Source organism: Neodiprion fabricii, chromosome 1 (genome assembly GCF_021155785.1).
Source record: "Neodiprion fabricii isolate iyNeoFabr1 chromosome 1, iyNeoFabr1.1, whole genome shotgun sequence".
Classification (NCBI taxonomy): Eukaryota; Metazoa; Arthropoda; class Insecta; order Hymenoptera; family Diprionidae; genus Neodiprion; species Neodiprion fabricii.
In genome coordinates, this window is record NC_060239.1 from 10843829 (window position 1) to 11081683 (window position 237855).

The 237855-nt window shown below is 38.5% G+C and overlaps 7 protein-coding genes and 1 long non-coding RNA gene across 13 annotated transcripts; 4 read left to right on the forward strand and 4 right to left on the reverse strand.

The window, feature by feature from the left end:
- The first annotated feature begins 651 nt into the window (after window positions 1–651).
- On the forward strand, window positions 652–165402 carry LOC124185182. 2 transcript variants are annotated; one of them, XM_046575711.1, is made up of 12 exons: window positions 652–3249; window positions 105082–105589; window positions 107846–108076; window positions 109820–110289; window positions 152228–152421; window positions 154866–155072; window positions 157599–157924; window positions 160084–160247; window positions 160424–160984; window positions 162225–162397; window positions 162711–162860; window positions 163400–165402. In XM_046575711.1, the coding sequence occupies exons 1-12, from the start codon at window positions 1344–1346 to the stop codon at window positions 163520–163522; spliced, it is 5013 nt and encodes a 1670-aa protein (XP_046431667.1). In that variant the 5' UTR covers window positions 652–1343; the 3' UTR covers window positions 163523–165402. The 2 variants fall into 2 exon arrangements, with proteins under 2 accessions (XP_046431667.1, XP_046431755.1); XM_046575799.1 differs by having other exon boundaries at window positions 154890–155072.
- Window positions 131329–135065, reverse strand: LOC124185286 (venom carboxylesterase-6-like). The gene is made up of 7 exons (XM_046575931.1): window positions 134724–135065; window positions 133770–133908; window positions 133250–133589; window positions 132758–133120; window positions 132301–132464; window positions 131914–132224; window positions 131329–131823 (listed from the first exon to the last, which is right to left on the reverse strand). The coding sequence occupies exons 1-7, from the start codon at window positions 134942–134944 to the stop codon at window positions 131643–131645; spliced, it is 1719 nt and encodes a 572-aa protein (XP_046431887.1). The 5' UTR covers window positions 134945–135065; the 3' UTR covers window positions 131329–131642.
- On the reverse strand, window positions 139216–143144 carry LOC124185346 (venom carboxylesterase-6-like). The gene is made up of 7 exons (XM_046576058.1): window positions 142856–143144; window positions 141889–142027; window positions 141365–141704; window positions 140873–141235; window positions 140416–140579; window positions 140029–140339; window positions 139216–139938 (listed from the first exon to the last, which is right to left on the reverse strand). The coding sequence occupies exons 1-7, from the start codon at window positions 143074–143076 to the stop codon at window positions 139758–139760; spliced, it is 1719 nt and encodes a 572-aa protein (XP_046432014.1). The 5' UTR covers window positions 143077–143144; the 3' UTR covers window positions 139216–139757.
- Window positions 165403–170757: 5355 nt separating the features above from the next.
- On the forward strand, window positions 170758–172744 carry LOC124187922. The gene is made up of 3 exons (XR_006872199.1): window positions 170758–170899; window positions 171005–171290; window positions 172537–172744. It is a non-coding gene; the product is annotated as an uncharacterized LOC124187922 (long non-coding RNA).
- A 15-nt stretch (window positions 172745–172759) lies between these two features.
- Window positions 172760–198563, reverse strand: LOC124187787 (phosphatidylinositol-glycan biosynthesis class F protein-like). 3 transcript variants are annotated; one of them, XM_046579963.1, is made up of 5 exons: window positions 196917–197293; window positions 196116–196353; window positions 174963–175075; window positions 174510–174579; window positions 172760–173986 (listed from the first exon to the last, which is right to left on the reverse strand). In XM_046579963.1, the coding sequence occupies exon 5, from the start codon at window positions 173730–173732 to the stop codon at window positions 172956–172958; it is 777 nt and encodes a 258-aa protein (XP_046435919.1). In that variant the 5' UTR covers window positions 173733–173986; window positions 174510–174579; window positions 174963–175075; window positions 196116–196353; window positions 196917–197293; the 3' UTR covers window positions 172760–172955. The 3 variants fall into 3 exon arrangements, with proteins under 3 accessions (XP_046435919.1, XP_046435928.1, XP_046435936.1); XM_046579972.1 differs by lacking the exons at window positions 196116–196353; window positions 196917–197293 and adding an exon at window positions 197395–197514; XM_046579980.1 differs by lacking the exons at window positions 172760–173986; window positions 174510–174579; window positions 174963–175075; window positions 196116–196353 and adding an exon at window positions 198216–198563 and having other exon boundaries at window positions 196834–198024.
- A 473-nt stretch (window positions 198564–199036) lies between these two features.
- LOC124186996 (ubiquitin carboxyl-terminal hydrolase 1) lies at window positions 199037–205473 on the forward strand. Of its 2 annotated transcripts, none has more exons than XM_046579262.1 (7): window positions 199037–199206; window positions 199898–200080; window positions 200178–200422; window positions 201637–201866; window positions 201984–202489; window positions 202601–202793; window positions 203090–205473. In XM_046579262.1, exons 2-7 carry the CDS (start codon window positions 199909–199911, stop codon window positions 203631–203633), a joined length of 1890 nt encoding a protein of 629 aa, XP_046435218.1. In that variant the 5' UTR covers window positions 199037–199206; window positions 199898–199908; the 3' UTR covers window positions 203634–205473. The 2 variants fall into 2 exon arrangements, with proteins under 2 accessions (XP_046435218.1, XP_046435280.1); XM_046579324.1 differs by having other exon boundaries at window positions 200184–200422.
- Window positions 205474–205701: 228 nt separating this feature from the next.
- Window positions 205702–208123, forward strand: LOC124187225 (carboxypeptidase Q-like). Its single transcript, XM_046579656.1, has 6 exons — window positions 205702–206362; window positions 206426–206576; window positions 206671–206920; window positions 207009–207249; window positions 207508–207690; window positions 207785–208123. Exons 1-6 carry the CDS (start codon window positions 206016–206018, stop codon window positions 208035–208037), a joined length of 1425 nt encoding a protein of 474 aa, XP_046435612.1. The 5' UTR covers window positions 205702–206015; the 3' UTR covers window positions 208038–208123.
- On the reverse strand, window positions 208074–234548 carry LOC124185578 (protein unc-80 homolog). 2 transcript variants are annotated; one of them, XM_046576585.1, is made up of 53 exons: window positions 234426–234548; window positions 232657–232775; window positions 232506–232554; window positions 231663–231689; window positions 230492–230512; window positions 230262–230407; window positions 230009–230174; window positions 229688–229916; window positions 229463–229575; window positions 229269–229355; window positions 229104–229181; window positions 228862–229001; window positions 228508–228729; window positions 228209–228384; window positions 227957–228135; window positions 227695–227837; window positions 226651–226680; window positions 224943–225072; window positions 224650–224841; window positions 224408–224549; window positions 223927–224301; window positions 223498–223837; window positions 223311–223434; window positions 223052–223235; window positions 222838–222979; window positions 222587–222696; window positions 222337–222527; window positions 222028–222243; window positions 221810–221945; window positions 221415–221681; window positions 221075–221326; window positions 220697–220899; window positions 220336–220622; window positions 220087–220261; window positions 219285–219740; window positions 219019–219199; window positions 218762–218940; window positions 218444–218692; window positions 218027–218300; window positions 217635–217939; window positions 217022–217447; window positions 216724–216942; window positions 216467–216612; window positions 216076–216403; window positions 215659–215979; window positions 215310–215571; window positions 214972–215181; window positions 214511–214861; window positions 214086–214418; window positions 213602–213697; window positions 210258–210380; window positions 209324–209472; window positions 208074–209165 (listed from the first exon to the last, which is right to left on the reverse strand). In XM_046576585.1, exons 2-53 carry the CDS (start codon window positions 232740–232742, stop codon window positions 208662–208664), a joined length of 10470 nt encoding a protein of 3489 aa, XP_046432541.1. In that variant the 5' UTR covers window positions 232743–232775; window positions 234426–234548; the 3' UTR covers window positions 208074–208661. The 2 variants fall into 2 exon arrangements, with proteins under 2 accessions (XP_046432541.1, XP_046432453.1); XM_046576497.1 differs by having other exon boundaries at window positions 214520–214861; window positions 227957–228153.
- Window positions 234549–237855: the final 3307 nt, after the last annotated feature.

Sequence of the window (237855 nt, forward strand, 5' to 3'; positions counted from 1 at the left end):
TTCTCATTTCAAGAATAATTATACTTTCAAGGTTGTTTGAGAAATATGAGGTAAGCTCCATGAGATTGGAAAAATAATTTTACGGTTGAAATCAATAGCTTTTCCGTATCAGATAGATTCTAAACCAATTAAGGTTGTCAAGCTCTTCCTAATTTAAGAAATCTTATCTCATGTACCCAATAAGTTATTTTGAAATATCGTCGAGTTTCTCGCGAATTCTCTGATAACACCCGTCGTTAAAATTTGAATATTATCCAACTAAACAAACCGAAGGCAGTGTGAGTGGCAAACGTTAAATGTATTCAAAGTAGAACTACACGTAATATCACTCCACAGTGCACAGCGAAAAATGAATATTGATTAAAACCATCAGAGGTGTACAAATGATAACTGTACGATGGATTACCAGCTGTTTCATAAAGGGCCACAATTTTCTCTGACTGGTCAAAGTAACGAGGCGAAGACATGCTGCGCAGGGTGAATCGGGACTGGTCTGGGTAAATGCTGGACGTGACTGTTAACATGTCGACATTCTTGTCCCACCCCCACCCGCGAATTGGTTCGGGTGTATTTTCAGATGCAAAGTGACGTCACGTCCCACGGAACCGCCGGCTGTGCCAGCGCAGCTCGGTCAGTCCAGAGCCAGTCATATGTTAAACGAGATGAGATTGAATGTCCGAACGACCGAGCGATCCCGAGACGAAACCGACCGTGGATGTTGACAGTTGACAGTGAGGTTCTTGTGCCAGATTTGGAATTGTTACTTTGGTGTTATTCTTGGTTTAGTTTTCGCGACAATTGGAGGTAACGGTGAGCGAAAATCGCAAGCATCGGAAGTGAGTGTGTCTGTTCTTTCATCGAAGCGAATATTGAATCGACGAGTTTTCACGGTTTTTTTCGAAACGAGTACACGTTGCATAGCTTAAAAATGTAAGTAATTATTCGATATTCCAAAGCTCTGGAGGGAGTGCCGAGTATCTATAAAACAGTGACCGAAGTGTATCTAAAATTGTGTGCGACTGGCGGCTCACGGTAGTCTGGAAAGAATCTTTGGACGGCTTGACGCCTCGCCAACATCGGGTAAACAGACTTCGTGCTTATATAACCCCGGCTGACCTTCGAAGCGTTGTTGGGAGTTTGACTTTTGAATAAAGTCGTCGATAAGATCAGGTGACAGTTCGACAAACTTCGCGATTGGCAGTTCCATCGTTGGACTTTCGAACAATTCGTGAAAACATTTACGGAGAATTTGGAAAGTCTGTTTTTCTGAAGGCTAACTGCGCCCACGTGTGCCGACGATCTTACGTGAGCTTTTAAGCAACCTTGAGCGAGTTTGTTTCGTCATGAAGACCAGACACCCTCGCATAACCGCGAGAACCTCGAGTCCCGTCGACGCTGCGTCTCCGACCAAAGATCATTTAGCGGACCCTGAAGTGATTAAGTTGAGACTTGACAAACCGCTCCACTGGGATTGGGAGTTGACCACTTCCGCTGATGCGCTACCCGTGGTCCAGTTCCTCGACAAAGACGGACGCCTCCTCGTCGAAACGACAGGGCGAACGGCGCAAAGGGCCAGAGGCTCGTTTCGTGATGGTTTGAAACTCCATGAAAAATTCCCCCGCGATGAACGCGCAGAAAGCTTGGCTGACCCCGTACCGCCCAAGTCCGGGAATAGAAACATCGATGGGTTCAGCTCGAAGTATGGTCCGATGGAGGCTGGATATCGACCGAGGAAGTCACGCAGTGACGCGAGCCTCGTGCCCAAGGAAAAGAGGGATAAAAGGATCAGGAAGAGGCACTCCTCTGGGATCGACAAGGCGTTGAGACAACTCGAGGAGTCCGAGTCAGCGTCCCCGAAGCGGTACTCGGTCGGTGATTTCCTCCGGAAACAGATTGTTGATGATCTCCAGTCCCCGGAAGTAGTCGGGATGAAAACGCCCGAGCAAATAGCCAGGGAAAGGTGTGAGAAGGTGAGAGCGTACTTGGAGACCCATGATGAATCTGACGAAGAACCGCAAAAAGTTCCTCGCGAGGCCAAGCTCAAGCAGCTTAAGGACTATCTCGCCTCCAAGAAGCGGACCGACACGAAGCAGCCGGAGGACTCGAGGCAAGACGGAATCGCGAGGATAAAGGAGTTCCTGCAGAATAAGATCAAGGAGAAGATGGACGCGGAGAAATCCAAGTCCACCACTGACGTAAAGCCGAACGAAATAAGAAAGCGGTACTCTGATTATCTCCAAAATGACCGGCAGAACTACCGTACACGAAAAGTCAGGAGTGACGCGAACATCAGATTTGATCAGGACGTTTACGAACGAGAGAAAATGAAGAAGGCCAACAGTGAGATCAAGAAGAAGAACTCGTCCGCTGGGTCGGACCGACGAAAGGCGTACCGAAAAACAAAAAGCGACGTTCTGCTTAACGCCGTTGAGACCAGCCTCGAATCGGACCATAAGGACAGCGGGAATCCACCGCGAAGGATTAAGAGCCAGGACAACTTGGAACGCTCGTGGCGGGAGTACAAGGAACGAAAGCGGAACGAGCGGCTGCTGAAGAATTCGGAGAACCTTACTCAGGGAGTGGAGGAGGAGAACTTCATGATGAGACCCCGATGGAAGGATTCCGAACACAGTGCGTGTCGCGGGGGGAACTGCAGAGTGTGTGAGAACAGTATGGACTACGGAGCGGAAGTCAAGGAGCAAGTGGAACCTGAGAAACATGTTCCAGAGTCGACCGACTGCGATCCGTCCACTGAACTACAGGAGAACTACCTACTCCTGGACGAAGCGGAGACCCGAGAGAAGCCGCAGTCATCAAACATATCCAAGGTCCAGGTGAACAACGTCAAGGCTGGTCAAGTGGGCCCCAAAAATGGCGGCCAGAGCTTTTCGAAAACCGACTCACCCGATTACGGCTATAACTCTATGCAGAAAAACGCTTTCGCCGAGTACAAGGACCTGTACGCCAACTCTAACGTGAAGAAGAGTGACACCTTCAAGATCGTGGATGGCAGCGAGAGACCGAATGACGAGAAGGTCACTCTCACGCCGCAGTCTAACGAGGACATCACAAGGGACTATTTCAAGCGAGTTTACACTCTGCTGAAGCAGCGACAGGAGGATGCTCGCCGACTGGCCGACCCCAGGGACCCTCAAAGACCGGAGGACACGTCCTCCTCGAACTTTGTCGAGCCAGCCCAACGACGCAGACGACGACGCCGCAGGAGAGACGCTGCTGGTCTAACGACGGGTAAGTTACCGGGATGAATTAATTACTGTGTGCCCTGCTGAAATATGGCTGCTGACTTCACATGCTGCTATGACCAACAGTTGCCAAAATTGGCGAAACTTTTTACTTTCCATCTTGGAAAGCTGCTTCGAAATGCAGACGACGATTGTCGTCGACGTTTAAGTTAACTGGGCTTGTATTTACCCCAGTTACCCTAATACCCACACACGTTTGGATACCTCGATTGTGCGGGTGAAGGTGATAATATTCGGGTGAAATTGAACACGGCAAGGCACTACAACCGTACATATATATATTATTAATATATATATATATATATATATAATAATACCGTATGTTAACCCTTTTGGGTTTAATTACTAGCGCTGCGATCCGCCAGGATATCAAATTGAGTTTGCTTATATAATAGCTTTGGGCTCATTAGCTATTCTCCACTGTACAATGGTACGGTGCCCAGTTAGCTCGCCGAGGACAGTTAGCAGGGAACACAGATTATGGCTCGTCCTTCAACATCACCCACATCGTTGGAAGTAATTTGTAGGGATTTTGAGTATTCTTCGGTGTTGAATTTATCACTTTCGCAAAGACCTCGAATTTCGTTATATTTCAACTGAATATAAATTCACTTTATAATTATACATATACCTACGGTCTGGTTAGTGATGGAATATTTGAATTAACAAAGTCAATTGTATGCTCTTTGATGTCAAAGTAACTTATAACATAAATTATTATCAATACCACGACCATAACAAAAATGATTGCATCAAGCTTTCGTGTAAATATAATAGTTTACACTTAAGTACGAAATTCGTGGAAACTATTTTTAATTTTTCTTCCAGCCTAGAACGTAATTTTTACCAACCAGCAGTTCAGTGACTAGACCGTAACGTTTTGATAATCTTTCGCGAAAGTGGTAAAAGCTTACAGCCGGATAACCATATGGAAATTGTCCCCTTTCCTCGAATCCTCATTCGTGTAACGAAGCTAGAATTTCCCTTGCTTCGTTTCCTAAATAAACTGCGAAATATTCGATTTTACTTTCATTAACTTTTATTGCCCTGTTTCACTTCGGAAATTATCAAAAAATACTATACTGTAGTCAAGTGATACGACAGATAGCAAACGCAAAATGGCGAGGGCGTTTTGCGAAAAACCAAAAACGAATATCTGCAATTTGAAGTTATTTTTTCAAAGGCTTTCTTAATCGGTCGAATAGTTTTCAAAAAAAAATAACACATTCCCGATTTTTTGTTGTTTGACGTTGTCTCTTAAATAAATAAAACTTTTCACACGGTCATCTAGCGAAAAATAAAATGTGCAAATAAGACAGCTTTTACCAATATCGTATTTCAAGAGATCTAAGGACCCAATTTCGCAACGTTCTCATTTTCTTCTCGACAGTCTTGCAGAAGTATTAGAGGAAATAAACGTACATTCCACGACAATCGTATATGGAATTGGAACATTTTCTCCGTGCGATGGGTGCGACGGCAGTTGGAATTTTCAACGAGTGGTAAAAATCACTCCGTCCTTTTCCGTCCTGTTCCATTTCATTTCAATCGTTCGAAACCAAAGGGATGTGCACGTTGAAGGCAGCGAACCGCGATAATCACCCAATCATTTGCGCTCCTGTCACCCTCGGAACCGGAGGCGCTTCCAGCATACTCCTCTTCTGTACCGGTAAATTGCACCCAGCTCGATTCATGGGACCGTGTGATTCCGCCTGATTGTTAATAATTTTCCCGACACCAATATCGTCGAATTTTTCGACCATGGGTTTTGAAACTAGATTTTCATTCGCAGTATTATCTGAACAACGCGTCTGCTCTTTTCAACTTGTGACTAACGAAATATTTCATTGATATAGACAAAAATTATATTTAGAACGCAGGGATTTCACATTTTTTATTCATAGCTCATGAGGAAAATGCTTCGTAAAAATACAGCTCGGAAAATAACGATGACGCTTTTTCCTCACACGACAGCGACAAATTTTAAAGGCAATGCGAGGACATTTCTCATTTCAGAGTCCTGAATTTTTAATCGCTTCTCTCCTTCGTTATCATAACCGAGGCTCAGATCCCGGGAGGCTTCCGTCGTTTCACGAGAGCCTTTGTAGCCCCTCAATGCCGAGCGGATGTTCGCTACACTTTTAAACCAGCACGATTAAATATGGCCGTGCAAGGTTCGGATCAATAAATGGTACGGTCAATAAATCAGGACGTGAATAAGTGCGTAGAAATTGTTTGAGCGGTAATCGTTAAAATAAAATATGCCTACCCTCGTTTTATTTCGAGTGGGCATAATAATGGTCATTGGCCAGCAATAACGCATGGAAATCCCTGCCCATCTGCTTTTATATTTATCTCAGAATTACAACCGTCTCCCTACGTCAGTTTCGCCAACCGGAAGCTGAGCTTGCAAGCTGTATTTATTGTGGCCCAGTTTTAAAACGCTTTTGAATATTTCATCAGTATGTTTGCCTCGTTACGAAATCCTGCATTTGAGCTTAAAAATACGTACTTTGATTTCATTCAACCGCAGCAGGCTGCCGAATTATAAACAGGCACCGTAATTCAACACAATGAAACTTCGTGCCTACTTTTATCACCCCCAAGACCCAGTGTATGTATAATGAGCTAACTTTGATGAAAGGAGAAAGTTTATAACAAATTCCGTAGGATTTTTATTATTATAATGAATACATCACTGTTCTTTACGTAACGGAAAAAGTTTCAATATCCTTTTCGGAACCCATTTGAATTTATTATTGGTTCAGAACATATTTTAATTTTAAAGAAAATATTTCTTAATCATTTTATGAAAGCTCCCGAAAAAGTAATTCAAGTGTTTCAATCTTGTTCCCCTAACGAACAGGATTCTTTTGCTTGTGTCGTGTAATGTTAAAAATTCAATTAAATTGTACATCAAATGTGTAGAACTAAATTCCTCAACTTTGTCATCGGTAAAACACTCATTAAACTTGTGATTGGTTGGTGTGTTGAATTTTTTCTAACAGAACCGATCTGTGCGAAGCACGAGTATTAATCACGGGAAATATTAAAAACTCAAAATTTTAGTTTTGTAACCAGTTGAGATTCGTGGGAAACCAGTATTTATTTATAATGTATGAGATTCATCAACCGGTTTGCCAAACTAAGTAAATAAATAGATATAAAGAAAGAAAACTATAAAATGCAATTTCGCATTGAGACATTTTTTTGCACATACACAACTTTTCTTCCTCGAGGAAGAAATAATGAAAACAAAATGAAAAATGTTTTCGCGCATTATGTCATCGGTGTGGAAATGCTGTGTTGAAAAAATGCACGTTGATAAGAGATGGTTGACTGTCTGAACCCTCGTCTTCCTGAATGCCATGGTTCACTTTTGGCTTTATTTTTTATCGAGCCATCTTATGTCTTTCCATATCTATCGAGGAATCCTTCAATACTCTACGTACACTAATTGGCAATGTATGGTTGAAAACTCACAATATTCTTGTAAAACTGAAAATGCAACAAAAAAAAAAGAAGATTTTTCCCAACAACACGTAACATGTGTCGATCTACAAGTCAACAACAAGTCTAATTTGTTTGCAAAAAATTACATTTATACTAATTAGGTGAAAACGTGAAATCTTTGGTGGTCATCTTGCGAATAAAACGGATTTGGCCGCAGAATATCCAGCCAAGTAGATTAATACAGCTTCAATTCCCTCACCGAACACTTTGGCAAATCTGACGAAAATTTATTCCACGGGCTATCGCCCAATTTGGCAACCGAGTTGCGAACGCATTTAGAAAGCACGTACATTTTGGACGTTTGTTTTGGCATGTATTTATTAAATCCTTGAAGAGTTGATTTTGGAAAATGAATAAAAAATTAGAAGATATGAATTCGGAACTGAAAATTTTTTACACAGTCTGTTCACCAATCATGCTATATGCGAATTTTTACTACGTATAACTTCGGAGCTCATTCGGTCCGATATTTCTTAAATGTATTTTAATCACTGGTTTATTAACGAAGTTTCTGAGGCTTTCCCACTGCTGTGGGGATGATGAATAACTTCCCGAAGTTTTCAAATTAATTAACTTTCTAAGGAGTTTTTAATAGTTCTCTTCCCTTCGGTGTTTAAGGAGCAAGACTATGGATTCGTAAAGTACTGCAGTTTTCGCATAATATGCACAGCGATGCGTTAATACTTATTATCGGTTCCTTTCACCGACGTTGCCTATATGCGATGCTTTTTGCGCGTTTCGTAATTTTCGACGAAGCGTACATTACAGAGGGCAGTGAATTCGAGGCAGCGTAGATATAAGCTTTGGCATTTCGCCAATGAATTTCAGAGGTATACATTTTACATACCTATATGCCCGCGGCTAGAGTATAGATGCGGACATGAGCTTCAAGCTTTTTTGCGACATTGTGCGTCAAGTTATACGAGACCATATCCTCCTCGCAAAAAAATTACGGAAGAATAGAAATAAACAAAAATATTTCTTTCTCCAGACAAAAAATTTCCTTCCCGAAGAAAATACATTCGAGTTTTATGTTCAGGTTCAATGAATTTCATTCTCTTATTGATGTAAGGGGTGAAGTACGAAATTAATCGTATAATTACAACTTATAACGTTATGAAAAATAGTGTCAGTGGTTTTTTTCTCCTCCAATCTATCGCCTGCTCAATTTCTATCGAATTGGATACGAGTATTTCATAATTGACAATCACAGCGGTGCGGGATTTTGCAAAATGAAAATTTTGCAGAATTTTATTCCACCCCCACCAGGGTAAGCGAAAAATTTACAAACCATGGGCCACTGACACCAAAGTTGAGAATCTCTGCTTTAGTGCGCTATTTTTAAAATTCGTATTTAACATTTTCTCCACCGCGAGTGAGGTATATGAGTAGATCTGAAGGCCATCTGTGCCGTAAAGACTGAAAAATAACATTTGTAATATTGTTTATTCGGAAAGCGAATGAACCGATCCGGATGAAATTTATAACAGGTATGCGCCGTAATTTTGTTTTCTAGTATCCAGAGTGATTTAGACGCTCGTTCTTGAAATCTGGCGAGGGCCGTGAATTTAACATCTCTGTACGGAAAGAGAGACTGCGATCGTATTCTCGCTTGCGTGAATGTATCAAAAACAGAAGGAATTGTTTTAGTTATCTACTACAGTTCTAGAAATAATTTTATTTAGAAATTTAATGAAAGTACTTGTATTACTACACTGCTTGGAGAAACAGTTTAATGCATAAAAATGCATTATTTGAAATAGATTTTTATTACAGCTTTAATAATTTTGTTTACGAAATTCATTGTACATATTATATCCAGGATACACTGAGAGAAATTTTTAGTTCCGGTTACCGCTCAGTCCTTAACTAGTTTCATTTTTTACCACAATCGAACAATATAGTTCTAGGTACAAAATGAAAATTAGTTTTCTAGCTGTTACCGGAAAGTCTAGTATCCGTTACTATTCTTTCTTAGTGAAAATGTCCAAGTACTGAAAACAGCATAACTTATAACATATTTAGAGATGAATCATTTGTGAGTCTAGTCGATAAGTAGGCAAACGGAAACATGTATTAAACGAAGACTGAAGGATTGCAATTCGATTTGTAACAATTGTATTTCTTGCACGGAAACATTCAAAAACTGATAAATTCTGTTACAAAAATTTAATATCTTGGTATTGTAAAGAGGTTCTATTATTCCTCTTCTTTTTTGTAATGCCTCAAGGCTTAATCACTATTTTTCATTCAAATGAAATTGTTTTTAACTCATTTTTCCACTACTTGAATCATTGCAATGAGCTTCCTGAGATAGATTTCAAATCACGACAGTACATTTAACATTATAACAATTCTACATATATACAGATTTCGCCGATAATTGACCAATTCAAGAAAACGTCTTATGAAGTTGATACAGTATTAATTTATAAACAACGTGAGTTATTTACCATCAAATTTGAACGAAGTGTTAACCATTTGCGTTCCAAAGTGACAATTTATAATTTTCACGTTATTTCTGCATGAATTAGGGGGACTCGATTAGGCTCAGTGGCATACCTTCAACCCTTTGTTTCGCAATACTTTCGTTTTATCATCCTCACTTGTAATTATAAATGCTAATAATCCCAGCAAGGATTCAGGGGTTCAAAGTATCTGTTTGATTTTTCACATTTTCTTTTTATCTCGGGGGTTGATTCTACGTTTTATCAGACGCAGATCAAGTCTTTTCTTCCCCGTACTTTCCATTCTAGTTCATACGCGGGATCGATACTCAGTACGATAATGACAGGATTTCTCAATGCTGAAAACGTCCCATTCGCTGGATTCGCGCGTCCCAAATGCTTCGGAGCGCGCCGGCTGCTCAGAGCTCGGTTTTCAACGCAAGCGTAAACACATTGCGTAATGAGAAACGCGTGCCAATTGTAACGTGGCCAGTGAACACCGGTAATCGACTGTTTGATCTTCGACAAACATCGAGCATTTCTACGAGACACGCGTTTCTAAAAACTTACATGACGAAATTGACCTAGAGTCACATGCGTTTGGTTCAAATAAGTGGTGTAAAGATCTCATCCTTTCTTTTTTCAACACTTTTGGATGAAAAATTTTTAAAATTTACACAATTTTACATTCAACCGATGAACGTGAAAAATTGTAATATCCCATTTTGTTGAATATGTGCTTCTATTGAGACAAATTCGAAATTTCAATTATTGACAAACTCACGCGATGACCTCGAAACTGATTACGACTCGTTGAAAAATGTGAAATTCACATTAATTTACATTTAATTAATGACGAGCGTAAAAAATTTACACGTCCCGTTTTCTTTGATCGCATTAGTTTTCCGGAAGAACATACGTAAAATTTGAAAACACAGTTCATACGACGTTCACAGAAAATTTCTCACAAATTGCTGTGAAACGCATAAAACAATGCGATAATAATCAATCTCGTGATAAATAAAGGAATCATTTTATGAAAGAAAAGGATTTCAATGAGAAAAGATTTGAATCAAACTTGATGGTCGTATTTTCAGTCATTCAATTGGTTTGTATTATAATGATGAAAAGTACTGTGAAATATAACATTCTACACGGTATTGATTGTTACATTTTACGTGTCATCGGCAAAATTCATCTAATGCGTTTAAATGTGTTTCACTTGATATTTAAATGTGAAGGGAGGCGGGTGTGTTTCAGGGCTGAATTTATTCCCCTCAATTACATTCATCATTGAAATTTGATCGTGATATTCATGACATTTCATAATTCTATGGAATACAAGAAACTGGGAATATTCCAACATTCAGCAATTAATTGCATAATTCCATGACAAGTAGCTGATTTAAGTATTTGCTTCCAGAGTGACAGCTTATCGAATTTATATAATGAAAATCAAAACTGCTGGAAAAGTTCCTAAAGTGTGAAATTAGGAAAATTCAAAAATCAGAAACATCAAAATTTTATGAATTTTGGGTTCGGTGAAATTTCATCCCTTCGATCTTTCTTTGTTTTAGATGTTCAATATTTTGATTTTCAGAATCCCGGTTTTTCTGATTTTTTGCACCCACTCGTTGAGAAAACTACGCTGTGTGAGTATATCTTAATTTTCCAAACAAAACTTTATTTTTCGAAATTTTGCTGAATCCGAACTTTACTTTTCGGAACTTGAATCTATCGTAACTCGAATATTGGGAATCTTGCATTTCGAAACTTTGAACCGCCGGGTTTCCGGCCATTCCAAACATTGTTGTTTCGTAACACTTTGATTTCTTCACTTCTAGTTCCGCCACCAATTAATACGGAATTAGGCGCTTCGGGAACTTTTCAAATTCGCAACTTCAAGCACAATGACTCAGGAATTTTAAGAACCTTCACAAGCTATTCGTGAATGTCATTCTTACAAGTTTTTCACCCGGGATAGATTGTACATTTTGGTTAACGAAACTTCGTCGGTCTACGCAGCGTACAGACTAGATGTATGAGATTCTTGAAGAAATATTTCGAGCGCTGAAATATTTCAAGGCTTTGCTTAGGGTAAAAATATCTGGGCCCGCCTGACTCACACAGCTTACCCTAGTCCGCATCTTTTCCTCACCTCCGATGTACGTTCTCTCACTTTTTTTTCTATTTTTTTTCTTTCTTTTTTCTCATTCTTCATGCTTTCCCTTATTTTTCCTTCATGGATGTTTCAAAATTCTTCATCCACATTCCGTGCTTATACTTGCCTCTCGACGTTAACATTCTGCGAAACAATTTCTGCGTCTCTTACGCACTACAATTTTCATACGTTACCTCTGGAATGGCTACGCCTATATAAATGTTTAGTACTCGAGTACGCGTCTCGTAGACGTGTCGTATTATTTTGTCTTTGCACTATACGACTTTAAAAACTTGGCACGGCTTCTTCAATTCGTAAATATTTTTCATCGCATTACGTCGATTCGCAGGAATTCTCACGACGATTCCAGGTTTTATCCGACAATGAGACGGGTTCAACATTCGTTGGATCGTATTCGATTTAGTTCCCAATTTTCCCTCCCTTTAGGATAAGGACTAATGTTTGTTGGGTCAGGCTTACTTTTAATCCCACTCACTGACATGGGATCCAGTTGAATCCAGAATCGACTTTCACGTACAATTTTATCGTCAGCGTGCTTGAATCAGGGTTGTTCGTGCGAGTAAAATGAAGAATGATTGAAAAAACTTTGGGGTCTCAGAGACCCAATGTATGTATCGCGTATTGTTTGACTTTTCTTGCTTCAAGAATTTCCCTTTCTGCTTCAAGAGTCTCTTGCTAAGACCAAGATCGGAGCTTTTTTCTGAATTGTTAAATTTTGCCTCAGAATTTTCTTCGAGTCGTAACTGTGCATAACGTAACGTTGCGTACAGTAATAACGTTCCAAAGTTGGCTGTGGTTTGAGTAATCCAGTGTAAGTAATGCGAAAGTTTTCATAGCTGCAAGGGTTAAAATTAGTCCTGGTCGAAATGCTTACCTAAAAAAAATTGCAACAACGAGTTTCAAGCGATTCCACTGTAAATATATAATAAAATAATAAATTATGTAGTAAATCATCCCGTAAAAAATTAACGCCCAGCAAGTGAAAAATTATGATTATCATTCATTCTGACAGTGAAAATCTCGGCAAAAAAATGTCAAAAGGACGCTGGATGGAATCAAGCTTGACTTTGACGACTTTGGTCGCATGAGAATTTAATTGCAGTCTTGGCGTTTCATCGCCTTTGGCGATCTAAGAAAAATATTGATTTCGGTCGAGGATCACTTTTTCTAATTTTAACGAATCTTTACGTTTTCGAACCTCTAGAAAAAAATGCCGGTCTATCGGTCTATCCGACAAATTCCCTCGATGATCTTGGAAATGGCTCAATGAAAAACTCTAAAACTTACAGGATTTTACAACGAAATTTTCCGCATAAAAGATTGCCATGTTCCGTTCAATTTGAGCTTTCGGTTTTACAGGCACTAAATCGATTTTCAATGTTTTACCGACATGAATATGTTTTTCCCCAAAAAACGATTACGTTATTATTGTTGATTCCATTATCTTGAAGTGAGTGTTTTAGGACCTCGCTCTCGATTGTTGACAAGCAAATGAATGGTTTTTTAGTAAATTAATCACTGGCAAGTGCTACTTTGAACTTGGAGCTTGAAAAAAATTAGGATACCAAAGAGCATAAAAATATCAAACTTGACACAAATTTTTGTTGAAGATTTAAAACTTGTATATTTTACGATGTTACGGATACAGATTTTGACGCGTTACAGATAAGAATCAGGAATTGAGAAGCCAAAGCAACGCAAGTATTTCCCACACCCCGAGACACGTTGATCATTCATCTAAACCATAATTTATCTCGCATGGATTACACTCACACTGAAACCCTCCGATTCAACAAGTCGCATACACTTATTCTTTAGCCGACTCATTCACACGGCTCGATTGACAGTTACAAATCGTTCCAGGATTGAATTAAGCCCATCAGTTTGCCGTCTTCTAATTCGACGGTAACAATGCTCTTATTGTTGTTCGCGGCGGTTAAACTACAATTCGACCCTCGTCTCGAGAGGAATTTCGAGCCGATTGAAACTGTATAAATGAACGAGAAAATTAAGCGCAGCCGATAATGGTCGTGCATGTATGCACAGTGTCTGTAACAATTTTCTGCCACACCGCAAAACAGTTGAATATTGGCGATAGTAACGATTCAAATCCGTTTTGTCTCTTCTCCGCTATTTCTAGCGGCTATTAATTCCTGCCAAGTTTTCCGTCACGGAAGCAAATCACTCGAGCCGCAGACGCCGACCGGCAACAAAGTGGCTGATTCAATTAAAACAACTTTTACCTTCGGCATTTTGGCCAACCCGTGCACGACTATTCCCGTCACGGCTGACTAACGCCAAATTCCAGAGAGTGACTATTTTCATCCCCTCATCCCTTCCTATATTCGTTCCTTCGGAACATTCTCCAAGTTCCGGATTTCGCGAAGGAAAATCGCAACGTCCACTTCGTGAACGTTGTTGACCAGCGAAAAAAACAACACTGGGATAGTGATATTAAAAATCATGAAGAAGAGGAACGAAGTGTGCGAGTTGTTTTTTCTGCAATGTGTCTTCTAAATCCAAGAAATTTGGTTTTAAAACGTTTTATTAAAGTGCACAAAATTTTTACTGTCTAGTATTTTGAAGAACGTTTTTACGACTATAATAAAACTAACAGAGCCAGTAATGTTTTACTGACACTTGCTTCTGATACTGATGTGGGTAGACATTGGACCATTTTCAGGTCAACGGACAAGCGAATTTTGCGAATAAACGCGTTGTAAACTCTATTATTCCAATTTGAAAACCACGAGAAGCTTCCACTGTACAAACCAAGGCTTTACATATGTCGAATGGTCAAACAGCATAAGCGTCTGATTTCAGAAACCATTTTTCTTAATTGATCTTCATATTACGATGCCGTACAACTTCAAATCTTTTCGATCGATGACTTAAGTCACTTCTAACGATTCCAAGAACGATTAAAGTAACAAAGAAACTGATTGCAAATCAAATGTAATCTTACGATCATGTAAGAGTGATTAGAAAAAAGGACGCTCGCCAGTTGTTCACTAATTTACGCCATACGTATTGCGAATTTTTTTCCCACTCTTAGCTGTGAATTTTACCGCCGTAATACCATTCGACGGATTTTTATTACACGACGTTGAAACTTCGTTGTGGATATTCAATTCCGTTCCTTTGTGAGTGAAAATGTCTGGTTCGTAAAATCGGCAGGAAGAGAAGAGCGTACTAGGTACACTTTGATGCGGATTCGCAGTTCTACTTACCGCTCATGAGTTTCAGCCGAAGAGTTTCCGATATTGGAATTTATGCTTCGACGCAGCAGCCCGCAGGGCGTACATGTGTGAAGCAGCTTAAACCAGGACGACGTCGACGTCGACGGGTTGTACAATATTTCCCGAAGAAATACGAGTGTGCTAGGTTATATAGATAATAAATCGCTGCAATAGATCCCCCGCCGTGCTGTGGTTCCTGCGCACTACAACGTATACCTACCCATATGTTTCCGGCGTTGAGTATGATGAGTTAGCCCGACCCTTAATGGCCTATCCAAGAGTACCGACACCCACCTATTTGCGTGTACAGTTACGCGGTGCGCGCAATATTCTTGCCGTCGACTAAGTAACTATATTCGCAAAATTGCGTGTAGTCATCGTGCGGAAGTTACGTAGCTCTTTCTTACCACCTTGCCAGAGAATTGTTCATGCCGGAGGTACCTGAACACGCGTGTAAACGCGGAGAGAATGTGAAGAGATATTATATTTCGGTACGAGTGGAGACTCGCAAAGTTACAAGTATGAACAAGTTTTTTTTTTTTTACTTCTTTCTTTCTGTCACGTCTTAAGTCTACGTTGTAGTCTAAGTATAATATTGAACAAAGATTTAAACACCCTTCCAAGTTTAATTTGAGCGTGCTAAGTTCTTGAGCTAATTTCGTAGCCCTTAGTCCTCGACAAGGTTTGAACGGGATTGAAAATTTCACAAAAAAAAAAAAAACAACAACAAATTTGAGGTTTTGTCGAGAAGCTGGAGGAACGGAGTATTCGATACCGTGAGAAAATGTCGATCTATTAGCACAATCCGAGTAAATCGGGATGTAAACTGAGATGGATATTAACCACTTGTCACTTAAGCCAGACTTTATCCAATATTTATGAAACATGTGATTCACTCAAACCACAAATTGGTGTTGTTCGGAAGAAAAATATGTATGTTTTGCACAATCATGACACGTCCAACTTAAAATGCTTTCGATTTATCACTGCTGATCATATAATACTAATAGAAGGGTCGGATTTCTCGCATTTCTGTTATAAATGAATCCAAATTATTCTACTGCCTGAAAAATTGTTTTATGGCACAGAATCTATCAATGTGTATGTAACTATATTTCAAATGAAGGTTAGACTACAGCGAGTTGAAATACATGTTATACAAAATATAATGTTCTTTAGACGCATTCAACTTCGATAATTTCTTAGCGAATCTACCTTAGGAACAACTTCAGAATTGCATTTTGGTTGGTCAGGTCTGTGCCCATTTCTTTGAATTAGGATCGAACTCACAAGCCGTAGCTACGTATAGAGCCTAATTTCGCGGAAACTCTAACAAACTTCTAATGGAAGTGACCCTTGCAAAGGATCCACACTGGCCGCTAAAACCAGTGCCTGCATATACGGGAATTTCGTCCGTGGGAAATATTTTGACCCGTAACTTTACCTGCATAATATACCTTTGAACTAGTATCTTGTGGTATACGTTTAATGGCAAAAACTGAAACACATCAATATGTCGAAGGCCCAGTGCTTGGAAGATTTACAAGTTGCGATGAAATTTATTGCCATAAGGTGGGGGTCAAAATTCCGAAAGATCAAAAAGTCGACCAGTTGAAAATCCGAAATTTCAAACAACGAATGATCAGCGTACCGAATTTGGGATGTTCGGTAAATCACCCAGTAGAACAACTGTTTTCCCGAAAGTTCATTCAATCGAACGCTCTCTTGTCGGAAAAAGTATTACCTATATTCAGAATAGTTGGCATGCCGAATGACCAAAGCACAGAATGCGGGAATACGGAAAAATGAAAGTTTCGAAATTAAAAATTGAGAGCGGCTGATACTTCGCACAGCCGCAAAACCGAGGAAATTAGCTGTCGACGATCAAAGTTCAGAAAGGAACAAAATTACGATCCGCAAAGTGCTGAAGGGCCAGAAAGCCGAAAGACCGCAATACGATTCTCATAATTACGTAGACTTGTGCTAGATAGCAATCCAGACCTCGGCCATCGGATACGCGTGGCGTTGCGGTAAATATATGGTCTTCTGATGTCATTCAATCTTTCGGCATTTTGGCCATTCTGTCTTTAGCGGATTTCGGGCTTTCGTCTTTTCGAGTCTTTGCACAGCCGTTATTGATAAATTCGGATTCGTAGATTATCGACGAAGACTCGAGCCTGACACTTGGAGAGTTGAATTTTGGCTGTTCGCTATTTCGCAATTCAATATTTTGCCCTTCGTATTCTTGCCAATTATCAAAAAATAAAACAAATGTCGGTATAAATTGATTTATACATTTTTGCCCTCTCGATTTTCATTTTTTTACAAGTCTACTTTTCGTATTTATGGTCTATCTAAGTTTTTAATTGTCGGTAGTTTGACTTTCGAGATTTCGCGCCGTCGACTTTTTGGTCTTTCGCATTTTTGGACCCCAGCCTTGCCGTACAGAAATTGATCTTCTTGAATTTTATACAAATACGATGACTTGTTGTTGTTTTGTTCAAAGAACCTGTCTAACTTTCTTTATAAAAATGCCCATCACGGAGATGGATCAGATGAGAAGTGCATTAAAGTTGGTGTCAACACAAGACGAATCACGAATTTTTTGTGAGTTTAAAAAGTGGGCGTGAGTCTTGCGATCGTGATGCGAGAAATGTAACGTATCACCTATTTTTTCATCGATAAGTTGTTTGAGTTGAAAAGTACCGAACTTTTCGCATGAAAAGACTAGAATGATGCATGGTCTTAGAAAAACTTTGGTTCTGTGTTTCGCTCACACAGTTTAAAAAGACCGTCAAGCCTTGCAACATTCTTTTCCAATAGGGATTGCAACGTCGAGGATGATTTTCAACCTATTCATTTTCAACGAAAACGCGAACGAAAGCGAAAAATTTCGCAAACAATTCAGAATCACAGATCACATAATTTCTGTGACTAACGTTAATTAAAAGTTTAAGTTTAGTTTATCTTGACAATTTTTCATCAGTCCATGCACAACCGAAACGCTTGCTCGATGAAGATACTTATACACAGTCAAAGTTGATTTGTCGTTTCCTTGATACTTGTGCTCGGGCTCCCCTAAGTAATGGACTACTTGACGATACAAGGGTAAATACGAATGTGTTCACACACATGTAAGAGAGAGAAGTTAAGGCTTAGCTGAGAGAGGATTACGGTGAGCTAGTCAGTCGGTCATTAAACGTTGAACTAGAGTCTTTAACCGCCACGCTTGGCCAAGCAATGTACAAAATTTCGATAATCCCATTTTTCTTATACTCGTAATTTTCATATTGAATAATAGTAACAACGAGCCCTGTTGGGAAGCTTAGACATAAATAGAACATGGTCGACTAAGCGATGGTGAAATATGAATCGTTACGTAAATTATCACCGAACAAAGTTGACGCCAGATAAATAAATAATGATCTGAGAGGAATGCGTACAATACATATTTTTTTTTATGTACATTACTTTAGCAAATGAATATTTTATAGCAACGAGGCGCTCAATTTCAAGAATCACGACTAGGGTAGAGCTATTCTTGACGCTGCTGATGCGTCTCGCTTCTCTCTCTCTCTTAGCATAGGTTGACGCAGATGAACGCGATTATACGGGAATCGGTGTGTACTAAACCCGCATGCTAGCAAAGCGTGATGTCAATTTATTACCGTTAACGATACACCGCCGACGGAAGAGCTTATCTCTCCTCCCTTTATCCCGCTTAAACTGCTTGTTCCATGTTTCCGAAAACTGAAGGACTCTGTACACGAACCAGCCGCTGTGCATACCTATATACAACTTTTGGGCGACTACGCACACATGCCAACGCACATATCCGTCAGCGTAATTGCAATCACGTGTGCTCAGTTCTGGTGCAGATAAAAAAATAAACTTGTGACGTATTGCACGCCGCTAGTCGCGTATTTTTGAACCTGTACGGATAGAATGTACATAGGTACAGCTTCTAGGAAGGATGGACCAGCTTTCGTGATCATGATTTCCGGTCCCTTTTCACTCACTTGGAGTTTTTGTTTAGGTTACAATAATTGTCATGAGATCATGAGACTAGCTGTAGTCTTTAACACGAAAGACATGGAAGAAACTCGTTTATTTCTCATGTGCAGTTCATGCCGCGCACTGAAGAATCTGAGAGTGATAAGTAACGAACCTTTCCCTCAAAACGATGAATGGATTCCTCATTGTAAAAAAAGACAGCAAATACTACAAAACGTTTCCGTATTAAGTTGATACTTCGGAGTTGAGCGTATTTGAAGTCAGATGTAGGGACACTTAGTTCAGAGTTACTTGAAATTCAATGAAATAATTTGACTCGATACGAAACCTTCGTGAGTTCGAGAAGTCCTCAAGTCAGCCATAAATTTTATCCGGCTTACACTTTGCTCCAATATTTTATTGCATCACTTTTGACGATATAAAAACTGTCAAATCAGTCGCCTCGGTCATAAATTATACTATGACTACTCTTAGCGGATATATTACAATAAAACTAGAACTCGTTGCTTTCGTCCTTACGTGGAGTTTGATCACGTGATAAAAGCAGCGAGCTCGGATACGTTAGTGCGTTTAGACTCGTCGCCCATGAAGATGAGGAGGAGGAGTAGAAGGACGTCGATGGCTCGTCCGCATCGGCATAATATCTGACAGGATATTTGAAAAATATGCATCGTAAACTCTCGGATGGTTACTGAAATCGAGACGAATGCGTTCAGCCGTCTCTTTGAAGGGTATCTTCATAAATTGTACCGAGGGCGTAATGGAAGAACCTCGCAAATCTACCGGCCATATACCTTCTCCTGTCAGCATCTCCTTCCCCCGTGCCATCTTGTAATACACCCGCACTCTGGCATGTCGGCACTTCTCCCCATACTCATTCCTCATCGGTACATCCCAACGTAACGTGAGTGTGTTACAAGGCAAGACGCTGTACGTGAGATTTATGCCCTACCCTACGTCTCCTCTAACTATGTTCTGCATTCCTCGTGAGATTATGATCCCACTATTTCCCGCGATTTTAACTTTTTCACTACTCCTTTTTCGCGCCATTCAAAGTTTTTAACGCGAACAGACGTGCCTCTGCCACCACAGATATCCGCCTGGGTAGAGCCAGGATCCGTATCGGAGCTTGAGGCCAGGACGTTGGTCGCCATCTTTCGCTTATCACGTACGCCACCTATACTCACTTGGTCCCAATAAAAGTCACCCCTGAGTGGTTTGCTTAGGGGTGACGAATAGGCAGGCCTAGAATACACCAAGTTCGGGGTAAATATGCATCGACTTCAAGCTCACGAAATATTGTTACTTCAGAGGCCCGTGATGGGAACTAAAGATGATTTTCTTTATTGCCTAGATGCCTGCTAGGTTGAACGAGAATAAGTAGCCTTTATCCTCACTCCTTTCATTGATATAAAACATGGACTATGACATATTAACAAAGGATTAGTAAAGGATTCCATATTTTTCTCGAATAGATTTGCAATGATGTCCAAGACAACACGATTAGTCGCGAACGTAATTTACCAAATACCAACTGATCGTGAGCTAAAAGTGCCCAGTAACTTTGAATTACCGTATGATTGTTACTAAAGGGTTTCTCCGTAGGACTGTGTCTTTCTGTTTTCAAGTATGACAAGTAACGAAAAAATCTTAGTTCAAAGAATAATACCTCTCCATCAATGGCCTCTCGGATTCCCGTTTCATATTTAATCTGTGAATTCTAAGAGCCTACTCATCGTTAATGTACGAAGTGGATCCTGAAGCGCGCCTTATTAATAATTCCGTCTGAAAGGAGATTCTTACATATTTCTCTTGGCTGTTGGACATATCGTGAAAAAGATTCTGCGACGAATTTTTAATAATATCCCGTACGTTGACGACATCAGCTTTAAAGCATTGAAACGAAATCTCGGATGATGTTTTGACATTTTCATACGAACTGTTTAATCTCAGTTTTTGTCCACCGGGAATCTACAACCTTTAGAGCTACAGTCTCATTTAATATCATTCCTAGTGAAAATTACACCCCAAGCTATGATTTTCAATCTTTTTTTACGTGTCGTTTTCAAAAGAACAGAATTTGAAGAGTTCACAACGGACTCGAGCAAATTTCTCTCGTCTTTGCAAGTGCTCTGAGGATAAATTTTCTCTGACCTGTTTAAACGAGTTCAAGGATATTCAGCATGATTATAAATAGATTTCAGGTATACCTTCACAACAACAACTTTTTCTCAGGATACGATAAATTATAATAAATAAAAATGTTTAACCAATTTAATGCACATCCGTTGTGCAGCGATGAATATAAAAGACATGAAAATGCGAATGTCTTCGGAGCGCGGTCTCCACATTCTAAATCTTCCGAAGAGTCCCACGTACTTGCTTATCTTCAAACACCCTTGTTATTACCGCGCAAGGTAATAACCGTGGCCCACGTCGCGGAATCTCGAGAAAATACACGGTACATTATTCGTCTGCATCCAAGCTGAAGAGTAGTCGAGCTCGGAAGCATAGAGAGAGCCGGCTGCTCGGCTATGGAAGTACCGAAATTGCTTTCGCCTCTGCTTTTGTGTCCCATTCCTGAATCGCGTCGAAATCCGGTGAATATTAATCAGAGATCTTACCGTTGGCGTCAAAGAGACGGAACGTAGAAACAGAGTCCGGGTTCCTCGGCTTGTTAGATGTCGTCGTTCCGTCCGACGTTGGCACGCTTTTACTCTCCGGAAATCCTGTTTATACTCTAGACCAAATTTGCGTTATTACAAGGCAATAACTCAGACATTCCTTCCTACCGTGAATGCACAAAGGGTGTGGTACCAGCATGTTTCCCCCACAGTTTATCGAACACCCTGAGCCGGCCCAGCTGCAATGATTTCCTCCCCTTGTATGGTCCTGAAACAACGGATACGTGAGATAATCGCCAGCCTCGGTGAGGCTCGAATAATTACGCGTCTAATTACCCGGTTTCGATGTGACGGGCTGGTTTGATTTATTGGCCAACTGATGATGCTCTTTATCATCGGAGAGGCTTATCTACGTAGGACTTTCGAAATGATCAGAGCCATTTTTTAGCGCATTTGTTTCCTTGAATTCATCCGCATCGATTCTGAACGTAGTTTCTATCCGCGAAATACTTGACGAGGGCCAAAGAGTTACTCCGATGCAGTTCTAGAGTGATTGTTAATTATCATCCTCAGAATCTATTCTCCGGGGGCGATACTTCTCTCGTGTTTCTTTTACTAATTGCCTTGCAAGGTTTTTGCAGGACAACTACACGGGATTATATTGACGAATTGCGGTGAGAAAAATTTTTAGTTACCGTTACCGCTCAGTTCTTGACTATTTTTATTTTTTACCACAATCGAAAAATATAGTTCTAGGTAGAAAATGAAAATTAGTTTTCTAGCTGTTACCGGAAAGTCTAGTATCCGTTACTATTCTTTCTCATTACGATCACTGTTGCTATATTTTCTTGTAATTGTTGCGAAAATTTAATGCTTGTGCAACAATAAATTAATGCTAAAGCATTATTTAATTAAAAAAGTAGAGTAAACCGAACAAACTGATTTTGCATTGCAATTACCAAAAAAGGTTCGACAATAGCGCAAAATGGTTACGCTTACCTCGTTTTTCGTTATTCCAACACTATTCGAAAAGTTTTTTTAACGATACTTGTTTTACTGAATTTATCTAGTTACCACAAAAAATGAAATGTTTCTCAGTGTGTGTAATCGAATAATGCTAAAACATTAAAGCTAGAAATGAGTCCAGCTAAGATTTCTGTAGCAATAAGAGACAACTGATTGATCAATTTTTCCATCGACTTCATAGAGTGACTGGAAAATAGTTTTAATGCTTTCCTCACAATTCTGATTGGATCTGAAAAAAGTTTGCTCGAATCTCGTGAGCTGAATTTCTTGGGCAATCCACGCAAGGGAAATAATGTTTTACACAAAATTACATTGTTCCTTGAATCCTATTGACAGAATTTCAAACTAAAATCAGACATCAAGTTTTAGTTTAAATCACTTCACCTAAGCCTGCGACATGTGGCAGTATATTACATAGTTTGCAATATTTGTCAGACTTATGGGTGCTCCGAGGTGTTTTAAAGTGCATTCTACAAGGAGGGTGAAATCACAGAGACCATTGAGCATGTATGTAGTAAAGGTAGACGGTTATCCTCGCACGCACACTATCAATTCAACGTAAACGTTGCACACTCAACGGAAAGTCTGCTTCTGGTCAATATAGCCTGTGTTCTCTTTGCGACGTGCCGCACTTTGTACGGATCCGAAAGTATCTCGAGAACCGAGACTCGGACAATGTGCAGACTGTAAAACGGTCTCGTAGAAGGTCACGTTCAGAGAAGTTCTAGGGAAATTCAAGAACCGGAATGCAACAGTGCAACACTCTGTGTTCCTTACACGAAGTTCGTTTAAAATAGCCTAAGTAATGAAACGGTCCTCACAAATTGTGAAATAGTCGTGTCGATCTCTTCACATTTGACGTATAAAATTTCATTTTATCCTTTTTCTCTGCATTTCGCATTTTAGCCGGTGAATTTGTCGCTAGTATAATTCAACCATATAACTAGAATTGCCGTTGGATATCAGTAAATAAAGATAATCCATTACTGTGATAAGTGTTCCCAACTCACAAACCATTGAATATCATTGAATCGAACGTTTATATATACAGTTTATATATATATATATATACAGGTTGTCAACTGTGAAGAGATTAGTTAAAAGGCAGTGTGGCTATTGGCCAATATTTTCAGGCCTCAACGTTTGAAGCCATATGCCCGCCAGCTTCATTGACAAAGTTTATCTTGCCGCAATGGACCACTTGAAGAGGCTGAAACAAACCAGAGTCGAGAGACCTTTGAGTACGTCGGCAAACCGCCATCGAATATTACGAATTCCTACATATCCAAATCCACGATCCACGAGGATATTCTGTTTGAAACGTCCAATTAATTGGTACTAATTAGATATTGTGTTTCACGTATCCGAAAAATGTCAAGTTCAAAGTTCTTGTCGTTTAGATTTAATGCCGATATATATTACTAGTTAGGTTAACTGTACTGTAATAAAAATGCCTTGCTGCCCAACAAAGGTACCAGTATCTCAAACCATGCTACCGTTTAAGGCACACGTATCTTTATTCCAGAAAGTAAATTATACAACAGTTTTGCAGTCGAATCAAGCTATAGTAATATATGGCCATTAAAAAAAATAAAAAAAAAAAACAACAACTTATCGGTAATCGTTGGATCTGCTTTCTTGCTAGAACAATCGTCATAATTATGAATACATTTTTATCATCAGACGGATTCCCGTGCTTTTAAGTCCTCTTAGGGACTCGGATCTGCGCGGACATCCGTTTTATTATACATGCTGTCGGAGATTTGGGCGGAAAGAGAACCATGATCGTGACTGGAGTGAGCAAATGAATATAAAAAATTGAGTCGGCGTTTAAGCGAGTGTCCTGAAGGATAGCCGGTTAACGGCAGGCCGCAACTTCCCAGTAAAATATATTATCGTTGGTCACGTAGATCGGGACCTTCCGCCCAATTAGTCAAACAACTTCCACGCGTTCCAGGAGCTGCACGAGGCGGAATCCCTCGAACACCCTTTGTCCAACTGTTTGAAATTCGACGGCCCTTCACACACCTATGACCGCCACCCGATTGTTTGGTACTTGCGTTGTAAGCTTCGGTGGGATTACATTCCAGCAACCGAGTAAACTCGTACCAATTAATCGGTCGCGGAGTTTCATGAATCGAGATTGAAAGCAGCCAATTTAGTTGAAACAAAAGTCTCGGCTCTTTTCAATTACGTTGTATAATTTCGATTCGATTTCTGCCTAAATCTACAACCCTTCAAATACAGGCTTTATTTTCATCCGCGGGTACTGAAAACACAAATCATACTGGTCAGGGACTATAGATAACCGATTCATCACAGTAGCGGAGTTTTGGGGTCTACGAGGCGAGGTGGATTCGCAACTTTTTCGGGGCCAGTCGAGGGTCAACATCCCATTTTCCTACCCCATTCCTTACCTAGATAATAAACTTGCCTTGCTCAGCTCGGGAGGGCAGATCGAAACTTGGAATATACCCTGCGTCACCCTCAGAGCGTACTTTATAGCATCGAATACTTTACGAGGGGTCCGGCGAAGCCGAGATGGCGTCAGATACATGGAAAAATGGCGGATGACATTCGCACTCGTTAGCTTGGATCAATTTTTGAATCACGGAGGACGGAACATCGGATCGAAAATTAATTATCCATCAAGTTTTGTCACCAAACCACCATCGAAGAGGTTATTTGAAATTCTTATTTCAAGTTTTCAACTTTAAATAGCAATTTATTTGAAACAGGGCCCAAATCTTAATCGTATAATGAACGATGTCTTCCTGATAATCAAATAGCTTACCGTGGTGGCAAACAATGCTTTTTTTTCAACAAAATCGTTTTTAGAGGTTTTTTCCGCTATAAAATCTGTTTAAAATTGAGTGTGATACGTTAATCATTGCGTTCCTGTTTAATGTCATTGACCATGGAATCAGTGAGATAATCCATTTGGTTGTGTTATTATTTTAATACTTAATAGATATATATAATCTAAAAATATACGCTTATGTAAAAAATAAAAAAAAAATTATTGGATCGGGAAAAATTGGGCCCACCCTGTAGCTTATGGTCACGTAGTAATTCAATTTGTCATTCTGCATGTACAAACGATGTAATTTTCTCGAGTCCTCAAGTAAAGATGATTCTGCCAATCCCACTTCACTGTCAATGCTTAAAATACTGTGATTTAACTTTGATATTTTTATATATTTTTTTTTTCTATTCTCTGAATTTTGTCACAGCGTGCATCAATGTTGCTTGCTTTTTACTTTACTTTAAACCCCAAGGAGTTTTTGTGATCAGAATTTCAAATCACAAGAATTAGTACGATTGCGTGACCTGGAAACGTTTCGTTCCAATCCTCGAACGAACAAATTGGTTTTTCTCTGGCGAATAATGTTCAAATCTAAAACAAATTTAACTGGCTGCGTATATTTTGGCTACACAATTTAATACTGTTCCATCTTTTCGAGGCACGCTAGTATTAATTAATGCCTCATGACAATATGAACATATCGTGCAAACTTGGTATAAAACTGGCGACTAGTATTGTAATTACTTCCATCTCACTTAGAAGACCAAAATTACTTTTGACAAAAAAAAAAAAAAAAATGCGGTTGGAAATTGCTAAAAGCAAGTCTTCATCCCTCCGATTAAAAAAAAAAATATCTCTGCTCTATGCCACGCAATCTTCCTTATTTTCTATGACTGAAATTTTACGATATTTTCAAACTTACCTAACTTTTAAATTTGCCATTTGAATTTCCGTAAAATTATATTCCTTGGTAGAATGAATCTGACAACACTCGTTGCATTTTTTTATTTATCGCGTGGCAGGACTAGAGTTTTACATAAAATATACCAAATCACACGAGTCGTCTAAAGTTTACATGGGATGCTTGATGTTCGTTAATCACTTTCACGTCAAATCCTAATATTTCTGATTGTGAGAGTTTTCTGTCGTATTCAACCTTGCGAAGCGATAACACAGGTGTATATATGTATAGCTACAATACTCTCGGTAACATTGCGGTGTGAACCATTAAATCGGACAAAGACGATGCGCGTGATGTGGTTTTATTGCGGTTGTGACTCGCCACTTATTAGCACATTGTGGAAGTTAATTAAACCTCTGCAAGGTACGCGAGTATTAATTGCTACTATCCTTTATGCCATCGTTTGTCTCTGCCGCGTGACGTTCACGCCAACCAAAGTTAACTGAGCTGATAGGCACTAATAATCGCTACTTATTGAAGGCGTGGTTATCTCACTAGCGGTAGCAATTAATTTCCCTACCTTTCGGAAGGAATTAAGTTATACCTACAAGTCAGATCTATTTATCCCTAATATTCGTAAAGACTTTGGTTTTACTTTCAACATTAACGATACTTTAATGTCATATTAATTATAATTTTAATAAAATTTTGTATTACTGAGTATAGCGGTAATTCATTTTTAGTACCTAAAGGTATGGGGGGTGGATTTGATACGTGATATTTTAGGGGGGATGAAGTTAATTCACCAACCGTTATATGATGGAGGGTCCAAAATCTTCTCCAAAAAATCAAACGTATTTGTTCAATGGCCTTTTAGGATCATCTGAAGATCTAATATCCCGGAAAAGAACTCGGCCAATTAATACAATTGGAATGTACGTTTAAAACGCAATTTTTACATACCACAATTTACTTTTTCTAATCATTGGAGTGGTCATTGGTGGTCGAAATCCAGAATTTTGACCAGATTTTGCGGTAACTTCGAACGCCATTTCGAATCTAAGACGGAATTTGTTTCTGTCTAATAATTTTTCAAAGCCATTTTCAAATTTTTATTTAAAATGGTAATAACTGAACTTGTATTATGGGAATTTAATTCTCTACAACTTTGGTTGTAACGATTTATTGTTTACGATCGATATTTTTCGATTTGAACAATAAATTCGATATCGTGGTCGGAGGTACTTCAGTATCTGGTAAAAATTGCAGTTTTTATTTTAAGAATGACCCCCTCAACCATTAGAAAAATCTACAGATATTACACAGGGTGTAACTATTGAAGACATTGAAAATGTAGTTGCAAGGGTATAGATTAAAAATTATACTAGATTACATTGCATTTATTAGTAACCAGGTGTAACAGAATGCCCGTTTTCTATTATAATAATTTAAATTAAATATTGAATAATTTCGTCGATAAAATTTTCTTCATCACCATTTTAATACGACAAAAGCCAAGGTAAAATAATTTTATCAAATCATTCGAACTGTTTTGTATATAAATGTATTCACATATTATGTGTATCAATAATATACATACATATAAAAAATTTATCACGAGCATCCAATTTAGAATTTTGCTTCGTTTTTGGCTCGACTCATCATTCGGTTTCCATGTATCACCTTTTGCAATTTTTACGAATTAATTTATACGTTTTCATAGCCTTGACCTTGCTTGTTTATACAATAATTTTTTTTCTGCTTACGACGAACGTTAAGATTTGATTATAAAGCGTATATTTGATAAACTTTCAATTTTCCGAAGAGCTCACTCCACATTTGCTCAGATTAGACACATGCCAATTATTTGGTCGTCGTCGAAGGCGTAAGAACTGGATCTTCTGAAATCATATTTGGGTTAGGCAGGCTTATTTGAATGGTACACAGAATACAGACATATTTATGTTCTGTACTGGTAACAGAATCGACATAAATACAAACCAAGCATTAACGACAAACATAACACCAAATATTTTCATCTTTCATTCATGAACAAGAGACATACGTGTATGTATATCTATGCTGATGAAACTCAGTGAAAACTCAGTAAATAGCGAAATAAAGTTACTTACTAATTTCATATCGCTGGTATCATCAAGTGCACTCGAATAGTTTATTTGAATTCATTATTCAATTTAAGTCGTTCTACCTCTGTTGTAAAAGTTCGTCAAAGAGATTCTGGCAACTCGAGTTTACCTAAAAGCAAAAGTCTTCCAGATAACCAAAGACCAGGATTTAACCACCAGCCAAACATATCTTAGGATAAATTGACGAGGCTTCTCGTAACGAACGAAACAATTAAAAAACCGAAATAAAATAACACGGAAGATAGAAATTCGCAACACGGTTAGCTGTCAGTTTGGTTGCACATTATCCAAAATAGAAATTTTGAGTTACGGTTACCGCTCAGTCCTTAGCCATTTTCATTTTTTACCACAATCGAAAAATATAGTTCTAGGTAGAAAATGAAAATTAGTTTTCTAGTATCCGTTACCATTCTTTCTCACTACGATCACCGTTACTATATTTTCTTGCGACTGTTGCGAAAATTTAATGCTAGTGCAACAATAAATTGCGTACCTCGTTTTTCGTAATACCAAAAATATTCACTTTTTTTTAACGATACCTGATTTACTAACTTGTTCCAGTCACTGTAGAAAATGAAATTTTCCTCAATGTAGAAGCATTTTCAATGCCAAAAAAAAATTGTGGGATCTAAATACCGTACCGTCAGATTCTTTCTTCTCTTTCTTTCGTCTACACTTCACATCGGCCAAGTAGAAATGCCTTCCCTGCATAAAGGGGGCGGAGGGGAGCGGCAGGTGCCCGTGCGACGTCATATTATGCGAGCGTCCTTCTCACGCGAAGCCCGAAGGGAGGCCTACAGGTGCCGAAGGGGTAGCCGGCCGGTGATTGGCGGGGCTTGAGGGTTGCGATGACACGGAGATACGCGTTTGCGGTGTCGGTGGCGCAGGCGGCGGGAAACTCCGACGTCGCGGGCCTCAGTCATTCGCGCGTCGCGTTACGGTGCGTATCGGAGTTGCTGGTTCCTCGTTTCGGGTGGTGTTTAACCGTAAACCGTGTTAAAGTTGACTCGATGAAAATTACAAGACACTCGTGATCGATCAGGGGCTGACTGTGCTGTGTGTGCGATGGTCACGGGGTGCGAATTTAAAAATTTTCAATCTTTGGAGTGCGCGGAAGAAGCGAACTTTTAATTCGTTTTCATTTATTTTCGCCGAATTATTCGAAATTTTTTTATATTTTGTTTTTTTTTTTTTTTCTTTTTTTCATTTTGAGCTGAAAATATGATCCTTATAATTTGAATTTTGAAAGTGCGTTAAAGAAACGAATTCTCAGCTTGTCTTCGTTTATTTCGAGCAAATTATTCAGTGAGACAATAGTTCAGGATTTATTAACATTTTGTTCTGTTGTTGACTTGGAAATTTAATGATAAAAATTTTAATTTTGAACGTGTGTGAAAGAAGCGAATTTTTTATTTGTACTCATTTATTTTCAACAAATTGTTCGACTTTACGGGATTTATTTATAGTGTTTTTTTCTATTTGAAAATATAATTACGATTGTACTGGCAAGATTGTAAATCTGTGCGCGAGTGATCGGCTTAAGATCCAGGGGTGGCAGCTCAACGTTGGAAATCGCGAAGTCTAAACTGAATTGTAAGTACCTACATAACTTCATAAAGTGGGTGGTAATCATTTTTCGCACAATTTCTACTTGTTGAATGAATTTCAAGTTGTGCAATGATGCTTGTCATTTTTTTTTTCTTTTAAATTCAAAAACAAACGCATACCGACAATGATCCACCACCTTGAATGTCAACGTGCGAAATACGGGAGACCGGATACTAGATAATGAATACAACTATACTTTCAGTCAATAAAAACCGTTTTGAACTGCAAAAATCAGTAACCTCTCCGAAATCGCCTAATTTTTCAACATCCATTGGTGAATTTCAACACGCGATAAAATCAATCGACATACCTGGATTTCAAAAATTGAGACGTGCTAGCAAAATACAAATCAGTTCTCATTTTTCCACCGTTTAATTCTTCTTCAGTTTTCATGCTTGTAACATCTAGAGACAAAGTTCAAGAGATGCGGTACAATTCGGAAGCAAAAAAAAAAAAAATAACTGTCCTCATTCTGTGACGCGTGATGATCAATCGATCAATTGTCGTGATTTCGGGGAGCTGGAAAATTCGACCGACTCGATCTGCGACGCTAGGACTACGATATACTCACGTTGTTTCCACACTTGGTGAATCCAGTGCCGATGTAAGTGTTGGTTGTATCTACACGTCACGTACGTTCCGCTCGAAGAATTCGAAACGGAATTATACGTGGGCACTGAGTTTACCAGACCTCGGACTGCGAGCGAGCAGTTGAACCACGTTCGCTACGTCACTTGAGATCCGTCAAGTGGTTGGCAGCGTTTTGAAAACGAAAAATTTCACTCACCTTTTATACCGAGACGGACACAGCAGCTTGCCGATCCAGCAATCGCGTCTATTTTCTCGTGCTTTTTGTGATATATTTTATTTTCAATCGAAACCAGAAATATCTCGCGAATTTGAGACGAAGATTTATTTACAATGCTTAGAGTTTGTTGCGGCAGCAACGTAATTGCTATCTTTTTTCTAATGATTTTTATACCGTTCGCTTTCAACGATTTATTTGCTCGTAATCAAAATTCTATACTCACCTGATCGATCCAAGTCTTGTTTTACTATTCATTATTTTGAATAGTTTTCATTCGAGAGGAGTAAAACTCGGCTTAAAGAGCCGTAAACATCGTCTATTGTGTTCGTAAAAATTTATTTGTTTCAAACAATCGTTACTCTAGCTGTTTAAAATGGATCGCTAAACTTTCAGTGCTATGGTGCATTATAAACTGTGTGAAATCTGCGTATGAAAATGTTTCGAAGTAATTTTTATAGAAAAGTGTTTCTCGTTGGTTTTAACATGCACGATGAACCCCGCGAATACTTTCGCAGCTCATTTTAGTTCACCGATTATTACTGAGTGCGTTAAAACGTTTGAAACAAAATGAATCGCTCAACGAATTAGTCAATCAATCTCTGGTATATGTTTATTAATTGTCAGTCTCCAACAATGGAAGTCAGAGTATCGAATCTTATTGATTGAATCTCAAAGCGTAAAAAGTTGAAAAATAGAAAAGTTGAAATCCGGAAAGGTAAGAAAACAAAAATCCAATGCCTAAAATCGTAAGAATTTTACCCTTTTCCACAATTTTAAATTTATTTCCAACAAGGCAAAATCAAAGTCATAATACAGAATGGTAACTAATAACTAGAAATTCTGGTGATTCCCACGTTGGATTTAACTGTGTTCTTACCTTTCCATTATAATGAAAAGAAAAAAAATCGTCATATTTCTACTCTCGTTTGCTTACGAAGAACGAAAATATTCCATTTTGCGTACCGGTGAATTTTTCATCGATCTCATCATCTGCCCACTTTTATCATCCGCACTTTTGCGCGAACTCATTTAACCTTTTTTGAAAATTTCATACCGTAGCCATTCCACCTCTTGATCCTCGCCCGGATTTCCAGCAAACCGTTAACCGCGATTCGTTGCAGAATTCCTGCATTTTCCTCACTAGTACGAGAATATCGGCAGGACACTTATGCATCGAAACACAGTAATTACCACTCCGCTGCCTTTAAGCCGCTGTTCTAATAATCCAGTTCCGGTTGAAGCCTCCATTGATACATCGCGTGATTACAGACTCTGCATACCTATTCACACAGTCATTCCGTGTATTCACGGCGTGTTTACATCGTGAGCAATTCATACACCAGAACCACCTTGTGCTCGGGTATCGTTTAGGTACCTACTCCTCATCAACGAACAACGGACTATTTATTTCGTGCGATCCCTTCTCGGCGTGTCTTGTTTCCGGCTTGATATCAACCCCATCATCAACGCTTATAAACCGATTCTATAAATAGATCATACCCGCGTTTCGGCCAATTAACCGGCCACCAAATACACGCGCGATCATCTTTACCATCGCTAATTATCCCGATCATTTGGGTCATGGAGATACCGAAAAACAAATATTGCGGACTCCAAGTGCAGCACTAACGAGTTTTAAGAACCTTTGTAAGATCCCAACGCCGTTCAATACACGTTCAGCTAACATTGGAGGAAATGAAAAAGAATCTCGTCGTTACCAAGAGGCAAAAAAATATCGGCTTTCTTATCCTACGATCCTTTTTTCGCACGAATTTATTTGAGCTTTTTTCACCTTGGAGATATTCTTTAGCTTGGCAAACTGGAGCAGTAATTTCATTTCGTTATTTTTAATAATCGTTTATTGCAAACGTTTATTTTTATTTATTTATTTTTTTTTTATTTTTATTGCGTTTTTACTCCTCCCGTTCCTTTTTGCGTCGATGATTATTGTCGTAGCGCAACATTTTATAAAAAGACGCCTGTCCAAGGGGTGAAATCGATTCGAGAATGGGATATTCGTATAGGAACACTTATTGGGAATTCGCAAAGTATGTGATAAAAAACCTAAGTGATAAAGCCAAAATTTTCTGCACGAGGGATGCAAACATTTCTGGCAAATATTCCACTCTCTATTCATCCCGTATAAGCTGTATTATACATATATACCTCATATATCCGTGATATTTTGTTTTATTTATCCGAACGGTGCTACGTGGTTTTTTTTTTTTTTTTTTTTTGTTTTCTCCCGAAGGCTATGCCTGAAATGAAGTCATATCAAATACTATGGCAGTTGAATTTCCCTCTAGATGGGAAAAAATAAAAGCCAAAACATTCGTAAGGAATATCCGACATGCAGTAGTCTTCGATAATCTTGAGAGAATATTTTTTTTCTTTCGTATAACATCAACACGGATTGCATAATGGGACTAACAGTCTCAGGCTAAATTAGTAATAATAAGTTAATGACAATTGCAAATCGCGATTTAAAAAAAAATATATATATATATGTATATATAATGAGGTAGAATAATATAATCCAAGCACTCTCTTCTCGTCTTTATAAAAATTACAAAAATTCAGTATTTCAATGATTGTATCTGAGTTAAATTTAGGGGAGTCGAAAGATGTCGAATAGCGATTCTCAAATAGATTTTCCTCCGAAAAATTGAGGTTTGCTCACTTTATCATCGTTTCTTATCAAGAATCATTGCGAAAGTAGTTTCGAAGGCTCAGCCCGGTCTAAGTAACAATAAATTTGTAATTTAACATGGAATCTAAGGACTTTGGCCTAGTTCCCGTCACACATGCAGGCACGAGTTTGTTTTACACGTAAATTACCGAGTGAGGAGAATTACTCATCAGGGAGGAACCGCCCCCGCTTTACGTTTCTTCTTCGAAAGGCTGCGGAGGTCACGTAGAAAATTGACCGGGTCGGGAAAGCGTGACGGGATCAAGATTACGAATATCCGTCACTCTCCGTTTCTTTTTCACTTGTATACGGCATTTTTTTAATTTTCATCTTCCTTTATTCAACGTATTTCATTATTTTCCTTCATTCTCCAGAAGTTATCAGAAATGGTCAGAATAAAAGTTATTCAAAATCAGATTTGCCAATTCAAAATTCGTTCCACTAACGCGCTTTTCAATTGATCTTTTATAATTTCACCTTTCTGTGGATGGTTTAAAATTCATTTCAAGCAATTTGATGCAATTATCATCGCTTTGAGGGACTCGTAATCGTAAACGATTAATTAATCATCACTGCTGCGATCGCTTTGACCCATTTCGTACAGTTTCATTTGGATATCAAATTTCTTTCTCAGTTGGAAATGCGACGGAATGCCCATATTTTATTACAATGATTAAGAACAAGTATTGAATAATTTCATACATTATTTTTTCTTTATGTCTGATTTCATTCGAGGAAAGACAAGATACAATAACTTGAGCGAATCATTGATATTATTATTCCCATCTAGTATATTGTAAATTCGTTATTTAGTGTACGAATTCATATAATATAGTGTAAAAATAAAAATATAAATGTAAAAACTTATTATTATCGTCCCGTATAGAATTTTGCCTCGTTTAATTTATTCGATTTCTCTTATTTCCTTTCGTAGTTTCTACCTTGTTTGTTTCAACAATGCTTCTTTAGAAATTACAATTAATATTTAAATCTGATTATAAAACATAGATTCGACAAACTTTTAGTCTTCGAAGAGCTCACTCCATTTATTATACCTATATTCTATTTTGACACGTGTCGCTGTTGTACGGTCGTCTTCGAAGGAGTGAGAGCGAGGTTTGAGGAAGGTGGAAATTCTAGACATAACAACACAGGTCAAGAATCATCTCTAGGCTTACTAAATTCGTCAAATATTTTGTTAGGCGGTCTTATTCGAACGGTACAAGAGCTCGGGTAAATTTTTGTGGGTTTAAAATTAAGACTTACAGAATTTAAGATTGACTTACCTCAGTATGTCTTGATGTTTTTTTTTTTCGTAGTACGTACACTAATTCACGATCATCTTCAATCATTCGAATTGCGATTTTTGGCAAATAAAAACGATCATAGCGTCACCGTTTTCCAAATCGTCGAGAAAATAGCTTTGTTGGCGAAAAATGATAATAAATATGAAATGCCAAAGGAGCTCAAACAAATGCTTACAAATAATAAGAAAAAACTGATTTGATTTTGCTGCATGCAACTTCGGGGGTATTTCTACCCTAATCTCGTTATAAACTCACCAGACGGTTGTAAGAAATTGCACGGTTTTTTCTGCAGAGCTTCGATTCCCAGCAGGACGATTTCCGACGCTTTTCCCCCCCGCAGAGATCTGCGTTGCAGGTTGCATCGTTTACCGAAGTGAAAACAGATCCTCGCTATCATCGGGACCTTATAAGGATTTTGAACGTAGTTAATTGAGAAATAACCTCTGGAACGAGGCAATTAATCCCACTAATTGGTTGCCGAAGGCCCGCCGGTGGCTCCATTCCGTCGGCCAAGAAATCGTTCGAAATAAATAATCCGGCGCTTCTTCCTCGCTTCGGTGTCTCCAGCTGCTTCTGCCTCGGGGAAATTATTATCTTGGCGACATTCTTGATTCACGGTGACTAGGGAAAAAAAGTAATGGATTATTTGAATATCTTTATCTGTTGTAAACAAGAGTGCGTTGACAATATTTAATATATAATTGATCGTTTTTCATTCATGAACCCAAATGAAAACTCAATTGTCTAAATTGAAACAGTTCACTTGTTTTACATTATTGTTTCTATTTTTTTTTTTTTTTTTCTTCATTTTCCTCCAATTTGTCAATCAATATTTTCCATCACACCACTTTCACGGAGTTTTTAACGAATCGAAAACGTGAACATCACGCTTTTATTCAACCAGACTAATTCATCCAAGAATAATGCCTCGTTATCGCGTCCAACACCGATATACCACTAATTGGAATTTCAAATCAAGGATTGAGTCGCAACTCGAATCGTTCCGACCACAATTTTTCTCCGTTCCAATAAGAGGGAAAATTTCACCCTCTCTGTGAACGCCATTCATCCGCCCTGTTTGTAGTCAACGACTCCGCATAATGCTGATGCGTTTATAAATTATAATTCCAGCACGCCGTGTCATTAGCTATGCAAATTCTGGATCCGGAATATCCTCCACCAAGGACTAAGTCATACCCAGTAGCCAAAATATTTTAAGACAGAGAGGATTGTTGTACACATAAGGTGACCGGAAAGACTATTACTTTCAACAGCAACAATATTACAAAAGCTACTTCACAATTTTGGCAAAAAGAAAAAGGAAACAAAACTGTACGACAACCACTTATCAATAAATCTCGAATCTGTATCTGGCAACTTTTCATCCGCGTAATTTATTCAAAAAATTCACGAGTATGATAAACACAAAACACAAAAAGCAAAATAGTACATTTTTGCATGAGCGATTAGAAGTTCCCCCGTGCCTCGGTTCTGTTACAAAACTCTCATTATAACTTGCTGATTACAACGACCCTGCACCTAATTGTTCGGGGCTTTAGCCGAAAATTTTTTGACTCTAAAACCCGAGGATTTGCAACGACCTGTGCTCAAATCGTCGTCCAAGCCGATTGCAGACAACTGAAATGAAATAGAGCTTTGCGAATTTTACGTTATCCTTGCCTATCTCAATTACAAATTCTAATTTCATACTGTTAAAAATTTCTGTACGACACTTCCTACACTGTATTGGAAGTTTTATTCGGATACGGAACAGCGAATTTACAATATACAATAAATATGCCACACAATTTAGTAAATTCAAGTTTCTGTTTTGTATCTTTCCTATAAACTTTAGTAAAATGAAAAATTATCATTGTGAATTTAATAAAAATGAATAGTAATTTACGTCGCTGCACCGAATTTGTAAATTTGCCATCTAATTTTGTAAATTGACAATTCTTTTGTACAGTAAATACAATCATTTTTAACAGTGCTCTTCGTATTTCCTTCTTTTTTACTACGCCAAGTAGGTTAAGAATTTTCTTGATCTTCTCGCGACTTTTCTCACGTGGTAAACTGTCGTCAGTAAAATGATCACCGGAATTCCGATCAATCAAACAGTCAATCAATCAATCAATCAATCTATATTTTGCTCCAACGACGCGGGTCCAAAGTGCTCCATCCGATATAGTGTATACCTACCGAACGTGATACCATACAGAAAATCACAAACTGCACCCGACTTATCGCTGATTTTGATCCCGGGTACGACGAGAGCGTGGACCGCGTTATATTTCCAAAGATAAAACACGTCCGTCTGGATACGCGATAATACGTTTATCCGTCGGTGGTGAGACGTTGCGCGAAATTCAACGCCTGGATGCATTTCTATCGCGATACTGCATCTGCGGTGACTGGGAACGCCGGTGAAAGGTGTCTAATAAATTTTCGTTGATAGGCCAAGTGTGAGGATGAGGAAATGACGAGAGTCTGCACGCCTGAAAATACTTGCTTGGGATAGCTTTGCGAGCATCTAATGAATGAAACGGAACGATTAAACACCTTATTTTACTGCGGTTGTGTGGAGGAAAGAAAAATTTACTAGAAAACTTTTACGTATGTAATGTCGGAGAATGGCCAAAGATATGATTCGCGAACTTTGTGTTTTTCGGGTAGGACGCATATCGGAACCTTTTATTTAACAAGGAAAATTGCGCACTTTGATTAACAAACTTTTGAGGATATAAACTATTCAATTTAAGAATGACACGTCTATTTCATCGAAGATTCTTTTGTTGACTATACGATCTTTTACCTCGCGTAAAGGTAAAAAGGCGTCTTTTCCCCCTTTGCATTTACGTGAAAAACATGAGGATACACTGAGAGAAGAGTTTATTTACGGATAACAAAGATATATTTGGACGTGGTGAAATAGTTATTATGATAAAATTTTAGTTGAGCCAAATATGATTTGTTAACTATTAACAAAATTCTTTCGATCATGTATAAATGAGAGCTGAAATTTAATTCAAAGCAACTAATCTAGTGTCTCTTCGACAAATAATTCCAGATATGATTGCAGAGTATAATTTATAATTGACAACAGGTATTTTATTCAATTTTTCGATGAGTTATGACGATACTTTGGTGTGGAACTGCTAGTATAATATATTGAGAGATGGAAATTTTGTTTTCACAGTGTTAACCTTTTGAGATGTGAAGAAAAAAGAATATCGGTATAGCAAATCATGCAAAAACGGAATGAAATGGAAGAAAGAGGAGAAAGGGCTTCAAGATAGGTTCTCGAATTGAAGATTGAATATTTCCGCGGCGATGCGGACGGAATTGAAAGCTGCGGTAGGGATTGAAATCGAAAAGTGTTTATCCGCCTTGAATATAAGTCTGCGGGCAAGCAATATGTTATACGTTGCACCTTCACACCTTCGGCAGCCTCATCTAATTAAATGTACGTGTATACATATATACATACATGTATAAATAAATAAATATATATACATATATATATATCGCGGGCGGACAGACGAACCGAGGAAGGTGTAACAAAATAATACGAAACCGGAAGTAGAGGATACAATAGCTGACGTGCTCGCGCTGGTGCTGCTGACAAACATTCTAACACGTTAAACCTCGGGTTTGTTGGACGTGCGTTCATGTCTACGACTTTGCAGAATTTATGAGGTCGCCAGCACATGTGTGCGTTGGAGAATTATTATAGCCGTTTCTGCAGGGGCGAGTAAATTCGACATGCCCAATTTTTTTTTTAATTCTATTTCGTTTCGTTTTAATCGACAGCTTTTTTTTTTTTTTTACCTGCTTCTTATTTTACTTTACGCTTATAAAAATGTTCGTGTTCTTTCATCGTGAAGTGATAATAGCTGCAATATCATTGAGAGAAATTTTCAGTTCCGGTTACCGCTCAGTTCTTAACTATTTTAATTTTTTACCACAATCGAAAAATATAGTTCTAGGTAGAAAATGAAAATTAGTTTTCTAACTGTTGTTGCGTTGAAATTACCGAAAAAGGATCGACGATAGCGCAAAATGGTTAGGCGTACCTCGTTTTTCGTAATTCCAAAAATATTCAAACAGTTTTTTTTAACGATACTTGTTTTACGGAATTTTTCTAGTTACTTGAACAAATTAAATTTTTCTCAGTGTAGGATGAGTTGAAACCGTTTCGTTTCTAGTCCTCTGGGATGAGATATTCCCGGTTCGATCGCGGGCTTATAGTTGCTGATGGACAACAATTGTTGACAAGTTGGAATGAAAGGAGGAATAAGAGATATTGCCAAATTATACTACGACTATGTAATGTAATAAAATATGGAAAGGCAGATGTAGATGAACTCGTGTTTTCTTAAAGTTACAAGTCTATGTCGTTTAAATGCGACAAGTTATCGAATTAATTGAAATTATACGAAGCAATTGACGGAGAGAAAAAGAAACTTCGCTTCTCTGCATTCTTCTCACATCAATCGATGCCGACAATGAGATGGGATCAAAGAAAGCTTGGGAATCGCCAGCAGCTTTGACGTTTTTCATTTGCTTTTAACGATAACGAAACCTTTCGTTGTTCAAGGTTCAAAATCTTGAAGTATTAGAAGTTGATAATTCAAAAATCTGTTTCTCATTTCAATGACAATAATTTTTGAAGCTTTGAGCTATTTCCAAGTTTTCTGAAATTTTTACCCATTCAGTTTTTTATTTTTTTTTATTTTAACACGTGCCAAGTCTCGGAGTAAATTCTTTCCGAATCTTCAACTCGCTCGTATCGGTTTTCCATTTTCTTATCTGTGTCACCGAGGAATAAGGTTTCAACAGCGAGAAACTTATGATCCTAGACTCTCGCAATTATACCACCGACAATCATTCCTGGATCGAAATTTGAGCAAACTAGTAACTTTCTTGACGGCACAACCGTTATAGCGACGCGGGAGGAAATAATTTGGAGGGTTTGTTAAGCTAAAACAGACACGATATTACCGCTGCAGCTAATTGTTCGCCGGTATATGAAGATTGTTAATTAATAATATAACTAGGCGTAGAACATGCACGTGTGTACTTTGGTATATTACAGCTCGCTCGAAACGGTATATCTAATACCCTGCGGGTCGTATTATCGTTCGTTGAATCAGCCGGTGGAACGACGACCTAGGCATGCCCATAACCATGTAACCCACGTATGCAGGATGGGAGAAATTTGTCGATGAACGTTAGACACGCTTCCCTGCTGAGGATAGGTTAAGGCTGAGTACTTCCGGACCGGGGTGCCTGTCTGGGTGAGGGTCGGAATCTCGAGAGATGAAAAAGCCGATCGGTCGACGAGCCGAAATTTTCGAGATACGAATTTTAATATAACGTATTATAAGTGTTCCGAAATTGAGTTTCTCGATAATCACTCATTTTCAGTAGAATAACCGTTTTTCCGAAACAGTTCATTCGACCGAACGCTCGTTTATCCGAAAAAGTATTTTAAGTACAGTCAGCATTTCGAATGAACAGAGCACGGAACTTGAAGATGTAGAAAAATGAAAGTTACGAAATTAAAAATCGAGAGCGGCTCATACTTTGAACAGTTGAAAAACCAAGCAAATTATTTGTCGAAAATCAAAAATCAGAAAGAGCGTATCGAATGGCCGAAATACCGAATCTCTTTAAAATCATCTCTCAAGTTACATGTATGAAATTTATTTATGAGTAAATAAAAATTAGCCGTGTGTGTGTGTGTGTTTTTTTAATTATAAAGGAACCAACGACACCGAATTTTTGGTGAAAAGTTGTTTTCTGGATCAAAAGAAACTTTTATAATCAGATTCAACTTGATTCGCTTCAAGCACATTTTCGCACCTTCGTTTTACCGTGTATTTGTTCAGCATATTGTCAAGCTAACTACGCACGTCCCATGCAACGTGCAAATATTCTCTACACACATGATCGATTAGTTACGGATCCTTTATGAGGATGAATAACCATCGAACAAATGATCGTGAGCACTAAACAAGAATCTATGAAACTGTTTCCTAATTCTGAAAACAATAAGGCATAGTTTTAATTTCCTGAAACCTGAATTTAAGAAACGAAACTGTGACTTCCATACTTGTAAGTTTCTTTAACGATCGTGCAATCGATCAACGTGAATCAGAAATAATTATCATTCAATTGAATTATCGACCAAAGTGAAAGGGTAGCGGGTTAATCACCTCGCAAGCTGCAACACGCGCATACTTACATTGCAGAAATACACATGCGAACGCGAAACTTGGCGTCTAGCAGGTCAGGTTAATTTGAGAATCGATTCCTCGTCACCCGGCACAGCCGAGGTTCGTGTCCCCCGGAGTCTCGATTTTTCCCTCGATATATAGATATACCTATAATAAGTACATTGTGCCGCAGTGATTTTTAGACGGTTCATTTTTCCGACCAGTCGGTTAAGTTGGCAATGCAGATTCAGCCCGCAGCGCCACCGCCGGCCGGTCGCGAAACAGGCTAAATCGACGGTCATGGGTTACGGTTAGAATTTATAGTCCGCACTTTCACTTGAGTGCGGTCCAATTCCTGTTCCTCGCTTACAATAATGAAACGGTTCATTTGAAAAGTTGTCGCTTTGAATAGGTTATGTTCGTTGTAATTATAGCAGAACCTCGATAATCCTAACCATCAATTATTTGAACCTCGACGTGATTTATCCGAACTTTGGTTCAAAGAATACGTTGCTGCTTGTTGCGGTTTTGCGAAAACCGCGCGTGTTTCGTCTTCCGACGCTAGTTCACTTCTAACGTTACTTCTACCATTAAAATACGCGTTCGGTGTTTGAAAGAGGTTTAATATGTGCTTCGATCTTGAATATATAGACTGTTGGCGGATTCAAATTTTTGTTGTACACGCTATCATTCCTTGAGATGAAAATTGTTATTCGGTTATGCGAACCATTGAGACTTGCCATGATCCGAACTTCTGATTATCCGAACTAGACTCGGTCCCAATTATTCGTTCTACTGTATGTGGACGTTAAAACCGAGCGCCAATGTTGCATTCTTTATGAAAAATGGATTTGGTTTCAACGTTCACATAATTACAACAAACGTAACCTATTCAAATTTAAATTGACAACTTTTCAAACGGACCGTCTCAGTATTGTAAGGGAGGAATAGGAATCGGATCGCAGTTGAGTATAAGAGCGGACTATACATTCGACACTACGTTAAGTTCACACAGGTTGAGCCTGTTTCGCGGCCGGCCGACGATGGCGCTGCGGGCTGAATCTGCATTGCCAACGTAACTTACTCATCGAGAATCACTGGGACCAAGTGTACGATCAAGATCGACCGGCTACGATTTGAGAAAAGTGAGAAATCCGTAATTTTTGAATCCTTAGAAAATCGTTGGTCTCGAGTTGCGGTGAATTTCAGGGATAAGAGAAAATTACCAATCTATATATTATACAATTAACTGGATGCGTTGTTTACATTTTTTTCTTTGCGCGCCGCATCACTTATTCACCTTTCTCGAATGTATTCAGAGTATTGATATATTTAAAATGATAGTTTCCGAATTTAGCATGTAAAAAGAAAGATCGTACGTTACAAAATGCAGCGACAAAAATTTCACGCTATTTGGTTGATAGATGAGAGTTTTAGAATGTTGAAAAATGTGTGAACAAAAATTTTACCGTTTCTATACAAATGACCGATGGATGCGTTTATTTTCGTTACATTTAATACTACCTCCGACTTTTCCATTACTTCATCTCCTCGTAATCGTTTTCAAATTGTTATTATATTATTTACCCCACTTATACTTAACACGCGCTTGTCAGATGTAAGCCTGGCTTAAGAAAATGTTAAATTTTTTGTGACGCTGTGACAAAAGTAGATTGTTTGAAAATTGCTTTTACGCCGTGGGACATAAAAATTACACTTTTTTCCTACATATTTTTTCGCACGAAAGCATCCTGTATCGACTCGAGAACTTCGTATTCTTTGACCGTTACAAAATGACCCTTTCATGTCAGGTTACTTTTGTCTTTATGGCTGAAAAAGAGAGAAAAAAAAAGCTTAAACGTAAAAAGCGAAACTTTATAGGGTTGCATGTACTACGATACTTTCTTTGCGACTGATCGATCTTTATTTGCAAATTCGATTGGAAATACTCATTGTCAAGTGTACGTGAGTGACATACGCTTGTCTTTATCGAGCTAAATCTAGAAACTAGAAAAGAACGTTAGTCACCCGTGATAAACGTGTAAAAATTTCCCCATTTACGAAATTTTTTGCGAAAAATAAAAATTTCTACCATTACGAACTTTTCACGCCCCTTTACCCAAGCAGTTGAACACGATCTGATATAAAGAGGTAACAGTTGAGTTGGGGCCCTCAGGAAACGAAGAGGATTAGGTAGTTTGTCTGTCTGCCCGACCATCCGTCTTTTGCTATCCTCGTACGCCACTGAGTCTTTGAAAAGAAAGGTATAAGAGAGAGGAAAGTGGAAAAAAATTCTCCCATTCAAGAAGATGGTTGTTCGTTGTCATTAGGGGAAATGATCCCGGCGAAGTAGAGTGTTATTAAGGGGATTTTGTATTAAAACAGTTCTTTCACCTACAGCGTCTGATCTCGAGTCAAAGTGAAAAAGCGTTAAAGAAATTTTTATTTATTACAATAACGGTAAAATTTTTCATGAAGGTTTGTACGGAAACTTTGAACTGAATATTGAAGTTAAGAAAAAGCAAAATATCAAAGGCTTATTTCAATTTGGCTAAGTACAAATTTTGCGACACTGGTAAAATGTATGAATATCTTTATTCGTATAGAATTGACAAAAACGGTATAGCAGTAAAAATTGAAAGATATTATTTTTCACGGTGTATTTACAATAAATTCTGCGAAACGACGGACAGCGTCAGTATTTGATATTTCTAAATGAGAAAATGATTGCGTTTTATATTGAATACAAGTTTCGAGACGAGGAGAGGAGCCGCTCGAATCTGAGCGAATATTCTCAATATACCTACAATCGTAAAACTCAGAATACTCTGGAGATAGTAAAAATTGGATCGGTACTTAATTAATTTCTTGCTTTTACTGTATATGAAATAAAACCGATAAAATTTAAGTATAATTTCGACAAACAATCATTCGTTCACTCCGCATGCATAAATTGAAAAAAATTCAAATTGATCTCGCGAATTTAATCGGTTGCCTCTCATTTTTCTCACCATCTTCTTCAATTACTAGTTTAATTAGGATGGATTGATCATCGTGAATTTAAAAATTTTGTAATTTGAAATTTGAACTCAGTGATTACCAAATTTCTAAAACACATCGAAACTTATTTGCGCGCAAATAAGCCAGAACACAATACTTTTTAATAATGTAGCGGTCTATTTTACACGACCATTCCTAATTGGCCAAAAAGTTCGTCACTGTAAAATTTCAACGCAATGTTTAACCAGAGGCTTAACAGAGTTTCGCACCAATTGCGTTCCAACCCGAAACAATTAGGCGTAATGAGATGACGTGTTTATCTGTAAGAATACGTTAGGAATATGTGAAAGCTTTTCAAAAAACCAACCAAACTTATCAGCGAATATTCCGAAACTTCAATTATGCGTAACGATTAAAAGCTGTAGATAAAGTGTACCGTTCGACGCTAACCGGCGACGGCATTAATGGGTAAAGACGGCTGTCGCAACGACTCTAATTACCTCGATTACGTGCACTTTATACGTCTACCCCATGCGTTGGCTTTACCTGGAAATTCTCACAACATCATGCACTTGACGTAGCTACTTATTGCACCTCTGATGCAATTTGCGCACAGGGTGAATAAACCGACTATAGTTTGATGGAGAGAATATTAGGTTGCACTAATTAATTGCGTTAGTTAATTAGCTGTAAAATAATTTAAAACTAATTTTGCATCTAACGATAGAATGTTTGAGGAACAGAAGAAGAAAAATTGCAGAAGCTTGCAATTCTCTCCATAGAGAAAATCTTAACACTGACAAGAATAATATTTATGGTTTAATTGGAAAATAACGCTGACTCAATTTACTTGCAATTCATTTTTCACAACGATAATACCAGCTTCTGCAAGTCACAGATTATTTCAATGGAAAATTTGGTCACATTTGGGTTGTTTTAAACAGTTCTCATTGGCGCTGGAATTCTATTCACGTCACGATTCACGGATCATTTCGTATTCCGCTGCAGTGATACTGCTCGCAAATTTTGAAGAGCGATTGCGCATGGTCATCCCCTATATTTATATTCTATTACAGAGAAGTTTTTTGTCGTATGTCCGAAATAAAAGGCATCCTCGCAGTATCGAAGATCCAGAAAAGTTCGGAAATTTGAAAAATTAAATATGTCAGCATGTTTAGTCAAGATCTACTACTTTTTAATTTTAGCAATTGTGTAAGAATTAAGTGTATCAGGAAAAATCTCGTTTGGTGTAGTCGCTAGAATATTTTAATAAAATGCGTGTCGTTAGAACGATTTATCGTTTGAATATTTTTGAAATAGCAAAAAAATTTGGTACAAGCAATTGTTCGGTGTGATTATACTCGTTAATATACTACATTATCGGATTATTTCAACATTTAAATCGTTTGTACAGCCTACGAAATTCTTGTTGTTGAATAAAGGCTTGATATCGATTTATTGCTATAGCACCATCAAATAATCTCAATAGTTATAAATTATGAAAAACAGTAACTCGTATCAGATTTTTTGGTTGCACCTATATCAAGCTCGTTTTCATTTTATACTTGGAAGTATATTCCTCGGTTATGTTAAAAATTTTAAATATTTAAGGGCTGTGCAGTAATCGCAGCTATGGAATTTTATTTTTCTCCATCCAATGGGCTAGTTTTTGTAATTTGACGATTCCCACGACATGTGAATTTCCTCAATGTTTTCCGGGAGCCTAAATCTTCACCCCGAATTTGCCTATCTTGCATTCGGGTTCTGGGATTGAATGGGACTCGTGTTGGACCCTAAGGATACAGATCCCGAATCAACTTCTCGGTATGTCCAGCCGATGAGAGACGACGCGTCGCGACGATCCAAGGCAATCTGTATTCCACGGAGTATTGGGCTTCCTGGGTCCTCGGTTCCTGCCAGGAATGCCTGAACGATCGGCTATTGTATTTGGCGTATCGATATACGCGCGACGTATAGATCCCCGGACAAATGACGTCGACGTATGTATCGGGATACCCACTTTAGCTCAGAATTTACTTTTCCCAAAAGACGCGGTTCTTTCCTTTTCACTGCCTGTTGTTATCGAAAGCACCGGTATAAGTTGAATTTCAGGAATTACCGAAACGGCATTCAACCAACTGTCAATTACTTTCCGATAGGATTCTTCTACCTTTGAGACTGACGAAACGATCGATGCGATAAACGTCGTCGTATGAGTTTCAAACTTTATTTCATTTCAAACCTCAAAGTCTCTTATTCTTCAGATGATGGCTTCCACCCCGAAATGATCGGAAGAAAAAATTTCGTGGGTTTGAAGAAATTAAATTTATCCAAATCCACAGTTTCTTAATCCGTATTTCCGATATTCGTGAAATTAGGTACCGTATGCAGAGTGCTTCCTAAATAAGTCAGTTTTGAAAAATGATTCCTCAGTTTTTTCGGATTTTCATCACAATTTCAAACCGTGCCGCCAGGGAATTGATTTTCCCATTTAACCCTTTTCACGGGAACAGTAAATCTGCTAAAGGATTTTGATGGAATTTGATATCGAGGGAATTCTTGGGTCGCTGATTATGAATCTGTACTCGAAATTTTGAAATCCAAAATAATGGTCCCAATATACGGCAATATCAATTGACCTTTGGGATGTTTGTCCGCCATCTTAAATTTGGAAATTCGAGTTCATATTCGTAATCACCGATCCCAGAAATCCCCTGATATCAGAATTATTGAAATAAGAAACTGAAAACATTAGAGAATCATGTATTAATGATTTGGAGCTGATTTGGGGAACTGAGACAGTCGAGATTTAGAAATAAACTTTTTAAGGATCATCCCAAGTCATACATACACATGTTTTTGTTGTTAGCGTTCAACGCGGAAATCGCTTAAATTTCACACAATTGTTAGACGGGGCTTGACCAAGCAGTAGGGTATTAAAATTCAAGTAGCATCAAGGGCGCCGAAGCTCAGACGTCGATTGTGTAGTATTCATCAGATCGACGATGATGTCAGATGATTGTTATGTAAGAACTCTTTCAACGAACGCATAATTTTACCTTAACTTGTCTCGAGTCAAAGTTTTTACGTGAATAATGATGAATGTTGGAGTAAAATTATTTTGAAACGTTAAAATTACGGTCATCTTTATTATTTAAAATAGAAAACAAATAATCCAAGTCAGACTTCTTCTACGGAATTTTACTCTCAAACTCAGCAACTGCTGGAATATTTTGAAAATGTTTCTCTCGTTCAAGTTTTTGCCGGGAAAACGTATATTATACAATAAAGTTGGCAAAAAAACTGAAAATCTTAGTTTCTGTGATATCATCGAAACAGGTGACTTGTCTTACGAAAAAGTCTAAGATATGATTGTTGCGTGTACAAAAGAAAAAAAAAACGAGCAAAAAACGCTTACAGCTGAGTAAATTTTTCAAAAAGCTTTTGGCTATACCATAAACGGCATGTCAAGTAAATGGTCGGTACCTGACTTTCGCGAAGACTGGTTCAAACTTCCCTCATTATATTGAAATTAACAAACCACTGGAGTGAGATGAGACGGTCGCCTGGTAAAGGTGTATTATTTGATATCAAGAGTTAAACCTGGCATAGAATGCCTGGCGCATATCTGCGTACCGAATTTAATGTTTGTCTCCGACGTGAAGATAAGCTCAAAGATCTGAACTTTTACTTGGCGTGGATGAGTTCGTATATCTACTAACGTAATACGAGGTGGTATAAAACTTTCGTGCGCTGGAATTCCAAGTCCGTGTGTATACGAATTGTAAAAATTTTACCGCAGTAATAAAGATTTATGCAAAGTCGTTGAAAATAAATATTTAATTAATAGCATATTTTCTAAACTGAGTGAATTTCTTAAGTGGAGATTTTCTTTTACCAATTGTCTCGAAAACTTTTACCAGTACAATAAGAGTTTGAAAATCGTTAGATATCATTATTTACAAGTATTCGGACGTTTAGTTGACGAACTCTGTTGGAATCGCGTAAATAAGTAAATGAGAAATTATTTTTGCTATAAAAATTATTCTCAATTAACGCATAAGCACTGTCTACAGAATTATGTGGATTTTCTTCGGGCTTAAAACCCACAAATAACTGACTGTTCGGTAAAAAAAAAAATGCGAATGTACTTCAGAGCTGGGACTATATGATGTAAAAAAAATTTTTTACAATCGTTGCGGTTGAATTGGCACGGAATTTCCTGTGCGCAATGTATCTATATTTCAATTTCAAACTCAACACATGAAACGAATTTAATTTATAAACGTCACATGATTTTATTCCTGAGAGAAAAAAAAATAAAAAAATTGCAAAGTAAACTGAATGAGTATAAAAAAAGAGAAAACTAAAATAGGCTAACTAAATTGCTGAAAACGAGTAAAAACAAAAAAAAAAAAATTCGCGACACGGAGAATCCTTTCGCTGGAAACAACTGGCAGGTTTCAAAAGGGTGAACCTGAGGCGGTAACTTCGCTGTATATGATGTTAATTAATTTAACGCTGTTTCGCCCGATGCCGTAGGTAGGTTTACATCGTATAATCGACGAACAGCCTGCTCGTGACGAAGAGGGAGCCTGAGCTGACACTCACTTGACTGTAGTTGCTGATTATTATTTCAGGGAATCGGTAATACGATATTACATTCTACCTAACGCTATTATCTGGTTACTCTCACGAGGATTCGTTCCGCTCATTAAACTTGATATCCTTATTTCATTGACAATGAGATACTTTGGGAATATGTTTACGGGTAGTGAAAATTTAATCTCTAGCGATGATGTTTGCACACTTTAAATAATCTGAGATTATTTTAGGATGCAAAATCAACGTTTGTGTTCGGTAATCAGTTGGTAGAATTTCTGACAAATTTGAAACGATATCAATTATTGTCTGTTGATTTTATAACTTGCATTTGATGAGAAATATCATTTTTTCTCCTATTGTACTTTCGCAGAATTTCTATTTAAAATTATTCATATGGAAGTACTTTGGAAGTTTTAATACTATTTCTTCTGTCACGTTCAATTAAATTTCGAACCACAATTTTTATGTTTCTAAATGTATTAAATGCTTTCCAAAAGATCCAGGGTCGAACATTAAATACTTATAATTGAAATTATCATTTCTTAGTACAAATATTTTCCAACCATTTAAATCAATTTTATCAACGACTTCATCGATTCAACTTGCGTCGTATAGGCAGTAATCGATTTCTCAAAAATTCGTATTTTTTCTTTCTTTTTTTCAATCAAATCGCAAGTCATTATTTCTTCTCATCGCGCTTTATGTAAAATAATGTCATCACTGAAAAAGTAGCCTTAAGAAACGATAATATAATCAGCCTCAAACATTATTTGTAAAATTGATTACTTTCAAGATTTATTGAATTAGAACGGAATTACATAAGATTGCTAGAATATAACAGAAAATACGATATGAACGATGAAAATAACATTACACCGCTAGATTTTTTCCCCATCGATTTCAGAAGTCGAATAAGGAGAAGTCCAAGAATCGAATGGAGTTTCTACCCGGCGGCGGTATAACTTGTGCTGTATATCCAATTTCCACATCAATAACAATTCAATCCCGTATATTCCTATGTATGTATGTGTGCACGTATCGTGCCCTGCGAAAATATTTTACCTGGTGTTTTTTTTTTTTTTTTCCCCGAGGGATATCTTGCGGGATCAAGAGATGAGATTTAAGAGGGTAAATCGATAAATTATCGCGTCGATTCCCAAACGCCACTTTCGACATGCTGAGTGACGAAAGCTTTTCTCGCAGGTATTTAAATACGCGGAAAATCGAATATCGATAAACACCTTCATTGGCTTAGGCAAGGAGAAAGGCTTGCGGCTTTTTCAATAAATTTGTGTAAATTGTGATTGAATTTAGATTATAGTATCTGTAAACCGGAAATATAACTTCAAAGATACGATATTGTCTTGACGGTTATTCAAAACATTGATCGCAAGCTTCAAAACGGTCGAGTCTAAGATAATTCTTTGTTTTTTCAATGACGTGTTTCATCATGATTACGTGCCCGATTTAAGATCAACATAGTTTTATGCGTAATCTGCAGTAATTTGGTGAACGTTTAAGTCATGCTTTGGTGAACTGTTTCAATGGTTCTGTAGAAAAATCAAATCCACTCTTCTAAAAAATGGCTATTTCGATAAAAACAACCGGTTTAAAGCTTTGTAACAATTTTTCTTGTACTCTGGTTTATAATACGGCGAAGGGCTAGCAAAAAGAATGCAAAAGTGTCAAATTTTTGTATCTGCAGTAATTGGAGTAACTCGATACCGATTTTGCGTATCGAATATCGAAATAATCACAACGAAGGAAAGTTTTAATGATTTCGATTACGAAAGTCGTATTACGGCGGAAAAATGTGGCGAAGAAATCGACTTTTTGAAAACTTTTCGAGGTCCAGATTTTCTCTCTAATTTCTTAAAGATGAATCAAAATGTTTCAGAGAAGAAAAAAAGAAAAAAGAAATAAAGAAAAAAAGGAAACGAAGGTATAGGAAAAACTGTCGAGTTTCCTGAATCCCATGACAAGGATCTCTCGGGTAAAGCTTTACGGAAATGAGGTGGAAAAATTTCCTGGGCTGAGTCGTGCACAAATGAACTTCGTACCCAGATCGCATGGCGCCCGTATAGGGCCAGACTTATTTATAGCGTCGCTACCATCCGGAGATATTGCGGAGAATCGTGATTTGCATTTATTCCCTGCAGTGGACGCAGCCACGGGCGAAAAATTCCTGCGTCTTCGAGAAAATTGGGTAAATTCTCTCGCGTTCCACGGATACCTCCGGTTTTTCATGCACCTTGTGTATCTTGACGTGAATTTTCGCCATCTTGGATCTTTTCTTTTTTTTATTCTCTTTTATCTCTGCTCATCTGAAAACTTTCTTATTCCCTACTAGCTGTGTTCGAGAATGATATATTATTTATATAAATCTATTAAAGCTGGTTTTTTTTTTTTTTTCTTTAATAACGATGCATTAAGCATATTATATGGAAGAATTATTGTTGTTTAGAATCAAATTATTGCGAAAAGAATTCGGTTCATGTTATCAAATTTTTAGGTGATATACCTTCTTACGTGGGTAAATTCTGATCTGACAATGAAAGGAACAAGTTGACACTAAAATTGAATTACTAAGAGAATGGAATAACTTTTTTCACACTTCGTATTTAGTCAAATACTGTATCATCAACAGCAAAATAAAAGCGAGCGTGCCGAAACGAAATTATTTTTATTCCATGGTGAATAAATTTTGTATCTATCAAGTGCAACTTATTCATGATAAATAATGGTCCAAAGTAGAATCATTTGCAATTAAAATCTAGATATTTCAACTGAACTTAATCAAACATTTTGTCCGTTTTTTCGCAACTTACTTAACGAGAGTATTTTTACTTGTAAAAAAATAAAAAGAAAGAAAACGAATAACGACAAACGCTAGTAAGTTTTATAGTTGAACGTTGGATGAGTTTCGGTGAAATGCCCAATATTTATGTACAGCTTTTAACAAAGGAAATATAAAAATGTAAATTCAGCTGCTATTCTGGGCAGCATAAGAATGTAGATTTGCTACGAGATAGCACGCAGGTAATAAAATCTAGGCAGAAACATATTTTTCTACGACTTTGTTGCGTGTCTATTGCTGATGTGATGTATTATAAAGCGACGTAGGTACGTGTCACTCAAATAAATGTCAAAGAATCTTGAATAATATTTTATTGATTAAAAATAGGTCAATTGTAATTATTCTTTGAAAAAAGGAAAAAAAAATCTTTACCAAAATATTTGTCATCGACTAATTAAAATCAGCCTTATTGAACACAAAGAAAAAAAAAAAAAAATACATAAAAACTTATGTTCACGTTCACGTTAACACAGAGGAGGAAATGCTTAGTTAAAATCAGTAAATAAAAATATTTTTGTTGCTGTAACTATAGATAAAGATTTGAGTTGAATTAAGTAAGAGGTGTGTATGAGTAACGGACCCTCTTTTGTCAGTCAAAAGTTTCTCGGCTTAGCCACTTGAGTCGGGCGCTACAATCGGTCAGAAACTAAGCGAGCCGGGCTTCAAATTTTTCATTCGAGCTCTGGACACGGTGACGACCAGCAATGCGCGAGACAGTCAAGTAGATTTCGGTTTCCAAGCAACAACGATACGAGGGGGGAGCCCGTCAATTTTGAATTTGAATACGAGTATACGCGGATGAATGTCAGAGGTGCCTGGTTCTCTGCGGCGTGAACACCGAGGTGTTCACGTGTGTCTGATCATGAGCAGACTGCACGTATCGAATCGACCATTGTTCCAGATTGTTGCCATCGTTGAAAGAAAGCTTTAACCGCTCCCGCGGCTAAATATAAAGAAGTTTTTGGATTTGAGGCGGGTGTAAATATGTGAGCCGAGCCCCTGGCGCCACGATTGATAAGTTAGCGGAGGCCGCGTGGACTTAAAAACGTCCATGCAACCGCGTTGGGACTCCGGTGTGGGGTACGGCATGTACACTTGGGGACAAAGAATCTGAGACGGTCAATTTTTTACACTAGACAGTTACGTTGGCAACGCAGAGAACTCTACAGCGCCACAGTCGGCCGAGCGCGAAACTAACTCAATCTCAATAAACGTAACGTAACCCATGATCGTCGAATCTAATCTTAAAATATCGCGGGGATAATGACTTGTTGGATTGACACGTCAATTCGATCCGAATGAATACAAAAAAAGGAAGAAAAAAAAAAAAAAACTGTAATTGATTTCTCCACTTCCAAATTCGTAACTGCTTTAACTGATTCGTTCCTTTTTTTTCACATCCCATCACAGGATCAGTTATTAATTTTGTATCGTTTGAAGTATCTGATTTTCAGGAAAAACTCCTCTTCGTTTCGAATCAAGGAACAAGCCAGATAATGTCGTTTTTTTTTTCTTTATTAAAAGATGTTGATGCATTTTTTTCAAACTTGGGCATGTACAGGTTTCTCGAGTATCTCTGCGAGTGAACAATTCTTTCACGAATCCCACCTTCGGTACTGATTTAAGAGAACAGTCAGCAACATTTCTGCCGACAATCAGTTTCGCTGAATCAACAACAGTGGCTCAGTTTACGCTGCACTATTATTTCGGTTTTTCTGTAGCTGTATTGTACTGCTAGAAACGCGAAACGTATGCCTGACTCACAATCGTTGTAAGGAATTAGCCAACGGCAATATTTCACTACTCAATACACGATGCATTCCGATGGTAAAGACTCTCAAATATCATATCGCTATACAAAGTTCACCTTTACGTACACGTTACAGATATTCTACATATAACTTTCAGCACTTCAATTATTTTTAACAATTTCACAGTAGAACAAAGTTTGAAATTATAATAAGCAGGGGAGGAAAAGGGACACTCGACAAATTAATTTAATTACGCAGAGTGCCTACAAATACGTTTTTCTTATCATGTAACTTTATTTATAACGTCGAAACAATTTTGTTTAAAATTGAAGCAATCTTCTTTCGTCGATAAATTACTTTGCTCCAATTAAAATGTATCAGATGATTAATTATTGAACCCCGTTAAGACTTGCCGCTAACTGAGCGGCGTGAATATTCACTCACAATGATAAATTGAATACACGAAGTATTTCGCCAATCCTTTAATATCGCCTTTACGAATTCTTGGATCCCATCATGTATTTCAAACTTCAATGTTTCTGCTTACGTATAACGATACAAATTTCGTAGAAAATTACAATTCATTCCGTTTGGAACTCTTACAATTTTCGTTACGCTCGTTTTTCTGTGAAACTAAACTTTTTGCTATCATGCTTAGAACTAAACTCTCTATTATATCTCAATGTATGTATGAATTTAAGGTTGGTTTTCTTCAAAAAAAAATTTTTCCTTAGGCACCCACCGAATAATTAGTCTATAGCCTCAAATGAAGCTTTGTGAAAACTGAACTCGGTAGCAAAATTCTAAAAGTTATCTCATCCGGTTCGAATCTTTCGAACACTATAACCGAAATATCTCGAATACTATCCAAGTTGGGAAGCTGTTTCTGATCTCATTTTGTAGACACTCAGATTTTTTATAAAAAAGGTTGAGACCACTATACACCTAAATCTTCATCCTGTATTCTATACGAACGTTTAAAGTTGAGTGCATTGAACAAATGAATGAAGATGCTTATTACCCTGTACATTTTTATCTCACCCGTGTTGTAAGCTGATACAAATAATGTTTCATCGTAGGTACGACATTTTTTAAACAACATTTGATTATCTACAAAATGCAACCAAGATCAGTTTTCCGATTTGTGTAGTTTTCGAGATATTTCGGTTAGAGGGTTTGAAAAGTTCAAAGCGGATGAATCATGTTTCAAAATTTTTCCACTTAGTTCTGGTTTCACGAGGCTTCATTTGAGGCTAAAAACTAACTTTTCGAAGGGTATGTATGAAAAAAAATTGTTAAAAAAGAAACACCCTTGTCATTTTTTTTTTTTTTTGTCAGATAGCGTAACACACGGGGGTTCTAGGAAATGTCTGCTGATTTTTGCGGGTCTCCGATTTCCCCGAGGGTATAATATCCCACGTATTATACCCACACGTGCCGCACGGCGAATGTCTTCACTGAAATATATGCGGTGATGTGAATCTTGGTTGAACATGAAAGCATGACTTAGGGATGAGGCCGGCGGGACTTTTCTTGACGCGCATCAACACCGGTTGGAGATAAAAAGGGATACGTCTCTTTGAGTAAATTTGAGAATCGGCGTGAAATTTACGGTCCAACGCTTTTCGTTATTGGATCCAAGGTGTTTTCGATGTTTATAATTACCTATTGGGAAGTGAGTTTCTAAAACGCGGTCGTGTCGATTATTAAAAGGCGATTAAATCTAGCGCGAACAACGAAAAAAAAATTGGCGGTTTCGCAATAATCACGAACAAATGATGATTTTCAATGAATTATATCAAAGTAAGAAACGGTAGATTATAATAAATTAGAACCGAAAGGTTGATTATCAAATTTTAGCAGAATTCGTGAAGAATTTTGAGGATTTCCGAATTTTTTTATGCGTCGCTTGTCACCATTTTGTAACAAAGTCATCGCTTGAATTTAAAAAAATTCTAGCGTCTCGCCGTCGAATAGTTGATTTTCCTCCCGAATTTCATTCAGATCGATTTGGCACTGTTTGTTCGGAATTCAGGAGATGCGTAAACGGAAATAGTAGAAGTCTCAAACGTTTCGCGACACATCTTTACCGAATATTTGAAAAAACATTTCCCTGATTGAAGTTCGTTGAAAGGCGACAGCTCTTACAACCTTAAGTAAAGATGATAGAGCAGGAGACGTTTAACGAAGATATATGAAGATATTTCATAGACATAATATCAGAAAAAGCTCTTAGCGTCGATATATTGTGACAGATTTATCGAGTAATTTCCTAATATCATCGTCAATCCGTGAGTATATATTTCTGCACTCTAGACCATCGGAACTCAATTTTACCAGAGAATCAAGGAAATAATGCCTGTCGCCTTTCAGTTTCATAAAATATCAACGAATCTCAACATTGTTTCTTTTTTCTTTCGATTTTGTTATTTAAACAATTCGATAACTACCAGACCGATGAAACCCAAAAATCAATTAATTCTAATATAAGAAGAACGATATATTTGAGTGATTATAAAAACTTCTTTCACGTAATTTTTTTTTATCGTTGATTCGTTTTACAAGTACCGTGTTATATAAAGCTGAAATTATATCAAGTTAATATTCCTCTTCGGCGATTTTCGAATTACTGTCCTTGTGTGAATATTTCGCGCAACAATTTCAAACACTGAAATATAAAGTATTATGATGTATTTCTTGCCATTTATTGGTCTCATTCGATGTATAACCTTGTTAAATTATACGGATGTACGGTATAATAATGGGAAAAGTTTTCAACACAAATTATTATCATCAATTTAATATAGAACTGCGTTATTACATCGGTGCCTGTGGAGAAAATTTGTGATTCAGAAGCTTTCGTTCGAGTTATATTCAATAATCTCTACGGTCCAACCGATAAAGTTCAACCGAAATACACTCATAGCATATCTGCCTGCGAATGTAAATTGTACGTTTTATCGAAAGTTACCGGATTACAATTCGGCCGCATGATGGGGCGAAATTGAACGATACCATTGATTGGTGTTCGGTTCGCATTAAAACCAGTGGTGAAATTTTTCACCGACGTTGAACCCCATTTTTATTCTTTTCCTATCGCCCTCCTCTCGTTACCGATTTTACATGATTCACGTGGGCTCGTCATTTACCCTCGAGAGGTGAATTGTTTCGCTTTGATCGTTCAACTCTGTTTCTTTTCCCGAAATTAAACACCCCTATCTCTGGAACCGGAGCCGCTCAAAGTCACCGTTTAATTAACACAGGCGGACGGAATGGAAATTTTCAAACGCGTGGACGGCTGTAGGCTGACAGAGTTTTTCCAAACTCTTAAAGGCTTGAAAAAATCGTTGCAAAGAGCGACGTGACGACGGAGAGACTTTGCAGTGTTTATTCCCGGTGACTGGGGAGGAAAAATGTAAAGTGATCAAAAGTTGGAGGAATTACGATACAGAGTTTTCAAAGACTCGCAAGTGTGTTTTATAAAATATGAAAAGTTGTAAGAATCAAAAAGTCAAAATTCATGGAAAGACGAAATATTGAATCGTCAGAATTCTGGTGATTCTATGTTTTGGTTTACTGCGCTTTACATTTCTGAATTCTGGTTTTTTTTTTTTGGTACTTCCAATTTTTACATTTAAAAATTCTACGTAACAGACTTTCGCATCGATCTTTGAAAATTCGTCGTTGCGAACTTTGGATTCTCTAATTTCCCCACATTTTTCTTCCCCACTCTGTACCTTTCATATAATTATACGCGGAAATGGGAACCTTTAGAAAGCGCTTCAATTTATCGTGGAACAATTGAAAAGGAAAATTAAAAAGGCTGTAATTGCCATTTAAAAAATCTAAGAAATCTGTAAAGGAACATTTTTTTTTTTTAAATATCCAAGTCACAGCCTTTTTTGAATTCTCCTATTCTGCGAGGCACGCATATTTCTGCGCATGTAATCCACTGAGGTGTATAGACGAGGAATTTTCAAGGTCCCACTCTTGTGTGAAGCTCGGCGTGGTATGAGACGGGTTTTCCACGTGCAGTTTTATCTCGTTCGTACAGCGACCGGAGGAAAAGCTACTTATACGAATATTCTTCCAGGAATCATTTTTTTACCCGTTCCATGGGGAAATATTATTTCAATGTACGGGTGCATAAGTATAATCTCGTACTTTCCTCAATCCCGGAATTGAACTTGGAGATAAATTATAAGCCTACCGCAGGGTATTCGATCCGGCATATTTGATGAGAATTTTGCGACCGATTCTCGGTTCGGAAAAACGGTCAGGCATCAGTTTTCGATAAGTAAGTTGGTTGGTGTGATTGATTTTTATTAATTTTTGACGAGGTTCACTCTGATATTTTCGGTTCATTCAAAATCGAGAGATAGGTTTAACGGTTTTGAAAATTGACACGAATTCAAGAGTTTCGCGTCAAACTCGATTGTGAAATCTCAAAATTTAGATCGACGCAACTGAGGGATGATCCAACACGTTGAAAATTAAACTCAGATACAATTCACGATTGCAATAATATCATTTTAATTCAAAATCAAACGATAATATAATTCATTGCAAAAATTTAATGAACAACTCGTATTTCGTGTCATTTTGATGTATACCTTGGTTGTGAAAATTGTCTGACAGGCAAACAAAAAAGTTTCTGAATTTCGAAAATCCCTGTAATTGCAACACAAAACCGTTTAAGTGGATTGTTTTCAAGAGTGTAGATGAAAGAATGTTTTATCCAGAGATGAAATTATGGGATACAACTTGGGAAAAGTGATTCCGGTATCTCTCGAGAGAATTTGTTCCCTAACACAGTTTTACCATCGCAAAACTTAGTTTGCGATTCGGTTTTGAAGTACGTTCAGCTATGATTCAGGATCACTCCCGAAACTCGAGCTCTGGCTTACAATTAGTAGGATAGAGTTGAACTACAAGAAGTTCCAAAATTTGGAACAATTTAAGCTATGACATTAAACGTTAGAAATCTAATTGGTACATTCTTTGGGGTGACTCACCTTACAACCCGTGTAAAAATAACCCATACAAAAATAACCAAAGACAAAAATAACCTATGGCGAAAAATTCACAAGGCATTAATGACATTAGATTAAATTAAATCAAGTTACAATCATGATATTTTTGTCATGAGTTATTATTTTTTTTTTTTTTTTGTGGATTATTTTTGTGTGGGTTGTCATTCATGAGTTGTTTGGTCCTAGTGCCAATCTTGGAGGTCTCGACATTGATTGATCGATCCTTGAAACAATAACGTGGGTCTAGAAACAATAATCATTATGAATCTTTATCTGTTCTCTTTTCTATCATCACCTCTACCGTCAATATTCATTCACATTTCACCATCGATTTCGATCCGTGGGAACGAACAGCGTCCAGCCGAGAGTTGGCACTCGACTCAAGTGTCGATATACGCCGAGTTATCACTATCGGAGAAGAAATAAACGCCCAGCGGCAAATCTTGGCAATGCTTTTTCTCGTTTCCTCGGGCACTTGAGGCCGGAGAAAATAACGCCTCCCTCGTACAATACGGTCGATTATTTTCGAATTCGCAGTGCAATTTATGACCAACGCAATATCACAACTTATGCTGTTGTTGGCGGAATCTTGTAGGTCATATCATACGGTCAAAGTTGCCAATCCGAATGATGGCTCAATTATTTTCCTAGCGAAAATTTTTAGCAAAAAATGTTAAATCATCAGCGCCAAAAAAAAAAATTGATAAATTATTGATTTTTTACGAAATGCTCAATAGATATCTTCCTGATTTTTTTTTCTAATTCATCAACTGTCGCAAAAAACGTTGAATATTTCTGGAAATATTCGTCTTCACGCATTTATAATTTATAAGGGAATTTCAGCGATTTTCTGTAATTAACTCAGAAAGGTTTCAGTTCGCCGAATTCTCGCAGAGTTTCGAAATCCGTTAATTAACGAAAAATTATCGGAAAATGTCAGCAAAGTTTGTGAAGAAATTTCCAACGAGCTTATTCTAAACTCGTTCTGCATCGAAACAACAGCGATGGTTATCTATATTTATTTCTCTTCTGGAGTCTTACAATCAGTAGCTGATCAAAATCCGTCAAATCGTTAAAACTTGTTGCTCGTTGTACGTTTCCATCACTTTTCTTCCTCGCGGACAGTCAGGAAGCGCTGAAAACCATTTTGATACAATTTGTCTTTCATCTGATCTCCGTGCCAAAGCAGATAAGGGCTACACTTAAGTTCAATTTGTAACGCCGATAGCAGCAACAAATGAGCTAATATTATCAACGAGGGGAAATGGTCGAATCAATATTTATCGGTTGGATGTAAAGCTCCTTGCATCGAGTTCCGGATTAAAACACTCTCGGGAGATCGCGGCGAAGTGGCTTTTTACCTGTCAGGCAAAGTAGATCTTTCCTGAATATTGCGATCTCCGTGTTTACAGGAACAAGATAAAAGTCGACTGGCGATAAGAACAATGGCTAAAGTATACAGACGCTGTCATGCTGTAATTGTCTTCGTAAAACTTGAGCTTTTTTGACTGGTGGAGAAAATTATCGATGGTACGATTAGAGGTGCGAATTCTAAAATTCACTTAACAATTAGTTTTATTGAATATTGGAAACATGACAATTTATCTTCATCAAATTAAACCGACTTTCGCAATGTTTTATATACTGACGGATGGTTTGATATCCAACGTTATACGTTAGCTGTCTTTTTGGAAAAGAACTAGATTGCCAGTGATCAAAATCAGTTTCCGAAAATTTTCCAATGCTCTGGACTGAAGGGAAAAGTAGACTGAAAATTTGCCTCATAAACTCTAATTATTCTACTATACTTATATTTTAATTATATGCTATTGAATTATTTAGCGCATGCGCAATTAATTTTCAAGTTTCAAGTGATTCTTCCGGTATATAATTGGACCTTCATTAACGATATTTTAAATTTCGCGAAGAACATTTCTCTACAGTAGAAAAAATCAATGCCGTAATTTCAATTTTAAGGTAACTACCTAATTCATGGTTTCACATACCAAAAGCACGAACATTTCAATCCAAGGGAATTTCCGCAACCTCTAAGGGTTCCCTCAATTTCCAGCCTCATTCGCAATCTGAAATTCCAATTGCACTTACAGTTACCAGTCACATTGCAACGAACGTCACTGTCATACTGTTATCATTGATAAAACTGTTGTCATTGTTATTATCACGCGGCAAAGTTGAACTTTCGTTTTGTACTCATCGAGCTTCTCAACTTCCCTGCTTCCCGAGGGGAAAGTTAGACGAATCACGGCATTTGACGGTTTCCCGTGACTCTCGGGAGTCTTCCGCAGTCCCTTCAGTCTAGAACTGGCTTTACTCGGATTTTCACCGCAGCAGTCCTGCCCTTGCAATTTGCGAGGAATATACACGGTGTCTCGTTTTAATCAATCCAGTCAATTGTCTCGAAAACTAAAAGCGTGAGTGAAAAATGTTTCAGACAAAATTTGTAAGGTTTGAACGGGGAAAGAAGATGAAAGTGTCAGCTTTTCTCTAAGTGGATCCTCCCAAGGTCACATGAAGGTCAAATTCGTTTTTTTAAACGAAACATATAAAACTTCGGGCGGGAAGTATAATACCCGTACTTTTTGATGCCCTTTCGAATGCCGATGAAAAAAAATATACGCTTCCGTTAAAAAAGACCAAGTTAATTAACTCTCTCTGATCTTGGCGGGTCCACTTACGGAAAATCTGACACTCTCACTTTTACACCCCTTCTTACAGTCTTACATCTTTTGTTTGAAACGTTTTTCATTCACACTTTTGGTTTTTGAGACAATTGACTGGATTGATTAAAATGAGACAAGGTGTATATATCGCGAATCGAGCTGTGGTTGCAATCTCATCACGTTACGCATACGTGCAAGTTACAGTAGATGTATGCGAGAATGAAACGGACGCTGCATCGTGAACTCATTGTCAGCTGCAAGGGAAGTCAAGTTTCAAAATATAGCTACAGTACGTTGAAATATGATAACTTTGTCTATAATATGCAAATCGACATTCATATTCACAATTTAACAATAATTTATAATTCGATATATTTTTTTTTTTTGTTTGTTTCTCATATCAAAATCTCTAAAATTTTGAAACTTATTTCATTTCTTCGATAAGTCTAAACAGTGTTTTCATGCTGTGGAAAAACACGTTTGCACATCAAGTTCACTCGTATTAATTGTTAAAATCGCGAAGAACAATATCGATACTTATAATTAGTCGGTAAAATGTAATTGAAGAACGATTTAGCGTTTGATCCGAATGAGGGTACGATTTTCTTTGAACAGTGATGAAATTCTCGAGGAAATCGCGTACAAAGGAAATGTTTCTTGAATTAAATAACTCGCGGCCCTTAACGCGTACCTACATATACTCGAAGCAATTTTTGATTACTTTCCGTTCAAGATTCGTGATGAATTTAATGCCGTAATCGAGGCAGTGAGAAAATTTTATACTCAAGCTGCGAAAGGAGTCGCGAAGCCGTCTGAGCGAGCGAATAAGCTGTGCATAATGTATGCGAGAAGGAATTTATCAAAGGGTCAAAAGGCGGAGGAATTTTACCAGAAGGGTGGTTTGAGGGTGGTTTGATCTCGGGGCTTCCGAGACAAAGGGCGACAGACTCCAAGCCTTACTGAACCCAAAACCAAGGGGCGGCGGTGGAAGCCGATTAAATAGGCTGACGAGGCGTGATGCGGTGAATGTGTTGGATTTTCCTCTTCTCCCTCATTTCTTCTTTTCTGTCCCGGATCGTCTTCGTCGCAGTTTCCTTCGTCTGATAAAACGTAATACCCCGCGTAAGGGGGTGAGTGTAAGAAGAAGGGATCGCCTTTTCAAATCCCTACGGTAAACAGATCCGCGTCCTTGAAGGTATTCCGCCCTATAGCTGCGCTCCAGGGAACGAGGATATTGTGTAACGCGTTCCACGCCAACTTGACCAACGTTTAAAATACCGGATGATCGCACTGGGAGAAATTTTTAGTTCCGGTTACCGCTCAGTCCTTGACTACTTTCATTTTTTACCACAATCAAAAAAATATAATTCTAGTGACAAAATGAAAATTAGTTTTCTATCAGTTACCGGAAAGTCTAGTATCCGTTACTATTCTTTCTCATTGCGATCACCGTTACTATATTTCCTTTTAATGGTTGCGAAAATTCAATGCTTGTGCAACAATAAATTGACGTTAAAGCCTTATTTAACTAAAAAAGTAGAGTAAACCGAAGAAACTGATTTTGCGTTGCAATTGCCAAAAAAGGATCGACGATAGCGCAAAATTTTTACGCGTACCTCGTTTTTCGTAATTCCAACAATATTCAAACAGTTTTTTTAACGATACCTGTTTTACGGAATTTTACTCAGTGCATCTCGGTTTTGATACGCCAATTTTTTTTTTTTTTTTTTTGTTGACGATTTTCCATTCGTGAAATACTATCATATTTTCATCGAGCTAGTGATCTCTGTTTTATAAGTGTAAAAAATCACGATACGTCAGTTTTTAATATTTTCATTGAAAATTACGAAAATTTTACGGTAAAAACAACGAAACAATCCGTCATTTTTAATCAAGGGGCTGATCACCCGTGAAATCTAAATGCACACCCTCTGTAAAATCTTACGAAATCTAGGAAATCTTTTGCAATTCTGTAAGCTCTTGTGGTGTACACCAGATTTCAAAGTGATCAACGCCTCGATTTTTTTTTACATTTACCAAACCGATTTAAAGTAATTTTATTCAGTTATACACAAAGCAGGATACGAATTAGAATTAATATTGTAAATGAAAATAAATCGTTGGAGAATGGAATGAAAAAAATTGTTGATATTACTTAGAAGACTCAATATTTTTTAGACGTAATTTTTCTCTAGCTTCAAATTGCTCAAATATGACATATTCTCTATGAAAATACCATTTTTTTTAATAGTCAAGTATACATTCAGATTCAATTATTTGTGGGGCGGGAAATATCGAATGAAATCTCCCAAAATTAAACAAAAAAAAAAAAAAAAAATGAAAACTCGTTTCATTTTCGCAAACATTTTTTCTTCAGAGGAACACTTTATTCAAGCATTCAATTAGAACCACCTTGTGCTTTACAAGTTCACTTTTTGCGATGATTTATTTTATTTTCAATGCGAGGCTTAACCTTTTACATCCTGAACAGCATAACTTATAAAACATCTTGCTGTTCCGAGATGAAAATTCCGTCGACGTACATAAACTGCAAGGAATCTTTACTCGAGCAAACGCAAAAAAACTCGGTTTTTTAAAATTTTCGAGTGATTGAGAGTTCCCAAAATTATCATCAATTCGATAAAAAAAAGCTTTCTAAAAGTTGATTCCATATCTGTCATTGGCTAAAACTAATCGTTTGAAATCGATGAAGTTTCCGACAATTCTTTGCGACACGTGAAATATTATCGTATCTTCTCGAAGCTCTGGTAGATTTTTTATTTCCATTGGAATCGTCTGCCACTCACCTGTGTTCAGTGCTTTCACCTGCTCCGCCATTTTCGATACGTCAAAGACACCCCGTGTGAAACGAATTTGACTTTGAAGTATTATCTGTCATTTTCATTTCCCTCTAAAAGATGCGGTTGAACGATCTTCCAATCCAAGGCGGCGTCTCCTGAGTCATCCCATCCTTTTTCATTTTCTGTTTTTCATACTTTTTTCCCTTCTTCCGCATGAGCGGACTTCGATGGATCATCCTAAATCATTTTTAGTCCAGTTTCTCAACCGCTTTGAGTCACCGTTTGCATTGTTTACCACTCAATTTCATCCACGATGGAAAAAAAAAAAATAAAGCAGTACAAAAAAAAATTCCTCTCGCTGTGAAATACTCCTCCTACATATTTGATATAACATGATGTTCAGAATTCGACGTGAATTTTTGTAAATTTGTATAAATATTCACTATGGTCTGCAAACTTCGCACTACCACTCGCACGTGTAAAAAAAAATGTTATTAGAAGATTATTTTCTCCGCACTGTTATTTGAGCCGTTCTTCTTTCAGTCTATTCAATAACCGTGCCAAGTGGTTTCTCATTACGATCGTTATTTTATACCATGATTTACCGTAAACTAACCGACAAATGTTTTCATCGCGATGAGGATCTTATACCTTAGCGAATAACGATACTTGCACAGTTTGCAGAGAATAACAATCCGTTTTACGCCAGCTCTAGTCACAGGTGACAATCACTTGACAATATTGGAATGGAAACGTTTCATTGAATGACATCAGGAGATGGAAAACGTGAAAGCAATTCGCTTCGTAACGCTGTTGAAAAAAACAAATTTCGAGACAGAGAGATTGGAGAGAAATACGTTTGTTTTTTGCGTTATCAAAGGCAACGCATTGAGTAAAAAGACGAGACACCTGTCTTCCAATTTTCTTTTTTTTTTTTATCTGCTATTCCATAGATAAGAAAAATTTTGGTCAACAGCCACTATCAAAGTGAAATTCATTATTCTCTCAATAAAAAATTTCTCTTCTTCGCTATTGAACGAACATTATGTACGGATTCGATTCGATGCGTTGTTCAAGATTTTGCCAGTTAATGAATCGATAAACTCTGCACCGAAACATTTTCGCACGAATAATACGTGAAAATTATACGTTCCACCGATCCTTCAAAGGTAGGAATATGGATGAGAGACGTTCTCCCAATGCTCGTTGCAATCATGGACAAAAACGTTTGAGCGGCTTTCCCATACCTCTCTCTGAAACTTGACTTTTTTCCTCTTTTAATGGACCTTCGTTAATCCGAGGAGCGGCTGCCTTCCGGATGTTGAAGAATAGAACGAGCGGAAGCAACGAAATATTTGAAAGCGGCCTACATAGCCAAGAATTAAAGCGTAAAAGCGCCGAGTTTGGACTGCGTGTGTACAGCTATATATACATCACCTAGGCTTATATATACATATATAAGCCTAGGCGAACCTACCAGAAGAACAATGCGGCACATGGCTAATTGTAGTATGGAATAATATTTGCATACATGCATATATATAGTTATATTTGAATATTCGCCGTTCGAAATTGAATTCTACCAAGCTGCAACTACGTAAAGCGACTACGTCATGCGGATTCGTCGGTTACGAATTTTATTTTATTGACACTGAGCGTCTATTTTGTCATGAAATTTATTTCTATACATCATCGATTTACTGTTTTAATATTACAATCTCTGGATTTGGAGAGCCGTTGTATCCGAGACAATTTACCGATATACAAATATTATGCAAGTTATAAAATGGAACAACTTTTTCTTCGTACAGACGGTGGTTACTGGTTTTCGATTTACTATGAAAAAAAGTACAAATTATTTTAAACTCGAAAAATCTTCATGCAGGTTTATACGTGCAGAAATGCTTCGATAAAGATTGTTTCATCATCTGTAAACGAGTTCACGTGTGTAATAATAAACTATCATAAATTCTTGATCGTGACGTTAGTGTTTTTTTTTTTTTTTCAACGACTGCTATTTTACCAATGAGAAAATCGTTTTGATGGAAAGTTTACACACGTGCAATTTGCAGCAATAAAAAATAGAACGAATCAGAATGCAATATAAATTTTCATAAATACGTGTAGGTAATCGGTTTTCTCTGTTAGATTCATTTCTTTCTTTTTTTTAACATCGTTTGTATCGATAAAAAACAATTGCGATGTTAAAATCTTATTTCTTCGTCCATTGTTTTTAATATCTCAAATTTTCCTCGGTGCAATACCTTTGTAACGTTTTGCAATCGGTGTAAAAAAAAAATACCGATATTTCAGTAAAAAATCAAAGGATTACTTAAAATTACAACGAAAAATTACCTGCACCAGAATTGTTTGATCTTAAATTGACGTTTCAATATTTGAAATTAAAATTGCTCATCCCAAGTTATGCTGCGCTTCAAAAAGTTTTAACACGTATTTTACACACGTTTTAACAACGTGAAATCAACTGGAAAAGTAACAAGCAAAAGCTCGAAACATTTTCATTCAACAGCGTTGGAATATTCTCAGATATCTGAACAAGAAAACGTTATTTTAAACTTGTTACCGGTAAGAAAAAGAACTGGTAAAGTTTTCTCTCCGTCTTTTATCTAACGACACTAATACTCTTCCTCCAGTTCTAGTAAAGCTCAAGTGAATCGTGGATGGTATGATTCTGTTTTTTTTTTCTTTTTTTTCTCCATTCATTTCATATCATTCCATGGTTCAGCTTTTATATTTTCAGAGGGTTTTAAAATTTGAACTCAGGGAAAAATTTCGAAGTCATTTAGTTCACATTTGATACTCATTGATGAATCCAATAAATATATGTGATTTCTATTCCATTCGTCAATTTGTTGCTGTACAATGTTCAATGAATTTATCGTCAATGATACAATATTTCGCACACATCGTTATAAAGTGGCTCGAGGTTCGTGATTCTCGATCGTGCGCAGAGATTGTAAAGAGTCGTTATGCATGTGCCAACGTATCGCGCACACGGCGTACAACGTATAGAATTTAATTAAATAAACGCGGTGGACTTAAACCTGCAGCGTCGAGCTGTAAAGATATGAGCACGTCGTAGACGTCGCGTTGTAAAGTTTTGCGCTGCGAGAAAGATCCAGGCTGCTGTACGACAAAGATTTTTATTTAATGGACGAAAAGATTACAGGGTGCAGATATAAATGGAATTCGTTTTTTTTTCTTTTAATTATCGTTTATCGCGTGCTTGGAAAAAATCAACGTTTCACACTTTTCCACAACTTAGAGTTAATCCTGAGAGAGAGAGAAAACCTCGATTATAAATTGGAGATGATTTTTTAACTAGGACATTATTTGTGAAACCGTCGTTAATATTGGACATATTTTTTTTTCTTTTCAAGAACGATAAAACGAGATAGTGTAATTGTACAGATACCTCTGTCAAATTCTACCGCTAAACATATTTTATACTGAATTTATATCGAAAATATATGTAGGTATTATCACGGAGTAATAAAATAAATGTCCAAAGCGTGCCGGAAATAACAAAATGGAAAAACAAAACATTTGCAAAAATTATGCCACACAATGTACAATATATAGCAATATATACGGGCATAAAAATATAATGTGCGACAGCATGCCGGCCGCTATAACTTGAACTTTTTTCTGTGCTTATTTTATGCCCCAATATAAGCCTCGACGTAACACGGCTACGTGACATGCAGCGTTTTATTAACGAGAAAACTTCGCCATCATTCCTATACATGTATAGGTTAATCTTTTTTCCTGCCCCTAAATATACACGGTGTCCCAAATTTTATTACAAGGACACAGTGACGATATCCACCATCATTTATCGGAGTAAAAAACGTAGCGGTGACTTAAAAAATGGTAAACTCTATTTTTGGAGTGGTAATTACTTGTTCGGTAGAAATCGGAGGAATTTTAACGCGTGACAAAATGTAAAATAAAATCTTAACATGTTATCTATGCGTATTTTCTTTTTTATTTTCTTTTCCGTAATCGTTCCATTCTCAGCCAGGATCCTTATGGTATATGTAGTTCAATCATGACTGTAACAATATTCGCGTGCAAAGTGTTAATCCAATATTTGAGGGAATTTAAAGTAATGATTTGTAGATTTACTATAAACAGAAATTTATAATTTTTTCATATTCTATAAAACTACTGAGCTAAATTTTATTGCTCCTTATATTACCAGAATTTTCGATGAAACCTAACAACTCATGCATCAAGTGAATTTATAGACGAGTTTCGAGTAACTTTATTGCCTGGTCATTTGGAAGCTTTTGGGTATTGAAAGGTTCATAAACTTGATTAATTCCCATCTGGCTTCTGCGAGAATGATGTAAATTTTTTTTCTTCTTCTTGTCCTTGTTTTTAATCTGATTTCATCTGGATATATTTGGAGGATTTACGTATCAAGCTAAGCTAGCAAAACTGTTGATTACTCGAGGAAAAAAAAAAAAAAAAAAACAATTGGGAATAGAGAAAATACATTTTTTTAAATCAAACTCGTATATAATATTATGTTGTTAAATTGAAAACGATTCGAAGGATGGATACAATTTTTATACTTTATGTCAATTTTGCCTTTGTCATTTTTTCTCGTATACCTGAGGATAAAGTGACCGTTAAACGACTGACGTTTTCACAAACTGGTATTGATTTCACTGGTATTGATGAAAATTTTTGCCGGACAAAAGCTTTAACACATTTGCTCTCGGTTCCCCGTCCGGATGCGACCGCGGTAAAACTAGATTTATGTTGATGATGAGACCGCAAAATTAGGTTTCCCCTTTCCGGTGTTTCTTCGACGTGAGCAGAGGTCAGAATCAACCTGGTAACATCGGAAAACTGTCGTGATGAATGGCGAGGAGAATTTACCGGCACTTTATCACGAAGCCTGGAATACCGCGATATACATCCGTTACTGTCTGCCCTTTTTTTTTACCTACACTCACGATCGGAGAAATATCGCATTAGAAGGATCGCTCACAATTTTTCGGTTTCTTGAAACTCGGTAGCGCAATTTAACGGTAACGATGATGCGAATTTACTTCGCTGACGTCTGTCAACTGCATTCGTGTAAACTCAAAGACAATAAAATCAATTCTGTTGTCACAAAATTATATTCGGTCGAGCGACGTCCTGAAGTCAAGTCAATACTCGGTACTTAATAATTAAGTGAATTATTAGGTAAATAATTTGAAATGTCAGTTAAAGGAATTATAAACAGTGTCTTCTCACTTCGACTCGTACAAAAATTCAGTAGCAAAAAATATTGTAAATTTTGAAAGTACCGTTTATCAGTGGATAATTTAGTTCTCTTAACTAGCTGCAATAGTTAGACACTAATGTTCATGAAAAATAAATAAATAATTCATTCGGAGAACTACTTAATTATTTTTCTAGTGCCACGAATCTTATAGATTATTTACAATCTTGGTGATTTAATTCTTAAGGCTAACTTTAATAATAGAAGCAATTACGACTATTTGATTAGTAAGAACTACGATTCAAAAATGTATATCTGCTACCAGATAACGAACTGAGTGGTCAGAGTAACAAATTATTTTGGCCTGTCTAATTTTTATTTCCGTTATTAAATGGTGAGGAACAATAGTAGTTAAACTAGTCCCAGCATCATTTGAATACTGATTGAAAAGTGATTTCAATTTACTTGTATAATTGTAACCACACTGAGAGAAAATTTTAGTCGCGATTACCGCTCAGTCCTTAACTACTTTCATTTTTTACTACAATCGAATAATATAATTCGAGGTACAAAATGAAAATTAGTTTTCTAGCTGTTACCGGAAAGTCTAGTATCCGTTACTATTCTTTCTCATTACGATCGCTGTTACTATATTTTCTTGTAACTGTTGCGAAAATTTAATGCTTGTGCAACAATAAATTGACGTTAAAGGCTTACTTAACTAAAAAAGTAGAGTAAACCTTAGAAACTGATTTTACGTTGCAATTACCAAAAAAAGATCGACGATAGCGCAAAATGTTTACGCGTACCTCGTTTTTCGTAACTCCAACAATATTCAAACAGTTTTTTTTAACGATACTTGTTTTACCGAATTTTTCTACTTACTGTAACAAATCACATTTTTCTCTATGCACAATTCTCTTACTCGGTATACCAAATGCTCAATAAATTCATACCACAGCTCCGAGAAATATTTGTATACAGTTTCTATAATTAATACGTATAGCGTAGAAATAACTTTACGCGTTGAATTACATACAATACACACTTATGTTAGGCATAAAAAAAAAAATAAAAATAATCGGAACCAGTAATAATAACTACGCTTCGCACGTTGGTGTTCTCTATGTATCGTGGAGAAAGTTCATCAATATATTTATATTCAACCCTCGGAACAATCAGTTATAGAAATGGCAAAAGAAATCGTTAAAGAAATTTCATTTATTCATACTCATACGTAATACATGTATATAAAATATAGTATAACCTAACAGGCAGCGATGAGAGAATCCTTATATTGATTTGATTTTTCGAATTGAAATTTATTGAATTTTCATGCATATTGTATGGGAGAGAAAAAACCATGACGATCCTTTGGATGTAGAAAGAGCTCCCCTTTAACCTTAACTGCGGTATATCTGTATTTCACGGTCGGTATAATTGAACAAGTTTTCCTCGTTAATTCATCCATAATTCGTTCTCGTTGTATATTAATGGGCAGCTCACCTGTAATAAAAATAAAAAAAAAAAAAAATTTTTGCCCACCGTTGCCTCGGTGATTCCGAATTATCAGTATTATACGATATCCCGAATTAAATCAGTGACGAGTAATTAGATACAATTGCCTAAATAATTGCTGAACGCGTTCTATACACGCGTACAACTCGATTGACCACACTGAGAAAATTTACATTTGTCACAGTTACTTCAAAATTCTTGTAAAATGGATATCGTTGCAACAATGGTTTGAGTATCGTTAGACTTGAAAGAAAACCTGATAAAATTAAATATAGTTATCAGTGGGATTATAGTTGTCGATACTATATTTCGTTTCATTGCAATAATCAATCTATTTATTTAGTTAATCAAATTTTTCAGCTGGGTAAACTTTTACCTATATTTTCTGTTGCACAAACATCAAATTATCGCAATAGTTACAAAAAAATATCGCAAGAGTGACCATTAACAAAAAGTAGCGTCACATAAATTTGACTATATAAATCTGTGAATTATTATTTAACTCGATGAACTTAAACTTATTATCATTCCGATGATGAAGGAACTATAATTTCGGTTTTATTTAAAGAATGTATAATAACAAAAGCATCGACGTTTACACGTAACGCACGTTTGGCTCCCAAAATGTTTGTTTTACAAGCCAAGATTTCAAAAAATGAAACTAGTTCAACAAAATCTATTACGCGACATTGCCGATAGCCACTTAGTTCGAACCTTGCTGCAGCACTTGCAGCACCTGCTCGCGAGGAAACAAATTATTCTCAGGTGAACGCTACGAAACTTTCTTCTGGCAAAGACCGGACGAGTCTAGGATTTCTATGAAACTGATCCCACACGCGGTGGTTGAAGATTCCCGTCGAAAAACAGTCCAAGTCGATGAAAAACGATTTTTTTTAAGAGTGAAAATTATTTGCAAAACCGGTAACACGACGACCGGTCCAACTGAAAATGATCCAAAAACGACTATGAATATCGCAGTGATCGATGAATTTCTTTCACAAAGCACTCTTGTATCGTCTAGGGTTTTATTCTATTAATCAAGTTCCTTCATTCCACCCGTTTGGGTCCGAAGAAAAAAAATCCCGACGCAAAGAGCAAGCCCACTGGTATCGTGTAATTCGATTGTGCAACCTTTACGGGCATCTAGGCTTTGCCCTAACCTTGATTTACGACTTTGCCCAGTGTTTGTATCTACGATATTTAAAGTCAGTGTAACTTGTGAGCCAATTGAGTATTTGAATGAAATTTCTTTTTCCATTTTTAGGGGTGCATAGTGCAGTGCAAGCCAAAATAATGAGGACGTATTTTTTATTTTCGTTAAAAATGATAATTTTTCATTTTATAAGTGATTGAATTTCACTGATTTTAATATATATAGATATACCTTAACATGGGTGACGTCACAATGTCATAGCTTTCAATCTGTTACATTAATGGCAATTTTGATTCAATCGAAAAAATCAAAAATACGTCTAAAGAATATGAAATAAAAAAATTTCGTTCAAATACTAAATTAAGTTGACGCGCGACTCTCTTCGCTAGTTGCGAATATATAATGTAGATAATTCGTGTTTACCTATGTGAAACAAGAACAATATGCGAGAAGCGGTAATAATGATAATGGTCCTAGTAGTAATAAGATAAGGTCGTCGTTATCGGGAGCCTATTATTATACCTGTACACCAACCGTGCGAATCAGCCTGCGCGAGTACCATAAGATGTACGTGCTCGTCTGGGAACAAGAACTTCCGGTAACGAGTTTGAGCTTTCATTCGATGACCTGGTATCCTGAGAAGAAAATCGTCGCAGGAACTTCACGTTACATCGATTCATGTCGAACCTTGCGACAAGTTATAGTTTCTAGTCATTTCAGAACGAGAGGAGACAGTGTTGGTAAAAAAATTTCATCTCGCTAACACCAGAGACCAATTAATCTCAAGCCTCTTTTTGTTGTTGAATGTTCGACGAACAAATCTTGTTACTCTTATAAACTCACTGGGTGTGTATAATTTACTTGTAGAAGTATGAAAACTTGCAGGTTTTTCGCACTTACGCGTATCGGACTATAAACGTCTGTAAATGTAGTTTTGTTACCATGATCAACTAGCGTGAATTGCTACCTCTCTGCTGAGCAATCGTGCAACTGAATATAGGCGCAAATGAAACCTGCAATAGCATCCTCGTATATTCATCGACTCGCATCAGCTTCGGATAGCGGTGAAATTCTATTCGTGAATAGCATGCGATCAAAGATATAACCTGGCTGCAATACTTGATACGTGATTGCACGGTAGCTAATCGCGCAGTCACGCGTTGGATCGTTGTATGGAAATTAGCATGGAACTCTTCCGCGTTATCCGTTGACTAAACGTATTGCGAACCTCTTATTTTCCCGTGTTATAATGAGCCTCCGAACGACTGCGTGTGTTGTTATACGAGCGACGAGACGAGTCTGATAAAATTAATTTCTCAGCTTTTGCAAGGCTTGTACCGTGTCAATTATTGTCGTCGGAAAAGGCCGGGACTTGCACTTTGCAAGAACAGTGGTGAGGGTAAGAGTGAATAACATCGTTTGCCAATTAAGCTGCGACGTTCATTCTCACCGACAAGTCATTTGATGACATTATGAAGGTAACGGTAAGGCTCTGTTGATAAAGTCGATTCCGTTTTATTTTTAGTGAACATAAAAACCATCGCCTGCGGCTTTGAGGATCGGAAGTTATCAATCCCATCGGAAAAATCAAATTCTCGTGACTGAGGTCATGTTCGTACGAAACATACAAAACTTACAATCAGGAATGGGCAGCCTCTGAGTACATTTGTACTTGAAATACTCTCGGTAATTACGATGTACTTGATACTTATGTACTTGATATTGGCCAAACACTTTGTGAAATACAAAATACTGAGTACAAATTTATTTCTCACATTTTGAGATAAAAGATAGTAAGTATAAATTTACTTTTCTTTTTGTACTTTGCGAAATAGGAAATACTAATTCAAGTTGGACTGTTAATGTAAAGACTTGCATGCTGATTCAGCATTTTGTGACGTTCTTAAATGCCCGAGGAATGTTTTTTACGAGAAAATTATCACGTGTAAATTCAAAGTAGTATAAGAATAGTTGCAACGTACATTTTTTAGAAGGAATTTGTTCGCTTCCTGAAACGTATAACAGTAAAAATAAAAATGAGAAAAGAATCATAAGAATAATGAAGAAGAGCAAATTAATGTGGTAAATATCGGAACTATAATTTCAAATTTTGTATACATCAATAAAACAGCTACTGGCATGACGGATAAAACTGCGTAAATTTAAAATGATAAAGTCAAACGTAATGATGTTTAAAAGAGAAAACTGCATTTTCCAACACAATTACAGCATTTACAAGTACTCATTGTAAGTAGGTATATCAGTACTTGGTACTTATTGCATTGCTCCATACAAAATCCATCTGTACTAAGTAATGGATAATTCGATCAGTAGTAAGTAATTCTCTACGTCTGTAGTTTGGACTTGAAAAGTACAAATATGTTCATCCCTGCTTAAAATACTCGAGCAGCTTGTGATCATCTTTTCCGTCACCGATCGTTACTATCGGAAAAAGTACCTTCATATCAGCTGCTCGTTTTCTGCGATTCCTTGAATGAATGGGTACTTTCAGACTACAGTCTGTACCTTGAAACGGATAAGCATGTAGGGAAGAAGAAGTTCATCTTGGTATTAAACCAGAGCCTTACAAATCAATGATTCTTCCTCGCTTTCTTCAGTTCATTCCACTTCCAATGAGACACCCGACACGCCAATTTTGCGTCATTAACGTACATGACTCTCGTTGAACATGACATACCTTGTCAACTTACCCATTTTACATATGACTTTATGCACGTAAATTGTGAGAAAACGACTGTGCTGAGAAAATGATTCGCAGTGCGGTGTCTGTGTGTGCGAACGTGGAAAGGTCTGGTGCCCCTTTAGCCCATTCCCATATATAACACGCGTCTGCCTTCGTCTCGACGAGTCGTTTATTGGCATATCCATCTCCAGTTCGTGTCGGGTTGAACTCGTCTTTGAATTTCCTTTGACGACTATCTTCTCGACGGACGTTGAAGCCAGATGGAATAACTCCCTTCGCGAATCTTGTTTCAACTTTATCCCTCTTTTGGTACTCTCAGGGCACTAAGCAAAGTAGTCTTCGTCGTGGTAAGTCGAGCAGTGTTGACCGCGATTTCTGTCTCTGAGCAGGTGGTGATACAGCCACCTGATCTTCTCTTGTGGAACTGATTGTTAGAATGTGAGACATATCTTGTTGCCCAAAGTATTGAGACGAGGAAATTGATACCGTAATGCGAGGAGGTACGAACGTTTTAGTCAAACCCGCCCTTTTTACCTCATCGAACAATTGCACCACTTTTTTGGAGAGCATGCTGAAATCTTTCGAGTATCTAACTTTAGAACAGCGTTTTCGTGTCGATTTATGAGAGTGTGGACCTAAGCTCGATCGAGTAAAATACGCCGTTTAATGTATAGAATGTTTATCGTAATGTTGAATGCGAGAGAAAAGGCACCTGTAACATAAATTACAAATATTATATCTTATCCGTATTTATTTATGTTATTTTATTCGACTTTTGTTTTGATTCGTACCTTTTCTTATTTTTACTCTTTTTCGAAAAACTTCTTCAACGATACGATTACATTCTATCTTTATAACTGTTTGATGAAAATACATTTTACGTATCTGACTCTAGATTCTTTCAACATATTTTTCGTTTACCATGAAATAACAATAATAGAGCCTAAGTAAATCTTGGACTTCGTCGAGTAGGATTGCTTTGACGTTAGACGAAACAAGTTACTAGATATAACTAAAATAATTATTCCTTGACACATTTAACGTTTTTCGATGAATTCCCACGGTGCGTTTGTATTTTGGGAATCGCATTAGTCGCCAATCATCGCATCTGTTGTATAGACATTTTTAGCCAAGCGAGTCACTCCGCTTACCAATTATTGACCACAATTTCATGTTATAATGCCGTCCGACCCAAACGCGTGGCGAAACTAAAGTTTTAGACATCTCAATCAACTAGATCGACTTTAATCTCGCAAGATTTACTACCCGGATTGAAACTCAAGTTTGAAATGGCTCTGTGAATATTTTGGACTGCGTGCAGGTTGCTCGTTAACGCCTGGCGTTATATTACCAGCCTTTCGCTCACGCCGTGCGTGAACATTTCCATTCGCATCGTTGAGTCAAAATTTATGAAACAAAATTTTTTCGAACTTCCCTTCCGGCATATTTTTCGATTTATATGCAGTTTACAAGTCCTTGTATCCGGAAGCACTTGATCCAGAATTTTTGATAAACGAAAGAATTGCTGTTAGCAGTTTTTTCAGGAAGATTTAAAGGTGACGATGTACTTTATCGCGCAAATTCTACACTTATTCGGTCAACCGATTGCATTTAAATTACGAGAGCACTTCCATCGTTTGAATTCCGATAACACCTGATCCACAAAGTCTTTTGAACCCATCGCAGGCCTTGTTGAAGTTGTATCTTAAAAGGTGAAAATACTGCTTACATCAGCTGCTGAAACAACGGATCACTGAGAATTACATCGTCATGCTTGATGGTTTCCTTGATGTCATGTATAATGGCTTGTAAACTGTTTACCGCGTGTAGAAACGCTCGCACATGACTCGCTGTGAATTACGTAGCTAGTGCAAAAATGCAACCAGTTCGCGTCCCGAGTATAAGCAATAACAGTAGCGGCCTTTGATTTGTCGCACGTCTCTGCAGGGCTACCAAAGGGCTAAAAATATTGTTCAAAGCATTTGCTGCAGCACCTGCACAAAACGGCTGAGCTACTCGCCAGGCTGTAACGTCAATCTGTAGATATTACACCGGCACACCGTCGCGTGTCTCGTTACAGTTCCCTAGGGAGCTGTTTATATTACCGTAAAGTGCGGGATTAATGTACCGGTATGTAAATTAGAGTAACTTCTTCGCTTGATCGCGATGCATTGCGTTGCAGGAGAAAATATACAAAAAGTAAAGGATGGGGCGCAGAAAAGGCAAGGGAGCGGAGCTATTTAACTATTCAGTGATGCAGAAGTTTGTTGCTACGTAACCAAAGGTCCAAACAAATGGTATCGACCATCGCGTAATTCCTTCACCGCCGTAACGCAGCCCGTATTATATCGCCGTCTCACTTGCTCGAGCTTTCAGTGCACGCGATATTTTCTCGAAGCATTGATCAAACAGTGAAAAAAGGTATCCATTCTGGTCCCGATGATACCAAACCACGCACGGGATTCTCATGGATTCGGAACCTCGGACCACCTACAATCACATATCAGCATGATTTCCAGTGATGCGTGATATTCTTACGCCTCGATGCCACGTTTAGAATATTGAAATGCATTTTGATTCCACGCCGTGAAATTCCGCTTACGCTATGCATTCCGAACACGACACGTATACACTGTAAAAAAAAAAAAAAAAAAAATAAATGCGGCGTTGACTAGGCTTCTGTAGAATATTTTTTGGTGCCAAAGTAACACTATTTAACACTATCTGACTTTCAAGTTCTGAATTGACCACAAAAATTGTTCAATAGTAGTCCACACCGGCCACTTTTGACCAATTTTTTACAGTGTAGACTTTTTTGACAACTGTATAATCTTTGTTCTTCGTGCATTTGAACTGTATAAGCATAGCTTTCAACAATTTGTGACTGTATTCGACAAAAATCAATTTTATAATATTCTTCAATTCGTATAAGCATGTACTTACGTACGAGAAGGTTGTTCGAGAAGTCGTAGAAAAGTTCTCGGGAATTCAGAGTGATATTGAAATCATCCACGACGAAGTTTAAAAATCCGTTGAAACGTGTGATTTTCGCATTACTTCTATCCGTACTGCAACTCTGCACTGATTTTCATCCTGAATACTTATTGCATGTATAACAGTTTCACACATCGCATAACATAACTGCATAGATATTATAGCAAACATTTTTAAGCTTGATGCCAACTGATACTGAAAAGATTCTTAAAAGTTGCATTCTTTTGCGCGCCAAATCGGCAATCAGTTCCAATATACCGGGACAATCTCTTGAAACTTGAAAATCAACCACACACTTGGAAGCAATTCATCCACAAACTGCATTGGTACGTCACTTTTCTTACGCACAATCTTAAGGAAACGAGTTTAATCATCATTCTAATTCTCGCAGGACAGTGAGACTTGCTAAACGGTTCTTATAAGACATCAAAAAATTCCCATTTCCTTAAAGTGCGTAATGAAACTCTGAGAATGACACTAAATGTAAACAGGGTCACCTAATGGAACGTTTCGGTTGATTAACTTTCATCGCTCATCAAACCTGGCTAGCATATGACACTGGTTACTTTGTCTCGAGAGTCGTAGAGGCCCGTCAATTTTACTTTGTGATGGCAAGAAAACAAACGCGTCTCTTATTTCTGCGACCAGTTAGAATAATAAGCCAAGAAATACCGTTGGACTTGCCGCATATAGACTCTAGAAGTCAAAGAAAAGAGGCATCCAACGAAATCAACAAAATTGGTCCTCAAAGGAATTTCTTATATTTATGATTGACTTTAGCCGGTCTCCATAAAGCAAGTAAAGGACTCGAGGTATAAACAGTGTCCTTACGAGTGAAGCGCAGGAGAACTACCTTGGGAATAGACTACGCTATTCGGAAGAAAAACTTGGCCGTCTTATTCAAAAGCAGACGAAACCTGGTTCGCAGTATTGTAAATTGGATTTGAACAACTTGGAGGAATTGGTCTTGTTGGTGCACGACGAGGTTGCTAGATAGAAGTAGGAAATTCATTCTTCTTTTTCACCGGGTGAGAGTTTCCGTAAAAACATTGAAAACGCGAGTGTTTTCACCCCTCCGTGTTGGAAAAATTGCTTCTTCGACTTCCGCGTGCCATTGTAATATTATAATCAGCAGTTTTCGGAGTTCCAAGGTCAAGCGAACTTGAGCAGTCGCAGGTTCGACTCGGGCACGCAACAATAATTATACCGCCCGCCGTAACGCCGTTAATGTTGTTCAACCAACCGCGATTCCTGACATTGTGCGTGTTTTAGAAGCCGTGCCAGTTGGCGTTGTCGCGTAATTCCATTGTCTCTGTCATAAAACTACAGCCTCGCTAAAAGGAGCCGTGGCGTCCAACCACAGAAGAGGTAATCGATTCCAGGGTCGAGGGGTTGAGAAAAGCTCATACCGCGGCACCGGGGAGGAAGAAGCTTCTCGCCTCACCTCCGAACAAACTTCTATTTCACTCGAGATTCCGTAGGGGTTATAATATCCCCGAAAATTCTCGACATCTGTACCAACCCGTCGGTGGTCGAACTTGCACCGTGTAATATTGGCTTACCCAGAACCCTTCGAGTCGGAAGATTTCTTCAGGGACCGGAACCCGGAGGACCGTGAACATTCCTTTGTTCATAATTAATTAAGGATTAATAGGTTGGTCTAAGACTTGAATTAGAAAATCCGAGCTAATGCATTCTCATAGCGCAATTTGAAAACATCGAGACCAAGTTGTGAGAAGGAGAAAAGGTTCGGTTGTTTCTTTGTCAGAGGTACTTTGTCAACGTGCTCGGTATACGCTCGCAAAGCTTGGACTGTTCTGTACTTTTGCTAGGAAAATTTCCATTCGATATCGCAGCTTTATTCTTGGGACAAAATGTCACTTTTGAAACGACAAGCTGAAACAGAGACTTACATCAGGTACAAACTTGATTCGGAACTTCATTGCATCCTCTAAAAATCACCTGAACCTTGGAGGTGGGTGCCTTGGTTTATCCGCCAGTTTTTTACTCCACCTTTCGATGGAATCAGTCTTCCGCCATGTTTGTAAATGCGAAACTTTCCTCGAACAGTCCGTAAAAGTGTGTGAAAATTCGATTTTGTCAAAATGCACATCTCCGGTACCAAGAGAGAGAGAGAGAGAGAAAAAATGAGCGTCAAAAAGTTTCCACCCTCGTGTAAAGTTCACATTTCAATGGTATTTTTTCTCCCAATGTTTTTGCGCTGGCATAAACACGTGCATATAAAAGTTAGGTGCCCCCGGGTGACTGACGACGAGCGGGTGTTGTCGACATCCAGTAAATATCCAGGGTGACGTAACGAGTAAACTGTCGTGTAGAAAGCGTTGTAAATTACCTTTGGTGACGTTGTTCTCGGTATGTGCAATGTCACCGAGCCTTGGGCCCCTCGGTCGATTCCTTGTTTGCCCTCAGGTTCCACTCGGGTAGCAGCTTGGATGGTTTATATAATCGTAGGAGGTTCTTAAAGTGGAAGATTCGTTTAATTCCAAGGTGAATACCATCCTTGCCCAATGGCATGGTGAGCCCAGGAAAAGTTCTCACGAAACTTGGACAAAGTTTTGTCTGGTTTAGGGTGGGCGAGAGTTCTCGAATCTCTTCTCACTGCAATAAAAATGCTTCCGAGAATTTTTCTACTACATTGATTTAATCCCGAGGTTCACGGTTCAGAAATTGCCAATACCAACCCACCTATCTACCCGACGGTTAATCGAACAAGGTGTGCAAATTCCTAAGCCTCGGCAAATTCTCACAGTCTCGAATAACCGCGACCGTTTCTTGACCCTCGTCTGGTCTTAAAAACACACGCCTCAGGCACACTGTTGATTGAATAACACGTGAATAGGAGTCGATGATTTATGAATGAAAATTATCTCACGTCTTTTTCTCTATTTCTGTTACAGGTAAGTCAGCGAAGCGCATCTATTATCGTCTGTCTTGTTATTCCCCGTTACGAACAGCCGGTAAGTGTGCAAAGAATCTACCGAACGTGTTGTTCTCAGTGGTTCGATGCGGATGGAGGAAAGATTTTCAAGGATACGTACAGCGTGTGGGATTATACGCATAATTGAATAACAATCAGCTGCGGGTCGATAATCTTCGATAGAGAAATGAGCGATTACAATTTTCTTCCGATCGATACCCAGTCAATCCTGGGATCCTATGGGTCGTTCGTCCCGGTATTGTTGCATGTCGAAAATCGCCGGATGGTGAACCAGAACGCGCGTTGAGGACCGCGAGTTATTTTAAGAGAACTGGTTTGGCCAGCCCGTGCTATATTTACCTTGCCCTGGCACGCCGAAGCCATTGACAGCCCAACCCTCCTTCCTCCAAAGGGGGCATTGCCAACCATCCCTCCTTCCCTGCCTCTCTTCCCTCAGCGATCTGCCTTCCTGACAATTTGGATCACCAAAGAGCAGGTGGTTTTTAGGGGATCGCTCTCTTCGGTCGATCGGGGCTTTTCACTCCACGGTACCGAGGCGTGGTGGCTCGGCTATATTCTCGGGCCAAATCAGGGATCACGCAAAGTGCACGACGGTTCCTTTCCATCCTTCGAATTCAACTACAACAGTCTATTGTTATTGCCCCGATCGATTCGATGGTCATGGTCTTACCGACGTGAGGTGAGAGCTTTCGCTAATGCACAGATTTCCGGATTTCTTTATGTAACCAAGTTATCACGAGACTTGTATGGCTTTCATTTCCATCAGAGGACCATCAAACAATTACGAGGAATGGATTGCGTCGGAGTTATTCGCGATCTTGTATCACTATAGTCATTGTACGATTTGAAATAACTTTTTTTCCCACGAGTAACACACTGCGACACAGTTGGAAGTAGAGAAATACCGATAAGAATCGATATTATTCGGTAAATTTTTGCGGTTTCAAAGTTTTTGCATGTCTTTTGGAAGTCTTATTGCCACGTGAAGTTTTGTGCTGAACCAGAGCTACCCGACAGTAAATGAAATTTCCAGCCTCCGTATGTACAGCTTGTGAATTCGTCCCAGGGGGAACCTGGTCAGACCAGGTCGGCAGGTCCGAATCGATTCTATGGGATACGGCTGGCTGCGTCATCCGAAAACGTGAGAACTACGCAGCGGAATTAGCGTCGGGAGAATTGGCGATAGAATTTCGGTACAGGGGGAAAGGAAAATATTTTATTTATCGGCGAAGGAAAAGATCTTTCACTATAAAATTTACCCGCGTTGCGTTTCACGTGACAATTTCTTGCAATTCGTTTTATCACAACCGTATTCCGTGTCCTTTTTCTCAACTGTGTAAAAATAATTTTCCCACCTCGTCTGACGAATGTTGGTAAAAATAACCTCCTTAACCCAGAATTCAATTCCGATTTTCAACGTTGCTACCATTTGTAATAAAACGTGCATAAAATAATTACGGTTTCAGCAAGAATCGGATGTTGGAAAGCTTGAGAAATTTGTCTTGTTGTAGAATGATCACGCAGTTCTTCTTTCGCATTGTGTATTTTCATACTTCTCATGAAAAATTCACGCGAAACAATCAATTTTCTCTTGTACACGGTGAAAATCTTATATGTTACTAGGAATAATGTGACAACCCGAGTATTTTTAACACCTCCCGATGCCTGTAATCACACGATAGAAAGGTGAAGGTAGTTAATTAACGTCGCGCTTCAATTCCGGTAGCATATTGTGATGAAATTAACTCTCCGCATCTGTTATAACCATATTACAATATCACTAGGCAACGCAACGGATACCCTTCCAATCCAGGGAAATGTACCTTTTTCCATTCAACCTGGGTACACGCTTAACAATTATTATGTTAAACGAACGTCAAAGCTGCTACTTTGTATCAAATACACGGCCTGGTGTATGAACTACATGATGATTCAATATTTGATTAGATTGTGACTCAGGTTCTCTCTTATATTTAGGGCGATTTAGATCCCGAGATAAAGTAGCACTGAACACGCAAGTATATATCAAGTTTCTCCGTGCGATGCGTCGCTATAAACTCGTCTCTTTGTTCTGTAAGAAGAATATAAAATGATAGCCTGTATCGGGGACCTCGTTTCTCTCCATAACTGGTACTGCCAAGTTTTCCACTTCAAAATGACGCCAATAACAACTACAGGAAGACGGGAAAAAATCCAACGAAATTTATTTTTCGAAGCTATAATAAATTTAGGCACGTACAAGTTCGCAGTTTCTTCGACAGTTTTGATGCAAAATCTTGAAACGTGATTAAAAAAAGAAAAAACAAAAAAAAAAAAAACGAAGAGGTTTTTTGAAGCTTGTCTCGATTATTTCATCAGGTTGTTACACCGGTCAACGTGAATTTTGAGTCTGGGTTCTAGATGTCAAATTTTAATTTCTTATACGTAGCTAATAAAAGAAGAGATAGTTTTATTGGATGAAATTTTCTTTTATAAAAACAAGAACGGTATTTCGAATTCTAAGAAAAGTTACCTATTTTCTCAAACATTTATTGTAAGCAACAATTAAACGAACGTCAGTTTCGCATTTAAATCACTTTTATTCAAAAATAATAATTAAAATAAACTACAAGTGTAAAAGAATCGATCAACAAAGTTCAAAAATTAATGTTTTTCGTATTTCTTCTACATCCGTACGGACTTTATCGCATCAAACCTCAAACGTAATTTCCCATCACGCTTTCATTATACTGCCCCTGATAACGTCGTTCAAAATCCATCGTATCTTGGTGAAAACGTTTTCCTTGTTCTTTTGAACATGCACCCATGTATATATATTAGCTATCAACCGAAAACTCAAAGACTCATTCATCGACGTAAAAAAGAACTAAAACGAACCTTGTAAGTAATAAATAAAGATATCGGTTATTACTCGATACGTAGAATCAAAATTTGTTTATTCATACACAAACTGGAAAAAAAAAGAAATTCCCCGGTGCGTTGTGTTATGAAATCGTTAGGGTGTCTCATGTCTCAAAATTACAATTCATCGAATGAATTTTTGCCAATTTCGAGACCTGCAGCTGATTTCCATCCGCTTTCTAGCCTTCCTCATTTTCCTCCTTTTACCTTCGCGATCGAGCGTGTCTCCGTCACTTAACGGCCTCCAGTTTACCGGTTTCCCGGCAACGTCCTAGTGATCGGCGCCTGACCTGTAACACTTGTGGCAACTCGTTGGTGCACATTCACACCTTTTTTATGGTGTTATACGCCTGCAGCGAGCAGCGGTCGACTTGCGTGCAGGAAAGACGGACATCGATGCGTCATCGTCGGACACGGACGAGAAGAGATTCCCGAGACGGTAGAGCTCATCGAACTTCCAGGAACAACATTTTAATAACCTTGTATACCCAACGAACGGTGCTGCATACCCCATAAGATTCCCCCAACTTCCGGTCCTCGGGCGAATAACTGCGCAAAGGGGAAAAAAAACTCGCGATATTTCGCTTCCATCTGCTTAGGATCTGTACCGGAAATGCGCCTCCGGTGCAGAAGGTACGCGGATCGTTTTGTCTGCATGAACGAAAAGCGAGGAGGGAGCTCGAAAAAGCTTCTATAAGCTCTTTTAAACTGTATGGAAGTAATCGAATTTAATTTCAGACCTCATCAGTTTGTTGACGATGAAAGATGTAACGCTGCTTCATTTTATCAGGGAAATTAATCGAGTAGTATTTGTCTACTTCCGATTAATTAGCTTGGGACTTGGACACTTGATTGCTTAAGATAATTAGAGATATTTGTTCTAACTATATCTTAAAGTAGACGCGAATAGTAGTTGAAGATACTGTTGTTTCAGTTTGCAAGATAGAATACACGGAAATCAGTAAAGCCTCTTGTAAAAAAGCTCTGCTACCCCTGCCGACCAATTTACCGAACTCTCGAAAGCTCGACCGAGATATAGCGCACATTGGCGGCGGGCCTGTTTCATGCTGGGGATTTTATCGGGTATACCGGTGTAGCCGAGACCAGAAGACGAGGCGATCGCGTCTGGCAGTCAACCGGTGGCCACCGTTGCTGCATGCTGGGCAAGTCGAGGCTTCTTGGCCGCGATGAAGAGTCAGATATAAGCGAGATCGACGGCCTTCGCGGATTCCACGGACCGTTCGACGAATTTCAAACAGCCAGAAGTGTTCGAGATCTCTTATAAATCAAACATCGCGTACAGTCCGGATGAGACCTCCCCTGGATCCAAATGTGGTGAAAATATTGTGAAAAAAATCTGCGTTCTACTTGTGCAAGTCTTCGCGCGTTATTCCGTTTCTTTTTCAAATTTTCAATCTTCTTGCCATGTGTTTCAAACCCGAATTCCTCATGGACCTGACGTCAATCGAATGCGATCTGTTGTTTGGATAACAGACTTGACTCTCTCCGCGACGAATTTCGGAGCAATTTTAAAACAAAGTGCCGTACGTAGCTCGGGAGCCATATTATGTTACTGCAGTGAATTGTGCAAGTGTTTTATATTCTTTTCTACTCTTTTGTTGTTTATCGTTAATTGCTGTTAAAGTGACGAAAAATGTTTTCGTTCGAACCTCGGTACAGTTTTCGTCGACACGCTTCGGATGGATTTATAAAACAGTTTCGACCGGAAATATATGACGGGATCGCCAAAATGCGTGAGTATTGTATACTCTGATATATATATATATGCATATATATAAAATATGTATATTAGAGTGTTTGACATTTGAAAAATGGTTGATATTTGTACGAGCCAAAGCAGAAATACTTGTATCTGATTTAAAAAAAAATCTTCGAAACGACTGAGCACTGTAGCACCAGTTTTAGAGTAGGTAAAACGATTTTTGTAAATAAAAAACTTGAATAATTGATACAAGCAGCCATTTAACATGTATTGTCATTTTTATATTTCACGAAAAATATGCATTGAGGTTCAAAAAAAAAAATATATCTAAAACGCATCACGGATAAATGCTGATATGGAAGGCTTAAAACAATAATTGAGGGATAAAAGAGTGAGAAAAATGTTTATTTTCCATCCTGATCAAAGATTCTTCCAAAAAACAGAAATAAATTTTTCACGATCATTCTATATGAGCATTTCTCATAATCTTGTTGGGTCATAATGCATTTATTTGTAAAAAAAAAAGAAGAATTAATAGTTTATTTCTATTTTATATATTATTTATTTTTTTTTTTTAAAATCGTTTCTGGGGACCCTAAAGCTCGAGTTACAGTGCTCAGTATTTTTGAGACTTCTTTGCAGATTAGACGCAAGTATTTTTAAGATGTGCCCGTGAGAAAATGAAAAACATTTGAAATGTGAAACACCTTAATACGTATCGCATTGAACGTGCGATAAAACTGAAGAGCACGATTATTTGAAGCTGTGAAGCACAACCGACCGGTTGTGTAACTGGAGTGAAATACAGCGAAGTGTCTTGCCTACATTATACCTTCGTGTAATAATACGTGGGCATTATTATACTCACCTAGCATAACGCTACGTGGACCAAGGAATGCGTTTAACTACGTCTGCCACGAAAAATTCGACGAGAGAAAGAGAGAGAAAGAAAGCCAAGAGAAACTGCAGGTCGGAACGCTGAACAATTCCTAGAGCCGATTTTAGATCGTATCACGATCGCAGAGAAACATTCATCATCATTACAGCGGCGGTCGTATAATGATACGAAAAATATGAAAGAATATACGACGGCTAATTTTTCTTCCTTTGCGTCATTTGCTGCTTGGTTGTTATCCGTTTTTGGGGTCTCTTTTTTTATTCGTTTCAGCGAAATAACAACCGAGACTGAGATCGTAGATATTTATGGGCAAATAGAGCAAGAGAGAGAGAGAGAGAGAGAAATAAAAGGATTGACGCGTGTTTATTGAATGTAGGTACCTATATTCCGCCGAGGAATACCTGAGACGTATAGATACAAGCACGGCAGAAAACCTGTTTGTCAAAAGATGCGGGACTGCTTACCGGTTCGCCCACCAAGTCTCTCGACGCGCGCAACTCGAGTTGCGAGAAAAGTAACTCAGGCATCTACGTAATCTCGGATTTTTACTCTGCGCGTTGTACGCCATGCCCGCGAAGCTGATTTTTTTTTTTTTTTTCTTTAAATTTGATCAATTACCGCATCAAAACCAAAAAGAAATTATCGAGAGGACAAAGCGTCGTCCGACCCGTGAAAATCGTTTTGGTGAATTAACTTTCTTAAATTTATGCACATGAAAAGTGAATGAACAGAAAAATCGCTTGATTCGTAGACACTTTGAGTTTGACGATTTCAGCCCTAAATTCATTGAAATTATCTACGTGTTTGAAAACTTAAAAGCTTACTGTAACAATAAATTGTAGAATAGAAAATCGTACCAAAGACCAATGATTTTTCTGAAAATAACCGTAGGTCAAAAACCTGTTTCCAAAAATACAAGTGTGTATTTTTGTTTTCGAAATTTACAGTCACTCCTTAATTCTAATACCCTAAATCGTGTTGATTATACGGACGATCGAGTAGCGATTGAAAAAAGACAGACGAGCCTTGGCAAAAAGTTGGAATAGAATAAATCGCGGAGGTCGATTGGAAACTCTTAACAAATTCAAACCTTATAAATTCCGAACACGATTCGAACGATTCGGTATGTATAGTCGAGGCTGGATTGTTTCTCACAAGAGTGAATTGAACTACTGAGGTATTCCTAATTGAAAATGCGGTAAATCGGATACGACGGCTGCGCCGGTGGCCGACACCAAGATGAAGAAAGCTCGGAGTCAATTCTTCGGAAATAAAAAAAGAAGATAAGACGCTTTGAAAAAAAAAAAATGTGCACCTATTTATTCGCCCAAGGATAGACTTTTTGCGACTTGTATAAACTTTCCGCTCTGGCTGGAAATTCTGAGGGTTATATTGACTGAAAAACTTCCTTCTCCCGCTGTTCTCTTCGCAGGAAAGGTATGAAATAGACTGCGCTATTCGCGTTTCTTCGTACTTTTGTTCCTTATTTTGTTCGATTTGCATTTTTGATTCAACGAAATTGGACCTTCGCGACTGCACGTGAGACACGCTGTATGTAATACGTATTCCTGTTTACATACGTATCCGCAGATATTCGATACGGTGCATTGAGTGCTTTTGCATGACGCGTGCATGGCTTGCGGTATATCCTGAAAATTCGGGATCCGGTACCAAGAACGAACTGCATCTAGGTACATTTCAAGCTTATTCAATATCCCTTGCTTCGAAACTTTTCTAAGAAGTTTTTGATAACCTCGCAAGAGTGCCGTTGCGGGCTGAATTGAAATCTTATAGTGTGAATACACGTGCCAGTCACTCTTGGAAGCTTTGCACTGGCGTATTCTTATCGTTGGTCTAGTCTCTGTCAACGTAACTGCGTACTAGAGAATCGGATACAAAATAAAAAGAATTTTGTACATAATCTTGTCCCACGTGAAACGTTTCTTGAATGAATAGGCTTACATATATTACACCTATATTTATTCACTCACTTTAGACAAAAGTGTTTAAATCGTACAACTATAACGCGAAGATTTTGTAGGTGGAACTGAAATTGAACGAACTGAGATCGATTGGACAATAACTCTTCAAAACAGAAAAAATGATTATTTTACGGATCGTTGAACGTTTTTCTTTGGATTTATCGACAGCGTCAAATTCGAATTGTCTTTCAAATTTTTGGGAACTAACATTCATATTTTTCATCAATGATTTCTTACAAATCATCTGAAACATATTTTTTGTCAAAAATCAAGTACTTTCAAATAGACTGCTAGTTGAATAATCGAGTCAGAGTATAAATCAATACTACTTTTAGTGATGATGTTTCTTGCGTTGATTGTACAGTGTGAGAAAATGTGCCTGAGAAAATTTCTGGACATTTTATTCACGGAGAAAATGTGCTAAAATCCATTTCAATTAGCGAAACGATAATGCTTTTCATACTTTTGAAATTCTACCGCGACGTGATGTTTCCAAAGTTGTTTACAATCTAAAATTTTTCATTGACAAATGCTGTTTTTATACTGTTTTGAAAAAAAAATTTTGTTTCAAATAAACTAGGTAGGATCAATTTTAATTCTGCGTTTCGAATCTTTAATTAATAAACATTTCGGTTCGAAACGTTTTTTACTAAACCGTAACATTTGCGAATAGTTGAAACTGAATTTATCGGTAGTTATATTTTAGAGAACGAGAATACGAACATTGACGTTTCAGCATCGGGCGAAAATGTCGAGGGTCAAAAATTATGTTCGCTTTGGCAAAAAAAAAGTTTCCAAACTCGTCGAAATGGAAAAACGCATGTTCCGCGATCGTTGGGTGGTAAATCGTCTTGGCGAGTGATTCCCGCGTTGTTGCAACGTCGATTACCGATGCCGTCAATTGATCAAACCAACTTTTGCCTCCTGCGAAAACTTGCGGGTCCGTTCCCATTCGCTGAGCACGAAACTTGCCCGATCTTGAAAACAATTCTGCCATAGAGACAAACGGTTATCCACACGACGATAAATCTCCAGCCAAATATTAGCGATAAATGTTCGAGTGTGGTGAAAAAGTTCTCCGCGGAAACCAATAATCAGCAATTCAGTATTCAGATAATATATCATCGCTCCATGAATGCACCGAGCACTTGGGCACCTGCAACGTAATTGCCGTTCGATATTTCCTCCGATTCTACCGCATTGCGATATTTCGGATCAACGACCGTTATTTTTGCATTCACGAGAGGCTCGATTTTGGTAAAATTCAAACTAACTATGATATGCATAATGTCGAATTATTCATTTGTTTATTGATGTAAGGATCTACGAACTCCAATCAAATGTAACGAAATTGTGGTATAATATTAAATATCCGCAGTTCCCCAAGCCGGAGGATAAAAGTTGGCACATGAGAGATGAACTTCTCGAATGAAGATCGAAACCACTTTTTTGAAAGTTGAAACAAATCCATAATTAAACTTGGATCGTAGAAGTTTTAAATGTCTGCTAACCGTGTTTCCAAAATCGGATAATTCACGACGAACAGTAAATTTGGGTTTTCAGAAATGGATTGTAGTCCTTTATCCTTATTCTCGGTCTTGGAATTGTTTCGTTCCGGTTGTTACTCCGAAAATCAGAGTGATATTCGAGGAGTATCTGCGAGATGTGAACAGAGAAAAATGGAATCTGATTAACCGTTTAAACCTCTTCCTTACGCGGGACTGTCAGCTATGCGTTTACCGTTTAATCATTTCGGGTGGAAAAGTTGTTTGACAAAGTTAATCCACGAATGAAAATAATCGTTGGTTGTGCGATAATACGACTTCCTCTGCTTTGCTTAATCTCGGAGTTGAATCTGGAGGCTTCGCGCTTCGCGAGTGTCTCCAGGCATATACCGCTACTCTCTCAGAAAACTTTGTCGTACCGAAGGATTATGCGGGATTGCAAAGTGATAACGTGTTGGAAGAGTCTTACTGTTTGGTTGTCCGTTTTGCCGTAAATCCTACTCCAGACTGGAAGATTTAATGCGATTTCGCAAAGTCCAAGATTCGAATGACTTCGCATTGGTGGTAGGATTTGTTTAATCTACCAAAAATGTTTGGCAAAGAAGGACTTGACGTGAAATTATTTCATACAAGCCGTCTATTATATGGCCTGCACCGATAGAAATTTTTAGTTGCGGTTACCGCTCAGTCCTTAACTATTTTCATTTTTTACCACAATCGAAAAATATTGTTCTAGGTACGAAATGAAAATCAGTTTTCTAGCTGTTACCAGAAAGTCTAGTATCCGTTACTATTCTTTCTAATTACGATCACTGTTACTATATTTTCTTTTCATTGTTGCGAAAATTTAATGCTTGTGCAACAATAAATTGACGTTAAAGCCTTACTCAACTAAAAAAGTAGAGTAAACCTCACAAACTGATTTTGCGTTGCAATTACCAAAAAAGGATCGACAATAGCGCAAAATGGTTAGGCGTACCTCGTTTTTCGTAATTCCAACAATATTCAAACAGGTTTTTGAACGATACCTGTTTTACTAAATTTTTCTAGTTACCATAACAAATGAAATTTTTCTCAGTGTGAATTTCGCCAATTATTCAATCGTAAAATATTCGAAATGCTTTTCGCCAAGTAAAGATACCTTCGCTTAACTTCGAAAATGAAAAATATGCCAATAAGGATGAGGGATTCTGTGATGCAGTCGAACGCGCAGGTATCTTATACGTCTAGAAAGTAACTCGTATACATGCACAAGTGGGAAAATATTGCTCCGGTTTTACAGCGCGGTTATATTGCTTGTGCCATTGTCCCCCTCGTGAATATAAATATCGAAATATCTTTCATGCCAATGCATGGCCGTACATATATTACATGCGCGTGACGTAGATGTCGAAGAACACAGGAGCCAAAGTTGCTGCTACCTCTGCTAGATGTGGGAATTCTTATTATAATATCCCGCTATTTTTCTTCCAAGTTAAAGAGGCTCTCATCACTGGTAGAAGAGCCTTTGTATGTTCTGACTAGTAGAGGTGACGATGAGCGATGATAAGAGGGAAACGACCTCGACTACCCTGAAAGTCTATTCGTCGTGGCTTTGAGACACGCCAAACGTGATGGATCTGCATTTGAAAGAACCGATCGTAGTCGCGCGAAGGTGTCGATCCTCTCAAAACTCGACGAAAGTTAAGCTGTGCCTTGGTGGAAGGAGCTCGTCATTTTCGACGTTTAACCGCTTCTGTGAGAGTAAGCGATGAAACGAGCAGACACACCTCGACTTCTTCAAACGAGAGTTTAGTAAGAAGATGCATTATGTGTGCAGAAGAGTAGATAAGCTGCGGAGGGAAATAACGTTCAAGTCTTCGTCATCGTTCCTTCGTGGAAAAAGGGAGAGTCAATCTTGATCATATAATATGAAGCCGTTACTCCAGTTGATCCAGTCTGACATACGGTCATTGATTAATCCTCCACCCCCGTAAGTGGTCCTTTGTTAACGCGTTATTAGCCGTAGGTACGGCTGAGAAATAAGGTATACAACCACGGGTCGTTCTGACTCATTCTCAAATGACACTCTCAGCTACAGATTACAACTCGTGCTCCAGTTCTCGGCGCTGAGAGTAACGACGAAAGTCTGGTGGCAACAGCGGAAACGAAACAAACGCTCTTACCAGCAATAGCGACCGCAGTGATGGGAGCCTGGCTTAATCGACTTGTACATTCAAATTCGGTCCAGACCTTGTTCTCCAAAATTATACATCGCGTCTACTGTGAATATTTAGAGCTTAGACAGGATTACAGTTCCAGCGAAACTAGTCGTCCACACCGTTTGAACTGTTATATGGTGTTTAACTATTTTGTGACCAGAGCACCATGCGTGACGTGGGACTGCACCCAGATACGTGAAATGTAGGACTGCACCCAGATAGCGTGGGAAAACGTATGGGCACGGTTTTGAAAACTTGATAAGTCCTACGCAAAGAAACACCCTAAACAAACGTCAATCGTTTTTCTCCCAAGCCTTTACGAAGGGGGTTCGGGGGGCTTCAACGTGCACGTATAACGCTATTATATTTTTTACGCGAGAAAAGAGGCGGTTGTATCGCTTTAAGAGACTGGCGGAATATGTATCCAATCCTTTCTACAAGCTTCAGAAAAATTCTGAACTCTACAGACACTGAGAGTGCACTCGCTGGTTGGCCATTGGTAACATATGCAAGACGTTTAAGACTAACAATAAGTGCACGATCCGATGATTACACCGGTCTAATTTATTTCCCCAAATTGGGAATCCTTCCATCGTCGAACAACTTTTCCCTACCGACATAGTACACTTGTCTAGAAAAGCTACGTAAGCGGAACCTCAACAAAATGTCATGAGTCAGTGAACGAAAGACGTAGAATCTTTTCGCCTCGCTGGTCTGAAGCAACATTTTATGAAGCTTATGTGTCGGTGGTGTCACCGTGTTATTTTCTCTCTAAGCAACATTCCGACGTTATCGCCGTATCAGGGCACCGACGCAATCGAGCTCATGCCTTCGCGATGAGTCTTCAACTTCAAGTGAGTACAGGCTGTCTATGATAGAGCGAACTGCCTCCTTCGGCAGAGGGGGATTTTCTTTGTTGTACTCAAGGAACTTCCGCCGTTGTGTCCAACCGTGTTTGGTCTTAATTTAAAACAATCTCCTTGACGTGCCGCTTGCCTCTTGATTTCATTCACTCACGCTTTTACATACTTATCCATCAGTCGTACGTTAATAGGGTACTATATCGTAACGTTAGTTTTTCACAACACTGGTTAAGCCTCGAAATTGTCCAACGCGTCGTTCTTCTTCTAGCAACGTTATTGTTCCCAATTGCATTAACGCTTCCTGATGCTTGATTAGACGCCGGTAGCAGATGGATGCTTCGCTGAACCAAAATCCAATCAAAGAGATTAGAAGACGTGCCGCCTCTTCCCTTCATTCAATTACCGCTCTCGACATTCCCGGATCGTGTATGTGATTACTCAAGTCGTTCTATCTTGGAGCAATCAAGAAGAGATCTAGTCTATTTCAATTCAACACACTGTAATAGATATTGTGAATCTATCGTTTTATATATGTTCACCGATAACGGTTATCGCCGTTTGTTTACGGTCGACTGAATCCCGTTGCACCGTTGCGTCAATCTATAATCGTCAATCCGAGTATCGATTTTCTACTTATCAAGCCCGTTATACTGCCCAACTTTAGAATGCTATACTGTTACCATATCTATCATCAATCTCTTCCGGCTTTGTTTGATCTGAACATACTGTAGATTGGTTTTTTTCTTTGGTGATTGTTCAGCAACATGTATCTACGCGTTGTTGCCCTGGAATTCTGAAGTCGATTTTCAAATAATCAGGAAACATTATCACGCAGTCTTTGAAATGATAAGGAGGAAGCGAACCGGGATTCACGTTCATTCGGAAACCTTAGGCACACTCTTCTGTAGGAATAAGTGATATAGTTGGAAATTTAAAATGCCAAAGTGAAGAGACTGTGAATACTAGGAATATCAGTAATTGAAATAATCCAATCAGTCCGACATTCGAAAATTGAATTGCCTTTTAAAGTGGCCGATTAAATTGAATTTCATGATGAAGTGTAGCAGCAGTTTCCATATCTCTTGATATTGAAAACTTTTCCCATATTTTCCAACCTCTTGATTTCCCCGAGTTTAGGACAGCTCTTCTATCTCAAAATCATTGATATTAAAGTACCAGTTAACAAAAAATAACGTCCCACCTGCCCTCCAGCTTAACCATAAAACAGCACATTTTTGCAAGTCTAATCTGCACTCGAGATTTTGGAAGACAAATTTTGTACGACACTGGCCCTGATACATCACAGCTATAAAGTTAACTCATAAATTCTTGACGCGATCCCATCTCGACTGGGAGATCCTATCTGGATCGCGGCATCATAAGGCAAGGATACACGGTCCTGACCGGATGGTTTTGTGGTGAAGTTGAGGCAAATGTAAACATAGTAGACCACGCCCGCACTGCAGCTAGGAACAGATTTCACATTCAATCGAGAGTACTTACTCTCTTTATATGCGTCAAAGTTCCAGGTTACTCGAACCTGGGTGAATATCGACTGCTCCCTTCACCAACTACGCCAGCGGTTACGCCGTGACCAGCTAACAATCCCGAAGTAATAGAATCATCCTTTCAATTCGAAGCACTTGCTCCTGGCAATTGCTCTGCCCCAAGCTTCTGTGGCTTTTTTTTTTTATTAATTATTTACGAGTTGAACGAGCGGTTTCTCATTTTGGAATGAAGTGTGCGCCTCACCACGAGACGTCACGAATTCTATTAACTCGTGGATTCAACGATGTCTAGTGAATTTCAGATTCCAGAATCTTCTAGTAAATGCAAATGATATCGATTGACTTCAAGTGTCTTCTCCCCTATCTATACACCTGATTTTGAGTATAGTTAATCTCTTGGTGCTTCAATGTTCACGCCCAATAGCTTAGAAGCCATTTGTCTCTACGGTTGAATGAAACACGCCGATTATTCAGCGACGTTTCCCTCTTAATATTGCTTCGGATGCGGTATACTTGCAGGATACGGAAATGGGATCCTACGAAACCTTTTTCCATTCCAAGTAGAGCTACTCTACTTAAATTAGAAAATATTACAGTTCGAATGTTTCCACAAACAAGAATTTTGAGATTCCAATTTCACTGGTGCAGTCTCGTCCAAGTCTGCGGACTGCCAGCTTACCACCCTCTTTGACGGGATATTCGTATCTCTCTTCCAGTTTCATTGTATCTGTGGGAAACTTCGATGCACGAGAATGTAAGAAACTTTCAAGTCCGGCCAAACGTTGCCTCAAAGATTTCCGAGCACTTGGAGTTTAGAACTTTACAGAATCCCGGCAGCGTGCCAGCAAAAAGTCAAACTCACTCTAATTGTAAGAGATGGTTGAACGAACGTTGAAAGGAGAATATGAGGAGAAATTACGGGTGAGAAATTACATCATCTATTAGTTGCAACCGGTGACGTTGGAAAGAATAAATGTGTTTCTGACGTCTTGCAACTTTTCAGTATTCTGTCCATTCTGTCTTGGTGGTTTTGGAGTTTCGACCTTTCGAGTCTTTTTCATTATTTTGCCCTTGACAAACTTGCCAAATTTAAACAAAAAAAAAAAAAAAAGGTATCAATTTATGCACACATTCGTGCGTTCTCAATTTTTATTATTCTACATGCCAACTTTTCACATTTATGGTCTTTTCACGCTTACAACTGTCGGTAATTTGACTTTCGGGATTTCGTCCCGTCGACTTTTTGGTCTTTTGCATTTTTCTACCCCATCCATTTTCCTCGCTGAAATACAACACGGATTTACTTCGGTCAACTTTGAAAATCACGTTCCTGTCGGAACGTGAAACAGCGCGGTCGAGCTGGTCTTCAACTATGCCTGGGACAGACTCAACAAGCCTCATGTTCCGCCAGTAACCTGACTCCGAAGTTTGTTTCGAGGTAGACTGTATAATGCGAGCTTTGAACGCAACGATCTGCGTAACAACCTGCAAGTTAGGCCTTGAGCTCCTAAATTTCGGCAGTGAGTTCGTGACCCAGACGCACCATCGTGTAGGTAGTTAAGCAGAAAAGAGGAGAGTAGAGTACGATTGTCGGAGAACGATCAAGGCGGCCCACGAAATCTTCAACTTGCTACTTGATTAATCTTGCGAAGCTTCGCAATCGCCTCGAAGTCAGGATTGATATGGGCTTCGAGCCTTTCGCAACTTTCTCAATAAGCTTCAAAGCAAAAACAATTTTCATCAGGAATTGAATCCATCACTTTTCGAAAAGACCGGAGCCGGTTCAATTGACGAGTTGTCGAGATTAACTTAGGTTAGCTTCTCAAATGTTTGACTATATTTAACAGTTGTGAAACAAGTTGACGAAATACACGTTTTACCGAAACTGATCGATCGTTGGCAGGAATTTCAATTTCCAAGCTCTCTGATACTCTACGATATAAATTTTTTTTTTTTTTTTTGTTACGAGTGTAACGAAATTTGGTGGCATTTGCAAGAATTTTGTTACACGGAGTGAAAAAACTTAGAATTTTTACAGGGATTTCTGAAAAATATTGCCGTGCTTTCCAATAAACGTGATGAGAACTGTCAGCGTTAGAAAAATTATAAGAAGGTTTCAAAATTATTCTTCGACGTACAGGATAAATATTGTTTACATTAACCAGAGAAAAATAGTCATGCACAGAGAAAATTTTACCGCGCTGTAGCAAGGCGCATAGCGCTAGCACGGTAAAATTTTTCTTTTTTTTTAACCCAAGAAATGAAACGTTAATTTTTCAGCATAGTCAATAAAACTCGGTCACCTGGATCAGAGGAAAATATAATTAGTGGCATATGTCGATAAAGACAAAAATATACGTAGCTTAGATAGGTAAAAAATATATAATTAACAAAAAGAGACATATTAATTAATTCAACACACAGATAATTTTATTAGCTGAAACAAGGAAAAAATTTGATTAGCTGAAACAAGCAAAAGTTTTATTACCTGAAACAACCGATGGTATGGTTAGCACAATCACGTAAGTCCATACACTGACAAAAAATGGATCGAGTCGAACATGATATGCGCTTTAATATTCGTGGCTTCGATTATTAATTGTATTGTTGAATGAAAAACATTCTAAATTTTTTGAATCGACATCCCATTGTGCTTTAAATTATTACAGTGAATATCCCTTTCGTCTGAACATTCTATAGTTCACATTTTCAGTGCATTTGTTAGAAAATTGGTTTGCTTGCCCTGAAACAGAAAATAATACGATCGGTTAAACGAGTGTTTCTGTATATTTCAGATATATTTCGTAAATACTTACGTCAAGATTCTTCACCATCACTACACACTCTGCGATTTTTATCCCCGTGCTATTATTATCTTTACATTTTCATATACCGTTTACGAAATCGCTAGGCAAAAAGCGCGATCGTTCGATTCGCATTATCAGGGTGGCGACAATTTTACTAAAGTATAATTCCTCGACTTTTCCCTCACTTTTCCCGTAATAAAATTCCGAATTCCTCGACATTTTCCCACGAAACTTGAGTATTATTGAGCAGCTTTTACGACCTCACAGGTCCAGAGGTTGTGCACCTTGAATATATTAATTTGGATCTAAAAAACACGTAGCATTGCTTCGTTTGAGACGAATAATTAGAAATTGAACGATTCCATTTCCGATGGTCGGTTTAACTGAATTTATGAAGCACAGTTCAAGATTGATAACGATTTTAATGAAAAAAAAAGTACGTTTCTCCATTTGGTCGATCATATCTCCCTGACTTTTCCCGGTTTTAAAAGTCTCTCACCACGCTGCTCGATCACTAGATCACTGGATCACTCGATTCAACTGGCTCACTCGAATCGAAACTCAGATCACTCGGGTCACCGGATCATCCATTTTTGGGCCACTGGATCACTCGATCACTCGATTAGTCCCGGAGGCAGCGTCAAAAATTGGCGGGTCATTTCCGCAAGCTTCATCTTTTTTAAGTTAAATGTGTAACACATAATATTAATACGATCGTCTGTCAAATCACCCTCACGGCGGGGGGTTGCGGCAGGGTTACAATTACAGCAAAATAAATTTAAAAAAATAAACGTATTACCGAATACGCGAAACTTATCGTACGCATTAATTGAAACACAAGAAGGTTAGAGAATATCGACGGTTGCGTAGAATAACCGGTTATCTCGAGAAACAATTTGTCATTACTGCCTGAACCACATTTAAATTTCGCAAAAGGCTGTTTTCGGGTATTTCAAAATTGAGATACCCTCGAATCCATCGGTGGCTATGTTTTGTAAAATTTTTACAAATCATGAGATACGTGCGGTTTTTCGTAGTACCGAAAAATCTATGTTGAAATGCACTGCAATATTTGAAAGTTATCAAAAATTGGTTTTCGCAAATTTCAACGTAGATGTTTCGGTACTAAAAAACATCGCACGCATCTCAGGTTTTATAAAAACTATTGTTTCGTCATGTGAAACATAGTCACAGAGAGATTTAAGGACATTTCAGTTTGAAATTTCCGAAAATAGACCTTTTCGAAATTTCAACGTCCTTGAGCCGGTAGTAGAAAATTTTTTTCAGCTCAGCCCTTTAGCTATTTTTTTGATAAAGAGTGGAAGAATCTAGGAGAAGAGCGAAATCTAAAAGAGGCCCTTTTTCGAACTTTCCTATTGTACCTCATAGATACAGGACTGTTACGTTTGCGTTTGTTACTATAAAAAGAAGCGTTGTAATCAATTTTATCGTTGAAGGTATACATTTTTTAAATATCTTTTTCCCTCACTTATGCGGGTGGAAGACGAGTTGTGTCGTGGAATTTAGGCGGAACATGACATTTTCTAAGCTTCTTACGTTTCAATTAATGCCTACGATAAGTTTCGCGTATTCCGCCATACATTTTTTTCGTCATTTTTTGCTGTAAGTCTAACGTTCGTGCTACTCTATTGTATGTAACACGGATAACTCGGACAAAAAAAATGAAGCTCGTGAAAATTGTGCAACGAAATCTGTCGTTACCTCACGGACTAATCACTCGATCACTCGATCACTGGGATCACCTTGGACACCTTAACCACTGGATGGAGTCGATTACCGGATCCCACCGATCCCTCGAACACTGGATCATTGGATCATTTGCAGGATGGCGCCGATTGTGCTCAAATAAAATTCCCTGAAATTTCCCGTAAAAAAATTCAGAACTCCCTGACGTTTTCCCACGAAACTTGAATATTGTTGAGCAGCTTTTACGATCTCACAGCTCCGGAAGTTGTACAATGTACATCTTGAATATATTAATTTGGATCTAAAAAACGCAAATAATATTGCTTCGTCTCACACGAATAATTAGAAATTGTACAATTCTATTACCGGCAGTTAGCTTGGCTGAATTTACAAAACACGGCTGAAGTTTGAAAACAATTTATAGAATAGTGCATTTTTTCCAATGGTTCGTCATAATTCCTTGACTTTTCCCGATAGACAAAATTCTCGGACTACTTCCGGTTTTCCCGGTTTGTCGCCACCCTGATTATTAATAATCGCGCAAAAGGCGCGTCCGATTCCCGTGATTAATTTACACGCGCAAAAGGGCGCGACCGATTTACCTGTCAAAATACCTTAAATATCTAGAACTTGTCGCAAAATTCTGCAGAAACCCAATTCGCATCCGCGTCTTTTCGAATCCGACACGTCGCGATGCGGATTGTTCTTCCGAGATGCGGGTCAAGTCCGGGAGGGAGATTGGAGGGCATGCATTATTGTGTGGCGTGACGGTCGGCGGTCCTCTTCGACGCGACGTCTTCGAGCTCAGCATCTCTCCCCATCTAGCGTACCACGGAACGCGATAGATGGTCCAGAGATGCGTTTTGCCCATTCGGAGGATCACAGAGATCAATTGAATGGAATAACGATCGGTAATGACTAAATAATTAAATTGAATAACGATTGAAAAATTGTTGCAGAATGACAAGAAATGGAAAATTCAATTTCGTTTATATTCAAATGCTTTGAAATACTCGAGAGACTCGAATACGGAGTCTGTTGGGAAAATTTCTGTGATCGTTCGACGCTGTGGATTACAAAAGTTAGTAACATCACGGTACATCGCGACCTTCCTACCCTCGCCTGTTTCCCAACGAAGCCACCCAACGGAAAAGAGAGATTCACACACACACGCACAAACCCCGCGACGGATCCCAAAACGTTCGCCTACCTACCCGGTTACCTATATTCGATCTAAACGATTCTCCATTCTTTCCAACACACGTCATTCTTCGTCATTCGCACCGTGGTCACTGACTTACATTTTCGTTGTTTACCTTTTGGGAGCAAAATGTTTGTGTATCGTAGTCTGCCTACTCAGAATACAGTATCGCGGTTGTTTCCCGCCAACCCTAATATCGTTTGTATCATTTTAGCAAATGTTGGCAGACTATCGGTACATCAACCTTTTGTAAAATTGATTAAAAACATCCTGTATGCCAATTGGCATTTTTCTAAGCGAGCTAGTAAAAAAAGCATTTGATCGGTACTTGTTGAATGTTAGAATATTGAAAATGACGTATAACATAAGATGCAATTTGGTTACGTTACGTTATGCCAGACTTTGGAATTTTATCGTTATAACAATAACGTGAATATTTGAATACGTTGAAACCTCAGGTGAACCCACCGCTTAAACGACATCGTCAGTAAATTCAAACCTAGATTATTACATCAGTTGCGAAACACAATTCGATCTCGCGAGTGCCGAGTAAGCGATGGTTACCTGTCGCGATGCTCATTCCACTTTTAGCAACGTGTAAAATTTCTAACTTCAAGTAAGCTACGGTTAATTAAATTGCGAAACGAAAATTATCCGACCAAAAGTCAAGCACGTTGCGATCGCGAATGAGCCTATCCATGCAGCTAAGAAATCCAAGATTTGTGTAACAATTGTTACCGCCACGCCACGTGACAGGGGAATACCAGGGAAATACCCGTAACCTAAATACGTGCAAACTCACCGACGTTGCCGAGTAATGGAGAAGTTGCTCGGATGTCTCTGCCTAAATCTGGAAAAGCAAAAAAGGAGGCCCGAATTAATTTATGTATAAAGCTGCATTGTCAGTTCTCGAATTAATTATCACCGTTGTTTACAGATTACGCAAGGGTTAAAATTATGCTTCAAATGTACCACCTTGAACAATCAAACGGTTATTAAAATGAGTATTCTTACCTCCTTTAGGTTGCTCCACACTTGAAATGTAGTAGTTCGCGTAGCATCTCACAATCGGGTCGAATGGTGAAGCGTCGCACTTTTTACACTGCGATAAGAATATAACAAAATATTACTCGTTGTACGTACTTGGATCAGATTTCATGTCCCTACAAACTGCGTGTGTCAAAATAATTGTTATTTTTTTTTTTTTTTTTCACAACATTTCAGTGGTTTCCGATGTGTTAATAAATGAAATCCACAAATGAATAATAGAAACCTAATTAAATAGACACAAGTATCGAATATATGTATATGAGTAAGGCCTATGAACAGCAACCACTATTTACGACCAAAAGCGACAATGTAATCAAGAATCATATTTATTACGTACCTTCCGGTTTTATCCACTGTAGGGGATCGTCTAGTTTTCACCTTATCTCCAGAGATCAATCGATCGAGCCGACTCTTTCGGATCGTTGCTAAATTTGGTGAATCACACTGAAATGTAGTCCGCCCCTGTAGTCAGATAAGAGATAACACTTTATTAGTATTCCATGTTCCAAATAAATTCACGCTCTATTGATAATTAGCGATCATTTTTACGAAACATAATCAAAGACCGGACACCGATAAAGTTTAACTGAAAGACAAACCTTCGAAGTGACGAACACGTAACGACACAGCAACACAGCTACACATCCGTGAATAATAACACACTTCCGTATTCGGTTAACGAACCGATAATTTATTTTTATACAAAAAGAATGCCGCCTAAACGAACCACTCACCGATAAACACGTTACAATTGCATTACGAACTCATTGTCAATCGAAGCTCGCCTTCCGCAAGGCCCGTTTTTTCAGAATATCAGAACGAAAACCGCAACGGAATATTATCGGAGTATTTTCTCGTCACAAAACGCTTCTGACGAGTCAAAAGTCTGCCCGAGAGGAATTTCAATATGTTGTTAGCCTGTTCGGAAAGCTTCGGAAAGCTAAGATCTAAAAATCTGCAGCGTGATAATTAAACTCGATTCCACTTTTTGCGTCGTAGCTGCTTGCCTAAATGGACTGATTGTGAGTTGAACTTGGCAACGATGCAGCTACGCACTCACTGAAGGTCGCCCGCACAAACAAATAACAAACAAACGACACGCGACGCGGAGAGTCGAGAATCGAATTCGCAATGACCTGAAGTTGCACGGTAGAACGAAACAGGAGGCCCGGATTAATTCAGCAAATCGGCTTTTCATTTCTCAAGTTAATTGTTACCGTTGTCTAGTTTAATATTCACGCGTTGCACGCTGTAACAAAAGTTCGGCTTCGAATGTACGACATCGAATCATCAATCAATAATTAAAGTGAGTATCCTGGAGTATTACCTGGAATCTGGGCTGCTCCACACTTTTACATTTAGTAGTTCTCGAAGCATCTCAGGTTTACAGTTGCACAAAACAATGAAATTCGGGACACGAAATTGACCTTCAATTGAAAAGAAAAGAAAGATTCCTGTCGCAATGTGGTAATAATTCGATTGAATACTGTATTCGGTTTATTCTTGCCACATGCAATTTCAACGCAGATGAATATCGTTCATTCACTGCAAAGTTAGTTTCCAATCAACAATCGACAGGGTGACTTTTTTGCTCTTTTCCGCGTTTTTCGCAACATACAGAGAATAAAGATGTGATCGATCTAGCCCAAAAATGCTTGTACCGAATTCCAAAAAATTCGACAAAAGGTAACATAACTGTCAACATTTTCTGAGAATTTACGATTTTTTAGCTGATAATTAGGGCAGCGGTAAAAAAAAGATTAAAAATCACAAAAAATCAATGCTTTTCTTATGGGAAAAAGTAAGGCTTCCTAGCAGTGGGTAAATATGGAGGGAAAAATTTTTAAAAATTCTCACATTTTTTTTGAATTATTGCGAACCAATTTGGGGGGTAAGACCATTAAAATGCGATTTTGCCCTTCTTACGGACAGGTCTAATATATATCATAATTATCGTTCGTGAGGAGTAAACTCCAGTCGTGCGTCGGAGCTGACACACACACTTTTTTTTTTTTGTTTTCAACATGGCTTAGCATGGCAACATTGTATCGACGGTCACCACCCTCTTCAAAGCAATTTCTAAGAGAGCACGGTAAAATTTCTCCGCTGTCTTTAATTTATTTTCGATGAGACCATAAATTTTTCTGCGGTCGCAAATGAAAAATTTGAAAGCTCGAATTTTTAATGTAATGCATTTGAAAAATTCGCTATCACGTTTTAAATTCAATGATTCTGAGAGATATTTTTTTTTAAATGCGTAGTATATTTTTTGTGAGAGCAGATGAAAAATTACAAGGTCCACATTTTTACGGTGCTGCATCAGAAAAATGCATCGTCACATTTTAAATTTTGTGCTGCCGAAATACATAGTTTCTAAGCAAGGTAGTAATTTTTTTCATAAAAACCCATAATTTTTTTAACATGCATCAATAAAAACTGCATTAGGTGTCTTTTACATCACGTTTACAGTAACAGCAGGGTAATTTTTCTCAGATTTTTCTCTCCGTGTAGCGGTTTTTTTTCCCCCAAATGTTAGAAGATCCGATAATTGAAATTAATTCAACGATCAGGTTGAAATTTGCAAATTGCAATGAAATTGTTCTTTTCAAACGTGATAATAATTTTCTCATCGAAGATTAAGCCGGAAGAAGTGTTCTATTCGCTATTTTTAGAATTAGTAGGTATTTTCCTCCATCTCCCGTTATATTTGCATTTTCTCTTACCTGGAATACTTGTTAGCCTTAGTTACACAGTGGCCTCCAGGGATCGTGTGCAGGCATTCCTGCGGGCAGAATATTTTATTTTTCCAGCATGCATTGAATACGTACGACGGTTTTATTTGCCCTTATTATACACCGAACGGCTGCTCGTTCCCATGCTACCGCAACTTTGTGTTTCTACTGCCGTATATTATAAACCGTTCCTCTTTGGCTTCTGGGGAACCTAGATAACTCCCAGATGTCTGTGTGTTTCCGTTTACCGGTTCAGAAGCGTGGAAAATTTAATCCAAGAGCAATACGTCGCAAATGAGAGTCCAGACGAGAACCGGAGACCAACCTATACGACGATGGTTTGAGAACGGAAAATGCAGTCGCAACTTATTTCACCTTACGTTTTTCATTCGGTTCACGTATCCAACTTCTTGAATTATTCAATAAAAGTATATGAATTCTATTTTCCGATTCTACACGGATATGCCTTTTGGAGATTGACTCTACTTTTAAATCCTATATTCATTGCCTTACTCATTTTCACCTTACGTATTGTAATACTTACTCACTCGTAAAACGGTATTGATGAAACTTACTCAACCGAAAAACAGTTCTGCACGATACGTCTTTGTCAATTATTTATCGGCGAACCTATTTTCAATCTTGTTTTTGAGCGGTCTTGTTTTTCGCGTTCAAGTATCGGTATCGAAGTGAAAAATAGCGCCACTTACGTAAGGCGGATAAAAACACAGGCGTCAGTAATGGTTCAACAGGCTCGATGTATTCGTCGCATAAGTAAACTTGATATTATATTTATTTTACGCCCCTTGGAAGCCGAAGCGATCCTTTTTCGGTCCCGTTATCTTGAAGGAATAAACGGAATAAAAGGAATAAAAAATAAGCTACACCTTCCTAATCCACGTGGAAACGGCTATTGTGCACTCCGCTAATGACGTCGGACTTCCGTTCGTCGATCTTCGCCTTTTAAAAGTAAAGGTAGCCTCGTAACGTTTCAACATGGTCATTTTCCCCCGCTTACTCGACCGGGGCGATTAATCGCGTCGCTTATCTCATACCGTGTTCAGGTTCTCTGCACCGTTTTTTGAGCGGGTAACATCCAGAGCAGGAAAAGATAGGGATGTTCAGCTGGGTTACACCTGTTAATTAACACCAGATTACAGGCAGCCTGCCACTGGGTACGGAGAGTCAGTGAAAAAATAATCTCTTATCCAGCCTGCAGAAATATTCCCATTACGAACCAGAAATTGCAAACGTCGTGTGAATTTTACCGTTGCGTAAATCCAAATATATACCATGCCGGAAAACGTTTGAAACTAAGATCTGACTGTGCGTGACGTCAGGCGCAGGTGGAAAAGAGTATAATTCCAAATTCATATGAAATTTCGAAAAGTTATTAAAAATTATCGAAAACTTATTTAAAATTCGTCGGTGGGTTTCGAAATTTGATAAAATTTTGAAGTCAGGTGAAGTCTTTTGAAATCTGACATATTAGTTCAATCTTTTGAATTCCGTTGAATTCACGATGTCGTACGAAGTGACGAGAATTAGTTCAAGGTATTAGAAAATTCATCTCAAGTAATTTAACCTTTGCGTTAACATATTTTGGTGAAATTTTAATAACATTTCAAATATTTATACAGTCACTTAATATTACGTTCACATTGTGAATTCAGACAAACTTGTTTACGCTTGAAACGATGCCGCGTTTCCAACCGGCAAATCCATTACGAGTCTTGAAAGTTTTTTTCAAATCCATTGGATCATTTGCAATTAAAAAATTCGCAAACGAAGCATCCGTACAACGCTATTCAAAAAGTGTTTCGACCCCCCGAATCAACCCTTCCAATAATTAAATCGTTTCTTTAAATCAAGCGGTAACAATAACACAAAAATATAAAAAATTGTTCAAGGAGACGAGGTGGTCACCGTCGGTCCAGCTTGCGTGGGTGGACGAGATCCTTGGGCGGTACAACGGCTGTTGGTAAACGCGGAGCCGAGCAGCCTTCGCATCCATCGTTCACAGCCATACGAAGAGGAGGTCGCCGTAGTGAAGAGGGTCCGGCATCCGGCTCCTCCACCGCCTCCGTCGAAGGTCAATGCCAAGGATATCAGCAAGTATTTTTCATCGGCCGGCAGGGATCGGAACGACGGAATTCAGGATGGAGTAAACAGTCTCAACCAGCGTCAGGAGCCTGAGGATCAGCAGGAGAGGAACAGGGTCAAGGAGGAGGGGGAGGAAACGGAAAATACAAGGGCGGTGGAAAAGGACGCTGCGATGGGGTCGAACCTGAGTCGTCACAACGGCAAAGGGTTGACAGGACGGCGTACTCAGTCATCGGGAAACCTCTGCGACCCGAAGGGGAAGCTGAACAGCGTTGGAAAAATCTTGGTGCCTTGTTCCGGGGGCCAGAGAGAGAGGTGAGCGATAAATTTAGGCTGGTATTAAGGAGACACGTCGGCGAAGCTCGAGACCTTTTCGATTTGCTTAAAATTTGAAGGTGTAACAAGGCTCCATAGGACAAGTGATTTTCACTCGGTTCCAAGCAGTCGAGTTCCATACCGGGACAATCTCTTGAAATTTGTAAAATCAACTGCGCATGCGCCAAATAAATCAATCTCATTGGTCGATTTTTTCCCTTGAATCACAGAATCGTACTAACGATAAAATAGTGGGTATATTTAAACGGACTTTCGGGGCAGCCATAATTCTGATATACTCGCGGTATTCGAATGAACGCGTCGTGCCTAACGAGGTGACCTCGGTCAGTTGAAGTTTAATTAGGAATTACTACTTCCTGAAACCTAGGTCATATGGAAGTAACACCGAACACGACCTCGGTACCGACGCAACCCCCTAAATCCCAGAGGGGACCAAAGTTCGAGGGTAATCACTGCTTTTAGACCCGCCGAGCCGTTCGCCCCTCGCAAGGAACCGGGGGCAAGAAATATCGACTTAAGAGATTGAGCAAATTGCAGAACAGGACCTTTCCTTTACCCCCACCCATGGACGCTACGCGAACCTTAGGATGAATTTGCGATACGAAGATTTAATTTCGCGTTTGCAGGGAACATGAATTTCATGAGTTGAAAGTTAGTTCCAGTCTTAAATTCATTCTGATCAACTCTGCTGTTATATTTAATCAGGGAATCTTTGTTTACAGGAGAGCATGTTTTTTAATTTTTTTAATAAAACGAGTTACCAAACGTACTGCGATTTCAAATTCCATATAGGTCGAAATTCGAGTAACGTCGTCGACACATGAGAAATTAGTTTTTAAACAGCTCTTTTATCGTTTGTCTAAATATACAGCTAGATACAAAAAATTACTTGGCTATTAAAATCGTCCGGACTCAACAGCTTATTAATATCTGTGAAGTACAGAGTTTAAACCGGATGTTTATTCATCATTTCAAATGTGGGAAATTCAAAGCAAAAGTAGAACAATTCAAGCTCTTCTTTATTTAGTCTGGCTCGTCTAATTGTATACCATTAATTTACTAAAAATATTTATTTTTAGTGTTAAAGTAAGAAGCTCGTGCAAGTAATGAAGATAAAACTCTACTGTTATACGAATAGAGAATTTCGGTTATAGGAGGCTGTCAGTTTACTGTAACCGCATTATTCATAGACACATTTATTTTTTGGTGCGGCGAATTATGGCCGGCTAAATGTTGTGCGCATAAATTTACTCACGTAACGCACTTGATCCGACGGTTTTTAGGTCGACTTAGCCATAACGATGCTGAAATTAAAAGGCACTGCGAAATTGTAATTGAAATTAGTCGAGTGGTATTATCCCACGGTTAGAAAGAACGCTAGAATGAGATAAACCTGGGTGCTTCATGCCCTGTAGAATATTCTTTTTATAGTAAGAAATTTGCGGAGGAAATTGCAAACTAAAGACAAGATGTAAGAAAAGATTGAAAAACTGTAATCGAAGTTAGTCAAGTGAAATTTAATTAAAACAATACCTGTTCAATATTTTACGTGAAGTGACGTCCTCGAATTTCTATTAAAAAAAGTTCGATCCTTGGTAATCTTATCTTAATTATATTTTGCACAATTTTTTTTACCCCAACCACGTATGATTCGTTACATTTTGATGAATTGAAAAAGTAATTTTCCTCGAAATCCAATTTCCTACAACTCGGATTAGACTAATTGTTTAATCAACTCGTCAAATAATAACAGCAATGAATATACATGGAAAATCATTCAAGGTTATTATTATTAAACAAGTACTGTGTAGCAAAATATATTTTCGATATAAGAACTTAATAACTCTATTGCGTCGAAGTTGGACAAACAACGCGATTTTAGTACTGAGCAGAAAACAAGTAATAACATGATCTTTCTAAAATCATTAACAAATTGAGTTAATTTAGTTGAAATTATGAGGTTTTTCTTTTTTCAATTTCTGCTATGAATGAGAGAGATCCCTTCAATAAAATTCAGCCCAATCATCGTCGTCATCATCTTTGTCATATTGATAATATCGTCATGTTTCTGATTCATTAACATTTTTTAAATTCCTTGCCTTATAAAATTAAATATATTTTCACCTACGGTAACGAAGAGCTATCCGGCACGCCTCTTAAAGTGAATTTGAAACACAGATTGTGACCCCCAATGACAATCTGAACGTTCGATTCAAGCGTCGGGTCAATTTCCAGATATAAATTCTGCGGGTCTCTGCCAAACCACCTGGATGGAAAAGAGGCAGAGGATGATCACCCGGGTGAAAACAACAACGTGATATCCGACACGATAAGCGGAAACCTTGGAGGGACTCTACCGCACAAAAAACGTCCGTTGGGTGTGCATTTCTCGGATGTTGGACCGACGGGTACGCTGGACCTCGTCAAGCACCAGTCGCAAGACTCTCTCTCGGAGGATCCTTGGCGGTGAGATCATAGTCACCTATAGATTTCACCTAAAATACTACCTCACGCCTCCCGCATAGTGCGCGGAAACGGAGCTGTGAATTCCAGCGGAAGATGCTTCCGCTGCAGGATCAATTTCTCCAGGGTTGATATCATCCTGCTGTCTGCACCTCTTTTTATCTGATCCGCCTTCCCCTTGACCGGCTCCGTGCGATCAACCGAGTTAACTCACTAAATTGGCTCGTAACTTGTACAGTGCCCATGAATTCTTTGCTACTCTTCGCTGTTTCTACGCTCTGCCAATCGGATGTGCTTTACTCTGCGCTGAGATATTATTCAGCGCAGAATAACCGCGTTACCTACGCTTGGAAAGGTGATATGCGTGATCTACTTTCTCGAGTTTATACGTTATGCAGAGCCTTCGTGACTTACTGATCACGGTACCAATCGTTTTGCCTGATAAACAGCGAGATTATCTGGCAAATGTATTTTTCTCTTTGTCAGAACTAATTTTCATTTTTATATTCTCTAAAGCAGATATTGAAATTCACTCTCTTGTCAACATGAGAGGTCAAATTATCTTTCTGTCCCCGATTTAAGTTCTATTTTTTTTATGCCTGTCGTTTTCAAACCTCAATCAATTCTGCTTGAGAGCCGAAGTTGACGGCTTTGAAATGAGGAGTTTTGCGAATACTTGGTACAGTCTTAATTTAAATCACTGACGTATTGTAATTACACGAAACTAAGCGTGGAAAATGAATCTTATGCTGATAACCTTCGTGGAAAAACAAAGACGTGAAAAATGTATGAGCACGTATAATTGCAAATTGTAATTCCGTTTTTTATTAGCTATAAAAGTACTCATTTTAATCAGTGTGATATGTTCGTCGGTATTTTTCAATGAGGTGGTCTATACTTTTTGCGTTTTGGCACATTCTTAATCAGACTGTGGGTCTAAACTATTCTCAGCATTCATACACGTACATGGCAAAATCTACTTCATACCGAGTCAATTTAAACAAATGAATTCCTTTAAACTGTCTCGATTCAATTTAAAATACACGACGCATTACACATGGTTGACTATTGAATTTCACACTCAGTGAATAACTTACTTTCGTTAAAAATGAGGTCAAATTATGAATGAACTTTTTCTATACGCCCGTTAAAAAAGTAATACCATACAAAAAACTTATCGATGTCAAGAATTTTTTTGTGATTTTATACCACCTCTCGTACAGCATACGTCTTGCTGTTAACGTATAATATTCAAGGATGCAGCTATTCAGTTACATTTCAATAATTTGATAGTCAGAATATAACTCGAATTTTTGTTTAAATAAAAAATTCAACTACAGACACAAATAGATTCATACTTTTTAAAACTCATTCGAGTTTATCAATCATTTCGAGTTGACGGATGTTACATATAATCGAATAACCATTTTACAGTGAAACAACCCTTCTCTTCAATTCTGTACAGCTTACGTCAGTCAGTCCCGTGTGCATTAAACTGAAATTTCAATAATTATTTGGCGACAGTCGAGACAATGAATGCGTTTTTTTTTATGAAACGGTTTCTCGGCTGTATTAAAACTTTCTCTGTTGATCTTGCAGTCACACCCGTCAAAACTGTTCCATTTGCTTTCATATTCCATCTCTTGAAATCATAACTGACGTATTTCTCAATAGCAGTCGAATGTTCGAAAACGCCTCAAATGCTTCTTTCATCCCTTCTCACAGTTTTCACCTTCCGTTCTTCAGATATCAGCACAGCAGTGATCTGGACCTAGTCAGATGTAAGCACGGAAACTTTGACCTGGTACGACGAAGTCAAGGCGTAGATTCGGTGGATGGTGAATCCGTTCGTACGTACGGACGGGGTGCGAGTCTGGATGAGAAGTGCCACAGGGGTTCCGACCTTGACCTGGTCGGCACGCTTCCGAAAAGGCGACAGGACTCGAATCGCAGCAAGCAAAGCACCGGCACCCATTCAAGCATGTCCCAACAACGGGGGACCGAACGAGTCAGCGACGATCTACTCATGAAGCTTGTGCACAAGCCGGACTGCGAGCTCATGAAGCATCACCGACAATTGAACCGTGGCGTCGATCTTCGCCTGAGTAAACTCGCCGGTGGGGAACCACAGGATCAGGGATACGCTTCGGAACGATCCCCGGAGGACGAACATCCCCCCTCTTTGCCCGGTGAACCATTCCCCGCCATCACTCCAGGTAAGTCATCCATTGCAAAGTCCTCTTCGACTGATTTCCAAAAATTTGGCTCCGGTACTTTGAGGAGCGTGAGTGAGCCGGAACTGTCTTTAAGCCTTTCACAAGGCGCCTGGAACTTGTTCTGGCACTTGCTTACTGCGACGATGAAATACGAGGAGGGACAATTTACTCATAACCAATCTACACTACTCTGTTTGAAAAGTGCGAAACTACCTGCTAGGTCTAATTAAGAACTTCGAGAAACCGCAACGTGTTTTATAGACTTGTACTCTCGCTACTGAACAAGGTCTTCCGAAGCACCTCAAGCGGTCTCAACTGCGAAGCATGCAACTCGAAGACAAGTCGCTGCACGTATAATACCGCATCATGTGTGAAGTTATTCACCGTGATTTCTTGTCGGTCGGTCGAAGACTTTTCAAAGCAAAGCCGCAAGATGCATCGATGCGGCAGCCTCGGTCAGGAGAGCCCATAAAAGCCAGTGTGAGCATAGGAAGATTAAGTTATCGGATAATGACGAGGGTTTGGGTAGAGCTGGTAGTCGCAGTCCCATTGCCTTCCTACCTGTAAAGGGAGTTCGCTTTATTGGCCGTTTGTTCTCGCTCGACAGTCAGCGGACTATGTCCTCCGGCAGGTGGAATCCACTACTCGGATAAGTAGTCAGGACTCGAAGGAACAAGTACACGGGGCTGTTGGAAAATTTTGTGCCATAGAGCGCGCGCTGTTTCGATTCGAAAAGGAAAGAAGTGTTCGGGTGAAAGTTATCGAAATATCGGTGTAGGTACCCAGTGTCTTCGTGAATTTCTCGTCTCTGTGACATCGTTCAGTGCCCCGTTTCACACGGTTCATCACATCTATATAATTTTCGTGACACCCTGTAGCTACACTATGGTATCTAAATAGGCAAAGGGTGAGATAGGCGAAACTTTGGGAGATCTTATCTTCTTACGGAAAGACTATTCAAACCCGTCCTGCCGAGTAGATATAGGTACAGTTGGAACCCACCACGTGCCATGTCGGTCGTTCGAAATTTGCATAACGCGCTTTTCTCATATTCATCGGCCATTCCTCCTCGTGCGTGGAGTGGAGATGAAGTCTTCCTCGCCCTTCGAAGGCTCCCGGATCCCCCCTTAACCAATCTATGTTCACGCTGGTAACCCACAACGTTGGCAGTTATTAGGTCGACAATGGTGAGGCCGTTTCACATTAAAATGATTTACGGGTGAAATTTGGTTTCAACGATGCTTCAACTCGCGAGTTAGGAGAAACTTTTTACTCCAGTTTGTATTCTTTTTCGTAAGCTGAATACCACCAACTTTGACGGATGCCTACGAGGTTTGGCTCATAAACAGCCACTTAATCTCTCTCTCTCTCTCTCTCTTTCTCTCTCTCTCTCTTTTTTCTCTCACTCATGCCTTTTAAATCATGTATGTATCGTTGATGCTTCGAGCACGCCTGTGTGCAGCAGTCGAGGATAAAAAAGCAATAGTAATAAGAGATCCGATATCAGAAAATGGAAAACTGATCCGACGGATATTCAATAGCACCGATATTTAAATCATGTCTCTTGGAGTAATCGAGGCCTCGCAACGTTTCTGCATTTTATGAATTACAACCCCCATTCACCGTCGACGGATAAATGTGTTACGCAGGACCCGCGAAATTCTGTCTTTCCTCCAACTCCCCCGTGGACACGAGTGCAATTCAATTAGACCGAATAAATTTTATCTCACTCGGGATCGTACCCATATGCAGGGTGTATGTGCCAGTGGTGCCAAATTATGGAAAGTGCCATCTACTATCCCTTGCAAATTTCCACACTACGACACGTGACAATTTTCACACAGTCTCCTCTGTGTGACGTTCATACAGAGGAGACTTATTCATACCCTAAACATCCATGGTGGTCTTTCAATTTAAGAAAAGACCACTTTTAGCTCTCTCTCATCCTTTGAATCAAAGGTTTGATCACAGGAAACGATTTCAACGACTGAAACAAATCGAGGGAGCCGGAAGCAGGGCAAATTTGAATAATTATGCGTTTTTCAAAGTAATTGGGATTCACAACAGATGCAGCAGTTCTGTGGATCATCTGATGTCAAAGGAAAATTCAATTCGCTGTAGAATCTCAAAAGTTACTATATTATTGGTAGGATGACTGCGGGAGTCCGATTGCTCACCGAGTTCATCTGATTGCTAATTCTAAGAAAATACACAGACAGAAGATTTTCAGCCGTTCAAATCCCGAACAGGTTTCCGCTTCCGGCTAGGATCTAGAGCAAGTTTGTACACAGTACTCGGTCTCTCTTTTAGCCTCGAGCGGTAGCGCCTCATGAATACCACGGCAAGGGTATAACTCTAGTTTCTGGTAGTTTTGGTCGGAAGTTGGGAGCTAAGAACCCCGAGGCACGAAGGAAAAGGATCAAAAGTGTGGAACCCGGCACGGTTCTTGGATTGAGCAAGAACCATCGCGTTGATGAAACCGGGATCCGTTGTGCGATCAGCTGATTGCGCCACCGACAACACATGGCACTGGCTCTAGAGGCTTCTCGTCTCGGTGCTGTGAGTGAGAAGCGTGATCTATTTATGGAGAAATATTTTAGGCTCTTCGAGAGACGCGTAGAGTCCCGTCTTTAGAACTCGGCAATCTCGATTCCGTTACGTTTCAGGCTCGGATAATCGGACTGCCGTTTCCACGTGACCTGCGAATGACGAAGTTAGAGGCAAAACGAATCACGCGACGGAATGCAGCTATCCATAAAAATTCCGAGGATGAATAGTTTCAGAGACGCCGAATTTAGCCGCCCGTTTCGGAAGTTTGCGCGTTTCTATGTTACTGTGTTCAAAAAAGGAGGACGAGGCTGGGGCCAAACGTTGGCTGCAGTCACCCCTCGGGGGAAAAGATTGCTCAAGATTTATTACTCGCTGCATTATGCACACAGAGCTATAAATGGTTTCCGCTATATCGTAACCACCAACAACGAAACCGCGGTGAGGTGATAAATTGAGATTATACGCGCCTAAAAACCACCATTCATAATTGGGCCGTCTGCGCGATACGTAACTAGGAATGAAACGACTAACATTTGTTTCTTCGTTACTCTTGCAGTGCAGATATTTTCACTGCAACTTTTTCGTAGGAAGTGTTTATCAGAAATTTGAGTAACCAAATTATTATGGGATTTTTTTTTTTTTGTCTTTACTCGAACTTGGTTGCGTGGAAACGAAAATTTATCCATCGCTTATTTTAACTTTAATATTTCTTCAACGGAATATTGCTGTGACCCCGTGTGTAATATATTTCGATTTTTGAAAATTGTTTGTATTAAGGAAATTTATTATACCTGCGGCTACTGTTTCTCAAATACTCGAACTTTAAATTGCTTCGGTTTTCTTGAAACACTTTTTACCAGCTGTTTTTTTAATTTGAATAAAAAATGAACATATTAAATTTCTGACAGGCTACGTGACGTGAAAATTTATTACCAAGTTGGAAATACTTTTAACTTCGGAATAAGAAATTCATTAAGTATGCAGACAGCTATGGATAAAAAATTAATTCATGAAACAAATTCAACTATCTCACAGTTCAGCAAAAAGTAATAAATATACATATTTAATATTATCATCAATTATACCAAGTAAAGTTCTTATCAATATGTCTTACGGCAGTAACAATTTTCTTAGAGCACGTTTATCGTTTGAAAATTCAAACACTGTACAAATGTCAATGAACATTTTCTTTGCCTTGATCAAAAGCTGAGCTGTGTCAGAAACAATCGTCACGGACTGTCATCGCCGTAAATAGTTGAAATACGATAAAATAAAACTACAACTTAGTCGAAAAGACATTTTTCGAGTGGCACGGTTTTTGATAATTAAATGGGAATAAAATTCACATCAATCGCATTTTGAGTTACATTAAACAACTTAAAAACCGCTTATTTATCGTATTCATTTTTGCAGAATCTCCTTCGAATCGCTAAATCATGGTATGAATGCATCACTATATAATCTTAACGAATCGAGTGAAGAAAAAATAATTTCGATTGATTGCGAAGTATTAACATAATGCATGGATAAATTTGAATGTAGAACGCCGACATTTCTTATCCGTTCCGTAACTCTTCGACTCTTGTTTTTGCGCCAATGATTACGTCAAAAAAGTTTTTTTCACGCCGCGGATATTGGCGTACAACATCTGTAAATGACTGCGGTTAATTCCAAGATACATATCAAATTGAAAGGTGAAAAATTCAGCAACTATTCTCGGTTATCAAGCCTAGCGCAAACATCGAAGCTGCAATAATTTCAGAAGCAGCCTGACCAACCAGTATCGTTAAATCTCCGATATCTATATCCGCGCATCACCCGTAGCGTCAGAAATTCGGAAATAATTTCGCGGCTGTCACGAGACGGTTCGGTGGTCATCAAATATCGTTTGTTCTATCGGCAGGAATATAGGAGGGGCCGTTTTATCCTTGTTGAGCTGTCTATTGCGTTTATAGCAACGGCCAATAACTCAGCCATTGTTATTTCGTCCGTTGTTATAACTGCGAACTCAAACGGGCCGGGAAATTCGTTACCCAGAACGAGAGTCAGCGAGAGGAGGAGAGGATCGTTTGTCACTCCTCTAATGCCTGTTTGGCTGGTTGTTTTGCCCGACGGAATAAGACATCCTCCCCGCATCCGGGCCAAGTCTTGTGTTCCGTGCTCTCAGTCTTGTCTGTCTGGCGCATATGACGTCGCAAGAAGAGTACCGTACTTCAATTTATCTCTTCGTTACTCCGGCGCTTCGAACCGCCCTCTAATCTTCGTTCGATTTTTCTCAACGACTGATGTAAGACGTTGGAACTGATGCATTTTTCGCCGACGATATTCACGAAACAGTGCGTTGTTGTTTATCAGCGGTAAGAATTTACGGTCCGTGATATGAATAATCGTGAATTCGGGGAAAAAATGGTTAGATTTTGTGGTGATTGTGCGGGTGAATCTGAATAACGACGCAGTCTTGTAGGAGCTGGTAGGCGATTTATTTACAAGAGTATGTACAGAAATTTGAGCTGTGATGTGAGAGGTCGAGTACTCAGATCGAGTAGACTGGTGGACTGCTTTGCGCAAAAGTTGGTCAGAGACTCCCCTCGTATGCAAGTAGGCAGTTAAGCACATACGTGCCGGAAAGCAATATTAAAAGAGGATAGAAAAACTTTTTGAAAAGAATGCCAAAGAAGTCAGGAAAACGGAACCTGGAAAAAACCTGGCTCGCCGGTTGGTCGCCAGATTTTATATGACCATGTGACGCTGGCCGAAGATTACCCTTCCAGGTACCGCAGGATAGAGAAAAACCCAAAAAAAGGTTCTCGGATAGGAAAGTCGAAAAGTATGGAAAATCGCGAAAGCAATAGAAAGAACAGAAATATATTTACAAACTAAGCGTACGGCATAGGCGTACGTGGAGACATAATTTTTACTCGAGGATTTATACCGGAACGAATCAGAGCAGGCGACTTTAATACGCAAAAGTTTTTGAGGGGAGTCGTTGAGTGGACTGTTTCCTGTGCCGTACGGGAATACCTTTTGCATCTCGAGGATAATCCCGGATGGAAGGAGAGTCTGCAGGAAGACTAAAAGTTCGCAGAAGCGGCTCCGCTCTCTGCACGAGGTTGAAAATCTTTAATCTTCAATATCTAACCATGGAAAGTTTGCCCTTCGCCGCAGGAAATGAGCGACTGTCGAAAGGTCGGAAGTTCGGTTGAAAAGTTTACAAGAAAAGCTTCTTTATTTTCCACAACGAGAATGACTCGCAGAAACAGTTTTTTCGTTATCCTTTCTTCCATTCTTCAGAGATTAAAAACCAGCAGTTGTAAATATTCGCTGCGATTTAAGATACTCAATTGGACTTTACGGTGGTTTGATTACGTTGAAATTTCTCACTCATTTGTCACAATATTCAAGCTAAACGTTAGATTCTGTCTATTATCACAAGCTTTGGAACTGTCGGTCGAATCTCACATCTGAAAAAACTCACTTCTTCCCATATGAAGGAAAAATGACGCTTCAACTTCAGGATGGTTTTTCGTACGAGTGTCAGCCGCAAAAGCAGGCATCCCGCAGGATCAAAAAAAATCCCAGACGCAGCTCCGCTGTGACTTCCGGTGAAGTGGTAACGGCCCAAAGTGGAACTCCCGGGGAGTCGGCGAACCGAGTTCCCAAACAAGGGACCGGCATGAGTGGCATACATAATGAACCATGAATGGGTACAAGAGACCGACGATTGTCATCGTTCAGGTGACACGGAGCAGCGTGTGTGGTTCGTACAAGAGGCATTTGCGCAATCCCAACGACCAGCGCAGCGTAGCGTAGAAACTAGAGAACAATACCATGGTGAACGAGCAGCTTTGGCTGTTCCAGTTTCGAGGTCCCCCGCAGATTTTAGGAATATCTTTCGGCTCGCCAATCGATGGTGACTCCTGACTCATTGTCAGATCTGCGGGTATTCAAATGGCAGAAGGAATTAACCGGCAGGATTTTGATCCTCTCTGTATCCCACGCCAGGATACCTTTTGTGAAAGGACGAAGATCCTTAATTGCGGTTCGGTGTGTGATGTGAACTATAAATTTGATACACGGTGAATCCGGAGATTCGTTGTCTGCTGGATTGGGTCGGGGGTTCAGGTTCAAGGTGGAGGATATTCCGCGCAATAACTTTTGGCGGAATTTGAGCGAATAGTTTACCGTAGACGATGAGTATTGAATGTGAGTGCAATCTTTCGCTAATTTATGTTTCACGTTTTTCTGAACAAGTTTGTTCAGACCCAGCGCAGCGTATCCAGAGCTCGCATGTTACACTTTTGCCTCCCGGGCGAAAAACGTTAATAACAATAATAACGTAGCCAAGAAAAGTACGAAAAATTAAACAAACGAAGCTGTCGAATGCCGAACAAGCGGAATGAAAGGGCCAGTATTGATTTACGGTCCGTTGGAACGGACGTTTAATTTTTTTGATTTCATTTTTCGCCACGAATACAAATTCATTTGTCCGCGTCTGACACTCTCGAATTGATGATAGTCCTTCGCGTACAAAGACATGGAAATGGACGAGGGAGAAGTTGTAACCTATAAACACCAGAGTTAACTTGAAATTAAGACGGGACCTTGAGAAGCTTCGTAACACGCGCACTAAACGTGGGATACGGTCTGCAGCGAAATGGCGTTTGTGTCTTCCGCAAGACAGTTTGAGCGTCATAATTTATCTCCTGAGTACTGGTCGGCAGGACGAAGGTAGAAGCAGTTGCGCTTCAAGAGGGTTATAATTTTGAGCACACTATACTCAAGGGCGAGTACGAGACAGCGAAAAGTGGTCAGAGTCATTAGCACTCGACCTACTCCGACGCTTATTTGTCGCTAGAATATTATTTTCAGCACTGCTAGATACAAGACTCATTAAAAAATATGCCATTGCAATTGAACGAATGGGGAAGAATTTTTTAAAGAACTTTTTTTCAAACTTTATTACACGTGTATTAATTACGATGAATTAACTGATTTCTGGGCAAATTCAATGTTTCTGATATTCTGAGTTGAGAAATTATCGACCGAAAATCAATTTCAACTCCGCACTCGCAAAGGATGAAAGTATTTTGAAAAATTCTAAACGTGAGATTTTTATTTTCTATTTTACAGATTGCAATGAAGTGGTTTTTTTGGGTGAGATGAAATAACGAGAATATCTGACACTCGTGTATTATAAAACATTTTATCAGTCACTCGGTTCGATGTTTCAAATTATAGAACAAACTTGATTATTCGCATGATTTTCGCACTTTACTCGTATTACAAAACTGAGTCATTGTAATTTTTTGCAGTCTCCTTTACATAAATTTCGAAACAATGCATGTGTAAGATAAGAATTTGCGTCGGTTTGTTATTAATTTTCTTTCTTGACCCAGAGAGAATGGAATCCATTTCTCAAATTAGACGAAGCAGCCGGGAATCCGGAAGCGGTTGATATAAATAAATCTTTGATCCACGCGGCGGTTGGACCTAGTAGGCTTCGTTGCTGGCCACAAGACGGGGAAAATCTTGCTTTAGGAAGTCGCTCAGTACCTTTCAGGCTCCTTAGCAATCCTCCATATTTATCATTTATCCTCCTTGCCTTTATTTTCGCCTTTTACGGTATTTATTTTTTATTTCATTTTTTTTTTTTTATTTCTCACCATTTTTCCCACTTTCTAACTCTGCGGCCGAAGGAAATATTGCTTCCTTTATACGTGAGTTGCCTGCGGAAATGAGAAAATTCTTATTGTTAACATCGTGGCAATAGCCAGCTGCCTGAGAAAGGAACAGCCAAATAGCCTGCGATTTGGTAATCCCATTGTGTAAACGAATTATTAGCCGATAATCAGCGTCGCTTCTTATCTGCGGAATTTATGCGGCGAATAAACTCAGTCCGTACAATTTGAGGGATTTGGGAGCATTAAAAATAATCACCTCTGCGATAATGTTCCAGTGAAGAAATTTAGAACGTTCTATTTTTCGAGGTTCAACGTATGGCTAATTACATCCCCGGCGTTGTAAATTGAAATGAGAATGGAAAACGGATATTGCAATTCAAAAGTTTCAACAGACGTTCGACCAACCTTTATTTCTATCTAAGAATTCCAGGAGGGTCGGTAATCGCTATATTATTCATTTCATTTGCAGATTCTCGTTGGTTCTGATTGGGAAACTAACTGCAGAGAAATTTCTCACGCGGTGGCAAAACAGGGCGACAGAAAATTAGCGTCAAATTCTTTCTATCCTATTTGAAATATCCTCAAATACCGTCGACTGGAACATGATTATAACTTAATGAATTTCGGACCCTTTCCGAAATGGTGGATTTTTTTAAGCACTATTTTTCCGTCTTTCCATCACAGGATAATCTCATCGCTATTATCCTCGTATAATATTTACATACCCTGCATGAAACCTTCAGAGTTGATGCAATGCTCGCTTAGCTCTGTAAAACACTCAACTTCACGCTCATGCAAACGTGAGAATTATCCTCGATTGAACCAGTTTAATTTTTTATCAAAAGCTGAGATATTCGGTGATGTGACGTCTGGGCCACGTGACTGGACTGAAAAGAGAACGAATTTTGCACGCAGAATAAGCGAGAACAAAAACAGAAAAAAAAATTAGAAGGAAAAAACAGCCGAGGAAGAAGTCTGAGAATGTAAATGGTAATGAGCTAGCGTACCTGAGTACAAAGTAATGTTGGAATAACTTTATCTTGTTTTTTTTCTTTCGACATCGCAGAATGCGGACACGCGAAAGAATTGTGTTGACAATTTTTCACACCTCGAGATTCCTTGACATAATAAAACAACTACGAATTGTTACAGCTGATGTGATTGGAATTTTTATTTCAATTTACTTTTCGATTGTAAATTTAAAAAAAAAACACACGAAATTCCTGGCTTCAACTTTTGAAACGAATAGGACTCGAAAACGAAGAAGAATATCGAAAAAATGAAAACAAATTTTTTTCATCTTGAATGTTTCGTCAATATTCGTGAAAAAAATATTAAGGAATCACATCTTCTTTCACACTACCTTTTTTCAGTTCAAAATTTAAAAAATTCTTTCGTCACGATGATCTTAAAAGCCAAGTATCATTACGGGCCAATCACGCTTTACATTTTTATTATCAGTTTAAATATGATGATAGAAACTCGACAAGCTCAAATTTAAATATATAATATAATAAAAATGTAACGAGTGATCGGTCCATAATGATCGATACTCTGTTGAAAATTCATGAAGAAACCTTCATGAATTCCGTTCAAAACGCTTTTGGCAAAGAAACAAAATGAGACCATCATAATAGAAGATAATTTTTCATTTTATTTTGTTCATAATCCACAAAAGTTGGTGATTTCGAGGAAGTGTGATTTCTTCATATTTTTGTAACGACTCTACGATTCAAGTGCAAAAAACAACGACTTTGGACTCTTACCAATATCTCTTTTTGTTTATGAGTTAGTATTCATGTGAGAATTTAAAACTAGGAATGTTTTAAAAATTCACAAGTGATGAAAACTTTGGGATAAAAATGTCGAAAAATCGTTTATTTTTCTCTCGATAACCGTAGTGGAATAAAATTCAAAAAAATTTAGCAAATCAAGTATTCGAACTGATAATCTTGCCCGATTTAAAGGAAACAAAAAAATGCCTCGGTATGTTTCTCCACACGGACGTACATCCGTAGAAATTTCACGTACATAGTAAAAGTTTATAAAGCTAATAAAGTTTATAAAGATAATGGAAACTTCGTGGATCATCTTCTCCTGTACGGCGAAGGCAAAACAGGCCTAAAGCACAAGTCCGCATCTTGATGCAGAAATTATTACACGTGTCGGTGGATTCCATGGCTGAAAAAGGACAAAAACTAGCAGCCATAGTCTGATCTCAGTCAGGCTAAAATTGTGGGGCGTTTTAGCCGGCTAGAGATAAGAAAAATGAAAATGAACGCGGCGAAAAAGGCTAAAAAAAAAGAAAGAAAATTGGCAAACAAGGTGAAGAGACGCGCCAACGACTCGACGTACCAACGAACCTGCAAATGTCCTCCGTACATTCAGCGAGCAAGACTCGTTTAGCTTAGTCTCGTTGTGTACGGACTGACCTGGGCAAGAAATGCTAATTAAACTATGGCCCGACGCGTAATAAAGAACCGGCTTTAGAGACGCTTCGTCCCATGGTCGTTGCCGCTACACCAGCATCCCTGAGGAGCAAAGTGGGAGAGATGCTGGATCGAAACTTGCAATTCCCGGCAGGCGATCACCGCTCTATCGGCGACTCTCTCGTGTAACTCTTGTCAGCCGGTCCGGCTGGGTATTCGTCGCATTTTTATGCCGCCCTAATTACCCCATAAACTGAAATTAAAGCTGTCACCTTGGGAACTTAAGAGCCCTTCGTTAAAAGTACCTTCGGACTGGCTGTAGGTATATGCGATTCGTAAGAAGCTTTTCTGTATGTTCAAATCGTGAAATACACCGTTGAAAATCATTTGTGCTGTTGATCGATAGATATTTAATGGTCGGAAGTTTCGGAGTCAGATTGTGATTAATGAATTTTAAGTCGACGTTACTTATGTATTCATGCGGATTCTGTGAAACTTTTCGGGAGATAAAGTTGGGGGATATCTGTTCCGGGTTATAAGGAGATTCAAAAATTTTTTTATGTAAAATTGTTTCTTCTATTTGAATGGGAACTGCTGATCAGGCGAATAATTTTTTTTAAATAGACTTGTACATTCGGCGCTCTTCAAATCGTTGATGTCAGTCATTTCGGGTAGATGATTTATTCCGTTTAATGAACTATCAAAATTTTAAAGGAAGAACAGATATCTGCTTCTATTACAGAAATAAAATATGCAGCTTGTGTCAAATATTCAATGTACGAGTGTAGTTACAACAGAATTTTTTGCTGTACCTTCTTTATTTTCAGATTTCGAAAATTGAATTATAAATACCGTCAAAGAATATGCAAACTTTTCGATGTAATTGTAACAAAAATAGACTCCAGTCGATTCTTTAGTTTCAAGTGTTTATACAAAGAATACTGATACTAATCCTGAGATTCAAAAGTATTGAACTGATTCAAAAATTTTCATGAAATAAAGCCTGCAAAATTCCAATTGAAATGTGACTCACACATTCCTGCTCATTGTTTCGTCCATTAGCAATTCGAAATTCGGATCTCTCTTTTAATTTCGTGATTACCATTATTTGATTTTTCACAATTCAATTTTTCACTATCACAGATTTGTGCAGGCAATTAAATAAAACTATTAGCTCAGCGCGCATTCACACAGTTCATTGAAAAAATTGTAACGATAAGAAGTTGGTGGAACGTAGGTAATCAATTACCATCGCGTAAATAAAGAGCCGTTCGAAAAACCTTGCGATTTTGTCAGTCCAAGTCACGTGGCTTATTTAACATACATATGTAAAGATTTTCTGAATTATATCTTACACTACCTTTCACAATGTTGAATGTTTTCTCGATCTTATCTCGAGTAATGTGTGCAGAATTCTCGGTGTCAACGGTCAAAATAAATGGAAGTCAAAAATGGAAGGCCCTCCTCAAAAAAGTATTTTCGATTTTATTTTTCACCGCTGTTGCGGCCTTTTTTGATTTTCTTTGGTGTTGAAGGTTCCACCTCTGAGTAATTAAATTTTCCTGAGGAGGGCCGAAACGTCAAATCTTGACTTCCATTCATTTCGACCTTCGACACCGAGAATTCTACCCATCTTCTACGGTATCGCGTAAAACGGGAGCCCATTCGCACGAACTGTTACGAAGATACATCCGGTTTTACGCTTTGGCATAGGCGCGCCGTTGTCGTCGAGGGAGCTGAAAACGAGGGGTGTGTAGGTCCAGGGTACCTGGGACACAACATAAAGAGGCTCCGAGTCTCGGCGCACTTTACCGACTGCGATATATACATCATCCTTACATCCCAGGAGCCGGGATCCGGGCAGTAAAACGCCGATTACCCCTCGTAGTTAGGGGCGCATTGCTCCTTTTTAATCTCGCATTTCGGATAAAAGACGCGCGTGTATCTGACGCATCTCGGCATCTGCTATTTTTGAGTCCAGACTCACCGCCTGCATTCCCTGATTTACGACCAGGTTTAAATTCCGAATTTAAAACGTGCCGAAAGCGCCAAATTTCGATTTTTTTTGTCACAAGTGGTCCGAAAGCCGAAGCTCGAAGTTTCGAAAGGGCAAAATTCTCAAAGGACAAAATGCGAAAATGAGACAATTTAAAAATTTCATACATCGAAATTCTAAATGATCCAAGATTTTGAAATGATGGTGAAATTTCGCTGGTTTGATCTTGCTTTGTTTTGGATTTTCGATATTTTTACATTCGGAATCCTGGTTATTCTGATTTTAGATTTTTCTAATTTTTTACACCTATTCGTTGAGTAAACTACGCTATATGGGCGTATTTTAATTTTTCGGAGTTTTGCTCTATCGCAAATTTGTTTTTAGGAATTTGCCTCTATCGTAACTTGAATTTTTGGAATCTTGCATTTCGGAACTTTGAGACTTTGAGCCGTCGCGTTTCCGACCATTCGAAACTTTGTTGTTTCATAACAAAGTTAAAATGTTTGATTTCTTCACTTCCAGTTTCGCCACGAAATAATTCGGAATTAGCGGTTTCGGAACTTTTAAATTCGGAACTTCAACCCCGCATGTTCTCATTTCACCCCGATTCTTCACCTCGAAATAAACCCCTGACCTCGATCATCCCGGGAGGATGACCGAAATTTCGTAGCTGATGTTGCGCCGCTTTTTACTCCCTAGGATTTTTATCCAGCCGCCGATTGCTGATGAAATAATCAAGGCGGAGTCAAAATAACCGAAAAGATCGGCGCCCCGAAAGAATATTCAAGTTTACTGGTACTCGCGCTCATAGCTACGTCAAATTCAACCGCATTTCGAGGCTCTCGGCGTAGGTACGAGTTACGAATTCATAGCTAAGCACGTGCCGAGATCCTGGCTACATACGAAATTAATTTCGTACCCTGTTCGTCCCGGGTATCGAGCGAAATATTTACCTCCAAGGCAAACCAAGGTCGCATGTTTCAATTCGACTCGATTATGCTTGCTGCAGACGGTCGTTGAGGGATGATGAAAAAAATACCGTCATCGTATTCAATTAATATGCGTTTGCACTTATGTTTGTTCAACCTGCTTTTTCAAAATCTTTTTTTCTAAATCCGGTTTTTTTTTTTTTTTTTTTTTTTTTTTTCTTTATTTCAATTGATGAATTTTTGTAAACCGTACTTCAAAACGAAAATTTAAAAAAATCGAACTTGAAGCACGATTAGTCGTCATTTTTCCGATTGTGATGCCTTTCAGAAAAATACTTTTCATCAACAAACCATTAATATTCAAGTATTTTTGGAACCTATTAACACTCTCTGTTTATGATAAAATTTTTCGGAATCAGTTACGTGAACATGAGAGCAAAGGATTGGATTTTTGAAAATGGCACGACGCTATCACGCTAATCGAAAGCAACGAATTTTTAATACTTCTTTTTGAATCGTATGAAATTGACTTGTTATTATCAGCTCAAAGATATTTGATGAATAATAAGAAACGGATCGACGGAAGATTTAAAAACATGTAAGCACGTTTTACAATTGTTCGTTCAAAGTGTAAAAAATTGATACGAAGTACGATAGAATAAGTTGTTTACATATTCTTTCACAAAATTTTCACACAATTTATGCAACCAGTTATTCGTCTCACGGATCGAAGAAAAATCAACGTTCCTTTTTTCCTAAATAATCAGTTTTCTCAGTGTGCACATTTAACTCTGTATAAGTTTATTCACGTCTCGTTCACGACGATATTGAATTACGCATTGCTCCACAGCTGTTTAGATTACCCGATTCACGGTACCAGAGTAACAACCAGAATAAATAATTCGTAATTCGACATGACATGTTAGCGAGATACCAGCACAGGGCTAAATTACACTTGAAAATGTTGAACAAGGAGTGGGTTATATTTTTAATCGTTAATTAACGCCGAGGAGTAGACTTATGATCCTTGATCGCAAGGTCGCGACTGTGGTAATTCAACAAGCCGAGCTTAGCGGAGGTAATCAAAGCTCGAGTCTCTAATTAAAGGGACTTGTAAGCCATGCAAGGGCATGGACTCGAGGACCTTGTTATGGGATATTCATGAAGCCCCGGCATCGATGTTGAGCCACATAAATAAATTCACGTGAAAACTGCACGTGTTCAGCTACAATAATTATTTACGCATTTATTTCTATTGTTTCGTTGTGATTTAACTTTAATCTTCAATTTTCACCATCGTACGTTCAACTTACGATTTATTCTAAACTTTTAATTACGAACCGTACTCTCGAGCTAATTGCAATCTACACGATCTGCAGCCCCGATTCGAGCTCGAAATGTTAGAGTCGATAACTTCTCGTTAAGAGTTCATTGCACGTGATCATAGAATTCTGATGCTTCTTACCGGTGTTTGTAATCAAGGAATACAAAGAAGAAAAAGAGGCCAAAACGATAACTCGACACAAAAAAATCCGTTGCCTTAAAATCCGGATCCCATTATTTATAGAATAAGCAAAAATTTCTACGAAGGGGACTTTTGGTATATTGATTTAATAAAGTCGGCGGAATTGATCGCTTCGTTTCTGCTGGCTACAGCGTCTATTAATTTACGAGTTTGGTATCCTCCGCCCACAGAGTAACCTACATTTCTTTTCTTCTTCTCGTGGCAAAAACAACCGATAAAAATTTGACCCATGGTTGATATCATCGCGTACATTTTCTTTGCCCCCTGCCTCTTGGCCCGAATCGCATAAAGTTAGTGCTAAATCCAGTGGCCAATGAACCGGAAATTAAGCAAAGAATTTGTATTTTATTGGATAGTTCAGTCGTATATTAAAATGCAACGAGCACCCTCGTAGCAATCGCATTTTATTCTTACGATAACCAATCGGTCAAGTTTTATTCTACTTTTCTTTCGCTTGTTCGTAATTTCCGGCAGTTGGATTTTCATCACAGTCACAGATATTAAAATAACAGGTCAACAATGTATTTTATCTGTATTGAAACATAATTTTTATCTATTTCTAACAAGGGTTCAGATTCAACTAGATGGGAAAATGTTTTTCTTCGCGGGAATTATATGAAATCCTGCGGTAGATGGAAGTAGAAAAAAAAAAAAATTAAAATCAAAATATACAATTTTCATAAAATTTATTCTCAGGCAGCAGCTTTCAACTTTTTTTACTACCCTCACGTTTTACGTACATACATATCTATATCTATCCCATCGATCGAGGGAAAGCAAGGCCTTGTGCTTGACTGGGGTGATTTTTTACGCAGCAATTTTTTCTTTTTTCTCCTTTCCCAGTCATAAGTTACACCTTGCGGGACCCACTATAAATCGATTGTACGCGTGGCCACATTTTGTATGCGTGTGTGTGCGCGTGCATGTGTTGCCTGCCACTACCCTGTGGTAGGTTGTGCAGCTCCATGACATGTCACTTCGCGGTGTCATGTAAATTACATGTGGGTCGTGTAAAAAACGATAGATATTATACGCGAAAGTTCAATTTTCATTTTGTTTATTGCAGTGCGGAATCCCGAGTCAAATTACTGTTTACAGTAGTGAAATAAAAAATTATTTTCAATAACAATAATATTGACGGTTAAAACGGGTCAAATATATCCGTCAAAATAAATGCGCAATCATATTCGGGTAAATCGATCGAGCAAAGCAAATAAAGTTCGAATTTTTGTTAGTTACATACCAGGAAAAAAGCGTAAAAACGCAACAGATCGAGTGACGAACTGCGCATGCGCGAGCCAGGTCGTCAGGCTGGCCACCCGTAAGGTTGATCTGTGAAACACGGCTTATGGAGGTTATGTACAGGTGATACGAGTTTATTTAGTTATCGCAGACTTCAGGTAGATGACGTTATGATTCGGAAATACCTGCAAAACTTTTAGTGTCAACTGACAAATGACCGATGACTCCTATGAGTCGTTATGAATGACAACATAACTTTAATTCGCCAATTAACGCGGGAGTTTGACATCGCGTACGCCGATTGAAGTTGGCTCCCCTGTATTGCAAACGAAAATATTGCCGCCAAACGATCTCATCGACCGAAAGAATTTCATTATTTTTCACGTTTGCAGACAGTCGCTTGCATCAAACTGCTAAGTTTCACCGTTTCCTCTCGGTAGGTGAATAGAAAAATAGAATCACCCGTTCTCAGTCCTCAGGCATGCGTCGTTTTTCTTTTCAACTTGACACATGATCAATCAACTCTTTCGGCTCTAAAATACTTTTTTTTTCTGATGTAGGTATAAACCACTTCCGGTTGCGTCCAATATGAGTAATAGAAGTCATCGCTTGTACGATTGTCTACCTGTTACTCGATCTGTAACGGTCCACAAATATTATATATGACCGTAAATACTCGTATGACTGGGATGTTTTCGCGTTTTAACATGAGCGAGTATTCTTGTTTCCGATTGATCAAACGAGCCAAGCCTTTTGACCTGTCAAATCATCCATCCCCGAAAAGCGCTGACGAATGGTTGGCCAAGTTCTGCCTCTGACGTTTATATCCTCGGTGGTTTTTTGCGAATTAGGCGGACTGTAGAGCAAGATGAACGTTTCTCGAGCTCGGGAAGAGTCGACCAGATTCTTATTCGGCCTGCGGGAATCCCTGGCTGTTGGCGGTAAAAAACATAGGAAAAGTATATTCGAGGTCGAGGAATGGGTCGGGGTCGCCAAAGTGGACTGACGACGACACGGCGTTCTTGTACGTGTATATGTGCGAACACCGAGGTTGAGAGTTCGTACGAAAAAGCTCTCTTCGGAGCATTAGAAATAACTTTGACGTTTTTGACCCAAAGATAAATATTTTCATCCCTCTACTATTTTTGTAATGCAATTCCTCGATCCCAAGATACTCGTCTAGGATCGTAGGCCTTCGGGTTGTCATTGAGCCCTGTTCCTACAGTATTCTATCATATACTAGTCCATGCACTCGACTTCCAGATACTTGCGTAAGTGGATTTAAAATCGGAAAGGAATCGAGCTGTCGCATCGCTCTTGAAAATTCCGACATTTGAGTTCTGACATAAATAACCGTAACAGGTACGAGGTATCGCATTCGTGAGGAAAAATGTATCTTCGGACTTTTCTTCGCGATTCATATATACATATTATACTCGGGAAATGGAGAGAAAGAGAGAGAGAGAGAGAGAAGAGAGACTCGATTGAAACTTTTATCAATGCCCTTTTTCTGCTCAAGTACACCGGCCGTTTCCCCAACGACGTTTCGACTGGAACGATTTCCTCTCTTCTTTTATTTTCCTTACTTTGTTCCGATCTTCCATTCTTACTTTATTCTTATTTCATTTGAAATATTTTTCTCTGAGTTATAGCCAAGCGCTTCGACTTAACGGTCCGAAGTAATCTCCGCGCCTGCGGGCAAGAGCTTCGACGCGAATGCTCGGAAGCCATTGGAGCTTTTATTTATTCGGCCAAATTGCTTAGAGGGCACTTGGTAATTAGCCAGCCACGTTTAAGCCAGGGTTTAGACGGCAGGCTTTGACTACCATCCTCTTAACTTAAGACTCGCCACCGTCGCCCAGTCCACGCACTTTCACAGCAATGTCAGTCATATTCGCGTTCAAAATAGATGGGAATTGTTTAGGACGAAGAAGAAAAAAGTTTTTAATTTTCTATTCATCTTTATTCTAATTAGGTACGGTTCTTTTCCACCTCCAATCTCACTTTCTAAACGAGATTTTTCTTAATGCCAGCGAAAAACACGTTCAGCTCTCGGAGAGATATGATGGAAGTAATAAAAACGAGATGGTGCGACGGAAATGCTCTTTACTTAAATTCTGACAAAAAAGGTACGTGACAATACCCATGCTGTCAGAATTTTTCAACTACGTACACATTGTACACCTTCTGAATTCTTCAAGAGGATAACCTCTTGTAACGAAGATATTTTCATAGCTTTCTGGTCGCTGTATTTGTCGTCTGTTTTACACAATCACTGGAATTTTCCAGACATGGAGTTCATTCTTAGGTCGAAAAGCTTTGGAAATTCACCAGATCTTCGCGACAATCCTGTAGCTGATACAATATTGGACCGCAAACTTAGCACCATCAGCTCAGATTATGGTAGTAGAAATGAATTCAACCTATAAAGTCGTTTACCACCGTAAAATTTGATCAATTGAACCCGAGACAAAGACTCGCTTTGAATGACTATTCTTTCGACGAACATACAGCCAGTAAAACGAATCATAATAGGGCCGTTCTACGGAGCTCTGCAGTGGTGGACGGATGATCGAAGATATTGTAATGAAGGTTAAAGGGACAGTCGTAGGTACAGTCAGGTAAAAATCTTGACAGAAGTTTCTACTCATTATAATTATCCCGAACGCAGTGTCGGTACAGGAAGTTTAAAATGGATGGAACGACTCTGTGGGCAGTAACCTTGAAGGCTGTGACCCTTTAAGCTGTTCCGCAGGTTACACCCAAACCCTTGGACCCCCCACCTCCTAGCCCTCGCATATGATTCATGGGATATACAGTCCTTCCTACCACAGAAAGGAACGAATCAGCCTTGTTGGGGGTCGTTGAATGTTGGTCTGGTATTTTGTACCGCCCGGAGGTGAAGGTCCAGGGGTAAAAGACAGTTAGCAGGAAGTCGCATCGTGTACCGCAGTCTGTTACCCGCACACCGGGGATCGTAAGTCCAAGAAATCCCTCACTTAGCCGTAGCTTGTTAATGTTAATATCCCGTTGATCGACTTGGGACAAATCGCAGAGCGTGATTGGTGACGATGATGAAAAGAGATTCAATACCCGCATCGACCTCTGCTGCAGTTCATCGTCAGATGCGACTCACCATCGTTACCAAGGTGCTTTGAGGTCGTAGCTTTACAGATCGTGCCAAGACGGAGGAATTAATGGGAGCACGTTGCTAACGAAGGGTTAATTCACTTCCAAGTTGGCTTTGAATTTCGCGATCCCTTCTCCAGACGGCGTGCACTCTTTGGCATCAATCCGATTACTCTAACGACTGCAACGATCGGCAGAAGCTTCTTTCAACTCAACCCCAGCCTATAATTTAGCTTGCGAGAATAAGTACGAGTCGGCTGAATTCCGGAAAGCGTAATCAGCTGAAAAAAAGTTGAAGTGAAGGAGAAAAATGAATTGTAACCATTGTATCAGAACCATTAACTACCGCCAAAAACAGATCCATGCTCAGAACGGGTTTGAACCTGACACACGCATCATGCTCGCGGTAAAATCGGTCGATCACAAGACCGTCTCTTGATTGACTTTTTCCTTTTCCAATCTTCGAAACACCCGCTATCGTTTTTCGTTTAACGAATTGTTCGAAATTAAGTAAACTGTAATGATACCGGACATAGGCTCATGTTGTGAAATCTCAGTTTTTTCAAAGTCGTTGCAAAAATAATAAAATAGTAATGTGTTCCCCGATGTTTTGTTATGATAACGTTATTAACTTCAACTGCGTCAATTCGCGAAGATAGCGGAAAAGCAGCACCAGCGGCTTGTCAGTTTGATCGACTTCGCGAATCATTAAATTATTGAACTTGGATTCCGCGTAACTTTTAATGGTGAAAATAGCTGATATCGATGTTCTATGGCTAAATTTGAATTTCTCACAACTATGGAATCCTAAAAAATCGATGACAAGATAGTCTGTGATCTTTTCTGATCACAATCAATTCTCTAATATTTTATTTTTCAATCGGAACCGAATGGCTTTCAGTATGTTTATGCAAGGCGCTTGATTCTGCAAAAATAGCTGTAGCATATTTTTAGTTTTCTTGAGAGTTATAGAAATCAAAAAAATAGTGGTATCGAAATAATACTAATTTCGGTCAAACACAATTATTTCTAATTTCGATGAATGTTTACGTTTTCGAACTCACAATAGCCGAGAAATAGGTTTTTAGACAAATATTAGTCAGCCTGTCGGTCAAAATTTGAAGCTATGCTGCATGAATGTATAATTTCATCGGAATTCCATATTTCCTAAACTTTAAATTATTTACATTGAAACGAAAATGCAATGTTATGCAGCACTATGTATTAAATACCTGCAAAACGCAATAAATTAAATGATTGGTATTTAATCAATATACCAGCTGTTTAATAATACCAGCGATCAATGTCAGAGCACCAGCGAAAAATAATCCATCCAAGAAGATCGCGAAAAACCAGGATTTTTTTATTACGGCTTACAATGTACACCCTAACGTAGCCAAAAAATATCAAATTTTATTTCGTAAGTAGCTGAAGGTACTTGAGAAAAAAATATTGATTTGAAAACGATTAAGCATTCAATCAGTAATTATCAAATGTTCAATCCCTTTCATTACACATTTAATGTCAGTATCCGAGTTATAATAATTACAATCAGAACTTCGAATGTGATCACCTTTATTTCAGGCTCAGCTTGATAATAATGGATTGTTCATCAGTAACGTAAGATACGCCGAGCGTAATTAGTTTGGTGCACAGGATACTTTATATAACAAACGTATGGTTAACAATTTTTTTTCACTCTAGCAGAGTATTGAAAAGAACACTTTTTAGTATTAGCGTAGAAAAGTGCACTTTTTTGTATTTCGATGCGTTCTTTTGTACTGCCGATTATTTTACGTACATAACACAGACAAAAAAGATTGGTAAAACGTTCTTACATTACATAAAAAATACAAACGTCAGCCGAAAACCTTAGTTTGCTACAGCGCTCGAATTTGCGTTCAGATTAGCCCAGAATTGCATTCGTTCTTCTAAAAAATCACTTTTTACTTCAGTTCCAAGTTCCGAACCATCTCCGATCTGAAGGTAGTTGTCGTCGATTGAGTACTGCGTCCATGTCGTAGTTCCATCGACACCGGAAATAGCGGGTGTTCTGGAAATACGATTATTGTTTAACTATTTAAACGGCTAGGAATTACCGGCCTATTGGCACAAATTAATAATATTTATGTTAACCTCGTACCCATTGATTGCAAAGGACGTCCACAGCTCTACCATCGCTTCCACCATTTCCAAATCAGCACTGCTCATGGTTTTATTAAAAATTTGGAACGTCGATTCGACTGGAAATAGGTAAATGAGATCATCCCCATGTGCCACACCATATTCCACCGTAGAGCCACCGTAAAAGAAAGTGAAACTGAGGGAACCCAAGTAATTGAAGTTGTACAAATATTGCGGATTTACTGCTAGATCAAGCTGCTGTTGGAGCGCAGCGTAATTTGGATATATGTAGCGAGCGTCACTTATGAGCCTCGTAAGATTGTCGAGTATCTGCGGGGAGATGAAAAATACTGTTTTAGCATGCATAGTAAAGTTGCACACGTTTCGATTCTTTCAACATTCCCACCTCGGTTTTGTTAGTTGAGAAATCATCGTTGAAGTAGAACGACTTTATGGATTTAACCCAAGCAGCCCCCGAATCCTCCTGATACGTCAGGCTTAACAAAACCGGCAAGACGGAGTCGACGTTCTCCACGAAGTCATTCAAGAGTGTCTCATTTTCGTAGAGTTCTAATTTAAGTACGTTGAGGAAAACAGGTTTCAGATATATGAAAAGAATTTATACTGATTACTACAGAGTTACAGACGATACTACTGATGCTTCCAAGGCTTAAATGAGGTTGTTTTTCACGTGCAACTGATCATTGCGAGGTTTAATTGAATCGGTGGTATACTGCCAGTGGAGATTGGATAAAAATTTAGGGCAACCTGGCGCAATATTTGATATGGCTGCAGATCGTCGAACTTGATATACCAGCAATGATCGAAACGTTGTATCCACACTTATTCTTGCCTATACTTGCCTGTAGTTATGAACAGTCCTTCGTCTCGGTTGGTGCCAGTCATCCACGGTATATCGCGGATCTTACCGGCGTTGATCAAATTTGTAGGGCTGTCTGTAAGAAACGCGCCTTCCACGTCTGGCTCATCGGTCGCAGCCCAGACGACTGACGGCTGCGATCGCCAGGTGTAAAATTTAGAATACACGCCTAAGATGTCCGAAATGTTGGTTTCCCGCAGGCAGTTGACGAGGGATTCCGTCGTGGCATTTGAACATCCGACATAGCCGCCAAGTTCGAAAGCGCGATCCGCATAAGCGGCTCTGGGTATATATGCCCATGGTGATAAGGCGGATCCGCTTTGCGTTATGAATTTGTGAAAGAGCCCTGTTGACGTGGAAAGTTATGTATGGATAATTCAAAATGCGCTGCGGATTAATTCAGGAAATATTTGTGTTCCCTGACTTGACTTAATTACGCCGTATGTCTACTTTTAACTAATTCTACGTTTCTCACCAGTTGTCAAATTTGAAAGCGTTAGGAGATGAACGGAAGCAGCGCCTGCACTTTCTCCGAAGATTGTTACGTGATCGGGATCACCGCCGAAATTTCCTATGTTATTACGAACCCATTTCAGTGCAAGGACCTGATCCTTAAGTCCCCAATTTCCTGACGCCACCTCATCACCGGTGCTCAAAAACCCCATTGGACCCAAGCGATAGTTAAGAGTAACCAAAATCACATCTTTGTCCGCAATGTATACTGGGCCATAGGTCTGTGACGATCCGGAGAGGTATGATCCGCCGTAAATGAACACCATCACGGGAAGTACCGTCGAGCATGTATTTTCGAAAAGCTGAATGTATAGAATGCTCAATGAATTGATCAAGTTACGTGTATGTAACCACGTGTATGTAACTATTTACCTTCCGACCTAGTTTGAAACGCTAAAATTTCAAACCCATGCGTTCACCTGCTTACTTGGCAGTCTTTTTAATGTATACATAACGTACCGTTATTTTCTGTAAGTACTTGCCTTTGGCGTGTACACATTCAGGTACAAACAGTCCTCTTGCCCCAACTTTATACCAGCTAATACTTGTGGGCACATGCTTGGATCTACAATAGCGTTCCGCGTCCCGTTCCAACCATCCGCGGCCACTGGATCGGCGAATCTGTAAATTGGAAATATGGCCTACAGAACGAGAGTTATTAATATGCGAGAGTACTTACAGCCGCAAGTATCAAATTTAACAAATATATCGTCATTCGGACTGCTTGAATGCTCGGTCTTGCAAATTCTGTGCATCGTGATAATGAGAAAGAGTGACTGCATTTCAATCCGCGAATATTTACATTTTGGGTATATCGAAAAAATTAAGGGTGATCACCAATTTTTCGTTTCACAAAAAAATCCTCCGTTCACTGGTAATAAATCTGCTTTTTTTTTCTTGGACGTATCGAGGGGGGAGGGGGGTACCGATTCCAAAGAAATCAAATTCACAAAACACCCGATTCGTCAGAAATTTTTTCACAGCAAGAATATCCTGCACACCGTAGCATTGAAAACTAATATTGAGATCAATTTCACAGATCATTTTATCCCGCATAGAAAAAAATCGCATTAAATACCGCAGTCATCTATTAGATTCAAAGTAAGTAACAAAAGTACACGATAAAGTCAAACTTTTTTTTTCCACTTGATGTACGGTCGCTGAAAGGCATCCAACAAGTTTTTCATTGTTACAAGTATAATCTCCGTCTGATTCTGTAAACCTGTCTCATTGTGGCAGCTGTAGGAACGATTCTATAGAATCGAATGAAATCAATAGAAACAAAATCGTAAAATAGTGTCTGCAAAATTCATTTCCATACATTCGATTAAATTTCCACCGATTATATTAAACGTCAGCAAAGTGCAAATACATGAAAACGTTATGATTCAAAAAAGTATCAGATAAATGGTTTTTAAATTTGTGTGCTCACGTACCTGAGGGATCCCGTCGGGGGTTGCGCATAAGGGATTCCCAAAAAAGCCGATATATTACGACCATTGTGAGTGGTCAATATTTTGCCTCGTAGGTTACCCTGAGTAATGGTCACTTGTGGTTGACTGGTACTTTCTGCTTGGGTATAAACTGGACGTGAAGAGATGCTCAGTAACAATGTCGCAAGTAGACATTTCATCCCGTTGAACGAAACCATCGTCATATGCACGTCGATCTGTGGCGCGGAGGTCGTCAAGACTGATGGAATCGACCAACTTAAAATCGTATACTGAGCGAAAATCACTTCGAGTGATTTATAACGGACTTATTCTTACACTTGTATGATGTGCATGTCACACATACAAGCAGACGAACCACTTATCTGCCAACTATGATATTTTATTCGCTCATTGACTCTGAATCTCATTATCACATAGCAGAAACTCTCCAAGATTATTCCATCCTTAAAGAATACGAATAAAAACTGATAAGCAATACGATACGATCCGATACGATTTCAATCGTCTTTCTGAGATTTTCAATACATCTCTAAATAGCTTTTGCAGGAATATATAAACGTCGTGGAAGTCAAAATATATCATCTGGCTGCAGTAAATAATTTCACTGCAATAGGTTTTCAAACAATCTTGAGGTAAAGTCAGCTGCTATGAAATAAATTAATCCTAAAGTGTTTTAATTGTCAATAACTGAAAAGATACGGTTCACAATAAGTTGTTTAAATCCAATTAACAATATCATTGGATGTAAGTTAAACCAATACGCTGTGTCCAAATCGCATTATTGAATCGTGAAATAAAGTTGAATAAAAAATCAACATCGTTTCTAAAATTGATTAAAAAATTTCTGGAGCATTATTTGCTGTTAGTCTGATTAGATTTACATCTAATCAGACCAAATGAAATGGCATATTTTTATCTAAGCCGGTTGAGTCGTTCTCGGTTCGCCGTTGGACGAAAATCTGTTTCATACACACGCTTATACACAGACCACGCCTTCTTGCTGCTTGTTTCAGTATAATAGTGGAAATGAATTGATCATACAACGTCTTTTACCACCGTAAAATTTGATGAATTGAATCCGAAGACAAAGACTCGCTTTGAATGACTATTCTTTCGACGAACATACAGCCAGTAAAACGGATCATAATAGGGCCGTTCTACGGAGCTCTGCAGTGGTGGACGGATGATCGAAGATATTGTAATGAAGGTTAAAGGGACAGTCGTAGGTACAGTCAGGTAAAAATCTTGACAGAAGTTTCTACTCATTATAATTATCCCGAACGCAGTGTCGGTACAGGAAGTTTAAAATGGATGGAACGACTCTGTGGGCAGTAACCTTGAAGGCTGTGACCCTTTAAGCTGTTCCGCAGGTTACACCCAAACCCTTGGACCCCCCACCTCCTAGCCCTCGCATATGATTCATGGGATATACAGTCCTTCCTACCACAGAAAGGAACGAATCAGCCTTGTTGGGGGTCGTTGAATGTTGGTCTGGTATTTTGTACCGCCCGGAGGTGAAGGTCCAGGGGTAAAAGACAGTTAGCAGGAAGTCGCATCGTGTACCGCAGTCTGTTACCCGCACACCGGGGATCGTAAGTCCAAGAAATCCCTCACTTAGCCGTAGCTTGTTAATGTTAACATCCCGTTGATCGACTTGGGACAAATCGCAGAGCGTGATTGGTGACGATGATGAAAAGAGATTCAATACCCTCATCGACCTCTGCTGCAGTTCATCGTCAGATGCGACTCACCATCGTTACCAAGATGCTTTGTGGTCGTAGCTTTACAGTCTGTGCCAAGACGAAGGAATTAATGGGAGCACGTTGCTACCGAAGCGTTAATTCACTTCCAAGTTGGCTTCGAATTTCGCGATCCCTTCTCCACACGCCGTGCACTCTTTGGCATCATTGCGATCACCCTAACGACTGCGACGATCGGCAAAAGCTTCTTTCAACTCAACCCCAGCCTACAATTGAGTTTGCGGGAATAATTACGAGTCGACTGAATTCCGGAAAGCGTAATCGGTCGAAAAAAAGTTGAAGTAAAGAAGAAAAATGAATTGTAACCGTTATATTAGAACCATTAACCACCGCCAAAAACAGATCCTGATACATGCATCATGCTCGCGGTTTAATCGGTCGATCACCAGCCCTCCTATTGGTCGACTTTTCCCTTCTCCAAGTTTCGAAACACTCGCAAGCGTTTTTTATTGTTTGCAGGCGGAACTGCAAGCGTCTCTTTTTCAACCAACTACATCATAGGTGAAGTTGGCTCAGCGGAAGAGAGCCACACGTGGTAGCGACGCTCTAGGACGTGCTTAGTAAGCGGTTCCATTGTGCACCGTTTGCGGCAGATAATGGCGCACAGATAACCTGAACCTAGATCCCGACCCTCGACGTACTGCAATGGGAATTGCGACGTCCAGGTTCCCCTCTTTGGCCTTAGCCACAGCACCGAAGGTCACAGGTTAAAGACACTGAGGCCCTTGATAGACGCTGTGTGCTCAAAGACAGCCGGATCTTGAGATCGCGTAGCGTGTATAGTCCAAAGACTAAATACGCGTCCGATGATGCGTCTCATGATCTCAGTCGATCACCACCTGCTACTTCCTAACGACTCACTAGCTCGTTCAGCACTCTCAGAGATAAATCTACCTCCATGCTCATTATTAGTCATAAGCAATTTGAACAATCAATCCTCAGTTGGTATCATATTGAAGTCGTTAACGTTATCGTAACGATTTATGCTGAGGAAAAATTCTTATTTTGCAAGTGTGGAATTGTTTGAAATTAAGTAAATTGTAATGATACAAGACATAGACTCATATTCTGGAATCTCAGTTTTTTCAAAGTCCTTGCAAATATAATAAAATAGTAATGTTTTCCTCAATGTTTTGTTACGATAACGTTACCAACTTCAGCCTCGTTAATTCGCGAAGATCGCGGAAAAGCAGCACTACCGGCTTGTCAGTTGGCTCGACTTCGGGGATCGTTAAATTATTGAACTTGGATTCACCGTGACATTGACATAAATGAGCTCGTACTGATCCACTGGCCGAAGTTTAACCACTTCTCGCCTAATTGTTTCCTACAAAATTCATCAATTTCCAGTTGACGTCGTTTAAACGATCGTAATGCTGAGTGGGCACCGTACACCATTATCTGATGTCTATTATGCGGTTTGACTGGGGGGAATCAAGACTCACTCAAGTGAAGTTGTTGTAGTTAACGAGGACGAGCGTGATGCCGAGAAGGAAATAACGTCCTAGGACTTACCAGCCGCGAGCTGGAGTTCGTTTCTAAAATCGAATCGACAACTATGATGCCACGTGAGCTGTGTGAATCTCGTCCCCTGATCGTTCGTTGACCAGAATTTAACCAGGTGGAACAACACCGCGCCTTATCGCTCGATCGTTAGATTATTTTATTCGCGACGATGAATCAGGGCTCCCATTGATTGTGCCCCGTGGCTGTTTTCCTGTAGCGGGGGAACTCTGTAACACATTTCTGGCTGCGTTGCTTATGGGTTAAATTTAGGAACGCGTTCAAATTCATTCTGACGTAAGAATAAAATGAAGCGTAAAATACCGTGAATATTAAAAATTATCGCATAGCGCGGAAATCATTTCATTTATACAGGGTGTACACGCCCCGGGAAAAATTGGAGAATTTTTTAAAAAATTACTGGTACTTCGGGATCTTATTTGACATTTTTCCTAACTAGCCCACAACTGAAGTCGATAAAAAGAATTCTCTTTGTTACAAATCGAATCAGTCTCACGGCCCATAGAAGCTCTATGCTTGCTTTGTTTCTTTATTTATTATGGTAAATGCAAGAAGAGATAAGGGAGAAACAAAATCAGCCCAAGTCTTTTTAATTTTCAATGAACAATTAATGGTAAAAAGAGCTGATATTGATGTTCTGTAACTAAATTTGAATTTCTCACGACTATGGAATCCTAAAAAATCCATGATGGGGTAGTATGTGATCTTGTCTTATCGGAATCACTTCCAAAATAACTTACTTTTAAATCGGAATCGAATAGTTTTTAGGAGGTATATGCAGAGTGCTTGATTCTGCGAAAATAGATGTACAATATTTTTAGTTTTCTTTAGAGATGGTGGTAAAGAAAAAGGACTAATTTCGGTCGAAAACAACTTTTTCCAATTTCGATAAATGTTTACGTTTTCGGATTTACAGGAGCCGAATGATGGCTCTTCAGAAAAATATTAGTCAGTCTGTCAGTCAAAATTTAAAGCTTTGCTGCATAAATGTATAATTTCATCGGAATTCCATATTTCCTAAACTTTAAATTATTTACATTGAAACGAAAATTCAATGTTATGCAGCACTGTGTGTAGAATACCTGCAAAATGCAATATATTGAATGATTGTCATTTATTCAATACTAACCGTTTAGTGATACCAGCGATCAATGTCAAGGTACCGGCGAAAAAAAAATCTAGTCAAGAAGTTCGCAAAAGACCGGGGATTTTTTGTTATGGTTTACAATATACACCCTGACGTAGCCAAAACATATTAAATTTTATTTCGTAAGTAGCTGAAGGTACTTGAGAAAAAAATATTGATTTGAAAACGATACAGCATTCTATCGGTAATTATCAAATGTTCAATCCCTTTCATTACACATTTAATGTCATTAATCCGAGTTATAATAATTACAATAAGAACTTCGAATGTGGTCACCTTTATTTCAGGCTCAGCTTGATAATAATAGATTGTTCATCAAGATCATAAGATACGCCAAGTGTAATTAGTTTGGTTCACAGTATACTTTATATAAGAAAAGTATGATTTACAATTTATTTTTTCACTCTGGCAGAGTATTGAAAAGAACGCTTTTTAGTATTAGCGTAGAAAAGTACACTTTTTTGTATTTCGATGGGTTCTTTTGTACTGCCGCAAGAGCGATTATTTTACGTACATAACACAGACAAAAAAGATTGGTAAAACGTTCTTACATTACATGAAAAATACAAACGTAAGCCGAAAACCTTAGTTTGCTACAGCGCTCGAATTCGCGTTCAGATTAGCCCAGAATTGCATTCGTTCTTCTAAAAAACCACTTTTTACTTCAGTTCCAAGTTCCGAACCATCTCCGATCTGAAGGTAGTTGTCGTCGATTGAGTACTGCGTCCATGTCGTAGTTCCCTTGACATCGGAAATAGCGGGTGTTCTGAAAATACGATTATTGTTTAACTATTTAAACGGCTAGGAATTACCGGCCTATTGGCACAAAATAATAATATTTATGTTAACCTCGTACCCATTGATTGCAAAGGACGTCCACAGCTCTACCATCGTTTCCACCATTTCCAAATCAGCACTGCTCATGGTTTTCTTAAAAATTTGGAACGTAGATTCGACTGGAAATAGGTAAATGAGATCATCCCCATGTGCCACACCATATTCCACCGTAGAGCCACCGTAAAAGAAAGTGAAACTGAGGGAACCCAAGTAATTGAAGGTGTACAAATATTGCGGATTTACTGCTAGATCAAGCTGCCGTTGGAGCGCAGCGTAATTTGGATATATGTAGCGAGCGTCACTTATGAGCCTCGTAAGATTGTCGAGTATCTGCGGGCAGATGAAAAATACTGTTTTAGTATGCACAGTAAAGTTTTACACGTTTCTATTCTTTCAAAATTCCCACCTCGGTTTTGTTAGTTGAGAAATCATCGTTGAAGTAGAACGACTTTATGGATTTAACCCAAGCAGCTCCCGAATCCTCCTGATACGTCAGGCTTAACAAGACCGGCAAGACGGAGTCGACGTTCTCCACGAAGTCATTCAAGAGCGTCTCATTTTCGTAGAGTTCTAATTTAAGTACGTTGAGGAAAACAGGTTTCAGATATATGAAAAGAATTTATACTGATTACTACAGAGTTACAGACGATACTACTGATGCTTCCAAGGCTTAAATGAGGTTGTTTTTCACGTGAAACTGATCATTGCGAGGTTTAATTGAATCGGTGGTATACTGCCAGTGAATATTGGATAAAAATTTAGAGCAACCTGGCGCAATATTTGATATGGCTGCAGATCGTCGAACTTGATATACCAGCAATGATCGAAACGTTGTATCCACACTTATTCTTGCCTATACTTGCCTGTAGTTATGAACAGTCCTTCGTCTCGGTTGGTGCCAGTCATCCACGGTATATCGCGGATCTTACCGGCGTTGATCAAATTTGTAGGGCTGTCTGTAAGAAACGCGCCTTCCACGTCTGGCTCATCGGTCGCAGCCCAGACGACTGACGGATGCGATCGCCAGGTGTAAAATTCAGAATACACGCCTAAGATGTCCGAAATGTTGGTTTCCCGCAGGCAGTCGACGAGGGATTCCGTCGTGGCATTTGAACATCCGACATAGCCGCCAAGTTCAAAAGCGCGATCCGCATAAGCGGCTCTGGGCATATATGCCCATGGTGATAAGGCGGATCCGCTTTGCGTTATGAATTTGTGAAAGAGCCCTGTTGACGTGGAAAGTTATGTATGGATAATTTAAAATGCGCTGCGGATTAATTCAGGAAATATTTGTGTTCCCTGACTTGACTTAATTACGCCGTATGTCTACTTTTAACTAATTCTAAGTTTCTCACCAGTTGTCGAATTTGAAAGCGTCAGGAGATGAACGGAAGCAGCGCCTGCACTTTCTCCGAAGATTGTTACGTGATCGGGATCACCGCCGAAATTTCCTATGTTATTACGAACCCATTTCAGTGCAAGGACCTGATCCTTAAGTCCCCAATTTCCTGACGCCACCTCATCACCGGTGCTCAAAAACCCCATTGGACCCAAGCGATAGTTAAAAGTAACCAAAATCACATCTTTGTCCGCAATGTATACTGGGCCATAGGTGTGTGACGATCCGGAGAGGTATGATCCGCCGTAAATGAACACCATCACGGGAAGTATCGTCGAGCATGTATTTTCGAAAAGCTGAATGTATAGAATGCTCAATGAATTGATCAAGTTACGTATATGTATATAACCACGTGTATGTAACTATTTACCTTCCGACCTAGTTTGAAACGCTAAAATTTCAAACCCATGCGTTCACCTGCTTACTTGGCAGTCTTTTTAAAGTATACATAACGTAACGTTATTTTCTGTAAGTACTTGCCTTTGGCGTGTACACATTCAGGTACAAACAGTCCTCTTGCCCCAACTTTATACCAGCTAATACTTGTGGGCACATGCTTGGATCTACAATAGCGTTCCGCGTCCCGTTCCAACCATCCGCGGCCACTGGATCGGCGAATCTGTAAATTGGAAATATGGCCTACAGAACGAGAGTTATTAATATGCGAGAGTACTTACAGCCGCAAGTATCAAATTTTACAAATATATCGTCATTCGGACTGCTTGAATGCTCGGTCTTGCAAATTCTGTGCATCGTGATAATGAGAAAGAGTGACTGCATTTCAATCCGCGAATATTTACATCTTGGGTATATCGAAAAAATTAAGGGTGATCACCAATTTTTCGTTTCACAAAAAAATCCTCCGTTCACTGGTAATAAATCTGGTTTTTTTTTCTTGGACGTATCGAGGGGGGAGGGGGGTACCGATTCCAAAGAAATCAAATTCACAAAACGCCCGATTCGTCAGAAATTTTTTCACAGCAAGAATATCCTGCACCCCGTAGCATTGAAAACTAATATTGAGATCAATTTCACAGATCATTTTATCCCGCATAGAAAAAAATCGCATTAAATACCGCAGTAATCTCTTAGGTTTAAAGTAAGTAACAAAAGTACACGATAAAGTCAAACTTTTTTTTTCCACTTGATGTACGGTCGCTGAAAGGCATCCAACAAGTTTTTCATTGTTACAAGTATAATCTCCGTCTGATTCTGTAAACCTGTCTCATTGTGGCAGCTGTAGGAACGATTCTATAGAATCGAATGAAATCAATAGAAACAAAATCGTAAAATAGTGTCTGCAAAATTCTTTTCCATACAATCGATTAAATCTCCACCGATTAGATTAAACGTGAGCAAAGTGCAAATACATGAAAAGTCATCGGCTCAAATTTATGATCTAAAAAAGCATCAGATAAATGATTTTTAAATTTGTTTGCTTACGTACCTGAGGGATCCAGTCGGGGGTTGCGCATAAGGGATTCCCAAAAAAGCCGATATATTACGACCATTGTGGGTGGTCAATATTTTGCCTCGTAGGTTACCCTGAGTAATGGTCACTTCTGGTTGACTGGTACTTTCTGCTTGGGTATAAACTGGACGTGAAGAGATGCTCAGTAACAATGTCGCAAGTAGACATTTTGTCCCGTTGAACGAAACCATCGTCATATGCACGTCGGTCTGTGGCTAGGAGGTCGTCAAGACTGATGGAATCGACCAACTTAGAATCGTATACTGAGCGAAAATCACTTCGAGTCATCCCCCCTCAAATATCTTTACCGTATGATGACGTTGCAGGATTACTTGTTAGGTCGTAACGGACTTACGTCTACAATTGTATTATGTTAGAGGTATTTGTATTAAGTTGTAACAGACTTATTTTTACGCTTGTATGATGTGCATGTTTCACATACAAGCAGACGAACAACTGATTTGCTAATTATGATATGTTATTTGTTCAGTGATTTTGAAGCCAATCATTACATATCAGAAACTCTCCAAGAATATTCCATGCTCAAAGGAAACGAATAAGAACAGATAAACAAGGCGAATGACATGATTAAAATTAATAGGATCTGAAACGATTTCAGTCGTCTTTCCGAGATTCGTAACTCATCTTTATATACCTTTCGCAGGAATATATAAAGTTCGTGGTAGTCAATATATATCATCTGGTTGTAGTAAATAATTTTTTTGCAATATGTTTTCAAACAATTGTGAGGTAAAGTCAGCTGCAACGAAAAAAGCAATCCTAGATTTTTTAAATTGTGAATAAATCAAAAGATACGATTGAAAATGAGTTGATTACATCGAATTAAAAACTTTATTAGATGTAAGATATAAAACGAATTCAACCAATACGCTGTGTCTGAATCGCATTATTGAATCGTGAAGTATAGTTGAATAAAAGATCAAAATCATTTCTGAAAAAGATTTAGAAATTGCTGAAGCAATATTTGCTTGCAGTCTGATTAGATTTACATCGAATGAGACCAAATAATATGACATATTTTTATATAAACCGGTTAGTCTGTTCTCGGTTTATCGTTTGACAAAAAATCTGTTACATTCACGCCCTCACACACAGACCACGCTTTCTTTCTGTTTATTTCATCACTTTTTTCATGTCTAGGTATTCGAGACTGCTCAATAATGACAAGGCAAAGTCGCCGACGTTCCATTTTCGCACCATTCAAGATCCAGTATTATATTAGTGTCGATTTGGAGATCTTGGATATGAATCTCTCCAAATTTCAGGACTAAACCATGATCAATGTAAAACTTTATGAATCCGATCGGCTATGTATGACAATGTCGCAGTAATTCGTCAGTTGCGATAATTATAAATCTGTAATTTCATGACTAAGTTATGTTTGCCAAGGATTTGGCACTTCGTTGATCATCGATCATCGGTCGATTGCACCAGCTGCAATAGGAATTCACTAAAGACAGACACTCGGAACGACAGTACTCCATCTAACTTGGGATATTTTCGAAATTTCGAAGACATTGACACTCCTATTACAGTAAAAGTCGTTGCCCGTGGCAGTCACGACTGCTGGATAGAATCGTCCGCAAACGTCAAAGTCATAAATCAACTGGAAGCAGTTCCCAGACTCCAACCCACACACTCCTAAATAAACGACACTTCTCGAAAGTCGCCCAAGTATAGAGTGGTGCACTCTCTACTAGTGCCAATAAGATTAAATCTTTTATTCTCTTTGCTGGTTTTTCTTTTGTCTTATCACTTTTTCTTGTCCCAGGGGGGAAAACCTTAACCACGCGAAGCTGGTCGAGTGCAAGTTACAATGCTGGCGAATATTTTACTACTTGTGCCGATAAACGCGTGGAATATTTCGTCGTGACAACGCGAGAATTAACAACTTCCGTCTTGTGTAGATCCAATAATTCACATTGAGACTCCGTAATTGAATCATGCACCAAGATGTGATCAGTGTTCAACTTACTATCAGAAATCAATAGAATTAGCATGAGTGCATCAAGTAACTGCAGATTAATCAATGATGCATGCCATTAGTTAACACTACTATCGTCTGGAACGAAAGATTACTCTGAATATCTTGTGTTTCAGAAAACTCGCAAACTTGGCAAAGACGTAAAAAAGTCGCTAAAGGTTCTCCGATATCTTAGGTCGAACCAGTGTTCTTCCACACCGTGCGAAATTAGGACCCGTCCAAAAATGGCGCGTTTTAGATAAGCTTCTCACAACTTCTCGAATGGGGATGATAAATCGACTCCAAGATGTATACTTGCGTCGAAACGAGCCGTCACACCCATTCTGGTGTGGCTATTCTTAATCAATTTTCCCGCACGCCCAAACTTCAGTTCAGCAACGCATCGTGTTTAACGTGATGCGTACGTACCCACAAATTATTTTAACGTTTGTTAACGTGGTTCTCCTGCAGCATTCCCACGGTTGTCTGCCATTCCGCCGGATGAATGACCGCCAATGAACAATTGCGTGGTTGGGCACCAGTTCAGCTGATAAATAGTGGGAATGTTTAAACGGCTCCACAGTTCTCTGATGTTTCACAAAGCCGCGTTCGTTCCTGCTCGTTCGCTTCCATTCATATAGCTGAGTGATTGGTCTCGACAATCGACATGCTTCGGACCGTCTTTCAACGAAAAGTTGAATTCAAGACTCCGCTCAATGGTTGACGGTAACAGTGCTTGAACTTTGCAATGATTGATATATTGACGTGCAAACGATTTATGTGAATTGATCTCAGCCTTTTCCTTGATGAATCAGGCAGCTATTCTTGTTACTGGTGCTCAAAATTGAATTTCATGCGCTGTCACTTGATGGATATATTAAAAATTCACCCACATATCATGCGGGTTCAAAGCGCTAGTATTGGAATAAAATTTTTTATTTCGATAAGGTTCAAGTTAGTGTCATAGACTTAACGAAACATCGAATATGGTATAATACATATTCCGCAGATTTCGAACGAATTTGAAGTAGAAATTGAGTTTACAAAATATATGAATACATTTTGCTTCTCTTGCAATGATTTATCCTATCCACAGACAAGACCAGCAGCTCATTTGTCCGCGGGTGAGATTTTCGTTTCAGAATTTCATGCTGCGACGCAAAATACCGCATTGGTGCACATAGCACGTCACGTGACCCCGTCTAGTCGTTTATACGACGCAACAGAAAAGCGTAGACTTTGATGATGGATGTACACATTGAACAAACAGGTTGGAAGCAAGCGTTGAAATTAATATTTTTGTCACGAGTTGTTTTTAGGTGATTCTAATCCGGCGAATACTACTCAAGAGTTGATACGATAACCACGGGGCATCTGCTTGTTTGAATTAGCAGCGGAAGTTTGATATCTCATTAACAAAATTATTTCAAGACCATGTACAGTCTAAGTTCAAAGTGGATGTTTGAGTTCAAAACCAGAAGCCCTTGGTTACCCCAATGTACCCCAATATTAATTTCATGAACCTACAGACAGGATCTATATCGGATGTTTGAATTTGTATACAATAAAATATTACGGAGAAGTGGAAACTGAACGGTTGCACTTACCCCTGACATGCATTAAACGGAAGCATTGACGATTAATTATTTGGAGTTTATGTGCAGATATTTTATATTACGAATAAAATCCCGATGATATTATTTCGCTCGGTATAAAGTAACGCAAATTCCGCGATGCGTGTTTTCATTACTACCGAATACCATTAGAACTCCTCTCAAGTTGAGCTTTGCGATATTTCAAGCCCGAAAAGCCCCGTTGAGCTCTGATCAGCAGAGGATTTTGGTTACATCTTGCGCGAGGAATTATCTGATATAAAACGAAACGATCCGCCTTTAGCAGAGGCTGTAAAGCTTTACTGCCGACGAAAGAGAATCAGATGAAGGAAACAATTACCGACCATGGAACCCCTCTCTTCTTGCGTACCTACCGAATACTCGTAAATTCTCATGCGTTTCTTCGTTCTACACTTTCGGTCTGAGACGATATGCTGACTCTTGTGAATTAATTCCAACATGAGTAACGTAGACAGAATGAGACGCGGTCTTCGAATCGTGACACAGCTGAAGGAAAAGGCCAGATCTCTCTTTATCTCCCTCTTTCGGGATTCTCTTTTTCTTCATCTTCTCCCTCTTTCTACCTCTCCGCTTTCCTCCTCCTTCGTATTCCAGAACACAAAATACGTGACGCGTTTCATCCTGGAAAAGCTAGGAGACAAGGACACGTTTTGAGGAAGAGAAATCGCGTGTACTGCGGTTAGTCGACAACAAAAATTCTTATAGAGTTGAGGGGGAGATATAACATTGACAAACGGAGAGAGAGAGGAAAGATCCAGGATCCTTTTCATTATTTTTTATAATTTGGATCGAAAGGAAAAATCCAGTGACGTCAAGAACTATTTAAGCTCTCGGAGACTCATTTCTTTTGGATTTTAATTATTCGAACAAAAGACGTTTCATTGTTTGTACGCGATAGCTATTTGCTTCGCAAGATTTTTCCACGAAGTTGTTAAAATTCTAGCGGAAATATTTGATAATTGTAAAAATAACCAAAATCCACTACTTTGCGCAATAACTCGTATATTTCATAGGAATTTGCCGCATTTTCTCTAACATGGTTCATTATAATTGTTTGAAACAATAAACGTCAATCCTGAAACACATATTTCCGCAACCTGCTTACGTGCAGCTATGCCGATATAAATCGAAGGCACCGCAACGCTGTATAATTCAGAGTAAAAAGCGCGTGCGGCATAAAATTGGTACGAAAATGTGTACAACTGGAATGATAAAAGGGGCAACGGATTAAACGAGCCGAGATGCGAGCAAAATGGAGACGGACGGCATGCGATGCGAGAGGAAGGCTAAATAGAAATGAAGTGCAAAAACAATAGTCTCACGTTTCACTCCGAAAGAATCGTGAAAGGAATTTGCGCGTCAGTCAGGAGCACTTCCGGTCCCACAGAACAGACAGGCCTGTATTTAGATCTCACAGCCCCGATCGAAACTGATGCAGCTGAACTTTCAGGTGTTTGCTCACTGTTAGCAAAAACTGTTTTGCAATCAATTTGCGTGACTTTTTTTTCATAGTGACCGCCGAGTTCATCAGGGTCATGGAAATTACTCCCGAAAGTGATGGATCTGCAGCAATTTTACCCTTTCGCGTTCATTCGTGCTTTTTCGTTTTACTCACCCTTCAATCCTACAGACTCACGTTTGTTACTGACTAATAGATGCGAATTTATTTGCAAATGTTTTGAAATTTTCTTGCGTTTAGTATATCAAATGTTACCCACGTTTTAGTATTTTTTTCGGTGGCAATGGACAGGTTAATTACAGAGACGTAAATATTGTCCGTGAGATTAGATGAATTGTACAAAAATCGAATCATGTTTTATACTGCCACAGCAATATTATAGACACGGTTTTCGAGGGACATCAATAACTTGTTTGCAGATAATGTGTTCGGTTTCTTTCTTATATATATAACTGATAATTTGTCGAATGTCTAGAAAAAATTCTATGAAACAGATATTAAAAAATATCTATTTCTGCTCATTTGTTTTCAAAATATCTTTCTGCAAATTGATTTAACGTGATTTCAAATTTAAAGCAAAAATGTTTGTATTCTCATAGAATTTATTCTGCCTGCCAAAGCGTCGACGTAGAATTTTAATTCTTCAAATTAAACAAGATTAAATATAAATGAAAGCGAAAAGTTCCCTTATATACCTTGCCTCAACTTTGGGTAATTTGAATAACAATTTTTATGATCGAGTACTTCATTATGTACCTGCAACGTCAATAGCGAGCTATCAGAACCTGATTCAAGCAAATTACTTAGATTACGATATCCTGATAAATTCACGTTCAACTCACATAATTGAAGTCCTCGAGGACTCGTTTTTGCACACGGTGTAACAATATTGTGTAAAAAGTATATTTCTTTCATTTATATTTTATTACATTTTCTTCTTGCGTTTCTACAGCTCGTACCTAAATTTTATGACATTCTCAGCTACTTCTGTTTCAAAACTTTCCCGCCTTTCAACCATCCCTTATACCTGGCAACCTTCACCCCCGACGTATTTCAACGTTGTCTCATCAGACATATTCTGGTCTTGAACTTTCTTTTCCTCGTTAATGCTTTTACGCACTTTCCCACGAACCTCAACTTTACGTCCCTTATTTGCTTTTCCACCCATCTGCGCCATATATTTTTACACTCTGCCCAATTTCTTTCATTTTCCGGAACAGTATCTTTTCAATTTTCGAAGAAATGAATAGCAAATTCTTTAGTAAGTAAACTTTTCCTATGAATAATATATAACTTTGTCAAGCCTTAAATCACCCTTTTGAAACTAGTGGTGTGAATAATGAAGAAATACGTCTGCTCTGAGTATCGTGCTGATAATCGTAAATATAATGTATGCCATAAAATTAACAGAACCATTGCTTTATGTGCCTTCACGGAAGCTAAATTAAAATTTCTTAATTAAAAGTAATATTTAACTTTATCTTTGGATGGTGGGAAATTCAATTGCAATAATAATTTCAAATACGACTACAAGAAATAAAATAAATGCCCAATTCTGAATATTTCTTAATGTAGATAAAGTAGGACATTATTTTTGCATGACTATACGATTTAGTCATAGCTAAAAAATAATTTCATTTTTCGAAGTGCGAACATTCATTTTTATAAATTGAGTGAATAATATATTTATTATGTAGAGACGGAACTGTGAGAAATTTTCAGTCGATTACTTTGACGAAGATATGTGTTTAATTTTCTTGAAAGTAAATTGTCGACACAGTTTTGTCAAGTTACTGTCATGCTTTCTATAAACTCTGTTTAAAATGCATGAATATTATTAAATATTTTTCCGAGTCTTTCAGTGGTTCCGTTGGGAAATAAACGTGATTTACAGCTTATACCTACGTGTATATATCTCTAGTGCAATAAAATTTCAGGCTCGTGTTAATAACTGCGTGACAGTCTCCGGGGTATAAAACTGCGGTGTAAATGCTAGATTTGAAGATCCAGTCTGCAAACTTGATATGTGAATATTTTTTTTTTTTTTGTGACCTCACTTATTTTTGCGACGCCTCTGCAAGTCAGCTTAAGAGGATGCTGTATAGCTCATTTTTACCGACCTAGTAAAATGTCACTTATTTTTACTATTATCAAAGCCTACGTCTACGCAAAGCATCACTGGTGTAAAAATGAAACTATTCAAAAACTTTTTCATTTCAAAATAACTCATTATATATGATAATACTCAAATTAAGAGACATTTTTCACTCCGTCGATAAAGCAGACTACGGATGCTCCTCTCAAAGTTGCGCTACTACAGTCTCTTCGCTCAGGCAGCCTGCCTGGCTTACGGTTGCGGCTTCTCGCCTTTCCGAAAGCTCAAATGCGTCGTGATAATCGGGCAATGAGGTGCCCAACGAGTAGAAAATGACGATTTGCATCAGCCTCCTATCTCGAATTTTAATTGCTTTACGTGCTAATGACACTCCTCTGGCTTTGACTCTCGGAGCTTTCAGACGTGCGGCGGTATAAAAGCAGCGCTGATTCTTCTGCGGCGAGTTGAAAAGCTCGAAACCCTTAGACCCGCTTTTTCACTGTAATGTAACCACTCGACTCGTTTTATTCTTCAACGTCACTCACAGATTTAAAATACACCTTGCGTACTCTTTTTCCACTCGCAATCATTTTATATCCCAAACGCATTATACGTACACGTTTTTGCGTGTATTGAATAAAAATTTTCAACACCATCTTTTGCCGACAAATTACCATCATCTGCAGTTTATTATATCTGGACGAAAACATCTGGAATGTAAAAGAAATCCGCCAAGTACCAAAACCACGTCGTTATAAAAATACAAGAACAATTTAAGTATTTCCAGTCTCTGTCGTGAAATCAGGAAATAATCCCAAGCCCTAGGATTTCTCAGCAATTAGATGTACGTCGTCAAGTCGGACCTCGCCGTTTCGTGTAGTGATATCAATTTTAAACTATACTTGGACATCAAAAAATAATCCTCGCGAAATGAGGGGCCGGTACTTCAAGATTTAGAGGTGTCTCATCGGACTTTTGTCTTTTTTACTTCGTTAATACGTAAATAATTAATTTGCATGGATGGAACAAACATTTTTCTTGTCCTGAAATGATGAATATAATCCAAATTTATGTATAAATACTGAATATACTATAAAAAATGATCTTGATGATCGCAGCAACCATTATCGGTCGATGTATACGTGGATAAATGCAAATATAATATAACGGAACCACTTGACCGATTTCGATCAAGTTCTAACGCTGAGGTCATATGGACTTGGAGTACCAGCCACATGAGTATCATTTGAAAATATTCACGCGTTCCTGAGATATAACGATATGCTTATACACAGGAAGATAGGGAAGTAGTTTGGCCGGGTAAAGATTCTTCGCTTGCTTTCGCCTTTAAAGGTACTTGGCAGCGATTCGCTGCCGCGAATCTTGATAAGAAATTTTGACAAGTTCGAAGAAACAACTTAATTTACATCTATAACCAAGCGTCTGCTATCACTTACATAAAACGAGGGATGTACGATCAAATTAATTTTCATAAAGAAATGTAAAAAATTTTCAGAAATTTACAGCCAACAAGTGTAAATTGGAAAAAAAAATTCAATAGCGGCAAAAAATTATTTGTCAAACTTTATTCAAATGAAATACGGTGATAATCTATCACCCATTTATCCACCCTTATTTTCTATCGCGTGAACAAAAAATGTATTTCACGCTGTAAAATAATTACCCAGAAGTTATTCCTCATCATGTACAATAATATCCTCCCCAAATTTATCCGATATCGCGTGAAGCGTGACTACGGCGAATCCAATTATTACGGGCGATTAGCGCGTATTCGTCGATCCTGAAAATATACGAACCTATATCGGTTCGCATGATGAATGTAACGCGCAGGGGTGATGCGATAATCCAAAAAAGAAAGGAAAGAAAAAAAAACAAGGTTCGTGCACGCAGACGATGAAAGTAAAATAATTTCCTAGCAAGTTTACAGAACCTTCTGCACACATATTTACCCTAGTAAATTTAAATTCACTAGGGTTGAGCAGTTTGCGTCGTCGCGGCGAACTTCCCGTGTTTGAGTTTGTGGGTTTATATACCATGGTTCCGTCTCTAGCAGCCAACAGCTCGAATACTCCTTAATTGATCTTGTGTGACGGGTCGGATGTTAACGAGAGCGTCAGGGGCCAACCAGAATCCTGAGAATTTCATCCCTTTTCAGAAAGCACCTTCCGAGTAATGCTGCAGAAGAGCAGCCGAGGACTCGGCTTGAGCGTTTCTGGGGGCGGAACGGCAGGACCTGTTCGTGTAAAACGGCTCTTTCCTCAGCAGCCTGCTGCTTTATCCAACAAACTTCAGCCCGGTGATATTCTCCTCGCTGCCAATGGCCTCCCGCTTACTGGACTCACGAATTACGTAAGTCATGTTTTTAAATAACTTTTTCGCATACCTTTTTATTTCAAATCAATTATCCACGCGCCATGCGTCAATTTTCATCACAAGGCAAAAGCTCAAGGATGTGTCAAAGGTCGAACGAAAACTTTCGGTATCAATTGATTTGAGTCTTTTTTTTATTAAGATAATCGTATTGTTCGTTCATCTACACTGATAATATATAAAATCCTTTGGCGGTTTGTCGCGGATAAACTCGAGAACCAGTGGACTGATTTACGTGAAACTTCCACCAAATTGTTCCTTAGGTCTGCCCGAGTAACATAGGCTGTATAAATTACGCAAAATAGGTTCCATTGGTTCAAAAAATAATGAAACTATGATAAATCCAGCAAATTCAGAAGGAATAAAGGACGGGAGAAGTAGAAAAATCTCCAACGCGAGAACTTTGCGATCTGAGTTCAGATCCTGATTCTTCTGTTTGGTTTCAATTTTTTATTCGTCTTCGGTCTAAACTTTAAAATTTTGGATTTTTTACAAAGAATATAATGTGTTAATTTTATCAAAATTGATCACGGACCGCAGTGATTTTGCTAATCCTATGATTCCTAGAAGAGCAGTTTTTTTTAGTCGAGTTGTTCAAACCGTGCTCGTTTGTATTTTTCTACAGCATAGGTCCTTGAAAAGAAAATGAAATTGAAAATGATTAGGGTCACGGCTACGTCGAGATGATCTGGAATATTCCATATAATAGTTACTCTACCTTTTGAATTCATATTTGCGGGCTTGAGTTTCTTATACATTTCAAGGAAAAATTCTATCATATTTTTGAAGTCATTGCATCAATCAAATTTGATTATAGTTCCTTTTTTCTAAACGTTGATATACCCATTCGGTGAACTGAACTGTACGACCGATAAATGCGTAACAGCTAATCGCTTGTATATTAAAAAAAAAATTAGGAAGAATAATCCGCAGTCGATAAATCGACGCTTTGCGTTCCGAATGAATGTATCTTTCACTTTAACAAATCAGAAAAAAACACACGATAAGACACCGCGTGTCTGTAGCTTGCGAAATACGCAAATATATACCGAGCCGTAACTTAAGATCTGATCAATGAAAGTCCGTGGAGACAGAAGCTGAGCTCACCGCACGACACGGCTCAGCGTTCAATGTGGCGGGTTTAAATTGAGGTGAAATTTAAAGGAAAGAGGGTAAAAGTACGCGGAACGGTGGATGGAAAAAGAAAAAAACGAGGGAGAGGTATAACGTGGAAAAAAAAGAAGAGGAGATAAATAAAAGGGAAAATGGAAAACCGCGCTGGCTGAGGACATCAGTCACTGTCGCCCGCAAATACGAGCTGGCGAGTATAAGCTAAGCTCTCGGCGTCATCCGCATTCCGCCATACTCTATATAAGTGTAAGGAAGACGTGCCCAGAACTTCCTCCCACGGGTGTTGAGATTTGCATTGAATTAGCATAATGCATCTCCGAGGGACTCGTGCGCGAAGAAGAGGAGACATTATCTCACCGTGTATAACAAGCCCCGGGAATCTGAGGTTACGACGCGACGCCTCGAATTCCCAGATACATTGGACTCGAATCTCTGCAGGAACACTGCGCTTTGAACACATGTTGCATATCTGCAGAAGAATTTACATTTTTATAACAAAAAAAAAACAGGTCAGTCTGTCCCTTTTCTCGCCCGTGATAACTGGAAGTTGTACAATGTAGAGAGCGGAATTGTTTAACCGCAGGAAACACGAAATTTCAACTCGTTCCTGTATTTCACCGAGAAATTTAACTTGTTTACCTGCTATTTTTGGCTTTCCAGGGTGGTGAAAGATACGGAAAACAGGGAATAGCTCGGGAAAAGTCAGGGAATTATCGTGACTATAGAGAAAAATGTACTTTTTCGTAAATCGTTTTCAAACTTTAGCTGTGCTTCGTAAATTCAGTTGAGATAACTTTCGGAAATGGCATTGTTCGATTTCTAATTACTCGTATGAAATGAATAGTCATAAAAACTGCCTATCGTTACCTAAGTTTCGTGGGAAAAAATCAGCGAATTCTGAATTTTTTGACGGGAAAAGTCAGTGAATCTTATTTGAGCAAAATTGTCGCCATCCTGTTTACAAAAACTATGGCATCAACGAGAAAAACGATTTAGATTAATCGATTCGTAACTCGTAATTTTTATTCATTCTAGAGATACCGGAATGTAAAAAAAAAAAACGATCCCAAAAATCTTTGGAGATCTCTACGATAAACAAAATAAGCACAAGAGCTTGAAATTGGATCAAAAACTCCAGAGTCCAAGTATTTTCAACGTTTCGTTTACGAAATCTGTATTCTTTTTCCAAGTTTCGATTCAAAATAAGACCTTCGATATTCTTACTCTGTGTTTCCTAGTTTCTAAGCAATATCTGCATGTAATATGCGTAATATGCGTATAACGCAAAACAGCCAATCTGCGATATCTTGTTTCAGGAAGCTCTTGAGGTTTTGCGAACAACACCGAATACCGTCGAACTGGTCGTGTGTCGTCCAGCAGGTGCCGATGCGGTTGTTTCACCCATTGGAGCACCGCCACCCCCGCCGGCAAGACGCGAGCTTCCACCACCCCTGAGGATTTTCACCCCTCTACCACCTCTCCAAATTGAACCCTGCGGGGTAAGTTTCAGCGTTTCTTGACAGGCTTAAACCTTCCTTTTCTCGAATCTCATGTATTGAAAGCAAGCCAGGTACGCTAAGCTGCAGGATTTTTAACAAGTACGTTTACTCATCGACTCTATCGTCTTTTTAAACTATTAATAGAGACATCGAAGTCAGAATCAGACGGTTAGACCTTTTAGGTGCAATGAGATAATTCGAAAACTATCGGGAAATTTCGTAAGAATTTTCGAAAGTGACAATAATCTTGTAATTTTTTTGTTTCTCATGCAATTGCCTGAACGTTTCAATTCCTGGTCCAGTATTTCTCTGCAACGGTGAACATCTTAAATATTCTAGAAGTTCATACTACTGAATACGTTAAAATATTTTCTTACAAAATTTGTTCGCAGCTTCACATAAGAGTGACTATAAATTGTGACAAAGGGCGCATCAAACTTCCCGCTAAATTTATTCGCGACAAAGTTAAATCATTCATTCGCGGATGTATCGCAATTCCCTTCACTAATTTTAATCATTCGAAACAATAGTGCTTCGTCACTTTTTAAACGAATCCATCAACGAATACCATATTTATTTTTGCTGATAAGAAAAGTAAAAATAAAAAAAAAAAAATAAAATAAAAAAAAAAAAAACAATGATCCTGTTCTGGATATCGTGTGAACTTTTTGGCTAATGAAATGAAGTAAAAGTAGTCACCTTCAGAAAAAAGTTAGTCATCACATTCCAAGGGTGGAGGAAAAGTGTTCTGATTTTGAAACGAGCGTGCAGCTCTTGGGTTTCTTTTTTGGGATCGGCCGGTCTTATGCAAATTACTGCACTCGAGTGCTCGGTTATTTTTCGCGGTTATTAGAGACCGAGCTCAGATTTATGCAGTGCCTGCTTTGCTACGTTTTACGTTTCACGATCTCCGATAGACGAGAATATTTGTTTGAATTATGCACGAGCTTGCGCAACAAGCATCGGATTAAATCTGTGGTAGGTGCACAATGGAAATCTGACGACACTTTAGGAAATTTATAAAAATTTTGGAGAATACTTCTGCTATGTTGGTTAAAATATAAAATATCAAAATCAAATTTGAAAGTTTCCATCAACTTCATATATTTCATATCATAGGTCAACAAGTATTCCGCGACTGAATGAGCATATTTTCATGCCTATATCGAAGTTCGAAATAAGCTTGACGTGATTTACTCAAAACGTGATTTCGTTTCAATCAAAATTGCGCCAGCAGTTGTAGAAATCGTCACAGCAAGTAAGATACTACGTGTAATTGATCAGAATGCTCTCAGGCACGTCTCCGTCGTTCTACAACAACGTCTTCCTTCATTAGTTCTCATCAGCATAAACAAACCTTCTACCTCTAACAAACACCGCAATTACAGGCCCGTCACACTACTCTGTTCGAATACTCGTACGCTTCCAGAACCGCAAGGCATTTGCAATTATGATGGCTCGTATTGATACCTATTAGAGAAGTAACGAATATTCGCATTCGTAGAAATCGTGTGAATATTTTGCGAAAGTGACTTGGAAATACTTTGTATTTGGCTTGTAAAAATTGCGGAAATAATATTGAATAAGAAAAAAAAGTTTAGTTTGACGATGAACTTTAATTATAAAAGTTTGTCTTCACGTTTAAATCACACCCTAGCCTCAAAATTAATTAGATTCTGTTGTCAATTTGTCTTTAAATAATCAAACAAACAATCGGCTTGGTACGGATCAGCTCGGCAATATCCGGAACAAGATGCAAACGGTGTTAATGTGTGCATGCGACTTGCACGGTGAAACCTGACAGTCAATCAATTGTCAACTTTTAACCATAGAGAAATAGCACCATCAGATTTAAAAATGTACATTCGCACTCGCATTCGCGAATACTTAAAATTTTACATTCGTTACATCACTAGTACCGATGAACACTTCAGATCCAATTTTGTAGGTGAACTTGCAGAGCTGGTGAACCGTTACGCAGCAAGAATGAAACACGGGAAACACTAAAAATTTTTCAATTTCCTCAATTCTTATTCCATACAATAACTTAAAAATACAAGTCAATACGGTTGTTCAAAATTTGCTATCACCAAATTAGATTTTTGTTTTGACACCGCTTGTGCGTTGTTACGAAGCTCAGAACCTTGATCAATAGTACGGGTATTGGCATAAGAGTCCACAATTGAGAACATAATCTTAATTAGTTTATCGACCTTGTTTCACCATGAATTGTGTTCGCCTTATAATTCGTAGATGATTTTCATACATTCCTCCGCAATGGAGCGGATAAAATGTAAAACATCGTTGCAAGCGTATGGGCAATTTTATTTTCGACAACATACTTTTACACGAATTAAGTAACACATTAATTGGAAAAATTTTAAAATATCTAAGTCAAGTTTCTAAAAAAATTCGTTGGTAACGACTTGGCAAAATTGCAAACGATCTCATTCGACGATAACCAAGCAATCAGTTCCACTTGAAAGATCGAGTTACTAATAATGAAACTATTTTGTAAATCGACAGGAATTTGACATCGAGATGACTAAAGTCAGCGGAAGTCTGGGTTTCACGTTGAGGAAGGCGGACAGCAGCGCCCTGGGACATTACGTCCGCGCCCTCGTCAGGGAGCCGGCTCTTAGCGACGGTCGCATACAACCTGGGGACAAAATTGTGGCCGTTGACGGAGCCCCGCTGTCACCAATGAGCCACGAAGAGGCGGTAGCCCTCCTGAGACAGTGCGGACCCAGGGTTAAACTCCGACTTTACCGAGACCTTGCCCAGACTCCGGTGTCGGCTCTTTCCCCAACGGAACCTGACCACCCTCTCCGGCCACCTAGGACGAGTCTGAGGTACGCGAATTCACTTTGCGAGTAAATTCTTCCTTTTCCACTTGTTTGAAAAGTAAGTAGACAGGCTAGAGGGCGTTGAGATCACTCAAATTTCTCCAAGTCCCTAAATCGACCTACTGCGCATTCCACCTATATATATTTCAAATTTTCCCGCCTTTTCGCATGCGCAGTAAGTTGAATCGGGGACCTACTGCGCATTCTTCTCATACGCATTTCAAATTACCCGCGTTTGCGCATGCAGAGTAGACCGATGCGGGGATCTAGTGCGCATTCTACCCATACACATTTCAAATTTCCCGCCTTTGCGCAGGCGCAGCAGGCCGATTTTGGGACTTACGTTAAAGAAATTTTGACAGTCTCGAACCCGTCTAGCCTATCTACTAAAGTAGGTGTATATAGTTAATCATGCGTGGGCCCGCCTTGCGCCGGGTGGACGTATTTTTAGTCGAAAGTGGGCTTAATAATAGCCGCAATTGGAAGTGTGGGAGTCCCGAAGCGGTCAGCTCCGGCTGTGTGACATCATCCGCTCAGTTCAGCGATCGCAATTGAGCATGATGTACGGACTGTAAGTTACGTTTGTCTTCAACAGTTGGTTTGTGCCGGTTCGAAAACACTTTGACGTCTTGTGCCGCAACTCTTGACAAGTGGCCGTGACTTGTCTCCACCTTCATCCACTAAAAACCTCTGGAATTTTCATCGATTCCCATTACTTTGCAAATAATATATTTTACGGGAATCTTTCGATCTTACATTAATTGTAAGATTGTTCCTCAGTTGAGATTGTGTTAAATCATATTGACTCAATGATGAAATGCGATTTCTGTGATTCGTGGTAGGATGATAACAACCAAAAACGAATCTCTATCAGTTTTTCAGGTAACTTACTCACACGCAATTACCGATGTGCGGGTTTGTTTCATTTTGGACACTGATTTGCTTGAACAGACGATATTTTATACCGTAAACCTTTGTCACAAGTAAAAGAAATCGAACGCTTCCCCTCAAATTGCAATTGAAAAATCCAATCGAAATTTCCAAAATTAAAGATTGATGGACATATTTTGGTCATGATAGCTAACATTCAGATTTGAATCTAAAATATTGTGGAAAAATATGTATTTTTCTTTTCTAAGTAGGCCACTCGTTTCGAAAATAGCGTTTGTCTTGTAATGATTTCTGTTTTGAATCAAATGTTTTTACATCAGAGTACCGTCTCTCTTGTGGAATTTACCATATGAATTTTTTCGTGAATTGGACAAAACAAAACATTTTCTTTCCGACTTTCAAGTATGGAGTCCCAAGCTTTAGAGTTCGGAAATGATGTTATTTTCAAACGTATTGTTCAATGTTTCTGGCTAACGCTATGTGCGTATGCTTAACGAAGGAATGAATCATACAAAAAATAATCCCGGAAATCAACCGGCTAGACTCTATAACACGCACTTAGCGCTTGAATCGCTCTAATTAATCCTTGACTTTGGGCTGTGACGTGTGGAACAGAGTTTCTATATGTGATCAGAGCTCAAGCGGAAAATATTGGGATCAGTGAATTTATTTGTAATCGTATCGCTAGTTGAATCAGTTAGCCGTGTAACAGAGCAGCTGTGATCGGGTTATGTAAATTCACGATTTTTACCCAGTTCAAAACAGAATCGAAGTGATGTTATCGGTCTAGTTAATTACTTGACTTATATAGTGTAATTTCTCTTCGATATCTCATCACCAATTTCCTACATTGGTGTGAAAAATTCGTCACACTACAAGCACAGATTTTTCATACTGATCGGTGCAAAGTGACACCTGGTAGAGCCTGTCAATTTGAGTCTCTTGACAGAATTATTTTTACACATATCGCTACTGAAATACGCTGAACAGTCATAGTACGATACCGAAGAACATGAAACGAATTTAAAGTGCATACGTTACACAATTAGCTCGTGTAAATTAATTATGCAAGTTAACCCATATGTTAAAACAAAGGCTATTATACATACTATGTGCGTCACACTTGGCGTCGTAAGAAATGAAACAACCAACATATAAACAGAACTAACTTTACGAACAACAATTATGCCAAGCGTGTGTAACTCGCTCGCAGTTTGCGGCCGGTGTTCTAGTTTCTTTAATTGCTTATCGAGGTCGGTGGATCATGGTTTTAGGCAGGAGGCTGTAGACATGCTCTGTGATCTGGCCGTGCGAAAACTGTCACCAGGAACATCAAGCGGGTCAAGCTGTCGTAGGTCAACCAGCACCGCCACCAGCAGTTCGCCCCGGAGACTTCGCAGACCTCCAACGAGAACACCAACGGCGGAAAACGAGCAAGGTTAGTAGATAAGCCACAGGTTTCAACGGGACCAAAATTTTGTCGAATAGTAAAAAAAAAATCTTACTGATTGTGGCTAAATGAGCAGAAAGTTTTTCGAGAACTCCGAACGGTCTTTGATCGGCACCTTGCAGCGGTCTGGAAGCAGTTTCAAATGATCTCCATAACTCCCACAGGCGAGTCGCAGAAGTACTTCGTAACCCAAATGTCCACCAGCCAGGCGGACACCTCGGACTCTGATCAGTGCTCGATAAAAACCCAAATCACAAACTCCCAGCCCGGCACACCCGGCACGGAGATAATCGACCCACCCTCGCTTTACGACGTCTCGGATTCCTCGGAGACGTCGAAACCGCCGCGACCCAACTTCCTTGACCTTTCCGGACCCCAAGAGAAGCCGCACTTCCAGTTCAGCGTCGAGTCGGACTCAGATGGCACGGGGTCCTTGGACGGAGTCCTGCTGGTAACGGCAGCTGACCCGAACCTCGCGACGAACTTTGACTGCGAAGAACTACCACGGGAACTTTCCCATCAGAGTAGCGGTCATCTGAGAACCGACAACGACCCGCCATCCGAACCAGCGTCGATGCCTCCGGCACTTTCATCCGCTGCTACGGCTACGAGCAATGCATTCAGCTACAAGAATCCTGCCTACCAAAGCGCCAACCCCGCCTGCGGCACCGGCGATGCTTCCTCCAGGAACAAAACGACCCATTCGAGTGACCAAGACATTCCAGGTGAGATTTTTATGTCTCAAGTTCGAGTGACGATCCTTCGAATCGCTTCCAGTGAACGCAATGTACCCATCAATAGAGTAGCAGGGAGAGTTCTAGACATAGATTTCTACATTACCGGCTCAACTCTTTTTTTAGAACGTTCAGGGGCGGGGGGATGTCTCCACTCGTAACTAACTCTATCGATTATCGGATCGTTTGGTTGTTCGACGTTATCGATCTTCCGATAATTTCATTCAGAGCAAAGAGATTATTGGGATCTTTGGTTCAGAGTGGGGATATCACCCAGCCTTGAACGTTCTAGAAAAAGGGTTGTATCGGTAATGTAGGGATCCAAATGTCCAAAACTCTTCTTGCTGTTCTAGTCACATCTTTCTCACTTATCCGTTATCTCCGTAATTGTGTTTCATCAGCAAAATTTATATCATTTATATTACAAAAAAATCTATCAATGATAAGATTTTATCGATATCGCGCCTCGAAGCGCCACAGTTCACCAGTCAGCTGGATACGATCAATTTTCAGGCAATTGAAATTGCTCATGAGTGTCAGTTTTATCGATAGTCCAGCGTTGTTAGGTATGAATAAAAAAATAAAATTACCCCATAATACAAGAGTACAAATACGTGTTGAATTTTTAAAGTCGCGGAAATCTGTTCGATACAATTTCAAAATGTACGAAGTAACAATGTATTTATAACTGTTAGAATTCTGATCATTCATGTTTCCACTTGATATATTCCTATTCATTTTGGGGATTCTATAGTTTCGCTTTCGATACTTTGATCTTTCTATACTTTGAATTTTTCATATAATATATATTATATATATATATACATATAATACATACTTTACCCTTGCATATCTTGAAATACTACGAATTACATCTCATGCTCTTCAAAACTTCGACATTTTGACATTTATATAGTGTGGCCATATGACTTTTTAACCCTCACCTACGTACATCCTACGTACCTCTCACGTACGTTTAAAATTCCCGCTGATATTCAGCCACGTTGTCGTTGGATAATCCGTAGTATTGTTCACGTCGTGGTGCATTATCATGATTGTTTACAACCTTCCAATAGCCAGAGCCAATAAGTGGCCTTCGTTATGCACAGTGTGTCAAGTTTACTACGTAATCGTTGTGTTGGCGATAAGGATAGTAGGAGACTCCCCCTTATCGTCGTTGTTCGATTCCGTTCGCCAGAAGTAGATTGTTAGTGTTTTTTTCATCGTCCAGGTACCGTCCTCGGTGGCGAAGAGTCCGGCGGTAGCAGAGGCTTGCTTAAATGGAAAGGTGTCATGTTCACGAGCAATGACGAGTCCAGGGACATGACGCGAAACGGCGACGAAACCAGCGAAGCTACCGACGAATCGCCCGCTGCTGCTAGCGACTGTGAACAAGGCAGTCAGGTACGCACGAATTTAGACATTGAGTTTTATCAAACGGTCCCAAACATTTTCCCACATTACGTTCTTTACCCTTCATCCTCAATATCGGTAAAAAGTAATGCAGCTGTGGGTTTCGATCGGAAATTAATTTTTGCCCAAGTATGCTTAAAGTAATTTTATGCATAATATGTGTAAAGTTGAAAATAATTCAAGAACTTGTCTAGGGTTAGACACATTGATTTGTTAATTCAAAATATCCAAGTAATAAAATTTGTGTGACAAAATAATACAACGTACTTTATTGATGTTAATCGGTCTACTTACTTCGATCTAGGTGTTCATGGTAGAGCTGACCCGCGGATGGAACAGCCGTCTGGGCTTCAGTTTGCAGCCCGAAGGTAATCGCACTGTTATCTCAGTTGTCCACGCGGACAGCGTTGCAGCGAAAGACGGAAGACTCAAGCAAGGCGACGTTTTACTCATGGTGATTATCCAATTACTCTAAAGCAGGTTGTCTACTCAATTCTGGCAGCCATGATCCCCGAGGATGCCAGGACACTTCAAATCTATCCAGAACTTGTTATTCATGGATAGGTTGAATAATACTATTATAATACGGTTTTCAATTTTTTACTCACTTTTTAGACTTGTTAAATATATGTATACGGTATGCGCATATCTTTTTCTTATATTAGAACAGTTTACCATAACAGACATTGAAAACCGCTGATATTTGAAAATATCGTGACTCTCTTCGGTCATACGGTATGTACCTCATGTGTACACTTGTAATTACATTGCTATAAGTGTTCGAAACAAAATCCCCATTAGCTGGAAATATTGTATGGTTGGGATTTTGATTTACTGACTTTTGGAAGCTTTTTCACGCGATGAAAAATTCTCGGAGAATTCTACGTTTTCCAGATTACAAGCATTCCGAATTAAGGCAGCTGCCATTGTAAATATTTCGTGTCAAGATAAGGGATAGTTGTGATTATTTTAACCTCCTCGATTTCTCTCTAGGTGAACGACGAAAGCGTTGAAAACATGTCAACTGCAGATATAATTGACTTACTACGCAAGATACGAGGCTCAATAGGAATAACCGTGAAACGGAAATGTAAATCGGAGACTTCAGCAACGTGATGGAATGATGAAATTATATTTATCGGCTCAGATAACATTCGCAACGAAAACGGAAAGGATCCACATCCGTAAATGGATGAGAAATGCGAAAAGACAAATCGCAAGTTGACCCGCAGGGTTGGATCAAAAGTGCGGTGAGTCCTTCTACAAGCGATGTAAATGATTCATGTTTATCAATTAAACATGTCGAGGTAGAAAAGTTTAAACGAAAAAACAAAACAAACGTATTATCCAAAGTAAAAATTTATTCCTCTTCGTTTCTTATCATTTTGTAAATTGAATAAGCAGAAAGATTAAGATATATAAGTAATAGAAATAATCATGTATATACGCGCATTCATGTCTTATAGCGTAAATTTACACGCATCGTTGTTTAATATGTTGGTAAGAAATCTAAATTAAACTATACGGCCGTTTGGCGTCATCATTTAATGAGTAAGAGCTTAAAACGCCGTTTAATATAACGTACATTCAAACTGTCAATTATCGACAAAAGCGATCACTATATGTATAGAGAGTAGAATTCTCAAACGTCTAAATGTTTGTAAAGTAGAAGAGAAAAACTCGTTAAACGTTGTTATAATCAGTTGAAATTGTTCACCGTGAATAAGGACACTTTCTAAATGGAAGAAAGAAACAGAAATCAAATACAGTCAATCAAAAAAATGTAAATAATGTCAAATAGTATACTTATACCGTGGAATTGTATGGCTATGCCTGATCTATCTGTACCTTAAATAAACTGATAAGCGACGCGCACCTTGTCAAGGAAATTTCACCACTTATCGATGAAATTTACCGTAAACAGGCTCAGAATTTACATAAATAATCGAATACTATAACTAGCTTCATTGGAGAGGGGAGAAATAAGAAAAATTTGTCACATTTAATTTATCTCGTTCGTGTATCGTAAATTTCGTAACGCAAACGTAAATCATACATATCGGTCCACGGTTTACGATGTGCAGGATAGGCATCGGTATTGCTTGTTGCCAGGTTGCACTGCGCATAAAAGTATTATGTTAGGAATAAAGGAACGAAAAATAACAAGTCACGATATCACTTTCGGTAATTGCACGTAAAAGTAAATTACACATCTCATACATACATATATGTATACCTGTATATACTTTAATGAGGAGAGTATATAGCGTACTATGTCACCAATTTCAAGAGGCAGTGTACAGAGTAAATATTTTCAAAACTCAATCAAAAGCAATTTGATATCGAACATTATTTTTTATGTACAGATTTTATTATATCAATCACAGTTGATATGTATCTGCTGTATTCTACATAACATACGTAAAATGGATTGTACATAAATAACAACGATTCGAATTTATTTTGTTCAAAATTATCGCTGTTCAATGTTCAGATGAAAATTTGATATTTTATAGGGTAAAGAAAATTTTGGAGCCAACAATTTGGCTCTCCGAAGTAAAAGAAAAAAGTAAAACATTTACGGCTAACGGGTGATTTAAAAATGTGAGTAAAATGAAAACAAACACAATAAGGAAGAAGAAATAGAAACGATATAAAAGATTTTTTTGAAAAGTTATAATTAATGTGATAGTTGGCTTTTAGGTGCAGATTTATTAGAATGTTAGCACTTTGAAAACTTTAAACTACGTTAGGAGCTACGCAATAACACGAGAGAAATAAATCATACCAAAGTAACGTGTAAGCAATATCAAAGACAGTTATGTAGGTGTATGTGTATTTCAATGATGTTTCGATTAGGCATATATAATGAATTACGTATTGTTGATACTTGTTGAATGTAAAATTTAATTTATCGGACTGATATAAATAACTGTATAAATTCCTCGTGTGATTAAAATGTTGTAATGTGTTGAATAAACTCATAACTTTGATAATTGTTTGATTTGTCGTTAGATTCAGGATTATTTATTGAATATTGCAATCAAGACCCGGATAAGTGGCTGTTTTTCACTCAAGAGTCGGGTAGCCACTATTCATTAAATAAACCTTTGTGCATTGAAGATGAATTTGACACGAAAAAAACAAGACGTGAAATCATTACAGTGCGTTATTGATTCAAATGAAAATTACATTTACATTACAAAGCAAAATTTACGTCATGAATTTAATCTTCAATTTCGTACAATCTAATTGATTTTTGATTGTCTAGGTAACCACGCTATCATTGTAATGGTAAAAAAAATGCACCAAATCATTGAATGGCTGTAGTGATTTATCAGTTTTAATTTGTGCCTGACGCAGCAGCCCACTGCAAACCAACAGGCACAGATTCTCACATGCGCCAATGAAGAGTGCTTCCGAGAAACGCCACATTATGTTGAATAGCCTACCACTAAGGAGAATAAATATCGGTAAAACAGAGCGCTTTCACGTCGTAGTACCAAAAACTCCTCTTTTCGTTCTCCGCGCTTCAAGAAAATTAGTAAAAGTATCGTATAAAAAAATTAATGGCTGCGTGGAATGGATTAAATCAATAAATTTCAAATAATTTCACTTACCTTATTGTTAGTCAGTGATATTATCGCAACTGTACAATGTAACCAACTCGAGTCTTTGAATATTCTGATTGTAGTACGCAACGTACGCCTGTTGGCGACGCATACCAATACATAGACAGAAACCAACAGCTGTATCTAGTGCTTTATGACCTATAATTTCGTAATGATTATTAAGTTATAATCCGATGTTTAACGCGATCTCAACCTGAGAATGTGTAAAAAATTAAGAAGTGTACTCAATAGCACTACAGTTTGGACGAGCGTTACTCGAAACCATATGTAATAACAGAGAGGTATGGTAAGGCGAGGGGGTGAACGACCGCTATAGATCAGCTAGAGATTAGTAAAGGGACAGAATGTATTATAATACCACGATGTGTGTGTGAATGAATCCAAGTACGCTAATCTCACGCACACTGCAGCGAGTGGTCAACAACACAATACAGTCCGAAGTTCTCAAAATTCCCGCGAGAGCAAGCGAGACGAGAATATGGAGAAGAATCCAAAATCAGATCAGTATTAGTCGAAGCTCTGAAGGAACAACACGTGAGTCTTGTTAAAAGTAGCTCGTTATGCGTGCGAGAGTGATACAGTGCACTGTGTGAACATGGGGTTATCAACTCGACGAATCGAAGCTCATAATGATTCATTTGATTATTAAATGACGTTGGATCGTGTTTCTAATGTACTTCGGATTGAGTAATTAGATGCGAGAACAGAACTGGGTAGAGTCGGTTGGGGATTCTCGCGCTGGCCTTCCCGGGGCTTCATGATTGAGGTTTTGACCCGGGATGGTTGATACGTTGGGAAACCAACGTGGTTATTACAGTCCGCGGATCATGAATACGTGAAAATAAATAACAAATTACATAAGATTGGTTTAGCCGCGTGGGCTGGCCTTAGCTACCCTGGGGTGGTTTCCGTGTCAGGAAACCGGCATGGCTTGCAGTTCCCGGTTAAAATAGTACAGGTACTGACCGATGATTTCGGGTGAGATGGTGCCTGTCACGTCATCCTGGGTCCTACTCCGGTTCTGCTCGCGACGAGACCCGTGTTGAACGGATAACCGTTTGAAAGTTACCCAAGTTGACACAAGCGTTGAATAATTACTGATCGAATGAATGTAAAGCCTGTCCAATAAACCCTGAAGTACAGTTTCATATCTGGTGGCCATATTATTAATCGTTAAATCGACCCCGAACCCACTTTTCTTTTTTTTGAGTCTATCGAGAAGGGTGACTGTGAGAGTGCTAGTGCTAGTACAAAAGGAAATTTGGGTACTTGTAGTACCCGGCTGTGAGGTCTGTCATTAACATGCCCATTTCAGGAATAATATTGATACTTGTGCAAAATGGGTGAGATGATGATTCAACATCATGTGGAACTTGTTTGAGCTTAATACAAGTAACTCAACACAAAGGATTAGTTGTTGTGGGTCAATTGAAAAAAAAAAAATATCAGCTTCGTTGTAATATAGCAGAAGAAATTTACCTCCATTCTTAGTTTCTGAAACAATTAACGCGAGGGAGAAAATTTCATCAGTTGTATAATAATAGCCGATATCTCCAACTGGAATAAAAAACAAGATTGAAAACGTACTAAAAATTAGCGTACAATAATATTAGAAATGTTTTTTATTATGTTACCATTGTAAACGAAATACATGGTAAACACTTATTCTATAAAACACGTATGATCAAATTATAGTTTTGTCCAAGTGACATTCCACGTGTAATTCACCTGACCAAAACCTTGTTGTCCTTCTCAGAACAGATTTAAACTTTCCGAATTATATTTGGTCGCTGATAAGAGTATCTGAAATTATTCGTAATTTTTTTTTTATTTGAAGTCTGAGTTCCAATTAAGTTCTATTTTATTATTATTAAGACTAGAGATCATGCAAAAAATGATTAAATATAAAGAAACTTTCAGTCGTGAGTTTTATTTTTTTTAAATCATAACATGCAAAACAATATGGCTATCTCTAAATGTTGCTAATCAATAATAGAAAACAAACCTTAGTTCTAGATTTCTGGAAAACCATGTGGTTTTTTTTCTTCACTGAAAATTTTATAGAATACTCGTCTGTTAGTCTAAAAAACATGTATAAATTTTATCGTGGGGCCAAACTTACAATTAGTTGAAAATCAATGAATTTTTTACTAATTCAATTTGTAAAATTAATAATTATATTCCGGTGCATAAATAGCACTCTGCGAATTCGAAGGAAACAAAACGTAGAATCAAAATTTTGGCGCGATTGATTGAGTTTCTGCAAATTTAATGGGTCAGTACAAAATCCGTGTTCTAAGAGTACAGTTTTTAGCAGATGCTATGATTTCGGACTTTGACCATTAATGTCTTCGAAAACCATGAAATAAACTGAAATTTTTATATTTCATTCTGTTTACTGGTTCTAAAAAGGTGAGGGTTTTGGTCAGATCAATTACACGTAAAATGCCCCATAAGCACGTTATTTGCAACGTTATTCACATCCGCATTTATACTAAAGTAGAGCGACCCAAAAGTCCCTGTAGATTTTTGTCAAGATAGTTTGACTGTGAGCGAACGATATTGCGAAAACACTTAACGGCATAATTCAAAACGGTAATGCAGAAAAATGTTTTAAATCTCTAAAAGAACTTTTCTGGGTCGCGGTATCTTCATGCAATTGATTAAATTTTATGGAACAAAGTGAAACTGCATCTGCGGAACACTTGCATCACATTGTGTGAAATTTTAAATATTGTTGTTCGATGTATTATTTTTCTTGCCTTGCACTATCCTATCAAGTTACGTGTAACTAGATTCAGTTAGTCTCAACTTTGCTTATTTTAAGAAATTCATATTGTTTCAGATCACATTTTTATATCACAGTAGTGGTTTAGTCTCGTAAGAAAACTGATTCCTTATAATTTTCCCAACAGATCCGGATATCTCTTGAATTTCTACCAATGATAGAACATGAAGAAAATCTTACAGAGACTTTCAGATATATTTCATCAAATACTGTGAAGGCATATAAATTTTTAGAACGTTTGCAAAGAAATGCTCTTTCGGAAAATCTTCTCGAAAAATGTTTCAATTCGATAGAAATTCAAGAGTCTTTCGTAAGTTTTTAGGTATATTTTATCGTAGGGTACAAACCCTAAATGGAAAATCACACCGAGTACCTGAGCAAAACTCGTTTTACACACTGATTGTGAGTAATGTTTATCGTAAAAATACGTAGTCACAATATAAATATCACATATTAAAATACTGACAATCATTATTCAGCGTATAAGGTAAGTGATGTAAAAAATGTTATGTAAATATATAGTATATATAATAAAAATTCCACATATATGCGCGCACCATATCTTCATTTTGCATTATTCTTCAAATTCAAAGTTAACAATATTAAAGCTATTGTGTAAATTGTACCATTCGTTACAAGTGCTCGTTCGACTATGACACTTCAGCTTTTTTCTCGTTCTTTATCAAATTCAACTTTTACTTTATTTCGGACTTTTGACACGGTGTAAATACGTGCCATTATTTGCAATTGTTACTTCTACAGTAAATTTGCTCGGAACCAAATCTATTAGGTTATAGTTTCACTACTTACTTCGTTATTATGCTAATTGCTTCGTTGTATTTTATTGATTTATTATTCGTGATGTTTTCTATTTTTGTCATCTTTGAGTCAGGATTACTGAAAGTCGTTTAATAATTGTCGTCACTTACTGGACCATTTTCGAGCACTCCTATCACGTTTTACTTCAAAATTGTTTTTATTTAAATATATATATGTTCTCACCCTGTTTCCTGCATATTTATTTTTCTCATTCTCACATATTGCTCGATATACAACATTTATAGTTGTAGATGGGATATTTGATACGATAAAAGTAAAAGCATCCACGTTTTAATTCAGGTCCGATATAAAACAAAATAAAATAATAATTTTCTGTTCGTCTTCAAACTTGGGATTAATCAGCCACTGATTTTAGTGTTAATAAAACTTACGACGTAAATATTTCCGTGCTTAATTCGGATGACGCGGGTAACACGTCTGCAGATGAACCGGTGCATTTGGATCATTTTCGCATCCCGAAAAGTGCTGTAAAATAAGTGTGATTGTCCGTGTAGGCCACGTTATCCTTTCTTCCCCATTCTGCCAAAATCCACCGTAAGCCGTTCGCGGAAGGTCAAATTCACGTCCAGAAATGTGTATTGCTTGCCGCGTGTAAGACTGGGAATCTTTTTCACCCCTCCGATACTCATTCAACTTCTCCATAGCCGCTCTGGCTTCTTGAGATCTCAACGCGTGGTGAATGACGAAGTTTTGTTCGTCTCGCGAAATGAACGCAGTCTTTCCACCACGACACCAAGAAGCATTTTCCACGCAGTGTGTACCGGATGGAACTTGGGCTTCATTTCTCATCATTATCTCCATTACCCGCGACTTCAATTCCACCGGATCAGTATCCGTCTCTTCTCCAATAATCTCAAAAAATGTCATATTATCGGGGCTGCGATCGTGCAATCGGTATCTCTGATTACCACCAATCGACGTCAAATATTCACCAGACTTATCGCCTTCGGGCTTATGGTACTCCAACAAAATCGGATCAGAGCTTTCCGCTTGTCCGAATATATCCGCATAATTCTCCGCTTCGTGACGTACCTCTATCGGCCTTTCAACGGCTTCACTAACTGCAGTCAGTAATGCGTTTGTGCCACCTCGGAAGGCGGCATGACTTCGAGAATGTGCTCCGGCACTGTAAGCGAACCCGGATCGTCCTTCCGCCGAGTCTAGCAAGTCTCCAGCATCGTCAGGACATTGTCCATTGTATCGAGCTCCACCCAGAAACAATTTGTTTGCCAGGTACATTTCAGCAATCTTTATCTTATTTTTTTTCATGACATTTAAGGCTGACGCTTTTAATTGATCCGCATCAAATCCCGACTGTTCGCCGACGACATCGTACAGACACATGTTTCGTCCTTTGGACACTTTTGACGGTTCTTTACCACCGAGTAAAGTGTAGTGTCCAGTGGCCTGACCGGATTTTGGCTCATGGAATTGTACCTGCACAGCCTCACCTTTTTTATCATCGCCGATGACGTACTGCTGCATTTTCTCTACGTCGTAAATTTCTATTTTTCTACCGAGCACGTCACTGATAGCACATAACTGTGGGAGTCCGGACGGATCTCCGGAATCTACGCCGTCTATGAAATCTTCGATTTTCTGCAAGGCTGATCCATTTGCGTTGGTAAGTTTCTCATCGATCCCTTTTCTACACTCGAATTCCATGTTTTGATAATCTATTAGACGATTTTTTGCTGAAAAAGAATCTACTTGATATTTCATGAAATTATCCTCGGATTTTAAGGAATTCGTTACAAATATTTCAGACATTAACTGAACACAAGTTTCAATGAATTTACAATGCCTCGGCGAGACGTTATTTGAATTCAATCGGATAAAATTCTTGCCGAATGAGTTGTCAGGTAATTCTTTGTATATCCCTGGAATGTCAAGTTTGCGAGCACACTTGACAGTCACGTGTTGTAGATTTTTACCAAAAGATTGCCAAAAAAACTCCATCGATGCATCTTTTCGATGGCTGACGCTGCGTCCGACGAGTATTTCGTAATTATCGATGCATCCGATTTTGTCATTTGAAAGGCTGTTGATTGCTGTTGATCTGAATGGAACCTTTGAAGCAACAACTCGGGTACTAATATCGGATTCGACAATATTAAAGGGTCGCGGTATGCAATGGTATGCCAGGCTAACAAATTCAATTTTCCCATCAGTATAAATATACCTTCTACATACAATTTCGAATAATTTAAGTACCGCACACGTGACGGTATAAGAATAAAAAACAGAGAGACATTTGGTATCAAATCTTAAGAAGTATGCAGAAAACAGAAGAGTTGCGAAAACTTTCCAAAACAAATCGCCCATATTTTTCCTCACTGATTTCAATATCGAGAACGTCATCGGGTATTACAATATCATGAATTTAGGACAAAGTGAATACAAAAATGTGGCGTTCACCTGGTCTTGTTTTCAAAACCAAATTGGACTTCTGTACTCGACGCCATGAATATCAATAAGAGTTTTGTATAAGAATATCAAAAAATGATTACAGTAGAATGCAGTATGAATTTTCACTGAGATTTTAAACTACATGTATCAAACATGATCACATCTGGTATATGATTCCGAGGAAATACGTCAAATTTTCAACCATGTCGACATTCTAATCCCATGTGTGTTAACACCAGTTATTTTCCCAATTACTTGAATTTAAATTCGAACATATCTCGGCCATATCCCTGAAATAAACAATAAATCAATCGTAAAAATTATAGAACAGAAAAATTATGATGCGTTAAAATTTTTGTACAAGGTCGTGTGATCATATTTACGTGGATTTATTGAAACGTAAAACGCAGAGAGCGTAACATAAATATACAAAAATATGAATACAATGACGATTTTTTCAGAGTACAATGGATATCACGTTGATGCTATTCATTTGACCAAACTGTTATAACAAAAGGTGGTAATTGGAAGACACTGACAATATGTGCACGGTGATAAAAGGTGGAAGGAACTCTAAGAACCCTCAGTGACTCAGCCCTGGCATCTATAATGAGGATGGATTTTGAGAAGAGGAAAAAAATAATTCACGTAGATGATCATCTTTTAAGAACTTTATTAGACCATAAGTAGGTTTAGCTTGACAATAGTATAGTTTTCGTTAGGGTGATTCCAAATAAAATTGGACTTCGCACCTATAATAATATAATGTTTATCTTAAAATATCTTTCAGACCATCGATTGCTAATTTCCAAATGTAACGTATCGAACAGCGCATTTTAAAATGGTATCGGTGATGCCTGAACGTTACCGTATTTAACATTTACTGACCGGTACTGTAAGATTGTTCGGACGTAATTGAGGATTTGAATGGTTTATCAGGTTCGGCGGTCGGATGACTATGCTTCGGTTTTTTGCACAACTGTGAATTAGAATCCGACTGACTAACTTCCGCGTCCAATTTCAACTCTTTGCTATTGCTTCTCGCCAGTAATTCAGCTAGATTCGCATGTTTGTAATCTATGGCCATATTTTTCGCGGTATCGCCTATTTCATCCTCATAATCGGTATCGGCATTGAATTCGTCAACAAGTAAACGAGCCAGCTCCTCGTATCCCTTCATAACGGCGATATGCAAGATCGTCCTATTGTAATTACCTTTGTCTATAGAATTGACATCTACCCTCTTATTTTTTATAAGTTCAGTTACTTTTTGTACATCATTCGCTTCGGCTGCTTCGAACAATTCATCGACTAACTTGTCATTTAAATAGGATTCGGCATATTCCGGAAAATTCGAATTCTTCTCTATCAGATACTTGGCAATTTTTATATTATATTTATCACACGCGATTTGCAACGGTATTTCCCCCATTTTATCAGCAATATTAACATCCGCATTGTATTCGTCGACAAGTATCCGCAACATTTTTTCATATCCGCGAAATGCAGCTATATGCACGGCTGTTTGATTATCTGACGTGACGTCTACCGCGTTCACGTCAACTTCTTTACTTTTCAACAATCCGACCACTTTTTCAATGTCGTTAGATTTTACGGCCTCAAAGAATCTAATTACCGCTTCGGGAATCGCAGCCATCGTTCAACGGCTATAGCAAAAATATCTGCAGACTCAAACAATTCGATTGAACGATTTATCAAATTTGATTGGTATTGAATTGCGTTCATTCACTCTAGTATTATCTATCATAAGTGATGTCTTCTTCCGACATCAGAAATAAAAAATATGCTATAAATCAAATTCATTCAAGCAGTAACGCACTTGTCCTGTAGCTCTTTTGCGCTGTCGATCAACCTTTCTGTTGTCAAACCGAAGGCAACGACGTAACTTCCCTGTAATAAATAAATAACACTATTAGACACGGTATCATGACTAAACACTTGTTCAATGCACATGAGTCAGTTTTTCACGATTTTTCCATGAAAGTGAAATATGGTTTTGTGAACCCTTTACGCAGACCTAATAGAGAACGTATTCAATTTTTTATACACCTTGGTTCCCATACCAGATGCCCGAAAAAAAAAAAAAAAAAAACCAACTGAAATATTAATTATAGGCACAGCGCTTTTTTCTGTTGTTAAAATTATTAATTGTCACTTTACTAATTGATTCATACTCTAGCGCGAATTTTTGTTCATCTACAATTAGAAGCTTTGCTTCTAAAATCATTCGTCCTGTTTCCCTCGCCAAAACAGACCATGGTGTTTGTAATAGTGGCTTGACTTCAAAAATTCAGGCTATATATTTCGAAATGGAAAGAAATAATTAAAAGTTCTCATAATTCCTTTTATGTATTTGCGATTATTGATAGTTACGTCACTCCTGCTAACATTAGCAAGCTTTGATACTACTGACCTTCCTTACTCGTGTACTCCGGGTGAATAAAGTTTTGCTCCAGGAATCTGAGTTTCGTCAGCTTGAAATTCTACACCACGTAGAAGAAACAAAGTATTAAAATCTGACAAATGATTTTCGAAATGGCTTGAATCGAAATTTTTGCAGCAGTGACCATATTTGAAAATATTTCTGGTCATCTTGGTACATAATAGAATATGATATATTCGTGTTGTTTTAAGGAAAAAAGAACGGCATCGCTCTAAAAAAACAGTTCTCTTATACGTCATCAAAATTTAAATTTTTCAAATACTACTTCTGACCAATCCTCGGAAACAGTATTGTGATTGACGGTAAATGTGCCTGAAAGAGTTTTGCTTCCGACGAATTGATAACTAACAATCAGTCAGCCAATCTGGTACAGGATGGACGTGAGTCTATTTTATGAGAAATGATGAATAATCTGAAACTCACCAGTTTTGTCGGCAAGCAGAGTAGTTGAAAAGTAATCCAGAATCCGCAAAGGACCCTCAGTAAGCGAGTGATAGAAATACTTGTTTTTCAGACGATCTTTACTTGTAGGCACACTGCGTTTACAGAAAATTTGAAAAATAGATATGTGTTTCGATGTCTGAATTTTATGCGAGTAATAAATCAATAACAGTGAAGACAGCAAACGAATATCAAAACAACGATATAATAAAACATGAAGGTTGCATTGTTGCATACCACGTTTCTCCCTAACCAGCGTCTTGTACACCCACGTTCACAACGTCAAACCAAGGATGGTGCGAACAAATTCATTCTAGCATTATTCGAGATGGGATGAATTGAGACCGAAAAAAATTAAGGGGGTTAGCCTTGCTTTACTGGGATTTTTGAGGCCGGAAATTGTTCCACCTACAATCGTTGCGAAGGACACTCGTCTGAGACTATTTGAACCATGAGAAAGCCGACAAAAAACATTTAGAACGTCGTGGAGTGAACCCGTGACGGAATACAAAGAAATTTTTCCTTTTTTCGGCCGGAACTTTTGATCCGCTGCTCGCAGCATATTCGAAACTCAATAAACGCAGTAAAGAGAGCGTGGGAGGAACAGCAGAAAAATAACCACGGAAACTTGTCGTTTTTTGAATACATCCTTTGATACGTTAATCGCAGCGCATTGAGATTGCGCCCAATCGATTTCTTTCGCAAACTTACGTCGAAATAGTGCCACAAAAAATTTATTCCAGCATTGTTCAAACTCGCAAAAATTTTCGCCAAAAATACAAAAGGGTTAGCATCACCTTTTTGCTTATTTTTTTAACAAAAATTTTTGGTCGCAAATTCGATTTGTACGACACTTTTCTGACTAATTGGACCACCAAAAACTCAGAAAAAGCAGCGAAAAGAGCGTAGGACCAACAGCAGATAAATTACGATAAAGAAAGCACTAGCAAAAAATGTCAAAAACACGGATTCTCATTCATTGGCTCGTTGACTAAATGTGCGGTATGAGCAAAAATTTTTATCATCCAACTGTCGCAGAACGGCAGCGTTATTAGCTGACCCGTTAACTGAAGAATATATCTTCAGTCAACGGCTGACCATCGAAGGGCCTGGCCGCTTGAGTCTGGAATCGGCAGGAAAGATCAAGTGCCTATTTCTCGTATGAAATGTAAAAACTAAAATCATTGTACATCATATCATATCATCATACATCATACATCATACATCATCATCCATCATACATCATATCATACATACTATTGGAGTTCGAAATCCAAGTTTGCATGTAGGACATTCGGATGTTCAGAAAGTGACGTCACCGAAAATTTTTTTTTTCTTGACGTCTCCATCTATATAGACAAAACTCAGCTAGCCGGATTCCTCAGTCCGGAAACAACCGCGCAGTAGAGCGGACGTATGAAAATCGCGCTCCGCAAATTTCGAATACCGGGTTCTCTACCTCCTGCATCCTGCGTTCCGGGTCCGCTTTCTCGTGCAACTCGAGTTCCAGGACAAGCGCTCCGTAGTTCCTGCGCTCAAAGTCCACTACCTGGTGAAACTCGACTCCCAGTACAAGTGCTCCGTCCTTCCTGTTTCATGTTTACAATGAATTATTTCGATTCATTTTTCGCGCAAGCCCAAATTCAGTAGCTGTCAATCCGCGAATGAAATTTCTACAAGATCTTATAATTTTATCATAATCTCCTTGGTGAAATAAAAAGATAAAAATATTATAATATTCCTTACACAATATTTTTGGTGTATTCTGATACTGAAAATATTCATTGGTATTCGTCGTTTAACCCAGGGTGGTTAACGGTAGTCGTTGGAGGTGGTCGGAGGTGGACGAGGAGGACGAGGACTTGTGCTCGGTGAGTAAGACATTGCTATAATATTTGATGGCATTTGTATTATATTTCATCTAAAATATTTCAAAATTGTCATGTTTACAATGAATTATTTCGATTCATTTTTCGCGCAAGCACATATTCGGTAGCTTCAAATGCATTGATAAAATTTATTACATATTAATTGATTATATTAATCCTTACAGAATGTTTTTGATGTGTTCTTATACTGAAAATATTTATTATTATTCCAGGCTTAACCCGAGGTGGTTATCGGTGGTTGTTGAATGTGGTTGACGGTGGTTGGAGGTGGTCGGAGGTGGACGAGGAGGAGAACCAGGAAGACAAGGAGAACATCGTGGACGAGGAGGACGAGGATTTTTGCACGGTGAGTTTAACATTTTCATAATATTTAATGGCAATTGTGATATATTTCATCTAAAATTTATTAAACTTGTCATGTTTACAATAAATTGCTTCAATTCAGTTTTCGCAGAGCACAAATTCAGTAGCTATAAAAGCGCTGATAAAATTTGTTATATTATTAATTAATTATACTTATCCTTACACGATATTTTTGATGTGTTCTTATACTGAAAACATTTATTACTATTCAAGGTGTAACCCGAGCTAGTTGGCGGTGGTTGTTGGGGGTGTTTGGAGATGGTGGAAGGTGGTCGAAGGTGGAGGACGAGGATATGTGGACGGTGAGTTTATCATTTTTATAATATTTGATGAAGTAGGATCAAGATCAGGAGTAGAATCAAGAGTAGGTGTGGGACCAGGAGTAGGAATGGGATCGGGAGTAGGAGTGAAAGCGGTAAGAGTAGGGGTAGGAATAGAAGTGAGAGTAGAAGTAGTAATAAAAGAAGTAGGAATAGCAGTAAAAGTAGGTGCAAAAGTAGGTAGGGCGGGGTGGGTCGTGAGAGGGGAGGGGATGAATAGGAAGGGGCCGCGACGCGAGGGGCGGGGGGGGGGGGGGGGGGGGCGGGAAGGAGAAATTATCATATCAAGTTATCAGTAATAAGCAATTGCGGGTAAAATATTAGCTTACTTTTGTAAATATTTATGAATATAGCCTCTATGAATGTTCATTGTTGGTGTATAAGGTCTGGCAACGTACCTACTTTCTGTAAGAGATGTTGAAGATTTTCAACATAATTATGTTTCAGTTCTGTGCCCCACCTAGTGATCCACTAGTACATATCCTCCGACGTGACATCGCTCTGCTACGTATAAAGAAGAAAAGATTTATTAAGATGCAAATTGCTCCTCTCTTCTTGCCATTGTGCTTTCAGCCATTGTTGCGCTGTGTGTTTAAAATTTAAGACAGTATATAATATAGAATAACAGGTACAGCTACGAATATAGCACTACAATATAAATCTTATAGAAATGAGCTCTCATTGAGATTTCTCTGTATTTATAACTCGACGCGAGAAGGCAAAAATCAATGTAATGCCATCTGTAAGGTAATTTGACTCGTGTTTGCACAACGAGAACTCGTTGGGCATTTTGCGGTGAAGTTTGAAAAATTGTTGTACAAGAAATTAAATAACTATAAAAATGGATAAAAAATATTATCTCTAATTGTGAATGTAGCTAATACAGCTTTAACCGTATATTGATTATGTTAATGATCTATTGTTACAAGATCGGAATTAGATAAGCTCTCTAAATACTCTTTTCTGGACTATTAATTTATATCACGTATATGTATACTATGATTACCCTTGCCACGTTTTATGTTGCGCTTGTGTAATTTGTATATTATTAACCTTACGTTTTATTCTATTTGCGACAAGTTGTGAGTGTTTCTAATTTCTTGGCAATTATTTATGTACGTGTATGTGTATATATGTATATGTATACTTATGCACGTGTATATACATATATACACATGTTTAAAACTAGATTTTTACAATAAACACAGAGGTTTTAGTATATTCACATACGGATTTCTGTGTATAGGTATACTTGAACTAAAATATCCTTATCTCTAACACGAAGTACTTCGTAATTCGCATTTGTTCTTGTAACCCAATGTCCTACATAAGATGGCAAAAATCGAGATCCAACTTAACTGAGTCTCAAAGCCCTGTTGACATAAAAACAGCTATTTGATAGAAATTATAGTTTATAGTTTACACAGCCCATTGCATGATATTTCATTATAAATACGTACGTTTCAATGTATTTAGGAATAATTTATCAAATGTACACAGGTCATGTGCAAATAATAAATGAATTCGACCGCAGTTTGATGTATTCGTTAGAGCTTTAACAATAAATTTAAGCTTTGTTACTTCTTTTATTTTATTATGGATAATCAAAAACATTTCCGACTATTCGTGCTGTGGAAGCATGGGGATTAAACCAAATGTTGCAAAAGATTAGAAACAGTGTATGTAGAGTACGGGTATTTTTCTAATAATGCAAACACGTGCCGCTAGCTTAGTTTTGACATATCTAGAATACCACGCCTTGCGAACTAGCTTTCCAGACAGAGATAAATGATGAATTTTAAGGACTGCATTATCGTTGTTGAATACTCTATGCCTCATGGGAAACGAAAATCTGTAACAATAAAATTGATGCACCGGATCATCGTTGACTTTAACATTTGAAATGTCCTACCATTTCCGAACACCTCCAACCATCCTATTTACCTATATTACTAGATTAGCTATGATATGAAAAGAGAAGAATTATTCATTTCGAAATGGGATTCTATTCGACGCGCGCTCGATGTATTTCACAACATTAGTATTCACAATTATTCCAACAACTTTTCATTTGCTCTCTCGATCTTGAATTTTCATAGGCATAGAATCGAAACGCTGTTTTAGCTGGTCGCAGGTGAAGTATCTGCGTTGGGTGGAGGAGCAGAATTGTTTTTCGTAAAGTATTCGGATGGAACAAAATTCAGAGTAACTGTAATACATCACGGATGCGCTAATTTTGAACGAGACGAAATGGATGCTTCGTATATAAGACGGTATTTAACGCTGCGTAGTGATTTAAAGACCTAAAAAGGTGATAGGGAGAGAAAGAACGAAGCTTCTTAACACTTCGAGTGTATTTTAACACACATTTGAAAGATACGAGCAAAATTTTTCATCATCCAACTGTCGCAGAACGGCAGCGTTATTAGCTGACCCGTTAACTGAAGGATATATCTTCAGTCAACGGCTGACCATCGAAGGGCCTGGCCGCCTGAGTCTGGAATCGGCAGGAGAGATAAAGTGCGTATTGCTTGTATGAAATGTGAAAACTAAAATCATTATACATCGTACATCATACATTATACATCATACATCATACATCATACATCATCATACATAGTATCAAAGTTCGAAACCAGAGTTTGGATGTCGGATGTTCAAAAAGTGACGTCACCAATTTAAAATCAGCCAGCCGAATTCCTCAGTCGGGAAACAACCGCGCAGTAGAGCGGACGGATGAGAGTCGCGCTCCGCAAATTTCGAGTACCGGGTTCTCAACCTCTCGGATCCCGCGCTTCGGGTCCGCTACGTATTTCGAGTACCGGGTTCTCAACCTCCCGGATCTACAATAAATTATTTCAATTCGTTTTTCGCGCGAGCCGAAATTGAGTAGCTGTCAGTCCGCTAATGAAATTTCTCGACTTCCAGGATAAACGCTCCGTGTTTCCTGGTTCACGTTCACAATAAATTATTTCAATTCGTTTTTCGCGCAAGCCGAAATTCAGTAGCTGTCAGTCCGCTAATGAAATTTCTCGACTTCCAGGATAAGCGCTCCGTGTTTCCTGGTTCACGTTTACAATAAATTATTTCAATTCGTTTTTCGCGCAGGCCGAAATTCAGTAGCTGTCAGTCCGCTAATGAAATTTCTCGACTTCCAGGATAAGCGCTCCGTGTTTCCTGGTTCACGTTCACAATAAATTATTTCAATTCGTTTTTCGCGCAAGCCGAAATTCAGTAGCTGTCAGTCCGCTAATGAAATTTCTCGACTTCCAGGATAAGCGCTCCGTGTTTCCTGGTTCACGTTTACAATAAATTATTTCAATTCGTTTTTCGCGCGAGCCGAAATTCAGTAGCTGTCAGTCCGCTAATGAAAATTCTCGACTTCCAGGATAAGCGCTCCGTGTTTCCTGGTTCACGTTTACAATAAATTATTTCAATTCGTTTTTCGCGCAGGCCGAAATTCAGTAGCTGTCAGTCCGCTAATGAAATTTCTCGACTTCCAGGATAAGCGCTCCGTGTTTCCTGGTTCACGTTCACAATAAATTATTTCAATTCGTTTTTCGCGCGAGCCGAAATTCAGTAGCTGTCAGTCCGCTAATGAAATTTCTCGACTTCCAGGATAAGCGCTCCGTGTTTCCTGGTTCACGTTTACAATAAATTATTTCAATTCGTTTTTCGCGCAGGCCGAAATTCAGTAGCTGTCAGTCCGCTAATGAAATTTCTCGACTTCCAGGATAAGCGCTCCGTGTTTCCTGGTTCACGTTCACAATAAATTATTTCAATTCGTTTTTCGCGCGAGCCGAAATTCAGTAGCTGTCAGTCCGCTAATGAAATTTCTCGACTTCCAGGATAAGCGCTCCGTGTTTCCTGGTTCACGTTTACAATAAATTATTTCAATTCGTTTTTCGCGCGAGCCGAAATTCAGTAGCTGTCAGTCCGCTAATAAAATTTCTCGACTTCCAGGATAAGCGCTCCGTGTTTCCTGGTTCACGTTTACAATAAATTATTTCAATTCGTTTTTCGCGCAAGCCGAAATTCAGTAGCTGTCAGTCCGCTAATGAAATTTCTCGACTTCCAGGATAAGCGCTCCGTGTTTCCTGGTTCACGTTTACAATAAATTATTTCAATTCGTTTTTCGCGCAAGCCGAAATTCAGTAGCTGTCAGTCCGCTAATGAAATTTCTCGACTTCCAGGATAAGCGCTCCGTGTTTCCTGGTTCACGTTTACAATAAATTATTTCAATTCGTTTTTCGCGCAAGCCGAAATTCAGTAGCTGTCAGTCCGCTAATGAAATTTCTCGACTTCCAGGATAAGCGCTCCGTGTTTCCTGGTTCACGTTTACAATAAATTATTTCAATTCGTTTTTCGCGCGAGCCGAAATTCAGTAGCTGTCAGTCCGCTAATGAAATTTCTCGACTTCCAGGATAAGCGCTCCGTGTTTCCTGGTTCACGTTTACAATAAATTATTTCAATTCGTTTTTCGCGCAAGCCGAAATTCAGTAGCTGTCAGTCCGCTAATGAAATTTCTCGACTTCCAGGATAAGCGCTCCGTGTTTCCTGGTTCACGTTCACAATAAATTATTTCAATTCGTTTTTCGCGCGAGCCGAAATTCAGTAGCTGTCAGTCCGCTAATGAAATTTCTCGACTTCCAGGATAAGCGCTCCGTGTTTCCTGGTTCACGTTTACAATAAATTATTTCAATTCGTTTTTCGCGCGAGCCGAAATTCAGTAGCTGTCAGTCCGCTAATGAAATTTCTCGACTTCCAGGATAAGCGCTCCGTGTTTCCTGGTTCACGTTTACAATAAATTATTTCAATTCGTTTTTCGCGCAAGCCGAAATTCAGTAGCTGTCAGTCCGCTAATGAAATTTCTCGACTTCCAGGATAAGCCCTCCGTGTTTCCTGGTTCACGTTTACAATAAATTATTTCAATTCGTTTTTCGCGCAAGCCGAAATTCAGTAGCTGTCAGTCCGCTAATGAAATTTCTCGACTTCCAGGATAAGCCCTCCGTGTTTCCTGGTTCACGTTTACAATAAATTATTTCAATTCGTTTTTCGCGCAAGCCGAAATTCAGTAGCTGTCAGTCCGCTAATGAAATTTCTCGACTTCCAGGATAAGCGCTCCGTGTTTCCTGGTTCACGTTTACAATAAATTATTTCAATTCGTTTTTCGCGCAAGCCGAAATTCAGTAGCTGTCAGTCCGCTAATGAAATTTCTCGACTTCCAGGATAAGCGCTCCGTGTTTCCTGGTTCACGTTTACAATAAATTATTTCAATTCGTTTTTCGCGCAAGCCGAAATTCAGTAGCTGTCAGTCCGCTAATGAAATTTCTCGACTTCCAGGATAAGCGCTCCGTGTTTCCTGGTTCACGTTTACAATAAATTATTTCAATTCGTTTTTCGCGCAAGCCGAAATTCAGTAGCTGTCAGTCCGCTAATGAAATTTCTCGACTTCCAGGATAAGCCCTCCGTGTTTCCTGGTTCACGTTTACAATAAATTATTTCAATTCGTTTTTCGCGCAAGCCGAAATTCAGTAGCTGTCAGTCCGCTAATGAAATTTCTCGACTTCCAGGATAAGCGCTCCGTGTTTCCTGGTTCACGTTTACAATAAATTATTTCAATTCGTTTTTCGCGCAAGCCGAAATTCAGTAGCTGTCAGTCCGCTAATGAAATTTCTCGACTTCCAGGATAAGCGCTCCGTGTTTCCTGGTTCACGTTTACAATAAATTATTTCAATTCGTTTTTCGCGCAAGCCGAAATTCAGTAGCTGTCAGTCCGCTAATGAAATTTCTCGACTTCCAGGATAAGCGCTCCGTGTTTCCTGGTTCACGTTTACAATAAATTATTTCAATTCGTTTTTCGCGCAGGCCGAAATTCAGTAGCTGTCAGTCCGCTAATGAAATTTCTCGACTTCCAGGATAAGCGCTCCGTGTTTCCTGGTTCACGTTTACAATAAATTATTTCAATTCGTTTTTCGCGCAGGCCGAAATTCAGTAGCTGTCAGTCCGCTAATGAAATTTCTCGACTTCCAGGATAAGCGCTCCGTGTTTCCTGGTTCACGTTCACAATAAATTATTTCAATTCGTTTTTCGCGCGAGCCGAAATTCAGTAGCTGTCAGTCCGCTAATGAAATTTCTCGACTTCCAGGATAAGCGCTCCGTGTTTCCTGGTTCACGTTTACAATAAATTATTTCAATTCGTTTTTCGCGCGAGCCGAAATTCAGTAGCTGTCAGTCCGCTAATGAAATTTCTCGACTTCCAGGATAAGCGCTCCGTGTTTCCTGGTTCACGTTTACAATAAATTATTTCAATTCGTTTTTCGCGCAAGCCGAAATTCAGTAGCTGTCAGTCCGCTAATGAAAATTCTCGACTTCCAGGATAAGCGCTCCGTGTTTCCTGGTTCACGTTTACAATAAATTATTTCAATTCGTTTTTCGCGCAGGCCGAAATTCAGTAGCTGTCAGTCCGCTAATGAAATTTCTCGACTTCCAGGATAAGCGCTCCGTGTTTCCTGGTTCACGTTCACAATAAATTATTTCAATTCGTTTTTCGCGCAGGCCGAAATTCAGTAGCTGTCAGTCCGCTAATGAAATTTCTCGACTTCCAGGATAAGCGCTCCGTGTTTCCTGGTTCACGTTCACAATAAATTATTTCAATTCGTTTTTCGCGCAGGCCGAAATTCAGTAGCTGTCAGTCCGCTAATGAAATTTCTCGACTTCCAGGATAAGCGCTCCGTGTTTCCTGGTTCACGTTCACAATAAATTATTTCAATTCGTTTTTCGCGCGAGCCGAAATTCAGTAGCTGTCAGTCCGCTAATGAAATTTCTCGACTTCCAGGATAAGCGCTCCGTGTTTCCTGGTTCACGTTTACAATAAATTATTTCAATTCGTTTTTCGCGCGAGCCGAAATTCAGTAGCTGTCAGTCCGCTAATGAAAATTCTCGACTTCCAGGATAAGCGCTCCGTGTTTCCTGGTTCACGTTTACAATAAATTATTTCAATTCGTTTTTCGCGCAGGCCGAAATTCAGTAGCTGTCAGTCCGCTAATGAAATTTCTCGACTTCCAGGATAAGCGCTCCGTGTTTCCTGGTTCACGTTCACAATAAATTATTTCAATTCGTTTTTCGCGCAAGCCGAAATTCAGTAGCTGTCAGTCCGCTAATAAAATTTCTCGACTTCCAGGATAAGCGCTCCGTGTTTCCTGGTTCACGTTCACAATAAATTATTTCAATTCGTTTTTCGCGCAAGCCGAAATTCAGTAGCTGTCAGTCCGCTAATGAAATTTCTCGACTTCCAGGATAAGCGCTCCGTGTTTCCTGGTTCACGTTTACAATAAATTATTTCAATTCGTTTTTCGCGCAAGCCGAAATTCAGTAGCTGTCAGTCCGCTAATGAAATTTCTCGACTTCCAGGATAAGCGCTCCGTGTTTCCTGGTTCACGTTTACAATAAATTATTTCAATTCGTTTTTCGCGCAAGCCGAAATTCAGTAGCTGTCAGTCCGCTAATGAAATTTCTCGACTTCCAGGATAAGCGCTCCGTGTTTCCTGGTTCACGTTTACAATAAATTATTTCAATTCGTTTTTCGCGCGAGCCGAAATTCAGTAGCTGTCAGTCCGCTAATGAAATTTCTCGACTTCCAGGATAAGCGCTCCGTGTTTCCTGGTTCACGTTTACAATAAATTATTTCAATTCGTTTTTCGCGCAAGCCGAAATTCAGTAGCTGTCAGTCCGCTAATGAAATTTCTCGACTTCCAGGATAAGCGCTCCGTGTTTCCTGGTTCACGTTTACAATAAATTATTTCAATTCGTTTTTCGCGCGAGCCGAAATTCAGTAGCTGTCAGTCCGCTAATGAAATTTCTCGACTTCCAGGATAAGCGCTCCGTGTTTCCTGGTTCACGTTTACAATAAATTATTTCAATTCGTTTTTCGCGCAAGCCGAAATTCAGTAGCTGTCAGTCCGCTAATGAAATTTCTCGACTTCCAGGATAAGCCCTCCGTGTTTCCTGGTTCACGTTTACAATAAATTATTTCAATTCGTTTTTCGCGCAAGCCGAAATTCAGTAGCTGTCAGTCCGCTAATGAAATTTCTCGACTTCCAGGATAAGCGCTCCGTGTTTCCTGGTTCACGTTTACAATAAATTATTTCAATTCGTTTTTCGCGCAAGCCGAAATTCAGTAGCTGTCAGTCCGCTAATGAAATTTCTCGACTTCCAGGATAAGCGCTCCGTGTTTCCTGGTTCACGTTTACAATAAATTATTTCAATTCGTTTTTCGCGCAAGCCGAAATTCAGTAGCTGTCAGTCCGCTAATGAAATTTCTCGACTTCCAGGATAAGCGCTCCGTGTTTCCTGGTTCACGTTTACAATAAATTATTTCAATTCGTTTTTCGCGCAAGCCGAAATTCAGTAGCTGTCAGTCCGCTAATGAAATTTCTCGACTTCCAGGATAAGCCCTCCGTGTTTCCTGGTTCACGTTTACAATAAATTATTTCAATTCGTTTTTCGCGCAAGCCGAAATTCAGTAGCTGTCAGTCCGCTAATGAAATTTCTCGACTTCCAGGATAAGCGCTCCGTGTTTCCTGGTTCACGTTTACAATAAATTATTTCAATTCGTTTTTCGCGCAAGCCGAAATTCAGTAGCTGTCAGTCCGCTAATGAAATTTCTCGACTTCCAGGATAAGCGCTCCGTGTTTCCTGGTTCACGTTTACAATAAATTATTTCAATTCGTTTTTCGCGCAAGCCGAAATTCAGTAGCTGTCAGTACGCTAATAAAATTTCTATAACTTTATAATCTTCTCATAATCTTTCTGGTAGATTATATCGATAAAAAAATTATATCAAACCTTACACATTATTTTTGATTTGTTCTCACGCTGAAAATATTTATCAGAATTCGGGGTATAACTCGAAGTGGTTGAAGGTGGTCGGAGGTGGACGAGGAGGAGGACGAGGAGGACGAGGATTTGTGCTGGGTGAGTAAAACACTTTTATAATATTTGATGGCAATTATAATTATATTTCATCTGAAATATTACAAACTTGTCACGTTTACAATAAATTATTTCAATTCATTTTTCGTGCAAGCACACATTCAGTAGCAATGAATAATCTTATACAATTTGTTATATTATTAAATAATTAATTAATATTCTTATAATATTTAATGGCAATTGTAATTATATTTCATCTGAAATATTACAAACTTGTCACGTTACAATAAATTATTTCAATCCATTTTTCGTGCAAGCACATATTCAGTAGCTATGAATAATCTTGTACAATTTATTATATTATTAATTAATTGATTAAATACATTAATCCTTACACAATATTTTCGATGTCTTCCTATACTAAAAATATTCATTACTATTCCAGGTATTACCCGAGGTGGTCGGAGGTGGACAAGGAGGAGGACGAGCTGGACGAGCTGGACGAGGAGGAGGACCAGGTGGACGAGGAGGAGGACGAGGAGGACGAGGTGGAGGCGGGGTGGGTCGTGGGAGAGGACCTCTCCTCTCCTCAGAGGAGAGGAGGGGGAGGGGCAGGGAAGGGGGAGAGGCGGGCAGGGAGGGGGAAGGGATGGGATGGGAAGGGGCGGGTGGCGGGAGGGGGGTGGGCGGGCGGGCGGGAGGGAGGGCGGGAGGGCGGGAGGGCGGGAGGGAGGGAGGGCGGGAGGGCGGGAGGGAGGGAGGGAGAGAGTGGAGGACGAATGTCGATGTGAGCCCGTTAGAGTTAATAGAGCAGTACACCCCCCCCTCCTGTGCCCGCCCGCCCTCCCTCCCTCCCTCCCTCCCTCCCTCCCGCCCTCCCGCCCTCCCTCCCTCCCGCCCTCCGACCCTCCCTCCCGCCCGCCCGCCCACCCCCCTCCCGCCACCCGCCCCTTCCCGTCCCATCCCTTCCCCCTCCCTGCCCGCCTCTCCCCCTTCCCTGCCCCTCCCCCTCCTCTCCTCTGAGGAGAGGAGAGGTCCTCTCCCACGACCCACCCCGCCTCCTCCTCGTCCACCTCGTCCTCCTCCTCGTCCACCTGGTCCTCCTCCTCGTCCAGCTCGTCCAGCTCGTCCTCCTCCTTGTCCACCTCCGACCACCTCGGGTAATACCTGGAATAGTAATGAATATTTTTAGTATAGGAAGACATCGAAAATATTGTGTAAGGATTAATGTATTTAATCAATTAATTAATAATATAATAAATTGTACAAGATTATTCATAGCTACTGAATATGTGCTTGCACGAAAAATGGATTGAAATAATTTATTGTAACGTGACAAGTTTGTAATATTTCAGATGAAATATAATTACAATTGCCATTAAATATTATAAGAATATTAATTAATTATTTAATAATATAACAAATTGTATAAGATTATTCATTGCTACTGAATGTGTGCTTGCACGAAAAATGAATTGAAATAATTTATTGTAAACGTGACAAGTTTGTAATATTTCAGATGAAATATAATTATAATTGCCATCAAATATTATAAAAGTGTTTTACTCACCCAGCACAAATCCTCGTCCTCCTCGTCCTCCTCCTCGTCCACCTCCGACCACCTTCAACCACTTCGAGTTATACCCCGAATTCTGATAAATATTTTCAGCGTGAGAACAAATCAAAAATAATGTGTAAGGTTTGATATAATTTTTTTATCGATATAATCTACCAGAAAGATTATGAGAAGATTATAAAGTTATAGAAATTTTATTAGCGTACTGACAGCTACTGAATTTCGGCTTGCGCGAAAAACGAATTGAAATAATTTATTGTAAACGTGAACCAGGAAACACGGAGCGCTTATCCTGGAAGTCGAGAAATTTCATTAGCGGACTGACAGCTACTGAATTTCGGCTTGCGCGAAAAACGAATTGAAATAATTTATTGTAAACGTGAACCAGGAAACACGGAGCGCTTATCCTGGAAGTCGAGAAATTTCATTAGCGGACTGACAGCTACTGAATTTCGGCTTGCGCGAAAAACGAATTGAAATAATTTATTGTAAACGTGAACCAGGAAACACGGAGCGCTTATCCTGGAAGTCGAGAAATTTCATTAGCGGACTGACAGCTACTGAATTTCGGCTTGCGCGAAAAACGAATTGAAATAATTTATTGTAAACGTGAACCAGGAAACACGGAGCGCTTATCCTGGAAGTCGAGAAATTTCATTAGCGGACTGACAGCTACTGAATTTCGGCTTGCGCGAAAAACGAATTGAAATAATTTATTGTAAACGTGAACCAGGAAACACGGAGCGCTTATCCTGGAAGTCGAGAAATTTCATTAGCGGACTGACAGCTACTGAATTTCGGCTTGCGCGAAAAACGAATTGAAATAATTTATTGTAAACGTGAACCAGGAAACACGGAGCGCTTATCCTGGAAGTCGAGAAATTTCATTAGCGGACTGACAGCTACTGAATTTCGGCTTGCGCGAAAAACGAATTGAAATAATTTATTGTAAACGTGAACCAGGAAACACGGAGCGCTTATCCTGGAAGTCGAGAAATTTCATTAGCGGACTGACAGCTACTGAATTTCGGCTTGCGCGAAAAACGAATTGAAATAATTTATTGTGAACGTGAACCAGGAAACACGGAGCGCTTATCCTGGAAGTCGAGAAATTTCATTAGCGGACTGACAGCTACTGAATTTCGGCCTGCGCGAAAAACGAATTGAAATAATTTATTGTAAACGTGAACCAGGAAACACGGAGCGCTTATCCTGGAAGTCGAGAATTTTCATTAGCGGACTGACAGCTACTGAATTTCGGCTTGCGCGAAAAACGAATTGAAATAATTTATTGTAAACGTGAACCAGGAAACACGGAGCGCTTATCCTGGAAGTCGAGAAATTTCATTAGCGGACTGACAGCTACTGAATTTCGGCTCGCGCGAAAAACGAATTGAAATAATTTATTGTAAACGTGAACCAGGAAACACGGAGCGCTTATCCTGGAAGTCGAGAAATTTCATTAGCGGACTGACAGCTACTGAATTTCGGCTCGCGCGAAAAACGAATTGAAATAATTTATTGTGAACGTGAACCAGGAAACACGGAGCGCTTATCCTGGAAGTCGAGAAATTTCATTAGCGGACTGACAGCTACTGAATTTCGGCCTGCGCGAAAAACGAATTGAAATAATTTATTGTAAACGTGAACCAGGAAACACGGAGCGCTTATCCTGGAAGTCGAGAATTTTCATTAGCGGACTGACAGCTACTGAATTTCGGCTCGCGCGAAAAACGAATTGAAATAATTTATTGTAAACGTGAACCAGGAAACACGGAGCGCTTATCCTGGAAGTCGAGAAATTTCATTAGCGGACTGACAGCTACTGAATTTCGGCTTGCGCGAAAAACGAATTGAAATAATTTATTGTGAACGTGAACCAGGAAACACGGAGCGCTTATCCTGGAAGTCGAGAAATTTCATTAGCGGACTGACAGCTACTGAATTTCGGCCTGCGCGAAAAACGAATTGAAATAATTTATTGTAAACGTGAACCAGGAAACACGGAGCGCTTATCCTGGAAGTCGAGAAATTTCATTAGCGGACTGACAGCTACTGAATTTCGGCTTGCGCGAAAAACGAATTGAAATAATTTATTGTGAACGTGAACCAGGAAACACGGAGCGTTTATCCTGGAAGTCGAGAAATTTCATTAGCGGACTGACAGCTACTCAATTTCGGCTCGCGCGAAAAACGAATTGAAATAATTTATTGTAGATCCGGGAGGTTGAGAACCCGGTACTCGAAATACGTAGCGGACCCGAAGCGCGGGATCCGAGAGGTTGAGAACCCGGTACTCGAAATTTGCGGAGCGCGACTCTCATCCGTCCGCTCTACTGCGCGGTTGTTTCCCGACTGAGGAATTCGGCTGGCTGATTTTAAATTGGTGACGTCACTTTTTGAACATCCGACATCCAAACTCTGGTTTCGAACTTTGATACTATGTATGATGATGTATGATGTATGATGTATGATGTATAATGTATGATGTACGATGTATAATGATTTTAGTTTTCACATTTCATACAAGCAATACGCACTTTATCTCTCCTGCCGATTCCAGACTCAGGCGGCCAGGCCCTTCGATGGTCAGCCGTTGACTGAAGATATATCCTTCAGTTAACGGGTCAGCTAATAACGCTGCCGTTCTGCGACAGTTGGATGATGAAAAATTTTGCTCGTATCTTTCAAATGTGTGTTAAAATACACTCGAAGTGTTAAGAAGCTTCGTTCTTTCTCTCCCTATCACCTTTTTAGGTCTTTAAATCACTACGCAGCGTTAAATACCGTCTTATATACGAAGCATCCATTTCGTCTCGTTCAAAATTAGCGCATCCGTGATGTATTACAGTTACTCTGAATTTTGTTCCATCCGAATACTTTACGAAAAACAATTCTGCTCCTCCACCCAACGCAGATACTTCACCTGCGACCAGCTAAAACAGCGTTTCGATTCTATGCCTATGAAAATTCAAGATCGAGAGAGCAAATGAAAAGTTGTTGGAATAATTGTGAATACTAATGTTGTGAAATACATCGAGCGCGCGTCGAATAGAATCCCATTTCGAAATGAATAATTCTTCTCTTTTCATATCATAGCTAATCTAGTAATATAGGTAAATAGGATGGTTGGAGGTGTTCGGAAATGGTAGGACATTTCAAATGTTAAAGTCAACGATGATCCGGTGCATCAATTTTATTGTTACAGATTTTCGTTTCCCATGAGGCATAGAGTATTCAACAACGATAATGCAGTCCTTAAAATTCATCATTTATCTCTGTCTGGAAAGCTAGTTCGCAAGGCGTGGTATTCTAGATATGTCAAAACTAAGCTAGCGGCACGTGTTTGCATTATTAGAAAAATACCCGTACTCTACATACACTGTTTCTAATCTTTTGCAACATTTGGTTTAATCCCCATGCTTCCACAGCACGAATAGTCGGAAATGTTTTTGATTATCCATAATAAAATAAAAGAAGTAACAAAGCTTAAATTTATTGTTAAAGCTCTAACGAATACATCAAACTGCGGTCGAATTCATTTATTATTTGCACATGACCTGTGTACATTTGATAAATTATTCCTAAATACATTGAAACGTACGTATTTATAATGAAATATCATGCAATGGGCTGTGTAAACTATAAACTATAATTTCTATCAAATAGCTGTTTTTATGTCAACAGGGCTTTGAGACTCAGTTAAGTTGGATCTCGATTTTTGCCATCTTATGTAGGACATTGGGTTACAAGAACAAATGCGAATTACGAAGTACTTCGTGTTAGAGATAAGGATATTTTAGTTCAAGTATACCTATACACAGAAATCCGTATGTGAATATACTAAAACCTCTGTGTTTATTGTAAAAATCTAGTTTTAAACATGTGTATATATGTATATACACGTGCATAAGTATACATATACATATATACACATACACGTACATAAATAATTGCCAAGAAATTAGAAACACTCACAACTTGTCGCAAATAGAATAAAACGTAAGGTTAATAATATACAAATTACACAAGCGCAACATAAAACGTGGCAAGGGTAATCATAGTATACATATACGTGATATAAATTAATAGTCCAGAAAAGAGTATTTAGAGAGCTTATCTAATTCCGATCTTGTAACAATAGATCATTAACATAATCAATATACGGTTAAAGCTGTATTAGCTACATTCACAATTAGAGATAATATTTTTTATCCATTTTTATAGTTATTTAATTTCTTGTACAACAATTTTTCAAACTTCACCGCAAAATGCCCAACGAGTTCTCGTTGTGCAAACACGAGTCAAATTACCTTACAGATGGCATTACTGATTGATTGATTTTTGCCTTCTCGCGACGAGTTATAAATACAGAGAAATCTCAATGAGAGCTCATTTCTATAAGATTTATATTGTAGTGCTATATTCGTAGCTGTACCTGTTATTCTATATTATATACTGTCCTAAATTTTAAACACACAGCGCAACAATGGCTGAAAGCACAATGGCAAGAAGAGAGGAGCAATTTGCATCTTAATAAATCTTTTCTTCTTTATACGTAGCAGAGCGATGTCACGTCGGAGGATATGTACTAGTGGATCACTAGGTGGGGCACAGAACTGAAACATAATTATGTTGAAAATCTTCAACATCTCTTACAGAAAGTAGGTACGTTGCCAGACCTTATACACCAACAATGAACATTCATAGAGGCTATATTCATAAATATTTACAAAAGTAAGCTAATATTTTACCCGCAATTGCTTATTACTGATAACTTGACATGATTACTATTTGGTTTATTACGGTTTACTTATTTTCAGACAACCCTGAAGTTGTATTCCAAGTTTTTCTAAAAATTCATCGCCTGAATAATATTACGAACTTCAACCTCATGATAATAACTGGACCGTGAAATTTACAAGTGTTTATCTCGCACGGATTCAAGACAAGGTGAAAGAAATCAACCCACCTTTCAATACGGAGTCCGTTAATAATGTGGGCACCGTTGGATTATCCTCATTAATAGCCTTTAATACTAAAAACAAAAACATATTATTAATTTCGAATGAAGTCATTAAGTAATTGTTGGTACTGTTACCAAGAACTTGTAAAACTTACTCTTAATGAGGACTTGTAAAGCTTGATTATCAGGTGGGCCACTGTCCATGTGATAAGGTATCACTTTTGTCAAATACTGTAAATTTTCAATATATTTTTGTCTGATTAGGAACTTATTTCATAGGTCTCACAAGAATGACAAAGTACCAATCAGACTTTGCTCGTAAATCTAAGATGCCTACCTTGGAATCCTCGATCACCCGCAACCATCCTGTAACCACCTCAAACCAACTCCAACGACGACCGCTAACCACCTCGTGTTATACCTGGAATAGTAACAAATATTTCCAGTATTAGAACACATCAAAAATATTGTGTAAGGATTAATATAATTTTTTCGTAAACACATTTTACCAAGAACATTATGAGAAAATTTGGGCTTGCGCCAAAAATGGATTGGAATAATTTGTTATAAACATTACAAGTTTAAAAACGTTCAGATTAACAGAATCACAATTACCATTAAATATTAAAAAAATGTTATACTCACCGTGCACAAATAGTCACATAGCTTTTTGTTATTGGTTTACATGAAAATAGTTGATCATAATTATTGCATTTATATTATTATGGTATACAAATGGTTGAAAACTGAAAGCAATCAATAATTGTATAACTAAATATTCAAGTAACACCGAAAAAAGGTGAATAATAAAATCAGATAATGGCCAAAAAATATCTTTCGTGTCGGTTCAAAGTGGAAACCGGGTTCTTTAAATGCTGCCATATGAAAGATCGAGAAAAGTACGCATATTTTTCTTCAAATCAATCAAATACGATCATTCTTAAGCGAAACGTTCATTGTTGTCTATTTATTTTGTAATGAGAGATAACTAACGAAGCTATCTAAAATTTCGAGTGTATTTCAACTCACATTTGGAAACTACCAAAAAAATTTTCATGTCATCAATTGTCGTAAAATGCGACGTGATGAGCTGGCCATTGAAGCGCCTCGCTACTGGAATCTCGAATTGGGAAGAAAAATGGAGTGCGTAAGTTTTGTCGCCAAAGCTTGCTCGGGGTCGGATGCCTAGTGTAACTGGTTTTTGTGCTCGTACGCTCGCTTCCTCGTTGTCAGTGTTTTACCAGATGACATAGTTTTAGGGGTGACTGGGGCACGATGACTCCCCAAAAAGTTCTGGTATTTGCTTCACTGTATACAGCATGAACACTTTCTTTGTGCATGTGACGCAAACCGAATCTACCCGTAAAATTTTTTCTACATAATGCTACAAATCACGTTTACACATGCACGTAGGTATAACGTATTGTGATTTTATGACAATAAATTTCGTGAAAAAATACCACAGAACAATCAGCTAAGTGCTGACAAATTTGAAACACTACGCACAGCAATTTTAGCTATAATGGAACGACGGTATTGTCATGTACCACTCATCAATTACAATTTGTTGATCCTGGTCGTTCGGTTTTTGGGTTCGATTTAACATTTTATATGAAGCATGAATACTGGTTTGATAGTAAAAAACATGACGTTTCCAATAATCAAACTTGTAAACTTGAAAATAATCCGTAAGGTCAAAAGTCATCAGGTCAAGGACCCGGACAGTCAAAACTACGGAGCGCTTGTCCTGGAAGTCGAGTTTCACCAGGTAGTGGACCTTGAGCGCAGGAACCACGGAGCGCTTGTTTTGGAAGTCGAGTTCCACCAGGTATTGTACCCGCTCCACAGGAACCACGAAGCGCTTGTCCTGGAAGCCAAGTTTCACCAGGTAGTGGACCTTGAGCGCAGGAACCACGGAGCGCTTGTTTTGGAAGTCGAGTTCCACCAGGTATTGTACCCGCTCCACAGGAACCACGAAGCGCTTGTCCTGGAAGCCAAGTTTCACCAGGTAGTGGACCTTGAGCGCAGGAACCACGGAGCGCTTGTTCTGGAACTCGAGTTGCACGAGAAAGCGGACCCGGAACGCAGGATGCAGGAGGTAGAGAACCCGGTATTCGAAATTTGCGGAGCGCGATTTTCATACGTCCGCTCTACTGCGCGGTTGTTTCCGGACTGAGGAATTCGGCTAGCTGAGTTTCGTCTATATAGATGGAGATGTCAAGAAAAAAAAAATTTTCGGTGACGTCACTTTCTGAACATCCGAATATCCGACATGCAAACTTGGATTTCGAACTTCAATAGTATGTATGATATGATGTATGATGGATGATCATGTATGATGTATGATGTACGATGATATGATATGATGTATAATGATTTTAGTTTTTACATTTCATACGAGAAATAGGCACTTTATCTTTCGTGCCTATTCCAGACTCACGCGGCTAGGCCCTTCGATGGTTAGCCGTTGACTAAAGATATATTCTTCAATTAACGGGTCAGGTAATGTCGCTGTCGTTCTGCGACGGATGATAAAAATTTTTGCTCGTACTTTTCAAATGTGTATTAAAATACACTCGAAGTATCAAGGAGCTCCGTTCTTTCTCTATCAATCAAAAAAAAAAAAAATATCGCCGGCCATCACCTTTTTACGTCTTCAAGTCAGGACACTGCGTTTAATACTGTTTCATATACGGAGCATCCATTTCATCTCGATCAAAATTAGCGCATCCGTGATGTATTACAGTTACTCGAATTTTTTTCCATACGAACACTTTTCGTAAAACAATTCTGCTTCTCTACCCAACGTAGATACTTCACTTGCGACTAGCTAAAACAGCTTTTCGATTTTATGCCGACAAAAACTCAAGATCGAGAGAGAAAATAAAATGTTGTTGGAATAATTATGAATATTAATGTTATGGAATACATGGAGCGCGTGTCGAATAGAATTCCATCTCGAAATGAATAATTCGTTTTCGAGCTGTAATTTTTGATATGTTGCTCGCAGCGCATAGCTACGGCGCGCTATTGATTTCTCTTGCGCAAGATCACGTAAATGTGGTGCATTCTAAAAGTATTACTCACAGCATGCAAACTTGTCCGATTTTTTGTTTACGTTATTCAAGCTAAAAAGTTTTCCTACCAGAATAGATATAAAATACCGCCAATTGACCAGTTAGACTCTGAAGAATCCAGAAAAGACATATAGGCCATCGTAGAATTACTGATATATGTTGGGTTTCCAAACATCAGACTATGGCGTAGTACTCAAGGAGTCGTCCAGTCTGAGACGTTTAACAAACTTCGCCTGTGTTGACGAGTCCTGAGCAATAATATTGTGATATGAACATAGGATACACGATTGTGTATGAACAATCAACAGCAGTAATTATATTATGCATGATACATGGGTTCAGAAACTCAAGTTTCATTACTCAATGAAGAAATTAACTCATCAGGCAGTATCATACACTGTTAGCAGAATCTAACTAAAGACAATGGCCCAGCAGGTCCACTTTATGCTCGTATCGTTTACTACATCTGTTAGTAAATATGACACAAACTGTTGTCATTTTAACATTCAAATTATAATATCAACATTTAATTTGTACTTAGTACTTTCTTTTAGACTTAGTAACAAATAAAAACAAAAAATGGTTAAATCATCCGAAAAATTTCTAGTGGACTTCCCTGGACATTTTTTTTCCATCTTGTGTGCACAACGTATCTCATTTGTGAGTTCTGTTAAGTTTACGGAATGGTTTTATTTGAACATGCAATTGTGATTGAGTACACATGTCAATTCCACCGAAAGCACGATGCGTTGATCTAGCATAAATGATTTATTATTCAAAAATGTACAATCGTTAAATTCAAGTTAATTACCATTTACAGTAAATTTTAATCCAGAGAGCTACTCGCAGCAGTACTATCAAGTCACTTGAAATTGACATATCGAACAGTTATATCGCTGGTAGATATTTGAATGCAGGTGTCTAGTCGGGTGAAGTTATGATAATTAGCAATCTATCAGTTATTTGGCCATTAAGGACAATTTCTTTTTAAAAAGCATCTAAAATATAGAAATATGTCTATCTAATGTAAGAGAAATAATTATGACGTTTCCATAGAAATTTCTCAAAAAGTCATAAAGCAACTCAATCTACTTGGTAATCGATGTTTGGAATGAAAAATATTTATTGTAAATGTCAATTAAATCATTTCTATTCATAAATCTTGAAATAATGATAAGACTTCAATTATTATTTGATATTATTACTATAGTGATTTTTCTTCTTTCGTAAAAAGGGCACCATTTTAAAGAGTGTGAAAAAATGGGCAATCATATATCCAATGAGAGCACCTGTAATGCATGGAATAGGCCAAGCTTGCCAGGGTCTATTCCAATCCAGAGGAATTACTGTGGCACCAAGCCAAGTGCCAAGTAGAGTAGCCTGTATATTTCTCTTGACAGCTTCGACAAAAACATTACTAGACTGTAAGGGAGCTCCAGTCAAGAGTGCTATGGATTCGTCAACACCCAAGTGAAGGCTAGCTGGTATTAAGGTTAGGCTTGTCAGTGTGAGGGTGAGCATAATAGTTTCCTCATGATGTGTCAAGAATGGGCATCCGAAGAGAATGACAATTATATAATAAATAAGCGCCATTACAACTGATGATACCAGAAACTTGAATATATCTTTGAATCGTTTGCTCCATGATTTTCTCGCCTTCGTTATCGACTTTGAATCGATTTTGGACAAAGTTGGTAGATCCGTTTGCAGTAGCGAGAATGACAGTTTCGTCACCTCTGCAAACATCAGTATTATAAGAATGGGGATAAACTTGTAGGTTCCCACATTGTATATGTTGTCATTGAATTTCAGCAAAATCAGTATCCCCGGAAAGTAGATACAAGTAAAAAAGCAATAAAACACCAGCAATCGTTGTTTGGGTAAATAGTCTTCGTCCAACATAGCAGTATTTGCCAAACCTAAAATCATTAGAGTTGCCTTTAATTCCCAAAGCACCTACATTGACGAGTATATGTCGAACTATTTTAAGATTAGGCGCGAAGAATAGGTGAGTACAGTGGCGTGCAAATTTTTAATTTCTACAATGGTTACACACCGTATTATCTGCAATTAAAACTGCAGGAAAACATTAATACTACTACATACTTACGTTTACAGACAAGTTGATTAAAAATGTATGAACCGTAGATGTAATTTCAATAAACTATTCCTTGAAGATTGCAATAGATGAAACATATCTGTTATTTTAATCACATTACTGACGTCAATGCGATCAATCCGACATCAATAAACCTCTAAACAGTCAAATTTTTCACCGGGAATCAAATGAAGTTAATAGGCTTCGAACATAACCTCAACTGTCACGCGACAACTAAAAGAAATAGTTGGATTGTGAACTATGCACGTGAGTGATAAATACAGGAGAAGATGTATGAATGAGCTGTCTACTACTTGGTTCTACCGCTGATGGCGGTAGCATCGAGATGTGATTTGATTTTTCTGTTTTCATGTTGTTTAAGCGCGATCCATTCACATGGTTAATCGGTGTACAAAATAGTAAAACCAATCAATGTAAATTAGCACATAATTCGCATTTGCGTCTTTGTGAACCTAACACTATTGCGTTATCTAAAGATGTATAAAAACGTTCCATATTGGACGGATATTTGCACCGGCTGATCGAAATATATTGACTCATGGCGCCGAGTGGTCCAGGAAGTCCTTGAGGTCCTGGAAATGTCCTCGAATTTGTTACGGATTTTCCGCTGGACACCATGATTGCAATATCTTCAATCAACGCAATTGCACATGAGTAGGTCGATTTTTCTAGCACAGGCGAAAGGGTAGCGAAAGGCGCGAAAGGTAGCGAAAAGGAGCTGAAAGCGTCGAGGTAATGGTAGCGTCCTGTATTGACTGCCGCGCCTATTAGTGCTAGAGTTTTCTCTCTACATACAATTTGTGAACGCAGGATATTAAGTGAAATGGCTAATGGCTGCAGTAAAATTGATAAAAAGCAATTGAGATTACTTTGTCGAAATGGGGCCTACTCAAATCATTGATGTGGTTAGCGTATGAAATATTATTGACCGTATTACTTTCGAGAGATACCATTGTTCCATGACTCCTCTAATAAATATTACGTGAGTAAAAAACCTGTGAGAATTATAACGATAAGTGCAAAAGGATTTTCGTAATTCGGAACAATGTTGAAATGCAAGAATTATTTAATCTGCTTTTATAACTCCTGCTATCTATATTTTACCAGTAGAACAAGTACTATGTCTTATTCCTTGCCTGTTTATTGTGACAGTTAATTTTACTTTAATTGTACAATAACCATTCCGTGTTCATCATGCAGTAACGTACGCATCAATTTCTTAACAATCACCGATTAATAGACGAGAAATTATAACAAATCGAAATCATGATTTATGCGTCAATTAAAATATGACTAAAATTCAACGAGTTTAAAATGTTTAATCAAGTGAAATTTCAAAATTATTGCGTATATGCGATTGAGGTTTCAGGATGAGGTTAATTTGACTTAATATAATACGATATCAATGTATTTGATTAGCTATACGTTCTCAAATAAAATAGGACTCCGTTTTTTTCATGTATCGCATTGAATAACTTCATTTTATTACATAGTTGTGGTATATGCAGTAAAATTAGTATGTAAAAAGCGTACCGATGCAGTATTGTTGAGAGTTATATAAATACAATTTTTCGTTTGGCATTGTTCGAGTTACTTGAAATTTGTGCTACCTATCTAAAATGTAATAAAGTTGACTTACTTCTTTCATTCACGCTAAGTCCCCGTTGTTTCAGGTTGACAGAAAATGACAATATTAGAAGCAGAAGAAGACGAGGATGAGCTGCTGGTCCCTCCTAGGAAAAAGTTTTGCCTGTCGCTCTCAGGGCGCAGCAAATCACTCACTGCAAAAACAACTTGTCAGCCCCCTCGTACAACTACCAGAGGGGGCACTTTGAATAAATATCCTTTCCTCAACGGTAAATGAAATTGAAAAAACTGATACCACAATTACGTTTGTAGAACAGCGCTGTTCAAATTATGATATCAGTTATGATAAGAAGTGAATTAATTTAGAAACAGGTGAGAGCAGAATGTTAAATGGATATCGGAGTCAATTGCCAAACTCCCAGGAGGCTATGTGCAACACAGTAAATAACGGGACAGAAGGACTGCGGATAGCATCGCTATGCAATCTGGGCAACACATGTTTTTTAAACAGTGTACTGTACACCCTAAGATTTGCACCCTCCTTTTTACACAATCTACATCATCTGGCCACCGACTTGTCCAATTTGACTGCGAAACAACTTCAAACTAAGGTATCAGCTGCAAACTTGATATAAATTATTCCACCTAGTAAATTTGGCCAGCTACAATTTTTACTGTTAATTCAAACTGCCATTAAGTATTTGGGACAATACATTTGAATTATAAATTATTTTTGTACTTACACTGATACTGTAATTATAACTTGGTGTCCAGCAGTACTAGAAATCCTGAGAGTCCTGGAAATATCCTTGAATTCTACCTGTGTCCTGGAATTTCGATAAATACAATCTTTGACTTTACATTAATTTTCAAAGATTCGAAGATGCTCAATTTTTTCCAACAACTTTCCAACAAGCTTGTTTCCGAGTGATTAGAGTTGCCGATGATGAAAATTGTCCGCTTTTCCATGTAATTGTTTCTTCTTGAAACTCAATGTGGCTGTGAAAAAATGTTGTCATTTTTTTAAAAATACACCAAAACTAAGGAAACAAACCCTGTTAGTAACAATAACGTATACATCGATGCACCTGCATTTAATTCAAACATTTTTGATTGAATGTTAATTATATTATTATATAAAATTTTAATTATTATATGAATAATATTCATTGATCATTATTCCGTGATTATTATTATTATTATTAACAAAACTTTTGTTGTACCTGAGCAAAGTGTTGTTGACTTCGTTTCTCAAGAAAAAACTACTAAAATAATGTATCCTATAGGGCTCCTAGTCCTTGAAAGGTCCTGTACAAGTCCTGGAATTTTATGCCTGATGTTACTGCGCACCCTCTATAAGTCTTATTAGGCAATATATATTAATTAGCCATAACAAACCATACAAGAATGTTGAAATTCAAAATTGATGTTAAATTAATTTGAATGCCACTCACATTCACAAAGGCAACATTTCTTCGATTTGCCAATTTGATTAAAATATTCAGTCCTCATAAAAATATATTAAAAATGCTACCAATCTACTGATACTTCAGTTAAGCGATTTGATATAGCTTTCTAATTTGCATTGGTTGTTCTTGATTCACGTAGTGACAATTCTCTATGGTACCACGATTTAACAACTGCTTTGGTGTATAGGATGACCGAATTCCAAACCTAATAGGATTGCTGTATTCAGTTAGAATTTTGCATCCAGTTGATTATCTGGGGCTTATAATCAGATTATTATCTAGATGAACAGCACTGACTTAATTGCACTATTGGATTGGTTACAAAAATTATTGATATGCTTGTTAAAATTTGTTAGATGAAATCATCGTCACTTGGTAGAACTGGTGTATCGCTAACAGCAAGTGGCAGTCGTAGTTGGAGCAGCAAAGATCTTTTGGCATTAGCAGGTCCAATGGGAGATTCTAATAAACCTAGAATACAAGTGGCCACAGAGAAGTTACACGAGTTATTTGCAGCGTTGAAAATTTCGGAGATGAAAGATAACGGTGAACCATATCAACCAGATGCGTTCCTGCAAGCATTGAGGTAATGATTTTGTTAAATTTTCGATTTTTAACCAACTATATTACTTCAGGTACGTCTTTAACCATGGTTAAATCTAAATAGTGATATAATATACGATGATTCAATCAATGATTTCAGGGAGGTAAATCCTATATTTGAAGGCAATCAGCAACAGGATGCACACGAGTTGTTGGTTTGTTTACTGGACAACATACGAGAAACGTTTCAACTGCTTGTGAGGCACAGAGAGAGTGAATTCGGGCAGAATGGCGGAGGATCAGATTTGTACATTGATCAGGTAAATGATGTACAGTCTGAAACTAGTTCGAGTAAACGTGGCCTTCGCAAATCAAAGAAGAAGAAAAAGTTCTCTTCTAAAGGGAGCCTCAACTTTATCCAATCAAGTTCGAATGGAACAGCGCCACCCTCGAAACCATTAGAAAATGGTCACTTAGATGTTGTTGAAAGTAACAATGAACTTGCGGCACCTCAACCAGAGAGCAAAAAGTGCTTCATTTCAGAGGATTTTGAGGGGGTTAGCCTTCTTCGCACAACGTGTTTAGAGTGTGAACATGTGACTGAAAGAAAAGAAACATTTTGCGATATTTATGTTCCAATAGATATTGACCAATCCAATGAAAAAGGTGAGGAAATTCATACGTATTCACAGAATTGATCCTAGTTTATAAGATTGGAAATTAGCATATTCGTTTTGTAATACCTACATTTTTTTGCATGAATTCCTCCACATTTAGAAGAGGATAAAAGATTAATGGACAGTAGCGAAGTGTATAGGAGAGCCGTAGTAACAAGTGAACTCTTACGGGGCCGAGATAAATACTGGTGCGCTTGTTGCTTACGTTACAATGAAGCGCGGCGTGCTGTGTGTTTTCCTTCCTTACCCAGGCTTCTCATACTGCAATTGAAAAGATTCTCAACCACAGCAGGGTTAGTTACTTTCAACTGGAATATTTTACGATAAAATTTCAGGTGGCCATGATTTTTTAAAATTGGTGTACAACAACAATTTTAAGAATATCCGACATTAAAAAATTCCCTTAGCTTATTGCTGATATTACTAAAATTTTAGGTAAAAGTGGTAACTTTCGTCTAGGAAACAATAAGAAGACGAGTACTATTAAAGTTGGAACTCAGATTCAAATGCAATACGAATGCACGTGTGTCGCGTATGTTCCGATATACCCGCAAGCACGTATTTATAATGTGTACAATATAAATTTCAGGTCGATGGAGAAGATCAACAATCACATGCCAACACCCTTAACGTTGCAATGTTTTTGCGAAGATTGTATAAATGATATACCGGGCACAAGTAGTAGAAGAGAAACTCGGCATGTCTACAAATTGTATTCAGTTATTATGCACCAGGGAGCAACAATGACGGCAGGTCATTATGTGGCGTACACTCGATTACCGGACGAATCTGCATCGTCTGAATATTTTAATTGCGAACGTGATAATAAGCGGCAAACTCCAACACAAAATAATAGTAATACAACATCGGACAAATCATCTGGTTTAATGAAATTCTTTAGATCGAAATCAAATGTCAGTGAAAACAAAGAACAATTAAATGTAATAAGAGTTGGCTGTCGCAGCATGGAGTGTTGTGGTATTCGTAGAAGTAAACATGGTGGGTCATGGCTAGAGTGTGACGACGAAGTAGTTAGGATAATTCCACTGCGCGAATTTGAAGAAAAATTGGCTCCAAATCCGCGTAATTCCGCAACGCCCTACTTGTTATTTTACGTCAGGTCGACGACATAAGCATTCCTCTGTGCAATTAGACTAATTAATAGTTTATAATTAAATAAATCTAAGATTTAGACGTGACAAATTGTCATTTGATGAAACATTTATGTACAGAAAAGAATCACATGCGGCAGAATTGAAGCATAAATATTGGAAATCTTACAAAAGTGTGAATCACGTTGAAATTTCCAAATTAGGGGATACTACTTTCACTATGATCACCATATTTACTGCTGTAACCCGAAGTATTTATAACTTTATTTTTTAAAACGGTTTAGTACCTGGGCTAAGTGTATGGCTGCAAATACATTTTTAGTGCACGTATAACGATTGCTTTATACTATATGTGCGACCTAGTTTTCCAAATATTAATGAAAGGGAAATTTGTTGATTTGTACAATCGTACTTGCTTATACCTATACACTTGGAAATCGTAAGTAGATGAATTTATAAAAGAACAAATAAATATATTTCTAGTTAAACGCGACAAGAAAATGAGGGCAATAGCGGATGTAGAGGTCGAATATTAAAATTTCCTAAGATATTATGGACATCAAATATCTCGTTAAATATCTAGTTGTCCGTAGAATAAATGAAAACATGTATTTCGTCGTGTAAACATCGACGTTTTTAGTATTTGGTGCAGGTATGTATTGTATACATCCGTATTACGTAGAACTTGAAACTTTGTTGCAAAAATGAATATACAAATTGATACCTCCCAACACAGATCCATACGATGCAGGTAATAGAATGTAGCATTCACTACCTCAAAATAACCTGTTACACTCCATTTTAACGGTTCAATTTCATCTTAGATATTTTTATAAGTTCGTCACACGTTCTTCCAATACTCTGTTAGGTATGCTGACAAATTTGTTACTGACCTCTTAAGTTTATAGATGGATAACTGCGTTCGCGGGGTACTCTCGTTATTTCAATTCAAAATAATATAAGTATACAAAGTTTAAATGACATACAAAAAAATTGTCGTTTTGCAAGTAATATGACTCAATATTTAGTACTTGCGTTTAAACCAGTGAATAGTTTAAGTTCGCGAAAGAAATTAAATACCTGACAAATCCCATCATGAATTCGAAATACCCAACAGTAACATCTCTTTAGGCATTAAATATTATTTAGTTACCTTTACTCTGCCCAGTACAAAATGTTGCTGAAGTTGAACCAATGATTTTAATCATTGAACTGGTTTTAAATAGTACTCTAACTGCTATGATGTAATATAAGGCATATACACTTTTTTTTTTTTACTTATAACTTTTGAAATATATTTTCAAAAATGAATGAATCAATTTTGTGATTGCACCGTATTTATTTTCGTGCTCAGAGCAATGTAATGGTTTTCGACTTCCAAACGTTTCTGGCGTATATATTTTTGTTGAACACGTGGAAGTTTATATTTGACGTTACAAATATCGTTGTATTAAGAATAAGAGTTGATAGTGCGCTACCATTGGTTTGGTTTGATGAATCCGAATCTGTTGTTAAATTGTAGCCAGCACACCCAACTGGTTGTGAATAACATTATTTTAAAAATTTTATTTTAAATATGTTCAAACATGATGATTCAATATAATGTACTCATTAAGCACAAGCGATGCGGTAAAGTGACAAGAAATTTTACAGCTTTCCATAACTTGTTATTAGTTATTTATGTTCTTTAATGAATTAAAAACTGTATAGTTGAAGTGAATTTGTATAGGAAGATATAAAATAGCATTGCTACATCTTCGTAAGTTCATATAAATTTGTATCTAATAATATTTGCAAATTGTTTAATTTTTTGTAAAACGTATATTGTTATCGAACAATAAAGATCATCATTAATAACTAATGAATCACTAACATATTTATCAAATTTAAGTACCCATTCTATAATCGGTGACTCTTGAAAATATTCAATTGAAAAACCTATTATGCAGTGTTTCAAATCTTATTACCGTATTGTTAATTTTTTTTAACAACAGATAGGTCCACATTTCTCGTGTATAAAATTGTAAATTAGCTACCTAGTTCCAGGGTCAGCTGCCCCATGTTGTCATCATTCATTATTTGTCAGCCATGTTGATGTGGACATCAATATCTTCTGCTAAAAAAACGTACACGGATACAATATCAGTTATCTTAATGTATGTGAATTGACATTTGCACTGTATATCAGTCTTGACACCGCAAGCATAGACATGATACGAGATGTAGTTTGCATTGTCATAAATGTTAGACTTGATTTAGCATTACTGAAAGTAATCTCTCACGACTAGTATAAAGTGACATGTGATGTAGACAAGATCTGAGTAAATTCTACAGACATTCATCGGCTCGATAGGAGAAGTTTTTTTTATTGAAACATTTGTATTACTCTCGCTATTATCGAAAATGAAACTAAAATTCAGGATTGCGGTACTTTTACTTTGCTTTATCTCAAAATCAACATTCGGCGATACAATTGATAACGAAGTAGACCAGTGCTCATTACCGGAAAATTTGGTGAAAGAAATTGAAAGCTATGCCCCGACTGTTAACAAAATAATAAACGAAACTGTTAATGGATTGTATAAGGGTACAACATGGCAAGAGTTGGCCACATTTGTCGATAAGTTTGGTCCACGTTTATCTGGTAGTCAGGTTCTTGAAAATGCTATTGACTACATGCTCGATAAGTTGGTCAAACATGGATTGGAAAATGTGCACGGCGAAGAAGCAGTTTTACCTCATTGGGTCAGGTACATTACTTCGCTGTGTTCTAAAAAAAAGCCCAAGGAATAAATATGATTTGATTTTTACAGAGGTAAGGAATCCGCTACCTTGCTTCAACCAAGAGTGAAAGATATTGCGATGCTTGGATTGGGGTACAGTGTCGGAACGCCCACAGGAGGCATTACTGCGTTAGCCATCGTACTAAAGAGTTTCGATGAACTTCGTCAACGACGCACTGAGGTGCTATAAAATTCTTGCAGACATACCTGGACAAATTTTACGTTTTCTCTTCTTTTCATATAAAAACGTAGTACTTATGATGGATAATTTCTAGGTGCCTGGAAAGATAGTTGTTTATAATCAAGATTTTGTGAGTTATGAAGAAACTGTTATATACAGAAGCAGGGGAGCGTCAGAAGCTGCAAAATTTGGCGCAGTTGCAGTCTTGATCAGATCTATCACACCAGTTTCTATCTACTCACCACATACTGGCATGATGACTTATCAAACAAATATTACTAAAATTCCAGCTGCGTGTATCACAATTGAAGATGCGGCCATGTTAAACAGAATGGCTGACAGAGGTAACAAGCATGTCGATAATCTCCCATACTTACGTTAAGTATTTTCGATTTTGTAGAATATATTCATGATGATGAACTATGTTTTCAGGCGAAACGATGATGATCAATATTAGAATGGAAGCCCAGTCTCTACCAGCAGTCAAGTCTCGGAACACAATTGCAGAAATCATTGGAGCTGAGAACCCTGAGAAAGTAGTAGTTGTATCCGGACATTTAGATAGCTGGGATGTAGGCCAGGGTGCTATGGATGATGGAGGTGGTGCATTCATATCATGGAACTCTTTGAGAATCTTGAAAGCTCTAAATCTACGACCACGAAGAACGATAAGGTATATTGTTAATGACCCAGTGTCTGAAAAAATGCATTGCTACTTCAAAATCACAAGTCTCACAAGAATATATCGAAGCTTTAAGTCAATTTTGAATTAATTCTGATTAACAGAGAGTATTAGTATCCAAGGAAGAAAATTAAGTTTCTTAAATTTATAACTAGTAACAATTAGTCAGCTGGAAACATATACATAAATTATTAGAGTATGTCAACCATTACCAAACGTACCTTAAGCTGATTATATATTTTACAAAAGGGCTATTCTTTGGACTGGTGAAGAGATTGGGATCGTGGGAGCTCATCAATATATTCAGTCACATAAAGCTGACAGGCAAAATCTTCAATTTGTGATGGAGTCTGACATAGGTACATTCACTCCGATAGGACTTGCCTTTACGGGTTCGAAGGAAGCCCAATGCATTCTGAAAAAGATAATGAAGTAAGTTTATACTTAATTTGACATACGCATTTGCATTTTTCCTCTCATAAACGTTTTTCATCAAAAAGTTCTCATCCTTTTCATTACTTTTTAGCTTATTGGAACCAATAAATGCTACAATGGTTCGAAACCCAAACGAAGGCCCTGATATAACGGAATGGGTAGATTTAGGGGTACCAGGAGCTTCGCTGTGGAATGATAACGGCAAATACTTTTGGTACCATCATTCAAATGGTGACACCATGTCCGTTGAAGATCCGCATGCACTCGACCTATGTGCTGCATTGTTCGCTGCAGTTTCATACGTTATGGCTCAGCTGAGTGTTGATCTACCACATAATAACTAGTATTGCTCATTTACATCACCGTGAAATTACGTCAAGTTTATAGTAATATTTCCAACTTTTATAATAAAATACAAAATATATCAGAATCAGCTTACGATTAGTCTACAAAGAATTTTTATCGAGTTACTTAATCAATTATCAAACAGCTCTCTATATCTATTGCTACGCAGCGTAAACATAGTTGATTAACTAGAATTTGTTACAGAAGTACTTAATCTATTTTACTGTTGAAACACTTTGTCGAAATCCTATCTCGTTACGGAAAGTATAAAATAGATGTTTCTTGACTGCATTCTACTGGTTTGAAAATGAAGCCGAAATGCTGTAAAAAATCAGTTTAATTTAAATTCTTACATTAATAATGCCTAATATCTGTACAATAGTAAATTGTTATAGCATGTAACGTTCATTTTCCTAATCAATATATACTGCTGTCCAATTTATACACTAACACAACTGCGCATCAGATTTCAACTGCAAGAATAATACGTATTCCCTTTGCTTGGTGTACAGTACTTTTTTCTCCAACAGCAGCATATTACTTGATAGATAATTATATTCTACACTCAATTATTACAATTAAAATGTTACTAAACATATATTTTCCCTGTAAAAATCGTCGACTCAGATTAACGTGTCCTCGTCTTGGGTTTGAAATACCATAAGTAAAGAGTGCTGGGACGATGATCGCTGACTGTTTGTTAATAAGGCAGTTTTTTCTCCTCCACTTCCATTAATCGAACAATCAGGTGAGCTACCGTCGCATACAATGTAATTCGTTGTCGCGCTACTGGTAGAGGGTAGATCGTTGAGATCAGGTGAGGCCAAGGGCGGAGCTGATTGAATTCCGCTTTCCAATGACATGAGTTGCATACTATAAGATTCGCGATAACCGGAAGTACTCGAAGTTTGTGAAATCACGCTGGTATCTTCGTCCCACGATATGTCCGATTGTTGATGATTTCCACGACTATCATTGTGTCCTTGACGAGCAGATAGACTACGCTTCGATCGAATAGATGACGATTCAGATGGGATACCAGAAACTGATAGTTCCGTAGCTGTTGGTGGAGTCGAAGCCATCGGTTGATTGGAAGTATCTGGGGACTCCAATTTTATATGTGACACCTGAAAATTATTGTTTCATGTTTCAAATTCATCCTTGCTATCTTGTAAATATATTTCATTGAAATGTTATCAAAATAAGACTCTGTCATGTCTGTCTTGGACCGTCCAATCTGGTTTAAACCTTATTAACACTTTTGGGTACTATGCCATACACATACTTCAATACGACTCCTTCGACTTTTTCTTAAGCGAAAGGTTTTCTTGCTTTGTCCTGTTGAACGCTGTAGACGTGGTCTGATGCTGCGAGATTCCCCAGAGCTGTCCTCGGTTGGACTGCTTGGACTCAATTGAGTTGTTAAGGTTTCTCCTGCACACAAGGTGAAATAAATATATGTGTAAGTTTTGTATAAATATTCAATAGTTGCCGCTTTAGTGGAAAAAAAAATTACTACTCGTGCTACGTTTTAAAATTAGGAAGATAATTTTGTTACTCATCACCTCTTAGGATAAATCTTTTTATGATACGTATTTATACACTTTTATTTTATTGTGAAATTATCTTTCCAGAATTTTATTACTGAATTGAAAAACAATAGCAAGCATAAATGAAAAACTCATATAAATATGTACAATATCTTGGTTTAGTTATAGATTTTATAATGTTTGTTATAGGAATTTGAAAAGAAGAAAGTAACAAGAGTTCATTGCTACGAAATGATCGTGCAAAATAAAATAGATTTTACACACAGAAAGAGATACAGAAAGAGACAATGTGGAAAAAAGACATACGAAGATGGAACGAACAAACTGATCGATTATTTTATGCATTCTTGAGAAGCTAAAGACTTTTTTTTCGAATATATCGAGTACTTTTCAAAGATATCAACGCTGGCTTGTTCTTCTATTCTCAAACGCTACGAGACCGGGTGATATGAATTGATTCAGGAAGCATCATCCGGAGACGAATGATCTGTGATAACCGAAACCATTCGAAGTATCGAAAAACAATATTTTATACGTTTTCGATCAAAGGTGGTTGCCTGTTGCTGTTTTCATTTTAACAAAAATGATTTTACAAGAAGATGGAAGTCAAGACCGGGTCTAGGCGTGCTGCTAATGAATCTTGATATAATGGAGGGAGGAAGGATTTACCTGAAGAGTGCCTAAACTCTACAGAAGAGACAAAGCGCAGTTTGGACGTCTTTTGATGAGGTAATATAGGGTGAGACTTAACATTGTTATGTTCATCATTAGCAGAAGATGGTTGGGATCTATCTGAAACATGCCACATTGAACGTCTAGTATGAGGACAGAACGATCATCAGACAGTAGGACTGACCACTCCATTGTGTAATGTTGTAATTCACATCTATATATTTACAGAGAATATTATTTGCTATATATAGATTATTGTTTATGAAGTATATTTATAGATAGAATAATTATGAAATAGAAAATTTGAATTGTGGCAAAACGATGGACTTTTTTTTGGTGTGGTTTTTTTGTTTTGTTTTGTTTGTTAATAAAAAAAATTGCATCGTAATTTTCACATCTTGTTCAAAGTTAAAGAAATGTTGATTTCTGCACAATTTATAATTTTAATATTTGGACAATGTTTTACTAGAAAAATAATAATTACTTCGCTGAAAAATGGGAAACCAAGGATCAAATATAACATAACATACAAATGATTTTAGATATCATTGAAAGAATACTCTGTTTAAGTTGAAATTATTCTGTGTTATTATAAGTATATTGATTTTTATGTGAGCTTATTTTCAGTAGAGGGAAACGTTTTAATTCGAGAAAATGAAGTTGACGGCGGAGCGCATGTGTAAAACAAGCACTGATTAGTCTTATGGCTGTATTTCGTTGTTTTGAACGTTAAGGGTATTGCCTAGATTCAATACCCTTTGTTTTTAAGTTAAAGGCCGAGTGAATATCGCACGGCTTTCGAAAAAATATAATTATTAATTTAAGTTAATTATTTCGAAACAATGATCGATGTTATTTATCTCGTATTCGTTTCGTGTTACAAAGGAAATTTTTTTTTGAAATCGTCACCATCGGTATATCTTTAATATTTGATTCAAACCTAAGATGACCGAATAGTTACTAGCAAGGTGAACAACAAATGCAACGTTTTGTATTTATTTTTCTCGCACAAAGCACGGGGATGTTCCTATTTCTTTTCTGGTTATATCAGGCTAATTTACACTGGTGACAATCTCTCTGCATTCTCCTGGTCTCAACCGCACGATTTGGTTACAGATCACAGGATAAAGAAAAGTCCGCATCTGCAACTAGGCAACATCCTTAAACCCCCCCATCGAAAGTGAAAGTATTAAATTATTATCATTGAACAATAAACATGTAATGGGAAATTGTTCAGCTAACTGAATTGTTGATATGTTGATCCTTTCTTACATTAGTAGTGAAAACACCACAGAATAAGAAATCATATATTCACTCAATGCAAGTAATAATGGGACAAAAAATAATTCGAACAAAATGCAATTTACAAAGTTATTAGTGTATTTGAATTAGAAGTAGAATATTTAGTGATTACGGTATTGTTATTTCAAAAATATATCGATAGTTACACCACTGATATTGATATCAGTGTGTAAATCATATATATGTATATATATTAATATATATATCATCACCATCAGCAACGATATATATCGTACATACAAATTAAGGTGGTCGTTAATTCGGGTTTGGAGAAACTTTCGGCGCGACGCCCTGAGATTTATGCCAAACTGTTCGAAAATAATGTGTTAAAAATTTCACTTCGCTAATCAACGGAACGTCGTGCACCATCAAGATCGAATCTCCTCCATTGAGAATTGATTCTCGAGTAGATATTTGACCTACATTATTTTTAATCACTGGGGGCGTTACGATGAAAATTTGTCTATTCCCAAATTAGAGACCAGCCTAATGTATAAATACATATATCTGTGTAAGTAACATAATTGTCTGTTGCGGATTGACGAACGATGATCACCGTATCTAGAAGTTAATTCAATTTTACTCCAGACTGATCAACATATTGCAAAGAAAGGCACAAAAGCAACTATATGTATATGTATAGTAACGAAGTGGCTACATAATGATAATGGGATACCAACTGTTGGATAATACCATTGTCTAAATACTGCTATGTAATAAGTTTATCATAATTACATAATATATGGCAAATCAATATGTAACGAATATGCTAAGGGAAAAAACAACACAGGACAAAATGCAACAGAAGGTGAGTGAGTACGATTAGAATGGTATCAAGAGTATATTAATATTTAGATACGTAATAGTGTGAAGCATAAAGGATATACACACGTAGTATATGAAAAAGTGTGATAATAATAAGTATAGACTTGCGTAGATTCTGTGTGCTTACCTCTGTTCCCTAGCTAGCAATGGAAGCAACGTAACATCAGTGTGTCAATATATCTGAATCTCAGGTACAATACTTTATCTTCATGATTGTTTTTTTTTCTTTCTTTTCTCCTTATACGTGGTTTGTGTCATTTGTCACGCCTTTCAACTTATTTAAATATACTAGGTGTATATTTGAGATCATCTATAGAGTGTCGGTGTAACTGAATTAAGCTCAACAATAAACAATAAATGATGCCAAATGATACATTTAATTTGTTTTCACATACGTGGAGCTTATGGCATTACCCTCTCGACGAGAATTAACATATTTATTCAAAACAATTTTCTAATTGTAATTAACAATGCTAGTCAAAGAATTAGTCAAAAGTAAATCGTAGATCCAGAATTATTCCGAGTAAGAAAAAGTAAATTATTCATTGTGGGAAGAGTTGATCGAATAATTCGTAGAACGATTGCAGTCAGACATGTCTCAGTTATAATTTAGAAAAATGATAAACAAAACTGCGTAAAATCCTGATCAATAGTCGTGTATTCAAAACTATGAAGATAATATTGCATTTTGGTATGATTTAAATTACGAAGTATCTACATTTTATAAGTAGGATTACTTTTGTGTGAGCACCTGCTGCAGTGCCATAGACAATGGCTTGATCCAACTGTGGTACCTACTGTGTTTATCTGTCAGAAGTACTTTGGTAAACGGCTTGTGTCTGTGGGAATTTCATTTACTATCTGCGAAAGACACGCAGTATGATTCACGTCTCGACGTTACAATATTGTATATATAAAGATCTGGAAAGATCAGATCAGCTATAATATTGGTAATTCAAGTATTATACTTGAATTATTTACATTTTAAAAAGAAATATAATATAAAGATTCCCTTGACTTCACGTTCGTCATTGTATCTCAGTTTGAAAATGAACAATAATCAGAGATTAAACAAGTGTAGCCTTCATGCAAAATACTTCTGACATTTTAATTAATATAATTACGTTGATCTACCGTTAATTTGTTTTGTTAGGAACACAAAATTTAAATTATTTGGAAAAAAGTCAGCGAGAAAACAAAATTAAATTAAATACCTGTCGAAATTGGCTGATCCGTTTGCACGTCCTTAGTACTGTACTCGCTGACTTCCTTCAATGTTGTTGATCCAGCACTTGTACTCGACGCAGAGCCTGGAACGGAATGAAAAGTTGAAGATAAGAAATAGAGTCCAAATCTATAGTTTGAATTAAATTAAGCCTCGACAAACTGTGTACGATTTCTCGTACACGTACTCCATGTAGACGATATTCAAAACAGAATGTGCTTTCTTCAAATCAAAGCAAGTGTATGTTGTAATCAATGAGATAACGCTCGCATAACGTTCGCGTTGTCGTATTACAAATATCGTAATCGTTCTAATGATACGGGCGTGCCCCTAATATTGTAAATATCATAGTCAAAGCATTTATCATTGAATATATGTGCAAGGGTGCGACTCGATGCGATTCCTATGCTGGTATGCCGCTGGAGATCGGATAGTAAAATTTTGCTAAAGTTGAAGACGGGAGACAAGCATACCTCTGGTGACATTAGTAGTTGGTTGTACTGAAGTTGGTGGATGTATGACAGGGAATTGAGGTTGAATCGCATGTGCTGATTTTGGGATGAGTGATTGATTGTAAGTGTGTGGTGGAGTTGGATGAGACACTGGTGTAGGCTGAGAATGTTGAGAGGGAGTCTCTGCAGGGGTACGATTGATATGAGCACGCGAACCGAGATCCCCTGTAAGTAAGTCGATAAGAGAAGGTCTCTGAGTCCGTCCATGTTGCCCCTCGTTGCTATTCGGTATCGCATTCGGAGCTCCTGGGTGCATGTCAACTACACTTCTTTTTGGTTCCGGTTGCATTTCGTCTGAAGAAAGTCAAGAGAATTTGGCGTATATTTAACAATTAACTCCACATCGTTATCCTGGCATTGCAGGATACAGTTGAAGACATGCTCACCGAACTTACGGTCGTCGATTTCCTCTTTCAGATCTTTCAGATCATGAGATAAGTCAGTCAATAAGGTACCGCGTGATTTTGGAACCGGCATACCAATTCCATTGATTTTTTTTCTAATAATGCTCTGCATGTTTCTCTCGTGTTCGGATATTGGTGGCTGCCCAATTTTGTGCACTATAAAGGGTAACATTTGTATGTAAAGAGCTGTCCGATGAGTGACTACAAATTCCAAAAAGTCCCACAAATGTATCGATGCCTCGTTGCGCTTGTTCAAAAGTCGCATGGTGCGTAAAATTCTAGGCCATTCTGTCTTCAGTTCTGCTTCGAAGCAAATGATCATAATCTTCAATGCTAAAGGATAAAAAGATTCAAAATTCTGCACACACTGTGTGGATTTTCTCGGATTTCACAATCCGTCAAGATATTATTAATTTATTGCATCAGAAAATATCATTACGTACCTAAGAATGCAACTTGATACAATGTTAATGATATTTTTGTTGGTGCCTTTGCATCCCTGGCAGTGAACGTCAAGCTACCGGTTCTCATGTCGGTCGCGGTTTTTAAATTTTGTGCTGTAATGGGAGCAGTTTTTGCCGTCGGTGGCCACAAGGTATTCAAAACAGCTGTCAGAGTAAAACTTATGTCTGCCTGTCTCAATTTGGGAACATCTGGATGAAAAATGGGTTAGATTATTGAATGAAGCATATTCTGTAGGATTGATTATACGTAATCGATTGGTTCAATGAAGAATACGGAAAAAAAAAGAAACTTTAACATTTGCGCATGGTTATCTTACCCCTTCTGCCCGTGCCAACACGCAAGAATAGAGGTATTAGTAGATTCAGAAGTACACTTTCCGTTCGATTTTGAGTAGAGAACATTGATTGCCCTCCGCAGACATTCTCCAATGAATAAACTTCCCCGAGAGAAATTACGTGGAGAGCTATCAAGCGTAATACTGTTGAACAAAAATGCTGCGGTGGTATTTGACTCATTAGAGCAGCTGATGCAGCCGATGCTACTTCCACCAAGCCAGTTGTATCCCCAATTATGAGAGCCTAGTGGATAAAAAAAAGGTGCACATAAATATGTAGCAAGTACCTAAGTATGGTCGTAAGAAGAAAGAATTGTACAAATAACTTTACCTGGCACGTGCTTAGAAGTGTCTTTAAGTGTTGAAAATGAGCAATGTACGGATATCTTGACAATGTTTCATAAACACCCTTCAACAGATCACCCGCAGCTTCCCAGTCGGTGTTTCGTCTGATTGAAGCTTTTTTATAAATTTTACTAAATGTTTTGTCAAGTCGTCGCAAAATAATTATTAAAGCTGGCCTCATATCGTCGTTGGACCATTCGGTAGATGGGAGTATATCATTCATGTATCTTCGCAATCCTCTGCAACCCATTGTGTCGGAATCGTAGGGTGAAATCTTTAGAAGGCTGTGAGCAATGTCCGCTAGTCTCTGAAACGAATCGTGTCAAACTTACTGTCAAAACTGACGGACTTCGATAATATCTTCCATTCTTCTACTATATGTGTTACCATAATAGTCACTCACCACGTGGCACTTGGAATCAAGCAATTCAATTGCTTTACCATCCTGAGTTGCTTTTTTATTCAATTCGGCAAGACGCAGAGAGCATCTAGCAAGGAAGTCTCCTACCATATTCAGGAGAGTATCTCTTGGTCTTCTGAATTCAGTCTTATGGCAATTTTCCGAGTCTTCGTTGTCTCTGTCGTACAGAATTTTCGTCCTCGAATGTTCTATATATTTATTGTGGGTTTCATCATCAAAATCAAAACCAGGCGAATACGGACCTTTACCGTAATTTCTCTGACTGGAGCCTTTATGTTCCGGGCTTGATCTCTGCGGCCCGTTGTAATTTCTGTATGGAGACGCGAAACATATTTTATATTATCGAGAAACAAGTATCGTTACTTTTACATACTTAGTCAGAGCTTCGGAGTTGTTGACTAATGTCTTCACAGCAATGGCTAATTGATTAATAATTTCCTTTTCAGTTTTTCCTTCTTTGTTATAAGTAGGTGATTGAATTTGCTGCACATAACAAGGTAGTATTGCCTCCAAGATGATCTACAACATTTACATAATACAATATGCACATTTATCACATGTAAAAAGGTCACCAAGATGTCAGCTATACGAAGCCTCAAATACAATTTACTCAAAGTGTTTGTAACAAACCAGCATTTGTTGCCCACGAACTGAATCAGCTGCATATGCAATAACCATAACGCAAAGAGAGATACAGTCCAAAACTGTAACCATTTCATTTTCATCGTGGTAACAAAAATCAATAGCCTTTAGCGGTTTATCTTCTTTCACCAATTCGCCAATATTTACAGGATCCGGTGATGGGGTTTCCAAGCTTAACAAAAGATTGAACAGGCAAGTAGACGCAACCTGAAACGTAAGATCTCGTTATTAATTGATTATTCAATTCGGGATCGCGTTACCAACGTCTGTATAAAAAATAACCTGCCTTATGCGCTTCCCCGTGTACGCTCATTTCATCGGTGTCTAAAATTGCCGATACGCTACCAAACATTTGAAGTATGAAAGGTTTTCTGTTCATAAGATAAAATTGTTTGACAGCGTATTCAACGGTAGTCTTCACCAATTTGTTTGTTTGATGATTGGAGTACAGTTGCAATAACGTAGGCATAATTAGTAAGTATCCATTTGTTGAGAATATATTTTTAAAATTGTGAGCAGCATTGATGTATGTAGCCATTACGTATCTCAAAATACACGAATCTTCACTGTGGAGTATTATTGCTCCGTTTAGAACATTGAGAAACAGATGAATGTCACCAGAATAAGCAAAATTTCCTGCCATCGCTTCAAACATTCGAGCAATTAATCTCACCCACATAAATTTGTGCAATACATCTAAGCCGAGGAGTTCCTGAAATATAAATTCCACAATTCAGAGCCTAAAAGTTGATAAATCTGTCACAAATTTCTGTACTTCACTGTCATCTATTGTTCAATAAGGCATTTTCAATTTTTAGACAAACTTTTAAAGTATTTTACTGCATAAATCCCTTTATCGTCATAGTATCATCACTGTAATCGATCAGAAACATAATCACCTTCCCAATTTCTCCACCTTTGTAGAGATCGAGGTCAGCCTCTAGTGCTTTTCTTGGAAATGAAGGAAGTTTCATAAGTTCTTCGTGTAAAAATACTACTCTCTGGACAACCATATCCACATTTTTCAGAATCGCCCACGTTAAGAGCACCTTGCCGATCTCTACAAACTTATGAATCAATTCCTGACGCTGTAAGGCATTGAAGGCTTCTTCGGGTTTCATGTGTACAAGTTCAAGTTGGGGGTACTGAGACCGCTTGAAAAAATAGTAATCTCGCACGTACGAAGTCGGGTTGTGTATTTGGTCTGGAAAAGTACTATTTTGTAAAAAAAAAATGCTTAACGTTACGTAAATAAACGTTGTATCAATAAAAATGATCAAAAGCGACTCACGTGTTTTGTAGTCGATCAAAAAATATTCCTTATGTTTACTTTCTTCTATGCCAAAAAAATCCACAGATTCTCTCAAGATCTGACAAAATTGCGTGTCTTCTTGTACAGGAAATTGTGACGGGATTCCACCCGCATCTGGATCCTGCGGACCGTGTACTATAATCTTTTTAGCCGATGGTACATTGGCCGTGAGAAGAATGGACGCATCGCACTGCTCTTTTCTCAGTATTTGCTTCAAATCTTTGAACATTATTCCATGTACGCTGTGTACTACCTAGATGGAAATAGCATACATTGTACGTCGCGTCGTTGAAATAAAATGTGGGTGATAAATCTCGCGGTGCAACTAAAAACAGACCATAAATACGTGTAACAAGGTCGTGAGTTTTCGAGAAAAGAATAAGAGTTGTTATCTACCATCCATAGTATTGACAAAGCTGTTCCAATGAGCTTTTGTCCTTCTTCATGCGGTGAACGTACGTAAAACATAACATATCCTATGATGTAATTGTACAGAGCAAAAGCGGCCTGTTGTGGAAGTTTTGGAACAAATCTGATGAGATGTCTAAGGATTTTGAACATCAGTTCCTGCTTCTCCCTTGTCAAACGCTCCAAAACGTAGCGTAAAAACAAAGCACTGTCCTCTACCAAGCAATTCCAAATCACCTATTGAATGTAATTAATTATTGTTATTTAATACGGGTAAATTTAAGCTTAAGTAGAAGGTTGACTCGCCTGATAAGCAACTTCATAGACTGCGTTCCCGTCTTCAGAAACCGCAGCGTCGTCTAAAAGATTAATTATTTGTATAACAGCTGAACACAAAGACGACGGGAACAACGACAGAGCAGATTGTCCGTGATGCGAAGTGTTTCTGGGTACCGATTCGCCTGGATCTTCGTCTCCTACGTTTCCTAGAAAAACAAATTGTTAAATTTGCTCAACACATTACTAAGTCGTGATGTCAATTTTCTCTAAATAACCGAGGATACCTTCATCATGATCGTCGCCAACAGGACTGGGCTCGTATGCCGCTTGTACCGTAATTGGTATAGTGGTAATTAAAAAATTTTCTCTCTCCTCCCGTTTTTTGTCATCCTGTGCCTGGAGAGCTTTTTTTATAAGTTCAGTTTGCTGTTTCTTACGAGTTTTCGTTGCTGTCACCAACGACCTCTGGAATGGAATAATACAAATGCTGATAAACAGAGTAAAAATAATGATACAATTTAGCCAGATCATGAATTTGCCATTTACTTACATGACGTTCCTGATTAATCGTTACTTCTTCAACTTTCGTTTTAACTTGAGGCATCCATGGTGGATCGACAACTGGCAACGATTCTATTCCAATTTTAGGAGAAGGCAATGTGAATTCTATACCAGGCGGTGGGACTTTGAAGGTCATATGAGCAGTTTCCTCCATACGAGGCCAAACCTGATATCGGAGTTTCCAAAGTACTTGAAATCTGAGAATAGCGTTTATTCTAATTGTGGTATTTGTATGATGTAGGCCGTGATGCATTATATCGCTTGCTTGGTTCGGGGCTCGCACTGCCGAAATGATAAACAAGGATGCCGCTGATGCGGCAACTTCTTGGTTTGATTCAAGCAGAAGTTCCCAAGATACGGAAAGAATATCAACAAATAATTCTTCTGACATCACAACGGCGCCTTTAACTAATGTTGCTAATGGTGTATGGAAGGCATCTTTGACCTGTGGGTAAGAGTTGTGTCTTGCTTTAGTTTATCTCACACCTACGTTCATTTGTATTCTATGAGTATCGATACAGAGTTGCGTGCTTAACAGAGAGCGTAATATCTGAATTAAAAGAACTCGTGTTCTGTGCTTTTTACTCGACATAAATTAGTTAAGTGGACTGAAAAAATTTCAACTTTAACTTAAAGCGCAACATTAAAAGCTTTTTATGATACAGTACCACAGATGAAGAAGCGTCGATCTACGACTATTAGAAGAATATGCCCGCTCAAAGAATAATGACTGTTTCGATCACATTTAAAAAAAAGAAACATCTGAATTATACATAGAGCGGTTAGATTACCTGAGTTTTTATGTATTTTGAAATTGGTGGCAGGTTTTTGGATCGATTATCTTTATCGGGTCTTTTCGATGAATCTTTCCCTCTGTCAAAATCTGATTCTGCGATATCTTTAGATGAGTCTCTGTGCCCTCCGATCAGTCTACCAGATTGAGAACCATCCAAGGCTCTCTCAATCCTGAATGAATTATTACATTATTAACAAGCTCAACAACGTAAATCGACTAAAATTACAAATTCAGATAAACCCACCTGTCTTTTCTGCCCATGCTATCTTTTCGACGAACCGGTGAGACTTGAGTACTGGCTTGATCGGAAACCTTGCGACTTCGTTTATCTTTTTTAGTATCATCTTTTTTATCTGTATCGAAATCGAATGTACCAGTTCCATTGATAATCCCGAACTCCTCTCCGTAAATTTTTCTAATCGATTTTATAAGCCTGGCGCTAGCGCGCATTTGTCGTCGATAACATATTGGGTGGCAGAAATTTTGATGAGAACAATAAAAGTTGAAGGAATTTGCTATTTGCACAACTACCTGAAAGTGCATGAAAACATTGTGTTTCATTTATGAAAAGTAAATAGATTTACACAAATATTGTGTTTGCTTACCTTTAGCCAGGGAAAATTTTTATTGGTTTCATCAGTGTCGTTGCTATCACTTGGACTCTCAGGAGGTTGATCATCGCTAAGTATTCCTGGAGATTCTTCGCCGCTTACTTCGCCACCAAGTCCTGGTTCGGAAGTATCACTCCTGTCTGATAAAGAGCTCACTTTCCTTTTTGACTGAATAGAGTCTGCACGTTTTACAGTATCTAAATTAGAACCAAAGCGCAACACATAATTGATATCTTTGTTGGTTCGTAAAATCGACTCGCGATACTACGAAACTATTATTTGACATCTGGTACGAAATTAACAGTTGGGAGTCGCTGTCTTTATAACAATCTGTCTTGTTCCCAAGAGGAGCTAAGATAGTAATAAACTTACAAGTTTCACCCTCTCCATCTTTTCCATCTTTGGTGCCTCTGCGTAGCTTCAAGCTTCTTCGTTTAAAGGATCCAGTGGGATTACCTGCTGTTCCACGACGCAATAAAAATGGACGCCCCTGTGGAGCAGGAGCACGTTTACTCTTCTCCTTTTCGTTAATTTGTATCTCCTCCCCTTGAATTGTTACAGTAGACTTGCTACTACCCTCCGATTCATTGTCCGGCTCGTGCAGTACAAAACTAATCTTTCTTTCTGCAAGGTATAATATACATGCGAGATGAGAAATTTCAAGAGCAGATACTTTAACTGTTGGACTTGTAAAGAATCTCGGAAGACTCACCCGCCTCTCGATCTCCAGCAATCGACTGGAGACTTTGTGCCGATGTCTGGGAATGCCCCATTGAAGAAAGTGCCATACTCCAACGGCGATTGGCTTCACGACTATACATTCTTTCCCATGGTGGAGGTCGTTCCCGAGTTGACAGTCTGCTGGACTTTGGCAAAGTCTGATATGTCTCTCTCAAAAATGCTGTTATTTCCAAAAGAAGTGTACAAGCCACCAGGCGAAGAGCAATTGGACATTGAGATCCATAACCATTGATACTGGCTGGAATATGCATCAGTGGGAAATTTTTCAGATCGAGGTCAACCGTTTCACATGCAATAATCCACTACTAAAAATATAGTGGTCATGAGCCGTCATTGTAAATCATTTAATAGTGAGCATGGGATTACCTTCATCGAGAAAGTCCTCCTCCTCATCCTCCACCACAAGTTCCTTCTGTTTATTTTCGTCAGAAACCATTGCCGTTATGGCATCTACGTTATGCTTATCCTCAGCAAGCATTTCTTCTAGTCTTGTACCAATGGCCTAAAGGTAAAAGTCGAATATTGATAAGTGAACACAAGGTCTCGTAAAATTCCATTTTGACATTCAAACCATTCCTAGTCACCTCTGCCCATTGGTAGAACAATTTTCCAGCCGACCGCTGCAAAACGTGTGTTCGTCGCAGACCAGTAGGTGCATTGCGACTGTTAAGTGGAACGGAAGGGCGAAAGATTGGGAAATTTAGTTTCATCCATGTCGGCCAATGGCCTTTATTGCATTGGTGTACAAGATGAGCACATTCCAAAATGAGTGCGGCACGAGCTACGACAGGTGCGTGTGGCTAGATGAAAGAGAAAGTTGTACTCGTAGAAATTATAGTTGAATAGCTTGTCATGATCAGCTGAGATCCAAAAGATATTTGATAAACACTTACCAAATCCAGGATGGCTGCCATCAAATGATGATCTGGTACGGAGCCTGGTTGACAAGTTTCCAGTAGAAATGAAAACCTCAGCATACCAGTGTGCACCAAGGAAATGGGAACCATTTTTCTTTCTTTCAATACTACGAATTCTGATTCCCTGGATGCCTCGCCGATATCCATAGAATTTTTTCGGCTGAAATCTGCAATGAGTGGAGTACAAAATAAGATCCGTTGATTTTCAGGATCTCTGTCAACTTACAACATCCTGGTGCTTCTTCCAAACTCTCTTTCTTTTTTCCCTTTCCTAATCCAATCTTATTCAACTGATCCTCCATTCGACGCTTTGCTTTCTGTAGCGTTTGGCCAACCCTAAAAATGGATTGATTTGAATTCTCACACAAAGTGGAAAGTCATTTGGAAACGAATAGGCATTAGCATATTGAATGACGTAAAAGGAGAAGAATTCATAAGCCATGTTTCATCTTTCATCGAACTCGCCATTTTTCTTACCCTCTTCCACCTCTTGAAGTACTCCGATAATAGGCATGATGTATACTTGGTTGCCTGATGAAACTACCCTCTGTTGGAGATTCGCTGCTATCATGGCTATCCGTGGAATCAGTTCGGCCGTATTCTTTTCGGAACCAATTCACTAGAAATCGAATGTGACAGACTTACGATCTGAATGAACGCGGATGAATCAAACAATAGTAGAGTCCCCTACCGATTCCTCCAATTTGAAAGCGCTTTAATTTTCGCGACTTTGCAGATCCCATGCAGGACTCAGCAATTCCTAAATTTCGCTCGCTTTGCCTGGGAGTTAGAATGTAATGTTTCCTTCGCAAATTCCCCGACGGACTTTGGCTGATCTTTGCATTTTCTTCACTCATTTCCGTCTCCAAGAGGCTCTGCCAATAAGCATATAATTATTTTAAGCCGACGTAGTCTTTTCGACGTAATGCTGTTGTATCTTGTATACCTACGGCACATGTGGAGGAAGTGCTCCGCTTTTTGAATAAAAATTTACGGGTTCCTCTGTCATCCATAACGTAGCACGAGTCGGCGCCAAGGTCGATGTTTTCTTCTAGTTCCGATTGATGTATGTGTCTGTAATTAACATCTTCAGCTTTACGTTTCAGCCAACTTTGCAAGGTGAATTGTAGTTGTTACCTTATGACACGAGTTGTTTGAATATTGCTGTTACTTCGTTTGTTGGGTCTGTCAGCAGAATCTAGCAAACCGCTGAGAGCAACTCGACGGAAAACTCCACCGTGAGCTTCCTTAATGTAAGTCATTAACTGCCTGAGATCACAATGAATGGTCACATTTTCCTGAGACTTCAGTTCCTTGAAAGATTTTACAAATCTCGTGACCAGAGTCTTAAACACGTTGCACATTATTTGCCCCTCTATACCACGACCTCCGCCCCCGCCTAGGCCAGCACCAAAATTAGTTGCGTACCCTCCCTGTGATGCAACATCTGGAGATTTGCTCGAGGTTCGTTTCTGGTCTGCAGCGCGTTAGAGGAGGAACAGAAAAACAGGGAGAAAATGATTAGAATCTGAAAAACTGGTCAGAATTTTACCTGATGTTACTCACTAAGTGGAGATAATAACGAACTTGGATCTACGCAGAATCCCACATAAGCGTGAAAGAAATCCAATATCTCTGGTATGGGTTGATCACGAATCATACTTCGTAAAAACTTTGAAAACTGTCGAGAACTTGCGCGATGTAATTTGCACAGTATTGTTTGACCTTGCGACCGAATAAAGTCCGCAGGTGGACCACGCATGCCTTCCGCACAACCGTGTGGACAGCCCAAGTGTTTCAACACTCTGATCACACAATTCATCAACAAATGATGTGGAGTTACTTCCACCCCGGTGCGTCTACTATTACTTTTCTGTTGCTGGTCATTCGTCGGAGAATCGTGCTTACTTGGAGCCTTGTCCGACTTGCCGCTATTAGAGCCTGCGTAAGGTATTCGAGTGATAATTCCAATCACGAATAAAGTCTGGTCCATTTAATTTCAAATTGAAAGTGTAAGTTGAAGGAAGAAAAAAACAACAATTCATACCGGCGTTGCTGTTAGTCGCCTCGTCGCGAAGACATTGTTTCAGCACTCCCATGTCCATCAGTAGTTCCAACAGATTTAAAATGTTCTCACAGACACGCAATGTACAGCACAAGTTATCCCTGAGTGCTACCGCGTGTACAGCCTATTTACAATAAACGGAGAGATCTAACTTCTCAAAGGTGAACGTATAAAAAAAAAGTTAGTGTAAGTCATGTCTGAATTTCATTATACGCGTTTCATACCTTGAGTACTACTTGATAATCTACGTCGCCTTCTTTAGTGATGTAGCAAGCTGATCCTGGAGCCTCGGGAATTTCTTCTCCGGTATACGTGATATTGGAATCAGTTTGCGATCTTGTAAGACTGGGCTTTCTTTCAAATCCTAATCGACTACCGTGCAGACTGGCTGCATCTAATTGACTATCGATAGAGCCCTGAAACGCGTAAGAGTTTTTTAAGATGACAGAATCAATGTACAGAGGGATAGAAAAAGAATATGGTACAGAAACACTGTAGATTTGAAAATTCTGTTTACCTGACGTTTCATATAATCCGGAGACGGTGTAGGCGTGTGTTCGGTCACAGTGATTATAGGATTGGGAACAGTGTAAGATTGACTGTAAAATCGGCCCTGCTTTCTTTCAACGCGGGTGTCGCCTATGTATCTGGAAAAAATATTCTGTAAGAAATCTGCTATTAATTTAATAACTCTATATGCATGCGTTATGTTACATCCTAAAACCAAGCACTAATCTTTCTAACTACTGGCCTATTCTTTTCATTTCTCTTTTTTTAGTATCATGCTAATTTAATCTGTAATACCGACGTATCAAGCATTAACATGTTTTCAATGCTGAATTAATCGAAGGTTAAGAGGCTACAGCAGCTTGTACGGAACCGCTTTACTGGAAAATTATCCCACGTCTACAAAATTATTATCAATTACATACTCCTGCGACTCTATTTTGTGCAGAGCAAAAGCAGAGAAGTAGAAAATCCTCGCAAAGTTCAGGCTCATGAATTGATCTTTGGAAGGGATATAGGAAGCTTCGGAGACGGTTCGTAAGACGTAAGAATGAATCTCATGGCATGTGTTTAATGTGTTTAGTAAAACTGGCTAAAAATATAAAATAATCGCGTTTAACGATTGGCTTACTTCGTCCTTTTTTTTTTTAAAAAAAACCGGAGTAGAAGCTCATGGATCCTTCCAACTTAAGAGATGGTCCAATTTACATGCCTCGAAATGAATGAGGAGGAGTCTTTCTAATAAGTGTAAAGCAAAAGTATTAAATGAAGTTGAGATTTTTTAACCATTGTCGTCGTCAATTTGTTAGAATACTCCTCTACTTTTGACATTACAGAAATTAAAGTAACTCCATCATGAAGATAAAGGATAAAATTGCGTTGGTATATAAAATGGGATAGAAGCTTCGGACGCTTCAATTGTATTATTAGGCTCCAAGGGTCTCTGGAAGTGGGCTTTTCAAGGTAAATAAGGGAATTCCGTATTTTGCATCAATTGCGGTGAGTTCATCATCACTGTGTTCAACAGGCCCCCTTCAAGAGATCCTTTCTGTAATTATACAGCAGATGGTGCTTGTCCTTAGAAAATGATCTCACGAAAATGATCTCACGCCTAGCAAAATGTAATCGACTACGTAATTTGTTAGTTCTCTATCTTGTGGAGAGCAAACACAAGAGAACAAAGAATTCTCGCAGAGCTACCCTTGGAAATGAACGTTGACAAGGTCTTTAGACATTCAATCGACTTGAGAATGAAGGACTCGACCTGTTGTAGAAGTTAGAACACCTTTAACGAAATGCACCTTCTTTGAATTTTAAGGATTGGTTTAGTTCACACCTTGGATGTGATTGAATAGTGATAAAGACGATAGATGTGGTAAATGTACAGAAGTGTTGCATCATCTATGAAATGTTATCAATTAAATATGTTCAACACTCCATTACTTTCAATGTCTGAGGGAATCGATACGGTAACGTCAATCGGGGAAGGATCAAATAGCCATGGTACGTAAAACAAAGTAAAAGCTTGGACACTTTGATTAAATTATTATGTGAATAAAGCAGCAAGTACTTCAGGTACGACGTAAGAGTAGTGATGGTGAATTACTAATACTCGCAATAATTAAAGTAAACCTAGGTGCAAACTAGAAGCTAAAGGCAGACTAAAAGCATTTTCACGAACGACTTCTGGAGTGTCAGTAGGGCCATTAACGACTTACCCGCCCGCGGTCAGCTCGTCTATCAAGCAGCTGAGCCACGAGTATGAGGGTGAAAGAGCGAAAGAGAAAGACACAGAGAAAGACATTACACACAGGTCGTAGTGGGACAGTTAAATTCGGTAATATAAAATTAATATACCACGAAGCTCTTGATGAAATGTCACAGGTACGATACCGTTTGTGATATTTACTGAGAGTACTGTTAACGTACCTTTGCTACGATTACACGTTATTCGCATTGCTTGAAACTGTTATTAATTTTAAAAAGACTGCGGTTCTCTTTTTTAATATAACATTGACTTTGCCCTACATTGTTTTCACTAACCAGGTATATGATGTAAGTTATTGCCATGCACAATGTGTATCTCAATTTCCATACAAAATATCAGGTATGTTTTACTACCGTTAAGATTTTGTACTCTGATTGTGAAAGATATGCATGTATACTGTTGACGAACCTACCAAAGTAATATTGATGCCTACTTGAATAAGATAGTTATTGTAAAAAGATGAATATAGTCTATTATCATGCCTTCTATACGATATAAGTATTTCTAGCAAAGGATAAAGTATATAGCTATGTCAGGTAGACTTAATAAATTTACGAATGATCTTTCTATAGAAACTACGTACAGGTAAGTTTTCATTGAAATGGTCATTTACGAATGCACGAAAGGAGAGCGTAGACAAACTTGACTCATCTGTAGGGTATTACTTTAAAAAGCTTGTAAAGATTCACTCTACATTCAGAAGGTGCGTTAATCTTTGACAGGCAAGGAAAAGCCTAATTAAAGTTATCAATGAAAAAATTAATATTTTCCGCAGAATGTGGTGAATGAATTATAGAAGTAGTCAAGGTAGAATGATGGTCAAAGACTTGTTCAGTTTTTATCTAACTGCAAGTTGTGAAATAACAACTACCTAATTGATTTCCTCTAAAAATTCTGGGGGTTTTGGGAGTCTCGTTTCTTCAATTTTATGCACGTATCACGTAATTTGTCTGTAAATAATTGCAGATTAAAATTCAATATTGTGGCTATGTACCTCAAACTGGGCATGCTTTTTCCTTTAATTAAATTCGTTGGATGCTTTATTCTGTCTACATCTTTTGCATCGAATATTTTCGAAAACGTCGACGCCGGTCTAGTCAGATGATCATCTCCTGTGTCCAGGCTCCTATGACATTCCTGTTCAACCGTCAGGCAAGTTAATTCACGAGCTTTCCCCACGCACTATTTTTACCAAGGTTTCAGACAAATCTCACATAAGCCGTTAACCGTAGAAAATTCAGATATCCTCTTTATACCTGTTCAAAAAATGGTTTCGGTTCATCTTGGCCTATCTTTTCCAAAGTTTTCTCAGACTTCGAAAGCAGTTTAGTTTCAACAAACGCTTTGAGATCGGCCATTTTCATACGCTTTTTAACCTTTTCACTGGCACGCCGAGTGTGGCTTGAATCAGCCAACTTTGAAGCGTATGGAGATTCTGAAAAGGTAGCAAGGTCTTATGGAGAAATAGAAACAGTTTCAATCGAATTTATATAACGTGTGAGAGTTACCTGCAAGTATAGAAACGTCTTTGGGTTCTGGTACTTCTATGAAATCCTTAGCCTCCTCGCGTCTGTTACTCTCCGGACTTTGGTAGATTGATACTTCGATTTTTGGAATCGGTAACGAATTGCTTCGTCGCCGAGGCTGCTGCTGTGTGTAAGACTCTTCGCTGATTTCTCGAAGCCTAGAAAATATTGATAAAAAAAACCTCTGCCAATCAAATATCACGCAACCGATTCCGCTTCTGAAGTTACAAAACTTCTCATCGGAGTAGTGAACGTAAGCATGATTCGGTTTCACTTCTTACCGATGATACAGAAACTGAAGAGCCCAAAAGACACCCTCTTCTTGCCATTGCGCAACAAAGAGACATCTGAGGACAGCCACATCAAGGAACGTTGCTGCACAAATATCAACAATTGATGCATGGCCTCCATTTCGAATTGTACATCGAGTGGTAGGCGAGCCATGAAAGTTTGGAGCAGTTCCCATGATTTTAGAACTATCAACCGAGTCCTTGTCTAACGATCTGAACAAGTAAATTGTGAGACATGTAAACGAATAAATTTTCACGTTCTTGCGTAGTTCGACACATCAATTTTACCGGATGAATATCGTAATCCTAGGACAGCATAAATTTCCAATTATTTAAGCTACGAACCCCATTTTTAGCATGAAAGGTTTCGTTTCAAATTGTTTCGCGTCTAAGCCCGATATTGCAGTGACTTGTTCTATAGTCATGGTAGATTTGAAGGCGTTAGTCGTACGGCCCATAGCAACATGAAAAATGCTGGCTTCACCCTACGGGACGAGATCAGATCATGTTTAGTAGATATTATTTTGACGACTAGAGAATTGTGCGTGAATTCAATCGATTTTCTTTATAAGTAAATCTGTACATACAGCAAAAATTGTTGACACCTCTTTCACACCGTCCATAGTTTTCTCCGACTCTGTGAGAGATGGCAATCTGAATATTACCTGCGATTAGACAAAGCCAAACGGTCATTTTGTAATACCGATTTTTATTAAAATATATTTTACGAATTATTTGTCACTTGAAATTACCACATGTTCGTCTTCGGTGCTTGAACTTTCCTCAGGTATTGTTTCGGGAAATACTGTATCTTTCGGTGAAGAGACCCAATTACTCTGCTGACCAGACAAGAAGCGAAACATGATTTCATACAAGCTGCACTTCATAATTATATTTAGCGTTTATGTAAAGCATTGTACGTATTTCTGAAAAATATTAAACTCACGTCTTCATCCGGCTGCTTGGTTGATGGGGGAGCACCTTGGTCAGAAAAGCACACACTAGCTGATTGACTGGGCGGGCTTTCTGTGTCTAAAAATTCTTCAGTGGTACCTTTTTCTATGCAAATAATCGTACACTATGAGTCATCGACATTTATACATTAAACAACAATGCATTTCCCCATTATTATCAATAGCTGTTTTTTAGTTTAATTAGCTTCAAGACTTACTGGCTAAGAATATGTCATCAAACTGCTGATTGTGTTTAGACATCTTCATTGAACGAGTCCATAGTGCTCGTGGCTTTGGACGACAATGCGCTGTGAAACAAGGGGTATCAGGATGTCGACATTCCCATAGCGCAGTCCACATTTTGAGACCGTTCTCTAGACGGAAGTTGGTAGTAAAGTCTGACTCCTTTAGGTGGTTACAGATCGGGGCGAAAAGATAAACAAATAACTGTAAAACGATAAAGAGGCATTGTCGAGTTTTAAAATGTCATTCAAGCGTTGTTGGCGTCATTGGAATGAGATAACACCAATTGAACTAACCGACATTGTTGGTATAGAGAACAAGTAATAGAATGGATTGGAATGATAAATTCCAGCTTCGGCATCTGCGTCTGCACATTCTTCAGCAGCGTCCAAAATGATCCAGTGCAAAGTATAGAGAAGCTTTGTCTCAACCGTTCCGAGACTTTGGAGATTGGTATCTTTTCTGTGATAAGAAAATCAGTGCATTTTATAATTCCATTCAAAGTTGAAAAAGATTTTACCTCTCCGAGTGATAAAAAGGTCGAATTACCTGTTGTGCAAAAGGTTTGCTGCAGCATGCAGGACGTGTGGAAGAGCAGCTTGGATGAGACGCCATCGGGGTACGGCACCCAGAGCATCGGTCAAAGACGGTGAGAGTCCGAAGCGTAAATTCTGTACGAGTACTTTCTCAAAGGACTGTCGAAGGAATTAGCGAGTGACATGAGGAATATTTTATTTTTTACGTATATTAATTAATTATATTCATTCGTCAGATCTTACCTTGCACGCTTCTTTCATTTCCTGGATGTTAGCACAATTAATACGTTGAATTTTTGTAATAGGTATTATCAAGGTTTGAGATTTTGTAAGAATAATGCCCTTATGATTAAAAAATATTTAAGTATGATATTAATAAACAGTTATTACTTTTTGTAACTAAAACTTGCGGTAATGTCCGACACACGCAACATGCGATATGAATTTGTGTAATTGGTTGGCGGAGAAGGGTGCAGGTAATACGTCACGTGACAAATAGATTCGCAACTATAACTTTCAACATTATGCATAAACTTACAGCAGTCAATTACTTTTTATAAACAATATACGATTTAAAACATGTTTCATAACATGAAGGTATGTAAGATTTTGTATGGAGTGATAATCCGTGAAATGATACTGACAACTTTTCTATCACGCGTCGAACACACAATACCTTGGATATTATAAGAAATGGAGAAGAATACCCTAAAGCAGGTCAGCCTTCAGGGCCAAAACTTAAAAACTCCAATATTGATCAAACACTGACCGATACATCTGAGATTCGAAACTGGCAAAAAAAAATAACAACAGCAAACATCAGCAATAATAGGAAGAGACTAGTACTTTTACATGTGGCATAATGCGAAAAGTACGCATTTTAAGGAGTATATGTAAATATGTACACGAATATGATACAAACAGAAATTCTATGGAACCTCATTGATTTATTCGAACAAAGTTCCCACATGCCTTCAGTAGTGAATTCTCATATAAAGAAATTTCGAGTATTTTTACTACACCAACAGCCCGTAGATCTAGAAACACATTCGAATACACGGCTACATAGTTTTGTAATGTTTACGAAAAGCGTTACGATTGTAGCTAAATTGTGGAGCGCAAGGTTCGAGGAAAGATAATATCTATTTTCACATTAAACAGGTAACATGCAAAATATTTCAAGGTTTTATTCAGACTGTTGATCTAGTTTCAATGAAGCTGTTCATGAAACTGGGGGGGGGGGGGGGGGGCAAGGATTCATCACGTATTAGATAATTTACTCATCACATGCACGTCTCAAAGGCTAACGGTAGAAATCCAGAAACTAAATTTTGGAAGGAGTCATAACGGTATGGTAAGCGGGTAAGTATTCACACGCCACAAAATGATAAAAAGCAGAGCAAAGCTAACTTACATGATGGCCGGGCGCACGTTGACAGAACTGCGGACAGGTGACGATTGGAGGTGGCCACATGGTGGAGAGGGTAGTTTTTTGTTAGTGCAAGTCAGGCACAGGGTAAAACGTAGGTGTACAGGTGTCAGCCATGAGGGGTCAGCCATAGAATCACACAACACCATCAAATTGCTTAAACGATGCTTCCCAATTTGTATGGGATTTTTATCTTTACTTTTATCGCAGTGCAATTTAACTAGCTTGCCTTTCTGTTGCTCATTTTCTGCGTACATGGTCTATAAGTTATTGCTGAAACGTGTGTTGTGACAGGTGAAGGCTAAAATTTTTCAGTAAAATTAACATAAGAAAAATAACATCAGAACAAAACGTATATAAAAGTTAATTTTAATCGAATTATAAGAATTTATTACAATAATCCGTTAAGAATTTTACCGTTTCAGCTGTCGTGAAATGATTGCAAGTTTCAAAGATACAGTTCGGATCCAGTTTTTACTTCTAATAAGTCCATCGATGATTGTATAATGAGGTGGGAGAAAATATTTCAAAAAAAAATAACGATCGATAGCTATCTCTCAAATTATAATCGGCATTGTAGGAAATAAAATCACATTTTACGCAACGTTGGAAGTAAGCACACGTTACCAGCAATAATATCAAGTGCAAGCAATATGATGCTATCGTCTATAATTTATCAGCATTTTTTCAATTGTATGTATATACACATAAGCGTGTGTCAGTATTTTTAGTCTGTTAACTTTATTTAACATTTTAACAAGAACATGTCGATTAGGGTTCGATCAAATGTTTACATTTTCGCTGAAATATACGTAGCGTGCATCTTACCATACATGATGCTTCATGGAGTTTTCCAAGCTTGGCTCGTATGAACGGACTACGGAAGATCAAGTTTTAATACGACGATTTGTTGATGAAGATTCGAAATAAATATAAATTGTTTGAAACATTTAAACCGTTAAGAAAATATCATTCTCACCTTGTTTGTCTCCAGAGAAAGGTCTGTATTGGAATCGGCAAGGCTTGATCATGCAAGCTGTCATCGATGGACCGGCGTTTTTCCATGTTTGCCACTCGGAATTTATCTCATACTGTACTCTGGAATGTATCATAATTGATCACCAATCATCCCCACCGTAAACTCAATGAAAATAGTGGAAAGTACACTGCGCAGTTGGATCAAAGATTGCTGTATTATGCGTATGAAATTATAGATACTATTAGAGTAACTTGTAACATATATTTCCATGCCATAACATGGTAAAATTTTTTTTGATTTATCGTTATTCAAATTTCGAATGTTCGTTGTTGAGGGCGATGTTTGTCTGACCATTGTCTCGAGTTCCTGACTTGTAAAACCGGTTCTATTGACGCTTCGCATAACGTGTGGATATATTTTGCCTTCTTAAGATGGCGTGATTGACACAGAAGTGAGAAATAGAAGTATTTTGCATGGATAATTCACGCGTCCGAATACCTCGTATTATTGTTCGTAATAGTATATATCCGGGGTTTCCCCGAGCTTTCATTACCCGACGAAAAGCATTTAGATTGACCATTGTCATCGCCGGTCTCGTTCGCCTATTTATAGAGTCATCTGATCCACCCACGGACTCCTGAAGCTTTTAGCCTTCATTAAGAGGAAATGCGTGTTGATTGGTCCCGAGTTCTAGCTTTGATGTTTACTTTATAATAAACCGAGCCATACCACTCAAGGCGAGTCGATGATTACACAGTCCCGATGTCGGATAGTGAATTTACTATCGATATAATTAATTAAGGGTCGCATCACTCGGTCAAAGTTTTATCAATAACAATAAATACCACGATACTCGGTAAAAATAATAATGCCTCCTGTCATGATTCCGTTGTACACACCTTAAGTCACCTAACTGCTCCTGATCCTCTTACCCTAAGCGGAGGCTGCAGCTGATGAGAATGGATTCGCCGCCAGGAACCAACCAAAATTTGCGTGACAGCTCTGCTCAGATATCGGATAATACGGATATAAACGCCCAGCTAAGCGTCAACATACCGATCTGTTTATAAATCCGAGTTACAAATCGCGCACGTACCATTATTCGAAACTGAACGACTGTACTAAATTCGGAGATAATCTTTCGTATTTTCTGACGGTTACCTTATAGCTGGAATTGTCGAGTCGATTAGGCAAATGACGGGGGCGAAGCGACGAGGAGCGACGAGTAAATAGAATTACCTTACGCAACGTGATATTCGTTGGACAATGATTATTGCGCATAACGCTTTGTTAGATCAAAAAGAATTAGATAACCGGAATTGGTTTGAAAATTTTTTCGTCGATTTATGCTAGAGTCGAGTTGGGCACCGGCACGAATGCTGGAATTTCAAGGAAATTTAATTCATCGTTCAGAAAAGTCATTCATCGCGTAACACTGACCGGATCCGAAGTAATCACAAACGTTATTCAGCCACCTATATGTGTGACACACATTTTCAGTAACTCGCAGATGATTTGCTCTATTTCGAATTCGGTGTAATAGTTCATGCGATTGGATATTGTTTAAAATAATAAATAACGATTGAATAAACGACCGCGGTTTTTTCCTCTTTCCCGCTAGTTCCAATCTATTCTTTTAGTTAATTGATAACGAAATTACGGTGGTGATTATGAACCTGCGTTAAAACGAGTAAACCGGATTTATCACTTATAAAGTCTGGGAAAAATATGTTTAAACAGTGATAAACGGAGGGTAATGTAAGACTCACGAGAGTGAATGGTTTAGGCATCTTCAAAGTTTGATTGCATTGAGATTCAGCGGCAGGTAGGAGCAACAGAAAATTTCTTAACTGAACGATAGCGCGAGGAGACGGAACAGAACGGAATGAAACGGTGCGAAGTGCTCAACGAGGAGGACAAGGACGATGACGAAGACGAGGATGAGAGGAATGTGCGCGCGACGCTATGGAAACTAGGACACCAACGCGCCGTCGCCCATCGATTTCTCCGGGATTCTGCCCGATGGACCACCACCCACCTTCTTCAACCCCGTCGAGACAGTGCAGGAATGATTTCTTCGATCAGTTGGCTAAGCATGTGCAGAGCAGATCACAAAAATGCTCAACAGTCTCCTTGGTACCTGTATGATGTCCCTGTAGGGATGAGGAAATTTTGCACTTCATCGTCGTTGTTGATACACTAACAAGGTGACGATTGTTTCGAATTTAATTTCATCCAACTATCGAAAGTCGTTTTTCTGCCACATGAATGGCTTCTAACATTTGGAACATCCATTCTTGTATGTATCGCTAGAATATCTGAGATTTTATCGCCGCAACCTGGGTTCAATTGCTACCGAAGTGTAGAAGCAAGTGAGGGAAACAAAATTCATCGACAAGCACTTGCTAAGGTTCATTTCATGTGTGAGAACCCATCGACGGACATTGTTTCGCATGTATGGAATAACATTATTTTCATCCGATGACCTTAAAGTTTATACACGCACCTGCAATATACCTAATAATATGATCTAATAATCCTGATGTAGGGACTTGACAAATGGATTTATTTATACAATACGTTCGATCAACAGAGTTTACTGTACCCTGTATATGATACAGGATACTCGAATATTTTCAATCAGGGAAATTACGATGATGTGGTGGATTGGTTTGATTTGCCGATGGCGTGTTTAAGACTCCGACTCCAAAAGATAAAACTGACTCTCAAGTTAACAAATATGACCGTATGGTTATATTCGCGGGATTTCTTCGCACTTTTCATACTCATAAGAAGTTTCTCGACTGCAATTCGATTGCTGATTCACAGGCGTTTCGGAATCGCTCAAAACCATGTCTATTTCGAAGCTTAGTTCATTTTCAGAAGTTTTTACTCTGCTTCTCTCGTCACACCGTAGCATCTGACTTGTAAGTACGGGGTTGATCTCGATGCACACTTCCGTGGAGGCTCCAGTTTCTCCTGAAATTCTTCTGGCCTCGTTACTAACAGCCTTGCAAATATCGGACCAAAGTTCCCTTTGGCTAGGGTGAAGAGTTCCTACGAACTGTTGAAAATCCTCCCAGTCCATCTCGTCTTTGCTTTCGAGAATTTTTCTGTACATAGGGAGAGCTTTTGCTTCAAGATTCTCTTTGCCATCACTGCTGATTTCTCTTAATGATATTTCGTCGTATGCAATCTGTCGCTCGAACTTCTCCGATTCTCTGAGCTGCAAAACGCTTTCGAGCCTTCTGCTAAACGATGACCGTTGACGGATGTCAAGTTTCCGTTGATCCTCAACGCTGTATTCACTACCAGACGATGTTACTGTAATTGGGTTTTTGTAAGTCATTTGCAAGCTATTCTTTGGGAACTCGTCAAACGCTTTCGTTTGTTTCATACTGGTCACCGCTTTATCCTTGTTGTTCGTTGAAGAAAAACTTCCCTTTGAAGTATAAAAATTCTTTTGCGAAGGTGACGCTCTTGATTCATCTTTCAAAGGTTTCTCACAAGCGGTTACATTCTCAACAAGTTTTACATTGTTACGAAAATTTTTATGTTCACAAGTTTCCGCTGCTTGCAGACGATCGTTATTGGCAATATCTCTGCAGCGTTTATCGCGTGCGATATTCAGTTTTCTACGTTCATCCAATACATTGATAGTATTTTCCGTGAACCCAGTCATCAACTTAAATTCATCGTCAGCCGGAAGCATTTCCTTGTAATCAGATGTTATGCGTTGAGATTCTTTCATCTTGCTATCCAATGTTGATGCTGTACAACAATCTTTGTTGTTTCCCACTTGACAACGATCAGTTTCTACTGAACTGGTTGGACGTGTAGCTTCGTGAGTTGGAAAATGAGGGTAGTTTGTGTTCTTGAAACGTTGGAACTGTTTGGCGATGAAATCCGTATCTGGCGGTACGATATTGTGATGTGATTTCGATGAGCTTACATGGTCGTAGAGTTTGTCTTCAGAAACAACAGTATAATCCACGCAACTTTCAATCGCTCTATTGATCTGCTCCCTGATACTTCGAATTGCATCAACAGACGACTCGTCGTTGCGTTCAATCCTCGGAAGTTGTGCGAGAGAATCGGCCCACAATCTTCGGATTACATTTTCAGACGAACTTGAAGTGAACGCGGTAGTTTCGCTCTCCTCATTGCACTGGGTACCTGAATTGTTATCTGCTGAGTGATTGTCTGGCACGGAATCATTATTTCCAGCTAACGTCCCTCGGGCGAAACAAACCGATGGAGCGGAATAATTGTAGACACAATTCATCGATGCGCTAATCTCCCTAGATTTCCCATTCCTCGCACTACGAAGCGATCTCTGATCGTTACAGTTGTAACGGACTTGGTTGTTTTCTGAACATTCGCAATCGGTAGATAATTGATCTTCCGAGGAGTCAGCGCAAGGGCGAACAAGACTTTCTCCAGGATCACTGGAATTTTCATACTCGAACTGCAAGCCTTCCTGAACATCTTCTGATAGCAATGTCCGATTCCTACATGCCCTGCGATGATCGGTGTTCAACAGAGTCTCGGTCTTGTCACTTTTCAAAGGAACAGTGGCGTGTTTATTTTTCCATTGCAAGGGCAATGATTTTTTACCATCAATGGCAGACCTTTCACTCGTCCTAATGGAACTTTGTTTCTCGAGTTTCGCAAGAATATTAGTCGAAAATACTGACAATTTTGACTTCTTGTTTCCAAAGTCCATAGGCAGATGACTATTATTGTGTACCGGTACGTTCACAGCATTAGGATATTTGCTGAATAATGATGAGTTTTTTCCTCGATTGACATCAATAATCCTTTCGGTTCGATCTGGGATGGGAAGATTTCGGTTTGGTACTCCAGCAATGTTAACAATAATTTGCTGCGACAAATTATGCGCAACACTGATATTTTGCAACAATTTTTTCCGACTGACATCAGATAACTTCACATTCTCGAACATGGAATCGTACTCACCTTTTGTTAGTCCATCCAGAACTGATGGGGTGCCACAATTTTCAGAGGTTGTGAATTTTTTAACTTCTGGCGAGATCTGTTCCCTTCGAATTTCATCTCCCGTTGAAGACTTGGAATATTTTCTCGACTCCGTATTACTTGCTTTGGATTTCTCCCGTGACATTTGATCACAGCTCGTGACCGTGTCAACGTTGCCGTCGTACGTGTTCGTAGTTCGGG

What these genes read in the sequence shown, in the direction of transcription:
- LOC124185182 (XM_046575711.1), top strand. Translation starts at nt 1,344, where the DNA reads ATGAAGACCAGACACCCTCGCATAACCGCGAGAACCTCGAGTCCCGTC. An exon ending in CCACCTAGGACGAGTCTGAG is followed by an intron (nt 157,925 to 160,083) that starts GTACGCGAATTC and finishes TCATGGTTTTAG; the next exon opens with GCAGGAGGCTGTAGACATGC. An exon ending in AAGGCGACGTTTTACTCATG is followed by an intron (nt 162,861 to 163,399) that starts GTGATTATCCAA and finishes ATTTCTCTCTAG; the next exon opens with GTGAACGACGAAAGCGTTGA.
- LOC124185286 (XM_046575931.1), bottom strand. Translation starts at nt 134,944, where the DNA reads ATGACGATGGTTTCGTTCAACGGGATGAAATGTCTACTTGCGACATTG. An exon ending in GCTTTCAAATTTGACAACTG is followed by an intron (nt 133,121 to 133,249) that starts GTGAGAAACGTA and finishes CCACGTCAACAG; the next exon opens with GGCTCTTTCACAAATTCATA. An exon ending in AGGACTGTTCATAACTACAG is followed by an intron (nt 132,465 to 132,757) that starts GCAAGTATAGGC and finishes TACTTAAATTAG; the next exon opens with AACTCTACGAAAATGAGACA.
- LOC124185346 (XM_046576058.1), bottom strand. Translation starts at nt 143,076, where the DNA reads ATGACGATGGTTTCGTTCAACGGGACAAAATGTCTACTTGCGACATTG. An exon ending in GCTTTCAAATTCGACAACTG is followed by an intron (nt 141,236 to 141,364) that starts GTGAGAAACTTA and finishes CCACGTCAACAG; the next exon opens with GGCTCTTTCACAAATTCATA. An exon ending in TCTCAACTAACAAAACCGAG is followed by an intron (nt 140,340 to 140,415) that starts GTGGGAATTTTG and finishes ATCTGCCCGCAG; the next exon opens with ATACTCGACAATCTTACGAG.
- LOC124187787 (XM_046579972.1), bottom strand. Translation starts at nt 173,732, where the DNA reads ATGGCTGCGATTCCCGAAGCGGTAATTAGATTCTTTGAGGCCGTAAAA.
- LOC124186996 (XM_046579262.1), top strand. Translation starts at nt 199,909, where the DNA reads ATGACAATATTAGAAGCAGAAGAAGACGAGGATGAGCTGCTGGTCCCT. An exon ending in TAAATATCCTTTCCTCAACG is followed by an intron (nt 200,081 to 200,177) that starts GTAAATGAAATT and finishes GAATTAATTTAG; the next exon opens with AAACAGGTGAGAGCAGAATG. An exon ending in TGACCAATCCAATGAAAAAG is followed by an intron (nt 202,490 to 202,600) that starts GTGAGGAAATTC and finishes CTCCACATTTAG; the next exon opens with AAGAGGATAAAAGATTAATG.
- LOC124187225 (XM_046579656.1), top strand. Translation starts at nt 206,016, where the DNA reads ATGAAACTAAAATTCAGGATTGCGGTACTTTTACTTTGCTTTATCTCA. An exon ending in TTCGTCAACGACGCACTGAG is followed by an intron (nt 206,577 to 206,670) that starts GTGCTATAAAAT and finishes GATAATTTCTAG; the next exon opens with GTGCCTGGAAAGATAGTTGT. An exon ending in CGACCACGAAGAACGATAAG is followed by an intron (nt 207,250 to 207,507) that starts GTATATTGTTAA and finishes ATTTTACAAAAG; the next exon opens with GGCTATTCTTTGGACTGGTG.
- LOC124185578 (XM_046576497.1), bottom strand. Translation starts at nt 232,742, where the DNA reads ATGGAAAAACGCCGGTCCATCGATGACAGCTTGCATGATCAAGCCTTG. An exon ending in AAAATTTTCCCTGGCTAAAG is followed by an intron (nt 220,623 to 220,696) that starts GTAAGCAAACAC and finishes ATGCACTTTCAG; the next exon opens with GTAGTTGTGCAAATAGCAAA. An exon ending in TGTTGGCACGGGCAGAAGGG is followed by an intron (nt 215,182 to 215,309) that starts GTAAGATAACCA and finishes TTTTTCATCCAG; the next exon opens with ATGTTCCCAAATTGAGACAG.